This window comes from Triturus cristatus, chromosome 8 (genome assembly GCF_964204655.1).
Source record: "Triturus cristatus chromosome 8, aTriCri1.1, whole genome shotgun sequence".
Classification (NCBI taxonomy): Eukaryota; Metazoa; Chordata; class Amphibia; order Caudata; family Salamandridae; genus Triturus; species Triturus cristatus.
Genome location: NC_140591.1, coordinates 449,321,735 through 449,572,103, shown reverse-complemented (window position 1 = coordinate 449,572,103; position 250,369 = coordinate 449,321,735). Strand labels below are relative to the sequence as shown.

General features: G+C 46.9%; 1 protein-coding gene across 2 annotated transcripts; it reads left to right on the top strand.

The window, feature by feature from the left end:
- The first annotated feature begins 9,849 nt into the window (after positions 1-9,849).
- LOC146802288 (uncharacterized) lies at positions 9,850-207,252 on the top strand. 2 transcript variants are annotated; one of them, XM_085621859.1, is made up of 5 exons: positions 9,850-9,937; positions 104,161-104,216; positions 104,916-104,973; positions 139,292-139,925; positions 203,410-207,252. In XM_085621859.1, the coding sequence occupies exons 2-5, from the start codon at positions 104,207-104,209 to the stop codon at positions 206,977-206,979; spliced, it is 4,272 nt and encodes a 1,423-aa protein (XP_085477985.1). In that variant the 5' UTR covers positions 9,850-9,937; positions 104,161-104,206; the 3' UTR covers positions 206,980-207,252. The 2 variants fall into 2 exon arrangements, with proteins under 2 accessions (XP_085477985.1, XP_085477984.1); XM_085621858.1 differs by lacking the exons at positions 9,850-9,937; positions 104,161-104,216; positions 104,916-104,973 and adding an exon at positions 130,594-130,905.
- The last annotated feature ends 43,117 nt before the right edge of the window (positions 207,253-250,369 follow it).

Here is a 250,369-nt window from a genome sequence, read left to right as displayed (position 1 = left end):
GGAGATTGTCCACTGGTTTCCCCTAAAATATTCAGATGCTGCTTCTCCCCTCTACCTTCCTGCCTGTTTTTAGCCTCGTTAGGTATCTCCTTTTGGTCCTGATCTGACCTCACTCCTGTTGGTTTATTTTCACTCGATTTCCGGAATATGCGCCCCCCTCTTATTACACTTCTTTGCGCTATCGCTACCCTAGTGGCCCCTTTTTCTACCCCCCACACCACGCCATCACCTCATCTCCTTATCATGGCTTCCATTCGAATTAAGTCTGGAATTAACTGCTTCAAAGTAATTTATCCCCCTAATCTGTCCAAAGCAGCAGCAAAAACGTTCAAGCATAACACCAGATTTCCAGATTGCCTCTTTGTTGACCAATTCCATAATGGGCGTCTAGGGAAGATCAAAAATGACTTCATTTTCTTCACTCACGACATCCCTTCCTGGTCCTCCAGCTTCTTCAATTCCTTCAACGTCTCCTCCTCCTCTTCTTTCACACATGGGAAGCGGTTAAAAATGTCTCCCTCTGCTTGCTTTAATGGCTCTCTCACCATTACACTTTATAATAATGGCACTGTCATGATCCAAGCTACAGACTACTGTCTCTCTCTCTTTGACCACCTCTTCCACTCCCTTCGTCCCACCCCCACGACTACGATCGCTCTCGATTCTTCTTCTTCTTGCTTGTCTTCTTTCTCCCTTTCTCCCCCCATACAATCCTTAAGACCGCTCTCCCGGGAGTCACAGGTCTACTCTTTATCTCCCCCTTCTCTTGCTCCCTCCCCTCCCATTCTGCCCCCTTCCTAACTTGATCCCCCCTTACCTCATCTGCTTTACGTCCCGCTTCCCCTCCCCACCCTGCATCTCCCCAATACTCCAATCCCATCTCCCACCCCCTAACCCCCCTATTCCTACCCATTTCCCCCTACTTAATCCACCTTTCTTACAACCTGAACTACCGATCAACTCGCCTTACCCTTCCCCTTTCCTCCCTCTTCCTCCTCATCCCTTTCCGCCCTTCCCCTTCCCTCATACCTTCAATTCTGTTCTTACACCTCCTATCTCTCTACAACCTACACTCCCCCCTCCTATGCCTCACATCCCTGCCTCCCCTCTTTGTAATTCCACCCTCTTCCCTCCCTCTGACCTTACAGTCCTTTCCCCTCCTATGCTTCACATCCCTGCCTCCCCTCTTTGTAATTCCATCCTCTTCCCTCCCTCTGACCTTACAGTCCTTTCTCCTCCTATGCTTCACAACCCTGTTTCCTCTCTTGGTAATTCCGCCCTCTTCCCTCGCTTTGACCTCACAGTCCCTCACTACTCCCAGAACTACCATTTAGCCCAAGGCCCCCCCCACTCTGCCTGGTGCCTGTCCCCCTACATTCACCTTTCATAGCCCATGGTACCTGGACTGCACCCTCTCTCTTCTCCGCATTCCTCTGGCCTTCCATTGACCTCCCTCCCTCCCCTCCCTGTACAGCCCCTTCTCCTCTCATCTTACCATATCCCTGGCCTTCCCTTAACCCCCATCCTCTCCCCCTCCACCTCTCACCGTCCCTTTCTACTTCTCAATTTTCTCCTCCTACTTATGATCTCTATTCTTCACCTCTGCTTAACACCAGTAAAAGTATCACTGTAACTCCATCCACTCCTTTCTACCACCATCTTTCCCCACCTTCGACCCTTACACCCCAACACTCTCCCCAGTCCCTCTCATCCCCCTGTCCTCCTTCGCCTACTTCACTCCCTCCCCCACCTTTGACCCTCGCACCCCAACACTCTCCCGGGTCCCCCATATCCCCCTGTCCTCCTTCGCCTACTCCACTCCCTCCCTTAACCATTGAGCCACCCAACACTGTGCTCAGCCCACCTATCCCTGGAAACTAAACTTGATTCTCTCATCTCTTCCATTTCCCAGTTTGAAGCGTCCATTTCACTCTTAAGTGCTAAGATATCCCCCTCCCCTAATACCCTCCTGAGGAGTTCCCTGCTCCAGCGCCCCAATAAAGCCAACCACAGTCTGTCCTCCACAGACATCACCAACTTACTGGCTAGCTACAAGACTACCAACGTAAATCCCCCTCCACTCTCCTCTCCTAACAATTCTACTCAATTCACCATTCAGACCATCTCTTCCGTCAGAATTTACCAGCCTCCCTCCCAAGGGGCACCCTCATTCAAGAATCTAATCCCTATCCCCCTTATCAGCCCAAACACTCCCATCACCAAAACAGTTGCGTCAGAGCTACATTGTATGCTCCACAACTGCAGATCTGCAACCAAACACAAACTGGAAATCTCTTGACACTATCACCCCCCACAATCTCGACATGCTCTTTCTCACTGAGACCTGGTTTAATGACTCCTCTCACACCTTGTTTGATCTTCTGATACCTACCGACTACTCTATCCTCAGAAACGACAGAACAGACAAGATCGGGGGAGGTGTTGCGATTATCTTCAGAAATTCCCTTCAAATTAAAGCCTTTCCCACCATCTTCTTCCGCACATTCAAATGCCTATCCCTAGAACTTCAAGTTCATCACGGCTCACCCTTCAGGTTCCATGCCATCTACCACCCGCCCGGTAACTGCTCTTCCTTCATGGAGGAACTCACCGACTTCATTAGTGACCAATATTGACAAAGCGACAGGCAGATTTTCCTAGGTGACTTCAATCTCCACTGGGGCTCCGTGGAAGACTTGGCTGCCAACAAGCTTGCAACCTTTCTCTCAGCTAACGATCTTGTCCAACACTGCTCGGAAATTACACACGCCAAGGACTCAATTCTGGACCTTGTTATTTCTAAACCAGACCAGCTTACCATTGCTCCCCCTATCCATGTAGACTGGTCAGACCATTTCCTCATTCCCTTCCGTTTTCACCTCTCGCACATTATAACTCTCGGCCAACCTAAAAGGGCTTCTACCTGGTTACGCAACACTAAAAACATTGATCTTGAGACTCTGTGTGCTTCTGCTATGCGTTCACTTCCTAGTCTAGACCCTAATGCGGATGTCAACGATCAAACTCCCAATTGCCTCTCAATCCTTGCAGTCGAAATCGACAATGTCGCTCCTCTCCAAAGCAAAAGGAAAAGACCCACCCCCTCTGCACCTTGGTTCAATAAAGCTCTCTATGATGAAAGGAAAAACCTTACAATCTTGGAGAAACATTGGAGACAATCTCCATCCACCTCCAATCTCTCTCTTTTACGTTCAGCTAGATCCAAATACCACAAGCACATCTTCCATGAAAAAGCATCACATTTCAGATCCCTCCTCGACTCAGCTAAAAACAGACCCCAAAAACTTTTCGACCTCATCAAAAACCCAAACTGTTCTCCCCAAACCATCAAACCTGAGGATGCTTCAAAGAAAGCAACTGAATTCGCTATATTCTTTGATGAAAAGGTCAAATCACTGGTGGATCAGGTCACCCACCCCACCCCCATTGAGGAGCGAAAATCCTTAGTCACTTGGCAGAACTTTGCCGCCATCTCGGAAGATGACCTCCTCAAATGCATCCTTGAAACCAAACCCTCCAACCATTGGACACTAGAACTCCTGAGGCACAGCCGGGAGCACATTTGCACTTTGTACTTATTCGTTTTTAACTTTTTAAGATTATTGTTGTGATTTTGCTGATTGTAAACCTCCTCTCTGCGCTCCCTTACCTTACACGATCAGGGCATTCCCGCGCAGCTGATTTGAGCGCTGCTACGGGCTTCGAACTTGCAGCCATTTCGGCAGACCAGGCGACGCCCACTGCATCTGGCCACACCCCCCGCCGACGTTATTTGAGAGCGCTGACTGCTAGTGCAAACTAGATAGTGGACACTAGAACTCCTGAGGCACAGCCGGGAGCACATTTGCACTTTGTACTTATTCGTTTTTAACTTTTTAAGATTATTGTTGTGATTTTGCTGATTGTAAACCTCCTCTCTGCGCTCCCTTACCTTACACGATCAGGGCATCCCTGCGCAGCTGATTTGAGCGCTGCTACGGGCTTCGAACTTGCCACCATTTCGGCAGACCAGGCGATGCCCACTGCATCTGGCCACGCCCCCCCGCCTCCTCTCCTGATATAATATGTGCACTTCCCGGCCGCGCAGCGGACGAGCGCAGCGGGCGCGCCGTCAGCGCGCCAAAGGCACGCCTAAGGCAAGCCCGTCTGCGCCCGTCCGCGCCTGGACCGGGCCTATGGCCACCCCCCCTGCTAGTTTCACAAATGTTGGCACAGAGTTAACACTAACGTATGACTCCAACTTACTACACTCATTAAATATCTCATCTCATCACTGCCAGCGCCTTGAACTTGCCAATCAGCCATACTCTCTTCCTTATACTTGTCCTAGTTGTTTCTTTGTTACTAATAATTACCGTCGCCTACCAACAAGTACCATTTGTAGGAATAAGATATTGTCTAAATCATGTGTGGCAGCATTAATAAACGCTCGTTCCCTGCCCAAGCACAAATATGAAATCTTACATTTTATTGCGGACCGCAATCTCGATCTTCTGTTTATTACTGAAACCTGGGGTGATCCTTCTTGTGGACCTGACTTTGCTACTGCAACCCCTGAAGGATTTTCGAACATTAGATTAGACAGACCACATCCTAAAAAAGGAGGTGGATTAGCCATTATATATCGTAGTAATCTAATAGTGCGAATGGAGGCCGTCCCCATCACAAGTTGTGAAGCCATTTCCTTCACAATTTCCATTCCTCATGCCCCCCCTTTCAAAGGTACACTTATTTACCGTCCCCCGGGACCTCGCAATCTATTTCTTGAGAATCTACCCATTTTATTAGAACCATTGGCAGGTGAAAACCAGTACACCATTCTGGGCGATTTAAACTTTCACCTTGAGTTGCTGGATAATCCTGACACCGTAGCTCTTCTATTCGAACTAGATTCAATAGGACTCCCTCAATTAGTTACCGGTTCCACGCATACTGCGGGCCACCTTCTGGATGATCTTTTCTCTAATAATACATCACTTAAGATGAAGGATGTTTTTCCCTTCACTTGGACTGATCACTCGGCCATTATTTTTGATTTTCTTTTAAAATCTACTCCCCCCTTGGCTAAAAACCCCCCACCCACTAATCAATTTAGAGCGTGGAAAAGCATTGACATTTCTGCTTCTCAGTCTTCATTATTAACGTTTCTGCCACCCACTGTGACTGATCCTGAACTAGGAGCTAATAATTACACCAATTGGATACAAAACACAGTTAATATGACAGTTCCTCTAAAGAAACAATCTATTAACAGGGCTTCCAAATCTGCACCTTGGTACAATGACGCCCTCAGACAAGAAAAGCAAAAATGTAGACGTCAGGAACGTAGATGGAGACGAGACTACGACCCTCATCAAAAATCCTGTTACAAAGTCATGATGCTTAATTACAAGCAACTCATCATCACGGAAAAAAGCTAATTTTATAGTACCCAAATCAATCTTGCACATGACTCTACTAAACAACTGTTTCAGGTAGTAACTCGTCTCTCTGGTCAAGCGACAACCACCCCTATCATAGCTACGCAAGAGCTTTGTGACTCCTTGGCGATTCACTTTCAAAAGAAAGTGACAGATATCTTTACTCAATTCAAGGCTCACACAACCAGTACTGGACTTTTGTCTCCCACCCCTAATGATTATAAGTCCCTTGCCCGGACATGTTCCAATCTGCCTCACTCAGTCCCCCTTCGCTCCTTCCAGGAATTTACTCAGGTTCTGCCTGAAACGGTATTTCATCTTATCTGTACCACGAACTCTGGCTCACCCGAGGATCCATGCCCCCCTTCCATTCTCAAAAATTTTCCACATATCATAGGTCCAAAACTTACAGAAATTTTTGATGCTATGTTTTCATCTAATATATTTCCATCCATCTGGAGGAAAGCGACTATCAAACCTCTCATTAAGAAGAGTTCCTTAGACCCTTCTATAGTCGCTAATTACCGCCCTATAGCCTGCCTCCCTTTCCCCGCCAAAGTTGTGGAAAAAATTATGAACATCCAAATCTCAGATTTCATAGAACAGAACAACTGTCTGGATAACTCACAATTTGGTTTTCGGAAGGGACATGGAACAGAAACTGCGCTTATTAAGGCCACGGATGAAATCAGGATGACACTTGATGGTGGAGGATCAGCAGTGCTCATTTTGTTGGACCTGTCTGCGGCTTTTGACACGGTCGATCACTCTATTCTGATCGACCGTGTCACAGCTGCAGGGATCACGGATGGTGCTAGGGATCTTATCTCCTCTTTTCTCACTTATCGAGTACAATCAGTCGCCTTCTGCAGTTTCAATTCACCTCCCTTCACTCTCCCCTGTGGTGTCCCCCAGGGATCCTCGCTAAGTCCGACACTATTTAACATCTATGTGTCGGACTTGGCGAGGGTCATAAAAATCTATCACCTGGCAGTGACATCCTATGCTGACGACACCCAGATTGTCTTAGCCATTAATAAAAATGGAGATGAAGTGGCTTCCAATTTTAATCAGGGAATGCTAGCAATAAGTGATTGAATGTCTACAAATTGCTTGAAGCTTAACTCCGGCAAAACGGAGGTGATGGTGTTTGGCAACCTTTCCCCAGCCTGGTCACCTACTTGGTGGCCTGCCGTCCTGGGACCTCCCCCTTCCCCAGTGACCAAGGCAAGAAATCTGGGAGTTTTACTGGACACTAAACTTACTCTTATGCACCATGTTAATGCAGTAGTATCATCCTCATTTTACACTATGAGAATGATTAAAAAACTCCTACCCTATCTTCCCATGAGCACGGCCAGAACCCTGGTCAGTGCATTAGTTATATCTCGCATAGACTACTGTAACGCGCTTTTAGTCAATGCTCAGGAAGGAGTTTAAAAAAAGCTACAGTTGGTGCAGAATGCTGCGGCCAGATTGATCACGGCCACCCCCAAGTATACTCCCATCTCTGGCACCATTGAACAGCTTCATTGGTTGCCAGTGAAGAAAAGAACCAAATTCAAAGCTCTTTGCATTGCGTATAAGGCAATTCACCTTCAAGGCCCTGCCTTTTTAAAGGACGCATTCTGCCCCTACAATCCTGTCAGATCCCTCCAATCTTCTACTGCTGGTCTTATGCAGATCCCTAGGACTAAGAAGGTCTCATGGGGCGATGGGTCCTTTATAGTGACCACTATCAAGCTATGGAACAGTCTTCCACGCTACATCAAAACCTGTACCTCCCTTCTTTCTTTCCGCAAACAGATAAAGACTTGGCTGTTCAGACAATAACTACTCATGGACATGTATAGTGGACACTCAGCGCCGAGACACCCTTGGGTATTTGTGCGCTTAACAAATTTCCTAAAATAAATAAATAAATAAATAAAATTCTTCTGACCCCATACCTAGTGTCATCGCCATTGATTTCTATACCAATACTCTCTTTTATTGGACCAGGCTACTTAATCTCTTCCTCAGTCAAGGATCCCTCCCAGCTGTCCTAAAAATAGGACAGGTTACCCCTCTTCTAAAAAAAACCTCCGTAGATGCAAACAACCTCAATAACTTCCACCCCATCACCGATCTCCCTTTTCTTTCAAAGATCACAGAAAAATGTGTTGCAAAACAACTTTCCCAACACATTATGGACAATAATCTCCTTGACGTGTTCCAGTCTGACTTTATTCAAAATTGCAGCACTGAAACAGCCCTGCTGCGAGTGATCGATGATGCGCTGCATATACTCGATTCGGGGGAATCGTGCCTTCTGATTCTTCTTGACCTATCTGCAGCCTTTGACACTGTTAATCACAACACCCTCCACAACACTCTTCAACAGAGAATGGGCGTGGAAGGCACAGTGCTTAAATGGTTTGCCTCATTCCTCTCGGACAGATCCCGAATGATCAAGATTGCGAACAGTCTCTCGTCTCCACTGGTGATTGGTCAAGGTGTCCCTCAAGGTTCCATCCTTGCACCCACTCTGTTTAATCTCTATCTGGAACGTTTAGGGAACCTACTAAGCAAATCTGGAATCCTCTACCATCTCTATGCAGATGACACCCAAATCTACCTCAAGCTGGCTTCCTCTCAAGATCTCTCACTACTCAACTCTACTCTCAACTCTATTCACAACTGGATGTTAGTTCACCAACTCATTCTCAATCCCTCCAAAACTGAATTCCTCCTCCTTTCTACCTCTCTCTCCTCGCCTCCTGTTCAATCCTGGATGGATCAGCTGAATTTACTCAACAGTAAACCCATCTTTGTCGACTGCGCTAAATCCCTAGGTGTCATACTTGACAAAAGACTCAACCTAATCTCACACATCAACTCCATTGCCAAGAACGCACGTTATCAGCTGCGCCTTCTGTGGGGGATTAGTTGGTTCTTTCCGGAGAAAGACCTAAAAACCTTGGTCCAATCGCTAGTTATCTCTAGACTGGATTATTGTAATTCTCTTCTGACTGGCCTTCCCAAATCTCACCTCTCCCCCCTTAAGTCCGTCCTCCATTCAGCAGGTCACTTCATTTCAGGGTCCAAACGAAGTGACCACATCACTCTTATCTTGTCTTCTCTCCGATGGCTTCCCATCGAGGCTAGAGCTATTTACAAAACGGCTTGCATCACCCACAAAGCCTTGCACTCTTCCTCCCCTCGCTATCTGGCGTATAAACTGAAATTGTCCAGAGGCTTGAGACCTTCTCGGAATGCAGAAAAGTTCCTGCTTGAGCCCCCCTCCTTCAAAAGGGAAAAATTGATGGCCCAATCGTTCTAAGGTAATGTGGTGAGAATCTGGAACTCGCTTCCTCCTTTGCTCCGTGCCACCACCTCCATCTGGATCTTCGAAGCGGACCTCAAATCTCTTCTATTCCAAAGACACTTCAGAACAAATTCCTTTATTCTCAGACCCCGCCAGGAAGTTCGTTAGTCATTGTAAATTTGTTATATTTATTTATTTTTTGTACATTCCTTGCTTGCTGTGTTTGATATTGTGTTCCTCTTGCCTGCTGTGTTTGATTCTTTGTCCTGCTATTTTTGTACTTTCTATTTTGTAACATTTCTCTCATGTAACGTAACTGGTTCTATATATTGTACAGCGCTCTGACACCTTCGGGTAAAGTCCGCGCTTTATAAAAATGCATAAATAAATAAATAAACCGCAAGAGAAACACGTACGAGGGCACACTAAAAACTCCTGTACGTCCAGTGACGCCTCTCTTGCGTGCCAAGCCTCGTTTTGAAATGGCTCACAGAGTCGAAACCACGTTTAACCTGTATGTACCAGTAAAATGCTACTGTTGACGGGCAGTGTGTGGCTAAAAACACACACTGCCCGGTTGGGCCAAGCTCACAAGACGGCCGTCTAAAAAAAGACATGAGGAATCCATTTGAACAGAAAGAGAAATATTGCTATTTTAAAACGACCGTGCTGATTTCTGATTTATAGAGCCAAATAAACAAAGGAGGCGGGGCAGAGCGACGACGTTTATTTGACATAGAAGATAGACTAATGAAGGCAGCGATTTCGAGCTATGTACGTTTCGCCATTTAAAGACTGCAAAATGTCCACGTTCAGTCATTGTAAGGTAGAGGTGTTGTGCTGTTAGGGGTAAAAATGACCCACTGATATGGTTCCTATTGTAAATGGTGTTAAGGAGTAAACATGAAGAAAACATTACTCATAGAATATTGTACGTCTATATTTAGTTTGCATGACGTAGAAACGCAAGGCTATGGCGCCTTTCCACAAAAAATAAAACGCAGCGTTGTGACATGTTTGCAAACGTGTCGCCTTTCCTCGCCAGCTGCCGGGTTTGCTAGAGTGCACAGCGCATCTTTCTTGCTTCCGACGTCATCGAGCGAGCCGTTGCGCGCCTCGGATTTGAAATGGGTTTGGACTGGTGACTGTGATTGAAACGGAACCGAAAATAAGTGGCTCAGTGTAGCAGGTACGCGAGGCCGGGAGCGGCGGGAAAAGACACGGGAGGGAGGGGCCGGTGGGTGTTCTTGTTAGAACACTCAGCGGGGCTTATCGTTTAGTTGCCGCCCACCCCTCTAATTTCACAAAGTACTTTAACTTTTCATTGGACTTTCAGAGCATCGTGCAGTCAATTTATTTATGCAAATTTATATAGCGTGGGCATTACATAGATGTTAGCGCGCTTTACATTAGAACTAGAACTTTACAAAAGAATCAAAGATTACACCAATCCTAATTCTATGTCAGGACCGGAGGCTCCGATTATGCTTCTCATTTCTTTACTAGAAATTTGCTCTGCAGCCAATCATGTTACAATAAACTAAAAAACTACAATACCCATGAACCCACTGGGTATCACGTAATAACCATAGAGAATACATGTATAAATAGTCAGCAAGAGAATATCACATCCTCTTTCTTTGCTGCTCCGCAGCCAGTTAAGTGCATTTTGCTTTCTCTTTTCATACTCTAACCTGTTTTTACTTATGGCAATGGTATTGTTATTTCTGCTTTGTATGTATTGCTAGCGCTGTGCGCGTTCCGTTTGAATTCAATTTCGCGAGTGTTGCTTAATTGTATTGCCTGCGTATACGCGTTGCAGGGAGCGTGTGTCTGCCTCCCCGGTTCGGGCGCTGTGCGCCCGCGCCTCATTATTCACGTGGAGAGGGAGAAAACGGGGCTGAAAGGCTACGCGCGTGTCGCGTAGTTCTTTCTTTCATTAAATTCAGGCGGTCGTTACCGCGCATGCGCGGCGGCCATTTTTCTTGTTGATAAACATCGTTTCTCTTCAGGAATTCAGCGCGAGAGCAGCGCTTCTTTGCTCATATGCCCACAGCCTGTTTTTTATGCCCCTATTGACGTCCTGCTGTTTTCAGACACAGTTGGGGCTGGATAATTTTGCATAGGCTCTGCCTAGAATGGCTTATTATTACTATTATGCTTGGCGAGCCCTCCCTCCACATTTAAATATTTACATAATTTCAGGTCATTAAACCTGTTGTTTGGTCTTGCCTACGGGGTTCTGCCGCTCCCCCTTTATTGTGCTTTGGCATATGTGATTCCTTGTTGATATCCTTCCTCTTGTGGGCTTTATTTACACCAGGCACTGCCATGGCTGAATATTTTGAGGAGGATGATTACTATTATTATGGTGATGAGGAAGCCTCTGGCTCTATGGAGCAGGATTTGGTAGAGGCTCTTGACATGGGTGTTCAAACGTCCGTGAATAAGGCGCTGGTTCGCGCTATTACACCATTGAAACGTCATTTGTCCCAATATGCGGTGCAGCAGGGTTGGCTACCTAACTCTAAGTCTTCTAAATCTTCAAAATCTTCAAAATCTTCACAGTCCTCCAGGTCTGCTAAATCTTCCAAACTATCCAATCCACATAAATCTGATTTTGTTAAACTGGCCAAGGCCTTTTCTTCTGAACATTCCTATGGTCAGCCTCCCATGGGGCCTTCGTCCCCTCCAACTCGTCAGACAGACGATGATAGTACTTCTACTTCTTCCTCCTCGGATCATGGGGTCGCTTCTCCTCCTCCTCGTAAGAAGGCCCGGAAGGAACATTTTGTTGATGCGCCATCGCATCCCCAGGATCTAACCTTTGATCCTTCCGACATCATGCACCCTAATTCTTCCTCTTGGCTCCCGTCTCAGGAGGTGGTGGAGTACGTCCAGGCACACATTCGTCAACCTTTTGACAAGGATGTGCGTACCCGTCTCCGTTCTGAATGTCCACGGCCTGATTTAGCAGACAAATTAGCAGACACTCTGGAGGTGGATCCGACTATGGTGACATATCTTAAGAAATATGCCAAGGACCCAAAAAGAGGCATTGATAGAGCTTGGCGCTCTTGTCAAGATAAGTTATTGGACTTATTGGGACCTCTCACCAAAATTTTGGATTTAGGTTATCAGGCCAAAGAGTCTTCCTCCCCCATTGATCCTGACGACCTCATTGGTTGGGCTCAAAGAGCTGTTTGTCACTTGGGAAATGCCAATTGTGCCATGTCTTCTGAACGCAGACGTTCCATTTTATTAAAATTGGACCCAAAATTGGCTGAGCTTTCCTCCTCTGAATCCGGCCCTTTGGCGCAGGGTTTATTGTTTGGGCATCCTTTTCTCAAGGAACTCACAAAATTTGTCGCCACTTTCAGTGGTCTGGACAAGGCTCAGGCTTCTATTAGACGGGCTTTTCGCCCGGTTTTTGGGAGGGCCGGACGATATAGGGGACGATCGTTCGGCCGCGGCTTTAACCAATCTAACCAGCGTGGTTTCCAGTCCCACCGTGGTGGAGGTCAGGACCCCAACTCCGCCACCAACAAGCCTTCCTTCTACCCCTCCCGTAGAGGTCGATACCAATTCCGCAAAGGACGTGCCGGCGGTCATCAAGGAGGACATCACGATTCCTCCGCTTCAGGTGAGTTTGATCTCTGTTACAGAAGTCATGTTGGGGGGCAGGATTCAGTTTTTCCTTCCCAATTGGCTCTTGATCTCCAACGATGCATGGGTGTTGGAGACTGTCAAAGGTTTCAGAATAGAGTTTTTCAGTTGCCCAAGTCAACCTTTCCCTCCTTCTCCCTTGATGTTTTCTCTTCAGGATCAGGCGATTATTTCCGCGGAAATAGACTCCTTCCTGAGGAAAGGGGCTATTGTCCGGTCTTTTCCTCATCCTCAGGGTTTTTCAAGCAACGTCTTTCTAGTTCAGAAAAAAGGAGGCGGTTCCAGGTTAGTTCTCAACCTGAAAGAGTTCAACGGCTGGATTGTCTATCGCCACTTCAAGATGGAGGCATCCATCTTTTAAAGGGATCTTCATCAGGAAGGGGACTGGATGGTCCGCCTCAATCTGAAGGATGCGTATTTGTCGATTCCCATTTACGGTCCTCATCGCCGGTTTCTTCAATTCCAGTGGCAGGGTGTCTGGTACAAGTTCAAGGTTCTCCCGTTCGGCCTCTCGTCAGCACCCTGGTGCTTCACGAAGCTTCTGAGGCCTGTGGTGGAGTCACTGCGAGCTCGGGGAGTTCGTCTGATAATTTATCTGGACGACATTCTTATAATGGCTCACTGTCCCCGTCTGTTAATGCTCCATTTGGAATGGTCAATAGATCTCTTACAGTCACTCGGATTTCAAGTGAATCCTCAGAAATCTGTTTTTCACCCCTCGCAATCGATAGAATTTCTGGGTTTCCTGATCAATTCCCTCTCTTGCCAACTGCTATTGCCCCTTCAGAAGATCAGGACAATCAAACGGGAGTTGAGATTGATTTTACACAAACAGCTTGTGTCGTTGAGATCTATAGATCGGATTGTCGGTCTGTTAGCTTCATCAATTCAGGCCATCTTCCCGGGTCCTCTCCATTATCGGGCGCTCCAGCGACTCAAAATCCGCCATCTCCAGAAAGGCCTCAAGTATTCGGATCAGATTCCTCTGTCAGAGGAAGTGAGGTGGGAGATGTTGTGGTGGTTGGAACACATGGAGTCCTGGAATGGCCGAGCCCTGTTCGGAGTGTCCCCGGAGGTGGTGATAGAATCCGACGCCAGTCGGTGGGGTTGGGGAGCCCGTTGCGGTCCAATGTCCACGGGAGGCCGGTGGTCTTCGGAGGAATTATCTCTCCATATCAATTGTCTGGAACTTCTGGCGGGGTCCTTTGCGATCCGTTGTCTATCTCCTTGCATGACGAATTGTTGCATTCTCCTGCGCATGGACAATGTCTCAGCGGTCCGTTATGTCAACAAGCTAGGGGGGACACGTTCCAAGATTCTAGCAGAGATAGCCAAAGATTTTTGGCACTTTTGTCTTCAGAGAAACATCACGGTGATTGCGGAGTACCTGCCGGGTCACAGCAATCTGGTGGCAGACTGGAATTCTCGTCATCTTCGAGATTTCAGCGACTGGAGACTTCACCCTCGGGTGTTCAGATTCCTGTCTCGTGTGTGGGGCCCCTGCCAGATCGATCTTTTTGCCTCTCGCCTCAACACTCAACTTCCTCAGTTTTTCAGTTGGCGTCCGGATCCGGAGGCTCTTGCCACGGATGCATTTCTACAGACATGGCCGTCTCTCCTGTGTTACGCCTTTCCCCCGTTTGTCATGATCTCCAGGGTTCTGGCATGCATGAAATTTTATCAGACGGAGTTGATTCTGATCACCCCTCTCTGGAGGGCTCAGGCTTGGTTCCCGGTTCTTCTGCAGATGTCTTGTGCAGTGCCATTGCTTCTTCCCCAACTGTGGAATCTGTTATTGGATCCCCTCGGCAATCCTCATCCTCTTTATAGAGTCGGGTCAACTCTTTCTAGTGGCATGGCGGGTTTCGGGGATCGCTGGCAAGTCTCAGGCCTTTCGGGAGACGCTTCCAGATTTATCAACGAAGCTTGGTCTCCCAACACACACAAACGTTATGCAGCCGCATGGAAACGTTGGTGTGATTGGTGCGCTCAACGGGAAGTGGATCCCTCTAATACAGATGTCACCTTGATTGTGAATTTTTTAGCTTCCCTTGCTTCCTCAGGCCTTGCATATCGGACTGTCAACAATTTCCGTTCGGCCATCTCGGCGGGGCATATTCCTATTAATAGTAAACCTGCAGGTGAACATCCTTTGATTTCCAAATTACTCAGAGGTATCAGATTGGTAAAACCTCCTTGTCCTAAGTATGTTGCATTGTGGGATGTGTCTATTGTCTTACGTTTCTTGGAGGCTTGGCCTTCCAACGACTCTTTATCCCGCAAACAATTATCAGCTAAGTTAACTATGCTTTTATGTCTAGTCTCTTGCAAACGTGTGTCTGATGTTCGCGCGCTAGATCTTGCAGGTCGTACTTTTTCTCCTGAAGGGGTTACTTTTTCCATTTCCAGACGTACTAAGTGTAATACTGCCTCAGTCACTTACCCAAGTTTTCCCAATAATCCAAAACTCTGTGTAGTGCAATGTATTAAGGATTATGAGGTAAGTACTGCTCAATTTCGAAAAGATATGCATGGTCAATTGTTGATTGCGTTGCAAAAACCCTTTCGCCCTGTCACCCCGGCTACTTTAGCCAGATGGGTCAGATGGCTAATGGGTGAAGCAGGTATTGATGTTACTATTTTTGGTGCACATTCATCTCGTGGAGCTATGGCTTCCAAGGCTTTTTCTATGGGTGTGACCTTAATAGATATTATGAAAGCAGCTGATTGGTCAACTGATTCTATGTTTAAAACTTTTTATTATAAGCCTATTCTGGATATTGCTTCGGTTGTGGTGGCTCAGCTTTGAACAAGCATAATCGGAGCCTCCGGTCCTGACATAGAATTCAAAATTTGCGAACATTCGTGACAAGAATTTTCAATTCTATTAAGGACACGGAGGCGAGGATTATCCCACCCATTTTTTCTATCATGTAATTTTGCACATATACCTTTGCATATGATAATTTTCAATTATATATGTTCTGATATATTGTTCTGATATATTTGGAATAATTCCTTGTTTTTTCTCTTCCCTCCCCAAGTATTCTATGCTTTTTCTTGCATTTCGGAATGGTGTATTGCGACTTTATATCTTTTTCAGGTTCTGATCCGAAGTGAGCTGCGCTCCTCTCTCTTTTGTCTTGGATTATCTTTCGGACGCTTGCTGGTTCCAGTTTTCAGATATCGATTCAAGCATCAGATCAGCTGTTCCATTCTGTTGGTCTTCAGTTGCAGTGTTCAAGCTTCAATTTTTTCTTCCAAGCTCTTTCCAGTTGTTGCACTATTTCCATCTTCTGACTGTTGCTATCTACCAAAGAAAGAGGATGTGATATTCTCTTGCTGACTATTTATACATGCATTCTCTATGGTTATTACGTGATACCCAGTGGGTTCATGGGTATTGTAGTTTTTTTGTTTATTGTAACATGATTGGCTGCTGAGCAAATTTCTAATAAAGAAATGAGAAGCATAATCCTCGCCTCCGTGTCCTTAATAGAATTGAAAATTCTTGTCACGAATGTTCGCAAATTTTGAAATGTATAGGATATGAGCAGGTCAGTGCTTTAAATGGGGGAAAAAAAGTGCAGGTACTCATCAGATCGAGCTGGGGGCGTGGCAAGGAGGGGGGGCTAGAGGCGGGACTAAGGGTGGGTCTAATGAAAAACATTTGAAGGGCTCAAGAATTTTTGAATGTTGACAAATTAAAAATTTGCAAACATTCGTGACAAGAATTTTCAATTCTATTAAGGACAAGGAGGCGAGGATTATGCTTTCTCATTTCTTTATTAGAAATGCCCAGCAGCCAATCAGAAGAACCGTTGTGAAAACGAAACTACAGTACCCATGAGCACCAGGGTACCACGTGACCAACCATAGAGTCTCACATATAAAAGATAATGTAGGAGAAAGTACGTCCTCTTTCTTTGGTGAGGAACAGTTCACGGGAAACAGGAAGTCCAAGGAAAAAACGATGAATGCCAGGTAAAAGAGTCCATCAGCAACAGCCGGTGATCACCCTGACGATAGAAAACACAGCAATAGCCGAACACAGGAGGCAGCAGACCATCCAAGCGGGGTAAGCAGGATGAACAGAAGGGCCACTATTTCGGATCAGAACCTGAAAAAAAAGTACAGCCGTAATATTCATCCCAGAAAGAGAATGAAGTCAACAAAGGGGGGGGGTAAAAGAGAGAAACCAATGCAAATAGAACATTGAAAACATGAGAACAAATCATGAATTTGGGTGGGATAATCCTCGCCTCCTTGTCCTTAATAGAATTGAAAATTCTTGTCACGAATGTTTGCAAATTTTTAATTCTATGTCAGGACAGGAGGCTCCGATTATGCTTGTTCAAAGCTGATCCACCACTACAGAAGCAATATGCTCAATAGGTTTGTAATAAAAAGTTTTAAACACAGAGTCAGAAGACCAATCTGCGGTTTTCATGATGTCCAATAATGAAACACCCATCGAGAACGCTTTAGAGGCCATAGCCCCACGAGCCGAATGAGCACCAAAAATGGAAACATCAATTCCAGCCTCAGACAAGAGCCATCTAACCCAGCGAGCTAAAGTAGCAGGAGTAACAGGACGAAAAGGTTTCTGTAAGGCAATAAGTAGTTGACCCTGTGTATCAGAACGTAAAGGGGCAGTACATACCTCATAATCCTTGACACATTGAACAACGCAAAGGTTGGGATGATGAGGAAAGGAAGGATAGGTAACCGAAGAGGTAGCCGTTTTGGTGCGTTTAGAAATAAGAAAAGTGACACCCTCGGGTGTAAAACTGCGACCTGCCAAGTCCAACGCACGCACATCAGAAACTTGTTTGCAAGAAACAAGACATAACAGCATAGTCAGTTTGGCAGAGAGTTGCTTGCGGGAAAGCAATGAATTAGAAGGCCAGGCCTCCAAAAATTTTAAAACAACGGAGACATCCCAAAGCGAGACATATTTAGGACACGGAGGATTCGACAAACGAATGCCCTTGAGCAATTTGGAAATTAAGGGATGCTCACCCGCAGGTTTACCATTGATAGGAACATGGGCCGCGGAGATGGCGGAGCGGAAATTGTTGACCGTGCGATAAGCCAAACCAGAGGAAGCGAGAGAGGCTAGAAAATTAATAATCATAGCCACATCCGCTGAAGCGGGATCAACTTCCCGCTGAACACACCAGTCACACCAACGTTTCCAAGAGGCTCTGTATCGTTTGTGAGTACTGGGAGACCAGGCGTCACTGATGAATTTTGAAGCGTCGCATGAAAGGCCTGGGAGCGACCAGCGATCCCCGAAATTCGCCATGCCAACAGAAGGAGATTGCCGGATAGGACAAGGGGATGCGGATTGCCGAGGGGATCCAACAACAGATTCCACTTCTGGGGAAGAAGGAACGGAACCGCACAGCACATCTCCAGAAGAACCGGGAACCACGCTTGAGCTCTCCACAGCGGAGCAATGAGAATTAATTCTGTTTGAAAGCGTTTCGAGTAGGCCAGAACCCTGGGAATCATCATGAACGGGCGAAAGGCGTAACACAGAGTCGACGGCCAAGTCTGAAGGAACGCATCCGTGGCCAGGGCTTTCGGATCCGGCCTCCAGCTGAAAAACAGAGGGAGCTGAGTGTTTAGGCGAGAAGCGAATAGATCCAGGTGACATTGACCCCACGTCCGATGGAGAACGCGAAAAATGCGAGGATGAAGGCGACAATCGCTGAAGTCGCGAAGATGGCGAGAGTTCCAGTCCGCAATCTGATTGTGACAGCCGGGAAGATATTCGGCAATAACTGTGATCTTCTGTTGAAGACAGAAGTGCCAAAAATCTTTGGCGATCTCCGCCAAAATCTTGGACCGTGTTCCCCCTAACTTGTTGACATAGCGGACCGCTGAAACATTGTCCATGCGGAGAAGAATACAACAATTGGACTGAAGAGGAGAAAACACTTGATCGCAAAGGAACCCGCTAGGAGTTCCAGGCAGTTTATGTGAAGAGTCAGTTCCTGGGGGGACCATCGACCCCCTGTCGAGATGGGACCGCACCGGGCTCCCCAACCCCATAGACTGGCATCGGATTCGATCACCAGATCCGGAGAGGAGCCGAACAGGGCTCGTCCATTCCAGGCCTCCATGTGGTCCAACCACCATTGCATCTCGCTCCTCGCATCCTCGGAAAGAGGAATCAGATCGGAATAGCGAAGACCTTTTTGGAGATGACGAATCTTCAACCTTTGGAGTGCCCTGTAGTGGAGAGGACCCGGGAATATCGCTTTAATGGAAGACGCCAAGAGACCGACAACTCGTGCTAACGATCTCAACGACACAGTCTGTCTGGAAAGAACCGACCTCAATTCCCTCTTGATGTACCAAATCTTTTGGTTTGGTAAGAGAAGTTGACAAGAAAGGGAATTCACCTGGAAACCCAGAAACTCTATCACCTGTGTAGGGTTCAAGATAGATTTCTGAGGATTGACTAGAAAACCCAGAGATTGTAAGAGGTCGATAGACCAATCCAGGTGCGTTAAGACAGTGAGGGGACTGTCCGCCATGATAAGAATGTCGTCGAGATATATTATTAAGCGGACACCCCGAGCACGCAGACATTCCACGACGGGCCTCAGAAGTTTCGTGAAGCACCAAGGTGCTGACGAGAGGCCGAATGGAAGAACCGTGAATTCGAACCAAGTCCCCTGCCAACTGAATTGAAGAAAGCGGCGGTGAGGCTCGAAAATGGGAATCGAAAGATACGCATCCTTGAGGTCGAGCCGAACCATCCAGTCCCCTTTGCGAAGAAGATCGCGCAAAAGATGGATCCCCTCCATTTTGAAGTGTCTGTAAACTACACTGCCGTTGAAATCTTTCAAATTGAGGACCAGACGATTTCCACCCCCTTTTTTCTGAACCAGAAAAATAGTGCTGATGAACCCCTGTGGATGGGGAATAGTTGGAATGATGGCCCCTTTTTTGAGAAGGGATTCGATCTCCGCCGAGATAAACCCTTGGTCCTGAAGGGAAAAAGTTAGGGGATTTGGAGGGAGGGATTGATGTTGGGACTGATAAAATTCTATTTTGAAACCCTGAACAGTTTGCAGAACCCAAGCATCGTTGGAGATTTGACGCCAGTTGTGGAGAAAAAATCGTATTCTGCCCCCCAGAACCACCTCGGAAAAAGGAATCAAACTCACCTGAGGTGTTAGAGTCGTGGTAGGCACCTTGGTTTCCACCGGAACGGCCTTTCCGATATTGACCTCTCCGTTTGCGGGAAGGATAGAAATTAGAGCGGGAGTTGTATCCTGACTCTTGACCACTGCCTCTCTGGGACTGATAACCCCTCTGGGAGGGATTATGAGATCCACGGCCGAACGAGCGTCCCCGATGTCGTCCGGCCCTGGCAAAAACCGGACGAAGTGCCCGCTTGATGGAGGCTTGAGCCTTATCCAGGCCGCTGAAGGTCGCAACAAACTTTGTGAGTTCCTTAAGAAAAGGCTGGCCGAATAACAGACCCTGAGCCACTGGACCAGATTCGGAAGTAGAGAGTTCCGCCAACTTTGGATCGATTTTCAGAAGAATAGAGCGACGGCGCTCGCTCGAAATCGCACAATTTGCGTTGCCTAACTGGCAAATAGCTCTCTGAGCCCATTCTATCAGGTCATCAGGATCCACAAGGGAAGAAGATTCCTTGGCTTGAAATCCAAGATCAAGAATCTTGGTGAGTGGGCCCAATAAATCCAGCATTTTATCCTGACAGGAACGCCAGGATCTGTCAAGACCCTTCTTCGGGTCCTTTGCAAATTTTTTAAGATACGAAAGCATTGTGGGATCAATCTCAGGAGTGTCTGCCAGGTGATCAGCGAGATCCGGGCGAGGGCACTCGGAGCGGAGGCGAGCCCTTACATCCTTCTCAAAGGGCTGTCTAATGTGCGCCTGAACATAGTCCGCCACCGCAGGAGAAGGTAGCCAGGAAGATGAATGGGGGTGATAAAGATCAGAAGGTTCAAAGGTAAGGACCTGCGGATGAGTAGGAGCGTCGACGTAATGCTCCTTACGAGCCTTCTTGCGAGGTGGCGGAACATCCTGGTCCGAAGGAGAAGAAGGAGGACCATCAGTGTCAGTCAGGCATCCAGCAGAAACGGAAGCACCCACCGATGGCAAGGAGGAAGCCTTTTCGGAAGCTAAAGATTTAGCCAGTCTTTTAAAATCCGACCGATGCGGATTAGCTGGAGACTTAGAAGAACGTGAAGAAGGCAACCAACCCTGTTGTTTGGCGTAGTTCGTTAGATGGCGTTTCAGAGGATTGATAGCGTGGACAAGGGCTTTATTAACGGAGTGTTGAACCCCTTGGTCCAGAGCCTCCACCAAATCCTGCTCTAGGAAACTAGAGTCATCATCCTCAAAGGAGTAATCATCATCAAAATATTCTTCCATTTTTTGTATCACAGTATTGTGAAAGTAATGCCCACAAAATGATACTCCAATATCAATATATATATATAGGCCAAAGGCACAATTCAGGGGGAGTGAGGAACCCCACAGCAAGCCAGAAGGAAAGGTTGACAAAACCTGACCAAGCTATAAATAAATAAATTGTGGAGGGAGGGCTTGCTGAAATCACTCTAGGCAGAGCCTATGCGTTATTATCCAGCCCAAAACCTTAAATAAGCTATGGGCGTCGACGGGGCTGAAGAAAATCTGAGGCCGTGGGCAGCGGTGTATAAAAACAACCGATTCAGTCAAATCTCTGTGTAAAACACGATAGTAAACAAACAAAATGGCCGCCGCGCATGCGCGGTAACGGCCGCCTCGAGATCAATGCAAAAGAGGAGCTCGCGCGCTAGCGCGAGTTCCTCAGCCCCAGAACTCCCACTCCACCTAAAAAATGTACAAAGACGCTCCGACGAGCGTCCAGACCTCGGGAGGTGCAACCACGCTCCCAGAATGTGCACTGCGCGATGTAAAACACCGAGCGGAGACCAAAGCAACGTTTGACAGCGCGCAACAAAGTAGCAATGCAAGCTAGTAACCAAGCAACACAGGATAAGCAAGCGCGTCAAGTATTATCGCAACAAAGTTCAATGCAACAAAGTAGCAAGAGAAGTAAATAAAAAGCACTTAACTGGCTGCGGAGCTGCAAAGAAAGAGGACGTACTTTCTCCTACATTATCTTTTATATGTGAGACTCTATGGTTGGTCACGTGGTACCCTGGTGCTCATGGGTACTGTAGTTTCGTTTTCACAACGGTTCTTCTGATTGGCTGCTGGGCATTTCTAATAAAGAAATGAGAAAGCATAATCGGAGCCTCCTGTCCTGACATAGAATTGAAAGGTAACTATTACGTTTTCCTTTTTAGGTCTCGCATGAGCCAGCGCTTTAGCGCTGCTCTCGCGAGAGCTATTGTAAAAGGGGTGTCTGGAAGTGCAAACGAGTGCTTTTCAGGCCTCCAAATACAGTGCATGTGCGCCGGGCGCGCGCACCATTTGGCAGCCTGAAAAGCACTACCTGATCACTTTCACGGCCGCTTTGATGTCCTCAGTGAGCCGCGCGGCCACTGAGGACATCAAAGCGGCCGCAAACGTGTGTGGCACGGGTGTGTTATTTGCGTATTGTACCTTTTGAAGCCACAGAAGGTCGCTTTCGACGCTTTGCTTTCCCCGATAGACGTTAAAGTCCATAAACTAGCAACATAGGTGCATTTACACTCGCCTCCTTGCGCGGGTAATCAAAGCGCTAGTCAAATCAGAATCCCACTAAAGACATCGCTGAGTTTGCCGCAACCGGGGTCTCCCACCAGGCAGTAAGAAGGCCACGAAGGGGCCTCACTGTAATAAAAAATACTATATCTCTGCGAAGCACCTGCAAAACAGATACATTGCCCGAGGCTCTCGGCATAGCGCTACTACACCCCTCACAACAACCTCGAAGCACTATGATACAACAACAACGTCATATTTGTTTATTGAGTATTGCCATGGCTACCCCAGAGAGTCCACCACTAATGTCAGGAAAATCAAATAGTAAGACGAACATTAGTGGGAGAGGGCGCCTACATCACTTTGTCGTGGAAAGTCGTTTCCAGGTGCTGTGCGGTGGATGCACCAGCAATTGTCTTTGGACACAGAACGTCCACAGCTCGGAGACATATCATGTTTGCACCAGGCCACGTGCGATGCCTCGTTGAATAGGCTGCCCTCAGAGGTTTGTCCTTCGTACTCCATTTCAGCAAGGATGATTGTCAGCGAGGGTGTCTGCAGCCACCAGGGCAGGTTACAGAGAGCTGACCACTCAGGGAGAGGAAGAACAGTCTAGCAGAGATGGACCCGCGTGAGTGGAGCCTTTAGTAGAAGCGACCATATATATGTGAGAGACAGTCGTGTTCTTAACTGGAGTAACAAACTAGAACACGTCCTTTCCAACGGAGGACTCCTTGCATTGAGCGGGCCCTGCAACGGAGCTCAGAGAGGTTCTACAAGCAGAATGTTTATTTCCGGAAGACAATTAAACGCGGTGATTCGATATATAATTTTAAAAGATATTTTATAGTATTGCAGTGTTTAGCTACAACATGTACCATAATGTAGACAAAACAAAGCAGCATCTTTAAAGTGCGTATAAGTCCTGTAAACGTCATTTATTTCAGCGGGCACTTATCACTTTTGCTTCGTTTCATCTTGCACTATTGGGTCTGGTCATTATTTCCTCCTAATCCAGGAGTTTATGAAAATATCCACTGTTCAGTTGCACTTGTCGGCGCAGTGTTGTTGCTTCGTAGCACTATAAGCAACATATGCTGTATTTACTCAACCTGATCGTTCTAATGCTCCTGTCCGTCAAATGAGCGAAAATCCGGTTCCAATTTCAGCAGCAGACGCACCAACCCACAGAGCTTTCCTCACCATTAATGTTTTCTTACCAAGTTTAACGAAACACGGGCCTGGTTGGAAAAATGCGCCGATTTCGAGGAGCCATTTAAAAGGGAAATTACGGGGTCTTGGGGAATGGCTCACGCCCTGAGGGTGGTATCGCCACGAGTGCTATGCCGGGAATGTCGCTGGGTTGTGACTTCATGTGAGAAAAGAGCAGGTAATACAATGCAAATGCGGTCTTGATAAGACAAGCAAGTGAACACCTGGCCCTGCCTAATGAACGAGCATTTTTTTATTCACAGGAATGACACATCTTATAATTAGAAACCAGGGCCTGCATTCTTTACCTGGGACAGACGCAGATCGCAGCTCCCCCTAAATGTCGCCCCAGTTCCCTGTCTCCAGCCCCAACACACTTTCATGGAGGAAACATTTTTGGAAGGGGGCGGGGAGGGGCTCTGAAATCACACTGCATATTAGTAAAAGAGGTCACCTTCCGCTGTTTGCCTTCCTGTAGTGTGAGTCCCACAGCTTACTCTGTGAGTAGTTCTGCGTTACTCCAGGCTCGGTCCCTTTGCACGGGTGCAAAGTGGTGCAAATGGCGGTGTCAATCAACTTTTGAGGAAAAAAAGTTTTGTGTGGTGTTGAAAAGTCGACACAAACACTCCACAAAACTGCTTCAGCTCACCTGGAAACAAGCACCTGTTTATATATGCAAAGTGGATGTAAAGTTGCGTAAACTCTGCAAACGCCCTAAGATTCCACACGAGGCTAGATCGACTTAAGTGGAATGACCTAGCTTTGTATGGAATGCCTGCACTAGTTGAAAGCAGAGTCAAACAATAGGCAAAAAGAAATCTGCACGAGTTTTTACACCTAATGCCTGTGAAAAAATAACATACCATTGGATATAACCATAGGCCCTTGCCTGCGCATATAAATATGCACGGGAGGGTGCCCCTCATGTTTAGATTGCCTTGGCACCACGCTGCAGAAATAGCGTTTTGTCTGGGTAAACATGAATGATGTCATCATTAGCGAGCAACTCTCGGTAAATATGGTGCTGCAATTTTACCCCAAGGCAGGGCCACTGGCATTATGCAATTCTGCGGCCATGGCTTTTTTTCGAGTAATTATGGATTTTCCGCTCTTGCCACATAATCCATCTGCTGCATGAACTTCATATTTTAACCCCCAAATATTGTTCCTAACACAAACCTATAAAAAGTTACTTAAAAGGTCACGAAATGTTCCACCTCGGTGTCTCCTCACCCTCCACCTCGGTCTCTCCTCACCCTCCACCTCGGTCTCTCCTCACCCTCCACCTCCGTCTCTCCTCACCCTCCACCTCCGTCTCTCCTCACCCTCCATCTCCGTCTCTCCTCACCCTCCACCTCGGTCTCTCCTCACCCTCCACCTCCATCTCTCCTCACCCTCCAACTCTGTTTCTCCTCACCCTCCACCTGTCTCTCCTCACCCTCCTCCTCCTCACCCTCCTCACCCTCCACGTGTCTCTCCTCACCCTCCACGTCTCTCCTCACGCTCCACGTGTCTCTCCTCACCCTCCACCTCCGTCTCTCCTCACCCTCCACCTCGGTCTCTCCTCACCCTTCATCTCCATCTCTCCTCACCCTCCACCTCGGTCTCTCCTCACCCTCCACCTCCGTCTCTCCTCACCCTCCAACTCTGTTTCTCCTCACCCTCCACCTGTCTCTCCTCACCCTCCACCTGTCTCTCCTCACCCTCCACGTCTCTCCTCACCCTCCACGTGTCTCTCCTCACCCTCCACACGTCTCTCCTCACCCTCCACACGTGTCTCTCCTCACCCTCCACTTGTCTCTCCTCACCCTCCACCTCCTCACCCTCCTCACCCTCCACGTGTCTCTCCTCACCCTCCACGTCTCTCCTCACCCTCCACGTGTCTCTCCTCACCCTCCACACGTCTCTCCTGACCCTCAACACGTGTCTCTCCTCACCCTCCACACGTCTCTCCTCACCCTTCACACATGTCTCTCCTCACCCTTCACACGTGTCTCTCCTCACCCTCCACACGTCTCTCCTCACCCTCCACACGTGTCTCCTCACCCTCCGCCTCACCCTCCACATGTGTCTCCTCCTCACCCTCCACATGTGTCTCCTCCTCACCCTCCACATGTGTCTCCTCCTCACCCTCCACAGGTGTCCCCTCCTCACGCTCCACAGGTGTCTCTCCTCACCCTCCACACGTGTCTCTCCTCACCCTCCACACGTGTCTCTCCTCACCCTCCACGTATCTCTCCTCACCCTCCACGTGTCTCTCCTCACCCTCCACGTGTCTCTGCTGCACGCCACACACTGCTGCATGCCTCACACTGCTGCACGCCTCACACTGCTGCACGCCTCACACTGCTGCACGCCACACACTGCTGCATGCCGCTGCACGCCACACACTGCTGCACGCCTCACACTGCTGCACGCCACACACTGCCACACACTGCTGCACGCCGCACACTGCTGCACGCCGCACACTGCTGCACTCCACACACTGCTACACGAAACATTGCTGCACGCCACACACTGCTGCACGGCACACACTGATGCAACCGGCACACTGCTGCACGCCACACACTGTTGCACACTGCTGCATTACTCACTGCTGCATGCTGCACGACACTGCTGCACGCAGCACACTGCTGCACGCAGCACACTGCTGCACGCCGCTGCACGCCACAGTGCTGCATGCCTCACACTGCTGCACGCAGCACACTGCTGCACGCCACACACTGCTGCACGCCGCTGCACGTCACAGTGCTGCATGCCTCACACTGCTACACGAAACACTGCTGCACGCCGCACACTGCTGCACGCCTCACACTGCTGCACGCCTCGCACTGCTGCACGCTGCACACTGCTGCACGCCGCACACTGCTGCACGCCGCACACTGCTGCACTCCACACACTGCTTTTATGCAAGTTTATGCTACTGACATTGTAAATGACAATGCCTTTTATTTGTTTTAAAACCAAAACATAAATAAAAGGCATTGTAATTTTACAATGCCAATAGCTCAAACTCTTATAAATGCGAGACCTATTGCATTGCAAATGCTTGTTGTCAGAGTCACCTGTATATTAAACAAAACATTAAAAGGTGCAGAGACTTGTTTTACTGAAAATTAATTAAAGGAAAAAAGACTACATCCTAAAATGCAACTCTGACTCGCATCGGGTGAAAGGAAGCCATCAGTTGTCATGCTAGTGATCCTGGGAGAAGAAAGTTATCTGGGTAACAGAGCAATAATATTTCACCCTTTCATTCACTTTCAGATACTGTGCCACCCAGCAAAATCTAGTCCAAAATTCTGAGGGGCTAGTAAAGGGATGGAGGCACATATAACCATGTACATATGACCACAGTGTCACTGATGATGGTGGTCAGCAGGCCTGCTTTAGCCACGGTTTCTGATATGGGAGGCACCCTGTACCCACATGTGTTTGATGCTCAAAGCTTCCCTAAGGCCTGCTCCTTCACTTCAAGTCCAAGGCTTGGCTTCCTCACTTGGGTGCTTTGGGTTCCCTGCTGCTCCCACTCCTACTACGTGGCTCACTTTTTTCATGAATACCAGATACAGCCAGCTGTTGTGTTCAGAAACCCATGAATACACCTTAACCACTGTAACACTTCCCATCAAGGGCTTGTAGAAGTTGGCCAAATCCACCCACACTGAAGGTATTGTATTGTATTGTAATTGCATTTATATTACTACCCCTGACGAGGCTTCGAAGAGCTTTTTCGGCGAGTAGCGCACTACTCCGGAACCCAAGAAGGATTAGTGTTGAATTAGTATAGTGAAAATCTGAAGTAATTTGAGTGGTGGATAGGTTAGTCAGTTATTTGGATTCAGAAGGATAGCAGAGAGATAGAAGAGGGGAAAAGGTTTGCATTTATATAGCGCTTGTTACCCCTGATGGGGTGTTGAAGCGCTTTTGTTTGGAGAGTAGCACTTATCGGGTTTAAACAACAAAGAAATACCAAAAAGTGTGACTGAGCATGTGTATGACAGCAAAAAAGCGTACCCGACAATCTGGAATAGGCCTTGTTTCTAAGAAATGCTTGATATCAGACACAAGCATTCTGGAAGCAATTCAAAGTGTGATCTTACATCATAGAAATGAATGAGAAACGTTCACCAAGCCATGGGATGTCATGTCTTAGTCGTGTTTGAATGCTTATATTGTTAGCTACATTCAGTGTTTTCTGGTAAATGCGCATTTTTTACTCTGTGCACATTATTCTTCCCCTTCCAGTGTGCCCTAGTAAGGTCTATACTGTGTTTAAGTATTTTGATAAATCCATTCTTCCTCCAAGTATGCAATCTGAATTCTTATGATTGTTTGTTGAGCCTTTCATTGTTTAACCTTGTTACAAAAAAATGAGTCACATTATGGTAAACTTTATATTAGCTGCTAAAAAAAAAAAAACACGACTTAAAAATACCACTGTCCCCTCAAAATTATTTTTTAATTCAGCTGCCGCCCCGCTTTAGATAACTCTTTTGGATGACGAGTGTGAGACCGGCCTCGCGGCGTGGGCCCTCCCGCCCAACAAGCCAACCTGCAACCACCATGATACACGACATCACCGACTCCGGCTGCCCCAGCCACACAATCCTGAGGGCCGGCCAGAGCACCCGCCGGACTCGACACCCTACCACGCATGCCCGACCAAGGGAGCGGGAACCCCCCGAGCTAGACCGAGAGGCGCCAGCCCAGTCACACCTCGGATCGCTTTCCCCCGGGAGGGTTCGGTCGGCCACCCGGCCCCTGGGGTGCAGGTGCCTCGCCTGCGGAGCGTCTGGGAACCCTCGGCCACCCGGCCCCTGGGGTGCAGGTGCCTCGCCTGCGGAGCGTCTGGGGTCCCTCCCAGACCCACCTGAAAAGACAAAAAGACCGAGCGGCAGGAAGTCCCGACGAACCCCCTCAGTCACCACGACCCCTCTCTGCGAGGACTCCGGACTTCAAAGGGCAGGGGAAGTATAATAGGGGGTGCCGAAGGGACGGACGGGAGAGAAGACCTGGAACCACCTGAGCCCTGCTGACGCTGTCGCGGCTCCACGAACTCTGAACCACCTGAGCCCTGCTGACGCTGTCGCGGCTCCCCGAACTCTGAACCATCTGAGCCCTGCTGAGTGACTCGCGGCTCCCCGAACTCTGAACCATCTGAGCCCTGCTGAGTGACTCGCGGCTCCCCGAACTCTGAACCATCTGAGCCCTGCTGAGTGACTCGCGGCTCCCCGAACTCTGAACCATCTGAGCCCTGCGGAGTGACTCGCGGCTCCCGAACTCTGAACCATCTGAGCCCTGCTGAGTGACTCGCGGCTCCCGAACTCTGAACCATCTGAGCCCGGCTGAGTGACTCGCGGCTCTCCCCTCCAAGAAGATTGGCAAGAGATTGCCGAGAGAAGCAACAACCTCCAGCTCAAGGATTGGGAGCTGTCCGCCGGGTACTCCGCAGAGACACTGTACTCAAAGACTGTCCCGCTACCCCCATTCCCCTATCAGGAGATTGCAGTCTCTTGTGGCGCTAATGTACTACTGGCAACTTGGATCATAAAGATCCCTTGAACCTTCGATAAAATCTATCGTCTTAAGAGAAAGACAGTGTGGTGTCCCTCTGTTCGTAGTGTAAGCTCAGGGTGTGCGTGCCTGGTTCGGCCTACTTAGGAGAGGTGGGTCAAAGGGGTGGGTAAGACGGGTATCGAACCCCCCTCCGGCGAACGCCTTTCCAACATTTGGTGGCAGACGACGGGATCCGAGCCGACACCGAAAGAGAGCGTGCAGTGAACGACTGACGCACTACCGAACAGAGATGGAAGGAGAAACCTCCCTAGGTGCCGCAGGTACCGAAATGAGCTCGACATTCCGAGAGGATCAATTGGACTATTACACGCATAGAGAATTAAAACAATTCTGCAAAGACCTTGGAATCGCTACCGCCGGATTAAGCACAAAGGAAGATTTCCAGAAAGTATTGAAGACCTGGGTCGAGACAGGAGCGTCCCTGACCCAAACAGAAGGAGATTCCACCATTGAACCACGAAGCATCACGGTGAGAAACAGCGGCCCAGAGGGAAACCTGTCCCCCGAGGAGCTAGCAGACCGAGAGAGAGGCCGCAACCACGAACTTGAACTGGCCAAGCTCAAAATAGAGGGAGAAATAAAACTGGCCGAGAAAAAGTTAGCCATCGAGCAGTTACGGCTACAAGGGGAACTCGAGGAAAAGAGACACCAGAGAGAGCACGAAGAAAAGAAACTCCAGCTGGAACATGAACGCAGCTTAAAAGAGATCGAGCTAAGGGCTAAAAGTGAGGAGTCACGTCTCCGGGAATCTACCATCCGCCCCCACCGTGGAAGCCAAAGTCCACATCCCCAAGGATGTGGTGAAGGAGTATTACAAAAACGACGATATCCAGCAGTGGTTCAAGGCCTACGAAGTCGCCATGACCTCCCACCGAGTGCCGCAAAAGGATTGGGGGGCTGGGCTATGGGGCCGGTTCCTAAGCGAAGGAAGAGATACCCTGCTGGATCTGCCCTCCACGGTACTGAACTCCTACAGTCACATGAAAGAGGCCCTAGTGGGCCGATATGGGCTCACCCCCGAAATGTACCGGCAACGTTTCCGAGATTGCAAAAAGATACCAGGCACCACATGGGTAGAATACGTGAACTTTTACAGCCGGGCCTTGGACGGGTGGATCAAGGGCAGCAAAGTCTCCACCTTCGAAGAGCTGTTTGACCTGATAGCCTGGGAACATCTGGCGGCCAATTGCTTTGTGGAACTGCGCCAACATCTCCTGGACAGTAAACTCACCGACCCTCGAAAGCTGGCCGTCGAGGCTGACCGATGGAGGCCCCGTGGGGGACTACGGCCGCCACAGTCAGGGACCCCCCCGCCAGAGGGGCGGAGGAAACCAAGGCCGGCCGAGAGACTTCCAAGGGGGCCCTCCGCACAGCCCCCCCAGCGGCCAACCGTCGGCAGGTCCGGCCCCGCCTCCAACCAGCACCGGAGCACCGGGGCGGCTGGGGCCCCGAGCATGGACCACCTGCTTCCGCTGCCAACAGACCGGACACTACGCCAATGACCCCCAGTGCCCCATGTATCAACGACCCGCAACGACCACCCCTCCGGCCCGGCAAATGGCCTCCGTGGCCCTAGGGGAAGAGATGGAGGACTCCGGAGAGTGGGAACCAGCTGCCATGGCCCTGGTCTCCCTCGGGGATCGAGAAATGATCCCCGGAACACCCTTGCCTGCCAACACGAAGAAGTACCGACAGCAGGTGACGATCAACGGTCACCAAGTAGAGGGCCTCCGCGACACCGGGGCGAGTGTCACCGCGGTCCACCGCCTTTCTGTCCAGTCATATCCTCCGACAACTCCGAGAGCCTCTGCCAGATGGCTCTGGTGCCCTTTGAGTGGGGAGGAATTTCAGGTGAATTGAAGGTAGCGGTCCGAACCTCCCAGCCCGTAGACTGCCTCCTGGGCAACGACCTTGAGAGTTCCCCGTGGGGGCAAGTGGAACGAAGAGCCCATCTCGAGATGATGGGCCTACCCGAATGGGTCTGCGCCACCACGCGCTCCATGACCGCTCGATTGCCTCCCTCCGAGGGGATTGAGGCCCTCCCACTGAACACTGTCCCCGAGAACCGGGACACCCTACCAGAGCCGGACAGCCCTCCTCCGGGAGGAGAAGAAGAAGCTAACCCTGGCGAGGGGTCGGGGCATTCCACCCCTGAGACACTGACTGAGCTCGGAGATCTGCCCGAGATGGCCCAGTGGCGCTGCGAGGGGGGGGTCCCTCCAGTGCAGAGTTTTGCCAAGAACAAGCCACCTGCCCTTTCCTCGCGGGACTCCGACAGCAAGCCGAAGCCCAGACCACAGGTGACCAGTCCGGAAACCACTGGGTGTATTGGGACAATGGCCTCCTATACAGCGAACAGAAATCGGCCGAGCTAGGAGCAGCCCGAGTACTGGTAGTACCCCTGCGCTTCCGAAGCCTCCTCCTGGGCCTTGCCCACGATGTACCCTTGGCAGGACACTTAGGCCAGGACAAAACATATCAGCGACTAGTTACCCACTTCTATTGGCCCAAGATGCGAGCAAGTGTAGAGGTCCACTGCAAATCCTGCCTCACGTGCCAAGGCAGTGGGAAAAGTGGCGGGAAGCGCAAGGCTCCATTGCAACCCTTTCCCGTTGTGAGTACCCCGTTTGAGCGGGTTGGCATCGACATCGTGGGACCCCTGGATCCAAAGACCGCCCAGGGCCACCGATTTATCCTCGTCCTGGTGGACCATGCCACCCGCTACCCCGAGGCCATTCCCCTCCGCACCGTGATGGCCCCCGTGGTGGGCCGAGCTCTCATGGGGATCTTCTCCCGCGTAGGATTCCCTCGCGAGGTCGTGAGTGATCGCGGCATAACTTTATATCCCGTTACATGAAGTCCCTGTGGCAGCAGTGTGGAGTAACATATAAGTTCACGACCCCCTACCACCCCCAGGGCAACGGTCTGGTGGAACGATTTAACAGGACCCTGAAGGGGATGATCCTGGGCCTCGAGGAGCCCCTACGCCGAAGATGGGACATCCTCCTCCCCTGCCTCCTGTTCGCGTACCGGGAAGTTCCCCAAAAGTCCCTGGGGTTCAGCCCATTCGAACTGCTATACGGACACCCCGTCCGGGGGCCCCTGAGCCTGGTCAAAGAGGGCTGGGAGACAAGTCCCCGGGGGGCCCCCCCGATGTGTTCCGCTACATCCTGGCGCTCCGCAACCAGACCCAGAAATTCAGAGAACTAGCAGAAGCCAACCTCGAGGCCAGTCAAGAAGAAATGAAGCGCTGGTATGACCAGAACGCAACCCTGGTCGAGTTCCAGCCGGGCCAGCAGGTTTGGGTCATGGCACCGGTGAAACCCTGCGCCCTACAAGACAAATGGACTGGCCCCTTCAAGGTGATCGAGCGGAAGAGTCAGGTCACGTACCTGGTCGATGTGCAGTCCCCGCGGAACCCCCTCCGGGTTCTCCACGTGAACCGCCTCAAACCCCACTTTGTGAGGACGGAGTTGAGTCTGCTCCTGGCCACCGACGATGGGGCGGAAGAAGACACTGAACCCCTGCCCGACCCCCTGTGCACTAAAGAGACGGATGGCTCCGTGGAGGGAGTGAGACTGTCGACCACTCTCACCCCACAACAGACCGACGACTGTCGCCAGCTGCTCAGGAAATTCTCAGACCTCTTCTCCCTGACCCCGAGGGTCACCGACTGGTGTGTCCACGACGTGGACACCGGCGACAGCCCACCAGTGAGGCACCGAGCCTACCGGGTACCTGACCGGGTCCGAACCTGCATCAAGACCGAAGTACAGAAGATGCTGACCCTTGGATTGATCGAACCTTCCGACAGCCCCTGGGCCAGCCCGGTAGTCCTGGTCCCGAAAGCGGCCGCCCCTGGGGTCGCCCCCGAACTGAGATTCTGTGTGGACTACCGGGGACTCAATGCGTTCACCCGAGCGGACGCTCATCCTATCCCCCGCGCAGACGAACTCATCGACCGCCTTGGGGCCGCTCGTTTCCTCAGCACCTTTGACCTGACCTGCGGGTACTGGCAGATTGCGCTCACGGAGGGAGCCAGGGAACGCTCCGCCTTCTCCACCCCAGATGGACACTACCGCTTCAGGGTCATGCCGTTCGGAATGAAAAATGCCCCGGCCACCTTCCAGCGGTTGGTGAACAAGGTCCTGGACGGACTCGAGGAGTTCAGCGCAGCGTACCTTGACGACATAGCAGTATTCAGCTCTCAATGGCACGAACACCTCCATCACCTCCGGCAAGTACTGCTGGCCCTGCGCCAGGCCGGCCTAACCGTGAAAGTCAGCAAATGTCAGATCGGGCAAGGCTCCGTGGTCTACCTAGGGCATCAGGTGGGCAGTGGGCAGGTCGCCCCCCTCCAACCAAAGATTGACGCCATCAAGTCCTGGGAGCCCCCCACCACTCAGACGGAAGTCCGGGCCTTCCTGGGCCTCACAGGATACTACCGGAGATTCATTAAAAACTATGGTAGCCTCGCAGGGCCTCTCACGGAGTTGACCTCCAAAAAGCTTCCGAAGAAGGTGCAGTGGACCCCCCCGTGCCAGCAAGCATTTGACGCCTTGAAAACCGCCATGTGCACCGCCCCAGTACTCAAGGCCCCTGACTACTCTCAGGAGTTTGTTGTCCAGACAGACGCTTCCGAGCACGGCATCGGGGCAGTCCTCTCACAGTTCAACGATAAGGGCATAGATCAGCCCATAGCCTTCATCAGCCGAAGGCTGCTGCCGCGAGAACAGCGTTGGAGCACCATAGAACGAGAGACCTTCGCCGTAGTCTGGGCCCTCAAGAAACTACGGCCCTACTTGTTCGGAACCCACTTCCGAGTGCAGATGGACCATCGGCCCATGCGGTGGCTGATGCAGATGAGAGGAGAAAACCCCAAGCTGCTACGATGGTCGATCTCCCTCCAAGGGATGGACTTCACTGTCGAGCATCGCCCCGGGACGGACCACGCCAACGCCGACGGCCTGTCCCGATTCTTCCGCTTCAGCGAGGAGAACCCCCCAGTGGATGGGTAGTTCTCCCCGCCTTTCAGCTGTGGGGGACGCGTGTGAGACCAGCCTCGCGGCGTGGGCCCTCCCGCCCAACAAGCCAACCTGCAACCACCATGATACACGACATCACCGACTCCGGCCGCCCCAGCCACACAATCCTGAGGGCTGGCCAGAGCACCCGCCGGACTCGACACCCTACCACGCATGCCCGACCAAGGGAGCGGGAACCCCCCGAGCTAGACCGAGAGGCGCCAGCCCAGTCACACCTCGGATCGCCTTCCCCCGGGAGTGTTCGGTCGGCCACCCGGCCCCTGGGGTGCAGGCCCCTCGCCTGCGGAGCGTCTGGGGTCCCTCCCAGACCCACCTGAAAAGACCAAAAGACCGAGCGGCAGGAAGTCCCGACGAACCCCCTCAGTCACCACGACCCCTCTCTGCGAGGACTCCGGACTTCAAAGGGCAGGGGGAGTATAATAGGGGGTGCCGAAGGGACGGACGGGAGAGAAGACCTGGAACCACCTGAGCCCTGCTGACGCTGTCGCGGCTCCACGAACTCTGAACCACCTGAGCCCTGCTGACGCTGTCGCGGCTCCCCGAACTCTGAACCATCTGAGCCCTGCTGAGTGACTCGCGGCTCCACGAACTCTGAACCATCTGAGCCAGCTGTTGTGTTCAGAAACCCATGAATACACCTTAACCACTGTAACACTTCCCATCAAGGGCTTGTAGAAGTTGGCCAAATCCACCCACACTGAAGGTATTGTATTGTATTGTAATTGCATTTATATTACTACCCCTGACGAGGCTTCGAAGAGCTTTTTCGGCGAGTAGCGCACTACTCCGGAACCCAAGAAGGATTAGTGTTGAATTAGTATAGTGAAAATCTGAAGTAATTTGAGTGGTGGATAGGTTAGTCAGTTATTTGGATTCAGAAGGATAGCAGAGAGATAGAAGAGGGGAAAAGGTTTGCATTTATATAGCGCTTGTTACCCCTGATGGGGTGTTGAAGCGCTTTTGTTTGGAGAGTAGCACTTATCGGGTTTAAACAACAAAGAAATACCAAAAAGTGTGACTGAGCATGTGTATGACAGCAAAAAAGCGTACCCGACAATCTGGAATAGGCCTTGTTTCTAAGAAATGCTTGATATCAGACACAAGCATTCTGGAAGCAATTCAAAGTGTGATCTTACATCATAGAAATGAATGAGAAACGTTCACCAAGCCATGGGATGTCATGTCTTAGTCGTGTTTGAATGCTTATATTGTTAGCTACATTCAGTGTTTTCTGGTAAATGCGCATTTTTAACTCCGTGCACATTATTCTTCCCCTTCCAGTGTGCCCTAGTAAGGTCTATACTGTGTTTAAGTATTTTGATAAATCCATTCTTCCTCCAAGTATGCAATCTGAATTCTTATGATTGTTTGTTGAGCCTTTCATTGTTTAACCTTGTTACAAAAAAATGAGTCACATTATGGTAAACTTTATATTAGCTGCTAAAAAAAAAAAAAACACGACTTAAAAATACCACTGTCCCCTCAAAATTATTTTTTAATTCAGCTGCCGCCCCGCTTTAGATAACTCTTTTGGATGACGAGTGTGAGACCGGCCTCGCGGCGTGGACCCTCCCGCCCAACAAGCCAACCTGCAACCACCATGATACACGACATCACCGACTCCGGCCGCCCCAGCCACACAATCCTGAGGGCCGGCCAGAGCACCCGCCGGACTCGACACCCTACCACGCATGCCTGACCAAGGGAGCGGGAACCCCCCAAGCTAGACCGAGAGGCGCCAGCCCAGTCACACCTCGGATCGCCTTCCCCCGGGAGGGTTCGGTCGGCCACCCGGCCCCTGGGGTGCAGGCGCTTTGCCTGCGGAGCGTCTGGGGTCCCTCCCAGACCCACCTGAAAAGACCAAAAGACCGAGCGGCAGGAAGTCCCGACGAACCCCCTCAGTCACCACGACCCCTCTCTGCGAGGACTCCGGACTTCAAAGGGCAGGGGGAGTATAATAGGGGGTGCCGAAGGGACGGACGGGAGAGAAGACCTGGAACCACCTGAGCCCTGCTGACGCTGTCGCGGCTCCACGAACTCTGAACCACCTGAGCCCTGCTGACGCTGTCGCGGCTCCCCGAACTCTGAACCATCTGAGCCCTGCTGAGTGACTCGCGGCTCCCCGAACTCTGAACCATCTGAGCCCTGCTGAGTGACTCGCGGCTCCCCGAACTCTGAACCATCTGAGCCCTGCGGAGTGACTCGCGGCTCCCGAACTCTGAACCATCTGAGCCCTGCTGAGTGACTCGCTGCTCCCGAACTCTGAACCATCTGAGCCCGGCTGAGTGACTCGCGGCTCTCCCCTCCAAGAAGATTGGCAAGAGATTGCCGAGAGAAGCAACAACCTCCAGCTCAAGGATTGGGAGCTGTCCGCCGGGTACTCCGCAGAGACACTGTACTCAAAGACTGTCCCGCTACCCCCATTCCCCTATCAGGAGATTGCAGTCTCTTGTGGCGCTAATGTACTACTGGCAACTTGGATCATAAAGATCCCTTGAACCTTCGATAAAATCTATCGTCTTAAGAGAAAGACAGTGTGGTGTCCCTCTGTTCGTAGTGTAAGCTCAGGGTGTGCGCGCCTGGTTCGGCCTACTTAGGAGAGGTGGGTCAAAGGGGTGGGTATGACGGGTATGGAACCCCCCTCCGGCGAACGCCTTTCCAACAACGAGATACTCTCCTACCTCTACCCTCTGATGTCCCTAGCTCTTACTTACTTAGCCCCATGTCCCCTCCGATGCCCCATTTGTCTCTTTACATTTTCTCTTTTTTCAGGTGATCACGCCACCTTTCATTTTAAATGTCCCCTTGTTCATCTCATCAAATTCCTTCTCTTGCTTTTCTGGGATACCCCTCCCCCATTTAAAATACCAGTCTCTGCCACTGTAGCTGTCGCTCTGTCCTCACACAACAGGCCCCTTCCACCGACCTGTGTCATTCTCGAAAGACTCGGCTTTCTTGGCACACCTACCCACCCCCGACTCTCATCAGATGATCCCCATCTCATCCATCAGGTGCTTTATTTTAAACCCACTGCCCAGGGCCGGCTTTAGTGCTGGTGGCGCCCTGTGCGACAATGTTTGTTGGCGCCGCCCCCCCCAATGACCACCTCCACCACGGATTCTCTCACTACCACCCTTTAACAGTGACCAAGTCACCATAACCACACTCTCTCAGATGCATTGAATTAGTTATATAGCGCCACTCATACCAGTGTAGGGTGTCCGAGCACTTTGCATCACACACACATTACACAGAGACAATCAATCATACGAGTGTAAATCAGTGTATAGGAAATGTTACTTAAGCCAAAGGACTGAAAGTGTAGGAGTCACATGTCACCCATACTGGTAGGCAGTATAGTATAAGAGTGCTTGGTGTGGAGAAGCACAAACGCAGAGTCAAAAAAGAAACAGCATAGTTGGGAGTTTTCTTTAATAATAAGAATCGATTTCTAGCCAAATTAACCCTTTTTGCAACATTAATCAATGTTCTAATAATGTATACTTTGCAGTGTGTATGCAGTTCTGGGATGAAAGTTAATAGCTCACTGTTGTATATTAGGACTTTAAGTTATAAATTGCAAGTAACAAAAGGATGTCTCTTTTGAAAGCAGTAATCTGCTGACCTGTTTACATTACATGCACTCTGTAATCTACTTGATACAAGTTCTTTGTAGCAGGCATATTAACCCTCTTCACTAACTTCACCTAAGTCAAAACATCAACTATACAAAACGCTGATCTCTCTCTAGGAAGATAATTAATCACACTAGTTTTCTTGACATTTATGTGAGGCCTGGTAATTGCAGGCAGAAAGAAACGCTGCAGCAGGTGCTTCAAAAGCTTAATAAACTTTCAAACACAGCGCCCCCAGGAAGCCAGCACCCGGTGGGGTGGCACCGGTCGCACCACCCTAAAGGCGGCCCTGCCACTGCCCCACGCCCGCAGTGTATTCTCAAATATCTTTACTTGCCCCTTTCTTCTTTTTCAGATAACCCCTCTATTTATTTAGCTGACTGTGCTTATACCCCTTCATTTCTGAAAGCTCTCCTCAGTTGTCCCCTTTTTCACCTGCCAGCTGCTATGCTATCCTCTCCGTCTTTTTTGCACAGAAGAAAGGGAAAGCCAGAGCAAATTGGGATTTTTAAAGAGCTTCCCTTTCTTCCTGCTGCATAGCTTCCTGGCAGAGGGGGGTGGAGGGGGGGGGGGGGGGAGGTCACACCTGAGGCACAACTAGAGTCAAATTTCATTTGGGGTGGGGGGTCTGATTCTTCAAGCAAAAGGTAGAGTGGAGGTGCAGGGGCTCTAAGGGGTGAAAAACATCAAAGCCTCGTTAACGAGCAAAAGGTCTTTTAAAGACCTGTGAAGTACTCGGGTGCGGCTGTGTTTGTACCCGGGGAAACTGTCTCATCCCGGGCTGCAACACACTAGGGTTGTTGGGGGGGGTTGGCGTGAAGGCCTTTGAGTCCAATGGGCGTTGCGCGCCTGGGTCACACGTTGCTCTGCTTTGGCGCCCTGGCGTCACTGCTCTCCTTGTGAAATCGCCAATATGTGAGCATGCACCGCAGTGTAGAAATGCGATGCATGCTCACATGACTTTGTGTGACAGGGATTACCGGTACTCTATTTAATAACAGAGAAGTGCTGGTACTCTTGGAGGGGGAAAAAATAAGTGCCGGTACTCAGTACCGGTGAGTACCGGCCCATTTAAAGCACTGGAGCAGGTACAATTTTTAGGACCGTATTATACAGTTTTGAGGTAGAGCACTGATCCACTGGATGGGTCTAGTTGGAAAGCTGAGTCCCACTGCTAAGTCGGCCACGATAGACTTATCTGATAAGTTATGTATTATTTCATTTCTGATAGGGTTGGATGGGATTAAAAATCGGCCCGGGCACCCTAAAAAAAGTGGCCCACATTTGCATATTGCCTTTCCGCAAAACACTGCTTCGTTGAAGTTTTATAAACATGTATTGGCATAGCCAATAGGTCTCGCTTTTGGAACCTTTATAAGTATTTAGTTAAGCAGCACAATATCCTTGGTGCAACAACATCAACTGTTGCATGGCTAAACACTTATAAGGTCACAAAGGCGAGACCTATTGGCTATGCCAATGCTTGTTTTTTTATTACTTACAAGGTCCCAAAGGCGAGACCTATTGGATATGCCAATGAGCATACGCCAGGCGGGCAACTAGAGCAAATTTCGGGGGGGGGGATGAAAAAGATTTCGGGGGGGGGCTAAGTCTTCCAGCCATAGGCAGAGTGGCTGTAAGAAGGGGCGAAAACGCAACAAAAGCCTCTTTAACGAGTAAATGGTCTTTTAAAGACCTGTGAAGTACTCGGGTCCGGCTGCAATTAGACGGACGCCAGCCCGCGAGGCTGTCACACATGACCGGGGGGGCGGAGGGGGGGCTGAAGCCCGGTGAGCCCAATGGGTGTTGCTCGCCTGGCATACGCCACTATATATAGTTGTGACTCTAGAGACCCTGCATAAGCAGAAGTGAATAAGCACACTTTCATGAAGCAGCGCAACTTTTCTAGATCTGGCTCGACATCACAGCTGGTTGCAAGACATATTGTTAACAATTCCTTAAAATATACATAGAGTGGCTTTGGTTCAACAGAGAATATTACTTTCCCACGTCATGGGCTGGTGACTGTTCGGTGTATCATTCCTCATGGCAATTGCTTCCATTGGAACAACATCTGCAGTGATTTGAAAGTCAGGCGTGTATTGCCCTGCAAGGCATGTGGCACCTTCCATCCTTCCAAGGTCGGTAATCTGAGGACCACTACACTGGCTAACAGCAAGGCCTGGTTAACAAGTGCACAAGTTAACAAGAAGTCATAACTGCCTAGACCAGTAATTGAGAAAATAGGCAGGGAAGGGCAGAAAGGGGCAAAGGAAAAAGAGCAAATAAAGTCGAAAAGAAGGAGGCTGAAGTCAGAAAAGATGCGAAAAAGAGTTATAGTAACGGTGATGTGTGCGTGTATTTAAAGCAGAGAACATAGGTTAGTAAGAACCCATAGTAGAAAGAAAAGAAAAAGGAGGGGGAGAAGAGGGACAACCAGTGAACTTCTTGGCTAGGTTTATAGTGTTTTAAAAAAACTCTAAAAAACAACCAGGTGCCCGTGCATGTAGTGGAAGACGGCTGTTCCACGAGTAATCATCTTACCGGTGAGGACGTTTGTAATGGTCCAAACGTAAGCGGTTCTTAAAGAGCTTAGAAATATCTGAAGCCTGTGGTGGGAAAAGAAAGTTGGAGTAAGCACGAGTGAGTATTGAAACTGCCACTACCGTATCTAATAGCGTGTGATATCGTATCAGATACCGTGTACCACGACGTACCTCAAAAAGTGGGGGTTGCGTTCGACCCCTATAGTAGAGCAGTCAGGGCTCAGTGTTATTGAACAGCTGTAAAGTGAAAAACAATGACCTGGTATTAGTGGGGTAGCATAGTAGCCAGCACCTTGAAGAGGACTAGTACGCGCAAGGTTCAAATATAAAAAAAAAGAAGAGAGAAAAACGCGATTTTGGGCATATTAAAGAGAGCTCTTGATCGGGTGGTTGTTGTACGCGATGTAGCGTACTAGTCGACCATATAACCCCGTAGTCCTGTTTCTGCCTGCACGCCGCCTGACGTCACTGGCCAATCCGGTGTCTAGGATGGCTGTGACGTCGGGGGGCGGGTAGGCAGGGGGAAAAAGAGCGCGAGGTCTGGAGCCGGCGGTTTGCTCTCCCGCTGCTCCTCGTGGGCCGTAACTTTGGGATATACAAAATAAAAGTTCTGAAGCACACTTCCTGTTTCGCCTCCCTCATTGATCACACTACAAATGGCGACGAGGGTTAAACAGAACGCTACGGCCCGCGAGTGACTTCATTGATGCCTGATGCCCCCAGGTGCTGATTCCACACGCTGGTCTCGCCTCGCTGATTCAAGTGCTCAAGATTGCTTCCTACAGATTTCTGCTGCCTGCTTTTGCCTCCTGCCTCGAGGCCCTGCTGATGTGCTGCTGGGTGCTGCCTGCTGTCCTGTGGTGCTGTCTCGCCCAACGACTCCGTGAGCTGCACTGGTGAGCTGCTGTGGAGGGAGCGCCTTCTCTGCTGATATAGTTGCTTCCATCTTCTGAGGCTGCGTTGATTGCTGCGGCGCCTGACCTCTGCCTCCCTGCGATCGGAGTGTCCTCCCGAGCTTGGTGGGGGTTGTCCAGGATCTGCGCCGCTGTTCCACGTGTACCTGCTCTCCTGCTATGGCGCAACCCATCAACATATGTGTGCCGCCCCTCTTTCTGGACTCGCCTGGTAAGCCGTGTATGAAGTGGAAGGGGTGGCTGCGCGCATTTGAGAATTACATCGTCTCCATTGACGGCGAGGGATATAGCGCTGCACGCAAGAAGTCGCTTCTGTTCGGACTGTTGGGGAAAGCAGGCCAGGAGGTTTTTGATAGCTTGCCCGTCTATACGGACCCTCCGGGGGCCCTTGTCCCTCTAGACGTGTACCAGGAGGCAGTTAAACGGCTCGAACTACAATACTCTGAGGAGGGTAATATCATGGTGGGGCGCCATAAGTTCGCCTTGCGGAAGCAGGGGGAAGGCGAGACTATCGAGGAGTATATTGCCTGTCTACGTGTGTTGGCACAAGACTGTGAATTCGGGGAGATGACTGATACTTACCTCAGGGACCAGGTGGTGTTCTACTGCCATTCCAAAAAGGTGCAGGAACGGTTGCTTTCTTGCAGGAATCCGTCGCTGAAGGACGTGGTGGCCATTGCGAAGGCCGTTGAACGTTCCATGGTGTCCACGAAAGAACTTGCGAGCACGAGCCAGGCTTCTAATGTGTTCTTGGTGCAGGACAAACATAGAGGTGCATCCAGAACCCCAGACAGGGTGGCGAGCGAGAAAGGGGGGGGCAGGAAGCCTCTCGCTTGTTTTAGGTGTGGGTCAAGGGATCACCTGGCGGATAGCAGGACATGCCCAGCACTGTCCAAAAGTTGTTCTAAGTGCAGGAAAGTGGGCCACTTCGCGGCAGTGTGCAAAGCCAGGAGACCTGGTGGGGGCATGAAAGTGAGCTCGGTGAGCGACTGCGATGATGCTACTGATGCGGACATTGTATTGTCCATTGATGCTGAAGATGGGAGAGTGCGGGGGCCTATTGGCTCCGTTCTGATTGGTGCAGTTGAGCTGCCATTTACGGCCGACTCTGGTTCCCCCATTACCCTGATTTCTGACACCACGTATGAGTTGAAGTGGCAAGGTGTGGAATTGCATGAGACGGATGTCAACCCGAAGGCTTTTGGGGAGAAAGACATAGAGATGATGGGGTACTTCTGGGACTTCCTCACCTTCAGGGGGCGAACAGTGAGAACGAAGATCTATGTGGCTGAGAAAGGGAGGAGCCTAGTGGGGTGGAAGGATCTGGCCAAGCTGGGGTTGATGCTAGTCCCGGGGGCGGATGATCCCATAGTCCTGAGAGAGGATTGGGTCGGTTACGTGCAGCCGGATGATTTACATGAGGGCTTAGCTGAGGTCATCGGCAAATTTGAGTCTGTGTTTGAAAACAAAGTTGGGCGAGTGAGAGGATTCGTGCACGCTATACGGCTTAAGGAGGATGCCGTGCCGATAAAACACAAGGTCAGGTCGGTTCCCCTCTCTGTCAGGGGGGAGCTAAAGGCTGTTCTAGATAGGTTGAAGTCGGAAGGAGTGATAGAAGAAGCAGGCGCATCAGAGTGGGTGTCCGCGATCGTGGTGTCCAAAAAGAAGAGGACAGGGGACATTCGGCTATGTGTGGACCTGCGATCTCTGAACAGAAACATTCTGGTGAACTGCCACCCCCTACCCAACATCCAAGAGATCCTGTCTTCTACATCTGGGTCGCGATTTTTCACCTTGATAGATCTGAAGTCCGCATACCACCAGGTGTGCCTCACGGAGGAGTTCAAGGCACTTACCACCTTTGTTACCCCGTTCGGAGCCTACAGGTACATCCGCCTTCCTTTCGGACTCGCTTCAGCCTCCGGTGTCTTCCAAAGATTGATGGATTTGCTCTTCGGCGACATGAAGGGGGTTGAAGCCTTCCAGGACGACATTCTAGTCCACACGGCGAGTGAAGAGGAGCACCTGGAGCTGCTGGGAGAAGTGCTAGCGGTACTGCGCGACAAAGGGATGACAGTCTCCAAGGACAAGTGCAAGTTCATGGAGGGCAGGATCGACTACTTGGGGCACGTGCTGACCGCGGAGGGCATTGCGCCTAAAGATGATCTGGTGAGGGCCATACGTGATGCTCCGTGTCCCGGAGACAAGGACGCCCTACGATCGTTCCTGGGGCTCAGCGAATACTACTCCAAATTCATGCAGGGATACGCGACCATCGTGGAGCCCCTAAGGAAGCTACTGAGGAAGAACAAAAGATTCACGTGGGCGCATGCCCAACAAGCTGCTTTTGATGCCGTAAAGCAGGCCATCGTGGCTGCTCCCGTGCTACAGCCTTACAACAGGGCATTCCGGAATGTGATCACAGTCGACGCAAGCGCCAAGGGTATCGGTGCGGTGTTCTGCCAGTTCCATGGGAAGACGGAGAACACGGTCGCTTTCATTTCCCGGTCACTGAGCGACGCTGAGAAGCATTACAGCACCATTGAGAGGGAGACGCTTGCATGCGTATGGGCCGTGGAGAAACTGAGGAACTATTTGTGGGGCATGGAGTTCGAACTGGTCACGGACCACAAGCCTCTGATCTACATGGTGGACGGCGAAGGCCGCGGCAACGGGAAGGCCAGCTCAAGGCTTTTGCGGCTGATGTCCAGGCTGCAGGAGTACCATTTCACCATTAGGCACATCAAGGGCGGCCTCAATTGCAGGGCGGATTGCCTGTCGCGTTTGCCGGTCAGCGGCGATGGGGACGGATCCATGGATGACACGGAGTGCGTAGTGGCGCTGGTGGATGCTACGGCCATCTGCGAAGGATCCATTTCGGAGGAGGAATGGATGGCGGCCCAAGAGAAAGACACGACTATACGCAGGGTGGTGGATCACATAATGGCTCGATGGCCCCCGATCCGGAACTTGAACGGTGCGCTCAGAAGTTTCCAGCAGGTTAGCCCCGAACTCTCCATCGAGGGCGGCTTCGTGAAAAGACATGAGCTGTTTGTGCCGCCGGAAGGGTTGAGAGATAAACTAATCCGGTTAGCTCACAAAGGTCACCCGGGCGCTACCGCCACAAGGAACCTACTCAAACAATACTACTGGTGGCCAGGGATGTGCGGCGATGTCAGCGGTTTTATCGACCGATGCGGACCATGCTTGAGGGCCGACAAGCACTGGAAGACGGCGAAAAGTGCGCTGCAGCTGGTGGACATTCCTGCTGGTCCATGGATCAAAGTCGCTATTGATTTCGCGGGCCCGTTTACCCTGCTGCCGGACGATTGCAGACATCTCATTGTCCTTACGGATTACTTTTCCAAATGGATCCACTACAAGTTCGTCAGGGAGGTTACCACTGAACGAGTGATCAGGGAGCTGAAGAAGGTCTTCGCTAGGGAAGGACAGCCGAAGATTTTGATGTCTGACAACGGCACACAGCTGGTCTCCAGGCAGATGAAAGACTTCCTGTCCAGATTGGGGATCAAGCAGGAGAAAACCCCGCTCTACAGCCCTAAGAGCAATGGGCAGGTCGAGCGCATGAATAGGTTCCTGAAGGAGGGTGTGCAGCAGGCAATAGCCTCCAATTTGGATGTAAAGGCATTTCTGGCGGACAAGGTACACACGTTTCACAACACGCCCAATGCTGTCACGGGGCACACTCCGTTCTACCTGATGAGAGGGAGAAGGTGTATGAGCGAGCTTACTCCCAAACTTGATAGGTGGTATGACGTGAGGGAGGAATCTGAAGATGTATCCGATGAGAGGCTAAGGGTCAAAGAAAGGATTGTGGCCAAACAGGAAAGCAACAAGCGGTATGCTGATGTGGTGAATAGAGCCAAAGTCAAAGAGGTAGCGCAGGGGGATTGGGTGTTGGTAAAGAAACCAACCAAAGTGTTGAAGGGAGAGTCTGTTTTCCAGACCCCTGCACGAGTGCAAGGAGTGACTAAGGGAGCTGTCTGTTTGGAAGGCGGGGGATGGCGGAGCAAGGACGACATTGTCAGGCTCAAGGCAGGTCAAGAGGAGATTATCATGAGAGGCAACCAGGTGCATGAGAATGAGATCGATGATAGTATGTACGAGTGGCAGATGCAAGAAGACATTGGTGGGACCACTGAGGACGGTACGAATGTGTGCCCTGGCCTAGCGGATGCTGAAAGCCATAGCAACAGCAGTCCCAGGTCAGTGAGGAATGACAGTCGCAATGTGATGAGTGCATGCCAAGGTAGTACGGGCAACCGCAGCGCGGGGGCCAATCTGCAAATCACTCCCCGCAGACCTACAAGGCATATCAGGGCACCAAAAAGGTTCGAAGATTTTGTTATGAGATGATTGTTATGTATTGTTCTCTATTTTGTTAAGAAAGGGAGATGTTGTACGCGATGTAGCGTACTAGTCGACCATATAACCCCGTAGTCCTGTTTCTGCCTGCACGCCGCCTGACGTCACTGGCCAATCCGGTGTCTAGGATGGCTGTGACGTCGGGGGGCGGGTAGGCAGGGGGAAAAAGAGCGCGAGGTCTGGAGCCGGCGGTTTGATCTCCCGCTGCTCCTCGTGGGCCGTAACTTTGGGATATACAAAATAAAAGTTCTGAAGCACACTTCCTGTTTCGCCTCCCTCATTGATCACACTACAGTGGTGAGCAAGACTGTATCACAGCTAGTAAACTGTGACGGGCAGAAGTTGCATGGTGTATGGCTAAAGGAGGCCATAAGCTGTAATAGCGCATTAATGTGGCAACATGAAAGAGAGTTCTATGAGGTGCTACATACGTATGACTAAAAAAGAGCATAAACTATTAATAGCGCGTTTAGGTGACAAAACGGGAGACTTGTCCCATGAGGTGAATAATATCGACACCAAGGTGTCCCAGTAATACAAAGAGATCGGCAGTCGGAGCGGTTAGCTATTACGTTTTAAGTTAGACCAAGGCAGAGTGACTGGCATCCAAGCACGATAAATGCCCAGTAGCGAATGCCAAGTAAGGCCAGCAATTAGTGCGCGCAAGAGGCCTGCAAGTGGCAAAAGCCAAGCAAACTTACTTCAGTTATTCTTAGTGGGGCCATGTATTAATGCTCCATGTCCGGGATACGTTGTGGCTGGTATGCGAGAAATGAGTGAATGCTGGCAGGACCGGAACCGCTAAATAGCGAAACCGAACACAGTCTAATTTCCGGTTGTGGGAAGACTATACCGAGGACTGGATGTAGGGTAATACTCACTTCCGATTAATTAGCGCGAGCGTATGATAGTCAATAAAGTTAAAAAAGAGAAGGGTTTAAAGGTTTCAACAGTGTCAGTCTTTTTGTGTATTCTGAGGGACCTGGCTGAGAGGAGGCTGATGGGCAGTGAGTGGCCGGGTTGTGTATGTGCGGGAGGGGGACCGGGTTGTGTGTGTATGCGTTGGTCGTGAGGAAAGACCAGGCAGGGAAGGTGGTTGCTACAGAGGAGGAGGGCTGCGTGTGAGGGGGTAGTGAGAGTAAGGGGGTGGAGGAGCATGATTCATGCGCTGTAAGGCTTAATGAGCCATGAAAGAAAGGCAGATGGCGGCTGCGTGCGTAACTGCAAGCTTGAGGCCAGCAAAAGCCTTTGGTAGCACTTTGAAAACCCACTTACTAAATGTCTCGAAGGCGAGACCTTAAAAGGAGGGGGGGGGGGGGGGTCCTCTGACAAGAGGCATGTTTTCTTAACTTTACTTGGATAAAAAAAATGCACTGGTTAGTTCACACTGGTGAAACACATCTGAAAACAAATGAGGCCACTTCTGCTCAGGCCCCCTGCCCCCGCTCAATATGCATACATTAAAGAGCCGGCCTAGCGAGAGAAAGAGATTGACACTTCTGTCCATTGATAAAAGCGAGGTAATGGACACCCATCTGCCTCCAGAAAAGCCACTCAAGCACCGACTGGGCCGCTGGCTGCATCTGAACAACACAGACACCGCCCAAATCAGCTCCCCAGGCTGCCCAAAAAAGCAGCCCACAGCTGGTACTCGGCTACCGGCCTTTCGGCCATTGCCTGAATACCCACCTTACCAATCCAACTCTGATTTCTGAGCACCACTAGCAGGAGAGGTCCTTCTTCGTAGGATTCTTCCCTGTCACAGGCGCTAACACAAAACTCCATTGCAGAATGGGCGCTCGCGCCGTGACAGCAATTCACTTAAACGCAACACATCCTCTCCCGTTAACAATTACAACCATACTAATAACAGCATATCCATAACTGACCAGGAAAATTTACAACACATATCAAAAGCAAGAAACTCAAAAGAGAAAATAAATAACTTTTGTAGTTCTGAAAGAGAACCTTCAAAAAAATTGGAGAAAGAAGGCTACTTCAACCATTTTCTCTCACATACATAATCAGACATCCACACTGGATTTCTACGTAACCTTTTCTCTTGCACAGGTACCTGCACACCTTTACCCCCAATATCCTCATATTGAGAATTAATAATCTCTATCTCTTTTCCAACACTGGAGTTATCCACCATTCTTTCAGGACTCCTATTATTCTCCATTCCACCAGGAGTCTCTACTTCTTCCCACAGCACTCCATCCAAAATCTTACTCACACCATCAGGACCCTCCTTCCTATATACATTTCTTTCACCTTTAAGAATTGCAATACTTTTAAGGTTCCATACCTTTCCATCACTAAGTCTTACAGCATTTTTCAAAATCTGTCTCCCGTCCAAAGGACCTGAAAAATTGACTTTTACTCCTTCTCAGCCTCCATGTTTAAAAAAAAAAAAAAACTTTAACCAACATTTCAAGTTCAATATCTGAACCTCCAGACACTGACCCTTTTTTATCATCATACGTTTGTTAGTATTTCTTATGGGTATCCTCAATAGTTTGCTGACAATTTCTAAATCAGCCTTATAAGAAGTAGACTTCAACAACCATGCAGGATTACTTTTGGTTCTTGGAGCACGACCTCTCATATTTTCAAACTGAGAATATTTTGCCATATCATTGGCAGTAACCTTATACATCCAGTCTTACACATTTGTAACACCCAATCTTCCCTATTACTCTCTGCCATCTGAATAGCACCCTTCAGCACTCTGTTGAACCTTTAAATCATGCCATTCCCACTGGGATTACAAAGAGAAGTGGTAAGGTATTTGATTCCAACCCTCTTAAAATCATCCTCGACTTTGTCCAAAACAAATTGTACACCATTATTAGTGATGATGGTGTGAGAAAGTGGCTCTGTATATACTGTTCCTTAATAGGTACAGGGTGTACAGAGTCCACAGTCCCCAAGGGTTTGGCAAAGGCTAAAGTTAGAAATAACCTTACTCTCTAAAGTGGTAGCTTGGTCGAGCAGTAAGGCAATATCAGAGGACAGTGTAAAGCATTTGTTGTACACACTCAGTCAGCAAATGGTCTTGCACACTTAATAACTGAACTCTAGGCCAATGGTTTATATATAAAAAATATATGCTTGTTTTATTTTAGAACCAACACTTGGCATTAAAATATACTTTCTCAGAATGAGATGCTTTATATAAATACTTTTGCAATATGCAATGACTTTTGTAAACAGTTACAAGTGGTTGCAAAAGGCAACACTATTTTAAACACAATAATGCATTGAGCTCAATGTAAATTTCAAGTTATTTGCAAAGATTACTTTTAGGATTACTTTGGGAATTCCAGGACTGGATCCTAGATTCAGTCCTGGATCAGTACTTAGAATCAAGTGATGAAAGTCGACTTAATTACTGTGATGATTTTTAAACAATATTTAGCTATTTTAAAAGTTGACACTTAGAAAATATTTCAGAGAAAACAGTCAATGATTCCCTATGGAAGAAAATTCAACTTGCAGGTACAGTATGTTCTCGTTACTTTTGTAATCCAGTACTGGGTACCTAGACTCAGTACTGGGACCTTTATCCAAAACAGGTAAGTAATTACGTTTTCAGATATTATACGATTTTTAAAGAATATTTAAAGATTGCAGAAATTGACATTTAGAAGAAATTTCACAGAAAAACAGTCAATGATTTCCTATGGAGGAAAATTGGGTCACTGGTAAGTACAGTTGTAAGTATTTTTCAGAGTCAGTGCTGGGCACCAAGATCCAGCATTGGGAGTTCAGCTAAGAGCAGGTGAGTATTTTCGTTTTCATTACTCGGCTGATTTTTGGTGAATATTTTAAGATTTGAAAAGTCCACACTTAGAAGAAATTTCAGGAAAAAGCCAGTGAATGTTACCCTATGAAGAAAATAGAGTTATCGGTTTAAAGGTAAGTACTCGACTGGCAGAGTTTGGGTTCTGGGCATAGACTCAGGGGTCCCCCAGGGTCAGGTAGGTACAGTTGGTTCACCCTCAGCGACTCTAGGGCGGCCGGGTGCAGAGAGAGGTAGGCCCAATGTTATCCTATGAGGGATAGGGGGGCCTTGGTTGGTGGCTGCTGACTAGCAAGCCACATGGCTGTGGGAGCTGGGCTCCTGGTCACTTACTCAGGGCAAGTGGGGAAGTAGGTAGGTGTAGAGGTTGCACTGCCAGGGCCACTCGGGCGGCTGGGTGCAGGGTGCTTTTGAGCCTTCGGGCACTCAATTGATTTCAGTGGGAAATCTCCGGTTTAGAAAAAGACTGCAAGCTCGGGGACGAGGATTCTTCAGGTGCCACCACCACTTCGAGAGGCAAGTTGGGTAGTTGGAGGATAGGTAGGTACCCCGGGATTGGGCACAGGGGGCCGCGGGGCGCCGCGTGAAGGGGTGTCTTTTGGTGTCGGGAAATCTTACCCTCTGTTGATCGCGGTAGGGGGGGCACCTTGTCCTGAGGCTGCACGCTTCTTCAGGAGGGTCGAGGGAGGTCCTTGGGTGCCGGACTCGGGGTCACAGTCGCCGTGGGGTCGTCCTCGTGGTCTTTGTTCACTCCGACACTGGCCAGGCTTGGCTGGTGCAGAGTGGGTTGGGTTCGCTGTTCCGGGCTGCTGCCAGGGATGAGAGGTAGGTTTTGAGTAGAGCCTCTACTCATGGGAGTCCCAGGGGCTTAGAGCCAAAAGGTAGCCAGGTCCTCCGGGGCTTGTGAGGTTGCTGGCCACAAGAGATGCCGGGTTGGAGCAGGAGCAGGTTCGAGGGTCGACAGGCCGGTAGGGCTAGGGCCAAAGCAGTTGGTGTCTTCCTCTTCTTAGCAGCTGCAGGGCAGGTCTTCTTTCTTCTTGCTCTTCTTTGTATATCGGAATCTGGAATCTGGGGTTGGAAGTTTCAGGGTGCCCCTAAATACTAGATTTAGGGGCGTTACAGGTAGGTGAAGGGCAGGGACCAATGGGTCCCTGTCCTGGGGTGGGTACACCCCCTATCCTGCCTCTCTCCTGTGGGAGGGGGGCAGTAGCCTAGTCCTGATAGGGTAGGGCTTCCCATCTTCAAGATGGCGAGAGTCCGGAGATGTGCTTCACCTCGCCTCCCTCACCTGAGGGGTGGGGTTGGCAGGCTGGCACATCCCCTGTCCTTATTTGGGGTCTCCGGCCAAGCTTCCCTCCAGAGTGGGGGGTTGCAGTGGCCTGGGGAAGCTCACAGAGGTGGCATGCCTTTGAAGCTTCCCCCTGCCCATCCTGGGGGAGGAGATTTAGCACCTCACCCAGGATGTGCATTGTTGCAGGCCCAGGAGAGCAGGGGCTCTCCCACCCAGGGGTCCAGCAACATGTCTGCTGTGGGGCAGCCTAGGCAGCCTCAGAGCAGACGTGAATTGTAGGTTAGGTTTAAAGGAGCATCTCTAAGATGTCCTCTGGGGTGCTTGGTACATTAAATCCCACACTGGCATCAGTGTGGGTTTAATGTGGCGAGAAGTTTGATACCAAACTTCTCAGTCTTCAGTGTTGCCATTATGGTGCTGTGGAGTTTGTGTTTGACGAGCTCTCAGCACCATGTACTCTTAAATGGCAGCACTGCACTTACAGTGCCCAGGTATGGACCTGGGTACTGTAGGGGCATAGGGCTCCTGTCCAGTGCCCACACCATTGGCACAAGGCACCCAGCTAGAGGGGTGGCTGATATATGCCATGGCAGTGTAGGTGATGGGCATGGCACACAGGGATGTGTGCCATGTCGACTCTTTGTTTTGTCTTGCACCCAGACACCCAGCCTGCAAAGGCAGTGTGTGTGTGTAAGGGTACAGGGCCTCTAAGGGTGGCACAATGAGTGCTGCAGCCCTTAGAGGCCTTCCCTGGTCACAAGGCCCTGGGTACCTAGGGTACCATTTACCAGGGGCTGACATGTGGCCATGGTTTGCCAATTTGGGTTTTGTGTGTTTTAGGGAACGAACATAGGCCCTGGGCACCTGATTAGCAGGAGTCCAGGGCACACTCAGTCAAAGTACATTCAGCAATTCAGCAAAAAGTGGGGGCATACCATGCAAGTGAGATGGCACTTTCTCACCCCCCCCCCCCCCTCCAAACGAAAGGTGATGAGACTAACCTTGCCCTATGGAGTCTTCATTGTCTAAGTGGAAGAACCTGGAAAGTCCATCTGCATTGGCATGGGCAGTCCCTGGTCTGTGTTCCACTTCAAAGTCCATTCCCTGTAGGGAGATGGACCACCTTAGTAGTTTTGGATTTTCCCCTTTCATCTGCATTAGCCATCTGAGAGGTCTGTGGTCAGTTTGAACCAGGAAGTGAGTACCAAACAAGTATTGCCTCAACGTCTTCAGGGACCAAACCACAGCAAAGGCCTCCCTCTCAATGGCACTCCAACGCTGCTCTCTGGGGAGTAGCCTCCTGCTTATAAAAGCAACAGGTTGGTCTTGGCCTTCATCATTGGTCTGGGATAGGACCGCTCCTATCCCTAGCTCAGAGGCATCAGTCTGCACTATGAATTGCTTGGCATAATCTGGAGCTTTTAGAATTGGTGCTGAGCACATTGCTTCTTTTAGGGTGTCAAAAGCCTTTTGGCAACTAACTGGCCAGTTAACCTTCTTGGGCATCTTCTTGGAGGTGAGTTCTGTGAGGGGGGTCACAATGGACCCATACCCCTTCACAAACCTCCTGTAGTACCCAGTCAAGCCAAGGAATGCCCTGACTTGGGTCTGGGTTGTTGGAGCTATCCAGTCCATGATGGCCTGGATCTTGGGTTGTAAGGGTTGTACCTGGCCTCCACCTACAAGGTGGCCCAAGTACACCACAGTGCCCTGCCCTATCTGGCATTTGGATGCCTTGATAGTGAGACCTGCATTTTGCAGAACCTCTAAAACGTTTCCAAGGTGGATCGGGTGATCCTGCCAGGTGGAGCTAAAGACAGCAATATCATCAAGATAAGCTGCACTAAAGGACTCCAGCCCAGCCAGGACATGGTTCACCAACCTCTGGAAAGTGGCAGGGGCATTCTTTAACCAAAGGGCATCACAGTAAACTGATAATGCCCATCAGGGGTGGAGAATGCTGTCTTTTCTTTTGCTCCTGGGGCCATGCCAATCTGCCAGTAGCCTGCAGTTAAGTCAAAGGTACTGAGGAATTGGGCACCCCCTAATTTATCTATCAGCTCATCTGCTCTTGGGATAGGATGAGCATCTGTCTTGGTGACAGAGTTGAGCCCTTTATAGTCCTCACAGAACCTCATCTCTCTCTTTTCACCTTGTTGATGAGGTTTGGGGACCAGAACCACTGGGCTAGCCCAGGGGCTCTCAGAGGGTTCAATGACCCCTAACTCCAGCATCTTGCTGACCTCAACTTTGATGCTTTCCTTAACTTGGTCTGACTGTCGATAGATTTTGTTTTTGACAGGTGCACTGTCACCAGTGTCCACATCATGGGTACACCAGTTTGTCAGCCCAGGGGTCAGGGAAAAGAGGCTAGCATACTGTTGCAAGACTTGCTTGCAGTCAGTCTGCTGTTGGGCAGAGAGGGTGTCTGAGAAGATCACACCATCTACTGACCCATCATTTGGGCTGTAGGAGAGGAGGTCAGGGAGAGGTTCACTCTCTGCTTCCTGTTCCTCATCAGTCACCATCAGCATGGTGATGTCAGCCCTGTCATTGTAGAGCTTAAGGCGGTTCACATGGATGACCCTTTTGGGTGTCCTGCTAGTGCCCAGGTCAACTAAATAGGTGACCTCACTCTTTCTTTCTAGGATAGGGTAAGGGCCACTCCATTTATCTTGGAGAGCCCTTGGTGCCACTGGCTCCAAAACCCACACCTGTTGCCCAGGTTGAAATTCAACCAGTGCAGCTTTTTGGTCATACCAGTGCTTCTGGGGATCCTGGCTGGCCTCAAGGTTCTTGGATGCTTTTTCCATGTACTCAGCCACTCTGGACATTAGGCCAATCACATAGTCCACTATGTCTTGTTTGTGCTCTTGAGGAGGCCTCTCCCAGCCCTCTTTTACAAGACAAAGTGGTCCCCTTACAGGATGACCAAACAGAAGTTCAAAGGGTGAGAAACCTACTCCCTTCTGTGGTACTTCCCTGCAAGCGAAAAGCAGGCATTGTAACAGGACATCCCATCTCCTCTTGAGTTTTTCAGGGAGACCCATGATCATACCTTTCAATGTCTTGTTGAATCTTTCAACAAGGCCATTTGTTTGTGGGTGGTAGGGTGTAGTAAACTTGTACTGCACTCCACACTCCTTCCACATGAGTGTTAGGTAAGCAGACATGAAGTTGGAACCTCTGTCTGAAACCCCCTCCTTAGGAAACCATACCCTGGTGAAGACACCCAGGAGTGCCTTGGCTACTGCAGGAGCTGTAGTAGTTCTAAGTGGAATTGCTTCAGGGTACCTAGTAGCATGATCCACTACCACTAGAATACATTTGTTCCCTGAGGCTGTGGGAGGTTCAAGGGGACCCACAATGTCCACTCCAGCCTTTTCAAAGGGGACCTCCACCACTGGTGGTGGGATGAGGGGGGCCTTTGGGTGGCCACCTGTCTTGCCACTGGCTTGACAGGTAACACAGGAGCTGACAAACTCCTTCACCTTTTGGTGCATCTGGGGCCAGTAAAAGTGACTCACTAGCCTTTCCCAAGTTTTGGATTGCCCCAGATGTCCAGCTAGGGGTATGTCGTGAGCCAAAGTTAGGAGGAACTCCCTGTACTTCTGTGGCACTACCACCCTCCTGGTGGCTCCAGGAGTGGGGTTTCTTGCCTCAGCATACGGTAATCCCTCTTCCCAATAAGCTTTGTGGGTACCACTGACATCTCCCCTTGCTTCTGAAACAGTTTGCTGCCTCAGGCTTTCAAGAGTGGGACAGTCTCGCTGACCCTGGCACAGCTTTTCCCTAGAGGGCCCCCCTGGGCCCAAGAGTTCAACCTGGTAAGGGTCAAGCTCCATGGGCTCAGTTCCCTCAGGGGTATCCAAATCCTCTCCCTGTGGAGAGGGGTCCTGAATGTTTTGCTGTGTAGAAGCTGGTTCCCCAGTCTTCTTACCTTTTCTCTTGGTTGGTTGGGTCATTATTTCAGGCTCTAGACCTACTTTTTCACCCCTCCTCGTGCTCTGTGCTCTGGTTTGCACACACACCAATTCAGGGATGCCCAGCATGGCTGCATGGGCCCTTAGCTCAATCTCAGCCCAGGCTGAGGTTTCCAGATCATTTCCAAGCAGACATGCAGCTGGCAACTTTGGAGAGACCACTACCTGTTTCAGGCCAGTAACCTCCCCCCCCCCAGCCTAATGTCACCATGGCCATGGGATGACTAGTGGTGACACTGTCAGCGTTGGTGACTGGGTAAGACTTCCCAATCAAGTATTGCTCAGGGGAAACCAGTGTGTCTTTCACCATAGTGACACTGGCACCTGTATCCCTCAGAGCTTCTACCCTAGTTCCATTCACCCAGGGGTACTGTAAGTATTTCTTTAAGTTGGGGGGCCACACAGCTACAGTGGCAAACTCCACTTCTCCCAAGGAGACTAGACTTGCTTCAGTGTGTTCCCAGATTTGCTCAGGGTACACCTCTGATCCCATATGTATACTTGCTGCCCCAGGAGTAGCTGTACTGGGTGCCTTAGGGACTTTGTTGTGGGGGCAAGGTTTGTCTACAGTTAGGTGTCCTGACCTCTTACAGTTTTTACACCAGGCCTTTAAGGGATCATAGTTCTTCCCCCTATAGGGTTGAGGCACATAAGGAGTAGTTTGGGTCCCACCCACCTGAACACGTTTTTGGGGCCCTTTGGAAGACTCAGACTTTTTATCTTGGGGATTCTCACCACCTTTCCCCTGGGGAGGTTTTGTGACCACTTTCTTTTGGTCTCCCCCAGTGGCTGTCCTTGTCACCCTAGTCTTGACCCAGTGGTCTGCCTTCTTTCCCAATTCTTGGGGAGAAATTAGACCTAGGCCTACCAAATGCTGATGCAACTTTTCATTTGTGCAGTTACTTAATATATGTTCCTTCATGAATAAATTGTACAATCCAGTAAAATCCTGCACACCATGTCCAGCTAACCAACCATCCAGTGTCTTCACTGAGAAGTCTACAAAATCAATCCAGGACTGGGTCTGGGTTTTGTGAGCCCCCCTGAATCTAATTCTATACTCCTCAGTGGTGAATCCAAATCCCTCAATCAGAGCTTTCTTCATGAGGTCATAGGATCCTGCTTCTGGCCCAGAGAGGGTCAGAAGCCTGTCTCTGCATTTACCAGAGAACAGTTCCCACAGGAGTGCCCCCCAGAGAGGTTTCTTCACTTTTCTGATATCACAAGCCCTCTCAAAGGCTGTGAACCATTTGGTGATATCCTCACCTTCCTCAAATTTAGGGACAATCCATTTGGGGATTTCAAGGTCAGAAGTTTCCTCCCTATCCTTATTTTTATTATTGCTGCCACCATTGATGGACGCTAAACCCATCTCTCTTCTTTCTTTTTCTAGAGCCAGGAGCCTGGACTCTAGCTCTAATCTTCTGGCCAGCCTCACAAGGCTGTCCTCTTCACTGGTGGGTCCCCCAGTGATCTGTCTGGTACCAGAGTCACCTGTGTGATCGCTAGGTGCCCAGATGCTAATTCTTGGATTGAAGGGTATGGGTGCCCTCTCCTCCTTAGGGGATAGTATGGGGGGTTATTGTCAACCTCCTCTTCTTCTCCTTCCTCATCTGACTGGCCATCACCATGTTCAGATGGGTGGTCCTTAGCATACTCAGCCAAGAGCTCCTGGAGCCCTAGTTTGGTTGGATGCAGGCCCATTGGTATATTTTTAAGTTTGCATAGGGACCTCAATTCCTTGAAAGACAAGTGTAAGTAAGGTGTGAGGTCGAGCTCCTCCACCAGGTCCATGTTATTATTGTCACTAACAGCTGGGTTTGTTTGAGTCATTCTAACCTGACAGTTCTAATCCTCTACCCTGACTATAGTGACTTTTATTTTTCTAAAATTCAAATGGGACTTAAGCACGGCCCTAGCAAGACTTTTAGTAATTTTGGAAAAGACCAATCAGAATTCTAAAGGCAAGAGTTCTGTCGTGTGATCAGATGGTAACCAAGTAGTCCAACAAATGCAAGTTTGTATCCCACCGCTGATCCACCAATGTGAGAAAGTGGCTCTGTATATACTGTTCCTTAATAGGTACAGGGTGTACAGAGTCCACAGTCCCCAAGGGTTTGGCAGAGGCTAAAGTTGGATATAACCTTACTCTCTAAAGTGGTAGCTTGGTCGAGCAGTAAGGCAAAATCAGAAGACAGTGTAAAGCATTTGTTGTACACACTCAGTCAGCAAATGGTCACACATACTCAATAACTGAACTCTAGGCCAATGGTTTATATATAAAAAATATATGCTTGTTTTATTTTAGAATAAACACTTGGCATTAAAATATACTTTCTCAGAATGAGGTGCTTTATATAAATACTTTTGCAATATGCAATGACTTTTGTAAACAGTTACAAGTGGTTGCAATAGGCAACACTATTTTAAACACAATAATGCATTGAGCTCAATGTAAATTTCAAGTTATTTGCAACAGATTACTTTTAGGATCACTTTGGGAATTCCAGGACTGGATCCTAGATTCAGTCCTGGGTCAGTACTTAGAATCAAGTGATGAAAGTCGACTTAATTACTGTGATGATTTTTAAACAATATTTAGCTATTTTAAAAGTTGACACTTAGAAAATATTTCAGAGAAAACAGTCAATGATTTCCTATGGAAGAAAATTCAACTTGCAGGTACAGTATGTTCTCATTACTTTTGTAATCCAGTACTGGGTACCTAGACTCAGTACTGGGACCTTTATCCAAAACAGGTAAGTAATTACGTTTTCAGATATTATACGATTTTTAAAGAATATTTAAAGATTGCAGAAATTGACACTTAGAAGAAATTTCACAGAAAAACAGTCCATGATTTCCTATGAAAGAAAATTGGGTTACTGGTAAGTACAGTTGTAAGTATTTTTCAGAGTCAGTGCTGGGCACCAAGATCCAGCACTGGGAGCTCACCTAAGAGCAGGTGAGTATTTTCGTTTTCGTTACTCGGCTGATTTTTGGTGTATATTTTAAGATTTGAAAAGTCCACACTTAGAAGAAATTTCAGGAAAAAGCCAGTCAATGTTACCCTATGAAGAAAATAGAGTTATCGGTTTAAAGGTAAGTACTCGACTGGCAGAGTTGGGGTTCTGGGCATAGACTCGGGGATCTCCCAGGGTCAGGTAGGTACAGTTGGTTCACCCTCAGCGACTCTAGGGCGGCCGGGTGCAGAGAGCATTAGGCCCAATGTTATCCTATGAAGGATAGGGGGGCCTTGGTTGGTGGCTGCTGACTAGCAAGCCACGCGGCTGTGGGAGCTGGGCTCCTGGTCACTTACTCAGGGCAAGTGGGGAAGTAGGTAGGTGTAGAGGTTGCACTGCCAGGGCCACTCGGGCGGCTGGGTGCAGGGTGCTTTTGAGCCTTCGGGCGCTCAATTGATTTCAATGGGAAATCTCCGGTTTAGAAAAAGACTGCAAGCTCGGGGACGAGGATTCTTCAGGTGCCACCACCACTTCGAGAGGTAAGTTGGGTAGTTGGAGGATAGGTAGGTACCCCGGGATTGGGCACAGGGGGCCGCGGGGCGCCGCGTGCAGGGGTGTCTTTTGGTGTCGGGAAATCTTACCCTCTGTTGATCGCGGTAGGGGGGGCACCTTGTTCTGAGGCTGCAGGCTTCTTCAGGAGGGTCGAGGGATGTCCTTGGGTGCCGGACTCGTGGTCTTTGTTCACTCTGGCACTGGCCAGGCTTGGCTGGTGCAGAGTGGGCTGGGTTCGCTGTTCCGGGCTGCTGCCAGGGATGAGAGGTAGGTTTTGAGTAGAGCCTCTACTCAAGGGAGTCCCAGGGGCTTAGAGCCAAAAGGTAGCCAGGTCCTCCGGGGTTTGTGAGGTTGCTGGCCACAAGAGATGCCGGGTTGGAGCAGGAGCAAGTTCGAGGGTCGACAGGCCTGTAGGGGTGGGGCCAAAGCAGTTGGTGTCTTCCTCTTCTTAGCAGCTGCAGGGCAGGTCTTCTTTCTTCTTGCTCTTCTTTGTATATCGGAATCTGGAATCTGGGGAAGGGAGGTTCAGGGTGCCCCTAAATACTAGATTTAGGGGCGTTACAGGTAGGTGAAGGGCAGGGACCAATGGGTCCCTGTCCTGGGGTGGGTACACCCCCTATCCTGCCTCTCTCCTGTTGGAGGGGGGCAGTAGCCTAGTCCTGATAGTGTAGGGCTTCCCATCTTCAAGATGACGAGTGCCCGGAGATGTGCTTCACCTCGCCTCCCCCACCTGAGGGGTGGGGTTGGCAGGCTGGCACATCCCCTGTCCTTATTTGGGGTTTCCGGCCAAGCTTCCCGCCAGAGTGGGGGGTTGCAGTGGCCTGGGGTAGCTCACAGAGGCGGCATGCCTTTGAAGCTTCCCCCTGCCCATCCTGGGGGAGGAGATTTAGCACCTCGCCCAGCATGTGCATTGTTGCAGGCCCAGGAGAGCAGGGGCTCTCCCACCCAGGGGTCCAGCAACATATCTGCTGTGGGGAAGCCTAGGCAGCGTCAGAGCAGATGTGGATTGTAGGTTAGGTTTAAGGGGGCATCTCTAAGATGTCCTCTGGGGTGCTTGGTACATTAAATCCCGCACTGGCATCAGTGTGGGTTTAATGTGCTGAGAAGTTTGATACCAAACTTCTCAGTCTTCAGTGTTGCCATTATGGTGCAGTGGAGTTCGTGTTTGACGAGCTCTCAGCACCATGTACTCTTAAATGGCAGCACTGCACTTACAGTGCCCAGGAATGGACCTGGGTACTGTAGGGGCATAGGGCTCCTGCTCCAGTGCCCACACCATTGGCACAAGGCACCCAGCTAGAGGGGTGGCTGATATATGCCATGGCAGTGTAGGTGATGGGCATGGCACACAGGGATGTGTGCCATGTCGACTCTTTGTTTTGTCTTGCACCCAGACACCCAGCCTGCAAAGGCAGTGTGTGTGTGTAAGGGTACAGGGCCTCTAAGGGTGTCACAATGAGTGCTGCAGCCCTTAGAGGCCTTCCCTGGTCACAAGGCCCTGGGTACCTAGGGTACCATTTACCAGGGGCTGACATGTGGCCAGGGTTTGCCAATTTGGGTTTTGTGTGTTTTACGGAAGCAACATAGGCCCTGGGCACCTGATTGGCAGGAGTCCAGGGCACACTCAGTCAAAGTACATTCAGCAATTCAGCAAAAAGTGGGGGCATACCATGCAAGAAAAATGGCACTTTCTCACAGATGGTAACAGGTGAATGATCCTTCTAGCATGAATACCCTTTCAAGGAAACTCAAAACCGTGTCAATGTCCTCTTTCTCCGCCCCTTCACCTCAGGCCATCTTGAATAAACATCAATGACAGCGATGACTTACTTTGTTTTGTGTACCAATAGGACTCCTAATCTTCACAGCTACAGTATTCTATGGTTCTTTGGAAATGTAAGGTTCACTCCTTTTGAGCCTCAAAGTTTTTCAAGACTTGCCAGCATTAGCACAACTTACACACTGCCTAACTATCTTTTCAATAGAAATGTCCATTCCTGGCCCCGGTATCCTTTTTTTAACTGTTTGCTTTGTTCTCACTTTCCCACCATGGCCTTAATGACCTTGCTTGGTAATTTTAATCCTCAAAGTAGATGGTGGAATAACTATGTCTCCTCTCCAAATCAAACCATCCACAGAGGTCAACTCATTCCTAATCTCCAAAAAACTTCTCATCTCAGACTTCAATGCTCCCTTCTTGGGCCAGCCACTCATCAAGTATACCAACATCTAATAATTTATCTCCATTGTACTCTTTCATACACAACTCTTTGTCAACAATGGGGATAACCTGATCATATACTCATGCCACACAATACTCGTCCCATTCAGCAGTCATATCCTCCTTAATTAGCAAAGGTGTTCTGGACAAGAAATCTGTAGTTAAGTTATCCTTTCCTGGCACATTAGTAATTTTGTACATGAAATCTTGAAGTCTCATGGACATTCTTTCAATACGCGCAGGTGCTTGTATCATACCTTCTATAGAAAGTAATCTGATCAAATGCTTGTGGTCACTTATTAACAAACATTTCTTTCCCCACACAAATGTTCTGAAATGCTCAAACGCCCATATGCAAGCTAGAGCTTCTGTCTCAGTGACTGAGTATTTAACTTCAAAAGGTGTAAGAGCTCTCAAGGCATACACTATGACTTCCTTTTCCTTCTCCGTCACTTGAGACAACACAGCACCTATTCCCTTGCTACTAGCATTGGTGGTAATCACACTCACTAGGTTGGAATCAAAACCACTCAAAGCTGCAGCAATAGAAATGGCAGTTTTAATATCTGAAAATTCCCTTCCATTCCTTGCTCCTCTCTAATTTGCTCTTGTTCTTAAGTAACTGGTGGATATAATGCTCCTGTTTCGAAATGTTGCACATATTTAGAGTACAACTCTGCGAGGCCAAGAAATGATCTCACATCATCCTTACTCACAGGTGCTGGCGCATGTTGGATAGTATCTACCAACTCAGGTATGGGCTTTACACCATCCTTTCCAGTCACATGACCTAAATAAGTAAACGAATCCACAGCAAATTTGCACTTAGAAAACTCTACAGTCAACTCTTTTTCATTTAGTATTCCCCACACTTTTTTCAAAATGTGGTCATGCTCCATTTTTTCCTTCCCAAAAATCAAAGTATCATCTTGGAAGCATTCAACACTTGGAATTCTCAAAAACGATCTGTAAATTATATGCTGAAAGACTGCTGCCACAGATGCAAAGCCAAACGTCATTCTTTTATTCCTGTAGCAGCTCATGGAGAATGTAGTGAGAGATCTGCACACTCCCTTAAGGGAAATTTGGTGATAGGCTGCCAAGAGATCTATCGTAGTGAAGGCATTTTCATCTTTTACACATGCCAGCATTTCAGAAATCCATGGCATAGGAAATTGATCTAACACAATATTGTTATTAAGATGGCGCAAATCAATACATAATCTAATTCCCCCATTACTGCGCCTGGCCACCACAATGGTGGAAACCCACTCTGATGATTCATCCCCTTCAATAATGTAATCTTTAACAAGTTTCTCTAGTTCCTTCCCTACTTCCTCTCTAAGTAAAATAGGAATATTCCTTGCTCTATGCATTTTTGGAAAGCATCTTTCTTTAAACACCATGTCATGCTGGAAATCACTCAAATTCCTAATTTTCCCACTAAAATCCTCAGGAAACGTACTTAACATAGTCTGAGCCGTACATTCCCTTTCATCGACAATCATCACAGGTTCTGGATTATTAGGATTCAACATCATGTGCAAGGTACCTTGGTCATGCCGCCTAAGGACAGATGACCCTTTCTTAGCAACATACACTTTGCCCATATCTTTACCAATTTTAGACCTAAAAATGAGTGTCCAGTATCCTAACATCTCAAATCCGCCCCCCACCCCAAATATCCTTCAGGACTATCATCCGTTTCTTCCGAATCACTACCTAACCTCCCCACAAACTTGGATCTCCATACATCTTCATCACAAATGGTATATGGCGAGCCCGAATCATGCTTACTCTTCCAATCGTCATATCACAAAGCTATTTTCCTTAACTTTTTGGCTATCAATGTTTAACACATTTGAGACATCATCACTATTGTTGAAACCAAACTTTCCCATACTTTCTTCCTGATTGCAGTCTTCCTTGCTAGAATCCTCTTCCAAACACTTTAACTTTTCATTTCTCTTTTTCTTTACAAACCTTAGAACAATGTCCAATAACAACACAGTTGGAACATTTTTGTTTTACAGTTGGACACCATTTGCTAGATCCAACATGATACTTGCTATTGCAGCGGTAACAACTTAAACCTTCTCTATTTTTGTCAATATTTCGGGGGGGGGTTTCAGGATATGTACAATCAGGTTTTTGTTTACTATTTTTTTCTGAGATGGTTTAGTTGCAATTTTACTCACACATTAATTATTTTTCTCTTTTACTTCTGTCTGTATCAACTCAGCACTCCTACTCGATACCTCTTCCTTCCTAACAATCGCCAGGATGTCTTTCAAGCTAGCATCTCCATTAACTCAGTCTTTCTTTAATTGCAGGGTCATTTACGTGCATCACCACCTGATCCCCAATTGACTCTTCTGCAAATTTCAAAAATTACAATCTAAAGACAATGACCTAAGAGCTGCTACGTAATCGTCAACAGTTTCACCCTGTACTGTTCCCTTTTTAAAAAACCTTTATCTTACAATACCTATGTATACCTTGGAATAAAAATAAGTCAAAATCCGCAATAGCATTATGAAAAACACTTCCTCCACCCCGTGCATCACTGGTCATTTGTTCAAAAAACTTTAACTCTCCAGATCAATGTAATGTAAGAATTCTTCTTTTCTGTGCGGGTGACATTTTTCCTTTTTCATCAACAGTTGCTATATAAGTTAGTATGGCCCGGGGACCACTTGCAGCCCTCCTGACATTTACATCAGCGCCCCCCTAGTCAACAGCAGCACTGGGCTGCTGTTTACTGAACTTAGTACTAACATTGAGAAATATTTTAAATTAATGGACAAACATTTATTTACAGGTTAAATGAATTTAAAGGATGTAAGTGGGGTGTCTTTCACCCCTTAAATATAGGAACACTTCCATTTTTAAAGACATCTTGCAACAAATTCGTAAAAATTAAAGGAGGACGGGCTGTGATCATTCAAGATGGCCGACAGGGCGCGTTCCTGAGCTGCTTCCTCCGGGTCTCGTAATATCGTTCACCATCCTGCCGTACACTAGTAAAATAAGCAGACTTTTTAGCCCCAGACGGAGGGAACAGTGGTGGATTGCACTCTTGGGCTGATTTGCACCTGGGTTCGGGGGCTGCCGAGGAGTTGATTGGGCATGGCGAGGGGCGAGCCTAGGACCGGGCTCCGGTCCTCGGTGGGAGCTGGGTGATCGGCACGTGCTGTGCAGCCACGATGAGGGGCGCCTGGCATCTGGTCAGCGTGGCGGCAGATGGCGCTGGGGTGTGGACACACTCGTGGGCCTCCCCTATCCACGTGTGAGGCTGCCCAGAGGAAGAAGAGCGGGGTGCCCCCAGGGAAGGTGCCTGGCAGTGTTTGAGGCCCGCACTCCGGGGAGGTTTGATCCCTGTGGCATCCAGAGTCTGGCATTCAGCCTGGTGGCAGAGACCGGAAGATTTACAGGCACGGAGCGGGTGAGTGCCGACAAGGGGAGGCCGCCTAGGAGTGACTGTTGTTAGTGTGGTGGTGCAGGGCCCGATCTCACACGCCCCCCACCTGAGAGGACTTTGTGCTGTGGTCAGGCACCAGAGCATGTTGGGCCCAGCGCTTGGGGCCCAGGTGGCTGTGGAATAACTGGACTGACTGGGCCATTCTTGGAGCCTGGCAGAGACTAGCGGGCTGTTGGAGAGCGGCCTCCAACGTGTCCCGAACCCGTGAGGCCCGAGGGGGTCAACCCTGACTTGCACCGACAACTGCGACAACAAGAAGGGGGCGCATTGGCAGTGCCCAGGACACACCTGGGGGGCTGCATACTTACATCAAGCCATGGGAAAGTGTTGTAAGGTAGGGTGAGGTCTGTGACCCCTGAGAGCTGAAGCACAACGAGTGGCCAGTGGTTTAGAGAGTGACTGTGGGCTCCTCATGAGTGCATTACATATGGGGAAAGGAAAACCACTGGAACCCCTACAGGGGAACACCATGGAGCACTATACTACCCAGACACCTGCTTCTCACTGGCAAACACGACAAGGGGTGCTCGCAATGATGCAGCTCAGGAACAGCCTATGGAGGAGTCAACCTGAGCGGACATCCTGGCAGCCATTCAGAGATCCCGAGTGGCACTGGAGGGAAAAATAGAGACTGAGTCTATTGAGGTGAACCTCCTTCACACAGATCTGCGGGAGGTGTCGGATAATGTCCAACCCGCGGAGGGCTTTATTAATGAACTCCAGTCAGAGGTGGCCGCACTGAAGAAGCAGGTGGCCGCCATTGCAACGAAAACTGGGGACCTGAACGGGCTGAGGTGGATGTGACAGAGAGCTTTGTGGAGAACTGGATCACAGAGACACTGCAGCCTGGTGTCCTTTCTCTGTTTTTTTGACTTCGAGAGAGTGCATCAAGCATTGGTGCCCCCCCCCCCATGACCGGGGGGCTGCCGTGGGCTATCATAGCACAAGTCCTAAACTACGAATATCGAGACTGTATATTTCGTGCAGTCCAAGAAACTGATAATGGTCGCTCTGAAAATCATAAGATCTCCATATATCCGGACCACACACAGAAAGTGCAGGGGCATCGAAAGTCCTTCTTGGAGGTCAAGAGGAAGCTGAAGGCCACAAGACTTAGATGCAGACTCTTGTATCCTGCTAGACTGTGTGTGATATCGAAGGGCAATTCTCACTTTTTTATGTTAATGCCATGGAGGGGACCTCACCGTGATCAATTCAGATGTCAAGATCCTCTGCAGGTTGTTGGCAACAAGGTTGCAGGAAGTAGTTCAGGAATTTGTACACAAGGATCAATGTGGGTTTATGTCTGCTCGTAGCACAATCCTCAACCTCCGTTGACTGACCCATGTGTTACACGAGACCACAGGGGTAGACCAAGATATGGCGCTTGTATCGATCAATATAGAGAAAGCATTCAATACTGTCATTTGAAGATATCTGATGGTGGTATTGCAGAGGAAGGGATTTGAGCCGGCCTTCACAGATTGGGTACAACTACTTTACACTGATCCAAAGGCCTGTATTATAGTGAGTGGTGCAGGTTCGGAGGCCTGGGTGGTGGGGATGGGCTCTCAGCAGGGCCACCCTCTTTCGCTGCTTCTGTTTGCCTCAGCTCTTGAGCCTTTGTCGATCCTGGAATCCAGGGAGCTGGAACCCTGGGGTATACAGGTGAGGGGAGTTCAATCCTATAATTTCATTCTATGTAGATGATGCGTTGATTTATGCCTATTCACCTACAGAGGCGGTGCCGCTGTTGATGAGGTGCATGGCTGAATTCGGAGGGATTTCTGGCCTGAAAGTCAACATCTGAAAGAAACACGTTAGTTATAGATTCCTTACCTTAGAATTACCCACAGGCGTCAGACTGGATCTGAAAAGTTTTTTTCGTCAGCAGTACCTCTGCCTGTCAGAAGGTGGCGTCGGTCGGCTCCCTGTCCGTCGTCGGCGGAAGGGAATCCAAGAAGCTGGACTATCTTGGAAAGAAAATGTTCTCTTCTGCCAGCTTAGGACAGGTCCGTAAACACCGCATGTCTCTTGGGCCGTTATTCCCACTTGGTGTGGGATACGGTGGCGCATGTGCTGCCTCAGTGTCTGGAGGAGGCCCGGGCACTGCTCTCCCAGGCTGTCGCCGGCGGATTGGATGTACAGAAGTTTGTGATACGTTGTGGGCTGGACTCCGCCGACTCTGTGGGCAGGACCATTTCAATGTCACTAGACCTACATCGCTACGTCTGGATGAGGTCGACTGGTTTTTCAGGGGATGTCCAGAACGCCTTGAAGACATGCCCTTTGATGACCGTCGCCTTTTAGCGACAAAGCAGACAACGCCTTAGAGCGCTTCAAGGACTCACGGGCTACGGCCAAGTCCTTGGGCCTCTCCACCCGCCCTGCGCCGTCTAATTTTTGCTGCTTTCGTGGCTACGGAAGGGGTGCCCTGCTACGTCCCGCCCAGAGCCACAGGCCGCAGCAAGTTACCCAAACTTCTTCACGGCCGGGGACGTGGGAACCAATGCCGTGGTTCAGGGAGCCAGCGGGCGCGTCTGTCCACCAACCCCCCCCCACCCTCTGCTCCAGGCTCCGAACCCTCCTAGTCTGACCTTTCACGCCCATCAAACACCAGTGGGCGTCAAGATTCGCCACCCCACCCCCCCCCACTGGTGCACCATCACGTCGTACAGGTGGGTTTTGCAAATAGTCCGAAGGAGCTACTCCCTCCCCTCTGAGACTACCCCACCAGCTATGCCACCTCGATACCACCACATGTCGGAGGATCGCCTGGCCCTTCTCCAGCAGGAAGCTTCGGCTCTCTTGCCAAGGGAGCCATCGAGCGTGTTCCTGTCCCAGAAGTAGGTCATGGTTGTTACTCCCACTACTTTCTGGTTCCCAAGAAGGACAAGGGCCTGTGTCCTATCTTGGTTCTCAGGGACGTCAACCGCTTCCTCCGGAAGAAGAAGTTCAAGATGTTGGCGCTGGCTCTGGTCTTGTCTGTCCTCGACACAGGAGACTGGATGGTAGCGTTGGACTTGCAGGATGCTTATTTTCACATCCCCGTCCTGCCGGCCCACCGGCGTTACCTACGGTTCACGTTGGCCACGAGCCTTTTTAATTTACTGTGCTCCCCTTTGGCCTTATCAGTGCCCCTCGGGTGTTCACGAAAGAGATGGCGGTGGTTGCAGCTCATCTGCGCAGATCAGGGGTTTCAGTCTTCCCCTATCTAGACAACTAGCTGTTGAAGGCGGGCTCGCCCCAGGCAGTCGTCGCCCACCCCCAGACTATGGCCTACCTCCTGCATTTGTTGGGGTTCTCCATCAGTGTGCCGAAGTCATACCTGACCCCCTCTCAGAAGCTCCTTTTCATCGGAGCGGTTCTGGACACGACACGACACGTCAACAGTTTCACCCTGTACTGTTCCCTTTTTAAAAAACTTTTATCTTACAATACCTATGTATACCTTGGAATAAAAATAAGTCAAAATCCGCAATAGCATTATGAAAAACACTTCCTCCACCCCGTGCATCACTGGTCATTTGTTCAAAAAACTTCAACTCTCCAGATCAATGTAATGTAAGAATTCTTCTTTTCTGTGCGGGTGACATTTTTCCTTTTTCATCAACAGTTGCTATATAAGTTAGTATGGCCCGGGGACCACTTGCAGCCCTCCTGACATTTACATCAGCGCCCCCCTAGTCAACAGCAGCACTGGGCTGCTGTTTACTGAACTTAGTACTAACATTGAGAAATATTTTAAATTAATGGACAAACATTTATTTACAGGTTAAATGAATTTAAAGGATGTAAGTGGGGTGTCTTTCACCCCTTAAATGTAGGAACACTTCCATTTTTAAAGACATCTTGCAACAAATACGTAAAAATTAAAGGAGGACGGGCTGTGATCATTCAAGATGGCCGACAGGGTGCGTTCCTGAGCTGCTTCCTCCGGGTCTCGTAATATCGTTCACCATCCTGCCGTACACTAGTAAAATAAGCAGACTTTTTAGCCCCAGACGGAGGGAAGAGTGGTTGATTGCACTCTTGGGCTGATTTGCACCTGGGTTCGGGAGCTGCCGAGGAGTTGATTGGGCATGGCGAGGAGCGAGCCTAGGACCGGGCTCCGGTCCTCGGTGGGAGCTGGGTGATCGGCACGTGCTGTGCAGCCATGACGAGGGGAGCCTGGCATCTGGTCAGCGTGGCGGCAGATGGCGCTGGGGTGTGGACACACTCGTGGGCCTCCCCTATCCACGTGTGAGGCTGCCCAGAGGAAGAAGAGCGGGGTGCCCCCAGGGAAGGTGCCTGGCAGTGTTTGAGGCCCGCACTCCGGGGAGGTTTGAGCCCTGTGGCATCCAGAGTCTGGCATTCAGCCTGGTGGCAGAGACCGGAAGATTTACAGGCACGGAGCGGGTGAGTGCCGACAAGGGGAGGCCCGCCTAGGAGTGACAGCAGAGTGACTGTTGTTAGTGTGGTGGTGCAGGGCCCGATCTCACACGCCCCCCACCTGAGAGGACTCTGTGCTGTGGTCAGGCACCAGAGCATGTTGGGCCCAGCGCTTGGGGCCCAGGTGGCTGTGGAATAACTGGACTGACTGGGCCATTCTGGGAGCCTGGCAGAGACTAGCGGGCTGTTGGAGAGCGGCCTCCAACGTGTCCCGAACCCGTGAGGCCCAAGGGGGTCAACCCTGGCTTGCACCGACAACTGCGACAACAAGAAGGGGGCGCATTGGCAGTGCCCGGGACACACCTGGGGGGCTGCATACTTACATCAAGCCATGGGAAAGTGTTGTAAGGTAGGGTGAGGTCTGTGACCCCTGAGAGCTGAAGCACAACGAGTGGCCAGTGGTTTAGAGAGTGACTGTGGGCTCCTCATGAGTGCATTACATATGGGGAAAGGAAAACCACTGGAACCCCTACAGGGGAACACCATGGAGCACTATACTACCCAGACACCTGCTTCTCACTGGCAAACACGACAAGGGGTGCTCGCAATGATGCAGCTCAGGAACAGCCTATGGAGGAGTCAACCTGAGCGGACATCCTGGCAGCCATTCAGAGATCCCGAGTGGCACTGGAGGGAAAAATAGAGACTGAGTCTTTTGAGGTGAACCTCCTTCACACAGATCTGCGGGAGGTGTCAGATAATGTCCAACCCGCGGAGGGCTTTATTAATGAACTCCAGTCAGAGGTGGCCGCACTGAAGAAGCAGGTGGCCGCCATTGCAACGAAAACTGGGGACCTGAACGGACTGAGGTGGATGCGACAGAGAGCTTTGTGGAGAACTGGATCACAGAGACACTGCAGCCTGGTGTCCTTTCTCTGTTTTTTTGACTTCGAGAGAGTGCATCAAGCATTGGTGCCCCCCCCCCCCATGACCGGGGGGCTGCCGTGGGCTATCATAGCACAAGTCCTAAACTACGAATATCGAGACTGTATATTTCGTGCAGTCCAAGAAACTGATAATGGTCGCTCTGAAAATCATAAGATCTCCATATATCCGGACCACACACAGAAAGTGCAGGGGCATCGAAAGTCCTTCTTGGAGGTCAAGAGGAAGCTGAAGGCCACAAGACTTAGATGCAGACTCTTGTATCCTGCTAGACTGTGTGTGATATCGAAGGGCAATTCTCACTTTTTTATGTTAATGCCATGGAGGGGACCTCACCGTGATCAATTCAGATGTCAAGATCCTCTGCAGGTTGTTGGCAACAAGGTTGCAGGAAGTAGTACAGGAATTTGTACACAAGGATCAATGTGGGTTTATGTCTGCTCGTAGCACAATCCTCAACCTCCGTTGACTGACCCATGTGTTACACGAGACCACAGGGGTAGACCAAGATATGGCGCTTGTATCGATCAATATAGAGAAAGCATTCAATACTGTCATTTGAAGATATCTGATGGTGGTATTGCAGAGGAAGGGATTTGAGCCGGCCTTCACAGATTGGGTACAACTACTTTACACTGATCCAAAGGCCTGTATTATAGTGAGTGGTGCAGGTTCGGAGGCCTGGGTGGTGGGGATGGGCACTCAGCAGGGCCGCCCTCTTTCGCTGCTTCTGTTTGCCTCAGCTCTTGAGCCTTTGTCGATCCTGGAATCCAGGGAGCTGGAACCCTGGGGTATACGAGTGAGGGGAGTTCAATCCTATAATTTCATTCTATGTAGATGATGCGTTGATTTATGCCTATTCACCTACAGAGGCGGTGCCGCTGTTGATGAGGTGCATGGCTGAATTCGGAGGGATTTCTGGCCTGAAAGTCAACATCTGAAAGAAACACGTTAGTTATAGATTCCTTACCTTAGAATTACCCACAGGCGTCAGACTGGATCTGAAAAGTTTTTTTCGTCAGCAGTACCTCTGCCTGTCAGAAGGTGGCGTCGGTCGGCTCCCTGTCCGTCGTCGGCGGAAGGGAATCCAAGAAGCTGGACTATCTTGGAAAGAAAATGTTCTCTTCTGCCAGCTTAGGACAGGTCCGTAAACACCGCATGTCTCTTGGGCCGTTATTCCCACTTGGTGTGGGATACGGTGGCGCATGTGCTGCCTCAGTGTCTGGAGGAGGCCCGGGCACTGCTCTCCCAGGCTGTCGCCGGCGGATTGGATGTACAGAAGTTTGTGATACGTTGTGGGCTGGACTCCGCCGACTCTGTGGGCAGGACCATTTCAATGTCACTAGACCTACATCGCTACGTCTGGATGAGGTCGACTGGTTTTTCAGGGGATGTCCAGAACGCCTTGAAGACATGCCCTTTGATGACCGTCGCCTTTTTAGCGACAAAGCAGACAACGCCTTAGAGCGCTTCAAGGACTCACGGGCTACGGCCAAGTCCTTGGGCCTCTCCACCCGCCCTGCGCCGTCAAATTTTTGCTGCTTTCGTGGCTACGGAAGGGGTGCCCTGCTACGTCCCGCCCAGAGCCACAGGCCGCAGCAAGTTACCCAAACTTCTTCACGGCCGGGGATGTGGGAACCAATGCCGTGGTTCAGGGAGCCAGCGGGCGGGTCTCTCCACCAACCCCCCCCCGACCCTCTGCACCAGCCTCCGAACCCTCCTAGTCTGACCTTCCACGCCCATCAAACGCCAGTGGGCGTCAAGATTCGCCACCCCCCCTCCCCCCCCACTGGTGCACCATCACGTCATACAGGTGGGTTTTGCAAATAGTCCGAAGGAGCTACTCCCTCCCCTCTGAGACTACCCCACCAGCTATGCCACCTCGATACCACCACATGTCGGAGGATCGCCTGGCCCTTCTCCAGCAGGAAGCTTCGGCTCTCTTGCCAAGGGAGCCATCGAGCGTGTTCCTGTCCCAGAAGTAGGTCATGGTTGTTACTCCCACTACTTTCTGGTTCCCAAGAAGGACAAGGGCCTGCGTCCTATCTTGGTTCTCAGGGACGTCAACCGCTTCCTCCGGAAGAAGAAGTTCAAGATGTTGGCGCTGGCTCTGGTCTTGTCTGTCCTCGACACAGGAGACTGGATGGTAGCGTTGGACTTGCAGGATGCTTATTTTCACATCCCCGTCCTGCCGGCCCACCGGCGTTACCTACGGTTCACGTTGGCCACAAGCCTTTTTAATTTACTGTGCTCCCCTTTGGCCTTATCAGTGCCCCTCGGGTGTTCACGAAAGAGATGACGGTGGTTGCAGCTCATCTGCGCAGATCAGGGGTTTCAGTCTTCCCCTATCTAGACAACTGGCTGTTGAAGGCGGGCTCGCCCCAGGCAGTCGTCGCCCACCTCCAGACTACGGCCTACCTCCTGCATTTGTTGGGGTTCTCCATCAGTGTGCCGAAGTCACACCTGACCCCCTCTCAGAAGCTCCTTTTCATCGGAGCGGTTCTGGACACGACACGGTTTCGCGTTTATCCTCCCGAACAGCTAGTCCAGGATATTCGGGCTATGATTCCGATCTTTCAGCCTCTTTCCCGGGTTTCGGTCAGAATGACTCTGAGGCTGTTGGGCCTCATGGCCTCCTGCATCCTGTTGGTCGATCATGCTAGGTGGCATATGCGGGCTCTGCAGTGGGGCCTGAAGTTCCAGTAGGCGCAGCATCAGGGGAATCTGTCCGATTGCGTCCAGATCTCGGAGGGCACTGCTCAACAACTTCAGTGGTGGCTCACGAACCAGGATTGGGTCAATGGCAGATCCCTCTCCCTCTCCCAACCAGAACACACGGTGGTGACGGACGCATCCCTTCTGGGATGAGGCGGCTACATGGGAGAGGCGGAGATCAGAGGCCTCTGGTCTCCAGCGGAGTCCGGGTTTCACATCAACCTTCTGGAGCTCCAGGCGATTAGTCGTGCACTGAAAGCATTCCTTCCCTCTGTCCGAGGAAGAGTAGTGTAGGTGTTCAAGAACAACACCACCGCCATGTGGTACTGCAACAAACAGGGTCCACGATCCCACCCCGCCCTTAGCCTCTGGACATGGCTGGAACATCAGGACATATCCCTGGTGGTTCAACACCTGGCAGGTTCCCTGAACGCCAGGGCGGACGAACTCAGCCGCAGGTGCATGATGGATCACGAATGGCGTCTTCACTCGGAGGTCGTGCAAGGTCTCTTTCGACAGTGGGGAGAGCCTTGGTTAGATCTATTGGCCACCGAAGAGAACGCGTGATGTCAGCAATTCTGCGCGTTGGAATTTCCAAGGCGACACTCGCAAGGCGACGCTTTTCGTCACGAGTGGAGCTGCAGTCTGTTGTACGCCTTTCCACCTATACTACTTCTACCCAGAGTGCTGAAGAAGATCAGGCGCGACCGGGCTCAAGTCCTTCTTGTGGCTCTGGATTGGGCATGAAGAGTCTGGTATCCCGAGCTGCTCAACATGGCCATCGATCCTCCGATCAGACTGCCTCTTCGGGAGGATCTTCTGTTGCAGCAGCAGGGAACCGTCCTCCGCCCGAACCTGTTTAGTCTCCACCTCGCGTGGAGATTGAGCGGCAGCAGTTGACGTCTTTCGACCTGCCTCCTGAAGTCTGTGACGTAATCTTGGCAGCCAGGCGTCCCTCCACTAAGACGGTATACGTCTGCCGGTGTAACAAGTTTGTGGCATGGTGCACAGCAAAGGCTGTGGATCCCCTTTCTGCCCCTCTTTCTAAAGTTCTCTTGTTCCTTCTTTCTGTAGCCCAGCAGAGCTCTGCTCTGAGCACTACCAAGGGCTATCTTTCAGCCATCTCTGCCTTCCTTCGGCTGCTAGATCAACCTTCTCTTTCTAAGTCCCCGGTGGTTAACCGTTTCTTAAAAGGCTTAACGCATCTCTTTTTTCCAATCTCCTTCATTATGCCTGAGTGAGAGTTGAATCTTGTTCTTACCTATTTAATGTGCGCTCCCTTTGAGCCGCTTCACAACTGTCCTTTAAGACTCTTGACTCTTAAGACTGCTTTCCTGGTAGCCATCACTTCTGCTAGAAGGGAGCGTGAGCTCCAGGCCCTTTCTTCCAAACCTCCTTTCCTGTCTGTCCATCCGGACAAGGTGGTTTTCAGGACCCGTCCATCCTTCCTTCCTAAGGTGGTCACTGCCTTCCACATTGGGCAGACCATTACTTTGCCCACCTTCTTTCCGCATCCTTCGAAGGAGGATGAGAGGCTTCACCGTCTAGATCCAAAACGTTTGCTCTCTTTCTATCTGGATCGCACAAAACAGTTCCGGGTGGACGACCAACTCTTTGTTGGGTAAGTGGGTGGCAAGAAAAATCGGGCTGTACACAAACGCACCATTTCTCGATGGGTGGTTTTGTGTATTAAGGCATGCTATTCTCTGGCTAAAAAGGAGCCTCCGGTCAGGCTAACGCGCCCATTCCACTAGGGCGACGGCAGCCACTACTGCCTTGGGAAGAGGAGTTCCTCTAAATGACATCTGTCAGGTGGCCACGTGGGCATCGCTGCACACGTTTACGAAACACTACTGCCTGGACAGCCAAGTCCGGAGAGACGGCTTCTTTGGCCTTTCAGTTCTCCAGGATGTTCTGGTGTGATCTTGATTCGCAGACCCACTATTGCTGGGGTATCTATTCTAAGGTAAGGAAACGTGTTTCTTTCAGATGAACAAGTTACTTACCTTCAGTAACGATATATCTGTATATTTCTTACAGATATATCGTTACTGAAGGCAAGTAACTTGTTCATCAGGTAGACACTGTTATTTCCATTGGGGACGTTAGTGGCAATGCCCCTTGAGTTGCTACCTGACTGCGGAATCGGGTGGGAAACGGAGAGCTCTTGATACCTAGGAATTATGGTTATGCACACGGAGACCGTGCTCCAATATCTGAATGTAGATAGAAATCTGAAGGGCCTCACCCGGTTGTTTGGGTTCTGGAATGCATTGTCCCTGTCGGTTAAGGCCAGGGTGGGCTTTTCTAAGACGGTCTTTCTCCCACGATGTCTGTATCTGGTGTAAAATGTGTTGCTCCCACTTGGCCCACAAATATTTCGAAAACTAAATAGCCTATTGATCCCATTGGTGTTGGGCAGGAAGGTGGAGTTGTATTACCCTGTCGGTCCTCAAGAGGGACATAGAGGAGGGAGGTCTGACCCTCCCTGATATGCAACTCTATTATTTTGTGGCGCACCTACAGCATGCTGCCTAGTGGCTTGCGGAGTCTGCAATTGGAAATAAAGGCTTTTTCAACGCATGACTCAGGGGGACACCCTATCTGAATTGTTGATAAGAGGGGGCCATTCAGAGATCGTGATTCCATATCTGTTTAGGCACACAGCAACGATATGGGAAACAGTAGTGAAAAGTGTGCTTTGTAGGGCTCCTTATGTCTGTGGCTCTTGAGCCATTTCATACTATCGACCTAGACATGTCCATGGAGCGATGTAAGGCTGGTGGGTGTCTCCTGGCCGGGAACCTAGATCTGGGTGAGGTCTTTTTTACTTTGCGCAAGACACATGTAATGCGGGACTGGGACAATTTTTGCAATATGCTAAATTGGAAAACACGGCAAAGGCAATATGGTGAAGCTTTCCGGTGGTGCTGCTGCCCTCCCAGTCATTGGGCAAGTTAATTAGTGGAGGGAAGAGCAAGCACCTCGTTCATCTTTTATAAGGCACCTGAAGGGAACATGACAAAACACCCATTCAGGGCAAGGTTGGCATAGGAGGTAGGATTGGGGGAGCCTCTCGCAGATGGGGATTAGGACCATGCCTGTGAACTCATGCGGGCAGTCTCCTGTAAAACAGGTTTAAATTATTACATTTTAACTATTTGCATCACACATATGTGACACCATTTAAATTGGATAGGATAGATCCCACCAGGGCAGCAAAATGTGTACGTTGTGGAGAGGAAGGTGCTACATTTTTACATCTCGCTTTTCTTTGTGATGAGGAACATCGGCTTTGGAGAGAAGTGGTGCCTAGCGTTGAGATGTACAAAAGGGGGTGGTGATGGACGGCGCATCAGAACCAATCAAACACTCACACCCAGTCAACAGATCCGGGTTTGATCCATCACCGTTCTTTAGCCCACTCTGCCACCCCAGTTCAGACATGGCCATATGCAAATCAGTCTGACCCTGTGCCTCATGGAAACAGTCCAGCCCGAACTGCCAAGCCATGCCTTCCCTGGACCGGAAACAAGCTTCCTAAGACCGGTTTCTGGCATTTCAGCCGTCTTCAGCCAGGCTTGCTTGAATCCAGTGGCAAAGTGAGCAAGGGACTCACGTCTGAGCATATCCTGCCAACTTATGGCGAACAAAGCGGTACAAAAGGGGGTGGTGATGGACGGAGCATCAGAACCAATCAAACACTCACACCCAGTCAACAGATCCGGGTTTGATCCATCACCGTTCTTTAGCCCACTCTGCCACCCCAGTTCAGACATGGCCATATGCAAATCAGTCTGACCCTGTGCCTCATGGGAACAGTCCAGCCCGAACTGCCAAGCCATGCCTTCCCTGGACCGGAAACAAGCTTCCTAAGACCGGTTTCTGGCCTTTCAGCCATCTTCAGCCAGGCTTGCTTGAATCCAGTGGCAAAGTGAGCAAGGGACTCACGTCTGAGCATACCCTGCCAACTTATGGCGAACAAAGCGGTACAAAAGGGGGTTATGCCTTCCCTGGACCGGAAACAAGCTTCCTAAGACCGGTTTCTGGCATTTCAGCCGTCTTCAGCCAGGCTTGCTTGAATCCAGTGGCAAAGTGAGCAAGGGACTCACGTCTGAGCATACCCTGCCAACTTATGGCGAACAAAGCGGTACAAAAGGGGGTTATGCCTTCCCTGGACCGGAAACAAGCTTCCTAAGACCGGTTTCTGGCATTTCAGCCGTCTTCAGCCAGGCTTGCTTGAATCCAGTGGCAAAGTGAGCAAGGGACTCACGTCTGAGCATACCCTGCCAACTTATGGCGAACAAAGCGGTACAAAAGGGTGTTTTGCCTTCCCTGGACCGGAAACAAGCTTCCTAAGACCGGTTTCTGGCATTTCAGCTGTCTTCAGCCAGGCTTGCTTGAATCCAGTGGCAAAGTGAGCAAGTGACTCACGTCTGAGATGGCCACAGGTGTCGCAATACCCCTTACCCCCCAGTGTTTGCTTGCTACAGATGGTGGCGAAACCTAGGGGACGGAAGATTTTATATAGATTTTGCAGTCACAAGGGGTGACTATTGTGTGGATGGGGTCTCGTGCACCACAGACGGCATGGATCAAGTATGGACTTGAATGGGGGGACGCGGAAGAACAACATCTGCGTCTGTTTTGCTTTGATGAGAAAGCTGCTGAGGGTATGGTAGATTGGGGAATATAAGTTTAGTTCTGATGTGTATATGGTTGCATTTAGCTTGCAGGCTCGGTATATACTGTTCTGTCTACCTTGTGTTATCCCTTACTTTCGGGAAAGTTTGATGTGTCATGGAGCACTTATAACTGGCGAATCACACTGGTTGCTATGTTTATTTGGTTACAATAAATGGAAAAATATAAAGTTTTTTAGAAAAAAAAGATAGTCTCTTCAAAATTTAAAAATTGTATTTCGTTAACAGGAAGAAGCGTTTCACCTTAGTACATCAGAATATATCAGTGCATTTCGAAGTATTTTTTTTTTAAAGTGCCAAGTTTCAAACCGGAAATTAGAAACATTAGTGGTATATCTCCTCAACCCAGACCCTGACAACAATCCAAATAGTGAACGAAGATGCAAGTCGGTGTTAAGTAGACCCCCTGGATGGCCTGGATTGCTGTTAAACATGGGCACCCATCCATTGGCTGATCCCTGAAGTGCTCAGACACCTCTGTCCAGTAGGTTACTATCACAATCAATCAGGGGTTTGTGAAGCGCGCTACTCACCCATGAGTGTGTCAAGGGGCGGGGAGGGGGGTGGTCAGGGTGGTGCAACCCCAGGTCAGGCAAAGAGCCAAGTCTTGAGGTTCTTCCTGAAGGCGTGCAGGGTAGGGGATTGTCTGATGTTGACTGGGAGTTCGTTCCAGGCTTTGGCTGCGACGTGGGAGAAGGCTCTTCTTCCTGTTCTGGATCTGCAGATGCGCGGGGTGTATGCTAGGGCGAAGTCGGCGTAGCAAAGGTTTTTGTTCAGTACGTGGAAAGAGATTTGTTCTTTGAGGTATTTGGGTCCAATGTGGAGGGATTTGAAGGCGTGGGTGACTATCTTGAATGTTGCTCTCTTCTCGACGGGGAGCCAGTGGATGTCTCGCAGGTGTTGGGTCATGTGTTTGTGTCGTGGTGTGCCGAGGACCAGTCTGGCTGCCGCGTTCTGGATGGTCTGGAGTTTGTGTAGCAGGGATTTGTTGATTCCTGGGTAGAGGGCGTTTCCGTAGTCTAGTTTGCTGGTTATGAGGGTGTGGGTGACGGTCTTTCTGAATTCGGGCGATCCACTTGAAAGTCTTGCGGAGGGAGTTGAAACAGGTGGAGGCGACGGCGTTGATCTGATGAGTCATGGGGAGGGAGGAGTCTGGGATAATGCCGAGGTTCCGGCCGTGGTCCGTCAGGTTAGGGAGGGTTCCGAGGGCAGAGTGCCACCAGGTGTTGTCCCACGCAGTGGGGGACGGTCCCAGAATGAGGCCCCCAGTCTTCTCTGAGTTGAGTTTGAGGCAGCTGTTGGTCATCCAGGCTGCAACGTCTTTCATTCCTTCCTGGAAGCTGAGTCTGGTGGCTTCGGGGTTGTTCGTGAGGGAGAGGATGAGCTGCGTGTTGTCAGCGTAGGATACTATGCTGAGCCCATGCTGTCTGACGATGGCGACGAGGGGGACCATGTAGATGTTGAACAGTGTGGGGCTGAGCGAGGAACCTTGGGGCACCCTGCAGTTGATCTCTGTGGGTTCGGAGAGTAAAGGTGGGAGTCGGATTCTTTGGGATCTGCCTGCGAGGAAGGAGCGGATCCAGTCGAGGGCGGTCACCCGTATGCCGGTGCCGTGGAGTCTTGTGCGAGGGTGCGGTGGAAGACAGTGTCATAGGCTGCAAAGAGGTCTAGCAGGATGAGGGCCACGGTGTGGCCCTGGTCGAGTAGCTTGCGGATGTCGTCGGTGGCGGCGAGGAGTGCGGTTTCGGTGCTGTGGTTTCTCCGGACACCGGACTGGGAAGAGTCAAGGCTGGCATTTTCTTCGATGAAGGTAGTCAGCTGGGCGTTGACGAATTTCTCGGTGACTTTGGCTGCGAAGGGAAGTTTAGAGATGGGCCAGTAGTTTTTCAGGTCTGTCTGGTCGGCCGAGGGTTTCTTAAGGAGGGGCTTGACTTCTGTCCACTTCGGGGAAGATTCCGGTTTTGAAGGTGGCATTGCTGGTGCGTCGTAATTCGAGCGCTATGGCGGCGTGGAAAATGTGAGGCGGGCAGGGACCTGTGGGGGCTTCTGAGTGGGTGTTCTTCATGGTCGTGGTGTTGTCTTCGGTGGTGACTGGTGTCCAGGCAGAAATGGTAGGCTGGTCGTCCTTGCTGGGGGGGAAGGGTGGTTTCTGGGGTCTGTTCACTGAAGTTGTTGTAGAGGGCTTTGATTTTCAGGTGAAAGTAGTTGCTGAGCTTATTGCAGAGGTCCTGGGATGGTGTGACGTCAGTGGCTTGGCTGGTAGGTTTGGTGAGCTGCTGCATGAGGTCGAAGAGTTCCTTTGAGTTGCTGGCATTGGTGAGGATTTTGTTCCGAATGAAGGTCCTCTTGGTGGTTCTTATGAGTTGGTGGTATTCTGTCAAGGCGTGATTGTAGGTGGTCTGTTCTTTGGTGGTTGTGCTGTTTCTCCAGTGTTTCTCGAGGCGTCTGCAGGAGATTCTGGCTTCTTGGAGGTCGGTAGTGAACCAGGTGGCCTTCGGGGGGTGCTGTATGTCTGGGTGGTGGAGTGGGTCAAGCTGGTCTGCGCAGCTCGTGATCCAGCGGTGGAATTCCATGGCTGCAGCGTTGGCATCTGTTTTGGCGGTTGTGGGATCGAGCATGAGGGTGGAGTTGATGTGTTCTTCCGTGACCTTGCTCCAGTTCCTTCGTGGAGGTTTGTGTGCGGTGGTGGTCTTGAACAAGAAGTGAACGCAGTGGTGGTCTTTCCAGAGGGGCTGTGAAGTGGGGCTGAAGCAGATGTTGCTCCCTCCTGCAAAGATGAGGTCGAGGATGTATCCGGCTTTGTGGGTTGGGGTGGTGACGAGCTGTTTCAGTCCGAGGTGTGTAAGGTTATCCAGGAGAACGGTGGAGTCTGGGTCCCTATGGGTGTCTAGGTGGAAGTTCAGATCTCCGATGAGTATGTAGTCTGCGGAGGCGATTGCGTGGGGGGCGAAGAAGTTGACAATGTTGGTGGAAAAAGAGGTGCAGGGCCCAGGGGGAGCCGCGGAGCGTGATTGTGGTGCTGGGCTGAATCTGGTCAAATTAAAAACATGTTGCACCTTCTGATTTACAATTGTGTTAACCATGGCTCTTAGAATCTAACTGTAAGTAGCATGATCTATATCAGATAAGTTCTTTGAACTATTTTGAAGTGCATTAGTCTAAATTTAGCAGTAATAGCGACTTACCCAACAACAGAAACACCTTGCCCCAGTCATGAGTGGATACCTTCACCTCACACTCAATTTCTCATTTTTGTCTGAGAAGTAGATCTTTTTTTACCATGCCACTTCTGATGCCTCTGTATAGCATAGTGAACATTCCTCTGCTTGGATCTGCAGTTATTACTGAGAGAGTTTGTGATAGTGTAGCAGAGTGTGCATTTGTTCCCATGTGCTCAAAGCTAGTTTCTGCAGCCGGGGGATTTTGAAAGAACTGACGCGTTCACACTGTATGTTTATGATGTGCTATTGTCACTCATTTGATTTCATATAGATATAGTCCTGTCTTCTGCCTCTCTTCTGAACTCGGAGAACGACCAGGGCAGCGCCTGCAGGACATAAAGCACTTATACTTTGAGATTCCACAGCAGCACTCTGTAAACATATGCAATCTTTACTAAGTGAAAATTCGTGTTACTCGGAGCAGCCTTCTGAAATAAATTAGTAACAAATACATTGGCATCAATTCACCCGATAGTAATTATTTATCTAAGCTTAGTCTGTGTGCCTATTACCGTGCTACATGCTCAACTGGGTGCCTACAGTCAACCTGCAATCTACCGTCCTCGCATCATTGTTGAATTCATTCCTCTTTTATCTTACTTTTCCTGCCAACCCAGAATAAAGCAACCGAGTAGCTGTGCAGCTCTTGAAGTTGAGAAAGCAATGGTTGGATTCAGCACTCAAGAAAGTAAAAGCATTGGAAGAGGCCAGAGATGGCCGCAAGATTTGCAGAAAACCAAGAGATTTTTGTAAATTCAATGTCACTTTATCTATGATAAGTGTATGTCATTCTCTAGCAGGGTGAGTGACATGAATGCCCAAATATCTAAATTAGTTACAAACCCATTGCAGTGCTAATACAGGTTAAGCCTTTTCCCAGATCTGGACAAACTGTTCTCACAGTGAACAGTAATGATGCATCTTTATTAATTGTGAATCCAGTTATCTGTCTGATTTATTTAAGTATGTATAGCAATGTGTTTTCCATCATGTATGGTTCAATGTTTTTCGCCATTCTCCAGCCATGTACATACCCACATTGGTCTTCATGAACCAGGTGTGTTGTCAGTTAGTTTAGTCATGAAGCCAGTATTTTACCCCCAATTGTTGTGTCTGTTAAAATCTTTGACAGTGGGCAGTATTTGTTCTCGCATGGGTCAACGCAATATGCTCTGTTCTACAGCTTTACTGTCGACCATCAGTAGATGTTTTGATTGTCTTATATAACTCTGTCGGTAAAGCCTAATTTTCATGTGTCTTCCACAAATTCAGGCTTATGGGTTCTTATTTACAAAAGCTATTTTGAGGTTGCAAATACTCCAATTTACAAAATTGGAGTCTTTGCAACCACCAAATAGTTTTTGGAAACATACAAAACCTTAACTGCAATTCGGTAACGTTTTACTGAATCAAAAAATAGTTTCCCTAATACTTATCGAATCCAACATTGGAAAGGGATTGTTTAGGGTGCCCCTTCCAATTTTTGATTCCTTATGGTATGTATTGACGGTTGGCAACCATAATTGTGTTTGGAAACCATTGATAAGTTACCAACACCTCAGTGGAGGTGGTAACCCATTAATGAATGGGAAGAGGTCCCCATGGCCATTCACTTTGTGAATGTTGTCAAAACCTTTCTGGGAGTAAGCACTGGTCCATGGAATCACTGCTTACTCTTTACAAAAAAAAAAAATAATAATAAGTTTGTTGCTTTTCAATTTTTTTTTAAACGCACCCTGTTATCCTTTAAGGGAAATAGGTTGCATTTATATTAAAAAATGATTGTTTTACTTAAAGCAATCACAGACATGGTGGTCTGCTGACCTAAGCAGGCCACCAACCCAATGATGACATTGACTTGAATGGGTCGCAATTTGTGACCCACCTCATTAATATTCATGAGGTAGGTCGAATTGTAACCACTATGATGTAGTATTTTGTGAATCAACATATTAGTACCTACATGGTTTTGAAAAATACTAATCCTTTCAGTAAACGTAGGTACGCAAATTGTGATGAATTTTACCATGTACATAAGGCTCTCAGTTGCCATCTTTATTTCTCCTGTGGAAAATAGGCCTCAGCTAGGCCTACCAGTGCAAGGGGTTCGCCCTTCTCTGCACAGAGTCCTCAGACTATTAGAAAGAAGTTGGCACAGAAACTGGAATAGAAAATACAGAGTTTAATAAACCTCATGAGGTGGAACCACATTCACCCAGCACCCTGTGGTGCTGAATGAAGGTAGCACACAGAGTAGAAGAACCATGGGTCTTTATACCCACACAGGGGCTCAGAAAAAGGGCGGTACAAGCATACATGAGAAGAGTTACATACATAGATGGTCATACAGAAATGCACAGTCGACAGTAAAGTAGGAGCTAGCAGTTGCTGACTCTGGTAGAAACAACCTGATAGTTACAGACTAAAAACAGATGCATGGACAAATAGATATTCCTGCGCATGTGCAGGGTAGCAGAGTCTAAGTATAGCCAGCCCTTTAAACAGAGCACAAGGGTAAACAAAATGGCTGCCAGAAATACAAAATGGATTCCACAAAATGTACAAGATAGCCTCTAAATACCAGATGGATTCTGCTAACGCTAATTTAGTCGCAGCCAATTTACGACAGACTACCCTTTTAGCGTTAGCTGAAGACATCTCCCATAATCCAGTAGGAAAATGAAAAATATGCAAATTAATGTTTAATTATTATTATTATTTTTTTTTTCATAAATATCCTAATTCATTGCTAGGTTGGCATTTCTCATTCTAAATATTGTTAAGCGTGTATGTATGAGGTATAAGCAGAAGTACAAAGGGAACAGAGAATTGGGTCATACAGATAGCAGGAGAAAGTAATTACTATTATCAGAAACAGAATTATTAGCTTTCTAGTCCTAAGCAAATCCTAGAACCATCCAGTAAAAACATTTTCAAGGCTCCTATGCATTTCAGTTACCATCAATTTTAACTTCAAAAACATTTTCGCTAGACTTTTCCAGTGTTTCCTTTATGAGGGCTAGAGTATCTATCATTATACCCAATACAAACATTAAAGCAGTCAGACATATTAATTACAAAAATGATCCTGGATCCAGAGGACCAGGAGGACTACACAAAACCATGAGAATTAGGACGAAGAGCTGCAAAGGGTTGCTCCTCCTCAAAAATGGGACGATCAATGGGGTACATTTTCAACAAAAAGAAAAAGAAGTCCTTGGGAAATTAAAGCCGCTGTACAACCAACCAGAGGGGAGTCTTCTCCCTGTGTCCGTTTGAGCCTCACAGGCAGGCTCTTGTTGTTCCCACGGTGGAGCTGCACAACTCGCAACTCAGGAATCATGGCCTAGTTTCAAGGGAAAAATTTCTTCTTTCAGGATAGGGCAATCCCCCACCAGGGCAAATGCTCAGTGATCCTGTCCAGTGTCTCAGGCAGTGCACCAGTTTTCTTCATTTCAATCTAACAGGCACCAGAGACACAGCACCTGTACCCTGAACTCCAGTCCTTCCCTAACTCCTGTATTGCTCTGCTGGCACACTTCTCTTTCGTTGGGGCCATATCTCTTGGCCAACAAAGGTGAAAACTTTACAGCCACTTTAGGACCAGGATTCAGAGGCCTGATGCTAGGAAAGGGGGTTACCTCAAGCAAAAACTTTCTCGCCTTCCTGGTCGGTCTGTGACTCTCGGCTGGGCATCAAAAGCTTGATCCACGATTTCTCCTTTCTGATTTGTGACCCCGTCTTTCGCCCAAGATAGTAGCAGGGGTACATTCATCCCAGTGCTTCCGGCCTTCTACCTTCACTGAGGTCCTGTTTGCCAGCAATGCCTGTGCTGGTTACCTTCACTTTGAATTCAAGCTGGACTGGTGTTGACTCCTCAAGCTAGATCTGATGTCCACGCCCCTCTGGCAATGGTTGTAAAGCAGCAAATATTTATTGGTGGACAGAACAAAAGGCCTTTAGACAAGGCACAGAAATAATCTATCAACACAGAGGATAGTCTCAGAATACTTCCTAGTCTAGGGACGCCCCATATATTAACAAGGCACCTTAGAACCACTTTCATATATGTGAGAGTAAATAAAACAACAGCCTGAACCTATTGGCAAGTATAAAAGGAACTCTTTAGTGAACTGACGAGTGATACGTCACCCAATCCCAAGCAGTCAAGGAAGTCTGTGTTCATTTCTAAAGACCCTCAAGAAAAAGGAAATGTTATATTCATAAACTTTGCATTACTTGTACAGGACTGCAGACACTTCTAAAATGATTTTTCTTAATAAAAGCACCTACATTGTATACTCAGGACCATGCTCTCATGTTATAGGAGCAACAGGAAAATCTAACACTGCTAATTTAACAAGGATTCCTATTACATAAAGAACTAAAAACTTCAACATAATGGGTACACGTTCTCCTGCATTCTACTTTTTCACAATCCAAACTATGCAACATCAGTTCTAGTAAGGACTGTCAGTTTATTTACACAGACTAGCTAATAAAAAATAGCAATGCCCTTGCAAAACTGTATATAGTATGAGAATAACAAACAATAGTAGTGTTATCACCTGAGAATTTTCAAACAAAAACTACCCATAGCTAGTTCGCCTTAAAGATCAAATAAGGAAGCAGCAATCTAGACTACTCATCCTCTCATAATTCCATCAGAGAGGATGGGTAGTAACATAGCAACATATATTTATTCATTTTATTAATGCCAATAATGTTTAAAACAGTATTACTGAATAGCCAATTAAATGTCTCATGAAAAATTAAGAAAAAGAGAGAGAACACATAAATTTGCCTACCCTTAATTTGTAGAGGAGCTAGCCTCCTCTCCCCAGTTTTGACAGTAAGAAACCTGTACCAGGTTTCATTCTGTCAACACTATCAACCCCAATTTGTAGCAACTGGGCAGAAACAAACTCTGAGGAGCTAAATAGCATATTTCAGCTAGCCAAAGAACATATTCCTTTAGCAAATGTACTAGTGCAACATGAGGCCGCATGAATTCAAACTAAATCCCATTGCTTCCTGAATTCAGCCCTAAAAGCATTTGTACTATATATATATGGCAGAGCCATTGTCTTTTAAAGAGAGGTCACATATACTATGTTCATTGAGTGCACACAAAAACTTGCTTTTGCCAAAAAAAGGTAAGCAAAAACCTCTTTCTTCCCCTGCCATTTCGTCTTTCAAATGTCGAAATGTCAAAGCTCATGTGAAGCCGAGCCCTGCTAGGCTTCTAAATGTAGGAGTTCGGCCTTTAACCTATGCAGCTGTTCCATCTTGAATGCAAGGTTGTCATGCGGTGCTCCCAAGTCAAAGTGACCCTAGAGACCGAAGACAGAACAGCAAAACCCACTCTAATTGTGTGTCTACCAGCAATTTCAGAGGTAAGCTTAATAACTTCTGCCAGTTTTTGTACATAGGTATATTTAGAATCAGTGTGCTGAGTGCTTGAGCAATATAGATGTCAGCTATGAAGTCTATACTTACATTGCATTTACTGGAGCCTAAGGCAGTTTAAAAGCTGCTCTGACTGGAGAAATCTCATTTAAATAATGAAGTTCACTCAATTTCGACTTTGATGTGTAGGGCACTAAAAAATGAATATCCTACAATGTTTTTGCATAATAGTCATCCTCAGAATGTCCTCTACATATCCCAGAGATGCGGCATCAGAAATGTATAATGTATACCTTCATAAAAATAAGTTTTTGTAGCCTGGATAAAGTGACATTTTCACATGTAATTGACCCCCTATTGCTGTATAGCACGGCTTAAATTCAATTTGGATGCTAGGAGGACACAGCATCATGATTCAGGCATTATGAATAGTAAAAAAACGAATTTAATGCACCTATGTTAGATAACATCTTTAATGTAATCATTTTAAGTCTGCGCCACTTTTATTATGTAACATCAAAAACCACTCTTATCCTTATTTAAAAAGGCATTAACAAAAGAAATCCCTACTGTCAATCTGTCCTCTGTTTATCAAAAATAATGAAACTATATTTCTAACTTAAAACAGCAGTCTGAAATACCGCATTTTACACCGTGTTTGACTTCAGCTGTTCTCTGTGGCCGGAGTCCGAAATAGAAATAGTCTTGCTGACACAGCTGTTTGACACGTAAAGGCGTCGAATTCACAAGCCTTTCAAGTCAACCTTTCAAGCCAACACAACTCTGTCGTTCTGTATAATGTGAATGCCTTTGAATACCCTATACAAAAGGATGAATGCTGTGACATTTTGTATCCAAATTTAATCTATTGTAAAACACACAATTTTGTTTTTTTTTGGTTTTTTTAGGCCTTTTATCCCCATATAAAGAATATAAAAAAGGAAACCTGATTTCCTTTAAGGGATCAAAGGCATACTTATACACTTCCAAAGAAACAGAACAGGAATTAGCTAGTGCGATATTTTAGAAAAATTCAGGTCACCTTTTTGCAGGGGCTACAAATCATAATGGTTCCCTAATATCCAATCTGGAAACATATGACCAACGGCTGCCTGTCTATAAGAGAAGGGCAGTACACATATTTTAGTCTTGCATAACCTTTTTTGTTTTATTCATCTCCAATACCAATTAGACATACACTGATAACGTGTTGTCTGCTATTTTGACAGCATGATAATGATAATATCATGTCTGTGGAATTTAGTAATTTTGAACAAGTACCAGCCAACTGCTACGCAAAGATAGGCGTCGTCACGACCATCTCCTTACCTCACAGGAGAACTTGTACTAGTATTAAAATAGAATTGTCAATACGACAAAAACAAAACATATATAAAATAAAAATACATATGCCAAACCATCAGTATACCAAGCACAGAAAGCATAGACAAATTACAATAACATATATAAATGAGCAGTGATGCGCAATTACTGAACCTACAGCTCAGAGTCGAATATTCTGGCCTGCTTAATTTGTCAGGCTTAAAATCAATAACTGATTTCCTTGCCTTACTCACCCCCATCTGACAGTAGGTCATCTTTATGATGACCAGCTGTCAGCTGAACTGACTGTGTCGCTTCTGACACACAGATCATCTTAATTGTAACTTTCTAAAAGTAAAACTACTTATCTGATAGGCCATGTTAGCTTTGGGCCACAATTTCCAATGAGAAAATTAATTCTTAATTGGAAAATCGTTTTTATATAGGCATATAGCCCTTAAAATTTCAAGCAAGAGCCTCTTTTTACTTTTTGTCTAGGATTAATGCAACAGTTTAAAAAAAAAAAAAAGTTTTCTATGGAAAGTCTAACTAGTCTTGCACAAAATAGGGCCAAGGAAGGCTCCTTGAGTTTCGTTCCTCAGCTGCCCTGTCTTATCAGAGAAGCTAAAAATAGCCCCTCAGCGCAGAACCGGGCCACAGCGAGTACTCCTGCCCCCCACCTCTCTCCAAGGCTCTCCTGTTGCAAGCATTACACATTTTCATGTCAGAGACGCTTTCTAAGCAGTGATTTCACCTCCTGGTTCAGTCGCTCCTATTTCTAGCCCCCACCTTACAGGCTGCAAGGTCAAAATCTGCCTCGCACAGCCCTGAAGCTGTCAAAGACAAAAAGCCTTCCTAATTTCATCTAAACTGCAAAAATGTGCCCTATGGAAAAATTTATTTTGATATACAATTTCTTTTCAGGGGTCATAAGTTTATTTTCAATTCTCAGATTAGCAGGTTCAGCTTAAATTAGAACCTACAACCCTGTGGACCCAGCACATTGGCTCACTGAACCACCAAGAACACAAAGCTGCATAGGAACAATTTGCAAATTCGAAATACCCACAATTTTCTCAAGCTAAACTTTTAACCGGTCCCTAATAACTCTTCATTAATACTTTTGTACATTAAGGGTGTCATCAAATCACAGGGGTTGCTCTTTCTCTAGCTACACCCCTCTCAATTTCCTTTTGTGACTTATTGATGGTGATGAGACCAAATTAAATTTACTCCTTAACAATTTCACTTCTCAGAATTCTTTCACATATTCACAGTCATTCAATCACACGCTTTATCCAGTGCTAGCAACATCCAAAACACAATTTACCACACCATAACATTTAAACACACATTTAACCCACAGATCAACACTTAAGACAGAAACAAAAGACAGCCCACAGACTGTACTTAAACCAAACCGTTTGTAAATACTAGTTGCAAGTCATATTCACTAGATTTGGCTGGCAGAACACCAGAAAAAACGCTCTGCATCTCATCACTTATGAATGTTACTAAGTGCAAAGACCAGGATCCTTTTATGTACATTTTTAGTTCCTCGGGGTACTAGTCACCAAAGAAGAAAAACTTCTATATACCTAAACCTAGTTAAGTATCCCCTCTAGGGGAGCCGGCTAATTATATACAAAAGAAATGGTACATCCAAGAAAGCAACACATTCATTCATTCATGTTCTTTTTCTCCCACATTCGTACACAATCAAACATCTCTTGCCTAGTCTTTTGCTTAAACATACATTGTTCCACATACTCAATTTTCCGAAAAATCAAATGACCCATACATAGGCCAACGCAGCTCAGGATTCTTGCAAGTGTATTTATTCCATAATGCGCTGTACATTATAGAAGAAAGACCATACTTAATATACATATCCCTATTAGGCGTCCCCTCCGGGGGGGGGGGGGGTGGTTGTGCTTCATCAAGTCTCAAGGTACCATTCCAAAAGCAACACATCCTTTGAAGTGTGCTAAAGACAGGCATGCCAAAAATAGTGCAGAATATGCAATATTATAATCAAAGTAGCACTTAAGGTACCTTTAGTACGATGTGCCGTTCAAATCAATTCAGTTAGAGAAAATTCTCCTCATTACCTGCCTATGTGAATTGCAAGTCACATATGTCAAAACAAACCAAGTTGGCCAATGCAAATATACAATCTCAAAGCCACAGTAAGCGTTACTAAACTACCTTACCAATCACAGGCATCAAAACCAACAGCAAGCGCCGCAGAAGGACACTTACCAATCACTTGGTGTCCAGATTCATCCTGCCAAGTTCTAAAATCGACCAAATGGTCACTGCACGGTGAATCAACAGAAGAGATCTCAGTCGAGGACCGGCGCCACCTGGATGGTCAGATCAGAAAGAAAGGAAAAGCCGCCGTGGATGCCAAGACTCGGGTCTTATTGGGCAGTGATCACGTCCAGAGCGAGATTCCAATCCTTCGTCGCGACCAATCCTTTGGGCATCCGAGTCACCGATGAGTCCCACGTTGAGGCGCCAATTGTGGAAAATAGGCCTCAGCTAGGCCTACCAGTGCAAGGGGTTCGCCCTTCTCTGCACAGAGTCCTCAGACTATTAGAAAGAAGTTGGCACAGAAACTGGAATAGAAAATACAGAGTTTAATAAACCTCATGAGGTGGAACCACATTCACCCAGCACCCTGTGGTGCTGAATGAAGGTAGCACACAGAGTAGATGAACCATGGGTCTTTATACCCACACAGGGGCTCAGAAAAAGGGCGGTACAAGCATACATGAGAAGAGTTACATACATAGATGGTCATACAGAAATGCACAGTCGACAGTAAAGTAGGAGCTAGCAGTTGCTGACTCTGGTAGAAACAACCTGATAGTTACAGACTAAAAACAGATGCATGGACAGTTAGATATTCCTGCGCATGTGCAGGGTAGCAGAGTCTAAGTATAGCCAGTCCTTTAAACAGAGCACAAGGGTAAACAAAATGGCTGCCAGAAATACAAAATGGATTCCACAAAATGAACAAGATAGCCTCTAAATACCAGATGGATTCTGCTAACGCTAATTTAGTCACAGCCAATTTACGACACTCCAGCGGCACAATTGTTTTCAGTTCCTCCATCTGTTTTAATTTTCATTTGCGCACAATCAAGGCCTGAGGTTACAAAAGTAGATTGTGATCATCTAGGTCTGTTTCTCTCTTGATTATGTTCGCAAGTAATCATGGAATAATACATTTGTACCTAGCTGTGTATGTAGGACCACATTATTATTTTCTCTGATAGGTGTTAGATGAGTGGAAATGTTTTCCTATTTAGCAGCCGCAAGAGCAAGCTATCAGATTTTTCATCATCCCAGTGTAAACTTTGTCAAAAACCTTTGAATTGGAACATCTCCATTTCCTGCATCTTCCTCAGCAGGTCGTATGAACTCTCTAGCTGGGATCTCCGAGTAGCTCTTAAGCTACCTGTAGCTCTCCTTCTACTTATAAGTGGCTCTCCTGTGTGCAGCTAGCCTACTAAATTAGAAGCTTTTGCTTGGTTGAATTAATATATGTATACCAAAATGGAGAGCGTATATTTGAGACGAAAATGTGTTTATTTATTACCCATGTAGAAGCATTCCATCTGGAGCTGCTTTATCCCCTCTTTTGTGTTCACTGCACTTGTTACCAGTCCGTAAAAGGCTTATTTTTAAAATCTGTTGCCTGACACAAAAATTCCTTACTCGGAAAAGATCCCAGCTATCTAGGGTGTAGACTTTCTCATTACCGCTCTCCTAGACTGCTTAGATCTAGTGACAAAGCGTTGCTGACAGTCCCACAGGTCAGAAGGACCCATACAGGAGGCAGATTATTTTCCTATCCAGCCCCTCTGTACTGGAATAGGTTACCTTTGCATATTTGCATGTGTACGGATCATCTCCAATTTAGAAATGTACTGAAGACAGTGCTTTTTTAATGCAGTAGCGTGGCTTGTGTTCTGGTTTAGCGCCGAGATACCCCTCTCGGGGCGATTTGTGCTCTATATAAATTACATTAACATAACATATTGACAATATATTAACATTACTGATGGCAACCATGCCTGATTCACTGAGGTGATCACTGGTAGTATTCCGGCATATATTTGGGCAACTAATGTAATCTTGTCTGATGTGCTCACTATTAAAACACTAATAATAGCTCTTGATGAGTTTCATTGAACATAAGTAGCTCTCATTGCAGAAACGGTTGGAGACCCTTGCTCTAGCATCTGTGGTATCAGTGATTTTGCATCTGTGGTGTGCCGATTCTATTACTTTTATTCCAGTCATCTCTTGTTCAATATATATATATATTTTTTTCCAATCCCCTGCAAGTAGAGGTCTTTCTTGCCTTTGTTTAGCCAGATACAAGTACCTTCATCGCATCCCACTCTATTCCCCAAGTTGTGGCTGCATTATCAATCTGTGATTTAGTCATCAAGCCTAATTTGAAATTAGACTCCAGTAGACTATCAGTATTACACCCCACCAAAGTTATAGGTCACGGTTAAAGATGAATGGTCTAACAGTATTCCGCGGTGGTATTTTAAGTCATTAATCTATTGCATGTGTTCTTCTCACGTCGGCAATGTATAATCTAATTTGGAATCACAGTGGTTCTCTGCCCTTCCCACCATCCTATGCACAGTTAAAACCAAACCACACCACTGTCACACCTAAAAATGGCTGGGATGACATGGGCAACCTGTGGAAAATATCACGTTAAGGGCATAAATCTTTGTTGGACATATTTTCTTCAGCTATAATGTATCTGTTTTCTGGGTCATCGATATTATTTGAGATAAAAAAAAGTGTGACTGGTGCCCCTCCTCCACGTACAACATATGGAGCATGACAAGGACCCATTGTTACCCTTTGTTCTTTCATGCTTATCCTCCACCCTCATCTATTTATTCGACCTCAGATTCTTAAACTATATTGAGAACAACCAAAATGCACTAAAATAAACTCCACAATTTTCAAAATAGACAAGCCTAAACCACAACCTTACAGCACTTGATACTAAAGCTGAGCCCTGACAAAAGAGAAACTGAAACTATGTCAAAACCTTATAACTAAATATCTAAAGAACAACAGTCATAGGTCCCTCCCGGCAAGGATTATCAAACACTTGGGCATTTGCAGGAGTTGTGGCATGGCTCTCTTGTATAAGTTAACTCAGTAGTAAAAACCTGCTTTTTCTACCTGCGTAGCCATATCCTGAAGTGTATTTCTCCTTAGGTAGCATTTTTAAGGGTAAGAGCCTGCCTCGCCTCATTCAGAATATCTTAGACTTCCTATTTTCTATAAAACCCTAAAGACTGGGATATTCCTTCAAAGCTCTGAGTCATTATCCTTGATGGACAGTAAGTTGACGAGATCCATTTTTAACCGGGCAGGATTCAGAGCCAGAAATACAGTCATCATTATCAGCAGCAACACCATCTGCAACGCTTGACACCAAACACATGCATTGGTGTCTTTTGTGACTAGATCAAATACTCTGAGAAAGATTGGCAGTGGATATGGGTTTGGCAATCATGGAAATAGGGTTGCACTACATGCCTTACAGAGTACTCCGTAAAAAGGCCAAGGGGAAAGAAATTGACCGGGCCGGGATCCGTGGCAGTGAGGCATTGACAGTCGGAGTGTGGTCTTTGGAACTGAAGCTGCTGCAGAAATGGCTATACCGGAACATGGAGATAGTAGCTGAGGCATGGAGTAGAAACACTGACTTGCAGTCAGTGAGACACACTTACTGACACTGGAACTGTGAGATGCATTCATTGACATGCCTCCTAGAAGACACAGACAAACTTGGCACCAGGTCTTCAGGAATCCTTAGAACCTCTCAGGAACGCATCTTACCCAGATCTCAAAGAGACACAATGGCCTCCCACATTAAAGAAGTAATAGGACATTCACTAAAATGACATGAGACTGAAACAGCTCAGTGGCTCTTGTTACTCTGTTGCATAAGTTAGTTTCGTCTTATCTCAGTTGAGGAAATCCATCACACAGTTCATTTGATAGTATGTGTAATCAATTTTCTTTTTCCTATGTACAGGCTGCTTTTACTACTGAAACTTAGTGTTGTTTATTTTGTAGGCACTTGAGGTAGTTCCTTAGTAGTGTGTTTTTAGGTCTCGCTGAGCCCAGCGCATGCACTGGCTCTGCGAGACATTTTGTTTGTGAGTTTTCAAAGTGCTGCTGGCTGGCCTAGCGCTTGCGATCACGCGACCGTGCACGCGCGAACCGCTAGCCTTCAGCAGCACTTTGAAAACTTGTGTGTCATCGCGATCACCTTCGCTTTCCGAGCGATCGCGATGACGCACGCTTTCAATGCTTGTTAATTCTCCACCCCGTCCCTTCTTCCGCATCTGTCAGACGTCACAATCCATACACGGCTCTTCTTTTTTCCCACCTTCTACAATAGCACTCCGGTAGGACGGCTTATGCTGACTGGGAAGCAAAAAGCAATTGGCAGCGAGTGTTTTTCTACCACAGGTTTTTCTCCACCTCTCATCCTAGCCGGTTGCTCCATATCCACCCATGTGCGGGATGGGAAACCTGGCGTTTCCCTTGCATTTTTCACAGAAAGCAACTCCATTGTTTTGATACGATAGTTCACATGTTAAACTGCACGAGGCACGCGAAGTGGTCTGCGCATACTGAACACGCGCGTCTTTTTCGATCCTATCTTGTATCGTTCCCACGCCACCACAGACCACCCCACTCCCCACGCGGGGCTTCTTTTACCCACCATGCACAGCCATCAGTGCAGAGAGCTGTAGATCCATGGATGATGCACTGCCAGCCACCCCAGTATGCTTTGTGGGTGCTCTGCGCTCACGGAGAAAGTGTTGCACTGAAAGAAGTGAGCGACTTGTGTGTACCACGTTTGTCTCCCAACCACCACACACCACTTGGTTCCATACAATGCGTTTTCCTACGCAGAATGCACGAGGTGCAGAACTTGGTGGAAGCGAGACCTTTAAGTTAGTCCCAATCATGTTTAATATGTATAAACCATAAAATACGGTTACCCAGCTGCAGTATTTCGGTTTCAATTACATGCCGTGGATCACCTGCGCAGCGTTGTTTTGCCCCGTTTGGCGCTCGCAGCACTTTATGTATCACCAATGCCACCTCTTGCCTTGTACTATGTACTACACCCTCATCACATGCCACCTTCCCCAGTGTGCGCCCTGTCTTTGGTTTCTGCAGCATCTGCACCTCACCCCTGATGCGGGTGCACTGTGTCCAGTTCTTTTTTAAGTTCAAGAAAAGGTTTATTGAAAAGATTATTATGATCATAAAAACAATACTTCATATATGCAGTTATTTGTTAATACATAAATACATGAAGGTGTAATAAAGAACAATAACGATATATAATATCCATTAAAATAGTAAAAGGATAATATAGAAGATGATATGAATACAAGCAAAGGTTCACAGAAATCGTAAATAACAGTACATGTCAAAAATACACAATTAAAATAAAAACGATATATATATATATAATAGAAAATGATAAATTAAACATAATTACAAATAAACAATAGGAGGTAAAGGAGGCTTGGTCACTTCTTGTTGTGAGGGAGCAGGTAAAGGAGTTTTCTTCACGGTATCGTCTAGAAATTGTGTGAGTGGGCCCCAAAGGTGAGAACGTTTAGTAGCAAGAGAGATAGGATGAACGAGTGCTGTATCGAGGCGATGATTGTGACATACAGCATACCACCAAGCTAAATAGGACAATTTAGAGGAATCTTTCCAGTTTTTTTATATTTGCTGAAAAGCTACAGCTATTAACAAATCAATAAGTGGTAACTGGGATTGACTTGTTTTCCAGTCCGGTGTTAAACTACCTAGGTTAATGTTTGTAGGGGAGAGTGGAATTGTGGTGTGAAATATAATGTTGATTTGGTTCCAGACCTGTTTCCAGAATATAAAAACATGTGGACATGTGAAAAGCATATGATGGAGATCAGCGTGAACCTGGGAACATGTCCAGCAAGTGTTGAGATTTGTGTTGTGTATTTTATGTAGGTATGTGGGGTTAAGAAACAATCTGTTGTAAATAAAGAAGAGTGTTTGTGTTGTGCTGGCCGCTCTGGATGATTTCCTAAGTTTTGTCCAAATTCTGTTCCATAAAAGAGATAGGCCAATTTGTCCCCAGATCGGATTCCCACGAGAGTTCCACTTTGGTTTTGTCTCGGATCTCAGGAGGTACAATTAAACGGGAATAAATGGTGGACGCTTTGGGGTTTATGTGCAAAAGGTTATGCCATGGGAAAAGGGGGTGGGAGGGTGAGGAAGGTGAAGATTTGAGTTTAGCATAAGTATCAAGTATTGCTTTCTGCAAGGTCAAAAATTTAGGTTCAAAGGAAGAAGGCAAGTGATAAAGAGTTTGTAATTGCGTAAATTGAATGGGTACGCCCTGATCTAAAAGTTGATGAACCCAGTATAGACCTTTATTTCTCCAAACCTTCCAAATTATAGGTTTCCTATTGAGAAGGGTTTGTTTATTGTGCCAAATTGTGGAATTGAGAAAAGTGTCTAAATTATGTACTACTTAGTGGGGTGCAGTGGATAGTAGTTTACAGGATTGCTTAATTATGGGAGTAGAGAGCTTTTGTGGTTTGTGAGTAAAGGAGAGATATTCCTGAAATGTGAAGGGAGCTAAAAAGGAGGTCTCAAGATCCACCCAGAGAGGTTTATCTTCAGATTGATTAGTGATCCAATTTGATAGTTGTCGTAACTGAAAGGCTTTGTGATAATTGGAGAAATGGGGGAAATTGACACCGCCTTCAGATTTTGGTCTTGTTAATTTCTGTAATGCCATTCTTGGTTTTTTAAAAGTGAACAAAATTGCCCAGATGACTATCTGGGGATGCCCAGTGCACTACCAGAATACACAATCCAGTGTAAATCACAACTTCATATGAATATACAATGTATACTCCACTCGAGGAAAACAATTAAACAATATTCAGTGTGACAAAAATTCACTAAATTAAACAATCAAAAAAGACCATCATAAAAAGGAGTCCAATCAATCTTTCTTGATGATCAAAACGATTCTTCTTTATTGCTGAATTGTTTTCCTCGAGTGGAGTATACATTGTATATTCATATGAAGTTGTGATTTACACTGGATTGTGTATTCTGGTAGTGCACTGGGCATCCCCAGATAGTCATCTGGGCAATTTTGTTCACTTTTAGTACACAGAGGCCTGCAGAGCCCCTTTACCTAGTGCACACCAAACATTGATTAGTTGGTTCACTAGTTTATCTGAGCATTTGTGTGTTTAAATCAGATTCTTTGAGTGCATCGTAGCTGCTTTTTTCATATTCTTGGTTTTTTAGCATTCCATAAAAAAGAAGTCAAAATAGAATTAATCTTTTGAAAGAATTTAGATGGAATGGAAAGTGGAATGTTAGAAAGGATATACAAAACTATCGGAGCCAACATCATTTTGATTGTGTCCAGACGACCCCACCAAGAAAAATGAAGGGGATGCCATCTTGCATCCAAAGTTTTAAGTTTGGCAGAACATTTGTCTATGTTTAAAGAGATAGCTGTCTTTATAGAGGGAGAGAACCAGATACCAAGATATTTTATATGTTTAGGGCTCCAAGTAAAGTTGGAGATCTTAAAATCATCCTTAAAGGTGTATTTGGTTAAGGGTAATATCTCACATTTTCTTCTATTCAGTTTATAGCCAGATACCAATCCATAGGCCTCCACCTCTCCCATGAAAGCTGTAAGTGAAGATTGTGGTTTGGAGAGAAAAACAAAAATGTCGTCAGCATATGCTGCCAGCTTAATTTGTTGAGGATCCGAGACAAAACCTGTGATTGAGTTATTCTGGCTCTTGAGAGAAAGGGTTCTAAGGCCAAATTGAAAAGAAAAGGGGACAAGGGGCATCCTTGGCATACTCCTCGTTTAAGATTAAAGTAGGGGGAGATGAGGCCATTGGTAGATATGGCGGCCTTGGGCTCAGAGTAAAGTAGGGCTATTAAAGAAATGATTTTCGGTCCAAACCCAAACCACTTGAGAGCGTGGAAGATAAAAGGCCAGTAAACCTTATCAAAGGCCTTTTCTGCATCTAACGCAATTGCCGCCAAGGAGTCCGGATAATGTGATGATTTAGATAAAATGTCAAAGAATAAGCGTGTATTGTCAGTGATGTTGCGACCTTTGACAAAACCTGATTGTTCTTTTCCAAGCAGCATGGGAAGATATGGTTCTAATCTTAGGGTTAGAGCTTTCGAGAAAATTTTATAATCTACGTTAACTAAGGAGATAGGTCTATAATTCTTACAGTAACGTAAATCCTTATCAGCCTTTGGTATTAGACAGATCAAGGCTTCGGAAAAAGAGCCAGTGGAATTACGGGAAGCGATAAAGGAAGAAAGAAGAGTGTGTAAGTGTGGGAGTAATAGATGAATGAAATGTAAATCAAATTCCACTGTGAAGCCGTCTGGGCATGGGGCCTTGTCTTTTTTAAGAGTTTTTAAAGCATTTACAATTCTGTTTGTGTAAGTTCAGCTTCCAAATAGGCTAAATCTAATTGGGGATTAATATGTTTTTGAATTGTGTAGAAATATTGGGATATGTCTGTATCTGAGGGTGTGTTTTCTGGTGTGTAAAGGGATTGATAGAAATGTACAAATTCTTGGAGTATTTCAGTGTCTTTGAATTTCGGTGCTTGGCTATCTTCTATAATGAAATCAATATGAAGTTTCTGTTGTTTAATCTTTAGATAATTGGCTAGAAGTTAGCCTGATGTATTTTGGCCACCATAATACTTTGCTGAGGATTTCAGTAAGTATAGGGAGGCCTGTTCGGTAGTGGATTCGTTAAAAGTGAATTTTCAGTGATGAGATCTTTAAGGGAGTCCTTCGACTTGGAGGTGTGGAAGGAGTGCTCAAGTTTTTTAATCTTTATGTAATATGTAATATGCGGGAATCTTTACGTTTATTTGACACAAATCTAATGATGAAATCCCGAGCGGTGGCCTTAAAGGCGTCCCACACTGTATGAAAGGAGACATCATTCGTTAAATTAATGTGAAAAAACTCTTGAGCGAAAGAGGTAAAAGATTAATTGAAATTAGGGTCAAGGAGTAAGGAATTATTGAAACGCCATTTTTTTGGCAATGTGGTTTGATTTAAAATGTCTAATTGAATTGAAACAGGTGCATGATCCGAAATGAGTATAGGGCCTATGTCAGCAGAACGTAAGGATTGGGAAATGTTGCGTGAAATAAAAATATGGTCTATTCGAGATTGTGTTTAATGTGGAGAGGAAAACAAGGAGTATTCTCTTGTGGATGGGTTGCAGAGGCGCCATGAGCCTAATAAGTTTCTTTGTTGAATAGTTTGTGTGAAAACTTTGTGTGGCGTGTTTGGGATAAAGGGGGAGTTAGAATTTCTATCAATAAACGGGTCCATCACTTGGTTGCAATCTCCTGCAAGAATAAAGTTTTCTGATGGGTATTTGAGCAATAATTGAGATATACGAGACCAAAACGTGGCATCACCGCTAGAAGGGGCATAAATGTTAAGCAAAGACAGAGGGGTCTTCCCCAGCAGGAGGTTAGTGAGAATCCACCTACCCTCTGTGTCGGATTCTTGAGATACAAGCTTGGCATTCAGTGCTTTGTGACAAAGAGTTATAACCCCATTCCTTTTGCCATCTCCTGGTGAGAAAAAGATTTCACCAACCCAATTTCTTTTGAGTTTTAGTGATTCGCCTTCGGTGAGATGTGATTCTTGCAGTAACGCAAATTTTAACATCTAATTTGGAGAGGTGAGATAAGACTCTCTGTCGCTTAATGGGGGAGTTCAAGCCTCTGACGTTCCATGTGACAATTTTTAAAAACATTTGTGAGATGAAAGTAATAAAAACATAAGTGAACCAATAAAATCTCGTAAATTGTGAACAATAGTACATGTGAAAAATTCAACAATAAGAACTATAAAAAACATTGAAGTAAACCCTATATTAGGTACGAAGATATTAAAAGTTAAAACCAATTGAGAGAAGCTGAAACGGTGGGAAAGATGAAGAAAAGGAAGAAGCAAGATTGGAAAAAGAGGTAAATGATAAGAAGAAAGAAGAGGGAAAAAAGGAGAAGGGGTGAGAGCTGTAAAGAAGAATATAAGAAAAAGGATCATATCCACAAAGAAGTCAAAACAATGGAAGGATGGGGAGGGGGAGACCACATGGAACAATGACGTACCCAGACTCCATGAGGTAAGGCGGGGAAGACTTTGGGATGTAAAGAACATTCAAAACTAAAAGGTCAAGCACATGAGGTTAGGTCCTGTGTAAAAAGAAACAACAAATGTTTAATACAAACAGGATGGAATATGTCACGACACATTATGACATCAGACATTATGAGGTTATAATGTGAAATGGAAGAAGATCATGAGAACAAACAGACCATTATACCATGACAAAATCCATTCTAGAATTCTGTAAGTAAAATAACATACTGAAAAGCTAAACCCTATTCCAATATATAACAGAAGATGATCTATTTAGAGATTAATGAGATCAAACAAACCATTATACCATGGCAAAAGGTATACTAAACTTCTATAGTTAAAACAGCACACTGAGGATTTAATCCCTATTCAAATATATTCCAGAAGAAAAACTATTTAAAGCGAGTGCTGGAAATGTCCATCTTTTCTGGGCATTGTGCATTGAGGAAACTCTTCAGCTTTGTTGGGTCCTCATAAGTCGTGGTGTTATTGTTGAGTGACTTTAAACAAGCAAGGATGAAGCAATCCAAAACGAGCTCAAATTGAACGCAACGCTGGACGCATATTGAGGAATTCTTTGCGTCTATCTGCTGTGGATTTGGCATAGTCTTGCGAGAAGAACAGTTGATGACCTGAAAATGAAATACGCTTCAGGAGCCTAACTGCGGAAAGCACTTTGAGGAGGTCCGTATACTCAAGGAAATACAATACAACTCCTCTTGGTCTTTTCGTGCTTGAGGGTGTTGAATGCAGTGGGCCCAGTCTATGAGCACGTTGTATATTGAGAGTAGTGCCCTCCGGTAGATTTAGTACTGTCGGTAGACATTTTTGAAAGAAGGAGATGGGATCCGATCCCTCCGTGCCTTCCGATAATCCATAAATGCGATGGTTGTTGCGTCTGTTTCTATTTTCAAGGCTTTCAACCTGTTTTTGCAAGGATGTAATCTGGGAATGAAAGAGGTCTACTTTTTTGTAACATGCACTGAGAGTTTCAACATTATGTTCAACCTTGGTGACTCTTTCTTCCAATTTTTCCCATCCATCGGTTAAGATTTGTATTTTAGAATTTGTCTCTTCAACAAATGGCCGTAGAGCTCGAATTTCCTCCAGAAGGAGATCCATGGAGACAGACGAAGAAGGCTTCGGTGGAGAGGGTGGATGTTGTTTAAGGCGTTTAGTTGTTATTTTAGTAAGAGAAGAGGAGCCATTAGTCGTATTCGAAGAAGCAGCTGTTTTGGGTGTCGATGTTTGGGAGTCCTCCATTTTAATAAAGTTCACACGTGGCTTTGAATGGAGAATAAACCTACGATGTTAAGATATTTGCAATTAAGATACTTTTTTTAACCTACCCATGCAATGGGGAGAGTTAAAACCTATACAGAAAAGGTTATGTAAAACTGCAAGGTATAACTTACGTGCGCAATTCCACCTAATAATAGTGGGCAAGGCACACTGTAACAGAATTTGCGTGCATTTGGCGCATGACAGAATATCAAAATATACATTTACCAATAAGCATGAAGTGAAATATAAAAGTGATATCTGTATGCTTAAATGGAATAGAATATATGTATGAAATGTAAGTCACCACAATACATTACAAGAGTGTGTCTATGCCCAAGCAAACCATACCACATGCTTATCTTAATACCATATCAATAAAGCCACTTTAAATAAAGAATCTTGTGGTACACTCATATAACATTGTAGGTTCTGAGAGAAACACAGCTAAGAAATGCAGATATTTGCACATACATATATTAGCAACATAGGAACAAGGTTGCTGAAATGCCCATCGAAAGCCTGTTAATACAAGCGCAAGGGAGTAATGTCCAAATTCACTTTTCTACATGACTTCTAGTGTGAAACATCCATAATCAGTGAACCGGGGTCAGTAAATGAATAAAACATTGCTCCTTTCTGAAGAAATTCAGAGTGCGATGGAAATAATCTCCTCAGTGTGCAGACTGCTTTGAAGCCACAGTTCTCATTCAGTTAGTCAGGAAGCAATATGTTTCACAGAAGGGGCATTGCAAGGCAAAGTGAGGCAATAAATCACTGCAGAGTTTAACTTTAGAGTTCTTCTCATGTTAGTTCAATTTGTTAACCTCCATAAATCTATGATGCCAGTGAAAATGCAAACTGAAAGTAAACCGGGCTCTCCCAGCCAGCGCGTGCGTGGCAGTTAAGCAGCTGTCACAGATACCTCAACTGTGAGCAGAAAGGTTAATAAAAGGTCAAAGCTTGCCAGAAAGAAGATGAAAATACTTCCATTTAGAGGCTCTTACATTCCGACCATAAATTATGCAGTTTTGCAGACCTTCAAGACTCCAGTGAAGCCAGAAAATCCCTCAGAAAGCCCCGTCACCTCAAGCGAGTCACAGGAACGCCGCCATCTTCCTCGGCCTCAAGCCACGCCCCACTGTGTCCAGTTCTAAATGTGTCCTGTGCAGCGCGTGATATGTATTGTCATTCAATGTACGCAAAGCCTCCCGCAGTTCTTGCTTAACCCCTTCCACCGTGTATTAAGGATTTGTATTTCCTCGTGCCGCCTACACATTGTTTGTGATTGGTGCCCCTTGCAGTGCATCCTGGTGCTGTGAGTGCAGACTCTCGCAATTAAGGTTCGGTCTCCTCTTGAATGCACACTATCGTTAAGGACATCCTTCGTTTGTATGATGAGTAGTTTTATCTGCAGCACCCTAAACAATGCGTGTAGCATAGCAGATCGATATACTGGAGGGCCATACTGCTTCCTCCCTCATCAGGGTCGCAACAATTCACTTACCATCACTGAATAATGAATACAAAATCTTCCGTGCAGCGCTTCCGTGCATGCAGTGTCTCCTGCAGCGTATGCGCTGTCTGCAGCACGCACAGATAGAGCTCCGCCTGTGATGCGTGCCCGCACTCCCAGGGAGCCTCCGGCGGGGGGAGCCTTGACACTGGTCATTTGTCAGGGACTCGTAAGCCCTGCGCTGACTTTAAAGGCACGGCTCAGCTGACCAGCCTTCTGATTGTGGATAACATTGTAAATATTTGGCTGCTTCGGTAGTATAATTGTGAAAGCAGTCTGCCTTATCTTAATGAGTAGGTTTGCTCTTCGAAGCCTGCAGTATTGACAGCAGGATGGGCGGTGACTATCGTCTGCTGCTGTTTCTCATACTGAACGGGCTATTGAGAGTGTCCTGTGGTGACAAACCCTCCTTCCCCACATTCTTACTATAAGGCTGCCCTCTCCGCAGCAGCTTGAAATGCCCAGATCTGGTTTTATCTTGAAACACATTTTGTACAAATAGATTGGTTTTGTCACAAATGGAACCCACACGCAGGCTATGGTGACCCCCGCAGTGACCCTGTCTTTCGCAGTGACCCTTTCCTTTCGCTTCCCGCTACCCCAGAGCTCCTGGATGACATGTCTGAGAGCCGAGAGTGGTGAACTGTGTCTCTATTCAGACGCCCCTCTAGAGACGGGACAGCACCGGGCACTTGCTGTGCAATGCCTGCGGCCTCTACAGCAAGATGAACAGGCTCAGTCGGACGCTCATCAAGCCCCAGAAGCGAGTAGTAAGTACCGGCCGGGCGCGGGAGGGCAAGGGTGTCTCTCGTGGAGGGTAAGTGTGTTGGTGCTCGCTGCCCACCCCTGTAGCACGTTTACACCACTGGGGCCAGACTACAAAAACCTGGAACTATGGAGGCCTGGAAAAATCTATTTGCACCGTGTATAAAGTAGGGAGGGAAGGTGCAATGCAAAGTGGTCCAGCACTATTTATTCTGTTTGCAGAATATGGCCTCAATTTAAATGCAAGTTTAAACAAGTGTGCTCCAATTTTATTGTACATAGAGCAAAAATAGTCTAATGTCTGTTCTGTCTGTATAATTAACGCACTATTCATGTTCTAGGATTTTATAAATGTATACATTAATAATATGATTTCGAAGTCGACATTGTACATTTGATTTCACAATCATTTCCCTCCAGTTTTCCCCAAAGCAAACGTTCTTATGTGCACGCAACCTGGGCTTCATCCTGGACTCCTCCCTCTCCATGACCAGGCAAGTCAACAACGTCTCCTCGGCGTGCTTCAACATCCTACGCATGCTACGGAAGATCTTCTGGTGGATCCCCACCGAGACCAGGAAGACCGTCACCCAGGCCCTTGTCACTAGTCGACTGGACTACGGCAACGCCCTCTACGCCGGTACCACCGCCAAGCTCCAGAAGAGACTCCAGCGGATCCAGAACGCCTCAGCCAGACTCATCCTCGACATCCCACGAACCAGCCACATCTCCGGACATCTGAGAGACCTGCATTGGCTCCCCGTCAACAAAAGAATCACCTTCCGCCTCCTCACCCACGCACACAAAGCCCTACACGACCAGGGCCCGAGCTACCTCAACAACCGAATCAACTTCTACGCTCCCAACCGCCACCTCCGATCAGCCAGCCACGCCCTCGCCGCCGTCCCCCGCATCCGAAGAACGACTACAGGAGGAAGGTCCTTCTCCTACCTGGCCGCCAAGACCTGGAACTCCCTCCCGACCGACCTGCGCCTGACCCAAGACCACCTCTCCTTCAGGAAGAAGCTGAAAACCTGGCTGTTCGAGCAGTAGCGGCACCCCCCTCCCCCCAGCGCCTTGAGACCCTACGGGTAAGTAGTGCGCTATATAAATGTCTTTGATTGATTGATTGATGTGCTGTAGACTGAGAGGGAAATATGTTTGCCCCTTTCCACATTGTACCGGAGTAAACATGCTGCAGTTGTGGGCATGCTGCTGTGCTGATTTCTTTTAGGTGACCACATAACTTCCCAACAACAACAAACACCTTTGTCTCTTGCCTTCGTGGAACCCCAGTGCTGTGTTCTGCAAACTTGCCTCAAAAGTCCTTCATGCTGCAGGTGCTTTTAAGTAAACACCATGGAAATCTTTTTACAATTTGCAAAACTTTCAAGGAGTCATGGAGCACTTTTCACTAACAATAAGCAAGCAATCGAAGTTGTGTGCGTTAAATAATCCTTCTATATTGCTCTGCTGTTCACGCACACTCGTGATATGAGTTAGGATTGTTTTCTGCCTTCGTTTTAGGCCGGCTTGCCTTCCCCCACATTACAAGAGCTGGCCCAGGCAGGCAGCAGCTAGAAATATCTCTGCCATTGCCCCAAATGTGTCCAACTCTTGCCAATTTGACCCTCAAGTTGCTATGAGCCAGCAGTCGTAGCAGTGAGATGTGAGTTGGGCCCAAGCACCATGTCTGCTTCCTTTCACTGATACACAACACTGCCTGTTTGCTTCGCTAATGGTATTGTATAGCAAAGCAAATGGCTTTAACTTAATGAAAGGCGAGACCTATTGCATTTTTAATGCTTGTTATGCTTATTTTGGGGTTGGAAAATTATACTTTACTCTGGTTCTTTAAGCTGTGCCTTGTGTGTTTCTTTTTCTAAGTACGCCTGAGCAGACGTGGAGCTTGGCACTTGGGAAGGTGGACCTGATGGATCAAGGTAAGAAACTTAGGACAACTCTGTTCTCAAGGTGATAGGGAAAGCTCTTTCAAAGAAGTCCATTATGGAAGAAAAAGAACGAGCAGTCTATCACAACCTTGGTAGTTTTTTTTGTAATCCAGATGGTTTAGAACATTTTTTCATGCTGCAACCATTCTGTTATCTGCAGTCATTTCTGTCAGCCTGATCTGATCTTTTTCAGCATTGGAAATGCTGTGTGTTATGTATGGCATTAGCATGTACAGTGTGTTTATACAGCCCTATGTTACTTTTTTAACGTAATTTGAAAAAGACTGGGATGTGATGAGAGACCCCATTCCAATTCAGAATTGATGAGCCAATCCGATTGCTGTTCCTGCTATCGAGAACTAGGCAATGTGTCGGTCACACATTGGACTCCAGCAAGACAAACTCAACATTTTGTCCTTTGTAGGTCCACACAAATGCAGTTCTGGTGATAAGCTACATACCTCCTTTTTATGCGCTTTTAATGCATAGTAAAATAGCAGTATCTACAAGGTTACACATCAGTTAAACCTAGAGTGTCTAGCTGCTTATGAATAGAACACACAGCACTCTACAACTGGTGTTTTCTGGAATCGTAGATCATATTAGCACTCAAAGATCTGACACAATTGAGTTAACTTTGCAGATCTTATTGAGATAGCCGCTTGCTAATTCTCCTTTACTTTGTTCCAGATATCGCATTCATTACTGATGAGACGTTTGACTTTGGACTTAGTTCTTTTTCTGATAGGTAAGTTAAATTGTATATGCTATTCTTTTTATGTGTCTGAGGATGTCTTTACATTGACAATGATACTTGTAAGTTCTGTGCTGTGAATGAGGGTAAGCTAAGCAGAACTAAGGACATTTATGTGATGCTTTATATACCTCGAAAAGCCATACCTTAATTTTGGAGTTTTTGTTTCTGCGTTCGTCTTAAGGTGACATTTTAAAGTAACCAGTTAGATTAATTTCCTTGTTTATAGGTGACAAATATTCACTGCTTGTCTTCGTTATCCTAATATTTCCATTAAAACATAATCTGATACTCAACAATCATTTCCGAGCAGACACAACCTTGCATATTCACAGAGAACTCTGAAGTAAATGGTGTGATCGTTCAAGACAAAGGCATTTGTGTTTTCTGCACATATTGAAAACAGGACAGTCTCCTTTGAATCACTGCTGTCTAACAGTTGAACCGTACCAAGATACGTTTGGACAATGGAGAAAAAATTAATAGATGCTACATGTAGATTAAAAAAATGTTGTCCAAAAATCAAGAGGCTAGTAGTGTTCTAATTTTGTTGATCACAGCCCTTCTCGTGGTGTCAGTAAGGTCACCTCATAAGGCTTAATGTCCGAATATCTAATGAAGGAGTCTGGTTAACATAACTTCTGATTGTTTCATGATTTCAACTATGTACCTTAAGACTTCTACCTTAAATAATTGTTACTTGAATACATAATTGTAGCTTGTGCACTAAAGCTATTTAAAAAAAAAACATAATCCTCCTGTCATCCTGCTTATTGTGCCATCCCTTTCCACCCAGCACTGTCAGTCCTTGTGGTCGTGTGTGACACACACTAACCCCAGTGTTTATGCTACTGCCACTCATCTTCCAGTTCTTTTCCCACAAGAGCAACACCACACTCTAATGTAGTGTTCTCTCAAATGATTGAAACGGCACCCTATTGTGAAAGCTGAGGTTTTATTTGCATAAAAATCATTCAAATGGTTGCCTAGCCATGCGATACATGGAATCAATTGAACACAATGCCTAAAACCGTTTCTTGTACCAGCGATCAGTGAACCAGTATAACTCTGCGATTGTAACTGACAGTCCAAAGCAGATGCACCAACATTTTAGTTTGACGTTGATGACAACTCTCAAGCACTTAGCTAGGCTTAAGTCCCCACTTAAGCCTGTCTTCAGCATTGAAAAACTAATTTAGGTGTCCCATTACAGACGAGCTATCATGCGGAGTGACATGTGAGCTGTCCAAGGTGCAGTAATTTTGCTCACAATCCTCAGTCCATGCATTCCAGGGACCCTCGTATGTGGGAACGGTCTGTGCTGATTTTGAGTGCTACCTCTGTCGTAATGATTGCTCAGATCTCCTATATGCCATTAAAGGGGTGGGGGGGGGGCTGTTCAGAATGCTCCTAGTGAGGAGTGTAGACTAAATACGTTTTGTGGACTCTACCAAGCTGGCTAACACAGATAATGAATGCGTTCCCACTAAAGTGAGTACGAACATTTGGGGCTGTTGTATTCCGCTTTAGGTGTCCGTATATAGGTTTTCCTGAATCATGTCCTTATATAGGCACAATTCTCATTGCCCTTATATAGGCATAAGACCCCAGTCCTTATTTAGGCATTAGCCATGCTATCCAAATACAGGCATGGTCACCTACATCCATCCACCCCACCGTCACGATGAGTTCTTAGAAACCAGACCCTTAAGCTCTTGGGAGTTTCCCCTAGCACAGGATTATTGATTTCTTCAAGAACTCATTTATCCTGCATGAACCGCTATTCCTTAAGTCTTCATTCATGACGTCTTCCTCTGCCCGACTTTACGTCAATGCAAACATTCCTAAGCACCTTCCAGGTATAAGTATACCTTCCCTTGCCACGGCAAGTACAGAGGAGACCCTGACTTTAGAGGAGCCCGTGTCCCGGTCTGACGCACTGGCAAGAGATGCTGTCATCCCTGCTCGCAGAGAATCCAGCTTTCAGTGTTCTTACTCCCTTCGAGGTGTGTTAGAGTTCGAGACTCGGAAAAAGATTCCCACCTCTCTCATTCTCAAGGTATGGAGCTAACTAGAACCTAGAGGGACTCTTGGCATACTATACTAAACTATAGTGTAACATCCTATAGAATACAGCACCTACTTTTTACCTTGTACTACACTTAGGTTAGGTACACTAGGGTGGAACTAGATAGAGAAGCATCTTATGAGTACTCGCATTTTTAGCCTATGTTATTTGTGTATATGAATATATGTGTCATAGCTAAAAGATAATGCTAGCCCAGTATTATATCTTTCTACTGCTTACGCTGTGCATAATATTTCTCGCATACTGTCTTGTTATTATAACAGCTCATATCTCTTAGACGAGAAACAAGACTGTTCAATAAATCCTTTTATTGAAACGCCCGTCTATTCTTTCTGTGTAACTCTGAAGAAATTAAACGTGCACGATTACTGAGTCTGTTGTTTCCACGATTCTGAGAGTGTTCCGATTCTAAAGGGAAACAAAGTTGTCATGTTTATGTGGTTGCCAGATACTACTCCCTTCTTGTTTACAAGGAGTTTCTAGTGGCCTCCGAGTTAGCTGGTACAAATTAATTAAGTTTAATATACTCGATAGGGGCATACTGACCTCAGTCCTATGCCAAATATATAGGGTATATTATTCCAATGCGCAGAGCTTATTAGGGAAATGGGAACTACACTACATGGCGCCCAAACGTTTGGTAAGGCACTAATTTAACGCTAGATACTGAAGTAACTCGGTCGTGCTTTTCTCAGAGACCCCTACTCACATACTCCATAAGACATCTGGAGTGGGTAGGGTTAAGTATCCAACAAAGCAGAATAGGACAAAAATACTATATATTAGCGGTTTGGTTTGTTCAACGTTGAAGGATACAGTGTTCCAAAATATTGTGCACCTTATCTTTGTTTCCTTGAAACGTGTTCTACATTCTTTCAAAAACAATGTCCCTTAACGGGGATAATGCTGAGACTGATCCAGTCGTAGCAGCTTTTAATTTTAAAAGTTTAAATGAAACCGATAAGGGTGTTACGAACATGCCTCCAAACTTAAGAAGAGCCATCACTCTAAAACTTATAAAACAGGGCCTAACACTAAGAGGCGGTAGAGCAGTTTTCGTGATAGAGGCACACAAATCTTTTCAGACAGAGGTATTCTATTCATGGATTGTATTACCAGAATCAAATCCAGTATCAAAAGTATTTAACTTCTTTAAAGAAGATGAACCACCTGAGGAATATATGCCTTTCGAGGATATTAAAATTCCACTCACATACCAGGAGCATTATCTCTGGTTTAAAAAATCACAAAAACATTACCAGGCTCGGTCCACTAGGTAGACCTGGAGCAACATGGCCGATTTTAGCCTGCTACACACCTCATCCTGACATCAAAGAGATGTCAGACGAGGAATTACTTACTCAACTACAAGAGTTAATAAAAATTTACAGATAATTAGTCCTATATGTCATGCGGACTTTCTCAGTCCAACCACCAATAACAATTCCAAATCAAGCCCCTCAACAAGGGTATACACTAAAAATTACTCCACAGACTTTACACGCAGTCATGGGTAAAATGCCCACAAAACGTGAACAAATTCCATTCTGGGTAGCTCAAAAATTGCTCAAATCGAAGCAGTATTTCCTAATACTAGCCCTTATGAGAAACACAGAATTCTAACAATCTGTTTACCAATGGGGATCACACCACAACTGGAAGACTGCACCACTTGGGGCACAGTCTTTGCTGCCATCTATACTAAAACAAATGGTGTTCCGTCAATTGCGGTAATACCTGATGTCCTGAAACAAATTCAAAACGAATACGGGGCAGAGCCTGCTCTGAATTTAGGTATGAAATTACTAAAAAAACTTCGACCAGGTCTCAACAATAATATTATCTAATATTAAAGGGGAGGCAGCATCAGTGGCGATCCGCCAACGCTTAAGGGAATTTGATGTAACAGAACATCAACATGAACTACCCAGAATAATAGAAAAATCTTATGCAGAATTAGGCAGAGACAGTTTGGGTGGAAAACTTTTGAAGCCAAAACTGTCTGAAGGCCCTGAGAAGGACTCAAATATTCAAAATCCTACATCTTCTAAAAAGAAGTGGGAAACTAATAAACAAAATTCAAAAGAGAAACGTTCTCAATCCCCAGGTAGGTCTCCTCAAAAGGAGCCCTCTGAAAGGAGGTATAACCTTAGGAATAGGGATAATTTGAGAAAATCTGACAGGTATCAGGATACTGATACATGTTCCTCTCGTACCTTTCAGATATCGTCACAGACATCAGAAAGAAGAGGACGGTCAGATCACAAAGAAGAACGCGTGAAGTCCAAAGACAATCAACATGTTCAGAAAAATAAATCAAAACCTCAATTCACAAAAAGAAGGTAGCAGACATGCCGAGAATACTGAGAACACAGCTCAAGAACGGAGAATGGGCTCAGACAACGCTGGACAGTGCAGCAAAGTAACAATAGATCACCAGAACCTGAAGGAACTTCTGGAGATAGTGGACTTGAATGAATACATCACAGTAGAGACTGTAGACACCAGGATTAGTACTCCACAAAAGTTATATGAAATAACACTCCGAATGGAGGGAGACATACCAAGAAAAGTGAAAGCACTCTTTTGGGAGAAACTTTCAAGGGGTTATGATATACTTCTAGCAGAACAGGACTGGCCACCAAAATTTGTTAGTGAGTGCCCACATGGTGAGGACATCATTATGCCTGCTTTCTCCAACCATATTCCAATTCACCTAAATTATTCTTATGCCAGGAAATGGGCAGTAGCCCAGGCCCCAGCATTATACAAAAATCAAGTAGGATGGGATGAGGACTCACCTCACCACATAATACAGCTACAATATCAACCTACTGCACAAAGGCAGTACCCAAGAAAGCAAGAAGCTAAAAAACAGGTCAGGGAGATCTTAGATCAACTTGAATACCAAGGGGTGATTTGAAACATGCACCTCCTCAATGAACAATCCTTTGTTTCCTGTATCTAAACCAGACAATACATATCGTCTAGTTTTGGATTACAGACACTTGAACAATTGTTCCAAAACATTTGCAGTGCAAAATGCACATAGTACAGCACTAATGAATAACATGTGTAAAAAATATAAAACCACATTGGACATTTCAAATGGTTTCTTTTGTCAAAACATAGCACCTGAAAGCAGGTACTTAACAGCTTTCTCAATAATGGGAACCCAGCATCAATTTTGTAGATTCCCACAAGGGTTCAAAAACAGCCTGGGGTTATTCTCAGCAAGGGTAACAGATTTACTACAAATTTATGATGACGAGGCATTGTCATACGTCGATGACATCTATCTGACAGACGATGACCTAGATAGGCACTTGAACAGGGTGAATACCATTATACTGGGCTTTGCCTCTGAGGGCTATAAATTCAATTTTAAAAATCCAGAATTGCCCATCTCAATGTCCTTTTCCTAGGATATGAGCTTTCAAGTGAAGGCTAGAGCCTGGCAGCTAACTTTTTAGAAAAGTGTGTGCTGCTCCAACCTCCAAAAACGCTGAAAAATTTACAATCCATCTTGGGTTTCTTACATTTTGGAAGAACTTACATTCTAAATTACGCAGAAAGGGTTAAATCTCTCTATGAATTAATCAAACCTGATTTTTCAAAAAAACATTGGACACAGTAACACACAGACATGCTGCGTTCACTCCAAACTAATATGTTAGCAACAAATCATTTACAAACACGCGTAAATAAACGCAATTTAGTGATCCAAATAATTTCAGGTCAATGCGGATTCACCTATTTAACATTTAATGAGGGTGAAAAAGTACCAATAGCATACAAATCACATTTGTATACACAAGCAGAAATGCGCTTCACTTCAACAGAAAAGATACTGACAGGAGTTCAAACCACTGTAGCAAAAGAAAGAGCTCTAGCTCCGGGGAAACGCATTATTGTCGTGACTCCAGTACCAGCCTTAGAGGCGGTTAAAAAGCGAGAATTCCAAAAATAAAAGCTTTACATCCTAGATGGATACAATGGGTTAATTCTCTTGTTGCAACAGATGTTGAATATGTTTTTGATCCGGATTTAAAAACACAAGCGTTCCTGCAATATGAAGATGAATGCCCTCTGCCCACTGAAATTCTGCCTCTCGATAAGTACGAATTTATAATTTATACTGACGGATCAGCACAACCCGCTACAGGGAGTAAGCAAGCTTACAGTGCAGCGTGCGCAATCGTTAAAGGTCGCATGCGCGATGGTAACTTCCGACCAATGGTCACTAAAGCTCAATCTCTAGGAGATTGTACAGCTCAGCGAGCTGAACTACAAGCATTCAAACTGACACTTGAGAATAAGGATCGCAAATTCACTACACTTGTAGTGTGCGATTCCTTTTACTGTGTCCAGTCATATAATGAATATTTATAGAATTGGCTTCAAAATGGATTCAAAGATGCAAAAGGTGGCACAATAAAGCATAAAACACTTTGGGAACAAGTAGTTCAGTTGAGAAACAAACTACCAAAAGCTCACGTGATACACACGATGAGTCATCAACGTGATGGCGTTCACATTGCAGGGAATTCATTGGCTGATGAAGCCGCAAAGGCGGCTGTTCAGACTGCTTCCGTAGCTGCGAGCACTCTTTCAAAAACGAGAATAGACAGTGAGATGTTGGCTGTCAATGCTTCAAGCAAAGGCAGTGGTGCAGCGTTACCAATTCGCATTGCCCTTATATAGGCATAAGATCCCAGTCCTTATTTAGGCATTAGCCATGCTATCCAAATAAAGGCATGGTCACCTACATCCGTCCACCCCAATGTTACGAGTTCTTAGAAAGCAGACCCTTAAGCTCTTGGGAGTTTCCCCTAGCACAGGATTAATAATTTGTCCAAGAACTTATTTATTATGCATGAACCGCTATTCCTTAAGGGTTCATTCATGACGTCTTCCTCTGCCCTACTTTACGTCAATGCAAACATTGAGTGTTTATTTACTCATTGCAGGCTTTCAAAACACATAAAAAAAGGCATTATCATTTACAATGCCAAGAACTCAAACTCTCGCAAATGCGAGACCTATTGCATTGCAAATGCTTGTTCTCCATTTAATTATTGACAGTGCATTTCATTTTTGTGAAATCTCTTGTTAATAAAATGTAATATACTGAACCATCACTCGCCCTCGTGCCAAATCCAATCAGTATGTGTGTGCGTTTGAGGAATAGATGGCTGTGCAGGAATCTTTGTCTTTTTAGTTTCTCTGCCAAGGTGTATGTTCTATGTAAGAATAACCCACCAACTATAGATATTGTCGTAAACCCACGGGAGTTCATGGTGATGTCTCTCTTGTGAATTCCAAAAAGTTTTTTTATCCACAATGTCCTGCAAACCTCAAAATGTCTGTCACATTTTCCTTGCAATATTGTGCCGAAATTCTCACGCTGTAGAAACAAACAATGTCAAAACGATCTGGTTTTGCAATCAACTGTCTTTTTGGCCCGTGCTTGGCGGCCATCTAGGGAAACCTACCAAACCCATACATTTCTGAAAACTAGACACCCGGGGGCTTCCAGGGAGGTATGGCTTGCGTGGATCCCCCAATGTTTCCTTACCCAGAATCCCCTGCAAACCTCAATTTTAGCTGAAAAAATCACTTTTTTCACATATTTTTGTGTGGGAAAGTTGTGGCATCACCGGGCTCACTCAAATTTCCCACCTCCCAGCGTTCCCCTGGGTCTCCCGGTAAAAATGGTGCCTCACTCGTGTGGGAGGCCCAAGTACCCGCGACAGGCAAGGGCCCAAATCGTAGTGAGGCGACATCAAAATTGCCCATCTCAAAACCACCTGGTTTTGCAAGGGGGGTCACCTGGGTTTTTGGCCCGGTGCTCGGCGGCCATCTAGGGAAACCTACCAAACCCATACATTTCTGAAAACTAGACACCCGGGGGCTTCCAGGGAGGTATGGCTTGCGTGGATCCCCCAACATTTCTTTACCCAGAATCCCCTGCAAACCTCAATTTTAGCTGAAAAAATCACATTTTTCACACATTTTGGTGTGGGAAAGTTGTGGCATCACCGGGCTCACACAAATTTACCACCACCCAGCGTTCCCCCAGGTCTCCCGGTAAAAATGGTGCCTCACTTGTGTGGGAGGCCCAAGTACCCGCGGCAGGCAAGGGCCCAAAACGTAGTGAGGTGACATCAAAATTGCCTATCTCAAAACCACCTGGTTTTGCAAGGGGGGTCACTTGGGTTTTTGGCCCGGTGCTCGGCGGCCATCGAGGGAAACCTACCAAACCCATGCATTTCTGAAAACTAGACACCCAGCGGCTTCCAGGGAGGTATGGCTTGCGTGGATCCCCCAACGTTTCCTTACCCAGAATCCCCTGCAAACCTCAATTTTAGCTGAAAAAATTACTTTTTTCACACATTTTGGTGTGGGAAAGTTGTGGCATCACCGGGCTCACACAAATTTACCACCACCCAGCGTTCCTCCAGGTCTCCCGGTAAAAATGGTGCCTCACTTGTGTGGGAGGCCCAAGTACCCGCGGCAGGCAAGGGCCCAAAACGTAGTGAGGCGACATCAAAATGGCCTATCGCTAAAGCACCTGGTTTTGCAAGGGGGGGTCACTTGGGTTTTTGGCCCGGTGCTCGGCGGCCATCTGGGAAACCTACCAAACCCACGCATTTCTGAAAACTAGACACCCGGCGGCTTCCAGGGAGGTATGGCTTGCGTGGATCCCCCAATGTTTCCTTACCCAGAATCCCCTGCAAACCTCAATTTTAGTGAGCCCGGTGATGCCACAACTTTCCCACACCAAAATGTGTGAAAAAAGTGATTTTTTCAGCTAAAATTGAGGTTTGCAGGGGATTCTGGGTAAGGAAACGTTGGGGGATACACGCAAGCCATATCTCCCTGGAAGCCCCCAGGTGTCTAGTTTTCAGATATGTATGGGTTTGGTAGGTTTCCCTAGATGGCCGCCGAGCACCGGGCCAAAAACCCAAGTGACCCCCCTTGCAAAACCAGGTGGTTTTGAGATAGGCAATTTTGATGTCACCTCACTACGTTTTGGGCCCTTGCCTGCTGCGGGTACTTGGGCCTCCCACACAAGTGATGCACCATTTTTACCGGGAGACCCAGGGGAACGCTGGGAGGTAGGAAATTTGAGTGAGCCCGGTGATGCCACAACTTTCCCACACAAAAATGTGTGAAAAAAGTGATTTTTTCATCTAAAATTGAGGTTTGCAGGGGATTCTGGGTAAGGAAACGTTGGGGGATCCACGCAAGCCATACCTCCCTGGAAGCCCCCGGGTGTCTAGTTTTCAGAAATGTATGGGTTTGGTAGGTTTCCCTAGATGGCCGTCGAGCACCGGGCAAAAAACCCAAGTGACCCCCCTTGCAAAACCAGGTGGTTTTGAGATGGGCAATTTTGATGTTGCCTCACTACGTTTTGGGCCCTTGCCTGTCGCGGGTACTTGGGCCTCCCACACAAGTGAGGCACCATTTTTACCTGGAGACCCGGGGGAACGCTGGGAGGTGGGAAATTTGAGTGAGCCCGGTGATGCCACTAGTTTCCCACACAAAAATGTGTGAAAAAAGTGATTTTTTCATCTAAAATTGAGGTTTGCAGGGGATTCTGGTTAAGGAAACGTTGGGGGATCCACACAAGCCATACCTCCCTGGAAGCCCCCGGGTGTCTAGTTTTCAGAAATGTATGGGTTTGGTAGGTTTCCCTAGATGGCCGCCGTGCACCGGGCCAAAAACCCAAGTGACCCCCCTTGCAAAGCCAGGTGGTTTTGAGATAGGCAATTTTGATGTTACCTCACTACGTTTTGCGCCGTTTCCTGTCGCGGGCACTAGACCAACACACACAAGTGAGGTACCATTTTTCTCGTAAGACTTTGGGGAATGCGGGTTGGGTGGAAATTTGTGGATCCACGCAGATTCCGGAACTTTCCACCACAGAAATGTGGGGAAAATGTGTTTTTTTGACAATTTTTTAGGTTTGCAAGGGATTCTGGGTAACAGACCCTGGTGGGAGGCAGTCAAGTCACCCCATCCTAGATTCCCGTGGGTGTCTAGTTTTCAAAAATGTATAGGTTTGCTAGGTTTCCCAGGGTGCCCGCAGAGCTAGGGTTCAAAAACTACAGCTAGTCATTTTGCCCAAAAAGGGTCATTTTTCACTGCGAAATTGAGGTGTGACCACGTTGCGTTTTGCGCCGTTTCCTGTCGCGGGCACTAGGCCGACCCACACAAGTGAGGTACCGTTTTTCTTGTAAGACTTTGGGGAACGCGGGGTGGGTGGAAATTTGTGGATCCACGCAGATTCCGGAACTTTCCACGACAGAAATGTGGGGAAAATGTGTTTTTTTTGGACAATTTTTTAGGTTTGCAAGGGATTCTGGGTAACAGACCCTGGTGGGAGGCAGTCAAGTCACCCCATCCTGGATTCCCCTGGGTGTCTAGTTTTCAAAAATGTATAGGTTTGCTAGGTTTCCCAAGGTGCCCGCAGAGCTAGGGTTAAAAAACTACAGCTAGTCATTTTGCCAAAAAAGGGTCATTTTTCAATGCGAAATTGAGGTGTGACCACGTTGCGTTTTGCGCCGTTTCCTGTCGCGGGCACTAGGCCGACCCACACAAGTGAGGTACCATTTTTCTCGTAAGACTTTGGGGAACGCGGGGTGGGTGGAAATTTGTGGACCCACGCAGATTCCGGAACTTTCCACGACAGAAATGTGGGGGAAATGTGTTTTTTTTTACAATTGTTTAGGTTTGCAAGGGATTCTGGGTAACACACTCTGGTGGGAGGCAGTCAAGTCACCCCATCCTGGATTCCCCTGGGTGTCTAGTTTTCAAAAATGTATAGGTTTGCTAGGTTTCCCAAGGTGCCCGCAGAGCTAGGGTTCAAAAACTAGAGCTAGGCACTTTGCAAAAAAAGGGTAAATTTTCACTGCGATATTGAGTTGTGACCACGTTGCGTTTTGCGCCGTTTCCTGTTGTGGGCACTATGCCTACCCACACAAGTGAGGTACCATTTTTATCGGGAGACTTAGGGTAATTCAGATTTGTAAAGGAACTGTTATTATCTATTGACTTTCGATGCATTTCTGCCTTCCAAATGAAAGATATTGTGTAAAAAAGAAGTTCTTCTAAAACATGAGTGATAATTCTCATGCTAGTATGAGTATTCCCAATTTCAGAAATGTGCAAATATCTACTGTTTCTAAACTCTATATTTTGTTCCCATTTCAGAAATACTTGCGTGTCTTTCATACCGATTTTTCCATGTAGACATTTTTACAGAATAATTACTATATACCCGGTACATAATAAAAAACCATTGCAAGTTACTGCTCAGTTTTTGGCTCTGGGTTCGTCGGGTTCTTGGTGAACCTACAAGTCCTATATATCCCCACAACCAGTAATGTCCAGCGGATGCAACGGTATATTGCTTTCAAAGAGCTGTCATAATTAGAAGAAGTTACAGGTGAAAACGTTGACACAAAAGGCTGTTTTTTTCAACTAATTTTCAATTTATCCTATATTTAACTGTTTGTTTCTATAAAAAAACCTTGATGATCTACACAAATGACCCCTTGCTGAATTCAGAATCTTGTCTTCTTCTCGAAAATGTATAGCTTTCCAGGATCCATTATTGCTTTTGTACGCATTTCTGCCATTAACTGGAAGGAGGTCAAAAGCACAAAAAATAGCAAAAATAGGCTATGTCCCAGAAAAATGCCAAAACTGTGTAAAAAATGTTGGGTTTCTGACAAAAGTCTGGTATCCCCGAAAAGCTGGGAAAATGGTGATTTCAACCCCACAAACCCTTTTTTGATAACATTTGCAGGGAAAAACGCAGATGCTTTCATTTGCAGCCCGTTTTTCTGAAAAAAAACCAAAATGTTGCCGGTATTTTGGCTCATTTCTGTGACCCCTCTAGGAGAATCCACAAACCCTGAGTACCTTTAGAATCCCCATGATGTTGGAAGAAAAGGACGCAAATTTGGCGTGGATACCTTATGTGGTCAAAAAGTTACAGGGGCCTCAGCGCGCACTACCCCAAATAGCCAAAAAAAGGCTTGGCACAGGAGGGGGAAAAGGCCTGGCAGCGAAGGGGTTAAAGGCGCTCGACTTTGAGATATTTGCAGCTGTGTGCGTGTTATGGCTAGAGCGTGGGCCAATCAACCTGAACTCAAAAACATACATTGTTTGGTGGCTCAGACTGTTTCTGCACACAATGTTCAGACCAAGGTTGCTGTGCACGTCTAGGGATGTGAACGACAGACAGTTCTTATGTGAAGAAAAGGCAAGCAAGCAGTTTTCAAATAATAACATCTATCTGCAGTGTCGTGTGCAAAAGCAGCAAAAGTGGCAAGATGGCGTTTCTAACATCTAAGACGCTTATGCTAACATAGCAATGTGTGTCATCTAAAACTCCACTTCCACTCCAACTGCTTACGCTGTACATAATATATCTCGCATACTGTCTTGTGATTATAACAGCTCTGATCTCTTACTCGAGAAACAAGACTGTTCAATAAATCCTTTTATTGAAACACCCGTCTATTCTTTCTGTGTAAATCTGAAGAAACTAAGCATGCACGATTACTGAGTGAAACTGTTATCTGTTGTTTCCACGATTCTGAGAGTGTTCCGTTTCTGAAGGGAAACAAAGTTGTCCTGTTTATGCGGTTGCCAGAAACTACTCCCGTCTTGTTTACAAGGAGTTTCTAGTGGTCTCTGAGTTAGGTGGTACAAATTAATTAGGTTTAATATACTCGATAGGGGCATATTGACCTCAGTCCTATGCCAAATCTATAGGGTATATTATTCCAATGCGCATAGCCTATTAGGGAAATAGGAACTACACTACAGGGTTCGCTTGGACGAGCCATTGTTGGCTTGAGTTTTACCCACTTTGCTGAACAAACCTGGTTGACTTCTCTTGGCCCTCAGGCACGCTCAGGTATACTAATTTACCAGCTTGAGCAGGAAAAGTGATGTCCTATGAAACTCTTCTAAACTTACACAGAGAGAGTTGGCATTCGGGACATAACAGACAAACAGTAGTACCTTTCACAGGCACAGGGTTTTATGTGAGTTCACTTTTTCTTTTTGTCAAGAGGGCAGACACAACAATTATGAAGCATTGTTTATATAAGGCTTCATTTTAAGCCAGTCTAATACATATTAAAATAACTGTAGCAATCATGAACGACCAGAAAGTAAATATTACTCACAAAGGCAACGTAATATGTTAATGCAGAGGTCAAACGTCTCGAAGCTGCCTGCAAAGACAGTTTGTTTCTTGATAAGCCAGGATGCTCCTTAACTGCAGCTTTGATAGTAAAAAACAAGGGGCCCGATTCACAGAACTAACTTAAGACAAAATCCTAAACTTACTACCATTTTGGTATTCACAGAAGGCACTTACTCATTTTGGTATTCACAGAAGGCACTTACTCATTTCGGTATTCACAGAAGTTTGGAGTCCTAACTTTAGGACTCCTAAATGCCTTCTGTGAATACCGAAAGTCTTAAAATTAGGATTTTTCGCAGTTTAGTAGTAGTATAGTTAGGACTCCTAACTTTAGGACTCCTAAATGCCTTCTGTGAATACCGAAATTCTTAAAATTAGGATTTTTCTCAATTTAGTAGTCCTAAGTTTAGGACTCCTAACTTTAGGACTCCTAAATGCCTTCTGTGACTACCGAAAGCCTTAAAATTAGGATTTTTCTCAGTTTAGTAGTAGTATAGTTAGGACTCCTAACTTTAGGACTCCTAAATGCCTTCTGTGAATACCGAAAGTCTTAAAATTAGGATTTTTCTCAATTTAGTAGTCCTAAGTTTAGACTTAGGACTACTAAATTGAGAAAAAATCCTAATTTTAAGACTTTCGGTATTCAGAGAAGGCATTTAGGAGTCCTAAAGTTAGGAGTCCTAACTATACTACTACTTAACTGAGAAAAATCCTAATTTTAAGGCTTTCGGTAGTCACAGAAGGCATTTAGGAGTCCTAAAGTTAGGAGTCCTAAACTTAGGACTACTAAATTGAGAAAAATCCTAATTTTAAGAATTTCGGTATTCACAGAAGGCATTTAGGAGTCCTAAAGTTAGGACTCCTAACTTCTGTGAATACCGAAATGAGTAAGTGCCTTCTGTGAATACCAAAATGAGTAAGTGCCTTCTGTGAATACCAAAATGGCAGTAAGTTTAGGATTTTGTCTTAAGTTAGTTCTGTGAATCGGGCCCAAGTTCCCTTCTAGATGAAGTGTTACGTTCTCCCCCAAAATATTGAGAATAGTGCTTTTATTTTGATTTCCAAGACTATGGCAAGGTGATGTAACATGAGAGAAAATCCATGGGATTTATTTCCTTATTCCACACAATTTCTTTATGCTGCTATATATGTGATAAAGTACCCCCGGTCGTATATTTTAAACATATTGTAAGTCGCCTAGGAGTTCTGTGACTATATAGAAAAACAAGGCAGAGTTCTCTTATAAGGTCATGGGACCCCAAGATGACTTGCAATATCCTTTTAACGTACATCAATTGGTGTTTTATGAAATATGATCACACCATCACCGTTCTCACAAACTGCTTAAATCTTGTGGTTGCAGACATGAAGAATAAAAACAGGAGCTGCAATGCAAAATTAAACCACAAAGCATTTCGTAATTTGTAAAAACAATATTAGTATCAGTTTAATGTTAGAATTAAAATGTGTGTAGAAACATGTAGAGGAGTCTGTTATTTCCTGTAATGACCTGTAGCACGCAAAATTAAAACTGTTTCTATAAATATCTCCTTTCTGCTAATGACTATTCGCTTCAGAAAAAACGATAAAAGAAGAAAAAAGCAGTTCTTGTTTTCATTGATTAAACTGCAGCTACAGTGATGCTTTATGACCTGCCTTTCACCTTGGCTGCTGGCACTAGGCATTATGATGTAACAACTTAAATGTAATAAGTTATTGCCATTGAGCAATAAATAATTTCTTTATTAAAGGTTACCGGCTAGACTAGCTTTTAAAAAGGGATTATATGTATTATAAAATTATTCAAAATAAAGTACATGAATGTGAAAACTAAAAAGCGAACTATCAAAATGTATAATGAATACAAGTTGGAAGGGTATATCCAAACGTGGGTCATATGCTTGCTATGCCACTGAATTCAAGGTATCCTGGCTTAATAGGGCAGATACCCCGAAACCGGTCCTAAGATACTTGTGTTCTGTCCAGGGAGTAACTGGTCTGGCAGTTTGCGCTAGACTGTTCCCATGGGGAGCAGGGTCAATATTGGCGTATGGCTGGGTCCAAACTCAAGGTGAGTGGTGAGCAAACAAAACAATGGATTTAGGCCCAGATCTTTGACTGTGGGTGAGTGTTTGACATTGTTCAGCATTCCATCGATCCATTGTTCTTTTTGCATCTGTTCGGGCCAGCATCATCTTCTCTCTGAGCCTGCAAACCATGGCCACAGAATCCATTTCAATGTCCAAGGATGTAAGGAAACTTGCTGAACCCAGTGTCTTTTCTATCACCATGCAAATTCACAAGAATTTAGCCTTGGGGAGCAAAGCTGACTGCCGAGGTAGTGACTTCCCTGAGCTTAGTCCCCTAACAATACTGTTCAAAATATCCTGGCTACTTAATGGAGGTGGAAATTGAAGTCCTGTGCCGCTAAAGAATGAGCTGACTAAGACTGGCATAGGACAAAAAGATCAGAGAATCTCACAGAGAATATCGGCTGGAACGCGACCGGCATCCCAGACCTAGAGGTCAATCGAATATGTGATCAAACCGAGCAGACTAATATCCTAGTTTACAAAGGTGAAATATCTAGCCAGAGGTATCTCGGACCATTTACTAGTTTGGCCTGATTGGGAGGTTCTGTGATAAGATACTGGCCTCAAAAAGCATGTGTTTCAGGCACTAACCAGTCATGAAACCCAGAGAAAATATTTAGCTATGCAAAGAAGAATCTTTGAGATGGGAACTAAATCAGGGAAGCTCCTAGCTGTGCAGGGAAATAGAGCTGAGGTTAATTGAGGGGTAGGAGAGAGAGAAAACTGAACAGGGGACCAAGAAAGAAAGAACTACAAACTCCGTAGCACAGACATTTGCCATCCATTTTACAAACCTTTATACAATGCAAAGTAAGGTGTTTCCAAGTCACATATAGGAACTTTTGATTGACATACCAGTACTTGGATTGCCTATGGAAAACAGGGCGCAGTTGGATTATGACATAACCGCTGAGGAGATACAAGTATTATCAAATAGATGCATACAGGTAAGGCAACTGTGCCTGGCGGTTTCCCTGTGGAGCTCTTTATAACATTAGCAGGAAATTTACAGTCACACTGTGAGATATCTCTAGAACATCTTGATAAACTAGCTACTTACTGTATGATGTGAGGATGACCACAATTGTGCTTATCCACAAACCAGGCAAGTCCAAATATCAATGTGCGTAATGCAGGCCAATATCCCTTCAAAACCTAGAATCAAAAACTCTGCTCAAGGTCTTGGCATCTTGCCTGGTGGAAGTGTTAACAACATTGGTTCATCCAGATTAGCCTGGGTTTATGTCCCAATGCCACACCTTGTATCCTGATGGTAGAAGTAGAAGTAAAGGGTTACTTCTGCCTTCAGGGCACTGAAGTAGGTATGCCATCCCTCTTGCCCTTGGGACAGTTTATTTTTTTTATTTTTTTATTATTATTGTCCTCATTTGCCTCTAAAAGCACCATTTCATTTGCACCTTAGAATGGAGTACCATGCCCTTTTGTGCTGGAAGCAGGGAGAAAAAGAAGCAAGACAAGAGGTTTCAGCCTTGTTTGAAACTCCGCCTTCCTTGAAAGTCCCTTACTATCTCTCCACTTCCCCCCTCATCGAAAAGAGAGGGAGGAAAAAGGAGGAGACCAGATAGCCAGACAAGGCAACGAAGCATAATTATTGGACTTCATCATTCTATTGCTCACACCAGTCCAATAGAGGAGACCAAAAATCATGCTTTTTGAAACATTTCATATCTAATTTAGCGACATATTTAGCGGAGCGTACCCAATCATCGAACTTGGGAGGGGCCACAGCTACCCACTGTTTGCAGATTTCTCTACGCACTAGCAGCATAGAGTAAAAATTCAGCCTTCCCTGGTTTTTTATAATTTTTACAAGACCATCTGCACAACCAAAGATAACAAGTGAAACGCTTACCTTGATATCTAGCTGCAGCATATTAGACAAGGCCCTACTCACGTTGTTCCAGAATAACTGGATCTCTGGACAGTGCACAACGTATGTACATCATCTTCTTTCAAACCGCCACACTTAGGGCAAGCTACATCCCCTCCTTTCCCAAACATCGACAACCTCTGAGGAGTCCAATAGGCTCTGTGGATGGAGAAAAGATGGTTTCTTCTTGTGTATGCGGGTTTAACTGTTTTAAACAACATACACATTGATACTTGCCACTTATGTTCCAGCGATGACTCCGGCAAGCATCTTCCCCACAGCTCCGTTGGCAATGTGAAGTCGCCATCTTCTAATTCCACCATCAGCCTTTAGATTGTTCCAAGCTCCTTTTTGAGTACCGCCTCCTGCAAGAGTCTGCCTTCGAGTTCATTTGATATTCCTATTATCGTACCTGGGTCTTGGAACCAACTCTGCATTTGAAGGTATTTAAATCTGGACACTTTATAATCCAAAAGGTGATTGCATGTTTCCCAGGTTACTAGGTTACCATCTTGCATTATATGATCCCATCTTGTTAAACCTGCCTCCTGCAATGGACGGGCCAGTAGATCTTTTGTCCACTCTGGTAAGCCAGGTGAATTCCAAATAGGGGCCATCAGGCTAAAGTATGGTATTTTTTTAAAAACTTTTTTAACCCTATATCATGTCTCTGCCAGGCCCCTCAAGATCTTTAACCTGACGTTTTTGAAGTACTTGGGGTCTGCATATTTGAACATAAAGCCAGAATTGCCACCTGGCTCTTTCCTTGACATTACACCCAATAATCTCCCAATCTCTGATGTTGTGGGTGTATTTAGTAACATTTTTCCGTTATTTAATAAAAAAAGCCCATGAATAAAATTGCAAATCTGGTAATGCTAAACCTACTTTCTCCTCCCTCCTTCTCAGTTTCTTCCAGGCTATTCTGGGACCTTTGCTTGACCAAATAAAACTACTGATCAGGCCTTGCAACTTCTTAAGCCAGTCTTTCTCAAAAGGAAGGGGAATCGTGTCGAACAGGAAAGTTCATTTCGGGAGGATCATCATTTTCACCAAGTTTACCTGACCCAATAAGGTGAGCTGGAGATGCACCCAGATTTTTAAGAGCCCACTGACCTCTTTCTTAATCTTCTCAAAATTAACTTTAGTTATTTTGGTAATATCCTGTGGTATCATGACACCCAGGTATCTCATTCTGCTCCTACCAGCTGCTTCTCCTGCTCCCAGGATCCAAGACATAACCTCAGTCTTGCTCCTATTTATTTCATAGCCCGAAACTTTCCCAAAATCTACCGTTAGAGTTGTAATACGGTTCCATGTATTTTGTAAGTTAGTGGTGTATATGAGGATGTCGTCTGCATATAAACCCAGTTTCTTGCTCCAGCCGTCGTATTGGAAAGGTGTAATCCCTGGATCCTCCCTGATTTTCCTGGCTAAAGGCTCTATATATAAATTAAACAGGAGCGTCCCCCTACTGATAGACACAGGATCTGTCAGGGAGCCGTTAATTAGGACTCTAGCTTTTGGGGCTTTATAGAGGGTAGGAAAGTGGCTCTGTATATACTGTTCCCAAATAGGTACAGTGTGTACCGAGTCCACAGCCCCCAGAGGTTTGGCAGAGGCTAAAGTTAGATATAACCTTACTCTCTAAAGTGGTAGCTTAGTCGAGCAGTAAGGCAGTATCAGAGGACAGTGTAAAGCATTTGTTGTACACACTCAGTCAGCAAATGGTCTCACACACTCAAGAACTGAACTCTAGGCTAATGGTTTGTATATAAAAATATATGGTTGTTTTATTTTAGAACCAACAACAGGTTTCAAAATATACTTTCTCAGAATGAGATGCTTTAGTTAAATACTTTAGAAAAAAAGGCAATTAACTTGGAATGCAATAGTTACAGTTTGTTGCAATAGGCAACACAATTTCAAACACAATAATGAATTGAGCTTAATGGGAATTTTAAGTCATATGCAATTGATTACTTTCAGGATCACTTTTCTAACTCCAGGACTGGATCCAAGATTTAGTCCTGGGACAGTTCTTGGAAACAAGTGAGTAAATACGTTTTAGTTACTGTTGTGATTTTGAAGCAATATTTTGCTATTTTAAAAGTTGACACTTTGAAACGTTTTCTAATCAAATTACCAATGTTATCCTATGGGAGGAAATTCACTTAGCAGGTAAGTGGGGTTATGGTTACTTTTTCGGGTTCAGGGTTGGATCCTGGATCCAGCACTAGTATACCACCTGTAAGCAGTTGATAGAATGCGTTTAGGTTATACAGGCGTTTTTTAACGAATATTTAGAAGTTTGCAAAAACGACACTTAGAAGAAATTTCACAGAAAAACAGTCCATGGTTTCCTGTGGGAGAAAGTTCAAGTTACCGGTAAAGTATGTTCTCGTTACTTTTGTACTCCAGTGCTGGGCTCCTAGGCTCAGTACTGGGACATCTATCTAAAACAGGTAATAATTACGTTTTCACAGTTAGAATGATTTTTAAAGAATATTTGTAGTTTGCAAAAATCGTCACAGAAAAACAGTCAATGGTTTCCTATGGAAGAAAATTGAGTTAGTGGTAAGTATGGTTTGTAGTTACTTTTTAGGGTCAGTGCTGGGCACCAAGATCCAGCACTGGGATCTCTCCTAATAGTAGGTCAGTATTTCCGTTTTCGTTACTCGGTTGATTTTAGGTGAATATTTTAAAGTTTAGAAACTCCACACTTAGAAGAAATTTCATGTGAAACCAGTCAATGTTACCCTATGGAAGAAAAGTGAGTTATCGGCTTTTGTGTAAGTACTCGACTGGCAGAGTTAAGGTTCTGGGCATAGACTCAGGGGTCTCCCAGGGTCAGGTAAGTAAAGTTGTTACAACCTCTGCGGCACAGGGGCAGCCGGGTGCAGAGTGAGTTAGGCCCAATGTTATCCTATGGAAGGCAGGGGGACCTTGGTTGGTGGCTGCTGACTAGCAGGCCACGCGGCTGTGGGAGCTGGGCTTCTGGTCATTTGCTCAGGGCAAATGGGGAAGTAGGTAGGAGTAGAAGTTGCACTGCCAGGGCCACTCGGGCGGCTGGGAGCAGGGTGCTTTTGAGCCATCGGGCGCTCAATGGATTGCAATGGAAAAGCTCAAGGACAAACAAAGGCTGCAAGCTCGGGGACGGAGATTCTTCAGGTGCAACCACCACTTCGAGAGGTAAGTTGGGTAGTTGGAGGATAGGTAGGTACCCAGGAGTCGGGCACAGGGCGCCGCAGGGCGCCGGGTGCAAAGGTGCCTTTTGATGTCGGGAAATCTTACCCTCTGTTGATCGTGGTTGGGGGGGGGGTCCCTGGTTCTGAGGGTGCAGGCGTCATCAGGAGCATTGAGGTGGGTCCTTGGGTGCCGGATTGAGGGTCACAGTCGACTGGGGGACGTCCTCTGGGTCTTTGTCCACTCCAGCACAGGCCAGGCTTGGCGGGTGCAGAGTGTGCAGGGTTCGCGGTTCCTGGCTGGTGCCAGGGGTCAGTTACTTGCTTTGAGCAGTGCCACTGCTCGTGGGAGTCCCAGATGCTCAGAGTCACAAGGTAGCCAGGTCCTCCGGGGTTTGTGAGGTTGCTGGCCACGGGAGATGCCGGGATTTAGCAGGAGCAGGTTCGAGGGTCGACAGACCGGTAGGGCTGGGGCCAAAGCAGTTGGTGTCTTCCTCTTGTTAGCAGCTGCACGGCAGGTCTTCTTTCTTCTTGATCTTTCTTGCTGTTTTGGAATCTGGAATCTGATGAAGGAAGGTTCAGGGTGCCCCTAAATACTAAATTTAGGGGTGTTACAGGTAGGTAAAGGGCAGGGACCACTGGGTCCCTGCCCTGGGGTGGGTACACCCCTATCCTGCCACTCTCCTGTAGGAGGGGGGCAGTGGCCTAGTCCTGATTGGGCAGGGCTCCCCATCTTCAAGATGACGAGAGCCCGGGGATGTGCTTCACCTCTCCTCCCCCACCTGAGGGGTGCGGTTGGCAGAGGCTGGCACACCCCCTGTCCTTACTTGGGGTTTCCGGCCAGTCTTCCCGCCATAGAGGGGGTTTAGAACCGGTAGGGGCCAGTTGCTGGGTACAGCAAGTGGCCTGGAGAAGCTCACAAAGGCGGCATGCCTTTGAAGCTTCCCCTGCCCATCCTGGGGAGGAGACCTAGCACCTCGCCCAGGATCTGCATTGTTGCAGGCCCAGGAGAGCGGATGGCTCTCTACCCAGGGGTCCATCAACATGTCTGCTGTGTGGCAGCCTAGGCAGCCCCTCGGACCAGACGTGGATTGTAGGTTAGGTTCAGGGGGCATCTCTAAGCTGCCCTCTGTCGTGCATTGTACATTAAATCCTGCACTGGCATCAGTGCGGGTTTAATGTGCTGAGAAGTTTGATACCAAACTTCTCAGTCTTCAGCGGTGCCATCATGGTGCTGTGGAGTTCGTGTTGATGATCTTCCAGCACCATATACTCTTAAATGGCAGCACTGCACTTACAGTACCCAGGAATGGACCTGGGTACTGGAGGGGCACACGGCTCATGCTCCTGTACCCACACAATTGGCATAGGGCTCCCTGCTAGTGGGGTGGCTGATGTATTCCAGGGCAGTGTAAGTTGTGGGCATGGCACACAGGGATGTGTGCCATGTTGACTCTCTGTCTTGTTCTATAACCAGACACTCAGCCTGCAAGGGCAGTGTGTTTGTGTCGGGGTACAGGGCCTCTAAGGGTGGCACAATAAGTGCTGCAGCCCTTGGGGGCCTTCCCTGGTCACAAGGCCCTGGGTACCTAGGGTACCATTTACCAGGGGCTAACATATGGCCAGGGTTTGCCAAATTGGGTTTAAGGTTTCAGCATAGTGTTTAGGGAAGGAATACAGGCCCTGGGCACCTGATTGGCAGGAGCCCAGGGCACACTCAAAGTACATTCAGCAATTCAGCAAAAAGTGGGGGCATACCATGCAAGAAAGATGACACTTTCTCACATAGAATCCCACTAATGCTCTACAGAAATTTTTCCCCAAGTTCAAGGATTTTGCCACAGTGTGTAAATAGACCCAGTTAACCCGGTCAAAAGCTTTAGTGGCATATAAAGCTATTACCGCAAGTGGGAGCTCATAAGCGGTCACCAGGTCTATCAAGCCTATCAGAGAATAAGTCAATTCTTTCAGAGACCTGCTGCGTATAAACCCTTTTTGGTCTATGTGGGCCAACTCCGCCATACACCCATTTAACCTATCGGCCAATATCGTTGCAAAGACCTTGTAATCGCAATTTAGCAATGATATTGGCCGATATGAATCACAATTTTTTGGGCACTTGCCTGGCTTCAGAATTAAGGAGATGGTAGCATTGTTCCATGAAGCCAGCATTTCAACCCCATCCATATAAAAGTCATTGAAGATTTTAACAAGAATGGGATTTAATACGATTGTCAATGCTTTGTAGACCTCATGGGGTAAGCCATCGGGCCCAGGAGACTTTCCTTTCTTGCCCTGTCTTAAAGCAAGATCCACTTCCTTCTCCCCAATCTCCCCATTCAACTGTCTGCTCTCATCTGTTGTAAGGGATTTTTGGCAGCCTTGCCCCATCCATGCTTCTACCTCATTTTGAAAAGGTTTTAGATCTTCTTGGTAGACTCTAGTGTAATAGCTATAAAAAAACACGCTCAATATCCTTATTATCAGTAATTAAGACTCTTGTGTGCTCACATTTAACCTGGTCTATCCTGTTTATCACCTGCTCTTTTTTAACCTTCCAAGCCAACAGATTGATGCATCCCTCAATGCACTCAAAGTGGGCCAGTCGGCTAACCTCCGATTTATCCCTAACCCTTTCATATAGGATTGCTGCCAGCTTGGATTTTACTTTTGACACTTCCTCTAGCAGTCCTGCCCGGACTTCTTCATCTGCCATAGGGTCAGTCAGATCTTTTTCTAAGGAGCGAACCTGCTCCTCGACTGCGGACACCTCTTTATAGTATCCTCGTCTTTTTTCTGCAGCCAGTGCTCCTAATCTTCCCCTTAGAAAGGCTTTATAAGTATCACAGACTATTCCAGACACAGCTGATCCCAAGTTAAAGTGAAAGAACTCTTCTGTCTCTCTACTTAATGTTTCTATAACTCCTTCCTGTATAATTGTACGAGCTAAGGTCCATCTAGATTGGGTAACCCCATCGTGGAGCTTCATATGAAAAATCACTGCCGAATGATCTGACAGATGAGCTGCCACATCATTTGCTTAATAAGCGTTGGCATTCTTGGGTTCACAAGGGCTCTACTGTATGAGATTCTATCTAGGGTATGGTCTAGGACAGCATTAAAATCCCCAGCCAAGATAATCGGATCAGATGAATTTACTAATTCCGCCAGAAGGTCACCTAAGGGGGAAACATCATCTTGATTGGGGCCGTAATATCCCGCTAGAGTAAAACCATGACCAAAAACCTTCAATTTAACAACTAGCCATCTTCCGGCTTTATCGGAGACCTGGGCCCCCAAGCTGATCTGCGCTCCTCTCTTCACTAAAAATCGCCACCCCCTTTGTAACAGCAGAGTGAGATGTGCAAACTATCTGGGAGACCCATTTTTGGCGTTAAAAAGTTCCAGACCCTCCTTTTATGTCAAATGTGTCTCCTGCACAATCCCCCCCCCCCCTCCCATGGAAAACCCTTCCCTAACTCTTCATGGCCTAAGGCCATCTGGGTTCCCCCCCCCCTCCAGAGCGAACGTGTGGAAATAAGTAAAAAGTTGTGCATGAGTGAAATTGTGGCTGGCACATTGTTGAAATTGTTTTTTTAAATTTGGAATAATATGTTTTTGATGGTGTGATGATATTACCACCTAACTTTCAGTAATCGGAACAAGGCATCCTTTATCATTTTAGTTTTAAACAAAAGAAAAAGGGAAAGAGATAACTAGCCCCCAGGTTGCAGGCTTTTGATAAAGTCGTCCAGTTTATCCACAGCATGAAAGATATGCATCTTGTTATTTACCATTACCTTCAAAAATGCGGGGAATCTAAGCTGTACTGAGGCACCGAAACTCTTCAGTGTATCGATTCTCTGCCCCATCTCCCATTGCCTATTAGAGGTGGTGACCGAAACATCTGACCTAATTTCACACCTAACACCTTCCACCTCCATTGATTTCACCCCTAAGGCTTTGGACAGTATTTTCTCCTTCAATTAATATGTTAAAAAATGTCATAGAATTTTTCTAGGTTTGGACCTGTTGGTATTGAGTCTAAAAGGGTCTCTATGTACACGCTGTAGACTTTTTGCGATCTCATCTCCTGATTCCTCCATCTGTAGCTTGTTCTTGATCAGTTTAACTACATACACTTTAATATTATCCCCTGCCCTACCTTCTGGCACTTTCAGGATTTTTAAGTTGTTTCGACTTTGAAAATTCTCCAATCTTTCAACTCTGTCTTGATTCTCTCTTTCCGCGTTTTTTTATTTGTCTAATTCAACACAGTTTACCTCTACCATTTCCCGGAGCTCTTTAACCTCCTCCTCTAGCACTGTGGTTCTACTGCGAAGGTCATCTATCTTCCTCTCCATAACTTCACATGCTTTTTTTTTTTATCTCAAGCTGGTTTGAATCTGATATCTCAAATCTGTTTTTAATTACCGCCGATAAAGCTGCTAGGAGTATACCGACAGATGCATTTCCCTTTCCAGGGTGTTCTAGACTCTGTTTAGAAACTTTAGACTTGGAGCCTAGGCTTTTTGGATTTTTTCAAGTTTGTTGTCTACCTGTGTCAGGAGCAGAATCGGAGATTGTTGTGTTTGAACTTTGATATTTATTCTAAGATGGCTCTTCCCCCCCAGTCTTTCGCACCCAATCCATCTGGGCATCCGTCTAGGGCTTCTGCAGTTACTTTCTGTTTCACAGTATCTTTCTCCTAGCAGTTATTTGTCCCTGCCATCCTGTTTTTCACCTAGGATTAATGTTTTAGGTAGGACTTTGAAGTAGGTTTTAAGGGACGGGGTGATTTTCACCTTGTGCTCTTGTGTACGTTTTTTAACAATGTCTTTCTATGCTTTGTCTTGTTTTCGGAGGGTGTTGGTTTCTTTACTGTGACATACAAAGTTTTTTCAGTTATGGTGTTGGAGCCCTTACACAACTCTCCCTTGTCTTTGACCCTTTTCACCCCTTCCTCCTTCCCCCCCTTCTCTCCCTTCTCTCCTTTTACCATGAAATCTCTGGCGGTTAAAAGTTTTTGCCCAGCCGATTTCCCCTCCTATCCAGGCTCCGAAGCGCGTACCTGGAAGCCCCCTCCACAGGCGCACTCCCACATGCCCCCTTCCTCCTACCTTTGCCAGAAGCAGAGCCGGTATGATCGGCCTGCAAAAGCCCTCCTTTCTCTCCACTCCAGCAGAAAACGCGACTCTCCGCCGAAAAACCACTCTCGTTGGATTGCTCTTCCCCCTGGGAGAAGTTCCCGATGCCTGCTTCAATGCTGTAGCTCCCACGACCTCCTTTCCCCCGGAAGGGAATCCTTGCTGCGGCGCCTCTTCTCTTTCAGAGCTCCATGGCCGCTCTGCCGTACACCCGCTCCGTCACCGTCTTGCCGGATTGCCGGTTGATCGCTCCACACGCCTTGCACCACACCAAGTCAGCGGCCAGACAAGGTACGGGATAACTCTAGAGTACAAAAAGGCATATTTTTGTATTCTCAGAAGAAAAGTTTCCTTCACTCAGTTGTTAAAATTTCGTTTTTCCACAAACGCTCTGGGGACACTCCCGCGACCCGCTACTCGCCGACCGCCATGTTTTCCCGCGTCACCACCTCGTTTTCCTCCGTCACCACCTCCTGCCCTTGGGACTGTTGTCACCTCTTACATGCCATTGAAACCATACCTTGCATAACCTCACCTTGGTGATGGGTACTGAAAACTGAACCAGTTAACCTGGACATGGTTGTCTGACTCTGGGGGAGGGGGGTGTCTGTGATGTCTGGGGACAGAGAGTATGGGCCCTTCCCTTCAGTGCTATTTGGGCCAAACCTCTCTTTCCACCTCAAGCCCTGTTTTGTCCAACAAGCTCCTGATAGTGGATCTCTTGTTGGTCTTTAGGAAAGTAAAGAGTCCATCATTCGCACCCAGTGTCCCTTTTCCCTAAGCACAGGCCCTTCTGAACCTAACATTATGCCCATCCTGTACAGAGTTAAAATGTGTTACAGACCCCAGCACCTCCATGGGGGCTGTCACGTCCATTGGGACTCCCAATCACTGATGCTATGCTCCAGAAGGCTGCACACTAGCAACTGTGTTTAACCATGTGCTACCACACTTCTAGTACTAGACCTCTCCTCTGCCACTGACATTTTTCATCACCCTTCTTTTCTACAAAGGCTGAACAACATAGGAATAAAGAGCACTGCTCTGGGTTACCTTGTTCCTCACTAACAGATCCCTCATGATATCACTTTCTTCCTTCTCTGCTCCATAGTAGCTAACCCTCAAAGCAGAATAATTTCCCCTCTCCTCAGAGCGTACTTCATCTCCTCCAACCTCAACTGCTGCAACCTTTCGGATGACATGAGCCATTCTAGAGTTCGAAAAGCCATCCGATCTCAACTCCTGTGCTATTGGTCAATGCCTCCAAATTCTGGCGCACTTGATACATCTCAAGCTACGCCCTAGGTTACCCCTTTCTTGACCATGCGTTTCAACAAAGATTCTCTGTGCAGATGGCTGCACAGATGGCTCTGAAGCTTGATTACTGCAAGAATAAGCATGATTGACAATCACCATTCACTTCAGACACTTAGAAAAATGGCTCTTTGTGAATTCACATAATTGAATAATGCAGACTGTAGACAGTATTTGTTCTCACAGTATGAAACACATTATGCTAACTGACTGTCTAGAGCAGTCTTCCTCTCTCATTCAGATCTAAACTGAATTATACCTGATTCTGCAAAATGTTAACCTGTGCATTCTTAACTAATGCTTCTGACATCTTGCTTGCATAGTGCTGGGATGCAATTTGGGGAGCTGTTGTGCTTTCTATTTATATACCCTTTCCATCCATGGTTATCATTTTGCTGCATCAGCAAGCACGTCATATATCTATACCCACCTAATCCATGTAGGTCAAACTACAGCTCGCATCCTACCAACCATGCATTCCGAAAGGGAAGTAGGAAATCAATGTAAATCAGATTTCTTTGCAGTCTAGTCATGGGTGTGAAACGCAATATACAGTGTACAACACAAAAGCATACAATTCCTGAGTTCCAAAAATAATATTAAAGGCTGCAGTACACCATACTGCAGTTTGTTATTCGCATTGGAAAATTAAAACAATTTACACACATTTTCCCATTTCTCTGTCTTGCTGTTAAACGTTATGAAGAGGATACATCTGAAAATAGGACAATAGTTGCCTCAAATTTAAATGTCATGGTCGTTTTATCAACACAATTTTATCTAACCTCCCACTTGAAGGGGATTTTGGTAATAATGTTACAACACTCTGGTGAATACGTTTTATTATTAATCCCTCTTAAAGAAGTGTGATTTGTTTGTGCCATCCAGTCATTGAATTTCCCAATTTTGGAGCTGAATAGTTTGTAATTATTTATTCCCCAACAGTGCTTTGTTTGTTCTTCATTCATTAAATAGCCCAGAAGTGATATCATTTGTACAAGTATCCTCTAAAAATACAATTTGATTTCTCTTACTAGGCTTTTGCTAAAAAGACCAATGATTAATCTCTCTCAGATAAGTCTCCTATGATTAATCTCAAAGTAATTTTTAGCCTCATACTGAGGGTATCGTTATGATGCCGGTAGGACTGCCTCCGACAGGCCGTCGGACAGTCCTTCGGGCCGACCCCTGCTACAGGCGGTCGGACCTTTGACTGCTGGAGGACGGACTGCCGCCTCCGACAGGATCTACTGATCCCGACAGGGCGGTGATTGGATTCATGATCCTGAATGGAGGCAGATGCCTGTGCAGGCACTGCCATCAGGATTACGATGTCCATTTCTGACAACCTTTTCATGGCGGTCCCAAAATCGGAAAGGGTCTTCGGGGGCCACAAGCAGGGACTCCATCCTTCGTAGGCCACTGCTAAGTAGCCCACACACATCACTCACTGCCTTTTTCTACTGCAGCTGTGCTGTGGCCCTTTACCTAGGCTGTAGCACAAGCTGCAGTATAAAAAGGCAGTTTTCAACTGCCTACATGGCGGTCTTATTGTAATATGGCGGGTGGGGCCATCGACTCCTTGTCTGTCAGTCTCATTTCCGCTGCAATGGCGGGCCATCATCTGACCAACCCCATCATAATTAGGCTCTAAGTTTGGTAGTCTGGCATCCATTTGTAGCCCTAATCTTAAAGTATTTTTCTCTCCTTGCCACAATACTGTCCTGCAATGAAAACTTGTGGGCACACCAACACCACATTAGAGGGACTGTCACTAATAAGGCAGCAATGTCTCTTGGTAAAAATTTAATGAATAACCACCCTATCAGTGACAAGCTCCTTTCACATTGTGGATGAAAGAAAAGCACCACACCACACTGAATGGACCCTTATTTCACTAAGGGTATGGAATTCCCGACCTTCATTGAAGTTAACTCTCCATACTCATAATTGCATTTAATTCTACAATAATACTGGGGTTTTTATCCTATAAGGCCAACTTGGGAAGGTATCCGCAAATAAACCAAGACAAAAGAAACACCCAGAGGCCATAAAGTATTGGTTTGAGAGTATATTGCACACCAAAGAACATAAATAATATGTGACGAAGAAAGACTTATTAATTTAGTCATAAATCATCTTAGCACTGCCATAAAGAAACATTCAGTACAAGAACATATTCATTATTACAAATCAAAAGAACAATCATATGCACAATAGATATAACACTCATATGTCAGTTATCAAGTAGTACAAATCAGATACAAAGCAAAAGAACAAAGACAAGTAACATAAGTAAAACCAAGATACATGCGTCACAGTTTATTTTAAAGATACAAAACGGTCCAGATTTTTTTTGTACAAAAAGGTTAGCATCACACATTATTCCACATGTGGGCTGAAGCAATTAACGAAGTCCCAAGCGATATCCAGTATTCTTAAACTACAATGGCCAACATCGCCTTGACTAATACAACCGACCTCTTAATGTTACTTGACACGCCCTGCAACCAAACTGAATGCATCTTGAGATTGTGACTATCTGGGGCTGTATTACAGAGACTTCCCCCGGGGGCGCAGCTGGCGTTTGCGCCTGCTTTGCACTCCCTAGGGGCATTTTGGTATTACGGAAGGGGCTGCAGAAACTTGTGCAGCCCCCACTGTAATACTGATAGCACTGGTACACACAAAGTGCCAATGCTATCTTCAGGGGGCGTTCTCTCATTTGCATGGGGGCATACCCCATGCAAATGAGGGAATCCCTTTGCCTCTATGCCTGCGACGTATTATGGACGTGGCACAGAGGCAAAGAAGCTGTCTGGAGGTGTACTGTCTGTGCGCCCCCTGAGAGCAGTCCTCTGCAAAGGGTAACCCAGACATCCCTTTGCAGGCGGTTACAGTCACTGACTGCACCCGCCTGCAAGGGTATCACTAATCCCCCTTGAAAGTGCAGGCAGGTTGTTGCCTGCACAGTTAAACGTGGAGCGGTTGCTTCAAAGCCGCTCCATATTTCACTTGATTGTGCTGCCCTCAGGGCAGCACATGCTCCCGGCTGCCCTGGTGGCAGAGCATTCTATGTAATAGGGCACGCTTTCTCTGTTTGGGCCCGGCGCATCTGTTTTAAAGACACAAATAGGGAAAGTGTACCCTTATACATAATATGACCTCGGAAAGAGATATCCCTTAGCTTTAGGCTATAATTCACAGTATTACCTCGGTGAATGTAAGGGACCTCAGGTTAACCAGCTACATAATATTATACGTCACGCTCTATAAATGCTGCTGCACCAAACTGAAGGCATCCCATGGCCTCGCTGGCAGGTTCTGCACACTTGTACGAAGACTTTGACTGTCAACGGAGTGCCTACGAGCAATGATTTATTTCTAAAAAATTAAGTGTGAACAGTTTGTTACCGATTATCTTAATGCAGTTTCCGTGACTGCGATGTGGGTAATATTGTGACAGAGAGTCACTACACAATTTGAGCTTTTTTATTCTGGTGACTGAAGTTGCTACATTCGCATTTTTTGAGCGCAACAAATTCCTCTGTTTTGTTTAGATCTGAAGCTGCTTTTACATCATTTATTGGTAAGCGCTAAGAAATATCTCCTCTCGGTGTACTGCATGAGACCTGTGTGACCACATATATTAATTTCCCCTCATCTTTCATTGTTTTAATTTACAGAATATCCACTTTGTAAGCAATGAATATGATCATTTTGAACATGAGTATGTAGATAAACTCTTGCACCTTTTGAGAGCAAACGTCAAGTAAAGTTTCCTCTTGCTCTTTTTTGATGAAGAACTCATATCTTCGATTTTCATCTTAGTGTCCAGATAACATTATGGAGTCTTGCCCTGGTGACGACCTCCTTAAAATATCATTCATATTCCATCATACTGAGGTCGAAACGCATCATCACCTTTTAAAGAGAGGAATGTCGAAAAGCTATTTCTACCTGTTGAAACACTTCAAATTAACTTATCCAGTCGATAATGAATGATTGATAATGTGAAGTTATTCCTTGCAGTAGAAATAGGAATGAGAATACAAATTACCCCTCTCTCTCTCATTCATTTATTGATTAATTGCTTACTGATTAACACGGGAAATGATTTGTGATGCTAACCTTTTGTGCTCAACATTTCTGGACTATTTTGTATCTTTAAAAACAACCACTAAGTAACGGGTGTATCTTGGTTTTACTTATGTTACTTGTCTTGCTTGGGTCATTTGTTATGTATCTGATTTGTACTACTTGATTACTGACATATATGCCTTATATCTATGCTGCATATGATTGTTCTTTTGTTTTGTAACATTGAATATGTTCTTGTACTGAATGTTTCTTTATGGCAGTGCTCAGTTGATTTATGACTAAATGAAAGGCTTTCTTTGTCACATATGATTTATGTTCTTTGGTGTGCAATATTCTCTTGAAACAATACTTGATTTATGGCTGTTGGTGCTTTCTTTCTCGTGCATTCAAGCTTACAGCAGAGAGGGTGGCAGGGCTTCTTCTGTCTGATGAGCAAAGGCAACAATGCACGAGGATGCAAATCATCTATTAATGATACCAAATATATTGAGGTCTAGATCTCTTTTTCTACCGTTAGCAAAATTTGTTGTTTATTACATGTAAATATTTGAAATCTATCAACCTTGATTAATGACCAACTGATATTTTTAATAGATTGAGAGATATCCAAATTCAAGAACACAGTTCTTTTCACGTCATAAATCTTTATGGCACCTTTCCACAGCAAGTAGAGGGATTGGAAGCGCTAGAGAATCCTTTTCTACTGCACGAGACACCAGAAGTGAACCCAGAATTTAAATTTTTTTTTTTATTTCATTGTTATTTCAATTATAAACGGCCATGCTAGTTCTAAAACATTGATATTGCAATCAACAGTAATCTGGCACTAGCATACACAAATATACTCTTGCACAAGTTAAACAACACTGTATATTAAAAGAAGTATGGGGCTTAAAAAGGGGAATCTGTTGGAGTTTCATTGATTATATATTTGAAGTATGGTTGAAACTAGTAGAAGAATCTAAAATCTTCAATAATCATTTGCACAATACACAGAATTGTATAAAACATTTGTTTTTGGGCACACAAGTTGTAAAGAGTTTGAGGTGTACTTGTACACAAAAAGAACTGAAGGCAACAGTCTTTTCTTAGCTTTAAATTGTCAACCACTAGTGACAAAGTCTCAAGTTTAGTCATTTATTGCAAATAGAAAACATAGTTTCTGATTTAAGAGTTTATAATATACGGGAGGAAGAAAAGCTTAACTAAGTTTGTGTCCTTTTTAGGTCTCGCCTACGCAGCGCGCATGTGCTGCATAGGAGACCTTTAGCCGTAGTGCATCTCTTTTTCAAAGCACATACTCGTGCTTGTGGCGGCATACAGCTTGCGGGAGTAAGCAGAGACGTGCCACAAGCACGAGTATGTGCTTTGAAAAAGAGCTCTCCTTAGCGCGTGCGCACCACTTGCGGGTCCACCCCTCCGCCGCGATCACTCTCACCTCCTCCTGCTCCCCCTCTGTCTCAGCGCTCACCAGTCGCACCACTCGTTTTCTCTCACCGTTTTAAAGCAGGTGCCCTTACCAGGCAGTGTTTGATGTGCACTCCTTGCTGCGAGACGCGTGAAACAGTCGCTGCCTTTTGTGTTGCTCCCCTCTCGCAGGTCCTCTGCAGGGGATATGTTTGTAAACAGGATGGCGCCGCCTCTGTATTTGAAAAGAGGGCAGTCCCGTTTATCCGCGCCTGTAACAATCTACAAGTCTACATCACAGAACAGACAGCTGCAAAAAGTATTTTCTAGCAAGGACATCCGAGCCGCGCTTTATTTTGTTGATATGTCTGCAGCAGCCTTCCTTCAGCTTCTAATTTCTGGGATTGTTCGCGCTATAAATTTCACACTGTGATGTTTTGGTGTCTCGATGTTTTTTTTCCCCCTTCTGCTTTTGCACTCTCCACTGTCATTCCAATGTTGGGCAGAGACAGATTCAAGATTATTACTTTTCATTAATTCATCATCATAATTTTTATACAGAAGAAAGCCTTTTTTCCGTGTGCATTTAGGGTCATTTCCCTTCTAGAGAAGCACTGACTGGTTACTTCTGCTGAATCATAGGTTGTTAGGTTCAGATCTCAGGGAGCAATTAAGAACATTTTCCATTTTTGAAAACTAAACTCCCAAATATCTTCCTCCCATTTTTCAACCTCTTGAAACTACTATAACGTAGCTAAAGTTTATTTCAAACAACATTTTAATAGGCAGTTTTATACTTCAAGTTGATCATGCCGTCTACAATGTGGCTGTGTCCCAAAGTCAACGAAAATAAGCATAGCCAATAGGTCTCGACTTTGGGACCTTATAAGTGTTTAGTTATCCAGCACAATATCCTTGGAGCAACAACATCAAGTGTTGCATGGCTAAACACTTATAAGGTCTCAAACGCGAGACCTATTGGCTATGCCAATGCTTGTTGCATTTAGAAATCACCTTACAGAACACAAAAACAGAATGGAATACATCAAAAGGGAAGCTGGACTGAATGAAAGAGCAAGGATTCACAGAGGAAATGTTTTGTTAAACTGATTACTTCATATAGCAGACAGTTGTTTCAAATACAAAAAGGTTATTGCACAACACTAATATATGCCTCGTTTCATCACATAATCTGTAATGAAATACTGCTAGTAGTTTACGCTAAGAAATGCAATTTGTAAGGCTGACTGATCAAAGCTGAAAAAAATATTGTTCAAAGAAATGATGCACCAAACAAGGCAAAAAGGGACATGCCCGTGATTTCAATGTTGCAAATGTGATATCACAGGATGGTCCTATGTAGATCACCTGTCTTAGTTAAGCAGCTTTGCATTATATAACATCACTATTGTAATGTAAGCATACTTTGCCATAGAGTAAACATTACATTAGTCAGACTTTGTGAAAAATAAAAATATTTATTAAGCGACATAAATCCACAATTGAGAGCAAAAATATAAAATTTAGACTCCTGCAAAACTTTTAATAGAAAACGGACATACCATCTCTCAAATGAAGTTTAATTTCTGTGAAGTAGTAATCCTGCCTCAAGCTGGTGATATAAAAAGGTTGAGGATGCTAGCCATCAAGCTTTTCAAAGGGAATTCCAGTAGTGCAATCCGTGCAACAGTAATGTACCTCTTGTAATCTGCTTCATCCCTTTAGGTAGTTATGAGCAAAAATGCACCCATGTTTGTATAATTTTACATCTGAGACCTAAGATCAAGCACCTTAAGCACCTTAATGCATGTTTTATCATGCTTAACATTTCCTCCCAAATAATCTTCTCTTTCAGCCCAGAAGATTGTGCAGAAGACGACGATGGTCAAGCCATTCCTGGAGCCATCCTCTTCACTGAAAGATGTGTTGCAAAAAGGATAGACCTCAATATACAAGGTGGGGACAAGTCATGTAATAGCAGAGACACTCTTCTACGCTGGAGTCCGCTCAGCACTGAGAAGCTGGAAGAGGTTGTGAAGGAGGCTAACTGTCTTGCAGCCAAGCTGGAGAAGTGTGCCATGCAGGAAAAAGAAAACAGTCATCTGTTAATAAATGGAAGCAGCTTCTCGAACCAGCCAACACCAGAGGGAAATCCTTTAGTAAAGGTCAGACTATTGCAGGAGGAAAGACATAGTCCCAAAGTGCCACGCAGTCCTAGGCGGGAAACCTTTTTTGTAATGAATAGTCCTTTGAAGGACCTGTTGCCCACTATAGATCTAGAGTCCGTGTCACCATTGGCTTCGCCTCTGAGCAGTCTTCCCTTGGAAAGTCCTTCGCCTCCAAGAACTGGAGAATCTCCTTTTCACACTTCACTTATTTCTAGAACTGTTGGATGCCCTCAGCCATCTGGAAAAAAAATGCAGAAGAAATCCACTCCGAAGCAAACGCCCACTTCCTCCCCGGTCAAGAAAACTCCAAGTAATTCTCAGGTATGTTAGCAGAAGCAAATCTCCAAGCAGGCATTCTTGCTATCCTCTCAACTAAATATTCCTTATTCTTGCACAGCTTACTATTAGCTTGTGTGCACAGCTGTGGGCTCTGAACAATAACATACAGAGGGGATAGTAAGAGCACTGAAGAAACAGTACGTACATTGTGTTTGGCATTTTATGTAACTCAGATTGACATAACTTTCGTGATTCCTAGATGGTAACATGGCTGGCTTAGTGGAACTCCGTAAAAAAATCAGAAACCTTGTGAGAAGTTGGCCTGGTATATGATGTTCACTAATTAAAGTGACCACCTTGTACCATGCCAAGCAACCCTTATGGTGTGGTTGTAAGTCAACCTTTTCAGACTAGCTGCCCTAGTGGTAGCGTAGGCTAAGCAGTCTTTGAGGCTAAACTCGTTAAAGCGTGTTAAGCAGGCTGTTTTACCACATGTAACCCCCCTTTATACCAATGAAAGGACACCACACAGATATATATTCAAAATATATATGTATTTATTACTCAAAGTATCCCCTAGACTCTTTATGAGCACAGGAGCACAAATCGTTAAACAAGAAAGTATTACAATATACAGAAGTTGCACTTTATATGGATAGGCCCTGGTGGCCGCTCAAACCATATACTAAAATAGTGGTATAAGTACCACGAACAGGAAAGGGAAAAGGCCTAGGGCCTCTAGAATCGCTGGGCCTACAAGGAGCTAACTTCAGTTAGTGACCAGGAGGTCCACGGGTCGCGTGTGCAGTGAGGAAAGTTACACGCGGGCTCCCATAGGTTTTCAATGGGTGCGTAAAAGTTCAAAAGTTACTGCTAGAAGGGTCTTCTGGATGGACTATGAACTTAAGACTTAAAACACAGACACTAGAGATGTTTCTCTACACTTGGGCACCGGAGTGCCAGCTTTACCTCACCCACAGGAAGCGGGTGCATAGGTCTCGAAGTGCGTCGGGTTTCGTCTATCTGTTCAATGGAGCCTGATGACAAAGATGCTGCAGGCGGTCGGTCCAGAAGAGATGCGGTGGATCCAAGGGTGGATCGGAGTTGTAGAAGACCTGTAAGCAGAGGGCACAGTGTTCACGGTCACTAGCCAGTGACCAGCGTGGCACCAGGTAGGTACCAGGCGATGTCGGGTGCAAACAGGTGATGAGGTGTAGCTTGTCTCTGCAGCCACGTGGTCCCTGAAGGTCGACGACGTCCAAGAGTCGGTTCACGAGCTGTCCCACGCAGGCTCTCGCTGTCGGCGGTGTCGGCGACTTGAAGGAAGCAACCAAGCCTTGGCAAAAGCAGTTGTCGCAGGAATTGAAGAAAGCTGATTACTCTGACCAGCAAGGTTAGAGGGGCTGCTCCTTTGGAGGGAAGCAGGGGCCAGTCTGGGGCAACCAGACCAGCATCGTAGTTTTCAAGTTAAGCCGCCAAAATGGCCACTAGCCAACGGGCCAGGGACCGGGCAGGCGCGTCGAGATGCAAAGTGCAGAGGGGCCCCACGCAGATCGTGGAGATGCTGGAGGGCTCACCTTTGGTGCAGATGCTGCTCGGATGTTGGGCTTCTCAGGACCCAAAGCACAACTTTGCCTCTGTTGTCGCGCTTGCAGCTTGTCGAGTGTCTTTTCAAGATGGCTGGCTCCACGTGTCTCGGTGCCTCCACGGGTTCCTTCTTTGCAGGGACTGTGGATCGGGCGGTGAGAGGTCTGGAGGTCCAGGTCTTGTCGGTCTCTGGGCTCGGGCTCCGGCAGGAGGCGGCGGCAAAGCAGACGTCGAGTTGCTGGTTGGTGCTTGCGTTAGCAAGATGGTCACTCCCTGACCATAGGGGAGATTTCCTTCTGTCCTCTGTGCAGCAGAGCGTCGAAGTTCCCGTCTTCTTCTTTGTAGTAAGTTGATTCCAGGATGTCTGAAGTCTTAGGACACAGCTCCTACCTTTAAGCGGATTCTAGGGGCCGGACTACCTGCTAGGTTCCTCCCTAAGGGTGGGACCAGGAAGGGGGGTGGTTACACCCCCAATCCTTTGTCCAGCTCGCCCCAGGTCCGGGGCTGGTGTGCCCCAGGACCGGTTTGAACTGGCATATGCACCGAGGCTCCTTGTGAGCCTCAGGCATGTCTGATTCCATTCAAGCCCTACCTGACCAATACACAAAATCCTGTCTGGGGTGGTGCTCGCACCTCCCCTGGCAGGAAACCCTTTGTCCATGTCTCCCAAGCTGGAAGGACTCCCAGCAGCAGGAGGGCAGACTTGTGTCTGTGGTGGCAGCGTCCATTTTGTGGAGCTGAGGCTATGTCTGATTTTACCCGGGTTTCAGGTACTGTACATGTCGTGTCCCTCTAGAAGGGTGGAATGCTAACCCCGTCGCCAGAATTGGCGAGGGGTTAGTATTCCAATTCGTATGACACCTTACTCGACATGTTTTGATAAAGCCAAACCAAAGATAGCATTTAACCGCGAGGTTCATAATGCACTTAAGAGTATATGGTATGGCGATATCTGGAAACGGTAGAAGGAAGTTGTTCCGACCACTGCAGACAGGCTCAGCTCATGCCAGAGCACCATCTCACATGGAACCAAGCACTCTGCCTTCAGGATTGTTAAGGCCTGCCATAGGAGTGACTTATAGGTTAACATGTGTCCCATTTAAGGTTAGGTATAGGTATACTACACCTAAGTAAGAGGTGGATACACCAACTTACCCCAGCTGAGTGATCAGCCAGTTGTGTCAAATTGTTAGGCCAGGCCAGGGATGGCACAATACATGCTTCAGCCCCTGGTAGGCCTTAGATACACCAATACCCTTGGTACCTAGTGTACACTGGTACAGGGGCTCACAGGGTGATCCAACCAATTGGGTATGTACCTAGGGTACATGGAGTCCATTTTATAGAGAGAGCAGATAGGCTGAGATCCTGAATGGCAGGATCTCAGGCCAACTAAGTCGAAAAACCAGCTAGACACTAGGCAAAAAATTGGGGGTAACCATAGACAGATATCCACCTTCGTACAAACCTGGAAGAAATGTAACTTTAAAGATCGGGTGAATATGGCTACCTAGTAGACCTGTTCACCTTCTGCGGCCCTTCCGTTCCATCAAGAATAAACACTTTGCATGGTGTGGGAGCATGTGGCAAAAAGCATTCCCTATACTGTGATCTCCTCTAGGGTGAAGTAGATCTGGAAAGAGAGAACAACTTCTAACTGTCTGACTGGCAGATGACATCTGGACAGTTTCTCTTGCCAAGCGTTTGGGTCATTTTAAGAAGAGGAGATTTATGGTGTACCGGACATACTTCTAAAGCACAACGTATGCTGTAGCTTTTTGGCCCTTTTCTATTGGCAAGGCTAAATTCTTAAATATTGCTGATCATCTGGAATAAGTAATAATTCTGATTATGTGGGGTTTAGTTTTAAGTAATTTTTTGACATTCACCACCTGGCATAGCTTAGGAAATTTTTAAGGTCGGAATTAGATAGGGTGGATGTTTTGTTTATTTTAGAGATATCAAAGATCAACTGTATGTCGTCCATATAAATGCCAAAAGAAGAACTAAGCTTGTGTACAACCAGTGCCAGGGATCTCGTGTAAATGCTAAACAAAAGTATTGGATGGAGCCCTAGGGTACTCCACATTTGAGTGATTTAGGATGGGCTCGAAAAGAAGGGCAAAATACTGACTGAAACATCTCTGTTAGAAAAAAGATAAAGTAATCTCGTGCCATTCTTTTATTCCTACATCTTGTAGACTTTCTACCAGGATGATGTGATCCATGGTATAGAAGGCTTTGGGTACGTCCAGCAAAACGAGAGCTCTAGCCTCGTCTCTGTCATTAAGAATTATTAAATCATCTAGAAAAAGTCCAGCTCAGCAATTTTCCATGGTTGAAATCCTACTTGATAAGAATTGAGCAGAACATTACTCCGATGTATATGAGTTAATGGAAAAAAGGAAAACTGAGCAACTATATTGGAAGAAAACGAATTATGGAAAACCAATTTTAAGGCAAGACAATTACAAAGAAATTAAAATAAGTTAAAAAAAATAAGGACATTTTAAAGGAAAGATCATTTTAATGAAAAAATCAAAAATTATATTTAACATGGGTGAATTTTAGGGGTAGTGAGCGTTTTTTTGGATTCAGGGATGAGTGATGTTTATAGGTAATGAGAAGTTTTAAGGGGTCAGTGATAGATGAACTTTATGCATGCAAAAGGGTGTTTTTAAGGCTCAAGAATGAGTGAAGTTTAGGGGCGGTGAGGCACTTTTAGAGTGCTAAGATGGGTGGAGTTTATGGCTTGGAAGGGTTTTTAAGGTTCGGTGATGTTTAGAGGTGGTGAATGTTTATTTTATTTGCGGAGTTCGGAGTGCTTTACAACATGGGGGAAAACACACAGTTTAGCAGTAGTATACAAATTGATTCCTGGCACATCGGAAGTTGCGGTGCGCTGAACAGCATTGAAGCGGTACAAAAGGGGGTGGTGATGGAAGGAGCATCAGAACCAATCAAACGCTCACACCCAGTCAACAGATCTGGGTTTGATCCATCACCGTTCTTTAGCCCACTCTGCCACCCCAGTTCAGACATGGCCATATGCAAATCAGTCTGACCCTGTGCCTCATGGGAACAGTCCAGCCCGAACTGCCAAGCCATGCCTTCCCTGGACCGGAAACAAGCTTCCTAGGACCGGTTTCTGGCATTTCAGCCGTCTTCAGCCAGGCTTGCTTGAATCCAGTGGCAAAGTGAGCAAGGGACTCACGTCTGAGCATACCCTGCCAACTTATGGCGAACAAAGCGGTACAAAAGGGGGTGGTGATGGACGGAGCATCAGAACCAATCAAACGCTCACACCCAGTCAACAGATCTGGGTTTGATCCATCACCGTTCTTTAGCCCACTCTGCCACCCCAGTTCAGACATGGCCATATGCAAATCAGTCTGACCCTGTGCCTCATGGGAACAGTCCAGCCCGAACTGCCAAGCCATGCCTTCCCTGGACCGGAAACAAGCTTCCTAGGACCGGTTTCTGGCATTTCAGCCGTCTTCAGCCAGGCTTGCTTGAATCCAGTGGCAAAGTGAGCAAGGGACTCACGTCTGAGCATACCCTGCCAACTTATGGCGAACAAAGCGGTACTGTTCCCATGAGGCACAGGGTCAAGACTGATTTGCATATGGCTGGGTTCAAACTGGAATCGCATGGTGAGCAAAAAAACGATGGATTTAGGCCCAGATCTCTGTACTGAGGTGAATGTATGACATTGTTCTGCATTCTGTCCATCAATTGTTGTTTTTGCATTTGTCACCCCGAGTGGGACGGGTATGCTCAGACGTGAGTCCCGTGCTCTCCATGCCACTGGAATTAAGCTATCCTGGCTGAAGAGGGGTGAAACCCCGAAACCGGTCCTAGGATGCTTGTTTCCAGTCCAGGGCGAACCTGGCTTGGCAGTTCGGGCTGGACTGTTCCCATGAGGCACAGGGTCAAGACTGATTTGCATATGGCTGGGTTCAAACTGGAATGGCATGGTGAGCAAAAAAACGATGGATTTAGGCCCAGATCTCTGTACTGGGGTGAATGTATGACATTGTTCTGCATTCTGTCCATCAATTGTTGTTTTTGCACTGAACAGCATTGAAGGCACGGAAGACACAGAATGATGCAATAATGAGCGCGCTAAACAACATTGAGGGCAAATAAGACATGGAATGTCGCACTAGTAAGCACAAAGACTCAAGCCGTGCCTCCCTTAGGGAGGGTGGATAGAGGGACGAGTCCGGAAGGGGATGAGGTAGAAGTCTTACTGACAAATTGTCTGTGTCGTGCAGCCTGCAGGCTTGAGAGTTTCGGCAACAGCTATCCCTTCGGGAGAGAGCGGTTGAGGAAGAGGTCTTTGAGCTGTCTTTTCAATTGTATGAAGGAGGGGTTAGTCCTGATATGGACTGGGATGGAGTACCAGATTTTGGGCGCGTTTCCAGAAAAGGAACGGGAAGCGTTTTTTTGTTTGCGGGTTTTTGGAGGTATGAGGAGTAGAGTGTTGGTGCTCCTGAGGCTCCTTGTCTGGCCGGCTTTCTTTTTTTTTTGCAGAGTTTTATATAGCGCGAACTTGACCCGAATCCGAATCAGGTATCAGAGCGCTTTACATAGCACCAGTTACGTTACATGAGGACACACATTAATTTTTTGTTAGGCACGGGGAGATTAAGTGATTTGGCCAGAATCACAGGGTGTTCAGTGTCATTACCGAGATTCGAACCTAGTTTCCGAGGTCGAGCGCCCTAGCCGTTAGGCCAACTCCTCTCCCCAACTCTTCTTGAGTTTGGAGGCCAGGGAAGCGGGTTTCCCTGTGTGCAAGGCATTATGCGTGAGGCAGGCCGTTCTGAAGTTGGCACGCATTTCAACTGGGAGCCATTTTAGCTCTCTGACTGCGGGCGAGATGTGATCATATTTCTTTACTCCAGTGACCATTCTGGCTGCTGCATTGAAAGTTGTTCTAAGTGGAGCTAAGTGGGATTTTGCTGTATGTGTGAGGGAAGCATTCCAGTAGTCTAGTCTCGACAGCACCAGGTATTGAGTAGCTTGTTTGAGGTCGTTGGGCGGGATGAAGGGTTTTATTTTGTTGAGTAGCTTCAGGTTGAGGAAGGCGCTCTTTGCAGTGTTCTTGATGTGTTTGTGCATGTCTAGTTTTGGGTCCAGGGTGATTCCCAGCGGTTTTACAGAGTCCGTCAGGGTGAGATTGTGTTGAGAGCATCAATTGTTTTTATCCATTCAGCGATTTGGGGGTTCTCCTCTTTGTTGGAGATGAGGAGGATTTCCGTTTTGTCCTTCAATCAATCAATCAATCAGGGGTTGGTAAAGTGCACTACTCACCTGTGAGGGTCTCAAGACGCTGAGGGGTGGGGGGGTGTAGGGCAGCCCCAACTCAGTCCTTGTTGAGTTTCAGGGGATTTCGTGATAGCCTGTGTTGGACTTCTCTTAGAGTGTCATTGAGTCTGTGAATGTCATCAATGGAGGAGGTTTCAAGCTAGATCTGGGTGTCGTCTGCATATAGGTGGAAGGGGATGTTTTTGTTTTTGAGTATGGAGGTGAGGGGTTCCATGTAGATGTTGAACAGTTGTGGGAAGAGAACAGATCCTTGGGGGACACCCCTGTTGACAGGGTGTAGGTCAGACAAGAAGTTTCTGATTTTTATTCTTTGGGTGCGGTTCTGGAGAAAAGAGGAGAACCAGTTTAAAACCCCCTCTTCTGCACCTACCCTTTCTTGCAGTACCTTGGTGAGTAAGATGTGGTCAACCGTGTTGAAGGCAGCAGATAGGTCCAGGAGTATGAGTAAGGAGCATTGGTCCGTATCGAGAGACATGTGTAAATCGTCAATGACATTGAGGATCCCTGTCTCCGTGCTACAGCCTTTTCTGAAGTCTGATTGATGGGGGTCTAGAAGGTTAGTGCAGTCTAGGTGTTAAGGCAATTGGAGGAGAACACACCTTTCCAGGATTTTAGCTAGGAGAGGAAGATTGGAGACAGGCCTGAAGTTATTCAGATCACTAGTGTCTAAGCCCGTTTTTTTGCAGTAATGGCGTGACTTGGCCAACTTTGAGGCAGTACGGTACGACTCTGGTTCTTAGGGAACTGTTAATGATCTTGGTCCAGAGAGGGGCTAGGGAGAGTTTGAGTTTTTTGGCCAGCTGGGCCGGTATAGGATCCAAGGCGTGTAATGAGATTTTGAAGGTGGAGATCAATTTGAGTATCTCTGCTTCTGAGATGAGGTTGAAGGATTTCCAGTGTTTTGGGGGGAGCTTGGGGAGCTCATTTATGAGTCCTTGCGTCACTTTTGCGCCGCCGGTGCGTCACTTTTTGTGACGCATCAGCGGCGTAAAAACTGTACCTTGTTGCACCATATTTACAAAGTGACGCATCTAGGAAGATGCGTCACTTTGTAAACCCCTGCGCTACATTATACCTGCGGCAGGTATAATGTATGCAGGGTGAGCGTTCCCACGTAAGTAAGCATCGTAGAAGTAACGCAGTGAAATCTACGAGATTTCACTGCGCCACTTCTAGGGTGCAAATGCGTCAATATCTTGCGCCTGCCTCACAGCAGGCGTAAGACTGACGCAGGCCCTTTCACATGGGGCTTGCCCCATGTGAAAAGACACATTGCTGGAGTTGCGTCACTTTCTTGACACACTCCAGCAATGCGTCACTTTTGCGCCTACAGATACGTCAGAAATACTGACGTATCTGTGACTCCTTGCGACATGATGCGCCATACTGTAAATATGACGCATCATTGGAGTCGCAGGGAGGGCGCAGTGAAAAGTGACGCATCACTGTTTTCACGCAGTGATGCGTCACTTTTCACATATGAGGTCCTGGGTGTGGAGGCTTCAGTTTCTGGGGACACGCTTTTGTAAGGGGGATTGAGGTTGTCGTCTAGGGAGACCTCAATCTTGGTGATTTTGTTGTTGAAGAAGTTGGCGAAGTTCTCACACAGGTCTTTGGAGGCCTGAACTGAGGATGAAGGGGGTTTGGAAGTTTGTTGTCTGATAAGGTTGAAGAGTTCCTTTGGGCCTATTTTTTGCGTTGTCCAAAGCATTACAGAAGAAGGAAGTCTTTTCGTTCTTGATGTGTTTTTTGTACTTCCTGCGTATTGATTTGAGCTGGTCGCGGAGGATTGTGGACGGGTTGTTCCGCCAGAGTCTTTCTGCGGCTCTTAGTTGTCTTCTTTCGGAGTTTATGTCTGTGTTAAACCAGGATCTAGATGGAATGTTTCTGGTTCTTTTTAGTTTCAGTGGCGCTATTTCGTCTAGAATGTCTGTCATGGATGTGTTGTAGTGATACATGAGTTCTGTTGTGTTGAGAACCTCTGTGGAGGTGGGAAGAATTGAGTTTAACCTTTCCTCCCAGTCAGCCATGGGAATCTGAGTTAGATTTCTCACCCAGTGGGGGGGTCTTGTGTAGGGGGCTGGTCTGGGATCATTTGGTTGATGTGGAATAAGATGATGTGGTGGTCAGACCAGTCAACGGGCAGGATATGGTCGATGGTGACTAAGTCCGGTTGGGCAATAATGGCATCCAGGGTTGATCCTCTGTTGTGGGTTTCCTCTGTGCAGTGCTAGGTTAGGTTGTTATTGTGTAGGAGCTCGTTCAGGGTTTGGATTAGCGAGTCGTTTTCCTTGTTCCAGTGAATGTTGAGGTCCCCTAAAATAAGGCTGTTGGAGTCCCGGAGTGAACAGTGAATTATCAGGTCGGACAAGTGATCTCCGAATGCGGAGGTATTGCCAGGCGGATGGTAGAGGAGGTGGCAGAATAGTGTTTTGTTGTAGCTTGTCTTAATGTTGGCGAATAGACATTCAAAGGTGTTGTAATTGAAGGTGTTGATTTCCGTCACGGAGATTTTGTTCTTGTGTATGATTGCTACACCCCCACCTTGCTGTCTTTTTTCTGTATTTGTTGATGATTGCAAAGCCTGGGGGTATCGGCATGTCCATGATTGGAGAGGAGAACTCATTTAGCCATATCTCTGTGATGAACGTGATGTCGATGTCATGGGTAAGTGTTACAGCTCACCGGCAGGGCCACAAAAGAACACTGACTCAGCCCGTTCCGACGCACAAAACTTGAGGGAACTACATTTCCCAGCAATCTCGGTGCGACGACGTTTATGACGTCATGACGCGCGTGAGACATCACATTTTAATGCATCCAGGGCGGTGAAACGCTGCTGCTTACTTTTCCCGGAGGGAGCCGCGCTGGGTGAAAGAGGCTGGTAAGGGTGCAAAAGCACCGCCCACTTGTATTCCTGCACTGTACTCTGGTCAGCGCCATGCTCCGATTCATTTAGTGGTTGTGTGGGGGTCAGACCTTCGTTTGGTGTTGCTCCGTTGGCGGAACCATTTGCCGGTTCCTTGCGGAGCACACATTCTCTTTGGAGCCCCACTTCCGTGCCTCTCGCGGAGACGAGAGGTGAACCTTGTGCCCGAACGGCACCCTTTGGCTTGCCTCTGTACCTCTTGTTGGTTGTGGGAGGGGCAAGAACGCAAAACTCGTGTTTTCCCTGTTGGGGAGTGACCAGCAGCTCTTGTAGGGAAAACGCCTGTTGTTCTTCAAACGGGGCAGGACTGCCCAAATCGTCTTTCCCTGTTGGCGAGCGTTTCATGGCTGTTGCAAGCAAAGGATATATATTGATTTAATTGCATACAAACTCTGATTTAATACTCACCGCTAAGAACTATTAGTGACATTGCGGTATCACGTATATTTTTCTTTGGCATACAAGTGCTGGACCCAGTAGATCAGTTCTATCCAAGTCTCATTGGAATTGCTGGCTGGATTGGGGTCTTTTTGAGTTTATGGAATGTGTACACTGGTCGTGTAATTTATGCTGGTTCCTTTATATATTTCCAATAGCAGGGGTATAGCGAGTGAGCAGGAGGACGGCTCTTCCACACCCCTGCTTCAGTCTACAGGACAGTTATATAGGTAGGTAGCCCTAACCTGTGTTCACGTCTTTTTCTGATGTTGCACATGCCTTGCAAGTACTTACCATGGGATTCTTTCTGCAGAGCTAACAGCATGTCTCCTTGTGTATGACAACTTCCAGGCGTAGCAGAGAAGATATTTCTTTCTTTACAGGTACTGAATTTTGTTAGGCAGACCTTCCTTAGTAAGGGTCAGGTTGGGGAAAAGAAGATCATAGTGTACTACCGCTATTTTCTTATAGTTGTTTTGGTGTAGTTTTAGGTCTCCCTCCCTGCTGTCCCCTTCCTACCCTTCCCCCGCTTGACCACTCCATTGAGTCTGTGTATACCAATTCAGACCGTGGTGGTGTCGAGAGGTGGACCATTACTTGCAACGTTCGATCCTGAGTATTCCAGGCCACGACATAGTAAGCGGCCCAAGAATTGAAATCCTCCCGGTCGTACGTTGAGACATGGTCACCCTGGAGGATCTGGTGGCTGCGTTGCAGATAGTTCAGACAGAGTTGGCTGCTTCTAGGGCAGAAACTGCAAACTTGCAAGCCACGGTAGAGAGGATGCAAAGGAATCCCTTCAACGCAGGACTGTCTTTTACCTCTCTCACTCTGGTATTAGAAATACCCACGCCGGTTCCTTTGGCCATCCCAGAGCGCTTTCATGGCGATAGCAGCAAGGTGCAGGTCTTTCTCACACAAGTCATGTTACATTTCTCTTGTAGGCCAAAGGCGTTCACTACCAACCATGCTAGGGTTGCCTTCCTGATCTCTTACCTGGCAGGAGATGCTGCACAGTGGGCCGTTCCGTTGGTTAAAAGAGACGACCCCCTGATTTATGATTGGGACTCATTCATAAAAGACTTCGAAAGGACCTTCAATCGTAGGACCGCCACGCTCTCAGCAGACAAGGATTTACTGGAGTTAAGGCAGGGAAACCGGGACCTCATAGCCTATTTGAATGACTTTCGCAGGCTGGTTACCGAGACTGAATGGCCAGAAGCTAAACAAGCCGCCATCTTTCATCAATGACTCCGAGAAGAGATGAAAGACGTGCTGGCTCAGATTGAACCCCAACCCGCTACTTGGAAAGATCTGATCAATTTGGTCTTATGTCTGGATCATCGCCTTAATGAAAGACGTGGAGAAAACAAGCGAAGGGATCGTGCTTTGTGGTGTTTGGACCTACCAAAGACCTCTAACAGCTCAGCCAATACCAGATCTGAAACTATGGACATCGGAGCAGTTCGGTCAAACCTTACCCAAGAGGAAAGAGAATACAGGCAGAAGAAGGGACTCTGTATATACTGCGGGAAGAAAGGCCATTTTATCAAGGAATGTACCCTGTGAGGGAAGAATCCTCGCTCAGAATCTCACAAGCAATTGGCTGCTACCTCTGAAGGCTCAGCGGGAAACGCCTTAGCTTGAGGAAAGAAGGAAAGGATTCCTCAAGCCCTATCTACATCCCGTCATTAAGTAGTGAAGACCCGTGTACCCGACAACATTTTTTCATAAATCTATCCCTGTGTGTAAAAGGGGTGTGGTGTCAGGTATCGGCCATGTTGGACTCCGGTGCAACTGGATGTTTTATTGACCACAAGAAAGCATCCGTACTGGGGTTGGTTCTGCACGCCAAAGACCTACCAGAGGAGGTATTTGCTGTGGATGGGAGATGTTTGGAAGCGGGTCCTATCCGATATCAAACGGAGGTCTTGGAAGTACGCGAGGGCCTTGATCACTTGGAGATGCTTGCCTTCAATGTGATACAAGCCCCACAATACGGGATCATATTGGGGTTACCCTGGTTGCGGTTGCACAACCCCCAAGTGGACTGGACAGAGAACACCATACAGTATACTTCTGCTTACTGTTCAGAACATTGTATTTCTTCTATGAGGAGTCCATCACAAGTATTGTCTACGTAACATCATATTGCTACAGCTGCTGAACACGCCGTCACCCTGCCTTGTGAGTACCAGGATTTTGCCGACGTGTTCAACGACACTAAGGCAGAAGTACTCTCACCTCTCCGGCAATACAATTGCCAGATAGATTTGATCCCAGGAGCCATAGTACCCACGGGACGGGTATACACTTTAACGGAACAAGAGAACACTCATTTAAGGGCGTATCTAGACAAATATCTGGCGTTAGGCTTTATTCAACATTCCAAATCTCCTACGGCTTCCCCAATGTTTTTTATTCTAAAAGCCAACGGTGAGTTGAGGGCTTGCATTGACTTCAGGGCTTTAAACGCCAATACGGTCAAAAACCGATATCCCTTACCCCTGATTCCTGTCACGCTGGAGCAGGTAAAAAATGCAGTCATCTATACTCGTTTGGATTTAAAGGGGGCCTACCACCTCGTAAGGATGCGCAAGGGAGACGAGTGGAAGACGGCGTTTAAAACACGTTTTGGCTTATACGAATATCTCGTTATGCCCTTTGGGCTCTGCAACGCACCAGCTGCGTTTCAGTTTTTCCTGAATGATGTGTTGCGTGAGTATTTGGACCACTTCGTCGTAGTGTATATCGACGATATACTGATCTACTCACCCACAGTTGAGAGCCACACCCGTCATGTCCGTGCCATCCTTCAAACTCTGCAAAAACACCATCTTTATTGCAAGATCAGCAAGTGTGAGTTTAGAGTAACCACAGTGGAATTTTTGGGGGTGAAGCTGACCCCCAGGGGACAAGAAATGGCTGAAAGGAAGCTAGCGCGGTAAGAGATTGGCCTATCCCTGTTAACATCAGAGACAGCCAATGCTTTTTAGGCTTCGCCAATTTTTATCGTCGTTTTATCAGCCATTTCTCATCACTAGCGGCTCCCCTCACTCAGTTATTATGGAAGAAGATTCCCTTTCGATGGACCGAGGAAACACAAAAAGGTTTCGAGGCTTTGAAAGAGGCGTTTACCTCAGCTCTTGTTCTGGTACATGCGGATCCCAGCCAACCGTACATCGTGGAGGTAGATGCATCTGACCTTGCGGTATGGGCCGTCCTGTCGCAACGGCATGTCTATACAGGCCAACTTCACCCGGTGGCTTATCGGTCAAGGAAGCTCAATACAGCGGAACGTAATTATACGATAGCCGAAAAGGAGCTTCTGGCCATCAAAGACGCCTTCCAGGAATGGAGACATTTCCTCAAAGGGGCCCGCCATGTGGTTACGGTTTATACAGACCACCGTAATCTTCAGTTTATGACGGCCGCCCGTCATCTATCCCCAAGACAACTACGATGGACCCTATTCTTTGCCGAATACGATTTTCAGGTCACCTATAGACCAGGGAAGGACAACAAAAAGGCCGACGCCTTGACTCGTCAAACCTTCAACCCCCCACCTGAAGAACCAGAAGAGAAATCCATTATCAATCCACAGCATGTCATATGTACCACTATCACAGAGCCATTCATCAAAAGCGTGGCAAAGAATATTCGCACCAGAGAATGGAGAATGTGGCTAGCCAGGCATCCAGAGTGGACCCTAAAAGAGGGTCTTCCTATACGCGGGACACAGTTGTTGATTCCCATCAACTCGCTACGGGAGCGAGTCTTCTCATGGTGTCATACCCTCCCCTGTTCCGGTCACAACGGAGTCGAAAAAACCACAGAGAAAGTCCTGCATCATTTCTGGTGGTCCACTGTTCGAACCGACGTCCGTACATGGATCCTGTAGTGTGAAACGTGTAACCAGATGAAAAGCACACATGCCAAACCAGCAGGATTGCTACTACCTTTGCCAACCCCGGAAAACCAGTGGGAGACATAGTAAGCGGCCCAAGAATTGAAATCCTCCCGGTCGTACGTTGAGACATGGTCACCCTGGAGGATCTGGTGGCTGCGTTGCAGATAGTTCAGACAGAGTTGGCTGCTTCTAGGGCAGAAACTGCAAACTTTCAAGCCACGGTAGAGAGGATGCAAAGGAATCCCTTCAACGCAGGACTGTCTTTTACCTCTCTCACTCTGGTATTAGAAATACCCACGCCGGTTCCTTTGGCCATCCCAGAGCGCTTTCATGGCGATAGCAGCAAGGTGCAGGTCTTTCTCACACAAGTCATGTTACATTTCTCTTGTAGGCCAAAGGCGTTCACTACCAACCATGCTAGGGTTGCCTTCCTGATCTCTTACCTGGCAGGAGATGCTGCACAGTGGGCCGTTCCGTTGGTTAAAAGAGACGACCCCCTGATTTATGATTGGGACTCATTCATAAAAGACTTCGAAAGGACCTTCAATCGTAGGACCGCCACGCTCTCAGCAGACAAGGATTTACTGGAGTTAAGGCAGGGAAACCGGGACCTCATAGCCTATTTGAATGACTTTCGCAGGCTGGTTACCGAGACTGAATGGCCAGAAGCTAAACAAGCCGCCATCTTTCATCAATGACTCCGAGAAGAGATGAAAGACGTGCTGGCTCAGATTGAACCCCAACCCGCTACTTGGAAAGATCTGATCAATTTGGTCTTATGTCTGGATCATCGCCTTAATGAAAGACGTGGAGAAAACAAGCGAAGGGATCGTGCTTTGTGGTGTTTGGACCTACCAAAGACCTCTAACAGCTCAGCCAATACCAGATCTGAAACTATGGACATCGGAGCAGTTCGGTCAAACCTTACCCAAGAGGAAAGAGAATACAGGCAGAAGAAGGGACTCTGTATATACTGCGGGAAGAAAGGCCATTTTATCAAGGAATGTACCCTGTGAGGGAAGAATCCTCGCTCAGAATCTCACAAGCAATTGGCTGCTACCTCTGAAGGCTCAGCGGGAAACGCCTTAGCTTGAGGAAAGAAGGAAAGGATTCCTCAAGCCCTATCTACATCCCGTCATTAAGTAGTGAAGACCCGTGTACCCGACAACATTTTTTCATAAATCTATCCCTGTGTGTAAAAGGGGTGTGGTGTCAGGTATCGGCCATGTTGGACTCCGGTGCAACTGGATGTTTTATTGACCACAAGAAAGCATCCGTACTGGGGTTGGTTCTGCACGCCAAAGACCTACCAGAGGAGGTATTTGCTGTGGATGGGAGATGTTTGGAAGCGGGTCCTATCCGATATCAAACGGAGGTCTTGGAAGTACGCGAGGGCCTTGATCACTTGGAGATGCTTGCCTTCAATGTGATACAAGCCCCACAATACGGGATCATATTGGGGTTACCCTGGTTGCGGTTGCACAACCCCCAAGTGGACTGGACAGAGAACACCATACAGTATACTTCTGCTTACTGTTCAGAACATTGTATTTCTTCTATGAGGAGTCCATCACAAGTATTGTCTACGTAACATCATATTGCTACAGCCAATGCTTTTTAGGCTTCGCCAATTTTTATCGTCGTTTTATCAGCCATTTCTCATCACTAGCGGCTCCCCTCACTCAGTTATTATGGAAGAAGATTCCCTTTCGATGGACCGAGGAAACACAAAAAGGTTTCGAGGCTTTGAAAGAGGCGTTTACCTCAGCTCTTGTTCTGGTACATGCGGATCCCAGCCAACCGTACATCGTGGAGGTAGATGCATCTGACCTTGCGGTATGGGCCGTCCTGTCGCAACGGCATGTCTATACAGGCCAACTTCACCCGGTGGCTTATCGGTCAAGGAAGCTCAATACAGCGGAACGTAATTATACGATAGCCGAAAAGGAGCTTCTGGCCATCAAAGACGCCTTCCAGGAATGGAGACATTTCCTCAAAGGGGCCCGCCATGTGGTTACGGTTTATACAGACCACCGTAATCTTCAGTTTATGACGGCCGCCCGTCATCTATCCCCAAGACAACTACGATGGACCCTATTCTTTGCCGAATACGATTTTCAGGTCACCTATAGACCAGGGAAGGACAACAAAAAGGCCGACGCCTTGACTCGTCAAACCTTCAACCCCCCACCTGAAGAACCAGAAGAGAAATCCATTATCAATCCACAGCATGTCATATGTACCACTATCACAGAGCCATTCATCAAAAGCGTGACAAAGAATATTCGCACCAGAGAATGGAGAATGTGGCTAGCCAGGCATCCAGAGTGGACCCTAAAAGAGGGTCTTCCTATACGCGGGACACAGTTGTTGATTCCCATCAACTCGTTACGGGAGCGAGTCTTCTCATGGTGTCATACCCTCCCCTGTTCCGGTCACAACGGAGTCGAAAAAACCACAGAGAAAGTCCTGCATCATTTCTGGTGGTCCACTGTTCGAACCGACGTCCGTACATGGATCCTGTAGTGTGAAACGTGTAACCAGATGAAAAGCACACATGCCAAACCAGCAGGATTGCTACTACCTTTGCCAACCCCGGAAAACCAGTGGGAGAACATTTCAGTGGACTTTATTGTTGGGATGCCGCCAGAAAAAGGGAAAACGGTAATCCTGGTTGTGGTGGACTACTTAACCAAGATGGCTCATTTCATCGCATGTAAAACTGTCCCCTCCGCTAGCCAGTTGGCTCAATTGCTTTTAATACATGTTGTAAGACTGCACGGATTACCTCGAGTGGTGGTTTCGGACCGAGGGCCTCAATTCACTGCCAGATTCTGGAAGGCCTGGTGTACTGCGCTCCGGATAACACCCAATTTGTCTACGAGCTTTCACCCTCAAACAGACGGTCAAACCGAGAGGGTGAACCAAACTTTAAAACAATATTTGAGGTGCTATGTGGACAACACTACCGAAACCTGGGTGGACAGTTTGTGGTTGGCAGAAATCGCTTACAACAGCGCTACACACAGCTTCCCTAGATACTCCCCTTTTTTCTGCTCCTATGGGTTCCATCCTAGGTTTATTCCTTTTTTACATCCGGTTAGGAGTGAGGCAGTACCAGAAGTGAGACAGAGACTTCACCACATCCAAAAAACACTAAACGAAACACAAGGCAGGTTGAGAGAAGCTAAGAAACGCTACAAGGCATACGCCGATAAACATTGGCGTCCAGGACCTGTTTACAAGGTGGGGAATTACGTATGGGTATCTACTAGAAATATCAGGTTTAAGAAGTATAGCATTTTTAATCCTAAATACATCGGCCCATATAAGGTTGTAAAGCTCATAAATCCGGTAGTGGTTAGAGTAGCTTTACCCTCCTCACTCAGAATCCACCCATCCTTTCACACATCATTGCTTAAACCCGCTCGGTAACTTGGCAGAAGAGGTTTGCCTCCGGTGCTGGTGAATGACGAACCGGAATACGAAGTAAGGGCTATCCGTGATTCCAAGATATATCGGACCAAGTTATGGTACATACTGGCACATGCATCAACAATGCCATTTGCGATTCCTTAATAGCGAAAAATAAGGATTCGCTAATAAGGAATAGCAAAAGGCTATGCATGTAGAAATCGCTTACAAAATAGCGATTTCTAAACATTCCTTAATTGCTACTTGCAAATTGCGAGTCCCAATTAAGGAATACCTCCCCATTGATTCCTATGGGCCTAGAGGCCCATAGGAATGAATGGGAAGACTTTCTCAATTTGCTAATCTCAATTAGAGAATCGCAAATTGCTCATGCTATTTCAAGGGTGCCAGGGCGTCAAAAAGAGACCCTGTTGCACCCCTGAAATCTGCATATGAATACATCTTGCACACACACATGCCCCAAGGGCATGTGTGTGTGTAAAATGGAACTTTGAAAAATGCACTTTAGTGCATTTTTCAAAGTTTTTGCAAATTACCATGAAGTTCAACTTCATGGTAATTTGCTCCCCCGATTAGCAAAATCGCTAATTTTTAAACTTTCATGCATTGCATTTAAGGATTCCTTAAATTGCGATTTTTGCATTTGGGATGATGCATCCCAAATGCAAAAATCCCAGTCGCAAAGGGGCAGATTCTGAGAATCTGCCCGTTTGCGACTGGCTTTTGCTTTGATGCATATGGGCCTTAATAGCTTGGAAAGGATACGGTGAGGAAGAGAACACCTGGGAACCAGCAGTAGGAGTGCATGCCCCTAGATATGTCCGGCAGTTCCACAAACGCTTTCCGAACAAACCATGTCTTTGTCAGTGTTCTTCGGGAGAGGGACGTACTGTTACAGCTCACCGGCAGGGCCACAAAAGAACACTGACACACAAAACTTGAGGGAACTACATTTCCCAGCAACCTCGGCGCGACGACGTCTATGACACGTGTGAGACATCGCATTTTAATGCATCCAGGGCGGTGAAACGCTGCCGCTTACTTGTCCTGGAGGGAGCCGCGCTGGGTGAAAGGGGCTGGTAAGGGTGCAAAAGCACCGACCCCTTGTATTCCTGCACTGTACTCTGGTCAGCGCCATGCTCCGATTCATTTAGTGGCTGTGTGGGGGTCAAACCTTCGTTTGGTGTTGCTCCGTTGGCGGAACCATTTGCCGGTTCCTTGCGGAACACACATTCTCTTTGGAGCCCCACTTCTGTACCTCTCGCGGAGACGAGAGGTGAACCTTGTGTCCTAACAGCACCCTTTGGCTTGCCTCTGTACCTCCTTGTTGGTTGTGGGAGGGGCAAGCACGCAAAACTCGTTTTTTCCCTGTTGGCGAGCGACCAGCAGCTCTTGCAGGGAAAACGCCTGTTGTTCTTCAAACGGGGCAGGACTGCCCAAATCGTCTTTCCCTGTTGGCAAGCGTTTCATGGCTCTTGCAGGTAAAGGATATATATTGATTTCATTGAATACAAACTCTGATTTAATACTCACCGCTAAGAACTATTAGTGACATTGCGGTATCACGTATATTTTTCTTTGGCATACAAGTGCTGGACCCAGTAGATCAGTTCTATCCAAGTCTCATTGGAATTGCTGGCTGGAATGGGGTCTTTTTGAGTTTATAGAATGTGTACACTGGTCGTGTAATTTATGCTGGTTCCTTTATATATTTCCAATAGCAGGGGTATAGTGAGTGAGCAGGAGGACGGCACACCCCTTCTTCAGTCTACAGGACAGTTATATAGGTAGGTAGCCCTAACCTGTGTTCAAATCTCTTTCTGATGTTGCACGTGCCTTGCAAGTACTTACCATGGGATTCTTTCTGCAGAGCTAACAGCATGTCTCCTTGTGTATGACAACTTCCAGGCGTAGCAGAGAAGATATTTATTTCTTTACAGGTACTGAATTTTGTTAGGCAGACCTTCCTTAGTAAGGGTCAGGTTGGGGAAAAGAAGATCATAGTGTACTACCGCTATTTTCTTATAGTTGTTTTGGTGTAGTTTCGGGTCTCCCTCCCTGCTGTCCCCTTCCTACCCTTCCCCCGCTTGACCACTCCATTGAGTCTGTGTATACCAATTCAGACCGTGGTAGTGTCGAGAGGTGGACCATTACTTGCAACGTTCGATCCTGAGGATTCCAGGCCACGACAGGTAAGTATGGTTTCTGCTAGCTCTGTTGCATGTTTGGTGGCTGATCTGCAGTTTATGAGCATGCAGTTTGTGGAGGTCCTCCCGTTTTTGTGGTTCATCATTAGTGGGGCCCTGGGAATGTTAGTGAGACAGGCTGGGGGTCTTGAAGCCCTGGGTGGGGAGTGGTCTCTTCTTAGACCTGTGATGACCTGGATCTTGGATTTTGGGGTGATAGTGGGGGGAGAGCCGTACGAGGAGGCAAGGTCCAACGCTTTGCCCGTGGACATAGCAGCTCTTGTTCTTTTGGGTCTCTGTGTCTGGTTTAGGAGGGGGGATGAGTTGCAACTAGGTCCAAGAGCCTTTGAAGGCCTTGGAGGTTTGGTGCTGGAGAAAGTGCGAGTCTGGTGAGGGCGTGGACTGGGCTCTCGAAGTGTGTTGAGGTTCAGTAAGATTTCGTTCAGGCCCATGATTATAGTTTCTAGTTGGCTTTCTAGTAGAGCGAGATGCTGCGTCGTCTTACTAGAGGTGGGGGTGGGGGGGTTCTGTGCGGGGTGGTCTCGAGAAGGGGAGAGCTTGTCCGTGTTATGTTAGAAATTAGTGTACATTTTGTCCGTGTTATCAGTATGGGTGGCCGTGGGCAAGGGGAGTGAGGAATCACAAAGTGATGCTGCCGTCCTCATGCGTGTGGGTAAAGAGGGGGTGCTGGGAGTCGTAGATTGGGGGTTGGGGATGAAAGTGGTTGGTTGGGGGTGGTATAGTGATGGGGGAGGGGGTAAGCAGCAGTCGGCCTGGAGTTGGAGAGCCTCAGTTGTGTCGTACCACCGGTTTGCGTTGCAAATGGGGTATGTGCTGTATCTGTTTGGCACGGGGAGGGTGGGGTGGGGGTTAATGTCAAGAGGGGGGTTGGCGTTGTTGGCATAGGCCATGGGATTGGATTGCGGTGTTTCGTGGTGGGTCGGGAGGGGGTGACGTGCGTGGGACGGAGGGCTGCGTAGCGAGGGGAAGAGGGAGTTGAATGCGTCAAGGTTGTCTTTAGCTTGGATCATGACTATGCCGTTGGGGTAGATGGTCACAGAGGTGTTGCCTCTGCGGGAAGGGCGGTTAGGGAGCGAGATCGTCAGTTTGCAGCTGTGGGGCGTGTTAGTTGTTTTGGATATGTGGAGATGTGATCTGAGAATGGAGTTTCAATTTTCCGGTCTGTCCGTGTGAAAAATGAGATCTATTTTCAGCTGGCCTTTGGAGGAGCAGTGCAATATGTCCGCAAATAGTGTTTCTGGGTGTTGCCTAATCAGTCTATGTTTGAAGTTTCTTCTCGCTTTTGAGGAGAGGTTTGGGGGGAAAATGATGGAGAAGGAGTTCGGGCCGTGAAGTTTTAGGTAGTTAAGTGAAGAGGGGCTAATGGCTATTGGTGTAGTGGATGGCATAATGTCTGGTTAGAAGGTCTGATAGTGACTTCGACCTCTACTTTGCCTGTTTGGCTATTACCAGGACCAACCTTTTGAGCTTATAGGGTGTGTTCTGTGTTCACTGGGGCAGGTTCATCAGTAGTGGATAGGCTAGGATGCTTTGGGATGCAGTTGAGGTTTGGTTTATAGCGAATCAGTCGAGAGACTGTGCCTTACATCAGTGCTTTAGCCGATAGGCAGGAGATAAGGATAGTATTGGCGACTGTGCCTTATATCAGTACTTTGGCCGATAGACTGTGCCTTATACAGTGCTTTTGCCTTATATCTGGACTTTAGCCGATAGACAGGAGATGGGGATAGGCAGTGTCCGCAGTCTTAGGGACAGGCATCATGCTAATGTCAGGCGACGAACTCGGGTTTACATCACTCGTGTCTCTGAGTGCTGGGGCTGCTTGACTGTAGGATTTTTCTGGGGAGCAAGGGGATGATGTTCGAGGATTGGCGTGTTGCGGTTCAATGAGGAGAGTCTGGAGCTTGTCCGGTAGGTGGGAGTAGTGGGTAATCAAAGGCCGCCATCTTGGGGACAGGCAACACAGTAACATCGGAAAGTGATGGGTCTGCAACCATTGTGCCTTCTGTCTTTGAGGTAGCGCAGCTATAGGGTTGTTCTGGGGAGCCTGGGGGAGTAGCCTTTGTGTAGGATTATTGCGCTGCTGTGGCGGGAGATTGGTGCTTTTATCTGATAGATGGAGGTTAAGGCTGAGTGGAGGTCACCATCATGGGCACAGGTATCCTTGATGTGGGGGGGAATGAGTGTGCTGTGCCTCCGGATACTTTTTGTTGAGGCCCACGTGTCTATGAGTAGTTGTTGCCAGATTCGGAGAGACAAAGTGTGCAATAAAGGTGCTGATTGAAGTTGGAGAGATTGGTCAGAGTTAGTGAATGGGGCAATTGTGGGTTGAAAGCCGCCATATTAGGGTCAGGCAATGGAGTCATATGACCTGTTTCTCCCTTCCTGGGTCGGCGTTTCTAGTGAAGAATAGTTCAGAGGCCAATGATCTAGTGAGTAGACCCTTCCTTAATTTTTGACTCGGGTACTCACCGGAGCCGCTTACTGGTTATTGTGGGTAGGGCATCGCCATTTTGGGGTCAGGCAGTGGTTCCTCCGTGATTCCTGCCTTTCGATTTTGCGTTGTGACTGGGGCGGCTGGGCGCCCGGTGCTTGCCAGGATTCGGAGGAGTGTTGTGGTCGAAGGAGGTTGGACCAGATGTGATGGGAGTTTATCCGCGATTCAGTATGCTTAATGGGGGTTAGGGGCCGCCATTTTGGGTTCAGGTGCCGTAACTTGCCTCCCCGTCGCCCTATACTGGGAGCCAGATCCGAGGTTCCAGGGAATGTGGTCTTTCTCCAACGATTCAGGGGGTTCAGCGGGATTGAGTAATATCTGACTCTCAGTGAGTTGTTGGGCTGAGGACGCGAGGGGGCCCTTCGGTTTCCGTCGGCCAACGCTCATCGGCGTCACTCAGCTTTCTACTTCTAGGATGCAACCCATGGCCGTTGGAACATCCTGCGCTGATTGTAGACACTTTGTGCTCAGGCGGGTTCAAGTGGTGTTTTTACGGACCTACTGCTATGGAGTCGACCGACTTATCGATACCTTCTCTGGCGGAGGCGACGAGGAGGGGGATCCGCGATGTCGGCGGAGGATCCACAGTGAGGTTCCGGGACACCCCTGTAGGAGAGTAGGGTCTGCTTTCTATGTTCACCCCCACTTTTTGCTTTTGCTCCACTGGTTTTCGACTTAGATGTGGATGTGGGCCTGCTAATCAGACCCACAGCCCAGCTGTTCTCTCTCTAAATTCACACTATGTACTTTAGGTGCATAACCCAATTGATAGGGATCACCTTATTAGCCCCTGTACAGTGTACCCTAGGTACCCAGGGCATAGGTGTACCCCAGGCCTACCAGGGGCTGCCGCATGTCTTATGCCACCCCTGGCCTGGCCTCACAATTAGACGCAACTGGCTGATCACTCAGCTGGGGCAGGGTGGTGTAATCACCCCTTGCTTAGATATAGTATACCTATATCTGCCCACCAAATAGACACATGTGTACCTATCAGTCCCTCCTATGGCAGGCCTTAACAATCCTGGAGGCAGAGTGCTTGGTAACATGTGAGATGGTGCTCTAGCATGAGCTGAGCCTGTCTGCAGCTTTCGGAACCATGTCCTTATAGCTGTTCTATGATATCGCCTACCATATACTCTTAAGTGCCTTATAATCTTAAACGGTTATGGTAACTATGGTTTGGCTTTATCGAAACATGTCGTGTAAGGTGTCTAACACTTTGGAATAATACCCCCATACCATTTCTGGGGATGAGGATATTATTCCTCCCTTCTAGAGGGAGAAGACATGTTAAAATCCTACTACCCAGTTAAAGTTAACCAGAGCCCCAGCATCACAAAATGGATGCTGCTGCCACAGACACTAGTCTGACCTCCTGCTGCTGGGAGTCCTTCCAGCGAGGGAGGCTTGGACAATAGGTTTCCTGCCTAGGGAGGTGCTAGCACCACCCCAGACATGACTTAGTGTATTGGGGCAGGGAGGGATGAATGAAACGAGACACTGCCTGGGGCACACAAGGTGTCCCATGCATAGTCCGGTTCAAACCGGTGCTGGGGCACTCCAGCCCCAGTCCTGGCGCGAAACTGGACAAAGGGAAGGGGGTGTAACCACCCCCTCCCTGGTCCCACCCATAGGAGGGACCTAGCAGGTAAACCAGCCCCCCAGATTAGTATAAGAGTGGGAGCTGGGTCCTTAGGAGATTAGATTATCCTGAAGCCTGCATCTTGAACAGAAACTCTGGACCTTCGACATTCGACGACAAGAAGACTGAAGAATCTCCCTTGTGGCCAAGGAGTGGCCACCCTGTGCAAACAGGCACCATCAAGCGACCTGTAGTTTGCTTTGCCCACGTTCTACGAGGAACCGACTGCAGAGCCTGACCAGCGCCGAGACTTCCAGACTTCTCCGACCCTGATCCACAGCCCAGCTGAGATCCGTGGAGGCGACGGGAGACGTGGGACCGGCTACCTGGGAAAATTGGCTACTAGCTTCCAGCGCAGCTTCTGAGGTATCCTCGAAGTTGTGCTCTGGGGATTGAGAAGCCCGAATCCCGAGCACCATCTGCACCGAAGATCAGCCCTCCACACTCCACGAGTTCTGCGTGGGGCCCTTCTGCATTTTCCTGCCCGACGCGTCTGTCCAGTTGCTGGCCCGTTGGCTAGTGACCTCTGTGACGACGACCCTGAAACTTTGCATCGCTGGTTTGGCTCCTCCAGACTGGCCCTTGCTTCCATGCAAAAGAGAAGCACCCCAGACCTTCCTGGTCTGCACAAGCAAGTCCTCCATCCTGCGTGGGTTACGCTTGCCAAGGCTTGTTGGGTCCTAGCTCGACATCGACGCCGCCGACAGCAAGAGCCTTCGTGGGACAGCTCGCCTCCTGGTCCTAGTCGACATCGACGCCTCCTGGTACCCGTGGCTGCTGTGACAAGCTTCACCTCTTCACCTGCAACTTCACGACATCGCCTGGTTCCTTCCTGGTTCCTTCCTGGCTCCTGGCTGGTGACCTAGACTCTGTCCCTTCTGCTTGCAGGTCTCCTTCTTCCTGATCCCGGCCTTGGGATCCACCGGACACTCTTCACTGACTGCCTGTCAGCATCTTTCTTCAGGCATCCATAGGAGTCGACGACGAAACCCAACACAAGTTCACACCTATGCACGCGCAGCCCGTGGGCTAGGTAAACTGAGTACTTCGGTGCTCACATGGGTATTGACTATCCTAGGGTCTAGTCTCCAAGTCTCTAACTCCTAGTTACTTCCGAAGTGTCCTAAAACTCTTTAAATCTAAATACTTCATTTCTATCGACTTTTACGCATTACGCGTGAGTGTTTCCACTCTGCACCTGAACCCCGTGGGCCTCCTAATTCCTAACTCTTGGTAGTGTAATGTAGCCCCAGCGATTCCCTAGGCCTAGGCCTATCCTGTGTTCGTGACAGTGGTTCTTATACCACTTACTTAGTATATGGTTTGCGGGGCCCCTAGGGCCTAACTGTATTACTTACCTGTGTAACTTATGTATGTTTGATTAAGATTGTGTTGTACATACCTCTAATCTCATAAAGAGTGCTGAGGGTATTTTGACTAGAATAAATACACTTTATTTTATATATATCTGTTGTGGCGTCCTTTCATTTGGTATTCAAGGGGTTACAAATGGTATAACTGCTGGCTTCACATGCCATTCAGAGTTTAGCCTAAGACTGCTCTTGTCCATGCTACCACTAGGATAGCTGGTCTATAAGGTTGACTTTACAACCAATCGCCATAAGGGTTGTTTGGACTGATACAGGGTGTACACTAGGATTAGTGACATCATATATCAGGCCAACTTCTCACATTGATGAGCAGCGGTTGGGATCTGAGCTTGCTGTTGTAATACCATTGTAATCTTGAGATATCAAATTGAAAGATCACAAAGATATTGTCAGGTACATATAACATAGCTTATAAATACTTAAGTTCTACTGAACTTAGCAGTTGTAGGTTGAAGGGCCTAGCACACCCTGACTACAACTACGAGAGAGGTTTAGTAGATACAACTAGTGTAGGTAGGTGCACACACCACACCCTCACTAGATCATGTCTCTGAGAGGAGATCAAGATGATACTCTCTCAGGAGGGGTAATTCCTAGGAAGATACCCTCTAGATATGATACCCTAACTTTTCAGGAGATGAGACAATTGTGTACCTCCAGAAAGTTAAAACAGGGTGCAAACCCTACCCTCATTTATCTAGTGGAGATTTTAGAAGAGTATGATGCTCAGAAAGCCTCCCAGGATGGTGCCTTAGGTACCACTGAGGGTCTTCCCTCGACAGGAGACTCCCCTCACAATACAGATGAGTCAGGGAGTTCTGAAGATGAGGTAGATAGCCAGGTAGTAGTTGGGAGACTCAGCCAGGCTAACTTAAGCATACATGGGAGTTTGAATGGGGTCCCCCATCCAGACCCCCAGGTGGGCTTAACCAAAGGGAGAAGAGAGGTGGGTCTCCTTCAGGGGAATCTATCCACTCCCACATCTCCCATAGCTTCAATGCTTTTTCTCATAGGGGGATGACTTCTCCCCAGAGAAGAGAGCATCAGGCCAGAATGAGGGAAGTTAATCTGAGGACTGCAAGGGAAGAACTTGCCCTTGCCAAGGAGAAACTTGCTCTGGCCAGGGAGAAAAAGTTAAGTGGGTTAGAACCCACTGGTGGCAGCAATATCCCTAAGGATAGAGACAGGGCCTATGATAATAGAAACCTGAGCAAGATTGTCCCTCCCTACAAGTGTGGGGATGACATCCACAAATGGATAACTGCTTTGGAGAGAGCCTGCAGAGTACAGCAGGTACCCCAGAGTCAGTGGGCAGCTATCTTGTGGCTCTCCTTCTCTGAGAAAGGTAGAGACAAGCTCCTCACAGTTAGTGATGAGGATGCAAACAATTACACTGTCCTGAAGAGTGCTCTGATTGATGGGTTTGGCCTAACCACTGAACAATACAGGTTGTTGTTCAGGCATACCCAGAAGACACAGACTCAGGACTGGACTGACTTTGTAGATTGTGCCACTAAGGCTTTGGAAGGCTGGCTACTGGGCAGTGGGGTTAAGGACTATACAGGATTGTATAATTTGATCATGAGAGAACAAATACTTAACAACTGTCAAAACCAGCTACTGCATCAACACTTGATTGACTCTGAACTCACTTCTCCCCAAGAATTGGGAAAGAAGGCAGATAGATGGGTCAGGACAAGGGTTAAGCAGAAAAACCAGAACCAGGGCAGTGATCAGAAAAAGGCAGACCAGAAGGGTAATGAGCAGAAAAACAAAGACCAGAAGTCTTCACCAGGCCCCCAAAAGGCTCAGGGGAAGGGTGGTCCCAAAAAGGATAAAAAGAAAGATGGCCAAAAGAAACCCTGGTGCAACTACTGTAAATCCAATTCTCATTGGTTTAGTGAGTGTACCAGAAAGGACAAGCCCCCAGCCACCATTGCCCCTAAGGCAACTGTACCCCCTAGTCCAGCTGTAAGTGGTGGTTCCCAGCAAAAGGGTGTAGCAGGGTTAACCCTGGGAACTGAGGAGGACTTTGGCCTAGTCAGAGTGCCAACACAGGCTGTTCTGATCTGTGATGGGGACATAGCTTTGTCCTCTACTGTAGGCCCCAGTAACCTGGGCAAGTACAGACAGACTCCTTTTATCAATAATAGAATGGCTCAGGCCTACAGGGACACTGGGGCTAGTGTCACAATGGTGACACCTGCCTTTGTGGACCCTGGACAGATCATCTAGGTGAGAATTACCTAGTGACCAACGCTAGCAATGCCACTACCTCCCATAGTGTGGCAATTGTTAACTTCTCCTGGGGAGGGGTAACTGGCCTCAAGAAAGTTATGGTGAGTTCAGATCTTCCTGTTGAGTGTCTGTTGGGAAATGACCTTGAAACTTCAGTCTGGTCTGAAGTGGAGTATAGGACCCATGCAGAAATGCTGGGAATAGATGCACATGTCCTTGCTGTGACCAGGTCACAGGCCAAAAAGTGCAACACTGAACAAGTGCTGGATCCTGGGACAATGGACCAGTCACAATCCAAGAGAAAGAGCAGTAGGGGTAAGGCTGTGCCTTCCCCCCTGCCTCAGGTGGAGGATCAGCCCTCACAGGAGGATGATTCTGAGAGCCCTGAAGGAACTGTCCTAGAAGAACTGGAACCTGATCAGGTTGAGTTTCTTGGGACAGGGGGACCTGCAAGGGCAGATCTGAGGCAGGCCCAGTTAGACTGCCCCTCTCTTGAACCCCTCAGACAGCAGGCTGCTGCTGAGGCTGCAGGGAATGCTCAAGGTACCCATAGAGTGTATTGGGATGAAAGGCTGCTGTACTCAGAGGCTAGAGACCCCAAGCCTGGTGCATCCAGGAGGTTGGTCATACCTCTAAGTTTCAGAGGCTTCCTTCTTACCTTGGCCCATGATATTCCCCTTGCAGGACACTTAGGCCAGAACAAGACCTGGGACAGACTTGTCCCTCACTTTCACTGGCCTCATATGTCAGAAGATACCAAGGAGTTTTGTCGCTCCTGTGTCACCTGCCAAGCCAGTGGCAAATCAGGTGGTACCACAAAGGCCCCCCTCATACCACTACCTGTGGTGGGGTCCCCTTTGAGAGAGTGGGGATAGACATTGTAGGACCAATGGACCCCCAAACAGCATCTGGGCACAGATGTATACTGGTGATAGTGGACCATGCCACCAGGTATCCAGAAGCTATTCCCCTGAGGACCATAACAGCTCCTGTTGTGGCAAGGGCCCTACTTGGAGTATTCTCCAGAGTGGGTTTTCCAAAGGAGGTTGTATCTGACAGAGGTGCCAACTTCATGTCAGGATATTTGACTGCAATGTGGAAGGAGTGTGGTGTAAACTACAAATTCACTACCCCCTATCACCCACAGTGCAATGGGCTTGTGGAGAGATTCAACAAGACCCTAAAAGGGATGATAAAAGGTTTACCAGACAAGCTTAGGCGAAAATGGGACATCCTTTTACCCTGCCTTCTATTTGCTTACAGAGAGGTCCCACAAAAGGGGGTTGGCTACAGCCCTTTTGAGCTTTTGTTTGGGCATCCTGTAAGGGGACCCCTGTGCCTTGTGAGGGAAGGATGGGAGAGGCCTCTCAGACAACCCAAGCAGGACATAGTGGATTATGTACTTGGTCTCCGCTCCAGGATGGCAGAGTACATGAAGAAGGCTTCTAAAAACCTTGACGCAAGCCAAGAACTCCAAAAAGCTTGGCATGACCAAAAGGTTGTGCTGACTGAATACCAGCCAGGGCAGAAAGTGTGGGTGTTGGAGCCAGTGGCCCCAGCAGCCCTCCAAGACAAATGGTCTGGACCCCACACTATTGTTGAGCAAAAGGGAGAAGTCACCTACTTGGTGGACCTTGGGACTCCCAGAAGCCACCACAGGGTGCTTCATGTCAACAGATTGAAGGCACATGTTGACAGGGCAGACATGGGCTTACTCATGGCTACAGATGAGGGGCAGGAGGAAGAGAGTGACCCTCTCCCAGACCTGCTGACTCAGAACTCTGATGATGGGTCAGTTGATGGTGTGGTCTTTTCAGACAGCCTCACTGAGCATCAGCAACAGGACTGCAGACAAGTTCTGCAGGCCTACAGACATATGTTTTCCCTGACCCCAAGTCAGACAAACTGGTGCACCCATGAGGTGGACACTGGTGACAGTCTGCCTGTGAAGAGTAAAATCTACAGGCAACCTGACCTTGTCAGGGACTGTATAAAAGTTGAGGTACAGAAAATGTTGGAGCTGGGAGTCATTGAACCTTCAGATAGCCCTTGGGCTAGTCCTGTAGTTCTGGTGCCAAAATCTCACACCCAAGATGGTAAGAGAGAGATGAGGTTTTGCGTGGATTACAGAGGTCTCAATGCTGTCACTAGGACAGATGCCCACCCAATACCTAGGGCAGATGAGCTCATTGACAGATTGGCAGCTGCCAAGTTTTTGAGCACATTTGACCTGACAGCTGGCTACTGACAAATCAGACTAGCTGAGAGTGCCAAAGCCAAAACTGCTTTCTCGACCCCAGGAGGATATTATCAATTTGTGGTAATGCCCTTTGGATTGAAGAATGCACCTGCCACTTTCCAAAGGCTGGTGAATCAAGTACTTGCAGGCCTGGATGACTACTGTGCAGCTTATCTTGATGATATTGCTGTCTTTAGCTCCACCTGGGAGGATCACCTGGTCCACCTGAGGAATGATTTAGAGGCCCTGCAAAAGGCAGGCCTCAATATCAAGGCCACTAAGTGCCAGATAGGGCAGAGTAAGGTTGTGTACCTGGGCCACCTAGTAGGTGAGGTCAGGTTCAACCACTGGAGAGCAAGATCCAGACCATAAAGGACTGGACTCCTCCAATTACCCAGACTCAGGTCAGAGATTTCTTGGGCCTGACTGGGTACTACAGAAAGTTTGTTAAGAACTATGGGTCCATTGTGACACCACTTAATGACTTGACCTCCAAGAAGAGGCCAAAGAAAGTTCAGTGGACAGTAAGCTGTCAAAAAGCATTTGATGACCTGAAGCAGGCCATGTGCACTGCACCTATTCTGAAAAGTCCAGACTACTCCAAAGAGTTCATTGTCCAGACAGATGCTTCTGAGTTGGGTGTGGGAGCTGTTCTTTCACAACTGAACGTAGATGGTCAAGACCAGCCCATTGCTTTTATTAGCAGAAGGCTGACCCCTAGAGAGAAACGTTGGTCAGCTATTGAGAGGGAGGCCTTTGCTGTGGTTTGGGCCCTGAAGAAGCTGAGGCCATACCTGTTTGGCACTCACTTCAAGATTCAGACAGACCATAAGCCCCTCTTGTGGCTAAATCAGATGAAGGGTGAAAATCCCAAACTTCTTAGGTGGTCCATTTCCCTACAGGGGATGGACTTCACAGTGGAACATAGACCGGGGACTGACCATGCCAATGCAGATGGACTCTCCTCCAGATATTTCCACTTAGTACATGAAGACTCAACTGGTCAAGGTAAGTTTAATGTCCCTAAGTTTGGGGGGGGGGGTTGTGTAGGAGAGTAGGGTCTGCTTTCTATGTTCACCACCACTTTTTGCTTTTGCGCCACTGGTTTTCGACTTAGATGTGGCTGTGGGCCTGCTAATCAGACCCACAGCCCAGCTGTTCTCTCTCTAAATTCACACTATGTACTTTAGGTGCATAACCCAATTGGTAGGGATCACCTTATTAGCCCCTAGGTACCCAGGGCATAGGTGTACCCTAGGCCTACCAGGGGCTGCAGCATGTATTATGCCACCCCTGGCCTGGCCTCACAATTAGACACAACTGGCTGATCACTCAGCTGGGGCAGGGTGGTGTAATCACCCCTTGCTTATATATAGTATACCTATATCTGCCCACCAAATAGACACATGTGTACCTATCAGTCACTCCTATGGCAGGCCTTAACAATCCTGGAGGCAGAGTTCTTGGTAACATGTGAGATGGTGCTCTAGCATGAGCTGAGCCTGTCTGCAGCTTTCGGAACCATGTCCTTATAGCTGTTCTATGATATCGCCTACCATATACTCTTAAGTGCCTTATAATCTTAAACGGTTATGGTAACTATGGTTTGGCTTTATCGCTTTAACCAACCCCCTCCCTGGTCCCACCCATAGGAGGGACCTAGCAGGTAAACCAGCCCCCCAGATTAGTATAAGAGTGGGAGCTGGGTCCTTAGGAGATTAGATTATCCTGAAGCCTGCATCTTGAACAGAAACTCTGGACCTTCGACATTCGACGACAAGAAGACTGAAGAATCTCCCTTGTGGCCAAGGAGTGGCCACCCTGTGCAAACAGGCACCATCAAGCGACCTGTAGTTTGCTTTGCCCACGTTCTACGAGGAACCGACTGCAGAGCCTGACCAGCGCCGAGACTTCCAGACTTCTCCGACCCTGATCCACATCCACAGCCCAGCTGAGATCCGTGGAGGCGACGAGAGACGTGGGACCGGCTACCTGGGAAAATTGGCTACTAGCTTCCAGCGCAGCTTCTGAGGCATCCTCGAAGTTGTGCTCTGGGGATTCAGAAGCCCCAATCCCGAGCACCATCTGCACCGAAGATCAGCCCTCCACACTCCACGAGTTCTGAATGGGGCCCTTCTGCATTTTCCTGCTCGACGCGTCTGTCCGGTTGCTGGCCCGTTGGCTAGTGACCTCTGTGACGACGACCCTGAAACTTTGCATCGCTGGTTTGGCTCCTCCAGACTGGCCCTTGCTTCCCTGCAAAAGAGAAGCACCCCAGACCTTCCCGGTCTGCACAAGCAAGTCCTCCATCCTGCGTGGGTTACGCTTGCCAAGGCTTGTTGGGTCCTAGCTCGACATCGACGCCGCCGACAGCAAGAGCCTTCGTGGGACTGCTCGCCTCCTGGTCCTGGTCGACATCGACGCCTCCTGGTACCCGTGGCTGCTGTGACAAGCTTCACCTCTTCACCTGCAACTTCACGACATCGCCTGGTTCCTTCCTGGTTCCTTCCTGGCTCCTGGCTGGTGACCTAGACTCTGTCCCTTCTGCTTGCAGGTCTCCTTCTTCCTGATCCCGGCCTTGGGATCCACCGGACACTCTTCACTGACTGCCTGTCAGCATCTTTCTTCAGGCATCCATAGGAGTCGACGACGAAACCCGACACAAGTTCACACCTATGCACGTGCAGCCCGTGGGCTAGGTAAACTGGGTACTTCGGTGCTCACATGGGTATTGACTATCCTAGGGTCTAGTCTCCAAGTCTCTAACTCCTAGTTACTTCCGAAGTGTCCTAAAACTCTTTAAATCTAAATAATTCATTTCTATCGACTTTTACGCATTACGCGTGAGTGTTTCCACTCTGCACCTGAATCCCGTGGGCCTCCTACTTCCTAACTCTTGGTAGTGTAGTGTAGCCACAGCGATTCCCTAGGCCTAGGCCTATCCTGTGTTCGTGACAGTGGTTCTTATACCACTTACTTAGTATATGGTTTGCGTGGCCCCTAGGGCCTAACTGTATTACTTACCTGTGTAACTTATGTATGTTTGATTAAGATTGTGTTGTACATAACTCTAATCTCATAAAGAGTGCTGAGGGTATTTTGACTAGAATAAATACACTTTATTTTATATATATCTGTTGTGGTGTCCTTTCATTTGGTATTCAAGGGGTTACAAATGGTATAACAGCTGGCTTCACATGCCATTCAGAGTTTAGCCTAACACTGCTCTTGTCCATGCTACCACTAGGATAGCTGGTCTATAAGGGTGACTTTACAACCAATCACCATAAGGGTTGTTTGGACTGATACAGGGTGTACACTAGAATTAGTGACATCATATATCAGGCCAACTTCTCACAACCCCCTTGGCGAGTTATGAGCCGGTGAGTCTCAGTGATCGAAGGATTCCCGGGGGAGCGGAGGTTTGTGATTTGCTCTATATAGTGATCCCGTACCCCGGAGCTCGTTCTCAAAGCTCTGCCCCTGCGGCAATTTTCCTCTTGAATGGTTTTTAGGTTTCAGGAATAGGTGGAGTTTAGCCATGAGGAGAGGCTTAGAGCTCAGGTGTGGGTGGAGTTTATGGGCAGAAAGAGCTTTGGGGTTCAGAAATGGGTGAAGTTTAGTGTGGTTTTAAGTGTTCAAGGATAGGTGGAGTGTCTATATTCAAAGGGTTTTTAGAGTTCTAGAATGGGTGGTTTAAGGGTTTCGGAGGGTTTTCTAAGGTTTAGGGATGAGTGCAGTGTAGGTGTGGTGAAAGGTTTTAAGGGTTCAGGGATGGGTGGGGGTTAGGTGTAGAAAGGGCTTTTATAGATTCAGGTATGGGTGGAGATTAGGGATAAAATGGCCTTTTAGGGTTCAGGGATGGCTGTAGTACAGTTGCGGTGAGGCCATTTTAGTTTTCAGGGATGGGTGGAGTTTAGGGGTCAATGACGGGTGTAGTTCAGGCATGGAACGCTGAAGCTCAAGATGGCCGGCGAGTAGGAGCTCTCCCAACGAGCTCCCGGGTTGGGGAATACTAAATCGGTATTTATCCCCTGGTTTACCCGACCATCCGACCCCTTTTTTACCATCTACAACTACTGATCAAAGAAAACTAAACAAAATTACCTCATAAGTGGCTTGCCTCTAGAAATTGACTCACCAAGGATCCGACTGGCCCGCAGAGTGCCCTCCTCGCTGCTCGGCTCATGGACCACGCCAGCCGAAGCTGTCCTGAGGTGGCCCCGGCCCCCCTGCCGGCTCTGGGACTCTCATGGCCTTGCCCTCTGAAGCCGTCCTCCTACGATCTGTGCCCTCATTGCTGCTCAGCTCCCGGATCACTGTTACAGCAAACAAATGATGGACGGAAAGCTGACAATGCAAACATTCTCCCCCAGTCAAAAGATCTGGGTTAAATCCATCATTCTTTTGCCCACTACGGCACCCCAGTTTGGACCAAGCCATATGCAAATCAGTCTTGACCCTGTGCCCCATGGGAACAGTCCAGACCGAACTGCCAGACCAGGTCCATCATCTCCTTGTGTGTGCTTTGTTTGCCCTAAGTTGGCAGGGTATGCCCAGACGTGGATCCCTTGCTCACTTTGCCACTGGATTCAAGCTAGCCTGGCTGATGAAGGGTGTTACCCAGAAACCCAGGATGCTTGTTTACGGTTGAGGGAAGACCTGGCTTGGCAGTTTGGGCTGGACTGTTCCCATGAGGCACAGGGTCAAGTCTGACTTGTATATATCTGGGTCTGAACTGAGGTGGCGAAGTGAGCTAAAGAATGATGATGGATTTAACCCAGATCTGTGACTGGGGGTGAGTGTCTGAAAAGTTTCAGCACTCCGTCCATCATCTCCTTGTGTTTGCTTCAGCTCCCGTATCAGGCCAGCTGAATCTGTCCTGAGGTGTCCGACAACAATCCGACACTGTCTTTTCTTGTTGCAAGGAACGGGCCTACCGGTGCCTCAACGAACAGGGACTGGAGGCACTGCTCAGCTCCGACCTGACCTATGGAGCTCTCCGATGATCCAACGCCTTCCCCCCGGCCCCCTGCCGGGCTCTGGGATTCACAGGGCCTTGCCCTCCGAAACCATCCTCCTACGATCTGTGCCCTCCTCGCTGCTCAGCTCCCGGATCACGCCAGCCGAAGCTGTCCCGAGCTGTCCGACAGCAATCCAACACCGTTTTTCTTGGTGCCAGGAGCGGGCCCACCGATGCCTCATCGAACGGGGACTGGAGGCGCTGTTTCAGCTCCGGCCTGACCCGTGGCGATCTCCGGTAATCCGTTGCCTTCCTCCCGGCCCCCTGCCGGGCCTGGGACTCACTGGACCTCGCCCTCCGAGGCTGACCTCCTGCGATCTGCTGCATGGTCTTCTGCGCTCCCACACAGGAAAAAACCCCTCGGGTGTGCTTCTCCACGGAACGGGGAAGTGAATCATTCCCTGGCCTTGACCTCTCTCGAGTCTCAGTAAGACTAAGCTGGCCTGGCATCAGCCCCTCTGCTCCACTTACGATTCTATGGGGGCTCCGGAGCACCTCTCAACCGTCTCCCCAGCTGCTGAATTTGTTGCCTGACGTGTCAACCCGCCTGACCCCACACTGTGGCATTGCTAAATTCCTGCCGGTTTCCGTCTTTGGGGCATCCTTGGTCTTGTCACGCCGCCATGGCACCTGAGCCCTGACAAATACCTCCAAAATGGCGACTGACCTTCCCCCCCACTTGCCTAACGATTCTATCGGGACACTGGAGCACCTCTAAACCGTCTCCTCAGCTGCTGAATTTGTTGCTTTACGCGGCAACCGGTTTGACCCCACACTCTGGCATCGCTAAATTCCTGCCGGTTTCCGTCTTTGGGAAATCCTGGCCTTGTCACGCCGCCATGGCCCCTGAGCCCTGACAAATCCCTCCAAATGGCGACTGACCTTTCCCCCCTCACTTATCGAACTGTAGACTCCTATCAACTGTCTGCTTTCTGGAGAAGGTTCATGACTTGAACTACCTCCTCTACCTATGAGCCCTTGTTTTCCAACACTCCTCCATGGACTACTGAGCGGCCCCCGCCCGGGCCTTTCTGTCCGGATATCATCGCTGCGTCACCTTCGCCCTCTCCTAACGTATTGACTCAGGTACTTTTGACTCTGGTGTGTTATTGTTGATCTAGTTTTCGGGCTGCTCTTTTTTACTTATTGACTCATTGCTAATTAGTTTGATCTCTAAACACTAGTAACTGCCTGTAATGATCTGACTGATGCTAAAATGCTCTATTCAAAGGGCCCAATTATTATTTTTTTTTTAAATCTTTTGCTAATTTTAATGTCGTTCTTCTTTCCTATTGCCACTCTGCTAAGTAGTGTGATCTCTATACTACTCTGGTACTACTATGGCGATTTGTTTCTCTCACCTCCTGTAGGTATGCTACTCCCTATTAGAGCTCTTACTCATATTTCCTCAAGTCCCCCTAAATTCGTCTCCCACTACTCCTTCCAGCGTCCAACCCCGTCCAGGTCTTTAATCTCTTTCTAATACTCTCTCATTTTATCATTACAAATTGTCAATCCGCCCTCCTGTATTTTTCTCTCACTCGACTTTACACTCACTGTTACTAAATCTCCCTATGCTTTCCCTCGAGCACATACCTCACCCTCTTATGTCAACCCCCATACCCCTCACTCCTCGCTGTCGCCTAAATCTCTTGATCTCACTCCACCCTCCCTTCTTTTCTCCCCCCTCTCCTCCAACCAACTGACATATTATGTCCCACCTCAATCCCGTTCTTACGTCCCATCTCTATCCTGCTCTCACCTCCAAAGACCCCTCCCTCACCAAACATGGCCTCAACTCTTGGACCATTCCTTACCCTCCTAATCTTTCCAAAAATGCCAAGACATTTTTTAAACATAAATTACTAATCCGGCATCCCGAAACCTTAATTGTTGATAACTACCACAGCCTCACATCCCCTATAAAAACAAACTACATTTTCTACTCCAAACACCCCTCCAAATGGAGTAGCACCTTCCTACTCTACCTCCCAGTATCTAAATCGAGCAAAATCACTTACGGTTTCAAACTATCTACCACTCCTTCGCAATTTTTCCAGGTGAAATTGACATCTTCATTTTCAAAACTGGTAACATCCTGAAACTAGCCTCCGAACACCACCTCACCATCTTCGAGCACCATTTCAGCACCCTATCCCACCAGTTGTCCATACCTACTCCTCACCCCACACCTTCCCAACCCCAAGACCCCTCCTTGTTCTCCCCTACCTCCCTGACGCTGACCCTTCTCCCCCTAGACATATCAAACCTTAATGATATATCCCATTCTACGACCTCTATTCTATCACCATCTCTTGAATCTACCCCCACAACATCTCTAATTCACACACCATCCCCCAAACTACCATGTCTCCCAATGACCGATGCCCTCCAACCTCTAATCCCATCTCAAACCCCTGTCCATCCCCCCCAAGCTCCCCTCCTAGCTTGCACTACTATGACCCCTCATGCCCCTACTCTTCCCTCCCCGAACTACACTCCAACCCCCAACTTTGATGTTGCGTCTCCCCACACCCCTTACGCCCTCTCCTCACTCCCCATCTCCTACCTCTATAACTGTCCTGTCCGTCCTCCTCCACGCCCCTCCCTCCGACCCAAAGCCGGATCACTCCTCCCTACCCTCCCCAGGCCTCCCCCACTCCCTCAGTCTCAGTACTCCTCTTGCCCCCCCCCCCTCGGCCTCTCACTCTCTCCGAACACCAAACCTTCTTCCCCGGCCAACTCCGAACATACCTCCTGCCCTCCTTCTGCCCCAACCACATCCCACCTCACTCTTTTAACCCAGACACTTTGCAACATTGACTGCAATATTACTACCTTGGTTACCGAACTTGCCCGACTTAGAGAGGATTTCAAAAACTACAAATCCCTCAACCCTAGAACCCACCCCTCTTGGTCTTCCTCTCCATGCTCTGGCCATCAAAAGCGCCCTTATCCCAAACATTGGAAAACCACGCCTCTTAACAACCCTACACACAGGCCTCTTCGCACGTTGAGTGACTACTCCGCTTCCGACCTCTCCGACTTCTGCAACTCCTACCTAAAAAATTCCTTACTTAAGGATCCTTCCTTTCCTCAATCCAACATCCCAGTTATTATGGGTATTAGCAGAATCCACTGTTCTCCCAGCTCCCCCAGACCCCCCCCCCTCAATTTACCACCATTCACTCGTGCTCTCCCCCCAAAATTAACCCTAAACCTCTGGCCTGCATGCTTGTGCTCGGCTGTTCGACATGCGACCTAAATATCTGAAACCATTCTTAGCGAAGATATTGACGTTGCCTTCCTCACGGAAACCTGGCTCAAAAATTACACAACACCCATCCTCGACTTACTCTCATGCCATGGTTACTCTATCATCAGAAAAGACAGACTTGAGAGAATAGGGGGTGGTTTAGCAATTATCTTTATAAACGAACTCCAGCTTTCCTTAGTCAAGAACACAGACTACACAACTTTCGAATACCTTGGAGCCAAATTTAAGATTTAAGGCTCTCCCCCAATACGACTACGCAATATCTACCATCCACCTGGTGATCCTCTTTCCTTTGCTGAGGAACTATCTGACCTTCTTACGCAATTGTTACTTTCTAACTCTAAGAATCTCTTCCTAGCAGATTTTAAACTTCACTGGAATGAACCCGAGGATCCCACAATCAACCTTCTCACTAATCTTCTCGAGATTAGTGACCTCAAACAACTTTGCCATTCCCCAACCCTTCTAAAGGGGATATTCTTGACGTCATCATTGCAAACACTGACTTGGCATCCCTATCCAACATCATCCCAATCGACTGGTCTGACCACCACCTCATATTGTTCATGATTTCCCCCTCAGCCCCGCGCGCCCCAGCTAAAAGCAACAAAGCCACGATTGTGACCAGAAATCTTAATCATATCCCCCCTGATGTTCTGGAGTCCAAACTCCAAACTCAACTTTGTTTCACCCCACCCTCTCTCCATGCCAATGAGCTCACTGAGCACTTTAATAAAACTATCTCCAAGGTTTTAAATCAACTTGTCCCACCCAAACTTAAAACTCTAAAAAAAATATCCCTTCCAAATCATGGTTTAACTCAGACCTCAACAATGAAAGACATGCTCTTAGACTAGCTGAAAGTACATGGAGACAACACCCTTTCCCCTCCCATCTCCCCTCCTTAGAACCGCTAGATCTACCTACAAGAAACACATTTTATGTGAAAAGGCCTCTTTCTTTCGTTCACAACTCGCCCGTGCCAAAAACAGACCCAGAGAACTGTTCAACATTGTTAGAAACCAAACCTCCCTTGCCCCCCTCAACTTGACGGCCTCCACTAACAAATGTGAAGAAATTGCTAAATTCTTCTTCGAAAAAATTGCCAAAATTGATCAATCCTTCATTCTAACTCAGATCCCTCCCACCCCCAATGTTACTTTAATGCTACCTCAATACCACTCCCCCTCATTTTACCTCCTGCTTCCTCCCCACACCTAATTTCCTCAACCCCTCCTGAATTCTACCTCACCAACCCACAGCTTAAAAATAATGCTTCCTGGCAGAATTTCCACTCCGTTTCCGAACTCAAAGTCTTTAACATCTTATCCAAATTAAAACCGTCCTCTCACACAAAAGACCCACTCCCATCTATCCTCGTCCAAGATCTAAAGCATATCATTGTCCCTTATTGAACCAATATCATCAACTCCTCCCTTTCCACAGGGTGCGTCCCTGTCTCCCTCGGACAAATGACGCCCATTCCTAAAAACCCCAAAGCCGATCTGAAGTACTGGGTATTTTAGACCCAGCGGTGCAGGGGCACACACCCTATGACTTCTGGGTTCACCCTGTTCCAGACCTACAGAAACACAGAGTCTTCTGGGTGAAGTCAAAGATTCATTTATTGGCTGCAGACCAATTACAGGTATCCTAGAAGTACAACAGCGTGTATGTTCTCAGGAGACTGCTGAAAATCATAGAAACAGGCTTCTCCTTAAATACAGTTTTTTCTCCCTCAGGCATACATTCCTAGGTTTACGATACGGCAATAAACAAGTGTACAGTTCAGAAGAAAAGGCAGAGTCATGATGACCATCCCACATTCCAGTTCGGCCAGCCCACAATGATTTACACAGTAAGGTTCAGATCCCACGTTTGATGTCAATAGACCCCCCAATAAACACGAGCATCTCCTGTTTTGGGAAACAAGTCATAAAGCAGGAACAAGCAGGTGTGAGAGAGATTAGCCGGAGGCTTGTGTAGAATGAAAGGGTTTTATGATGGGTCAAGCCCTGATGCTAATCACAGGTGGACGGAGGAAGGGGAGCTCGTGAGACCGGTTTGACCTGGGGCAGCAGAGCCAGCTGCCCAGGTCACAGAGAAGTCAAAGAAGAAAGCCCATGTACTGTGAGGCCCGTATTTACTCCATTATAGCCTATTGTGAGGGCAATGATAAGATGGCCACTGCTTCCAAAATGGAACCCGCGTAGTGAAGCAGAATAACGTGTACACAGTGCATTCATAGCTAGAACGATATAAAAAGCACTTGTGCATGCCGCATTTACCATTTACGGTTTGCTAATACCAAGATAGACAGGGGTAGGGCCCTGTTCCCTACGCGGTGACAAAGATTAAAGTACGACAGACCCTCCTTTTGCCCTTACATAGGCAATCACTATACTCATCTTAATCCGAGTCTAGGTCAATGTTCACAAAGTCATGGAGATGTTGCTGTAGCATCATCCTATTACTTAGCTCGTCCCTTGATACAGGTTTCCTTACACATAAGGTAGCACAGAGGCCACATATCGCAGGATCACACTGTATGCACAGACAGAACAGGAAAAGAATGGCTAAGATCATTCCAGTGACCATTAGAACTTTCCAACCCCAGGCAGATATCAGTTCCCAGAACCACCCCACCAGTGACCAATCTCCCTTATCCACGTGTATGGATTCAGATATTTTATGGAGTTTGGAGATGGCTTGATACACTGTTGGAGCATTATCTGGTATGAAAATGCAACAACTGGATTGGATAACCTTACATACCCCACCGCGGTCTGCAAGAATAACGTCTAGAACCATACGGTTCTGCAAAGTCATAAGGCGATCCGCTTGGAGCTCAGCTGTCAGATTACTAAGGGCACCAGCCGTTACATTGACAGTGGATTCAACCACACGAGTCAGTTGTCTCAGGTTCCTACTATTGACCATAGGTCCCCAAAACGGCAGGAAACCCAAGAAGAAGTCTCCCGCTTCCTGACCGGCAGTATCTTCCTTACTAATCACACCTCTCACAACTCTGGTCTTGTGATAGTCAGAGGCAGCAGTAAATGTCGGCGGTAGCAAGTTCGCAATATAACATGTGCCCGAGAAATCTGGGGGCAACCATGTATATGCTCGGTCATTACAGATGAAATATGTGCCCTTGGCAGCCAAAAACGCAGGGGAAAACTGCGACGGGAAGGTGTACGTTTCAGTACAGTCACTCCTTCCCAGTTGAGCTCTAGGATTCTGACCATTACCCTGTAAGCAGAACCGACCTATGTGGGGTACGACCCAGATTGGAGATGAGATTTTTCGCTGTCTTTCACCCAGACTAATACTATACCCCGTCGCGTTCCACCCTACATAAGCTCTCAGCTCTTCTTTGGGAATGGATGAGTATGCATCAATATCCCTACTCATATCGGCAATTCCTCTCACTAAGGCTTTATTATTTGTACCAGGTCTGATGGAACGCGGTTGTCGCGGGGAGTAAGCATCTAGAGCATAGAGGAACATTGTCTGGAATGCCCATGACGATCCATTGTAACTAAAGGGCAGCACCAAGTAGGGAATACCCTTATTAATGGTATGTGGCATTAACCCACACACCCAGCAATTGGTCGTGTTCATTACTAGTTGGTGCTGGTGCAAGAGCTGAATAAACGAGTTATTTACAAATTCTGATCGTCTGGTCTGTTCGTGCTCAGGCAAAGGGTGAAAAGAGTGAGAGGAGGCGGTAGAAGGAGATATAGGCTGTTGAGTGGGTGCAATGGGCTTTTGAGCGGAAAAAAACACAAATCCTACAATAAACATTATTATGCTACACAGTGTAAAAAGGCACAAAAAGACAACACATTTACTTTTTACAATTCTACACATCCTTGCGTTAAAGTTCATTTCCTCAATCGGTCTCTCCATCTTAAAAAACTCCATCCTCTAATCGGGCCGCTCGCGGCGGATGAGTTTCTTCTGCTAAGGAGTACGCCTGTCAGTCCAGGGAAACGCCCTAGACCAACCAGAACCGTTGACCTAGCGTCTTCGGCCTGTACCCCAAAGTCTTGGCACCGCGACCCTGCGGCAGAACCCGGATGGTGGTTCAAAAAACAAAAATCAAGAAAGTCCTTCAGATGGGAGAGCAAAAATGTTAAAAGGGAAATAGTGAGGAAATCTTTATTTGTCCATGGGCCTAGGTCTCAAATTATAGCGGAGACGGCCAGGTGCTGTTTGGTCTTGAAACAAAAGTTCAGGCTCAGTGGTGTCCAGTCGATTTGATGGTGGCACAGCTTCCTGCAGAATATTGTCACTCTCTTGGTCTGAAACTGTGTCCTTTATACGTGCGTCACTGAATGGTACAAACCGAGGTACAGTGTCTGTCTCAGTGTCGGCGATACCCTCCTGGACCCACTGGTCATATGGCAGAGGCAAGGGGACTATTTTGCAGTGGGTGCCATGGATCCAGTGTTTCCTCCCTTTTACTCGCACCGCTGATCTTGTCGACAGGAGCACAAGGTGAGGGCCGATCCAGCGAGGCTCGTCGTTGCTCTTGCGCTGGAAATTTCGGACCAACACCCATGTACCAGGGTTGATAGGGTGTCCAGGGGTTTCAGAGGCTTGAGGAAGAGTATCATGTACCTGTTGGTGCAAAACACGCAGTTTAATAGTCAAATCATACAGGTAATCAAGCAGTACTGGATGCTCTATCTCACTGAACTTCGTAGGCCTCGGTACACCCCATACGTTGGCCGGACGGCCAAAAACAACCTCGTAAGGGCTAAGTCCCACTCGTGAGTGTATGGTCATTCTGGTGGACAGGAGTGCTAAAGGCAGAGCGTCAGGCCATTTAAGACCGGTGCTCGCCTGGATTTTGGCCAGCTTGAGCTTTAAGGCTCCATTGTAGCGTTCTACTAATCCAGCTGATTGGGGGTGATTTGCAGCGTGGAACTTCTGTTTTATCCCTAGCCCTTCACATACATTCTTCATCACTTTACCCACAAACTCACTTCCATTATCACACCACACCATTCTTGGCATCCCAAACCTAGGGAAAAATTCTTTCACAAGGGCTTTAGCTGTGGATAAAGCAGTGTTATCTTTCAGAGGATAAGCCTCTATCCATTTTGAGAAAGCACAAACAACCACCAGTACATATTTCAGGTTGTTGCATCTTTCCATGTGAATAAAGTCCAGCTGCAAAACTTCGAATGGACATGATGGGGGTGCAAAGTGACCAGCTGGAGTTGGGGTCCCCCTACCAGGGTTGTATTTCAAGCATACCATGCAATTCTTGACCACATTCTCTGCACACTTGGGAATCCCAGCATTCTGCCATACTGGAGCCAACAACTTACAAATACCTTTCGTACTAATATGTGCCATTCCATGTGCCATAGTAACTACTGGAAGCACATATGCATCAGGCAATAACCATCGCCTATGTTCTGTCAGATCAATCCAACAACCATTCTCATCCAACTTACCCATACTTTCTCTCCACTTGCTTAATTCTTCCTCTGTGGCTTCAGCTTGAAGGGACTTCACACTCTCTATCGTGTTTTCACACATTCCAACATCATCAACCCATCTTGCGGGGCCTGCCACATACATTCTAGTCTTTACATTCTGTGCTGTCTCTTTCGCGATCTCATCAGCAAACGCATTCCCACGTCCAACATCATCAGTGATTTTCTTGTGCGCACTGCATTTCATGATCGCAACTTGCAACGGTAGGGTCAGTGACTCAAGGAGATCATTCACCAGCTTGCCATTCTGAATTTTAACTCCATGCGACGTCAGGAACCCACGTTCTTTCCACAATCGCCCAAAACTGTGAGCCACGCCAAAGGCGTACTGGCTATCGGTGTATATATTCACTCTCATTCCTTCAGACAACACGCATGCTCTTGTGAGGGCGATTAATTCTGCTGCTTGGGCCGAATTATGTGGCACTCGTGCAGTTTCCACAACCGTGTGTAAAGTCGTGATAGCATATGCAGCAGTCGTGTCACCATTAGGGAGCTTGAAACATGAACCATCCACCCATAAAGTACCATCACACTCAGTCAGGGGAGTATCTTTTAAATCTACTCTCCCTTTCGTCTCTTCTTCTGTTCTAAACAGACAGTCATGTTGCTCATTCTCATCTGAGTCTGCTGGAATTGGCAACAATGTAGCTGGATTCAGCGTATTGCATCTCTTTATGTGTATGTGATTTGCTAACAGTGTGAGCTCGTAACCTGATAATCGCGCACTAGTCAAGTGTTGTGTTTTGGTCCTATTTAATAATGTGTCTACTGCGTGTGGAACCATAACAATCAATGTATTATCCATTACCAAACCAGCAGATTGTCGGATAGACATCGCTGCAGCGGCTGTCGCTCTCAGAGAGCTTGGCAATGCCCTCGCTACAGGGTCCAAGGTTGATGAAAAATATGCGCATGGGCGCGGTCTGTCGCCAAAAGGCTGTGTTAACACTGACAACGCACATCCATCTTTCTCGTGAACATACAATGTAAAAGGTTTGCTGTAGTCAGGAGTGCCCAACACAGGTGCTGAACATAATGCATTGCGCAATTCCACAAAACTTTTCTGGCACTCTTCAGACCATGGGATAGGATTCGGTGTATCTTTGCATGTTAAGGCTACCAAAGGTTTTGCCAACAAAGAAAAACTAGGGATCCAATGCCTACAGTATGAAGTGATGCCCAAGAAAGCACGTACTTCTCTCTGTGTTCTTGGCACACTCAACTGTGCAATGGCTTGAATTCTTTCTGGGGTCAGCTTCCTTCCCTCCTTCGACAAGAGATGACCTAAGTAGGTCACTTCTTGTCGACAATATTGCAGCTTAGAGAGAGACACTTTGTGATGGAAAGCGGATAAATGGCGCAACAGTGACAATGTAGCTTCTTTACAGATCTTCTCAGTATCCGCGGCAATTAGTAAATCATCCACGTACTGAATCAGGATAGCGCCACTAGGTAAAACAAGTGCATCAAGCTGTGCTTTCAAAGCTTGACTGTATATGGATGGACTCTCACAGTAGCCCTGGGGAGCGCGTTTGGAGCGGAAGCTTCGGCCTCCCAGACTAAAGCCAAAAATGTCTCTGCTCTCTTCTGCAATTGGGATGCTAAAGAAGGCATTCTTTAAATCAATCACTGAAAACCATGCAGCAGAGGCTGGAATCATCGTTAACAAGGCAGTTATATCAGGGACAACTGGAAACTGTGGCACAACAATCTTATTAACCTCTCTAAGATCAATCACAAATCTGTAAACAGGTGGCTGTGAAGGGTCCGTTCGTTTTAGGACAGGTAAAATCGGACTATTGCAAACGTTGCCTCTTGTCTCTTCAATTACACCCTTTTTAATCAAATCGCTGACAATGTCTAACAATGCTTTCTGGCCTTCATTAGAGATCTTGTACTGGGGAATGCGTGGCAGTCTGACATTAGCCTTTAAAGTTACCACGTATGGCGGTATCTCCAAGAGGCCCACATCATTGGGACCAGTAGCCCAAAGGGCATCCGAAAGGGATGACAATTCAGGCGGCATTGTGTTTTTAGACAAGTACATTGGGGAAATCACTTTCTTGCCTAATGTAAGTTGTACTCCTGAAGGAGAACAATACAGTGTAGCGTGCAATCTCTTCAACAAATCTAATCCCAACAAATTTTCACCACAACCTGTTGTCAGAATCAGGGGTGCTTTCAGCTCGCAAGGTCCAACAGAAAGTGACATGGGACTAGAAATCGGGTTCCTAACTGGGGCGCCAGAAAAACCTACTGAAACATTTATATTGCCAGACAAAGGTGCGCCAGGGAGTTTTGAATGCATGATTGAACTCTTTGCAGCACCAGTGTCTAGCAGAAAGGGCTCCGTTACATTTGCTGTAGTTACCTCAACATACGGTCCGCTCTGATCCACTGGCACTGAAACAACTCCCTCTCTCTGTCTATGGCTGTCCTAGTAATCATTATTTTCTGCATCGCCGTCCTCTGCATAATAATCATTATTGTAGTACTGAGCTGTATTACTAGTCGCGTTGGCTTGCTGATCAAAGCTATTGATTGTATTTTGAGGCGGAAGAGGACGCGCGTTCTGGGGAGCATTTCCACGCCCTCTGCCTCTAGGAGCTTGCTGACCACCCCTACCTCTTGCGCCATACGCATTACCGTTCCGCTGCATTAATTTAGGGCAACTATATTTATAATGACCTTCCTCTTTGCAGTATGAACATTGGTTGGGACCTACAGGGACACGTGGTTGATAATACCCGTTCATTTGCTGATTGTTCTGAAACTGTTGGGGTTGGTGATAGACACCTTGGGGTTGCCTATAATTATTCTGACCTCCACGTGGCGGATAGGCCTGCTGTAAAAGGACCTTTGTCTTTAATTCCTTCGTTTTCTTCTCTGTTCTATCTTTCTCATCCTTATCTCTATTTTCATAATACTGTGCAGTAGCCAGTATTTGCGCTGAAGAAGAAACAGCCCAAGAACTTTCTGAATCTTTTAACTTGTTACACAGGTCAGGAAGTAAATTCTGCACAAACTTATCCACAAATAACCGTTGGCCACCCTCAGTACTCATATCTTGCCCACTGTGGTCAATAAACGTCTCTTCAAACCTAGTAAAGAAGTCTGACACTGTCTCATCTTTCTTCTGCTTGCATGCAGATAACTTGTCCCAATTTACGCGCATCGCAGGCATTATTGTCTTCATATACGTGATGATTCTACCAGGCAGTTCAGCTACTAAAGGTTCTGGTTTCGCGCCACCAGTTTGTCTAGCATCAGCAGCAACGATGTTAGCCCATGTATCCCCTAGTTCTGCATTGTGATCTACATTACGAATTGATCCCCATAGAGGCTGTGGAACAACATTACCAAACAACATGTCTATGTCGGCCAGATTCATAACGCATGACCCTGCCGTCTGCGACAACTCTTTATAATAACCTGCTGGGTTTTTACGGGGATCAGGTAAGGACTGCTTAAGCGCCAACACCTCAGAGCGCTTCCATGGAACATGCACCCAAACACGCTGGAAATGCGCTGCCACAGCGGGGTTACCACCGGCAGCTGCAACCGCTTCCTTCCATACCGGGGGAACTTCTCTCATAGGGTATTGTCGCGCTTTTACCTTTTTCCCCACAAGGACATCTTGTTCAAACAATGACTGTTGGCAATCATCATTCCTAAAGGACAATACAACCGCAACTGCTTTATCTATTTCGCGGTCCACAATTATACCAGTTCCAAAATCGAACCTCACTCTACACAATTCCTGCGGGCTCGGATTTTTACCACTATCCTCCAATTCTTCACAGAGAATTTCGCACATTTTCTCAAACACATATCTCTGTTTTGGGGCATCCCATTGATGGAAAACGTTGACAACTGATTCCACATCATACAGTGAAGGGAAAACAATCCATCTACGCGCCATGTTATCTATTACCTTTTTCTCATCAGGGTTAGGCAACTGACTACGCAATTGCTTACGCTGCAAACCAGGAGTCGCACCAGATGACTCAAAGAGAGGCGACATTAATGTAGTAACCACATTAGCTAAGCGCTGTCGCGCTGAAGGAGAAGCGGAGGCGAAAACAGGGGGAAAAACAGAGGGAAGAAAAGAGGATGTAGAGACAGGTACTGGAGTGGTGCAAGGAAGAGTGTCAGAAGAGGCAGCTGCTGTATTAGGCAAAGTCGCAGGAAGTGCGGGGGCAGTTGGAAGCACAACTGGCGGCCCTTGAGAAGGCTGCGCTACATGGATAAGAGCCGGCTGCAAAGCAACTGGCGGTAGCGGCAAGGCTTGCAGTATATTCACTGGAGGTGGCATATTTACAAGCTGGGGAGGCGGCGTGGCATTTTGAGCATATGGGGGTGGCGAACTCAGCAAATGCGACATCAGGGGATCTTTCTCCTTTTCTTCTAACTCATTCTGCTTAGAGTGTGGCAAAGCTGGGTAACATTTGTCAATCCCTAACTTACGCTGCCTGTGCAATTGCTCATTCATCTGTTCCTCCTCATTGTCTTTAAATTGTACAGCTGCTTGCATTACTGTCATACTTTTCTCTCTGTTATTCTTTTTCGCTAGCTTTATTTCCTTCTGTTTGGCTTCCTTTCGCCATAAGCGGAAAGAGTCAAACATCGCCGGCCGGGCTTTCTTCTTAAACAATTTAATTTCCAGATTATCTAAAATATCGGTATCAAAACTACCATTTTGGGGCCATTTTAAAACACCATCTTTCCTGGTGTAGTGGATCCACACTTCGTTATATGCTATGGGGCCTACGCCATGTTTTACATAGAGCTCATAAGTTGGAGTTCCAACCGGAGGAACCGGACATGATTCCTCCAGCTGGAAATCTCTTCCGCAACCCAAACAAAATATTCTACCAAATATTCTAGAACCAGGCATCTTCGCTCACTAGTCTAGATCCAAAACGTCAAAGGATTATCGATTACGATAGTCTCGTGAATACACGAGTCCTCTGGCTTTGGCGTTTGCAAACTCCAAAGTACCAAATTACCAAATCAAACGATCCCGAAGGATACCAAAACAAATGGGAGACGCTCCACTTATACTTAACTGAATATTGCTGATCGATGGCGTCACCAGAAGACTCTCTCGATTGTTTCGCTCTCTCAAACTCGTCAAGGGTCCAAAACAGGTCGATTAATCAGGGCAGCAGTCCTTCGTAGCCGTCGGGACGCGGAGAACCTCGCAGAAAAGACTTTCGGACCACGTCGACATGCAGGGGTCGATGAAGTGGCGGCCTTCCTCCGGAATTTCCACACGAAGCTCCTCACGAACCTCTGGCTTGGACTGGTACCGCTGAAATCGTCCCGAGTTGGGCGCCAAACTGAAGTACTGGGTATTTTAGACCCAGCGGTGCAGGGGCACACACCCTATGACTTCTGGGTTCACCCTGTTCCAGACCTACAGAAACACAGAGTCTTCTGGGTGAAGTCAAAGATTCATTTATTGGCTGCAGACCAATTACAGGTATCCTAGAAGTACAACAGCGTGTATGTTCTCAGGAGACTGCTGAAAATCATAGAAACAGGCTTCTCCTTAAATACAGTTTTTTCTCCCTCAGGCATACATTCCTAGGTTTACGATACGGCAATAAACAAGTGTACAGTTCAGAAGAAAAGGCAGAGTCATGATGACCATCCCACATTCCAGTTCGGCCAGCCCACAATGATTTACACAGTAAGGTTCAGATCCCACGTTTGATGTCAATAGACCCCCCAATAAACACGAGCATCTCCTGTTTTGGGAAACAAGTCATAAAGCAGGAACAAGCAGGTGTGAGAGAGATTAGCCGGAGGCTTGTGTAGAATGAAAGGGTTTTATGATGGGTCAAGCCCTGATGCTAATCACAGGTGGACGGAGGAAGGGGAGCTCGTGAGACCGGTTTGACCTGGGGCAGCAGAGCCAGCTGCCCAGGTCACAGAGAAGTCAAAGAAGAAAGCCCATGTACTGTGAGGCCCGTATTTACTCCATTATAGCCTATTGTGAGGGCAATGATAAGATGGCCACTGCTTCCAAAATGGAACCCGCGTAGTGAAGCAGAATAACGTGTACACAGTGCATTCATAGCTAGAACGATATAAAAAGCACTTGTGCATGCCGCATTTACCATTTACGGTTTGCTAATACCAAGATAGACAGGGGTAGGGCCCTGTTCCCTACGCGGTGACAAAGATTAAAGTACGACAGATCCTAACGACCTTAACAACCTCCGCCCTATCTCCATCCTCCCCCTTCTTTCCCAAGCCCTTGAAAAATGTGCTATATCGCTACATAGATGATTCTCTCTTACTATGGTCACGTTGGGACGCTACATAGATGATTGTCTCTTACTATGGTCAGGGTAGGGATGTTGCATAGATATTGTCAGTGTCCCAAAGTGAGCTTGAGGAATTCTGTAGACATCTAAACTCGAATGACATGAACATGAGATTGCAAGTGACTCTAACTCATCCAGCATCACATTTCTTGATGTGGAACTCTACATCAAGTCAGACACACTGCACAGTCGACTGCATAGGAAAGAAACATCATGCAATGCCATTTTACATGCTGAAAGCTCTCACCCGTTCCATCAGATTCAGGCAATCCCCTATGGGGAATTTGTCAGAGCTGGGAGGAACTGCAGCGAAGAACTTGAGTTTCAAAAATGCATGTCTAATATGAAGAATAGATTCAAGGCCAGAGGCTATAATGCACGCACTATATGCAAAGCAGAAAAAAGAATCAACAATATAGAGAGGCAAGAAACGTTACATGACAAAAACACAAGCATAGAACAAGAGCAACCTGTTAGACTAGTTACTGATTATAGCGACATGGGTGTAGCCATGGGGAAGAGCCTCAACAAACACTGGGGCATCTTGCTTGCAGACACCACTCTCAAAGATGTCATCACTACAAGACCTCAAATCACCTATAGACGGGGCAGAACTCTCAGAACGAGACTCAGTCCCAGTGTACCACGCCCCCATACTAGTCACACATGGCTTACAGCCCACACTCTGGGATTTTTCAAATGTGGGTGTTGTGGAGTCTGCAGGTTGGCCAAGAATGGTGTCAAAAACTTCACAGCATTCAACAAGAAACAATACCCAATCAAGTGCAACATCAATTGCAATACAAAATTTGTCATATACATTCTGGAATGCACCTGCAAATGATGGAACATCAGTAGCACCATCAGACCGCTGAAAGAACGCATTGGGGAACACATCAGAGCACTTCAACATCAGGACACCAGATATCCTATGGCAGTACATGCGGCGATTTGCTCTACGCAAGGCTCCAAAAAACGCTTTTCCTCCTTCGGATTTGATGTTGCAGCCTCAAACGCCAGAGGCGGCAACAGAGAACTGCGGCTCAGGCGCCTGGAAGCAACTTGGATCATGCGCCTACAAACAGTACAACACGGATTAAACACAGACCATGAGCTTCATTACTTTTTGGGCGAATGAACTCGTAGTACTGAACTATCTTGTACATGCTTCTGCTAAAAAGAACGAAAATGTCTTTTCTCCCCCCTTTTCCTTTGAGGTCGTAACAGGTACAGAGGTTGTGAGTTACTATGCTCCAGCACAAGTATATCACATACAGAGACAACCCCGGTCAACATACTCACCTTCTACTCCTGCACTAATGCTAACCAGGCTATTATACTTGTTCCTCCTATGTCTCGCCTTTGTATATCCATCATTCACTGTCATCCCTCATACGAGCCCGATTGTTGGCCCATTGTTATATTTGTCTATATGCAGCTACATTAGCATTACTATTGTGTTTGTGAATCTTCACCCATTTATCTTCGAGACTGCCATTTCAAACCCCCCCCCCTTTTACTTTCAAGTGTGGGTTAGCATTTCACTCGTGTTTTCAGCTACACTAATTACTTTTTTCTCACGTTCCAATCCTGACACTACAATTTGTCATTCTTTCACTTTAATCCCTCATACGAGCCCAACTGTTGGCCCTGGGTTACATTTGTCCATGCTCCGCTACATTTGATTACTATTGTGCCTGTGAATCTTCACCCGTTTATCTTCGAAACTGCCACTTAAACCCCCCCCACTTTTCGTCCTAGTGTGGCTCAGCATCTTACTTGTGTCTTCAGCTACACTCATTTCTTTATTTTACGTGCCGATCCCAACACTATAATTTGTGTCCTGCCTTGCACGTTCACTCTCCTTCCGTCTGGCCCGTCACGTAATTTCCGCCTTTTTCGGGAACGTTACTGTTACGTTCTAGTTTATTTTCACCTCGCTTGCATAACTACCACATTAAGGGCTTCCGCCGGCTTCCACATCTGGAAATCGAGACGGAGCCAGTGTCTCCTCCTAGGTCACCAGATCTACTCTAGGTAAGCTTTACCGGCCTTCTGCCCGATTGCCTTACGCAATGCCATTAGTCTCAGTCCCTTACTAGGTTTCTCTCTCCCATTAGATCTACACTCAATACGGCGTACCCGCCCCCTCACCTCATTCGGACACTGAATACCATTTCTCACGGGTAAGAGCTGACTTTCCTCTCCCCGTGATTCTTCTCCAATTCTGCATTTCTCCCTTAATTTTCCCCTCTCCCTTCATTTCAGCTCTTTACACATCCCCGTTTTCACTCATCGTCGCTTACATAAGTCGCACCAGGGCGTACCACACTCTCATTTGAGGTAAGCGACCTGTGCACGTAGGTCACTTTTCTACCCAAGACTCAATTGAGTATTACTCATTTTGTTTTTCTCCCGCATACTATACTTAGGTCTACATGTAATTAGTGGCCAATCCGCCCCACCTACACGCTAATACGGAGGGCTGCCGCATTGGGCCCCCTTCCCCTCCTACCAGGAACTGTGACGTGGACCTTTGTTCCTCTTTGACTCCCTGGCCGGGTTGGAATTATCACCGGCCTCACGGTGAGCCTCTTTTACTTAGTATTCAACCCCAGTACTTTTCTCCTTACTTTGTAGCTCTCACTGCCCTTCCTTTCCACATTACCCACTCATCCTTGATACTCTTCTCTTTCCCTCTCTTTAGACACCGTATTGTATTTCTGCATCGCCACACAGGTATTTACTTCTACCTCCCCTTACCATTAGTATTCTCGTGCTCACCTTGTAGGATACCTGAAACCACGATCCTTGAATTCACATTGTGGATCACATGGCAGTCTCGTCCCTCTAGGCTCAAGTCCCTTAATTTGTCTGATTCGAGCATTGATGAATTATTTGTCTCGCCCTCAAAATTTTCGTTCAAATGTCATTCGCCCCCTGCCTAGCTTGCCATAGATTTTGTGTTTACTTGATAATCGCTACTCTCAATAAATTTTTTCATCAATACCTACATAGAACTTAACGCCCGAGTTGTTTGAGCTAATAATGGTCATGTATTCTGCTCAAGGACATTTATTTTTCCTTTTGATGTCACCTCAACATAGAAATTTGCGTCTTAGTGTGTTTAAAGCTAAACATGAATATGTATTTCGCGTGTGTACTGTTATTCACTTTTTTATGTCACCTCAACACCAATATTCACTGCACGCCAGCATTGTGTCACATTGTTATTCCGCAATGGTTCCTTTTGTTCTCACCTTCTCGCAGTCACGATTAAAACACCACGGGAACTGTCCTTAGACCAACTCACGTTTACCTTTGTTCTGTTCACTTTCCTCCTTAGGGTTTCCACGTGCTATTGGTGATTATGATCCACGTTTCTCCTTTGTTATGTTTATCTTGGTTTGGCAACAACCAATCTTATGATTTCCCATTATTTTACTCAATGTTTTCTATCCTCCCCAGCCCTGAAGAAGTCACGGGATACTTCCCGCATGTGACAAAACATGTGTTGGCTGGTTGTTTTTTGTTGTTGCATCATTAAATACATTTGAATAACACACTGGTGTCGACCAAAGATATTTGTAAAATACGAGACTTTACAACCATTGTTATATCCTTATTACGTGTGCCCAGGACTGTGTTCTCCTTGAAAAATGTGCCCTACTTCAATTGGATAAACACATTGACACTTACAACCTGCTCGACCCCCTACAACCCGGCTTCTGTAAAGGCTGCAGCACTGAAACTGCATTGCTAAATATAGTTGACGACATCCACCAGGCCCTGGATAAGGGCGAGACCTGCCTACTCATTCTCCTCGACCTCACTGCTGCATTTGATACAGTTAACCATTCAACCTTACTTAACGTACTCAAAGATCGTTTCGGCCTTAATGGCATCGCCTAAACTGGTTGCCTCCTACTTCCAACACAGAACCCAACAAATTAAAATTCAAAACTGCCTCTCTTGCCCCACACCTGTCCGCCTCGGTGTACCCCAAGGATCTATCCCCTCTCCCGCTCTCTTCAACCTCTTTATGGAACCCCTTAACCTCGTACTTAAACAAGCTGGAATTAACTATCACCTGTATGCCTATGACACCCAACTGTACTATAAAATTGAATCCCACTCTGATGTCTTACTACCTTAACACTGCCCTAACTAAGATACAATCCTGGTTCTACTCCAATCATCTCAAACTCAATCCACACAAAACTGAAATCATTCTTTACTCTCCTAAAAACAACCCACTCCCCATCCAAACATGGATCGCTGACCTTAATGCCCTACACTGTTCTCTCTCCCTCTCCGAATCAGTAAAATCTCTTTGCATCACCATCGACAGTAAGCTAACGCTCAATTCCCATATAAAAAATCCGGCCAAAGGAGCACTCTTAACGCTCTGACATCTCAAAACACTCAAACCTTTCATTCCAGCGGAAGATTTCAAATCAGTTGTCCAATCTCTAGTCCTCTCGAAAATTGACTGCGAAAACGCTTTACTCTCCGGAACTGCCAAAGTTCACCTTGCCCCCCTCAAATCTGTTCTCAACCTAGCGGCCAGGCTAACAACTGACTGCAAACGTTTTGACCACATCTCACCTGCCCTCAAGGACCTTAAATGGCTTCCTATCGAAGGCAGATCCTCCTATAAGATTGCCTGCATTACGCACAAAGCCCTTTATCAAATGACCCCGCTCTCTACCTCTCAAACAAACTCAATAAAGCAGGTTGCGCCCGACCACTGAGAAGCACCAACTCTCTACTCCTCGTCCCCCCTCTGTTAAAAAAAAAAAACCTCTCAATCTCGCTCCTTCTCTGGTAAGGCCCCCAACATCTGAAATGCCCTCCTAAAGATCTACGATGTAACCCTTCTTATATCAGTTTAAAAAAAGACCTTAAAATGCACCTGCTCAACAAATATTGGGGTCCATAATCCTTCTCTTACCATACATGCTATACTCTCCCTCCTCCTAAAACCCCTGCCTTTTCCCCCTCCCCTCCTTTTTTGTCGACCTCACCCACACATCCCCTTCCTTACCCCTCTCCACCCTTTTCTTCCCTCCCTTCCCCATCCTAACATTTCCCCTCGTCCAACCTCTCCTGCTTTACTCCGAATACTGAGCCTTCCCCCATGTGCTGTATTATAATGTGTAACTACATCTTTCTCATGTTGTTTGTAAATTGCTCCTTCTTTCCTTTTTCACTCTATTCAATCTATATTACTCAATGTGTTAATTTATTCCACCAGTCCCAATGCTGCATTTGAAACAATTGTTCTGTATTCCGTTACTATCATTATATTAATGTAAAGCGCTCTGATACCCCTGGGTGGAGCCAGCGCTATATAAAACTTTTTAAATAAATAAATAAAATAGTGAGGGCTTTTTAGGGGGCATGGATGGGTGGTTTTGGGGGATTTTGAGGGAGTCTAGGATGAATGGTGTTTAGGGGTGGTGAGAGGCTAGTGAGTTAAAAGCATCCAAAGTAATTGTTTGACATTGTAAAAGGTATAAATCCAAAAAAATGTCCCCTTGATTAAAACACTGAAATAAATGCCTCAGACAAAAATGTTCGTGAAAGTAAGACCCTCAACCATTCCATTTACGTGCTAAATTTAAGCATGCAAAAGCTAATTTAGAAAAGTAAGGCATTTGTTGAATTGGTTTCTATGAAATGATAAATGCCATTCATCCTGCAAATTTCCATTAAACAGTTTAGGTGAAATGGTTTGTCAGGAATAGTATTCCATTAAATAGTTTTTCTATACAATGTCATGCAACCAATTTACTCTCTACATAGTCCGGAGGTTGTTTATGAACTGCTTTTTTCAATAGTTTGCAGTAGTGGCCCTTGTCCGAGGAAAGGGGCTGGATGGGCGAGTGGAGAGGCAGAGACGACTAACAACTAAAGAAAACAAGCATTTGCAATGCAATAGGTCTCGCATTTATAAGAGTTTGAGCTATTGGCATTGTAAAATTACAATGCCTTTTATTTGTGTTTTGGTTTTAAAACAAATAAAAGGCATTGTCATTTACAATAGCATAAACTCGCATAAAAGCAGTGTGTGGAGTGCAGCAGTGTGAGGCGTGCAGCAGTGTGAGGCGTGCAGCAGTGTGCGGCGTGCAGCAGTGTGCGGCGTTCAGCAGTGTGCGGCGTGCAGCAGTGTTTCGTGTAGCAGTGTGAGGCATGCAGCACTGTGGCGTGAAGCGGTGTGCAGCAGTGTGCGGCGTGCAGCAGTGTGCTGCGTGCAGCAGTGTTGTGCAGCATGCAGCAGTGAGTAATGCAGCAGTGTGCAGCAGTGTGTGGCGTGCAGCAGTGTGCCGGTTGCATCAGTGTGTGCCGTGCAGCAGTGTGTGGTGTGCAGCAATTTTTCGGGTAGCAGTGTGTGGCGTGCAGCAGTGTGCGGCGTGCAGCAGTGTGCGGCGCGCAGCAGTGTGTGGCAGTGTGTGGCGTGCAGCAGTGTGAGGCGTGCAGCAGTGTGTGGCGTGCAGCGGCATGCAGCAGTGTGTGGCGTGCAGCAGTGTGAGGCGTGCAGCAGTGTGAGGCGTGCAGCAGTGTGAGGCGTGCAGCAGTGTGAGGCGTGCAGCAGTGTGAGGCGTGCAGCAGTGTGTGGCATGCAGCAGTGTGAGGCGTGCAGCAGAGACACGTGGAGGGTGAGGAGAGACACGTGGAGGGTGAGGAGAGACACGTGGAGGGTGAGGAGAGACACGTGGAGGGTGAGGAGAGACACGTGTGGAGGGTGAGGAGAGACACGTGTGGAGGGTGAGGAGAGACACATGTGGAGCGTGAGGAGGAGACACATGTGGAGGGTGAGGAGGAGACACATGTGGAGGGTGAGGAGGAGACACATGTGGAGGGTGAGGTGGAGGGTGAGGAGACACGTGTGGAGGGTGAGGAGAGACACGTGTGAAGGGTGAGGAGAGACACGTGTGGAGGGTGAGGAGAGGCGTGGAGGGTGAGGAGAGACACATGTGGAGGGTGAGGAGAGACACGTGTGGAGGGTGAGGAGAGACACGTGTGGTTGGTGAGGAGAGACGTATGGAGGGTGAGGAGAGACACGTAGAGGGTGAGGAGAGACACGTGGAGGGTGAGGAGAGACATGGAGGGTGAGGAGAAACACGTGGAGGGTGAGGAGAGACACGTGGAGGGTGAGGAGAGACACGTGGAGGGTGAGGAGAGACACGTGGAGGGTGAGGAGAGACACGGAGGGTGAGGAGAGACACGTGTGAAGGGTGAGGTGGAGGGTGAGGAGAGAGACGTGTGGAGGGTGAGGAGAGACGTGTGGAGAGTGAGGAGAGACGTGTGGAGGGTGAGGAGAGATGTGTGGAGGGTGAGGAGAGATGTGTGGAGGGTGAGGAGAGACACGTGGAGGGTGAGCAGAGACACATGTGGAGGGTGAGCAGAGACACGTGTGGAGGGTGAGCAGAGACACGTGTGGAGGGTGAGGAGAGACACAGGAGAGACGTGTGGAGGGTGAGGAGAGACGTGTGGAGGGTGAGGAGAGACGTGTGGAGGGTGAGGAGAGACGTGTGGAGGGTGAGGAGAGACGTGTGGAGGGTGAGGAGAGACGTGTGGAGGGTGAGGAGAGACACGTGGAGGGTGAGGAGAGACACGTGTGGAGGGTGAGGAGAGACACGTGGAGGGTGAGGAGAGACACGAGGAGGGTGAGGTGGAGGGTGAGGAGAGACATGTGGAGGGTGAGGTGGAGGGTGAGGAGAAACAGAGTTGAGGGTGAGGAGAGACGGAGGTGGAGGGTGAGGAGAGACACTTGTGAAGGGTGAGGAGAGACACGTGTGGAGGGTGAGGAGAGACGTGGAGGGTGAGGAGAGACACGTGTGGAGGGTGAGGAGAGACACGTGTGGTTGGTGAGGAGAGACGTATGGAGGGTGAGGAGAGACACGTAGAGGGTGAGGAGAGACACGTGGAGGGTGAGGAGAGACATGGAGGGTGAGGAGAAACACGTGGAGGGTGAGGAGAGACACGTGGAGGGTGAGGAGAGACACGTGGAGGTTGAGGAGAGACACGTGGAGGGTGAGGAGAGACACGGAGGGTGAGAAGAGACACGTGTGGAGGGTGAGGTGGAGGGTGAGGAGAGAGACGTGTGGAGGGTGAGGAGAGACGTGTGGAGAGTGAGGAGAGACGTGTGGAGGGTGAGGAGAGACGTGTGGAGGGTGAGGAGAGATGTGTGGAGGGTGAGGAGAGTCACGTGGAGGGTGAGCAGAGACACATGTGGAGGGTGAGCAGAGACACGTGTGGAGGGTGAGCAGAGACATGTGTGGAGGGTGAGGAGAGACACAGGAGAGACACGTGTGGAGGGTGAGGAGAGACGTGTGGAGGGTGAGGAGAGACACGTAGAGGGTGAGGAGAGACACGTGGAGGGTGAGGAGAGACATGGAGGGTGAGGAGAAACACGTGGAGGGTGAGGAGAGACACGTGGAGGGTGAGGAGAGACACGTGGAGGTTGAGGAGAGACACGTGGAGGGTGAGGAGAGACACGGAGGGTGAGAAGAGACACGTGTGGAGGGTGAGGTGGAGGGTGAGGAGAGAGACGTGTGGAGGGTGAGGAGAGACGTGTGGAGAGTGAGGAGAGACGTGTGGAGGGTGAGGAGAGACGTGTGGAGGGTGAGGAGAGATGTGTGGAGGGTGAGGAGAGTCACGTGGAGGGTGAGCAGAGACACATGTGGAGGGTGAGCAGAGACACGTGTGGAGGGTGAGCAGAGACATGTGTGGAGGGTGAGGAGAGACACAGGAGAGACACGTGTGGAGGGTGAGGAGAGACGTGTGGAGGGTGAGGAGAGACATGTGGAGGGTGAGGAGAGACGTGTGGAGGGTGAGGAGAGACACATGGAGGGTGAGGAGAGACACGTGTGGAGGGTGAGGAGAGACACGTGGAGGGTGAGGAGAGACGTGGAGGGTGAGGAGAGACACGAGGAGGGTGAGGTGGAGGGTGAGGAGAGACATGTGGAGGGTGAGGTGGAGGGTGAGGAGAAACAGAGTTGAGGGTGAGGAGAGACGGAGGTGGAGGGTGAGGAGAGACGGAGGTGGAGGGTGAGGAGAGACGGAGGTGGAGGGTGAGGAGAGACCGATGTGGAGGGTGAGGAGAGACCGAGGTGGAGGGTGAGGAGAGATGGAGGTGGAGTGTGAGGAGAGACCGAGGTGGAGAGTGAGGAGAGACCGAGGTGGAGGGTAAGGAGAGACCGAGGTGGAGGGTAAGGAGAGACCGAGGTGGAGGGTAAGGAGAGACCGAGTTGGAAGGGAATCAGAAGTGGAGGAGAGAGAGAGGTGGAGGGTGAGGAGAGACAGTGTTGGAGTGGGGGGAGGGGAGGATATCACTTTTACTTCCTCTCCTAGTGTAAGGTAATGCCCCCACCCCACAGGCCCTGCCGGGGCCGAGAGCAGATCACTGTTCGCATCAGCCGTCACCCGAGACCGCTCCGTACTTGTTGGTAAATAGAGGTTCACTATCTGTTGATAATGGGATTCACTTGGGAGGTTGACTTACCTCCTCCACCCCCAGGGCCAACACTGAGAAGGCATCAGAGACCTGGTGCTGCCTATGCTGCAGTACTGCGAGAGAGAGGGATGGGGGGCGGGCAGAGGAAGAGGAGTGGGGTTAGAGAAGGGACAGGTGGGGAGAGAAAGAGGAGAGAAGGGACAGAGACAGAAAAGGAGCAAAAAAAGAATTAGAGAGAGTAAAGAGGAGAATTGGGGAAAATGAAAACATTACGAGAGAACATGTAGCAAAGAGGTGGAGAGAGAAGATGGGAGAGAGTAAGGACGCAGCCAAGAGATAGGGCAGAGACAAATGTTGACCCTTTTCCATGCAACATATTCTAAAACGCCATTCTCATTCATACATTCACAGCAAACCTGTTCACAAGAGTGACAGAAAATGTGGTATTAGTGTTACATTTTTGTTTACATCCATACCCGCTCACTTATGCAATTAAAGGATTCTTGACCACACGGTTAAACAAAACGTACTGATTGGCCTTGCCGTGAAGGAGAAACACGTGTTGACACACACTCCCGATCTGTGAAACGTTCACCCCACTTTCTCGAAATTGAAACCAGTGCATGTGTCCGACGAACTTCCTGCCGCTTATCTGAATGCACCAGTGGCAGAAGATAGTCACCATCTTGCAACAACACAATTAAAGGGAGGCATGTCTGTCTCTCCCCACCGCCACATGTCTCTGAGTCTTACTGTCTCATGCGAGATCTCCCTCTAGGAGACAGCTGACACCGACTCTTCCCCTGAGACAGTACGGGAGATGCGTGTGTGTGCATAGTGTGTGTCTATATGTATATATCTGTGTGTGTATGCATGTGTGTGTGTTTGTATGTGTATATGTTTGTGTATGCATGTGTGTGTTGGTGTGCAAGTATGGGTGTGTCATTGTGTTCATTTGTCTTCATGGATGTGTACACATATGTTTGTGTGTATACCTATGTCTGTGTATGCATGTTTGTGTGTATGTATATGTGTTTGAGTAGGTTGGTGTGCGTGCTTGTTTATATGTGTATGTGGGGTTGGTGTGCATGTATATGCATATGTTTATGCATGTCTGTGTGTGTTTGTATATGTTCATATGTTTGTGTAAATGCATGTGTGTGTTTGTATGTGTGCATAGTTGTGTATGCATGTGATCAGAGGGAAGAGTGCACTTTTGGGCAAAGAGGAAAACATACAGGGAAGAGTATGTGAGGGCAGAGAGAAAAATACAGAGGGAAAAGCACGTGAGGGCAGAGAGAAAAATACAGAGGGAAGAGTCCATGTGAGGGAGGAGAGAAAAATAGAGAGGGAAGAGCTCATGTGAGAGCAAAGCGAAAAATACAGAGGGTAGGGCGCATGTTAGACCGGAGATAAAAACATAGAGGGAAGAGAGCATGTGAGAGCAGAGAGAAAAATATAGAGAGAAGAACACATGCGAGGGCAGAGAAAAAAATACAGAGCGAAGAGCACATGTGAGAGCATAGAGAAAAAATGCAGAGGGAAGAGTACATGTGAGGGAAGAGAGACAAATACAGAGGGAATAGCATGTGTGAGGAAAGAGAGAAAAATAGAGAGGGAAAAGCACATGTCAGGGCAGAGTGAAAATACAGAGGGAATAGCACATGTGAGACCAGAGAGAAAAACATAGAGGGAAGAGCATATGTGAGGACAAAAAGAACAAGTACAGGTTATGCCAAGCGGAAGTGATCGCGTTTGCGATCAAACATCAAAGCGGCGAAAGTGAAAGTAATCGAGCAGAGCATCAAAGGGCTGGGTGAGAAGGGAGGGGGGAATGCAAGGAGCAGAGGAGCAGCTGTGCACGTGCACGCCATCGTGCACTCAAGCCCTAGGCCAGCAAAACCATGTGGGTAGCACTTATGAAAGCCCACTTACAAAATGTCTCAAAGAGACAGCTTTCGCTGTCTCAGCGAGACCTAAAAAGGGGGGGGGTGAGAACTTACTTGCAACCCACCGCATCACCGTGTTCTCCTCCTCTCGTGGCTTCACTGCAGGCAGAGGCTCCCAAACTCCTCTGTGGAATCCTGAAGCTACTCTTTCGCATTAGAGCAGCTTCGGGATAGGCTTCACCGCCGATGACTGGGAGCCTGTGCTTTGCTGTCACCAACCCAGCAACTTAACTGTGTTGGAGAGAGCTTCAGTGCGCATGACGGTTTGGGTTGGAGAGAGCTTCAGTGTGACTGATAGCAGTGCACCACCCCCTGTCGGTGCCTGTAACACCCCTGGCCCCGCCTCCATGACTCAGCTGGGAAACAAAATAAAACGGTAAAAAACCAAGGTTTATTATCTTTTTTTATGCTGCTGACAGGGTAAGCGACACTTCTCCTCCATAGCGGAGGAGCCGCCCTAGATAGTTGGTTTTAAAAAAAAAAAAAAAAACCTGGTTTAAATAGATTGACCTAAAATTAATCATCTCTATTGGATATATATATATGTGATCAAGGCCGTTTTACCGGTCGAAACGCGTCATGACTGTAAGATGAGAGAAAATAAATAAAAATCGCACAAGCTAGAGGAGTTTGTGCATTCTTTATCGCCGTCAAGGAGGTTGAGTGCTATACAATTGGATTTTATATATATATGTATATACATATATATATCTGTCAACGTGCACAGTCCAGACGGTGTCTCCAGCAGAGACCGACCCGTCTTCGTATTATATTGTACTTTCCAATAACCGAGACCTGGCACTCCAGGGATTTAGTGCTTAAAGGTATTTATTCCACACACAAACGCATCGTGTTCTGATAGACACATTTCGACAAACAAGTCTTGCTCACACTGAGCAAGTCTTGTTTGTCGAAATGCGTCTGTCAGGACACGATGCAGCTGTTTGTGTGTGGAGTAAATACATTTAAGCACTAAATCCCTTTTGTGCCACATCTCGGTTTTTGGAAATACTATATATAGCAAAGCATTGCCATACAGTCCAGATCTGCAGTCAAGTTCCCCACATGAAAGGGGATAACAGAAGACGGGAGGCAATTCTGATGCAAATAATCAGCATGGGTTTATTCAAACAAGGTAATGTCGGAACACAGCTTGGCCCATTTCGGTGATCAAGTCACCTTGGTCATGGATCAGCTCACGAAGGAGGCTTGATCTCCGAAACTGGTCGGCTGTATGAGCCATTATCCTGTTTGAATAAACCCATCTGAATTGTGGCCTGACTTCTGTTATCCTCTTTCACGTTGGGGATTTGATTAGAGATCTGGACTGTGAAAGGAACAAAACAGCAATTTCTTTTTTAAATGATAGTATTCTCGCTTGTCTACACTGCCTTTCATCGTTTGAGTCCTATTTCTTCATCATTGTGACCACATGAACTCCACCTATAAAAATGTGCCTTATATATTCTTTCAGCTGCTGGGGGATTATCAGAAGAGCTATGTGCAGATTCCAGCACCCTGATTTATCTGGGGATTTTTGCAAAAGCAGTCTGCCTGCACCATAATGTCAAAACCAATACAATATTAATGGCAGAAACAGAGAATCTATACCATTGTGATTGTTGATAAGTAGTTCCTCATCACAGATTCCTCATTACTCAAGATAGACTGGTAAATCTTTGAGTACCATTGTTAAAAGCTGTGGGTTTCATCATAATCATTTGCTAAATATGGAAAGACAAGTATAGAAAAAGAGCGGGTCGGATGTTTTTAAATGTTATAGATCAAGGCAATTTAAGCCTATAATACCATAATTGGCAATGTTGCAGCTAGTCATATTTTCACTGTTAAACAGTTGTGATCAACCTTTGTTCTGTTTAGTCTGTGGGCTCCATTAACCTTGTTGCACCTATGCATTTTCTATATTTAAATTGACTTAGCTGATATCGTCCATTTCATCCATATGTAGTACACATGTGATTAAGCTGTGAGTTATCATCTTTAGGCTATCACTTAGCCCTAAGTGCTCTATGGAATAGGTGAATGCCATCTTCTTTCTCATGTTTACACTTTAGTTAGATATCATTCTCTTTATTCTTTCTTTCCTCTTTAGTTAAGCTCTCTGTCCTCAGAAAAGGCTCAAAATGAAAGTAACAGTCTCATCTATCCCATTCTCCAACCGGTACTGTCTCTAGTACGGCAGAAATTTGCAGCTCAAAAGAACCAGCTTTTTCCCATGAATTCCAGTTTCATTCCGGAGTCCTCACAAGCACAGGAGAAGGTTGGAGTTCACAAGGATATGTATTCTCCCATCCATTGTAAATCCAAAGTAAAATCTTCAGCGACAAGGGAGAAGATTGTGTCTAGAACAAAAACACATTTACTCATTAATTCTAGCCCAACATTGGAATCCTCACCAGCAAGAGTCAAAGCAGAGGCTCAGAGCACAAGCAGTTCTCCAGTTCTTTCCCATAGAAATGGTGAATTCTCCCCTGTGCATGAAAAGGTTGAGACTAAGACCAGACATTCAATTGTCTTTTCCACTGCAAAAATAAAATCCTCATCCACACGAGAGCAGGCCAATGCTCACAAGAAAAATCGTTCTCCCATCAACACCAGTCCAAACTTAGAATGTTTATTTACAATGCAGGAATTTGAAAAGCCAAAAACAATGCATTCGAATCACAAACTAAAATACTCACTAACACAAGCAAAGACTGAGTCTCCGAGGATGCAACAGTCACTCATCCTTTTCAGTTCTAAAAAGGAGTCGCCACCAGTACACCAAAAGATTGAGGCTCAAAAGAGTCAGCAGTTACCTATATGTTCAAGTCCCAAAGTGGAGTCTTTATCAGTACGAGAGATGGTCTTCACGGATCAAAGCTGGCAGTCACACAGCTTCCTCAGTCCCAAAGTGGAATCCTCTCTAGCAAAGAAGAATACTGAGGCAGTCAAGACAAGGCATTCTCTGATTCATCCCAGTCCTAGTATTGAATTTTCACTGGCAAAGGAAGAGGTTAATGCTCAAATGACAAAGTCTGCTCCTATCCATGACAATCCCAAAGCTGAATCCTTGCAATCTGAAGAGGTTGATACTCTCAAGAACTCGGTTTCTCCCATCCATGCTAGTCTCAAACTGGGATGCGTGACTGAACAGGAAGAAGCTGAGGCTCAAAGTAGCAAGCATTCTTCCATTCATGTCAGTCTGAATCTAGAATCCTCCCAATTAAAGGAGGAAGAAGATGCTCCTAAAGACAAACATTCTTCCATATACACCAGTACCACACTAAAGTTCTCATCACAAGAGGTTGAGACTCACATGAACGAGTATATTGACAGCTATCAAAGTCCTCAACTGGAATCCTTGCCACCACATGTGAGTGAAGCTCACAGAAATGGGAACTCCCCAATCTATGTCAGTAACAATCTGAAAACCGTAACAGTAGAAGAGAATGCAGAGGAACAAAGTAATATACCTTCTAGCGATATGAATACCACCCTAGGATCCTTGGCTTCTCATGAGGATGAGACTCACAGGAATTCTATCTGCGCACTAAAAGAGGCTTTAGTTCACAACAGTAAGATATCTCCCATCCATCTAAGTCCCAAAGGGGATTCTACATCATCACAAGAGGCTAAGAGCCATAATCACATGGATTTTCAAATCCTTACTAGTCCTAATCTGGGGTCAGAACAGGGAGTAAATGATGATCAGAAGAAGAAAGATTCTCTCCTACATACCTTTCACAATTGTCAGTTGTCCCTAGGACGGCAGGAGTCCAAGGCTCATAATAGCAGTCATTCACCTGTGCACTCCCATCCCACTCTGGCATCCTCGCCATCACAAGAGATTCACATGAGCAGCAATTCTCCACTCAAACCTGGACCTTCGCCTTCACAATACATTGATACACGCAAGAGCACTTTCAAGCTGGAATCTTCACCAAAATTGGAGACAACGGATGTTCAGAATAACATAGATTCTCCCATAGAGCCCATTCTCAATGTGTTGCCCTCAGCAGCAGAGGAGGTGACTGAGGATCATGAGAGCAGGTATTCTGCTGTAAACCCCATCTCCGTACTAGGATCCTTACCATCACAAGAAATGTTTATGAACTGGCATTCTCCCCTCCCTCAAAGTCCCAAACTAGGTTCTTCAATAGAACTGAATATAGTGGATACTCTGATGATCAGCAGTTCTCCTGTCAATGGCATTCTCAGCGAGTTATCCTCACTACAAGTGGAGGCGGACAAGGAACTTAAGATTGATCATTCTGTCATTCAGACAAGTCCCAGAGTGGGATACTCGCCTTCACATCAATTTCACATGAGCAGGCATTCTCCTGAGCCACAAGGTCCGAAAGAGGAATCCTTGTTATCGCAAGAGATGCAACCTCACACATGCAGGGATTCTCCCATATATAATGTCATGCATGTGGCATCTTGTCTAGTACAACAGAAAGCAGAGGCTGAAATGATAAAGCATTCTCCTAGCAATATATGCCCCAACACGAGATCTTTGCCACTACAAGAGGCTGTGGCTCCCAAGAACAGACAATCTCCAATCCATGTCATTTCCAGTTTGGATTGCTCTCCTTCACCAGAGATTGGAACTCCCAGGAAGCATTCCCCTCAACACACCAGTCCCAAACTGGAATCTCCACCAACCTTGGAGAAAGCTGATGTTAAAAAGATCAGAACTTCTCCTATCCAATCCAGCCTCAAATTGGGACCCTCACCTAAACCAAAGCAGGCGAAATCCTACAATGGCAGGCATTTTCCTACTCACACCAGTCCCAAACTGAAATCCTCACCTGAACTGGTGAAAACTGTTGCCCGAAATAACAGGCATTCTCCTAGTCAACAAAAACTCGATTTGAAATCTTCACAAGTATGTAAGAATAAAGAGGTTCAAAACAAAAGGCAGTCACCCATTCACACCAGTCCCATCCTGGCAATCCCATTAACGCGGAAGAATGCCGAAGCTGAGCATATCAGGAATTCTCCCATACATGCCATTCCCACACTTGATTCCTCACTTTCTATGGAGAATGAAGAGGATAATGATAACAGGCATTTATACATCTACCCCAGCCCCAAACAAAAACCCTCACCAGTTCAGGAGAAACTGACAGCGCAGAAGAACACAAGTTCTCCAATCCAGCAAAGACTCACAATTGACTCTTCACCAACAAAGGAAAAATCTCCGACTCCAAAAAATAGACACTTGCCTATATATTTCAAACCCAAACAAAACTCAGTAGCCCAGGAAAAAGTTGTAGCTAAAAAGAATACAGCCTCTATGATTCATCAAAGACCCAAATTTGAGTCCTCAACAGCACAGGAGAAAGCTAATGCTGAAAAGAACAGGCAGCCTCCCATCCATATCAGCCCCAAATTGGAATCCTCACAGGCTACGAAAGTGGCACATTCTCCTATTTACACCAGTCCGAAACTGAAACCTGCATCAGCACATGACAAGACAGAGACTCAGAAGATGAGGCATTCACCTATCCATGTTCATCCTAAACTGGTAACTGTCCCCACACAGGAGAAAATCCAAACACAGAAGACGGGACATGTCCCACCCCGTTCCGGTGCCAAAGTAGAATCCACACTTGCTTGGAAGAGGGCTGAACCTCGCAAGAAAAACCTGGCAGATAACTTTATACAAGCTACTTAGGAGTTTTCATGCTATTGATGCAGCTGTGTTCCATTCAAGTGCCCCATTGATATTTTAAGATGCGTTTGAACAGCAAATGTAACAATGAGGGAGTTGGAATGAGTGCAAAGTAATTTCATCCACTTATGCTTTTATAAAACAAATCTATTTCACATATGACCTTGCTGTATCAGTTCATAAGCTCATTGAGTCTTTATTCTAGAGTAAGTATAAAAAGTAAATTCTGGCCCACCCGCGAGCCTGTTCTCATATATGGCTGGAGAAAGGGGAGTGTTAAGCTGATGTTTTACTAAATTATACACAAATGCCGGAAGAAAGTACCACAGTAAGAACTCTTTCACAAGACTGGGAAAATTGGCATAATTGCTTTCTAATGTTTCTTATATTCTCTGTTGTGGGTGTGCAATTTGTACCTTAGCATGCCAACAATATCTCATGCAATTCAAAAACTGTTGTGTTTCTCTCATTTAGCATTCTAAGAAAGACGTCTTAAAACAGTTTTCTTAGTAATTTGAGGGTTTGTGGTTATTTTTCAAGTTAATTGGTTGGTTTTGAACAATTCATGCTGCTAAAGAGGAATGCTGTCCAAGTGCTTCTTGAGGAAAGTAATCCAGAAAACAAAACAAAAAATTCTCTTGCGTCCGGGTTTGCTTATTCCTAACTAGCAGGACCTGATATTACTTTATGGAAGGATCAAAACAGCTTTTTAAGTAGTTCTTCAAAAAAAGACTGCTCTATATTTACGTCCTTCCCTCAATCAACCATTATTCCCTGTCTTGCTTATTGTGTGATATCTGATTTACTCCAACTGCTGTTGAATGGGACTTGTTTCCGAGGCTTCCTAATGCATATATTTGGCCGCAGAGCTACACAGTAATTCCCGTCCTTGTTTTATCATTATTTTCTTAGTAGCTGTCCGATTTACTTTGTATGTACCAAAAAAACTATGTTGAATACCTTTTTCTCCTTTTTACTTGATGTAACATCTCCCTTGTAGTTGCAGTATTACTTATATTTTTATGATTTTATTTCCTTTGTTTCTTCTTATGGATTTGTGGGGGCTAAAAAACTAAACTGGAATTGCGTCAGTTTACCTATAATTTCTTTGAGCCATGAGGTTAAAAAACCATGGGAAACGCATGGCAAAGTCAAGTTATATTTCCGCTACTTTAAGTTATCATCCAGAGCAGCAGAACATTATCAGAATGTCTGTTGGTTTTGTAAGTAGAGTAGTCCTGTCTCTCCTGAGACATTGCAGCTCAGTAAGTCCCTCTGTCACCCCTAAAACACTATGCGAATCCAGAGGCATGAGCTTGTTTTGTATCTGTACTTCCTAAGAGAACCACCCTTGCTCCTTTCCAAGTCCTTTAAGTAATGTCTGGTCCTCCTTATACAGGGAATTTCCTTTTCACTATCTAACAAGACCTAAAACATAAAGCCTTCAAGGCTCAAATAAGTCAAGCAAGACTCTTCAAGCATGGTAGTAACCATACATAGCACTATGAAGTAGTTCACCAGACAAGCTCCTCTCTTGAGCTGGCTCTTTGGGCAGAGTTGCTGAATTTCAGAGATCCAGGACCACTGCTTTCAGACTTGGGTGGCAAATTCCATATCTTCAGATTCTCCATCATGGCATATGCAGTGACGGACATAACCATTAAATGTCCCTATCACTGTATGGGATCCAGGAGCGCTTTAAGGAGGACTACTATTGCTTCATTTTTAATTTAAGAAGACTTTTTCATAAAAGAAGGGTACAAAACGAACTTTTAATTGTGGGGGGAAATAAAGGATATGAAGCTTTATAGGAATCCTCTTTGTGAGCGTAAAAGTGAAAATTACATCTTTAATATAGAGAGCATCTTCACTGCCAATAATCCTCTGCATTTGCAGTGTCCACGTTTTTTTTTGACTCATGGAGAAGCATCTCTGAGATTTGGGTTCTGTCTTTCCCAGACAGTAGGAATTGGTTACACTTAAAAAAAATTATTTTCACTCATCGTATGTCTGTCTTGCTATGACTGCCTTTACCACACATTGCCTTTACCATGCATATGCCTTTACCTCACATATGTCTTTAATGCCTTTACCATGCATATGCCTTTACAACGAAATATTAAGCATATATCAGGTAACTGAAGTCCTTAAAATAAATAAAAACAATAAATATATATATATCATAGGCTGGGCAATCGCTATTTTTATTTTAGGAATACACTAATTTGGCAATAAAAGTACAGCATTAGCAATCCATATCATGGTCTGTACCTGTTTTGTTGCTGAGGAAGAAGGCGACACAAGGATTTTGATTTTATATACATACATATATATAGGCAAAGCATTACTTTGTTTTGCTAGTAACTTTGGAGCGGTTTGACGAATCTTCACGAAGGTTTCAAAACTAGTTTTCCACTCACTTCAGCTGCTGTCTTGAAAGTTTCAGGGTGGTTCGGCAACCAGGGGCTGAGAAAAATAGGGGAGGTCCTAAAACATGTTTCCCCTTGCAATTCCCAATAGGGATTTTAGACCCAACTATAGCCAGAACCGCTCAACCAAATTACACCAAATTTCTTGGTCAAGAAAGAGTGCTTTTTAGGTCGAGCCTGGGCAGCGTATTCAATGCTCTGCGAGGCATGCTGTATTAGAGTTTGGACTTGAAGCCCGCCCACTCCTTTGCAAATGCTGGCTTCAGATTCATTAAATGGCTTGTTAGTCCCTCCTTTGTACCGCCTTGTCTTCATTTGTAACCTACCATGAGGACTAGCCTCTTTTACTTCTGTTGTTACACGTTATGTCTTATTTAGTCTTTAAGCACTATTTTCTTTAATGAGTTTCTTCTACTGCAGGCATGACATACTTTCCTGCAACATTCAGCGCCATGCAAACTTTCACTTTCCAAAGGGGATACATCTTGAATCCAGTGGCAAAGTGAGCAAGGGACCCACATTTGGGCATACCCTGCCAACTTAGGGCGAACAAAGCGATACCAAAGGGGATCTGCTAAAGAATGATGATGGATTAAACCCAGATCAGTTGACTGGGGGTGAGTGTTTGATTTGCTCAAACGCTCTGTCCATCATCCCCTTTGGTATCTCTTTGTTCGCCCTAAGTTGGCTGTGTATGCCTAGACATGGGTCCCTTGCTCACTTTGCCACTGGATTCAAGATAGCTTGGCTGATGAGGGTTATGAACCCGAAACCGGTCCCAGGATACTTGTTTCCGGTCCAGGGAAGACATGGCTTGGCAGTTCGGGCTGGACTGTTCCCATGAGGCACAGGGTCAGGCTGATTTGCATATGGCCATGTCTGAACTGGGGTGGTGGAGTGAGCTAAAGAAAGATGATGGATTAAACCCAGATCAGTTGACTGGGGGTGAGTGTTTGATTTGCTCAAACGCTCCGTCCATCATCCCCTTTGGTATCACTTTGTTCGCCCTAAGTTGGCAGGGTATGCCCAGACGTGGGTCCCTTGCTCACTTTGCCACTGGATTCAAGATAGCCTGGCCGATGAGGGTTATGAACCCGAAACCGGTCCCAGGATGCTTGTTTCCGGCCCAGGGAAGACATGGCTTGGCAGTTCGGGCTGGACTGTTCCCATGAGGCACAGGGTCAGACTGATTTGCATATGGCCATGTCTGAACTGGGGTGGTGGAGTGAGCTAAAGAATGATGATGGATTAAACCCAGATCAGTTGACTGGGGGTTAGTGTTTGATTTGCTCAAACGCTCCGTCCATCATCCCCTTTGGTATCGCATTGTTCACTTTCCAAGCAGGCCGGGACAATGGCAGCTGCTTCTTTGAAATTAAATAGGTCTCGCATTTACAAGAGTTTGAGCTATTTGCATTGTAAATGACAATGTCTTTTATTTATGTGTTAATTATCAAAGCAAATAAATAAAAGCCATTGTCATTTACATTTCCAATAGCTTAAACTCTCGCAAATGCGAGACCTATTGCATTGTAAATGCTTGTTGGAATTTGGTGTAAATCCGTTCAATAGTTTTAAGTAATTAAAGAAAAAAGATTTATAGATATCTAGGGATGCTGACCCCTGGCGGATCACATGGGGAGATTTGATTGGCTATCAGTACTTCAACCAGGAAGTGTTGCCAGCCATCTCGAGACTCAGCCGAGTCTCAAAAGAAACGCAAACAAACAAAGGGGGGTAGGATAGGAATACCCTGACCCCGAGGCTTGGTGGTGGGGTTTCACAGGTAGCCCAAAACATTTTTTTGTCGCACATTCGTGGAGAATCCGCAAATCCGGGCAATTTTATTTTTTAAAGCGTGGTCTCCCGCACTTGTTTTTTAATTGGTCCCCCGGGTGGGACAGGCCCTGGGGGAAATTCTTTTTATAAATTACTGCAATGGGGGGCGCGCACACGCACCCCCTCTCCAGACCGCTTTCGGACCGCTTTCGGCCTCGGAGACTGCCATCCCCCCAAGGAGACGGGCAATATTTACTAGATTTACACTGACCGGTTTGGGCCTGGGGCCCAGCCTTTTATAATATTGGGTGGGGGCATGTGGCCCCCAACCCACACTGGGCCCAGCCATGAAAACAAGGGGGAAATATGGGGGAGAGTGCCTCGTGACCCCCTCTCCAGACCGTTTTTGGCCCCAGGGATCACAACCCCCAGGGCCAGGCTGTAGCAAACAAAAGGGAGAGGGGGTCATACGGCCGCCCCTTCCGAAATTATTAATGCCCTGGGGTCTGGGGTGCCCACCGTAGCGGGCCAATCCCCAGGTCGTGCGTGGTGCGGTGTTTGCTCTATGCGGTGGGGATGGCCACAGAGCCTGGCCATAGGCCGGCCCTTGCAGCCAGCCACCTGTGCGTGGTGCGGGGTTTGCTGCATGCAGGAGGCTGGCCGCAAGGATTGGCCGCAGGCCAGGCCTTGTTGCCAATCCTCTGATGCTTTGACAAAAATGAAGAAATTCAGTGGAAAAAAAGGTTACAGGGATGTTTTAGTTAGGAAATAAAATTTTAAAAGCCTGACAAATTCACTAAACAACAGACGTTATAGTTGGGTAAAAAATGTACATGCTCAAAACCATAGAAATTCAGCAGTTATAGTTGGTCATCTCAAGAAAGTAAAACTTCTCTCCATAAGGTAACTATAACTCGTGCCCTTGCACTGGTAATTACCCCACATATTACATCACTGATGGCATCTTCTATGAATTGATTAATATCACTGCAACATTTGCAGTATAATTATTGATGAGAAAACTATGCATGGCGTGGGTGTTGGTTTTAGTTACCTTAGGGAACGAGTTATAGTTTCTTGAGAAAACTCTAACTGCTGAATTTCTATGGTTTTGTGTGTGTAAATTCTGAACTTAACTATAACTTTTTATTAATTTTATTTTTATGTACGTGCATATATGGATAATATGATGTATACTTACCATTTTGTTGTAAAGACATGCGTGGTAAAGTCATTGTGTGGTAAATGCCACATTATAGAGGCGGTTTCCCTCACTCATTGACCATTAAATTGATTTCTATCAATTTTTGGTATAATGTGTAATTGTTATCTTTTTCTGTTACATTGTGGAACCTAATGTAAAGTGCTCTGATACCTTCTGGTCCAGCCAGCGCTATATAAAACTGTTTAAATAAATTAATAAGTGTCTACCTAGGTCTCGAAGCCCTCCTGCTGAACCAGGCCCTGGAGGCTGTATGGCCCTGCAGAAAACACTGTCCCGGAAACTGACCCGAGCGTGTTTTTGGTATAAGTTACACCCAGAGAAAGCAGCTGCCTGAGAGCGAAGCCAGCAGTGGATGCAACAGAGGGTCTGTGGTTCCCAGGGAGGTCTGTGAAAGTCTGCGTGCCACAGTGTACTGACTGGGCTGGTAGCGGCTTTAACTGCCTCTATGTACTGGTTGGCCCAATCAGGGCTGCAAATTCCTCAGTGTGCTGCTAATCGACCTGGGTGGGGCTGCCAATACCTCTGTGTACTGGTTGGCCTGTTCACAGCTGCAACTGTCTTGGTGTACTCACCAGCCTGGGACAGAGAGTTTTTGCGTTGATGAAATGCCAGCAAAGTGGTGCCACGGCCCACCGACCAACACCTGATCACCTCAAGTGCGCAGTCTCGGAACAGTCACAACTTTCACACTGCTTTCCTGGTGGCTGCCAAAGAACTATACACAGTGATTGTGGGCATCCACTTGCGGTAGATGTGAGCCTCTGAATTTGAGCCTGGAAGAGCACAAAGGACCAAAAGACAGAATTTCTACTAGCTACACCACCAAGGGTAGAAACGTCGGCAAACAAGTGAACTGATTGCACATTTGACTTATGTGGAACCACAAATCTAAGCTTTAGTCAAACATGTACCATAATTTCCAGGGAGTCTCATTTGGCTAGGGTCAACTAGGTGGGAGGGAGAGCAAAAGGGGAATAAGAAGGGTAGCAAGATCACTACTGCATATAGTAGATAGAATTGTGTGGTATTAAGTACTGCTGCAAAATTATAAAGTATTTTCTTTTTAAATAGGCAAGCACTGGGCCGGACATTTTAAGTTATTGTGCCGGTTGGTTGAGTTCTAAGTTTGTGACTCCCACACTAACTCTCTGTGCTGAATGAGTTGTATTTGGCCAGTTTGTAGCGCCAGAGTAGGATGCACCCTCTTATAAATAGTGGCAAACAACCTCAAATGCCATAGTGGAGGAACAGTAGCCCCTGTCTACTGTTTCTCCACTCTCAAACAGATTCTGACTCTGGAGTGCAGAGACACATGACTGTCACTGCAAGGAGTCTAAGAAAAAATCCCAACAGCGTCTGGCTGCTTGCTGGGACACATACATGTGTCTATGCCCTAGAAAGGAGCCAGAGGCTGTTTGGAAATCAATCTCAAAGTGTCTCTCGTCTTGCTGGGGCATATAAGACACACATATCATTCCTCTCACAGTGCTGCTTTCTTCCCGAGAAACTTTGCAAGAGGAAGAAGCCTTGTGTCTGTGCCTCAAAAAAGAGCTGTATGCTGTTTGTATTATTCGTATATATAGTTTTATTCTTTCCAAGAAATAATCCAAACAGCATTTGGTTCCTTTCTGGGCACTGACCTGCACATCTAGGCCCCAGCAAGGAGTCACATGCTGTTTGGATTTTTTTCTTAATCCAATCAAAGAAACCTAAACACGCGTATCTGTGTCCCACCAAGCACCCAGATGCTGTTAGAATGTTTTTTAGCCCCCAAAAAACCCTAACGACCTCTGGTAAGCAATAGTTAGGACCCCAAACTGAATCATACAGAACAGATATTCAGATGTTAACTTGCACATCAAATTGGTATTTTTGCCCCCATCTTCTACTTCTTTCTGCTCGAGTAGCTTAAACCTCAGTGTTCAGACATGTAGTTTCCCGAACATTTGTATTTAGCTTCACTACATTAAGTGCTATCTATTCTAGGGGAACGTCCCTCTGGTGCACACCTTTGCTCTGTATATTACCACTGGAGTAGCATTTCACCCTAATTACTGTGGTGGCATGTAGAGAAAGTCCCCAATGATCTCTTGGGAGAGGTCGGATTACATTTTCAGGAAGAAGCGCCAGGAAGTTAGAACAGGATGCACTACTGAGAACTCATCCGGCTAGTAAGATATTGCAGCATTTGCTCCACTTTCTGCAGGGACCTTCCAAAGTGTAGTTTACCCTCACCAGAGCTATACAGGTTGTGGAAGTTGAAAATACCTGTTTGGCCCCATTAACAGACATCTTACCTTGTTCGATCGGATCCAGTTATGAGAAGGGGCAAGAAGCACCAAGAGCAGACCAAATACTCTCTGATAATGTATACTCTATGCAATGTAGAGCCAATCCCAGCTCCTCATCTGGGCAAGGAGATCTAAAGCTGCCACTACACAGAGAGGTCAATAAACCATGTCTTGATGCACTCTGAAGTTCAGATTAGCTGCTCCTGTAGGCGGTCTTTGTCCCTGTCCCAGTCTGACCACACAAGCCATCTCCTACTCAGCCTCTTTGATTGAGGCCAGTTTCTCCCTGGGCATGTAGAATTTGAAGAAAGAGCTCCTCTCAGTCAATTTTGTTGTAGGAAGCTGGGAGAAAGTTGGCATTCTCTGCTGTTAAGGTATAAGAGGTATCAATAAGTCCCCACCAAAATACAGGCGGAACAAGAAAATGCAGAAGCACTGGCCTCTGCGTAAGTAGCCGCTGTACATTAACAACCTCAGCAATCTTGTTGCGGGACCTCTCTGAAATCAGAGACGCACCACACCCAGGTGTATATAACCCTGTCACCAGGGCTGGCTTCTGGCATGGGCGAGCTCAGCCCAGGGAGCTGATCTTCAGAGGGGTGCACAGAGTGATCTGCATTATGGTCATGCAAACAGCAGCAACCCTCTCACATTGCTCCAGTTAGTCAGTGTAAAGTACTTTTTTTTTTTTTAATTATTTTTATTGAAAAAAGCATGTAAACAATCAAAGCACTACAATGCTCAAAGGGTCAGTAGAGGACATTGACACAGCAGTAATAGCTCATTGCACAGTACATTATAAGTGTCATCAAGAGTCGCATACTATACAACTACAGCAGCACCCTCATCCCCGCTCCCAGGTGGTTCCATATATATCCCCTGAAAGTGTTCCATGACCCCCATATTTGTGACCATTTCGTTGGGCACCCCCTAGAGGCATAAATAGGAACTTCCATCACCATACACCAGTCCATGTCCTTGGCCCAATCGGCAATGCTGGGTCGGTTTGGGGCCCTCCATAGACGTGCAATATTTCGCATGGCCACCATGAAGCCCAGAGCCACCCAGATTCTCTCCTTAGCACTGAGGTCCGTGGGGTCCCAAATGTTCAATAAAATCAATTTGATGTTACATGGTATCTGTTGTCCCAACGCCTCCTCCGTCATACGTAGCACCCCCTCCCAATATTTCTGTATTATAGCACATTCCCACAGTGTGTAAATAAAGGTGCCCTCTTGCCCACAGTGTCGTACACAATTACTGTCTTGGGCGTAGCCTATATGAACCAAAGAGGGTCCAGACAAATATGTTCTGTGAAGGATTTTCAGTTGGCTCAATCAGAGTCTAGAAGAAATGGCGACCTCCCACGGGGAAGCCACTGCAGCCCACCACTCCTCGTCATCCAGCCCAGCCACGTTGTGGTCCCATTTACTTCTGAGGCGGATCAGGGGATCGGGCATGTTGTTAATGAGCTTTCTATATATGAGAGATATAGCCTTCTCAGGCAAATCGCCATCTAAGATCCTGTCCTCCAGCGGAGAGGACTCAGGGAGGTCAGCCCCTTTAGGGAGAACTGCAAGCAAAGCGTGCCTGATTTGGAGATACTGAAACTGTTCAGAATTGGCCATTTCGTATTCTTGCTGCAATTGGGAGAAGGGTATGACCTCGCCCGATTTCCATAGGTCCCCAATTCTGGAGATACCAATGATTTCCCATTTATCGAACCCCTGGGAACGCGACAATCGACCCAACCGGTCACAGTGCCAGAGCGGCGTGGCCCTGGTGAGCTTGCCCTCCCAACCCAGGCTTCTAGTAGCGTCTTTCCATAGTTGCACACCATGTTTAGTCGGACCGGACAGGACGGATATCGGAGATTTGCTATACAACGCCACCTCCTGGGAGGAGCCATCGGTCTATCCGAAAGGCCGGGTCATCGTGCCGTCTATATCGGCATTGATTGATGGCAACGAGCTGCGAGGCCCAATAATACCTTTTCATATCAGGAAGCCCAATTCCACCGTCAAACCAACCCAACGTGAGTTTCTGCGTGGCACTGCGGGGGGGCTTACCCTCCCATAATAATTCCCGCACTAAAGACTCTAGCTCCTTGAAGTACGACGCTGCTACCGGAATTGGCGTGTTCTACAGTGCATATAGAAGTCGGGGGAGGGACATCATCTTAAATAATGCCGCACGCCCCAGGAGGGTTAGGGGAAGCGACTTCCAATGCTGGACATCAGATTTAAGACGTGCTAACGGAGGCCGAAGGTTAGTCTCATAGAATCGATACAAGTCTTTGGATACCCAGATTCCCAGATATTTAAACTCTTCCACGGCCTCCGTCAATTGGCAACCCCAGGGAAGTCGGGGCTTCTGCCCACTAAGGACGTAGAGCACAGATTTGGACCAGTTGATCCTGTAACCCGCGAATCTATCGAAGATGTGAAATATGTCCATCACCACGTTGAGCGACTTCGCCGGGGAGTCAAGATAAGGCAGGATGTCATCCGCATACAACGATTTGCGGTCCTCCCAGCCATGAGTCCATCTCAGGCCCATGATAGGAGGGTCCCAGCAGATCCACGCCGTCAATGGCTCCAAATCGAAGAGGAACGGTGATAGGGGACAGCCTTGCCTGGTGCCCCTACCCAAAGGAAAAACAGGGCACTTCCGATTATTTACGACCACCTGCGCCAACTGTTGGCAATATAAAAGGCGCACCCATTTAATAAATTCCGGGCCAAAGCCTAATTTGCGGAGCACCGCAAACATGTAGGGCCATTCAATGGTATTGAAGGCCGATGCAGCATCTAGGGACACCACCTCAGCATCCTCTCTAATAGTGTCTGCCCTGCAGAGTACTCCGTGTAATCGGCGGAGATGAAGAAATGTGTGTCTTCCCGGCATAAACCCGGACTGGTTCGGGTAGATCAGGGTGGGAAGAACCTGCAACAGACGAGTGGCGAGGACCTTTGCAAGGATTTTTGACTCACAATTGAGCAACAAAATAGGCCTATATGAAGAACACTGATCTGCGGGCTTGCCCGGTTTGTGGATGACAATGACGGTAGCCAGTCTATGGTCTTCTGGAAGAATTCCAATGTCTTTACTCTCCTGGTACATATCTGTAAGATAAGGGGCATTCATGTTCGCCGTCAACTTAAATAATTCTATGGGGATCCCATTGGGACCCTATGCTTTCCCCCCGCGCAAGTCATGGATGGCCTTCTCTACTTCGGTCACAGTTAGGTCTCGCTCCAGGTCAGAGCTGTCCTCCGCAGTAAGAGCCGGCACGTCTATATCGCGGAGTAGAGATAAAGCCTCCTCCTCTGAATAGATCGTGCGGGAAGTGTATAGGGAGCGGTAGTGTTGTCCAAACCTATCCGCAATGTCTTGCGGTGCGGTAACACGGCAATGCTGGTCGATGTCGACTTCAACCACTACTCGCCTCGCCATCCAGCCATGCCAGCGGTTTGCCTGCCTTATCGCCTACGTCATAGATCCTGCTGAGAGTCGCCCTGTATTGTGCTTTAGCCGCGTCAGTGGCCAAGTCAGAGAATTTGTTCATCTTCATTCGGAGCCTGTGACGCGATTCCTCCGAGTCCTGCATACGAACTACGCGTTCTAAGACCAGGACCTCTCCCTCTAAGCGCACCATATCCGCAGTTCTTTCCTTGCGTTGTCCAACAATGTGTCCCAACACTACCCCCCGAATGGCAGTTTTATAGGCTTCCCAAAGGGAAACAGATGAACTGACTGAACCCTGATTCACCTGATAATAGAGGTCAGATTCGCTCAATACTTTATCCTTAACTGAGGGAATAGTGAGATACCAGAGGTTAAGCGGTGCCACGCGGCCAACCGTGGGTTCCCCCACTTCCACCCTGCACAGCATGGGTGAGTGATCTAAAATTCCCCTAGCCAAATGCTGAATCTCTTTACGTGAGTGTGAGTACATAGTCGATGCGTGACATGCTGTGATGGGGCCCCAAGAGATGCGTGTACTGAAGCTCGCTGGGATGTAGGCACCTCCAAACATCCACCAGCCCCATAGCCCCCAGAAAACTATGTATGCGTTTGCGTGATGTCGGCAGGTCTTTTCTGGGCCAGCGATCCAGGGAATCAGAAATGATGGAGTTAAAATCTCCCCCAATCAACAATCTCCCGTTCGGCAGATTCAGGAGAAGATCACCAAGGTCGATAAATGCCTGTGTCAAGGGGAAGGACTTGCGGACTAAAATGCCCACCCCACGGGAACCAGAGCCAAAGGCAGAATGAGCAGCCATCTGGAATCCCCACCGAGACAGGGCCTTACAACCATTACCCAACAGGTGGGTCTCCTGCAAAAGAACAACATCAGGTGAGTGCCGCTTCAGGAACTGGAGAACCACCCCTCTTTTGACTTTATCGCCCAGCCCTTTCACATTCCAGGATAACAGTTTGAGTTTCTGTCTATGCATGGTACCCATCACTCGATGTCATAGATGCGAGGTACCTCACTGAGGAGAACATCAAGGGAGAGAAAGGGAAGGATGTCATTGCATTCTTGAGTACTGTTGCCAATGAGAACACTACAAACTCCTCATCTGTCGCATCCTGCTCATGAGACCAATCGAAGGTGACATGCCTGAACAAAGATAACACTAAAATCAATCCCCACCTCCAATCCCCTCCCACCCACCCCACAACCCCAACGTGAATTCCCCCCAAACCCCCCACCCTGCCTCCCTGTTTGGCAGTAACAAAACCTTCCGCCCCCCTAAACTAGCAGAGTGCCTATCGTCCACCCTTCCAAGAACTTACGGGTTCGTGCAGCCGAACCGAGCATTCGTCCCTGAGTAATTTTTGTCTAACCAATATTCACTTTAAGGCCTACCATGGTTACGCTAAGAGCCTCGGCAAGGGCCCAATATATTTCCCACACCGCCCACGGAGTGAGCAGGGGAACAGGCAAAGGTTAAGGAGATAGATTCGGTAGAAATTCATTTACGACATTTAATCCCCAAGCAACAAAAGTCCATCACAATTTTCTGGGGCCAGCTGTCTCCCCACAGCCCTCCGTACACCTGAACACAGTTCACTTCCCCAAGCAGGGGCGTTGCGGCGGCCCGCTGTACGGCATCCCGCCAGCCAGTCCCACGTCTATTCCGGGGTGGTGAAGAACCAGGATTTCCCCTCCGATTCCACCCTCAACTTAGTTGCCCAACAGTCAGCCACCCTGGGCAGCTCTATTGGAGGTAGTGCCCTGTCAGTGACACGCCCGGCCAGCCCGCGCGCAGCCGCTTCTCCAAGTCAATCTGGCCCGATGACGCCGGTCGCGCTGCCTGGGCTCCGAGTCTCCTTTCCAGCCTCAAACGGTAGCGATCCAGTCCTCAACCCTTCCGATCGATGATTCAGATGTTAAGGCCCCAGGGGAGGCACTTTTAATCGGATATTGGATGGGTTTTTATGCTCGGTCGGCGGAGCTGACAGATTAGGCGGCCATCTTGCCGCTCGGCTTCGCCGTGCCGTAAAGTACTTTTAAATCTCCTTAACATGGTGTGTGCACTGCTTTAACACTCTTATCCCTCTGTTGCCCTCTCATCTCCTGCTCACCTCCTGCTGCCAAACATCAGCGCCCTCCTTCCCCCAACAAACAATGTGGCAGTGGCATGATGGAGCTAATCTGTGGGTGATTTAGATGAATTGGGGGTGAGGGTGTGAAGGTGTTTTTGTTCAGAGGCTAGTCACTGCTGGGTCACAAAAGGGGCCCCCTGCTGCCTCATTTTATTTAGCAGCGAGGGTGCTATTCGAGCAAGGGCTGACTTGCCTGTCACCCCCTCTACTGGTCTACATTTTGGAGAAGCTGGTGTAGTTCTTTGCAGCACTGCTGAAGTGCTCTTAGGATTTCCTGCTGGTAACTGAACATTTGCCTCATTGCACTTTTTTCTTGATGCATCAAGTCCCCCAGGCACTGGATCTGAAGAAGCCAGGTCAGGCTTATCTGATCATCAGTTCAGGAACAGCTGAAACAGAAGTTGCCGAACCTATCTCCGCTTTAGTGCTCAGCTGACCCTGATCTGGTAGCTCCAAGTCTGGTGTGACCGGTCGTAAGCACAGATCCTCCTATCCCAGTTGCCATTGCCTGTTCCGATTCACCCGCCAGACCCAATAACAGCCACCATTCACCTTGACCTTCATGGATAAATGCTTTCCCTGTGAATCCATCTCCCAGACCTCTTCCTCTGTAAGAGGGCTTTTGCAGGGGAGCAGTCCACTGACCCGGTTCCAGATACCAGGGAGCAAGAGACAAGCCTGACCGGTGGTGGAGATTTATTTCCATGCACACTGTGCCATTGAAACCAAGCTATACCTGGCTGATGAGCCCTAGTAAGGGTGAAACCAGTCCTGGGTTGCTTGTATTCCGGTTCAAGGAGGACTTGGCCTGGCAGTTGAGAATGGACTGTTTCCATTGGGCCAGGGTCAAGACTGATTTGCATATGGCTGGGTCTAAACTGGGGTGGCATGGTATGCAAAATAATAATGGACAAGGGTGCAGGCTATGTAATTACCAGTGGCTGAGATTAATTCCAGCATTCTACCTATCACCTTTTTTGTATACTTCAACTTAAAAACTCTGTCCTGCTAACAATAAGCCAGGTAGTAAATGCAGATTGTTCGGATATTTTGATAGCGTGTTCAGTGGTATAGGGAAGAGAGTGAATGTAAGGGCAGTAGATATAAGATGTGTGAACAATCTAATTATGTCTGTGTGAGTGTTTGTGAAATCAAAGAAAAGAGTAAATTGAGAATGGTGAAGGGTATCAAGGCTAATGTAATTACTGGATGGTGAAGTGCTGAACGTTTTAGTAAATTCAGGAGCCAAAATAACAATTCTGTCTAGAGCTACAGTGAGTATATTGTGGAATGGTTGAGTGATGGAATCATCAGATGTTATACCCACAGCAGAGACTGTCCATCATGTTAAGTGGATGGATATTTGTGGGTTGGTGTTAAGTTAATGGACAAAGAAAGTAAGGGTAGTGTGTATTTGACAAGCAAAGGTCAAGGCATTTTAGGTCTCTAATGCTTCAGGTAATGTTAGACATGTGATTGAGACCAGGTATAGCAGTGCAAGTTAGTGTTGAGCATGCAAAGTTGAAGTGACAGAGGGAATGATGCTTTGACTATGATACAGCGATCGCTGGATGGAATTGAGAATTTCACCTATATTTCAAAGATGTTTTCTGTTGGAGAGCTTTAAGGGGTATGCCAATAAATGTAATTGAAAGAGTGGATGGTACCGGTTAGGCACAAACTAAGACCGGTCCCACTTAAGCATAAAGCAGAATTTGCCTTTATATTTGGAAAAAAAGTGTAAAGAAATTACTATAGCGCCAGTGGGTTCTGCATTGTGGATTCTGCCTATGATGATGAAGTAAATATTTTCAGATGAGCTTCAAGCCAGTGAGTGTGGATTTGAAAAGCCTAATAAGTCAATTTGGGCGGTGCAGAGAGCTAATGTTTTTTACTCTCTCAAAATTAGACCTGAGGTCCGCTTATCATCAGGTTCCCTTAGCACAGGGATCCCATTATTTGACAGCATCTGTAGCACCAAATGGAGTTTCACAGTTTTGCAGGTTACCATTTGGACTTGCATAATTGGTTGCAATTTTTCAGAACATTATTTCCAACTTGGATAAAGGCATGGAGAGTTCTCATTTTTTTCAGGATCATATCCTCGTTTGTGGTAGAGACAATCTGGTCTATGATTATAGAATAGGAAGGCCGTTGCAGATTCTTACAGTTGTTTAAGACTAAAAAGGGAGCAGTGCATTCTTGCAGAGCAACAGGCGGAGTAATTTGGCTATGTGCTGACACCAGACAGTATCAAGCCCAAGGACAGTTTGCTAAAAGCCATATCTGATGTCCAGATCTCAGTCTCGCTCTTCCCCCTCCTCAAAGTCCTTTCAGAGAAAAGAACAGAAGTCTCTATAAGAAAAAGAAGGACCACATCCAAGGGAAAGTCTCTACCTAGTGCCTCACCCCGACTCCCTCCTCTCTGTATAGCCGGAGTTAGTGGCATTACCGCCACCACCAGTACCGGCGCTGACACAATCGCTTACCCTATGAAAATACCATCACGCTCTAAGTTCCTGGCACTGGGGGTGGACCTGCTCTGCATTCCTCTTTTGGTGCAAAGCACCCCCCTTCTCATCATGTGGGTTTCTCCTGACACAATCCGGCTTTGACGGTGCACCGGGTTCCTTGATGATGTTGCCACCTCCAACCCTGCTCTGGTCCCAGCACCTCTAGTCCTTCCACCACCTCAACAACCTTTCCTGCCGGCCTGGTGGGCGTGGCTTGTTGGAGCCACATGGCATTGGCCGCTTGAGGACAGATATCCTGAATCCCCCGGGGAGGCCGCTGAATGCTGTAGTCTAGGCGTTGCAGTGCAGGGGCTAGCTTGTTGTCTTGTGGGCGTCGAAGAGGCCAAACGAGATTGCAGTGCAGTGGAAGGCGACCGCTGATGAGGCCCAGAGTCGGTCTCAATCTTTGTCGGACGTTCAGGCCTAGACTTGCTGCTCTTGTGAGCGGGTGTAGAGTTTGTGGTGGCGCCTTTGAACTGAGAGGGGCGCTAGGGATGGGACCCCTGGGAAAAGTGGACAGCCAGGAACAGGCACGTGCCTGATGTGTTTATTTGCAGAGCAACCGCAGCTCTTTCCAGAGAGTGTGGCTGAGAGGACAGGAGGACTGTGGAGCGACCTGGGGGCCGGACATTTTGCAGGGAACTGTATGGCTGCCAGTAAGGCTGTGTGGATCCCGGTGGCTGTTGGTGTTACAGTTTTCGGCGGCCACATCTTTATTGGGCGAGTTGGAGGCAGCGGAGGTTGGGCCCTCCACCATCCCACTGCAGACTGCTGAGGAGCACCGAGAGCTAGCACTGGAGGCCAGGAGTCTATTGGGGGCCGTGCAACAGCGAAGGACCGGTTCCCTCCATAGCTGCCTGTGGGGTACATCGTGGATGGCTACTTTCCACAGGTGCAATGGGGAGGAGGGAGTGCTTGTGCCTGGGGTGCTGCAAAGGGATCCCCTGCCCCTGACAGGACTTACTGGTAGACCTATCGCATACTACGTGGGACCATATAACCCCTGATTAGAAGGTGGTAGATTGAGAGGGACAAGCACGCAGCGCCTGTCGGTGGCGGCTCATGGGGTGGCACACCATGGTTCACTCTAAACTCAATACGTCATCAGGAGAAAGTGCCTCACACACGGAGATCTGGGGCAGCGTTCACTTGCCACTGCCTGTGAACCTGGGCCTGGAAATGCACACAACCACAATTTTAAGTGCCATAAAAGAGGACAAGACTGCCCTGGAATTGAAAGTGGATTCAGTCTCTCAGGAGGCTAACCTACTTAGGGCTGATCATAAAAAACCTGGCAGACACAGTAACAGAAGCCAAAAGCATGGTAGCCCAGATCTGCCCAACGGTGAAGGAGAGTTAAGAACAATGGTTCAAGGATGGCCCAAAAGGGTCCAATAGAAAAGGTGACCCAGGCAGGGTCACTTGTTTTTTAAGATAAGTGAAATCAATTCCGTAGGGAGCAGGAGACAAAGTACGTAAAGGGTCATGTAGGTCAAAAGTGGTGAGCATGTATTTTGAAGTTAAACTGCCCGTAAAGTTCCTAGAGTCTCCAAAGTGGGAGGCAGGGGCTTCAAAGGTTAATTATTTGAAAACAAGCAGCTTGGCAGTACATAGATCCGCCTGGAGAATGTAATTTTCTTTAGAGGGGCGACAGGGCAGTGAATGGGAGCCTGAGGCCGAGCAGTCAGAGACGTCCTGCAGCTGTTGGGGCTGGCTGATGAATGCCGCATTCATCAGCCAGCCCCAACTTTACGGGCAGTTTAACTTCAAAATACATGCTCACCACTGTCCTGAAGATGAACCCCAATAATTGGGTTCGAAACGCCGTCGACCACCCCACAACATGAATTCTTTATAACTTGTTAAGATCAATTATGGAATTCAACTACTATATTGTTGTCAATGCGATGTCTTTTTAAAACTACTATCACTATTTCACACCACGCTTTTCTTATTTTGTGAGCATTCTAAAATTGACTTTGTTTAAATAAATACCTGCTATCTTTTGACCTACATGACCCTTTACGTACTTTGTCTCCTGCTCCCTACGGAATTGATTTCACTTATCTTAAAAAACAAGTGACCCTGCCTGGGTCACCTTTTCTATTGGGCCATCCTTGAACCATTGTTCTTAACTCTTCATTATCACCCCAGGTTCACATATCGGGGTACCCTTGTCTCCTAAAACCTCAACGGTGAAGGAGAGCAGAACTCGCTTACATTACAAGAAATGGAGTGAGAGGTAGCCGCTGTGGAAGATAAACTGAACGATGCTGAGGGCCGCTCCCGCCAAAATAATGTCTAAATGGTCGGGTTCCCAGAGGGACTTGAGGGCCTTAGTGCTGAACTTTATTTGGAGGTGTGGTTCACATTGGTGGTGTTGCAGGGGAAAACATTGAAGTGGTTTACAGTGGAGTGGGCCCACTGAGTGCCTAGATGGCCACCCCCTCATTAACCCCACCGCGTGCCATGGTAACCAGGTTGAATTTTCAGGACAGGGAAGCCATAATACACTGGCCCGGATACATGGCCATGCACGGAGGACGGTGTACAAGTAAACATGTTCCCTGACTTTCCAATGGTAGTCTAATGACCAAGAAAATCCTTTTGGGCAGTTAAACAGCACCTCTGTAAGCTGGATATTCAGTATGCACTCATTTTCCCAGCGAAGCTCTGTGTAGTGGATCAGGGTGAGACTCACTTTTTCACGGTGGCATAGGCTGTCTTGGACTGTTTGGAGAGATGGAGATACCAGCCACCTGACGAGGGGAAGAGGTACCCAGTACTGAAATGGCAGGAATGGAAAAGACACTGGAGAGCGAGACAGAGGTGGTCACACACCAGCCAGGGAACAAGCGCAAATGGACAGGGCGAGAGTGGTGGGGAATCTCCAGCGCCGACCTACTGTGGAAATTACCCAACAGGTGGGAAGCCCAGGAGACTGATCGGGGAAGATCATGGGTGGAGAAAATGGTTTACGATGGAGATGGTGAACTCGAACCCCCTCAACCCCCCCTAACTGCCTCCCTGACCCCCCTATAGGCTCAGCTATCTGCACTGGAGTGTGTTGAGAAGTATTGCTGACAATGTTACTGATTGTGTTTGGTGACTGACATATCATACATGGGGGGAGGCAGCCAGTTTTAAGACTGCAGCATGGTAAGGTAGGGAGGGAGGGGATTTTGGGTTAATGGTATTGTGTTCGCAGTCTTACTTGAGAAGCAGGGGCCGGGAGCCCCTCACACAGGTAGACCCCTTCCCCCAGTGTGGAAGACCATGAGGCCACATAATGAAGGTTGCTCACATGCAAGTTCAGTGGGTTGGGCAGCGCAATTAAGTGGAGTTTAGTGGCCAAAGCTATAATGTGTTACGCTGCAGATGTGGTATTCCTACAGTAGACTCATTTAAAGGAGTCCAGATGTGCCCCCCTGGGCAAGGGAAGATACACAGTGGCAGGTCACTCGGGTTACACATCGGGACCTAGAGTGGTCGCGATCCGAATAAAAAAAAAAGTACCATTCCAGGTGACGCAAACGCGCTCATATGACTGCTACACGGTGGAAGTGGGAGGGGGAATTCATGGCATTGATTAATATGTACGTTCCTCTGGGACTAAAACGGAAACCCTGCAACTCCTGGGCCAATTAATTTGTGACCTCCCTCAGGTGTTCACTGGGGGAGACTTCAGTAAGACACTGCGCTCTCAGCTGGATAGTTCCACCCACTCTAGCGGTCTCACAACCCCCATGCAGGGAAATTGGATGAATTTGTAAAGGCAATGAGGCTGGGGGATGTTTGCCAGTCACTGCATGGTACAGATAGAGGATATTGCTACTATTCCGGGGAACATAATACCCCTTTGCATCTAAACTACTTTCTGACACCAATGCCAACCCTTAACAGGTTTGCTAACGCAGAGTGTCAGGTCTGTGGGACATCAGACCATTCGCCACTGAGCATTATACTATCGACGACAAAACCGAGAGGCAGGTCAGAATGGAGAATGGCTTCATGGTGCTCGTTAAATGAGGAGGTAGTGTAACGCCTGGATAAGGCAACAGAGCACTATTTTAAGGAAGATTTAGGGTCTGAGATGGATGCACTGATCTGATGGGAGGTCGTTAAGGCTACCTTCCGAGGAGTCCTCATTGCAGATGAGGTTGAGGACAAAAGGAAGCTGTGTCTAGAAGTAGAACAGGAACTTACGGACCAGGAGGCGGAATACCATGCAAGGCCGTCAGCCTGTTAACCTTCTGACTATTTTGACCAAAACAGAAGAAATCTGCTCCTTGGTCACACAAGAGGTCAAGCGGGCACATATTGCCAAGCAGAAACTGATATATGAAATGGGATATAAGGCAGGGAAACGTCTGGCATGGTTGAGGGTGGGCGACCGGTAACAGAGTCATATTGACAGCATTATTGCACCGAGTGGCTGGACAGTTCTGGTTAGCGGTGCCATAGTGGACATGGTGGGTGACTATATGCAGAATTTCTATGATAGCCAGTTGATGGTCCCAGAGTTGGAAATGGGAAAATTTGCAATGGGGTGTCCCTGCAAGTGGTTAGAGAGCTTTGCGGCTCTGGAGTTAGAAACCAACCTCACACAAGAGGTAATAATTCTGGCATTTGCCGCGCTACGCAAATATGATTTAGGAGATGAGTTCCTGGGTTTTGTTCGGTTACTTTATACCCAGCCGACTGCCAGAGATAAAACGGTCCCGTACTTGTCAGACCAGATTCCCATTGAGCGGGGCACACGACAGGGCTGCCTACTGTCGCCGTTGCTCTTTGCACTGGCCATCGAGCCTCTAGCAGAGTCGCGGCGTACGTCGCAGGAAGAATGGGGCATTCCACTAGGTTATGGCCTACCCGGAGTGTCTTTATATGCGGACGACCTGCTAATATACCTGAAGGATGTCCGGCTGCCCTGTGTGGTCGTGGAGCGAACGTTGTTAGAATTCGCTGCCATATCGGGACTCTGGGTAAACTGGGACAACTCCTGCCTATACCCCTTCACAGCCACCATCCCGAACCCGCAGCTCGTTATAGATGACAGACTTGTACAGTGGCAGCTGTCGCCCTTTTGGTACTTGGGACTGCACTACCCTTTGAAGTACTAGCAGAAGACTCGGGTTTACCACAGGGTCAGTTTCTACTACATGCGGCGGTGATACACACACTGCAGCTCACATGGGCCAATCTAGTGCAGGAACCGCCCACGCACCTAGTGGTGCAGTACCTACATGAATTGGGTACAGGCCGACACCTAGTGAAATGGTTTGCGGGAGCACTGCAAACACACACGGTGCTGTAACTGAGCTTATTACGTGCTCACTTGGAGGCAGATCTACAACGCTCCTGCACCGAGCAGGAATGGTCGGCCATCCTTGAGGGCCCCACACGGATCCCCCGCAATGCAAGATTGCAGCTCATCCAGTACTATATTGTACACGGAGCATATCTAACGCCAGCCAAAATAAATAAATATTTTAACCGTACAGATGCTAGTTGCCCGCGGTGCGGCAAAATCAGGGCTGACTTACTTCACATGGTCTGGTCCTGCCCGGGCATACAGCAATACTGGAGAATAGTCACCACGACTCTAGCGCAATGTACGGAACGCACCTTGAGTTGGACCTGGGAGATGTGTGTACTGGGTTTGTACCGAAGAACTAACAAGCATAAAGTGACATCACGTTATATAGATGTAGGCCTGATAGTGGCCAAGCGGCTGATCACGAGGCGTTGGAAGTTGCCTGACCCTCCTGCATAGAAGGCCTGGTTTCAGTCGCTGCTCTGCTGGGCACAGGCAGAGAGTATAGCATTGCGTGGAGACGATGCGATAGGGATCTGTAAGCAGCCACTCGCAGGATGCTGGGACGCGATCCTGGTGGACTTTCGCACCATATGGCAGAACCAGGCTATCGGCCCCACTCGCTCCCCTGACAGAGATATGTCTGAGACCTGAGTAGCATAACCAGATCACATGTCCCGCGTTACTAACCAGCTCTGACATGTAAGTGCAGGGACAAGTGCACAGCCTATGACTGACTACTATCCAAGCCGATTCATATAGCACATCAAGAGTGACCAATGTGTGGCATAAATGATCCAAGATGGGAATATTCCAGTCAAAACATACCTAAGCGTAGCATACTGGCGAACAGCGAGTACCAGTAGCTACTAGACATTAAACGTGCATCGTGTTACTACAAGAAACCAGAAAAGTTAATATTTCACGCAGGAGTCAATATGAGGTTCCCTTTGGTTTATATTAATGTTGTGTTATAAGCAGTCTACTTTTCAAGCCCTCAGGCTGCCTAAGTTAAACTAGGAAGAAGTATCACCGAATTGATAATGTATTACTAGTTAATCTAGATGTGCATTGTTTGAATGTTGCTACAAGTGAAATACTACTGTCAAATTACAAATGCATGTTAATAATACTGTCTACGGTGTACTGAAATATTGTAACATTGTATAATTTCAAAATTTCAAAAATTAATAAAAACACATTTAAACAAAAGAAAAAGAGGTAATAATTCTGGCACTCATGCAACTTCATGCTTGGAGGACCCCGGGTCCAAATAGACTTCCAGCTGGATGGAGGCCCCTTACATGAGATGTATACGAGAGGGGAGCTGATGAGAGATCTCCGCTCTGCGACTATTGTTCTGATCCCCAAAGCAGGCAAGCTCCAAGACCATTGGGACTCATATAGATCGAACTTTCTACTTAATGCAGATACGAAAGCCCTGGCCAAGGTCCTGTCGCACAGAATGCAGGGAGGTATATCAGGTTTGATCCATCTGGACCAGAACAGGTTTATGCAACACAGGTCCACCAAATTGAATCTCCGGTGCTTATACAGTCGTATAGCAGCGGCGGATGGACTGGGGGAGTCTCCCTGGCAATTGCGTCCCTAAAAGCGTATAAGGTTTTTGACTCTTATCAAGCCCTGGCACACATACAAACAGTGTAAACAGTTAATAACTCATAGTAAGGAAACAAGCATGGCATATATGAGTAGTTTTAATGTTTTCTTGTTGAGACTCCAGCCAACACGTGTTTCGTCGATCGGGACAAGAGACCCGCGACTTCCTCAGGGCTGGAAGACATATATAAAAACAGAGTATAAGCCCATACATCTGGGCACAATTAATACATTCTTACTATGTGACTTAAGTGTGGTCCCAACTGTGCACGTCGTATCAATAAGCATCAGAAACAGATCAGTATAGGTGCACCAATCATTACTCCGCGATGGTGGCTATATGTGTGTCAAAGAACCTTACAATGTCCCATACAGAAATCCATGGTATTAGATAATATCTGACGTGGTGAGCAAACCAACATTCATATCAGGGAGACAATGGAAAGAGTGAAACATGTAATAGAAATGGTGGGAGAATAGGAAGATTTGTAATCAGTGCGTATATAAGTTTTATGTTAAAGGTGTAGTCTTGTATAGTGTGAATACTGGGTACAAGCCCAGGCCTACCTTTGTATATAAGGGAAATCTTTTGAGCCTAGAATATGTGTAAAGAATATATATATTTAAGGTCTCGTCCTGTTAACTAATACGTATCTTAAAGAAAGAAAGCCATTAATACCATCCATTAGGTAAGAAACATACCTTCTGGCTGGTTATAATTCCGTCCCAGCCTCAGTACGGCTGGGAAAATTCCACGAGAAGTAGTGGCTTCTATCCTAGCAATTTCTAGCAATTTCTGTAAATTAAATTTGGAATAGTGATGTTAGACCTAATTTAAAAAGCAGATAGCGCACAATATTAAGAGTTAATAGATGCAGTGGCTTTGGTTAACTATCATACATTATAGAGATGAAAAGTGATGTTAAAGCTTGGTGATAAAGCAGCGTCGATTAACTCGGTGTATCCCAAATGGAAAAGGAAAACATGCTATTTAAATTTTGGTTTCAACGCGATCGTAGGCAACTAAATAGGACACTAGAATATATACTAAGGTGATCGTATGGGTGGCAAGAAGATAGAGGCGGATACTGTGGAGTTACCGTTAGGTGTTACACGGTGTCGAAAATAATTATACAAGGTGGTCGGGAGTATGCACGTGGACGCCACCTGAGTGAAAATTTAAAGGTGGACTAAGGCGTTATTATCAGTAATAACACAATACCGGCAAGTGCGTTAGATATCTCTAACACTTACCCAGCATACACGATTCAGTCTAATGTCCGTGCGTCAATATTGGGGCTGCGTATTTAAGCAGCCAACAGTGCGTTATAAATAAGAATAATCTTTTATAATTATCAGCAGTATCTCAGGTCCATCATAAAGCTACTAAGCCCGCAATTATAAGTACCTGTGTGTGGCAGCATCGTAGCTGTATCTGACCTCGGCACCTCAGTATGGCCTTTGTGAGTGACAGCACCCGGAAGTGCTAAACTTTAAGTAACCCAAATAGCTAGCGCGTGTGCTGCGGGGAATATGTATGTAAATGATAGCCGCCATATTGGATGAGTGGCTATACCTATATTTAAATGGATGCTTTTATAAGCAGGGAGGCGCGGGCCTGGGACATGCGGTGACGAAGGATCGGGCTCTCCCGCTTGTATCTGTTGAAATATCACTCTCCCTGACCGGACAACAGTGGGTCCCCGCCACACCTCTCCCATTTTGCAATAAGAACAACCACACCAAGTATTTGCACTTAGCATAAAAGGTCACTTTATTAAGCTAGGCAACATAAATTAGAATCTTGCTACAATAAACATTCTTGGAACAAAAACCCCATTCTCATTACTCTTGAAACTTTTTGCTATCCAACCAAATATTCCCCACAAGACTTCTCATCAAGAATACCCCATGAAATGCACAATCCCAATCAACCTTTCCAACGCCCCTCCCCCACCCCAGAGGGAAGGATAAGCCCACTCCAGACCATCTAACCCCCAAGAAAAAACGCCCCCAAAGGAAAATCAGCGAACCAGGAAAATGCTACCTGACCTAACGTGACTTTATTTATTTATTTACTTACTTATTATTATTATTATTTTTTTTTTTGTATTGTATTCTTATAGGGAGGGTGGGTGGGTCACAAAAACGACAGCCTCCCAATCTCCTCACAGAAAAAAACACAGTTTTCCCTAACTGCTGCCTGCTCTGCTCGTGCTGCTAAGTCCCGCCCCTTGCCTGCCTAGAGCCCTCACGCGCTGTGTGGACTGTTCCACTGCGCGAAATTCCCCAAGGGGACAGCTGCTTGTGCAGCGATCCCCTTGGGACCCCATCGCGCAATAAGAACAAACACACCAAATATTTGCACTTAGCATAAAAGGTCACTTTATTTGGCCAGGCAACATAAATTAGAATCTTGCTACAATAAACATTCTTGGAACAAAAACCCCATTGTCATTACTCTTGAAACTTTTTGCTATCCAACCAAATATTCCCCACAAGACTTCACATTAAAAATACCCCATGAAATGCACAATCCCAATCAACCTTTCCAACGCCCCTCCCCCACCCCAGAGGGAAGGATAAGCCCACTCCAGACCATCCAACCCCCAAGGAAAAACGCCACCCAGGAAAACCAGAGAGTTTCCTGGCCCCCCCCACCCCCCCTTTAAACAAAAATGATGTTTGTTGCCACAACCTTATTGGATATTAAAGGAACACCAAAGATTCTCGCCCCAAAAATCTGCCAATAGATCTCTCAACTCCATTAAATAGTATGCCTGGCCCATTTGTGACAAATGCACCCGTCTTCCCTGAAAAGATGATATTCCGCACCCGTGATATTATCATGAGCTAAAAACTTTCTCCCTATTGCAGAACAAAAAAATTTCATTTCCCGATTGAGTTAACTGCGAGCCCTTTCCATCGCCGTGTGGTTGCGAGCTCCCCTCCAATGGTGCCTGTAAATAAATTCAGTCCAAGCCAGAGTTGTACCTACCCAGTTATTCTTGAGCACCGCCAAGTCCACTTTCATTTTCTTCAAAAGGGATAAACCGGACAGTGCCACAAGATCATTTTCCCCCAAATGGATTATTAATAAATGATGGAAACCTCTAGCAGAAGACAGCTCAGAGAGCATAGGAAATAAATCATCCCACTTCATCCCCCCTTTCCCCCGCCATACAACTTCATGTCCCTTGCTAGGCAAACCAAGAGCTCGGCCATAAATCTGCTGTTGGGCGAAGCTGGCTGACCACTTTACAAATGATTGGCCCACTATCAATGTCCGCCTCTTTGATGATAATGAACTTTTAACATGACCTAGCGGGAAAAAACAAAATTTGTCCACATAGTAAATAACATCTAATTTCCTTGCATAACGTGTGCAGCAATCAGATTTCCATCTCCCAATCTTTTTAATGTCATCCAAACCCCAACCCAATCTGTAGGCTTCAGTCGCTGCCCCTATCCGAAAAGAGTGAGTCCCAAAAAGTGCGGGGTTTTTTCCCAACAATGACAACGTTTTACGTAAAACTGCCAATAGTTGTCCACTTGTAATTTTACTCCCATTTTTGTGAATGAATATGTCCCCACGTTGTAGGCCTAAGGAAACAAAAAATGCCTCCCATTCCTGGCACTGGACAACAATCCTGCACTCCGCTACCCTTTAAAAAGATACAAGTGCCTCTACCCAGCTGATCAGTTTTTGACTTCCTCAAAAGAATCCTAACCTTCCCACCTTAACTTCAATATCCTCTACCTGCATGCCCTTCTGATCCCGCAGACCTAACAACTCGGAAACTCTAAAAGCGCCAAAAAACAGCCAAATCATAAAGTTTAAAACGTGAAACCTCCCACAAATCATAACAGCACACTGTTAACTGCTTTAAAATTTGTTGCAAAATGTGAAAAGTGATTGGCTCACGTAACTCCGAAGAAAAGGAACGTTCCCTCCCCGACCCTTCACAATACGCCTTAATAAAACATCCCCCGTAAACTCCTGTCCCCACCACAACTAACTATAAAACGAAATGCCGGCCAATTTTCCTGAGATTGTTGTATGAGATAACCCCAAATTGACTAAATGCAAAACAAACCGTAACATAACCTCTCTGATACCCTCTGTAGAAAGAACCAATTTGTGAAACTTAACATAACTTAAAAACTCCAACCAGGCCTGATGATAACTGCGTCTAGTAGAAGGGGCTATAGAATTTTCCACCAGATCAACGATTCTCATTCCCCCAATGCCCAGATGTCTTTCGGGATCGAAGTTTTGCAGCCATCCGCCCCCGGCGCCAAACTGCGAAATTTCTGACAATTGAATCGAGACAGAGCATCCGCAATTGAGTTATTAACACCTGGAATGTGTCTTGCTCGAAACACCATGTTTAATCCGAGACTTTGCAGCATAAAAACACGCAACAGGTGTAATACACGCACATCTTTTGCCTTTTGCTTGTTAATTAGCTCCACCACAGCCATATTGTCACTATGAAAAAGAACATTCCTATCCTTAAACTCCTCCCCCCAAACTAAAACAGCCACTATGAGAGGGAACAATTCAAGAAAGGCTATGCTTCGACCCTGTTGTAGCCAATGTGGAGGCCATTTTTCCGCACACCAACGACCCTCCCAAAAAATGCCGAAGCCATGCGCTCCAGAAGCGTCTGAAAAAATCTGAAAATGCCAGATGGTGTCATCCTCCACAAAATATAGAGAGACTCCATTAAAATCCTTCAAAAATTGCAGCCAAATTAGTAAATCCTCCTTAATCTGCTTGGTGAGCCCAATCCTACGATGAGGAAGAAATGCCCCAGACATCGCCATCCCCAAGCGTCTACAGAAAATTCCTGCCAGCACGCACCACGCGGCAAGCGAAATTCAAATAGCCCAAAAGACGCTGAACCTGCCTGAGCTGAACTTTTTTCTTGTCAATGATCTCCGATAAAAATGACCTAATCTCAGTCACTTTAGCCGCCGGCAACCTAGCCATCATAAGTTCCGTGTCAATTTCAATACCTAAGAATGTAAGTTTGGTACCTGGACCCTCAGTTTTTTCCCGAGCCAAAGGAACGCCGAAATCCTCAGCCAACTGTTGGAAAATGTTCAGGCATCTGTGGCACTGATGTGACTGAGCTTTGCCAATAAACAAGAAATCATCTAAATAGTGACATACCTGTTTGTGACCACTTTTTCCCGAAAAACACCTCTAGAGAAAAGTACTGAACATTTCGAAGAGTGCACATGACACCGAACAACCCATTGGGAGGACTCTGTCTACGTAAAAAGAATCATTGAAAAACATGCCCAATAGCTCAGAATCTGATGGGTGAATGGGCAGTAAACGAAAAGCTGACTGGATATCACATTTAGCCAGTTCCGCATCACTCCCAGCTGTGCGTACCATCCTCAGAGCTTCATCAACAGATGTATAAGACACATTGGAGTCTGACGGGGAAATGAAATCATTAATAGACTGGCCCTCCGGCCACGATAAGTGCTGGATTAGTCTAAATTCACCTGACAATTTTTGGGGAACCAAACCCAATGGAGATATCATCAAATTCTTCAAAGGACAGTGCTTAAAGGGACCTGCTATCCTGCCCTCCTGTATCTCCAAATCCAATTTCTTCTGCACCACTTGAGGCAACTCCTTCGCCGATTTTAAATTGTCAGACCATCTATTATAACGGGAACCCTGATAACCTATCTTAAAACCCTCCTTGAAACCCCAATAGAGTTTTGAAGCTGATTCCGTATCAGGATACCCTTCCAACCACTGTGTCATGACCGATAACTTAATTGGGGTATGAGCCCTTTGAGATAAACTGCGGAAAAGCTCCCCTACCTCTTGGTGATTTACCCTGATCCCCAAACCTTTGGTTGGCAAAACACTGGATGATGGCATGTTTCCCACCACACTGTGAACATTCGTGCTTAAACCTGCAAAATTGCCTGATGCAGGAACCTCGATTAAAGTTCCAACAGGATCCCGTAACTGGTAGTTGTCCTCTTCCCACAACACCCACCCCAAATTGGGCGGGGCGATGTAGAAAGGGCCGATAAGTAATTGGGAGCCCACTTGCAGTATGCGTTGTCGCAGGTGTCTGAGACGAGGACATCCACTGAAGCCACAGTTCCTGATTCACATCCCCCCAAGGCTTATCATGGAAAAGACTTACTCTAGCCCTAAACTCCTCATCATAGTTGAGCCATGCGAACCCCCCGGACTGTAAATGTGCTTTGCGTATGATATCAATATACTAAAACATTGCAACAGCCCTATCCTGTTGTTTTTCACAATAGACGCTTGCATAAATTAAAAATGCTGCCGTCCAATTTTCGATATTTTTTGGGACCCTAGGACACCTCGAAAGCTCCCACTCTTCTTCCTTGGACCCCTCCTTTGCTTGAATATCCCTATGAAGGAGCTTGAATACGTCTACAAATTTGTGGTCCCAAATCCTCTTCTTAGTTTTCTCAGCCAAATGCGTACCCAGGGGCATAGACAAACCCATGTAAGGTAATTTTTTAAGCATGGGGTGAACGGCACCAGAAACTTGCCTAGATGATGATTCAGACCCATCCAAGACCTGTTTATCAGTGCTAACCTGTTTATCAATGCTTGCCGCCTTATTGGATCCCACAGCACCTGAAACCACTCCCACCTGTTCTGCAGATTTACCAAAAGCCTCCCCCGCCCCGCAACCCGAACCTTCCTTCACTGAGTCATCACCCACCCCCACCGAACTTACACTAGGTTTGTCTGTCAAAGGTTGCGGCCACGAAGACCATCACTGAGGCCTACCTGATGTCAATTGAGTAGCCCGCTTCTGGAACTCCTGAGGATCCTCTCGCCGTTATTGCCCCCGAAGCCGTTCCTGCTCCGCTGTCTTGCCCGCTCGTGACATCTGAAAAATACTAGCAACAACAGTTGACCCTGACCCCTTTGTACCCGCTACTTGTTCTTGACGCCTAGCTCTTGCATCAAAAATCCCTTCATCAAATAGAAAACCTTCATGTATATTTTCGTCCACCAAACCTTGACCAGCATATTCATCAGGTATGACCAAATCATTATTACTCCCACTCAGCATTTCCCCGTCTCCCACCCCGCCATCATAACAATCCCAATTGGTCACAGCAAAATCCGCCTTTGATCCGCCCTGTGACACCACACCCTTACCAAAAGCCGCGCCATGTTTCGCCTTCTTGTACTTGGACACGCCCGCCGCCATCTGCGGACCTTGTAGGATGAAGACTTCCAGCCGCTCGTGCCAGACGCCGCTACCAACTTACCATCATCCAGAAACTGCGTGGCACTTCCCGTTGCCGAAGATGGAGTGGCATGATGCACCCAGACCCATTGCCCTCGACTTGGCCCTAATGCAGAGTTAAAAGCAGACTGTGAGAAACAAGGAGGAGAACGAGATTCCGGAAAAATAGATTAAAATCCTGAAGAATAACCAGGAGGTTCAGAACGTGACGTAGGGTATATATTGTGAGACAGTGAGTCAGCACCATCCAATTCCTGAACCTCCTCAAACGCTGAGTCTGTTAAATCAACAGCTAAAGTGTTGATATTGTCTTGTAAATATGAGTTGACATACTCCCCAGGTGGGCCCCTAGGCACCGGGGCCAAAAGCACCTCAGGAACGGCTCCCTCCCCTGCAGTACCCTGCACCGGAGCAAAATTATCGTTCGTACTATTGTGATTTCCCGCAGCCAAAATTTGCACCCCCTCACCGTCCTCACCACTGTCACTAGAATAATCCACCAAAACAGCAGAGCGTCCCTCAAAAGACACAGGAGGCGCAATATTAATGGAAGACATTCCTTGAACATTAGCAATGTTTGTGAGCACCTTGCCAACGACGTGCGCTCTCTTAAAAACTGCTGTAGGCGCCTGCAAAACCAAATTTTCCTTTACCCCAATGTCATAATAACCCCCCCTTCCCCTGCTTGACAGGGAACTTGGTGTAGTAAGTCTTCTGGAGGTAGTACCACCCCTGCCCTGTACTCTCCTCCTAGCACGCCCCATGCGGAGAGAAGATACCGCCCTCAACTGACCTGAAGACTTGTCAGGAAGCGAGTGACATCTGGTAGCCTGTGGCCTGCTGGCTCCGCTGCGATGTGCCACACGACCTCTATGTTGCAGCGTCGATGTTTCCACCTCAGCACGACCCACAGCCCCTTGCGACCGGCTCTTCGCAGGTAAACAAGCTGCCACTGCTTCCGAAACTCCTTGAGCTGCCATCCTCTTCTGGCGTCTCCCCACCGCCGCTAAAACTGTAGAGACACCAGGCTGCAATAGGTCCTCACGACCTGCGTCATAAATAATGCGCAATGCCTCCTTCACAGCCTCTGACTCTGCCATCCTGAAGCAAAGCCTGAAGCCAAACACACAACAATTAGCAGAAAATGAGGAAAAATTGGCAAGGCTTGTGTCACAAAAACAATAGCCTCCCAATCTCCTCACAGAAAAAAACCCCGTTTTCCTTAACTGCTGCCTGCTCTGCTCGAGCTGCTAAGCCCCGCCCCCTGCCTGCCTAGAGCCCTCACGCGCTGTGTGGACTGTTCCACCGCGCGAAATTTCCCAAGGGGACAGCCGCTCGTGCACCGATCCCCTTGGGACCCCAATCTCCATTGCTGCCCAATCTAGATCAGTACTACAGAAATGCCGCTGCCCGCGTCCCACGCAGGGGGACATCAGCAGGGCAGCCTTCTAGTGGCCGCCCGTCGGAGCCTCCCCCCTTGCCCCGCCTCGCGTGAGGCCGCACCTCGGGGAGGGGAGGCCCCCAATGGGATTGTCCGGGGGAGGCGTGCCACTAGGGTGGGCGAGGCTAGCCCCCCCTTTTTAGGCGCCTCACCCCCTCTGATCTTCCTCTGCTTCCTGCGCGCTCCTCCTGGCCATGCGTATTCTTCGTGGTCGTCGTGGTCGTCTCCTTCGTGGCAGCGTCGCGTTGATTGTGGTCGGCGGCGGGGCGCGGTGTGGAACGGGATCCCGAGGTGAGGTGTCTGGGGCTGAGGGAGCGTGTTGTTGCTGCCGGTGGTTGGCGCGGGGAGGTGTGGGTACTTTGCCGGCCTTTCCCCGCGCTAGGTGCCGGTGGTCGCGCGCGCTCCCGGAGCAGCGGTGTCTGGCGCCTCCCTCGGGGGTTCCGGAGGCGCGGAGAGTAGCGCAGAGTTCAGCAGAGTTCGCGATTTAGATAGGAAGGTCAGATCCGTGGATACATCGCGGGGGGGGGGGATGTGGAGCCTCGGCCAGCCTGCTAACTGTTGTGCTGACTACCAGGGTTCGCGCCTCGGGGTCGCGTCCACTTTCTGTGATTCTGGGGCTAATCAGATAATCTCTACAAGCCTGAAGAGCAATGCAAACACGGTGCTCGTATAAAGCGCTCCGCTACCGTCGGGCTAGTACGCGCCATATATATCTGCAACAATTGTCAGCCTTTAAGCGCCGATATTCCTTGCGGTGTCCGCCACGGTTGTGCGGTGGGAGTCGTTGTGCGCGTGCGGTGGACAGCGTCTGGCTTGGCGTTTATCTGTCGGACGTTTGGCTTACATAGTGGATGCGGTCCATCGGCTGCACTGGTTGAGTTAGGTGGATTGCGAGTCTGCGTGCAGATTCAATGGATTACATTACGTTATAAATAAACACAGGCTATATTCCTTGCCCTCCCTTGCTTGTGTAATGGGTTAGGCACTGATCACATCTACAAATTATCTGGCATACGAATGCTTATGCAGGTGGTGATAAATAGTCTAGGGTTACACCATGTCAACCATCGGACGTACCCAGGTAGCCTCCCCCTTTTCTATGGCAGTCCTTTCTTGACATCTAAACCTGTGGTGCTCCCGTCCCCTTTTTGGTCTCTACTCTTAGGCAGGCGAATTCCAATGACGTAACCCCCCGGCCGGTGCCTGCCCTCTGACGTTGAGTGCTCCTGCCGTGGAGAGATAATAGGGAGACCTAGTAGTGAAACGGAAAGGCAAGGGATGGAACGGGGACGGTTTCGGTTTTAAAGCGATTTGGCATCTACATCGGTCAGATGAAGATGGGAAGCGGTGACACGGTGCTGGGAAAACAAATACTGAGCTGATGATAGGACGGTGGCTACCGTTATCTTAATCGAACGTTTGCGATCGGATGACTTGCGCTTAATAATAGTCTGCACTGAGCTCCACCATGTATCACTTTTGGATGGGGTGGTGTACGATTTATGTATATAGTTCACATAAGGGGAAACCGACGTATGAGAGTAGAGGACACGTGGTATAGTTGTTAAAATTTTCTTAGCAGTATTAAGGCATAGTATTTCTTGCAGTAAACATTGAAGCCGAATAAAAGGCTTCCTTTTCAACCAGCGCTCGGATTTACGTTGCTGTTGGTAACATTAAACACGTAGTTTGTGAATACCGAAAAAATGGTTAACTTACTCAAAAGTCTATGTTTATCTTTGTGGATCATGCCATACATGTTCAACATTCTAGCATCAGCAGCACCCATTTGAAAGGGGATGTTTTCAATGTCAAGGAGGTGATAATCCGCAAAATAAGCCACTTTACAGGTTCCAAAGGGTGGACATTTCTGTGTTTTTCGAGGTGTGACTATTCTTCCAAATAAAACATTTTGTCAGGTTTCACCCAAAACATATTCTACCTCAACGCACCTTAATACGTGATCGTTTCTCCTCCCGGTGAGGGGCTTGTCAATTATAAACTAAGACACCTGACTGTCTGCTTCCTGTGTACAGAGTGCCCACGTGTTATCACAACAATAGCTTTGGATGGGCAGCCAAGCAGTGCAGAGTGGACAAGACACACCCACCCAACTGGCCATCGCCCCCTTCACACCCAAACGTAAAAAACATACTGGCCATAGTGCAACCCACAAGGTGCACTCCTGCATGTGTGGATTTAAGCAGAGCTTTAAGTGGGATGAAAACACGGGGGGGGGGGGGGTGTTAGGGGGCGTGGCCAATGGAATTAGGGCGTGGCTTAAAAAAAAAAAAAAAGCAAGCTACAAATCTGTGTAGCATAGTGTACCCGCCGACTGGTATTTTGCTGCTTCTGTCATTGCATCCAGAAATATAATCCACGTACATTTATACCTACAAAAAGCCAGGACTATTGACTTTACTAATGGTTGTTAGTTGCATGAGATAAATAAGCAACAACTATGGCTTCGTTGTATAGAATATTGAAAATGCTTCAGTTCTAAATGATGAGACTGTGAAAGCACTATACTAAGTCTCTTTGAAGTTGCATCAAAGGCAGTGAAGGGTGGGACCACTGCAGAGTTACGATTTATCTTTCACCCTGAGGTTGGGGACAAAATGGAGAGCCCAATAGGAATCCGTATCAGCACCTGATTATTAGAACTACCGGTGCTGGGAACCGGCAAGACCCGGCCCACTTAAAGCCCTGTATTTCCGGCTTCCTTTTGTGAATCGGGCTTGCTGTGTCCACCGGCAGGTAGGCCTCGCGAGTGACGCAGCGTCGTCAGCTGACGGACCCGCATCATAGTACACACCGGACCGGACACCATTCCCAGGGCTCCTCTTTGTATCTGAGCAATACATAGATTTCCGCTCTGCTGCTGTGGTGCACTTTGAACAGAGTGTAAATATTATTGACAGCGAATTACCAAGTTTACAGCCTCGTTTGTAAATCTGCAGAGATGGGAACGCGTAGGAGTGGAAATTGTCGCATGACCCAAGTGGAAACAGCTAAAGGATGAAAGGAAAACATGTTAATGATGCCAAGGAGGAGATGTGTGGATTTCTGTGCTTTGCAGCTTTTTATTGCTCATGAGAGAGTGCATCCTTGGTTTGAAATGTCCATGCTTGACTTGTTTTATAGCAAATGAGGCGTAAAAGCTGGAACTGAAGGAGGGTGGGGGGCAAAAGGTGGGTCAGTTGAATCCTGCGCAGGGACCTGTACTTTGATGCAGAGAGACCCCTGGAAGCATTGTAGACGGCTCAGTGGGTTTAGCTCTCGCTGCTGCAAATCTATGTGGTTTGGATCTGTGCTTCTTATTTTAGAAAATATAAGCACGAGGGATCTAAGTTCAACCTTATGAGGTAATGACAAGTTTACTGTGGGCAAACTCCCTGATTTGGGAAGGCGGTAATTATTCCAGAAGGTTCTGCACTGGCAGTGAATCCGTTAGTAGGAGTTGCCACTTTTCCATAAGTTAGAGGACTTTCCAGCTAATAAACTCGTATTAGGTGCTATTTATTGAACCTAATAAATAAGGCCCCCCTGTATATCGTTATTTATCTGGGGCGCTAAATACCAGCTACACTCGTCATCGGGACCTATGCCGCATATTACCGCATGTCGCCCATCGGATGTACCTCGGATCATTGTTTCTTCAATCTTTTAGAACTGCAGCTGGAAGCCACGACAGTAGATGCCTATCGCATATTACACTAAGACACTGCTAAATGTGTACATGATATAAAGAAAATGTGCATTCCGGGGCGACCGGGAGCATTTTTTACTTTCAGACTTGTACTTTACTGCAGTGTTACATGATGCCAGTTATAATATTTGGGCTATTGCTAAGGAAGGTCTGTTGGAGCCAAGTATTGAAGTACTTTAGTTTCCAAGTGATTTCTGGGAAATGACAACTGGTGAGAAAGCCCAATACAAGACCAAAAGCTAGAGGAAAGGGAGTAACTAAAACTGTCGCCCTTCCCCCGCCCCTCCCCCACACAGCAAACCAACTCCTCAGTAGCTCGAGTCAAGATCAAGGTTAGTAGAATCCCTGCTCTCAGTTAGAACCTGACCATTATTAAACAAGGGGCATGACAAGCACGAGCAACCCATAGGGCAGTGTGATCCAGGGTTAGGGACATTTTAGGGAAGAAGGTTTCATCTGGGGGCTATTTGGGATAATAATATAATTTTGCAGTGAAATTGCTGCTGCTGTCTTTCATCTTTGCATTCGAAAACAGCTGGTGTAATGTTTCTTTCAAATCACAGTCACAGTGGCAGCTTAGTCCATACAGACAAGTCTGCAGCCTGAGCTGTTTTGAGACAAGCTGAAGGCCGGGGTCTGTGTGTCTTACATAACATCTTGAAGGTATTTATTAGTGCGAGTTCCACGCTTAAGTCAAGAGATGCTGCTGCCTTTCATATTTAGCCTTGCTATTCGGAAACAGCTGGTGTAAGGTTTTCTGCAACTCACAGTCATAGTGGCAGCTTAGTCTATACAGGACAGTCAGCAGCCTGAGCTGTTTTGAGACATGCGGAAGGCCTGGGTTTGTGTGTCAAACTAAACATCTTTAAGTTTATTCTCCCTGTTCCACAGGGAGGCAAGGGAAAGCCCAGAGTGACATGGGCTACCGACCTTTTGAAGTTCGTTTATTTATTGTATGAAGGTGACAGAGGCTGTCACAGTAGTTTGATAGGCACCAGGGCCAGATGACATTAAAGGGCATTGTGTGCTGGAAACTGAGGAGCGGGTCCATTTTAGTAAGCGCAAGGAGATGTAAATAATTTTGGCACTCACAGATGCCCTGTGTTGGGTGGATGATATCTGAGAGCTGTACTCCTTCGAAAAGGACATTGCCTAATAGTCAAGCCAATGGCACATCAAGTGGTTATGGTGAAAATCTCGAAAGAAATTTGGTTTTGGACTCAAAAAAAAAAAAAAAAACCCAATACTGCTCTCTTTATCCATTCTAGGATATGAATGTGGCGACGTGAAGGGTTCACCTTGGCCACGTCATGACCCCCCATGAGTAAACTACATGTGGTGTTCCCCAGGGATCCTGTAAATGGAAACACTTTGGGGGAACAAGGTTTTTTCACACTGGGTCCCAGATATTTGAACCTCCAGAGATTAGTTCCTGCACAGACACCATGACTTCCCGCAAACTCCTAAACATGGCTAGTTAGACAGGTAAATGAGTAACATACCACCCTAACCGGTTTGAGAGTAGCGCCAGGAAAGCATTCTGATACGTGTGCCCTACAAATTTAGTATACCATGACATAACAAATGTGGGATTGGATTTCATAATCTTTCAGGGGAGGAACATAATGTGTCTGTGCTCTACTGAGAGATTCGAAAACAGAGCTGGTGGAACCACACAGGATGTTCCACAAGGTGACATACTGTTGAAATAAACAATTATAAAAAAGAAATTAATGTTGAAATTATTTTAACTGAAGTCAACAGTTTAACGATATTTTGGACCAATAGTTATGTTAAAAGGTGAAATTGCAGTGCAAGTTGTTTCTGTCAATAACATTAATAGCAACATCATATAACGAACATTACACAAAACGGTAAATATTTTCAGTGCCTGTTAAAAAGACATTTGCACATTTGTTCCCGATTGTTGTGGTTAGCATTAGGTTTTGAAGTTTATAACTGATTTGACTTTGACAAAAAAAAAAAAAAAAATTAGTGCAAATTACATGTCGTCTTCAGGATAGAAGCTTCAATTTTAAGGAATTAAAGTAGGATTGAACCGAAATATTTCAATAATATTTCTTAGTTTGATTTTATATGAACCATTGAAGAACAAGGCTAGAATAAGACTCCATCATCTAAGTTAATGTAACCTCACTTGCAAGAATATTTAATAAAACTTGTATTATTTGGTAGTTAAGATGATCCCCAGAAGGCTGGGTCATTATTGGCAGTGGGGAGGCCAATCCAGGGAGATGTTGCTGAGATTGGTCATTGAAAGTAAACAATAGGATAATAATACAACGTGAGAGGAAGAAAATGTAAGGTTAATAGCCAAAAAGGTAATACGGCAGTTAGCAGTTAACCTGTTAAATTGAAGTGTATTAGCATGCTGTAGGGAGGCGAGATTGTCTCAACGAATCCCTTGCCAATAATGCTGTCACTAGCTAAGTTTGTGGCATTAACCATTCAGGGGCAGTGACGTTAAGCAGCCAGGGACAGTGAGCGTATGTTTCCTGTGTGCTGGGTGACAGTACAAAGACAGAGGCTGTTGCCCCCATACCGTCTGATGTTCACAGCTTTTAGTGCCCATCCCATCATTAGACACCCGTGATGTCAGCTTGTGTGGATAAACGTAGGGAAGGCAGTTAACTCACATGTTACCTCCATCCTGCTTCACTGGGGCTTAGCTGTTGGAAACACACTTCCAAGCCAGAATGACCCTAGTGGCCCAATTGGAAAATCACAATAGGATTTCATGCCATATACGCCAAAGCTAGCTCGTAGGGGCAGGGCACCTATAACAGCAAAGGGAGGAAGGGGGGGCTCTGGCAGCGACGGAAGCCTCCCCAGAGCTGTGGCGGAGTTACAGGGCGATCTGGAGGCAGAAGGGTACAGTAAGGGTACCTCTGCGACAGGCGGTACAGTAAGGGTACCCCTGTCCGGCACAGTAAGGGTGCCCGAGCCAAGGTCCGAGAGCCAAAGGAGGTTCTGCGAAGACCGCGACGGCGCCCCGTTAGTCCTTCGGGCGGTTGGGGGGCCTGAACCAACCGGGGGTGTGCCACAACACGCTCCGCCCCCGTCAAAAGGGGGTGGGAGTATGCGACAGATCACGTGATCCAAAGGATGATCTGAAAATATGTGCCGCACTGCAGGGCATCGACCCACCGTGCGTGCTGGCTCGCCAGGCGGGCGGAGCAGCGAGGGGCTGCTTGCCCTGGATCGCCCGTAAGATAACCCACTTATCGTCATACTTATGTTGTATGAAATAAACCTGCAGCAGTTCTTCACCCACAATGAAAGTGTCGGTGTAATCTATGGGTGACGTCTGTGCATGTGTGTTGAGTGGAGCGGATGACGGTGTGGTCACTATGCTAATACACGCATACATTGGCACCCTTCCACCTAATCACACCCAACAGAGGCAGACAACAGGCCACATGTCCCTGTCTGCTCGATGTCCCTGCCTTACGCACTCCCTGAGCTTAGACGTCAGGCGGACCGCAACAGTTTCTGCCAGCACACTAGGCATTCCGTGGGAGGTGCTAAAGTTATTTATGACCCCTTTTCGTTAAAGCACTCTGCAATTATAACAAACACATCAAGAACAATCCAACACATTATGAAAAGATACAAAAGCAACTCCAGTGGTAGGAAGAAAGGGAGAGAAAGGAAGTGAATAGGAAACGCTTATATTAAAAGAATGCTTGAAGAATTACAATTTTGTGGAGCATTAATAGGGACCGAATGGAAACAAAATGGCGCCCACGGGATGCACGGTGTAACTGAGACTGTCTGAGACCAGCAGCGATCGCGAATAGCAAAGCGGTCAACCAGCTGGTTTCAAATAAGGGTGAAGTCAGATGTTTATGAGGGTCACTCCTGCCAAGCTTCCAGGTCCATGCACGGCCAGCTGCTTCAGTCCAGGTTTTTCCTTTCAGTTCTGGGCGCCTCGTTAACGACGAGCATTTGCAATGCAATTAGTCTCGCATTGGCGAGAGTTAGAGCTATCAGTGTTGTAAATGGTAATGTCTTTAACCATTGTGTTTTGGTTTGCAGTGGAGTGGATGTGTGTGGTTGGACAGAAGTCTTGACACATAACTATGAAGAAGCTATCAATGTCAGCTGATGCATTTAAGAACAGGGGGGGGGTTACTGACACAATGCTAGTGCCAGTAACAATTTCATTTATAAAGTACAGAGTCAGTAAGTCATTTTTTTTCAAGCTTCTTTTCTGCTTGTACCATACATTTTGTAATGTAAAATGTTTCGTTGAGTATTCTCTCTATATAAACATTACAAGTACACATTCCCATTGGATTGAATGTGGCGTGAAGCAAGCTTCTCCGTTCCTCGGTTCAAGCTGGGCATAGGCACAGGATGTACAAAGTTGTTTCAGTCTTGTATTTGCTCAGCCTGCAGTTGTTGTTGTCCAGTGGTTCGATCCAAGGTGACTTCGAGTCGCCTGATGGATGCCCCCACACCTATAAGTCATCAGTTGGTATTTCATGTGTTTTGAAAATTGCTTACAAAGGTAAGACTACCAATCGTGGGTTCCATAGTTCTTAAATCATCCAATCATGTGATTGTTTGCAAAGGCCATTTTTATCATCAAGATGTGAAATAGATTTGAATCTTTTATACAGTGATTTAAAAAGAAAAAACTACAATGAAGCTTACAGGCAATGTCCAAAGTACTTTAATGTGTAATTTATTTAAAGCTATTTCGAGGTGGTTTCTTGAAACTTTTTTTCTCCGAGGTTTATTATTTGTGTCCAAATAAGATGTTCTGTGTTTGTTCATGTGATGCTCTCGGTTTGTGGCACAATCTTCGATATGCCGCTTGTCAGGCTATACTTTGTATCACTAACCCAAACTCTCATCTTATTTAAGTACATATAAGACAGCGAGATTGTAGCGAAAATGTAGATGGAACTAAATACATGTGTGAGTTACGGAAGAGAACGGTATATTCATGATTTACGTGATAAAAGCCATCACAACAGTACAAACGTGGTTCCTACCTCCCTTCCGCTAAAATCTCGCTGTCTTATACGACTACTTCACCACTCTAAGTGGTTTTTGTTCAGTCATGTCACTTAGTTTATTTACGTTTCACACAATTGTGATTTTTACATGTTTTTTCTGTTCACCTCTTATTTATGAATCACAGTGGCTCATTTAAGTACGCTGGTTTTGAAATACTGCTTGTTTTTGCCTTGTCTTTCTCCCTTACTTCCTTTACCCATTTCCTTTGTTTTGTGTCCTTCCCAGCCCTGAAGAGTCATTACGCTACACGTTGTGACGAAACACGTGTCGGCTGATTTGTTTTCATTTTGTATTGGTCTGAACTTGACGCATATAAAGAAATTACACCTGATGCCGACCTTCATAATTTCGGAAACATGCGGTCTTTGATAACCGCTTGATATACATTGGGCACACCCAGAGCATCACCCAAACACGTGTGCACAGGACTTCAATTTTAATAACTGATAATTGTGTCAAGTAAGTTTTCCTCCCTTCCCAGTAATTTTTCACAGCCAAATGTGATGGTTGACAGACGTGTATCGCCAATAACACTTAAAATGGGTTACCAAAAGATACATTTCATATTACAATACCGTTGGAATTTTTGCAGTCTGCTACATCTGGAGCAGCTGGACAGATTTCACCAAGTGTGGATAAGCAGATACGCTTTCCCTTTGACTGATTTAGTGTAAATGTATTTTGTGTTTTTGAGAGCGATAAAAACATTTAGGTATATGGCAGTTGGGTTTAGAAATCGGTTCACAAATCAAACTTTTAATTGGAGTTCACAATCTGATTGTCTGTAAAAATCTCATCATTTTATCTCTTACACATACAGTGCTAGACTGGTTTATAGGGCAATCTGGCAGTAGGGAGTAATGGGGACTACTTTTATTGTGGTGCCTAGGCCCATTTTCTGTTCCAGTGTGAATCTGGGAACATAATACCAATCGCAATAGGTTAGATGTCCTTCACATTTAACATGGGCTTCAATTGGAATTCCATAGAGCATATTATCAAGCCCATTATCGCCGTTTTAGCTGCAGTGTTCTGCTGCTAAAGCGGCGATAATTTTATCGCCTGTCTTGATAATATGCCCCCAATTGTGTGATACTGTGCAGGTCACGTTGTCTCCCCGTACCTTTGCGCATTTTCTTACTGAGACCGCCTAGAAGTGATATTGTTTTCAGGGAGAACTATTAGCAAAATGAATTTAAAGGGAGCAATCATCTATCAGGAACCACAGAGCACACGGGCACGTGCCAGAAGGACACCGTCTGAATTTCACGGAATTCTTTTCAGATTACATGGGAGTAATAAGAAGGGGATGGGTGATAGCTCAAGGATGACCTGCACATGCTTTCTGCATTTACACTTTATCTGAACATGTTTCGATGTTATAGTAGCCGTTGTCCTACGGGGTTCTCATTATTAGGGTGGTGTTGTAATGAATTAGGAGGCCTCATTTTACTATAATTTGCGTTATGGCAGATTCATGATCTCACGAGCACCCTTTGCCAGGAAGCATGTTTTCTCCATGGTTTCTTCCCGTTTGCTCGCTGTCCCTTTTCCTCTCCCTCCCTTTGCGCTCTTCGACCACTTCCTTGTCCCTTTCCCTTGCCTCTCCCCCTCTTTCGCTCTCTCCCTTCCAGGGCCGGACTGGCCGTAGCGGGCACCAGGCAATTCCCCAGTGCGCCGCACGGGTGGGGGCCGGTTTTGGGCCCCTGGGGGCGTTTTTGTTACAGCATAGCTGCAAAATCGGCCCTGTAACAAAATCGGCCGCAAACCTTCCCTGGCAAAGAGCTCGGCGGCAACCCTAACCCCCCAGGGGGGGCCTGCTGAGCACTTTGCCAGGGCCGGTTTGGGTTCCCAGTCCGGCCCTGCTCCCTTCACCCTCGCCTCTGCTCTCCCTTCCACGCCCTCCATTCCTCTTTCGCCTTCATTCCCTTTCCTGTCTCTTCTCCCTTCCGTACCCTTTTCTTTCCTTCTTTCTCTTTGTTCTCTCCTTCCATGACCTCTCCTCCTAGGCCCACATCCAGGCCTTTGCGCTCCCATCCCTCTTTGCCCTTTCCCTCTCTACTATGATCGCCCTCACTGTAGTAACATGGTATTCTGAGTTAGTATGGAATATTCATTGTGGAACATGTTTGCATCATATGGAATGTGTATAAAATGTAGAACCTTAGAATGTACGGGCACTCTGCCTAGGATCTTCCCAAGAGCTGCCAGCACCCTTTTCTGCAGTGTACTGCTAATCTTGAGTAAAGAAGATTCTTTACTAATGAAGTCTCAGCAGCTTACTACACTCACCCTCACAGTCGTTACCCACAATGTCCCCTCATTTTCCCCTTTCGCATCTCCCATCCACTGCTCTCTCCTACCCTTCTCTTCCCGTCTCTCCTTCTCTCCTAGACTCCCCGCTTCCACAGTCAACTGTTTGTTTCTGGTCTCCCCCATCCCCTCTCCCCTAATGACACGCATTTGTGCCCATGCTCCAGCAGAAAAGGGCAAATTTACATATTCTCTCTGCGTCACAGACCCGTCATCACATTTACTCATTCACGCACGCATCCATTGGTGGGGCCCATAACACCAACACTCATACGTCTTACTCCGAATCTGCACACAGGAGGAAAGAAGCGCTGGACATGTGGGGATACCTTGTTACCTATCGGGAGTAATTCCTTTACATTATATACATTATATACATCTGTACCTATAGAATCCTAACTTTGACATCAAGGCACTCCACCACTTGGTCGATGGACCAATTAGTTGGACTGGTTGATGGTGATTTAGAACCAGCTAAAACACATTAAAAGCTTTGGAAACCTTCAGTAAATCAATGCCTTATTAAAGAATCCACAGCCTCATTTCTTATTAATCAATGTTTAGTTTATCTAGGTAATTCACTCCGTTTAGTATAATCAAAATTACAGTCAAATCAAAATTCTAATGAGCGATTTCTTACACTTTGATCATGAACACAAATTAACATGACAATGATATTTACCTAGATTTGAATATTGGCGACAATTTTCCGGAGAAACCCGTCAACCCACAGCACAACTCAAAATCCCTTCAGATGGAATCAGCCTGTTAGCCTTAAATAGGAACTCAATTTAAATCCAGGAAAGTCCCT

Excerpts from the sequence above, each read along its gene's own strand:
- LOC146802288 (XM_085621858.1), top strand. The coding sequence starts at position 130,610 with ATGATCGGCCTGCAAAAGCCCTCCTTTCTCTCCACTCCAGCAGAAAAC. Across the intron at positions 130,906-139,291 it reads CAAGTCAGCGGCCAGACAAG|CCCAGAAGATTGTGCAGAAG; the intron begins GTACGGGATAAC and ends CTTCTCTTTCAG. Across the intron at positions 139,926-203,409 it reads AAACTCCAAGTAATTCTCAG|TTAAGCTCTCTGTCCTCAGA; the intron begins GTATGTTAGCAG and ends TTTCCTCTTTAG.